The following is a 236,760-nucleotide window of genomic DNA, read 5'->3' on the forward strand; positions in this document are numbered from 1 at the left end:
TGCCAGGGCTTTAACCTCCTTCCGGTAGGCTGTCTCGTCGCCGTCCTCAAACTTAAGGATGGTGCTGGAGTCGTTCATGGAAACACAGTCATGGGTTTATAGTAGAGATCTTCACTGGTCCAAAAAGTTGGACCTGGAACTCGAACGGACAGGAAAACAATCATACCTGGACCCAAACGGACAACTCAACCTAGACCCGACCTGTACACTAACAGATCTGGATCTAGACCAGATCCGATTGGACCCAAGTGACAAAAAAAAGATATTTTGGTCTTTTGGTTATCAAATATGTCTTTATATATTGGCTAGGCCTTCCATAATGCAACAAATTCACCTTATTAACAGCAGGTAGTCTAGTGGTTAAGAACATTGAGCCAGTAACCGAAAGGTCACTGGTTTGAATCCCCTAGCCAATTAGGTGAAAAATCTGTCGATGTACCCTTGAGCAAGGCACTTAACCCTAATTATTCCTGTAAGTTGCTCTGGGTAAGAGCATCTGCTAAATGACTAAAATGTTTAATGTAAATATGCTATAGCTTAAGCTGAGCCGTGGTCGGGTTCATTTGGGTCCACTTGGTCTATCAGCTGTAGTTACATAGACCCAAGGCCTTGATGACCATCAAACAGGACCTGAAGCAACAGCGCCTCTTCAACTTCATGAGGCTGAAGAATTTCGCCTTGGCCCCTAAGACTCTCACGAACTTCTAAAGATGCACCATTGAAAGCATCCTGCCGGTCTGTATCAACGCCTGGTACGGCAATTGCATTGTCCGCGACCGCAGGACTCTCCAGAGGGTGGTGCGGTCAACCCATCGCATCATCGGGGGCACACTGCCTTCTCTCCAGGAAATCTACAGCACCCAGTGTCACAGGAAGCCCAAGAAGATCACCAAGGACCTCAGCCACCTGAGCCACAGCCTGTCCACCCCGCTACCATCTAGAAGGAGAAAACAGTACAGGTGCATCAAAGCTGGGACCGAGAGACTGATAAACATCAAACGTAACAGTCAGTATCTGGTGTGGCCACCAGCTGCATTAAGTACTGCAGTGCATCTCCTCCTCATGGACTGCACCCGATTTGCCAGTTCTTGCTGTGATATGTTACCCCGCTCTTCCACCTAGGCACCTGCAAGTTCCCAGACATTTCTGGGAGGAATGGCCCTAGCCCTCACCCGCTGATCCAACAGGTCCCAGACGTGCTCAATGGGATTGAGATCCGGGCTTTTTGCTGGTCATGGCAAAACACTGACATTCCTGTCTTGCAGGAAATCACCCACAGAACGAGCCGTATAGCTGGTGGCATTGTCATGCTGGAGGGTCAGGTCAGGATGAGCCTGCAGGAAGGGTACAACATGAGGGAGGAGGATGTCTTCCCTGTAATGCACAGATTGCCTGCCATGACAACAAGTTCAGTCTAATGTTGTGACACACTGACCAGACCATGACGGACCCTCCACATCCAAATCGATCCCGCTCCAGCGTACAGGCCTCTGTGTAACGCTCATTCCTTCGACGATAAATGCGAATCCGACAATCACCCCTGGTGAGACAAAACCGCGACTCATCAGTGAAGAGCACCTTTTGCCAGTCCTGTCTGGTCCAGCGACAGTGGGTTTGTGCCCATAGTCAACGATGTTGCCGGTGATGTCTGTTTGTACTCGTGTACTTGTGGCTCGCGAAATGTTCAGCCCCTTTGGCATTTTTCCTATTTTTTTGCCTTACAACCTGGAATTAAAATAGATTTTTGGGGTGTTTGTATAATTTGATTTACACAACATGAAGATGCAAAATATTTTTGGGGTGAAACACACAAGAAATAAGACAAAAAAAATGAAAACTTGAGCTTGCATAACTATTCACCCCCCCAAAGTCAATACTTTGTAGAACCACATTTTGCAGGAATTACAGCTGCAAGTCCCTTGGGGTATGTCTCTTAAAGCTTGGCACGTCTAGCCACTGGGATTTTTGCCCATTCTTCAAGGCAAAACTGCTCCAGCTCCATCAAGTTGGATGGGTTTCGCTGGTGTACAGCAATCTTTAAGTCATACCACAGATTCTCAATTGGATTGAGGTCTGGGCTTTGACTAGACCATTCGAAGACATTTAAATGTTTCCCCTTAAACCACTTGAGTGTTTCTTTAGCAGTATGCTTAGGGTCATTGTCCTGCTGGGAGGTGAACCTCTGTCTCAGTCTCAATTCTCTGGAAGAGTGAAAAAGGTTTCCCTCAAGAATGTCCCTGTATTTAGCGCCATCCATCATTCCTTTAATTCTGACCAGTATCCCAGTCCCTGCCGGTGAAAAAAATCCCCACAGCATGATGCTGCCACCACCATGCTTCACTGTGGGGATGGTGTTCTCGAGGTGATGAGAGGTGTTGGTTTTGCGCCAGACATAGCATTATCCTTGATGGCTAAAAAGCTCAATTTTAGTCTCATCAGACCAGAATACCTTCTTCCATATGCTTGGGGAGTCTCCCACATGCCTTTTGGCAAACACCAAACGTGTTTGCGTATTTTTTTCTTTAAGCAATTGGCTTTTTATTTCTGGCCAAACTTCCGTGAAGCCCAGGTCAAGTGGTCCTATGGACAGATACTCCTTCAGGGTTATCTTTGGTCTCTTTGTTGCCTCTCTGATTAATGCCCTCCTTGCCTGGTCTGTGAGTTTTGGTGGGCGGTCCTCTCATGGCAGGTTTGTTGTGGTGCCATATTCTTTCCATTTTTTTTATAATGGATTTAATGGTGCTCCGTGGGATATTCAAAGTTTGCGGCATGATGGATACATGTACTCATGTGGTTTTCTCCATACCCTAGTCCTCCCTCAGTGTGAAACAGAAGGAACCGGGATTCATCAGACCAGGCAATGCTTTTCCAATTCTCTGGTGTCCAGTGTTGTTGATCCTTAGCCCAGGACAACGACAGTTTCTTGCTTTTTGCTGAAAGAAGTGGAACTCCTTAAGGTTGTCGGCTGCCATACCCCAAGGTATGACTTGACACAAATGTTGTGCATTCAAAAGTTGTGCATTCTATTATGGGACTTTGGGCATCAATGCTGTACTGGACTGTCAGTTGACTAACTGTAGCCCATAAGTTGCTCTGCACAATTCGTGTCAGCTTCTTTTTTTTTTTTTAACCCCTTTTTCTCCCCAATTTCGTGGTATCCAATTGTTGTAGTAGCTACTATCTTGTCTCATCGCTACAACTCCCGTACGGGCTCGGGAGAGACAAAGGTTGTTGCGCATCCAACCCGGAAGCCAGCCGCACCAATGCGCCGGAGGAAACACCGTGCACCTGGACTCCTGCGCCACAGGAGTCGCTGGTGCACGATGAGACAAGGACACCCCTACCGACCAAGCCCTCCCTAACCCGGGCGACGCTAGGACAATTGTGCGTCGCCCCACGGACCTCCCGGTCGCGGCCGGTTACGACAGAGGGACCCAGGGACTCTGATGGCACAGCTGGCGCTGCAGTACAGCACCCTTAACCACTGCGCCACCCGAGAGGCCAGCCTCTTTTGTTCTCTTTGATCAATGACTCGTTTTCGGCCACTGGCTCTCCAGATGCATTGAACTGTACATTACCACCTTTCCCTTCACTATGTTTTTTCTCAAGTAATTGTTTTGCTCTTCTAGAAATATATTTTGTTTGGGCCATTCGTGTCAAATTTCTGCTGAAGAAAATGTACCTGAAAAAAGGGTCTCCTCAATATAGAAATAGTTGTTATTTAATACTTAATATTACGAACTCTAGCCAAGTACGTAAGTGCCTGATGCCAAATCTCATGAACTAATTGCACAGACTCAATAGCATGCAAACACATCTAGGCCTATGCGTAAATCTTTTTTATAATGCAAGTAATCAATGCTTTTTGTTACATGATATGGATTCCTATGGCGATTCACGCATGTTTGTGTGCATATTGAGGCCTGGTGCAGGGGTGGTGTCTGGACATATCTCAGAATATGAGATACTGTATTTCATATCAGCACAGTGAGAGACTTGGCTGGAGTTTAAATAGACGGCAGTGTCTTCCTCCCCATGCAGCTGCTGCACAAAACATACTGGCCACATAGCAACTGAGAGCTCCATGGCAACGCAGAGGTGCTGAGAGAGCATGCTGTGTTTCCTATTCCACTAATGACCATCAACCACTGTGTTCATACTTACAGTATAACGTACAATGTAGCCAAAGGCTTTATTATTGTTCTCAAGCTCATTACTGTTATTGTCTGAGGTAGCCATTTACTGCAATAAAGTAAGCTAAAGTCTATCATAACTGTGCCTTTTTTCAGGAGGTTGTTTTGTTTGTTTTTCTCTTTATGAGGTTTCCTCTCATTTCCGAGGCCATTTGGTTGATCTGTTTGCTTCCATTTACATGGTCTCCAATCTATTTACAATTGACCCAGGCATGATGTAACTGAAGGGAAGGGCAGGAGCCAAGGAAGTGAGGAGGAGTATATATGGAACAGGCCTTCCCTCTATCCTAAGTGCACTTCTCTGCATTAGACGCAGCCCAACCACTACCAGATATGCTTTTTTTTACGAGGTAGATCAGCTTTAATATTGCAGAAAGATTGTAGCTTCCATCAACGTAATTGTCCGCATCATTTCCAATCCAAATATATATATTTTTGTAAATAGATACAGTACCAGTCAAATGTTTGGACGGGGTTTTTCTTTATTTGTACTATTTTCTACATTGTAGAATAGCTAAGACATCAAAACTATGAAATAACACATATGGAATCATGTAGTAACCCAAAAAAAGTATTAAACAAATCAAAATATATTTAATATTTGAGAATCTTCAAAGTAGTCACCCTTTGCCCTGATGACAGCGTTGCACACTCTTGGCATTCTCCTTTTTAAAAGTTAATTTGTAGAATTTCTGTCCTTCTTAATGTGTTTGAGCCAATCAGTTGTGTTGTGACAAGGTAGTAGTGGTATACAATAGATAGCCCTAATTGGTAAAAGACCAAGTCCATATTATGGCAAAAACAGCTCAAAAAAGCAAAGAGAAACGACAGTCCATCATTACTTTAAGACATGAATGTCAGTCAATATGGAACATTTCAAGAACTTTGAAAGATATTCAAGTGCAGTAGCAAAAACCATCAAGTGCTATGATGAAATTGGCCTGTCATGAGGACCGCCACAGGAAAGGAAGACCCAGAGTTACCTCTGCTGCAGAGGATAAGTTCATTAGAGTAACCAGCCTCAGAAATTGCAGACCAAATAAATATTTCAGAGTTCAAGTAACAGACACATCTCAACCTCAACTGTTCAGAGGAGACTGCATGAATCAGCCCTTCATGGTCGAATTGCTGCAAAGAAACCACAACTAAAGGACACCAATAATAAGAAGAGACTTGACTGGGCCAAGAAACACTAACAATGTACATTAGACCTGAGAAAATCTGTCCTTTGGTCTGATGAGTCCAAATTTGAGATTTTTGGTTCCAACCGCCGTGTCTTTGTGAGACACAGAGTAGGTGAACGGATGATCACTGCATGTGTGGTTCCCATCATGGCACATGGAAGAGGAGGCGTGATGGTGTAGGGGTGCTTTTCTGGTGACACTGTCAGTGATTTATTTAGATGTCAAGGCACACTTAACCAGTATGGTTACCACAGCATTCATTTGTTTTTCAACAGAACATCCTAACATACCTCCAGACTGTGTAAAGGCTATTTGACAGAGAGTGATCGTATCATGACACAAGGCGAGACCCAGATGCAGACACAGGAGGCAGATGGTTGGAGTTTAAGATGTTTAATAATCCAAAAGGAGTAGGCAAGAGAATGGTCTTGGACAGGCAAAAGGTAAAACCAGTTCAGAGTCCAGGAGGTACAGAGTGGCAGGCAGGCTCAAGGTCAAGGCAGGCAGAATACACAGGCAGGCCGGTACAGAGTCCAGAAACAGGAAAGGGTCAAAACCAGGAGGACTAGAAAAAGGAGAATAGTAAAAGCAGGAGAACGGGAAAAAATGGAAACATACAAGACGAACTGGCACAGAGAGCTGTCATCAAGGCAAATGGTGGCTACTTTGAAGAATCACTTTTATAGTTAATACATGATTTCATATATGTTATTTCAAAGTTTTGATGTCTTCACTGTTATTCTACAATGTAAAAATAAAGAAAAACCCTTGAATGAATAGGTGTGTCCAGACTGGTAATGTATATACAGTTGAAGTTGTAAGTTTACATACACTTAGGTTGGAGTCATTAAAACTCATTTTTCAACCACTCCACAAATTTCTGGTTAACAAACTATAGTTTAGGCAAGTCGGTGAGGACATCTACTTTGTGCATGACACAAGTTTTCCAACAATTGTTTACAGACACATTATCACTTATAATTAATTGTATCACGATTCCAATGGGTCAGAAGTTTACATACACTAAATTGACTGGGCCTTTAAACAGCTTGGAAAATTGCAGAAAATGATGTCATGGCTTTAGAAGCTTCTGATAGGCTAATTGACATCATTTGAGTCAATTGGAGGTATACCTGTGGATGTCTTTCAAGGCTGACCTTCAAACTCAGTGCCTCTTTGCTTGACATCATGGGAAAATCTAAAGAAAACAGCCAAGACCTCAGAAAAAAATGTGTAAACCTTCACAAGTCTGGTTCATCCTTGGGAGCAATTTCCAAATGCCTGAAGGTACCATGTTCATCTGTACAAGCAGTAGTACAGCCTAATCACCATGGGACCACGCAGCCATCATACCGCTCAGGAAGGAGACGCATTCGGTCTCCTAGAGATTAACGTACTTTGGTGTGAAAAGTGCAAATCAATCCCAGAACAACAGTGAAGGTCCTTGTGAAGATGCTGGAGGAAACAGGTACAAAAGTATCTATATCCACAGTAAAACGAGTCCTATATTGACATAACCTGAAAGGAGGCTCAGCAAGGAAGAAGCCACTGCTCCAAAACTGCCACAAAAAAGCCAGACTATGGTTTGCAACTGCACATGGGGACAATGGCCATAATGACCACTGTTATGTTTCAAGGAAGAAGGGGAGGCTTGCAAGCCCGAAGAACACCATCCCAACCGTGAAGCAAGGGGGTGGCAGCATCATGTTTCGGTGGTGCTTTGCTGCAGGAGGGATTGCAAGTTAAACTATTTAAAGGCAATGCTACTAAATACTAATTGAGTGCAGGTCAACTTCTGACCCACTGGGAATGTGATGAAAGAAATAAAAGGTGAAATAAATCTTTCTCTCTACTATTATTCTGACATTTCACTTTCTTAAAATAAAGTGGTGATCCTAACTGACCTAAGACAGGGAATTTCTACTAGGATTAAATGTCAGGAATTGTGAAAAACTGAGTTTAAATGTATTTGGCTAAGGTGTATGTAAACATAAACAATTAATGAACATGCACCTGTGGCACGGTCGTTAAGACACTAACATCTTACAGGCGGTAGGCAATTAAGGTCACACTTATGAAAACTTAGAACCCTAAAGAGGCATTTTTACTGACTCTGAAAAACACCAAAAGAAAGATCCCCAGGGTACCTGCTCATCTGCGTGAACGTGCCTTAGACATACTGCATGGAGGCATGAGGACTGCAAATGTGGCCAGGGCAATAAATTGCAACGTCCGTACTGTGAGACGCCTAAGACAGCGCTACAGGGAGACAGGACGGACAGCTGATCGTCCTCGCAGTGGCAGACCACATGTAACAACACCTGCACAGGATCGGTACATCCGAACATCACACCTGTGGGACAGGTACAGGATGGAAAACAACTGCCCGAGTTACACCAGGAACGTACAATCCCTCCATCAGTGCTCAGACTGTCCACAATAGGCTGAGAGAGGCAGGACTGAGGGCTTGTAGGCTCACCAGACATCATCGGCAACAACGTCGCCTATGGGCGCAATCCCACCGTCAATGGACCAGACAGGACTGGCAAAAAGTGCTCTTCATTGACGAGTCTCGGTTTTGTTTCACCAGGGGTGATAGTCAGATTCGCGTTTATCGTCGAAGTAATTAGCATTACACCAAGGCTTATACTCTGGAGTGGGATCGATTTGGAGGTGGAGGGTCCGTCATGGTCTGGGCGGTGTGTCACAGCATCATTGGACTGAGCTTGTTGTCATTGCAGGCAATCTCAACGCTGTGTTACAGGGAAGATATCCTCCTCCCTCATGTGGTACCCTTCCTGCAGGCTCATCCTGACATGACCCTCCAGCATGACAATGCCACCAGCCATACTGCTCGTTCTGTGCATGATTTCATGGAAGACAGAAATGTCAGTGTTCTGCCATGGCCAGCAAAGAGCTCGGATCTCAATCCCATTGAGCACGTCTGGGACCTGTTGGATCGGAGGGTGAGTGCTAGGGCCATTCCCCCCAGAAATGTCCGGGAACTTGCAGGTGCCTAGGTGGAAGAGTGAGGTAACATCTCACAGCAAGAACTGGCAAATGTGGTGCAGTCCATGAGGAGGAGATGCACTGCAATACTTAATGCAGCTGGTGGCCACACCAGATACTGACTGTTACTTTTGATTTTGACCCCCCTTTGTTCAGGGACACATTATTCCATTTCTGTTAGTCACATGTCTGTGGAACTTGTTCAGTTTGTCTCAGTTGTTGAATCTTGTTATGTTCATACAAATATTTACACATGTTAAGTTTGCTGAAAATAAACGCAGTTGACAGTGAGAGGACGTTTCTTTTTTTGCTGAGTTTATGTACATTTTACAGACACAATGTATTTTACAATATTGTTCTCTTTTTTGTTATTAATTGCATCCTTCAGCTGCCCTCAACCCCTCCCAACTATCTCCGAAGACCATCCAGTTTTGATTCTATTTGCCATATATTTTTAACTGGTCTGTATCACAGAAGTTCTGAACCTATATACATTTTACGGACCCAGTATATTTTACATTAGTTATCTTGTTGGTTTTAGTCCCAACTTTCAGCTCCACTCAACCCATCCCATCTATCTCTTAACACCATCCAGTTTCTATTTGCCATATATTTTTCGACAGTGCTGTGATATTTCACCAAAGTTCTGAACCTTTCCTTTTTCTAAAAGTATTATTATATTATTGATCGACTGACTATGCCTTTTCAAATCACCCAGCAGTGCTATTTGCAGGTAAATCTTTGCAATTCGTCAGCCATTTCTGAACCTGTCACCAAAAACAAGCTACATATGGACAATACCAAAACAAATGATCTCTTCACAGCAAAATCTACAGAGCTGGGACGGTTTTATTCCCCATATCCTGTATATAACCTTCTTTTGGTTATAGTCATTTTGTATAATAATAGCATTGGAAAATTCTATGTTTTGAATCCGGCATTGTTTTGTGTATCAGCTCATAAACCATGTGCCATGGAATCGGTACATCGAAAATCTCTTCCCAACTATTTTGCAATCTATATGGCACAGTTGTACATTTTCTGTTCTTTAAATGAAACTGGTACACTTTTTTATTTATCACAATTTTCTTTGACCAACGTCGGTCTTTAATCAATCAATCAATCAATCAATCAATCAATCAATCAAATGTATTTATAAAGCCCTTTTTACATCAGCAGATGTCACAAAGTGCTATACAGAAACCCAGTCTAAAACCCCAAACAGCAAGAAATGCAGATGTGGAAGCACGGTGGTTAGGAAAAGCTCTACAGAAAGGCAGGAACCTATGAAGAAACCTAGAGAGGAACCAGGCTCTGAGGGGTGGCCAGTCCTCTTCTGGCTGTGCTGAGCTGAGATTATAAGAGTACGTAACCATCTAAGGCCAGATTGTTCTTCAAGATTTTCAAACGTTCATAGAAAAATCACAGTGGTTGTAGAGGGTGCAGCAGGTTAGTACCTCAGGAGTAAATGTCAGTTGGCTTTTCATAGCCGAGCATTCAGAGGTCGAGACAGCAGGTGCGGTAGAGAGAGAGAGTTGAAAACAGCAGGTCCAGGACAAGGTAGCATGTCCGGTGAACTTTTCTGCCTAGCCTCAGGCAGAACAGTTGAAACTGAAACAGCAACATGACCAGGTGTACTGGGGACAGCCAGGAATCATCAGGCCAGGTAGTCCTGAGGCATGGTCCTAGGTCTCAGGTCCTCCGGGAGGGGAGGGAGAGAGGGGGAGAGAAAGAATTAGAGGGAGCATACTTAAATTCACACAGGATAAGACAGGAGAATTACACCAGATATAACAGACTGCCGCCCGGCACATAGACTATTGCAGCATAGATACTGGAGACTGAGATAGGGGTGGGTCGGGGGACCGACGATACCCCCAGTCAGGGCCAACCAGGCAGGATATAACCCCACCCACTTTGCCAAAGCACAACCGCCACACCACAACTTACTACCCTGAGACAAGGCTGATGATAGCCCACGAAGATCTCCTCCACTGCATGAGCCTGAGGGGGCGCAAAACCAGACATGAAGATCACCTCTGTGACTCACCCCACTCAAGTGACGCACCCTCCTAGGAACGGCATGAAAGAGCACTACTAAGCCAGGTTACCTTAGTGCCCAAGAACACCAAGGTAACCTGCCTAAATGACTACCAATCCGTAGCACTCAGGCCATGAAGTGCTTTGAAAGGCTGGTCATGGCTCACATCAACACCATTATCCCAGAAACCCTAGACCCACACCAATTTGCATACCACCCTAACAGATCCACAGATTATGCAATCTCTATTGCACTCCACACTGTCCTGCACTCCACACTGTCCCACCTGGACAAAAGGAACACCTATGTGAGAATGCTATTCATTGACTACAGCTCAGCGTTCAACACCATAGTGCCCTCAAAGCTCATCAACAAGCTAAGGACCCTGGTACTAAACACCTCCCTCTGCAACTGGATCCTGGACTTCCTGATGGGCCGGCCCCAGGTGGTAAGGGTAGGTAACAACACATCCGCCACGCTGATCCTCAACACAGGGGCCCCTCAGGGGTGCGTGCTCAGTCCCCTTCTGTACTCCCTGTTCACTCATGACTGCACTGCCGGGCACGACTCCAACACCATCATTAAGTTTGCCGAAGACAAAACAGTGCCTGATCACCGACAACGACGAGACAGCCTATAGGGAGGAGGTCAGAGACCTGGCCATGTGGTGCCAGGACAACAACCTCTCGCTCAACGTGATCAAGACAAAGGAGATGATTGTGGACTAAAGGAAAAAGAGATCCAAGCACGTCTCCATTCTCATCGACGGGGCTGTAGTGGAGCAGGTTGAGAGCTTCAAGTTCCTTGGTGTCCACGTCACCAACAAACTAACATGTCGTGAAGAGGGCATGACAAAACCTATTCCCCCTCAGGAGACTGAAAATATTTGGCATGGGTCCACAGATCCTCAAAAGGTTCTACAGCTGCACCATCGAGAGCATCCTGACTGGTTGCATCACTGCCTGGTATGGCAACTGCTTGGCCTCCGGACCGCAAGGCACTACAGTGTAATGCTTTGTAGGTTAGCAGTAAAACCTTGAAATCAGCCCTAGCCTTAACAGGCAGCCAATGTAGAGAAGCTAGCACTGAAGTAATATGATCAAATGTTTTGGATCTAGTCAGGAATCTAGCAGTTTAACTGAAGTTTATTTAGTGCTTTATCCGGGTAGCCGGAGAGTAGAGCATTGCAGTAGTCTAATCTAGAAGTGACAAAAGCACAAATGATCTTTTCTGCATTATTTTTTGACCACATGTTTCTGATTTTGGCAATGTTACGAAGATGGGAAAAAAACTGTCCTGAAAATATTCTTGATATGTTCGTCAAAAGAGAGATCAGGGTCCAGAGTGACACTGAGGTCCTTCACAGTTTTATTTAAGACGACTGCACAACCATCAAAATTAATTGTCAGATCCAACAGCAGATCTCTTTGTTTCTTGGGACCTAGAACTAGCATTTCTGTTTTGTTTGAGTTTAAAAGTTAAACATTTGCCGCCATCCACTTCCTTATGTCTGAAACACAGGCTTCCAGGTAGGCAATTTTTGGGTTTCACCATGTTTAATTGAAATGTATAGCTGTGTCGTCGGCATAGCAGTGACAGTTGACATTGTGTTGACATTGACATTGTGTTTCCGAATGACATCACCAAGAGGTGGAATATATAGAATATATAGTCCTAAAACGGAACCTTGAGGAACGCCAAAACTTACAATTGATTTGTCAGAGGACAAACCATCCACAGAGACGAACTGATATCTTTCCGACAGATAAGATCTAAAGCAGGCAAGAACTTGTAGACCAATTAGTGTGTCTAATCTCTCCAAAAGAATGTGGTGATCGATGCAGAGTCTGATGCCATAAAAAGGTAATTTACCACCTTCACGAGTGCAGTCTCAGTACTATGATGGGGTCTAAAACCAGACTGAAGCATTTTGTATACATTATTTGTCTTCAGGAAGGCAGTGAGTTGCTGGGCAACAGCCTTTTCATTTTTTTGCAAGGATCGAAGCTGGAGACGAGAAGAATGTACAGGGAGTGAATATTTAATTAAATACGGACACGGAACAGGACAGGACAGTGTCTAGACATGAACACATAACAACATTAATGCTGACTCAGGGAACAAACGGGGGAGCAGACAGTTATACACGGGGCAATCAACCAAGGATAAAGAGTCCAGGTGAGTCCAATGAGTGCTTCTGCGCGTAATGTTGGTGACAGGTTTGCGTAATGAAGGGCAGCCTGGCACACTTGAGCACCATAGAGGGAGAGTAGGAGCAGGCGTGACAGGAATGGGAAATTCGTTATGGGCCAATAGTTGTTTTAACTTTTCTGGGTCAAGTTTTGGCTTTTTCAAGAGAGGCTTTATTACTGCCACTTTTAGTGAGTTTGGTACACATCCGGTGGATAGGGAGTCAGTTATTATGTTCAACACAGGAGGGCCAAGCACAGGGAGTAGCTCTTTCAGTAGTTTAGTTTGAATAGGGTCCAGTATTCAGTTTGACAGTTTAGAGGCCATGACTATTTTCATGAGCGTGTCAAGAGATACAGGATTAAAAAACGTGATTGTCTCCATGGATCCTAGGTCCTGGTAGTTCTGAGCAGACTCAGGACAACCGAGCTTTAGAGAAATATGCAGATCCAAAGTGGAGTCCATAATTTGCTTTCTAATGATCATAATCTTTTCATCAAAGAAGTTCATGAATTTATCACTGCTGAAGTGAAAGCTATCCTCTCTTGTTGAAGGCTGCTTTTTAGTTGTGATTAGTTCATTGACTATGACTGCCTTGGAAGTGAGGGATCTAACATTAAGTAACCCTATTTTGAGATGTGAGGTATCATGATCTCTTTCAATAATGACAGGAATGGAGGAGGTCATTATTCCAGTGAGATTGCTAAGGCGAACACCGCCATGTTTTGTTTTGCTCAACTTAGATCGAGGCACAGACATGGTCTCAATGGGGACAGCTGAGCTGACTACACTGACTGTACTTGTTGCAGACCCCACTAAGCTGGCAGGCTGGCCAACAGCCTGCTTTCTGGCCTGCACCCAATCTCATTGTGGAGCTTGAGGAATTAGAGCCCTGTCTATGTTCATAGATGAGATGAGAGCACCCCTCCAGCATGGATGGAGTCCGTCACTCCTCAGCAGGCCAGGCTTGGTCCTGTTTGTGTGTGAGTCCCAAAAAGAGGGCCAAGAATCATCAAATTCTATCTTTTGGGAGGGGCAGAAAATAGTTTTCAACCAGGGATTGAGTTGTGAGTGCTGTAGAGCTCATCACTCCCCCTAATTGGGAGAGGGCCATAGACTCGATGCAGACACATCTTCCTAGGTGATTTACACGCTGTAGCTATGTTGCGCTTTGTGAGCTCTGACTGTTTCATCCTAACTTCGTTGGTGCCGACGTGGATAACAATATCCCGACGCTCTCTACACTCGCCAGTTTTAGCTTTAGCCATCAACATCTTCAGATTAGCCTTTACGTCGGTAGCCCTGCCCCCTGGTAAACAGCGTATGATCGCTGGATGATTCTTTATCAGTCTAATGTTGCGTGGGTAATTGAGTCGCCAATGACTAAGGGTTTTCAATTTGTCAGAGCTAATGGTGGAAAGCTTCGGCGGCTCAGACCCCGTAATGTGTAGAGGAGAGACCTGAGAAGGCTCAGCCTCTGACTCCGACTAGTTGCTTCATTGGGATAACCGGTTGACAGTTTCTGTCGGCTGAATGAGCGACACCGGTTGAGTATGCCGACAGCATTTCTTTCCAGAAGCCTTGAGAAAATTGTCCTGCTGCGGTGACTGTGCGGGGGGGATTTATACTACTATCTGTACTTACTGGTGGCACAGACGCTGTTTCATCCTTTCCTACACTTAAATTGCTCTTGCCTAACGATTGCATCTGGAGCTGTGCTTCCAACACGGCTATCCTCACCATAAGGCGATAGTTCTCCTGTATATGATGAATACAGCGACTGCAATTAGATGGCATAGTGTTACTGTTACTACTTAGCTTCGGCTGGTGGAGGTCCTGTAGAACCATGTCCAGATAAAGCATCTGGGCTGAAAAAGTTGAATGAAAAAAGTTGAGTGAGGAAAAAACTAAGACATTGGTAAATGTTTTAAAAGTAAAAACCGAAGAGTTTGGCAGATAGCCAAGTAGTAATAAACAGCACAACAGCACTGAGACAAGTCCGGAAGTTGAGGGCAGGGCAAAAAGGTGAATCTGGCTCCGAGAGGGTGACGTCTGTTTCCAGATCTGTCGGGGAAGCAGAGTTGACTAAAGCACTACAGTCTCAATGAGTGGGCTGGACAGATACGCTTACTATATTAATTCCTGCTATCGCATGTTCACAATCAGGAAGTCCTGATACCATCCCACCCACCCATCCACCCTCCACTCCCTTTGAAAGTACTGTATGTCTCCCAGAGAAGACTTTGTGCAGTCATTTGGGACTGGAACTGAGACAACCACAAACCAAATTCGAAACAAAAGTGGAAAACATATACATTTAACCTATTCAATTAGACAGATATTACAACAAAGAGGTAAACAGAGAAATAATGTGATGGAAGACGAGTTCTTGTTTTTCCGGAATATGGGAATGGAGGGAAAACAGAAAACTGGGAGATAAATGTGTTAGTTGTGGTCTGGGGTAGAGGGTATCTAGGGGTAGTGGCAGTTGATTTAGGCCCTTTGTCCGGAAGTTCACAGAAACTGGTGTTGGCTTTCATTTGGGTCTGGGGAGCACACATGTAAATCAAATCAAATAAACATGTATTTGTCACAATCACAGTTTACAGCAGGTATAAAAGGTGCAGCCAAATGCTTATGCGCTAGCTCCCTCAACAACGCAGTCAATAACAATAATAACAATAAAAAGAGTCAAGTCAAAAGTAACAAGTAATAGAAGTAATAAGAAAGGTAGTATGCATAGTGATAATGGACTGTATTATACTGTATTTACAAATATAAAGTGGGTAGTGACTTGGTTACGCAGTGGAATTAATACTATATACAAGAACAGCAGCGTTGAGTGTGTGTGTGTGTGTGTGTGTGTGTGTGTGTGTGTGTGTGTGTGTGTGTGTGTGTGTGTGTGTGTGTGTGTGTGCGTGCGTGCGTGCGTGCGTGCGTGCGTGCGTGCGTGCGTGCGTGCGTGCGTGCGTGCGTGCGTGCGTGTGTGTGTGTGTGTGTATGAGAGAGTTATAACTGCATGTGGGTGCTTGGGTGTATTTATGGGTGGTTTGTGTATGTTTGTGTACGTAAATGTGTGTAAGGGTTGGATGTCTGGGTAGTGCAAATACAGTGCAGATAGTCTCTAAGGTACAATAATCTCTAAGGTGCAGGTCTGTGCAGAGAGACAGCCAGGGTTGGCTGTTCAGCAGTCTTAGTACCCTAACTGGTCTGTGACTAGACCAGACCCGATTGGACCTGAGTGACAAAAAAAGTAAATATTATATAGGCTATGCAGAGCCGTGGTCGGGTCCATATGGGTTTATCAGCTGTAGTTACATAGAACCGATGACAATCAAACAGGACCCGACCTGGACCCGAGGGACAAGTTAGCATTTCAGACCTGAACCCGATAGGGCCTGGGTCGGATCTCGGGTATATTGAGTTGACCTGTGAAGGTATCTAGTGTACAGGAGGGGGCTGAGCACACACCTCTGGGGAGCCCCCGTGTTGAGGTCAGCATGGCGGAGTAGTGGGTCCAGGGTGTCAGGTGAGGTGGAGCTGCTGTGGTCCTTGACCAGCCTCTTGAAGCACTACAGGGCAATAGTCATTTAGGCCAGTTACCTTAGTTTGTTTGGGTACAGGGACAATGTTGGAGATCTTGAATCAGGGAGAGGTTGAATATGTCCTTTGACACTCCAGCCAGCTGGTGTGCACATGCTCTGAGGATGCGGCTGAGGATACAGTCTGGGCCGGCTGCTTTGCGAGTATTCACGTTGGCCACAGAGATCGAGAGCTCACAGTCCTCTAGAGCAGAGGAGGCCCTCGTAGGAGGATCGGTGTTGATTACCTCGAAGTGAGCATAGAAAGTGTTTCGCTCATCTGGGAGAGAGGCCTCAGTTTTCACTGCACAGCTGGTTTTCCCTTTGTAGTCCGTTATGGTTTGTAGTCCTTGCCACGTGTCTCAAAATGGAGCCGTTGAAATGCGATTCCACTTTGTACCCTGTACTGTATTTTTGTGTCTTTTATTGATTTCTGGAGGTCGTAGCTGATCTTTTTGTATTCCTCCATATCCCCAGAAATCTCACCGGATTTAAATGCATTGGTCCACATGCTCAGTTTTATGCGGATGTTGCTATTTACACACGGTTGGGATCTTACTGAAAATATCTTACTACGGGTACTTCCTGCTTTAATTTCTGCATGTAAGCTGGTAGAAGCAGGATGGAGGCGTGGTCTGATTTATCAAAGGGGGGGAGGGCTTTGTATCCGTCTCGGAATGGAGAATAACAATGATCCAGGGTATTTTTCCCACGAGTGAGGCTGGAGATGTGTTGGTGGAATTCCGGGAGCATTTTTCTCATATATCCTTTGTTAAAGTCCCCAGCCATATCAGATGCAGCATCAGGATATGTGGTCTCCAGTTTGTATAATGTCCTAAGCAATTCCTTGAGTGGCAGCGTGGTGTTGGCCTGGGGGGGATGTACACAGCTGAGATACAAACTGATGTAAATTCTCTCTGGAAATAATGGGGTCGGCATTCATCGTGATGTATTCATGTAGCTTGTCTATTCTCGTTTAGTTATCTCAAATTCCTTTTAAGAGATCAACTCAGGTCTCACACCAGACGTCTGTCTTGAAGCGAGTCAGAGAGGTCAAGGGTTGTAGTCTTTGTTTACATTATTGCATGGATCTGTTCAACATCACTGCTGTACAAGATGCATTCGTGATAATGCAGCATCAGGTTGTTGACACTTTATACACAGGCGTGTTATGCACTCACCTTTGGGTTAAATGCTATTTACTGGACCTTGTGAGATAACTTGAGAACAAGTAGAGAGATCACTATGAATAAAGCTATCTATGTCTATTTTTACTCAAATAAATTTTAGACAGACGTTAAAGAAAAGAATGCATGTGACAATGTTTTAACCATGTTAACCATGTTATATATATGCAGGCTGTATCACAACCGGCCGTGATTGGGAGTCCCATAGGGCGGCGCACAATTGGCCCAGCGTCGTGCGGGTTTGGCCAGTGTAGGTCGTCATTGTAAATAATAATTTGTTCTTAACTGACTTGCCTAGTTAAATAAAGGTTAAATAAATAAAATAAAATAAATGTGCCACTGTCAACCAAATGGCATGTCCATTTATGGACCTACAGTACAAATTATATGAGAGATCCATAATATCAGCACCTCTGAACAGAAATATAGACGCAACATGTAAAGTGTTGGTCCCATGTTTCATGAGCTGAAATAAAAGAAATTTGCCATATGCTCAAAAGGCTTATTTCGCTCAAAGTTTGTGTCCACCTTTCTTTACATCCCTGTTAGTGAGCATTTCTCCTTTGCCAAGATAATCCATCCACCTGACAAGTGTGGCATATCAAGAAGCTGATTAAACAGCATGATCATTACACAGGTGCACCTTGTGCAGGGGACAATAAAAGGTCACTCTAAAATGTACAGTTTTGTCACACAACACAATGCCACAGATGTCTCAAGTTTTGAGAGAGCATGCAATTGGCATGCTGACTGCAGGAATGTCCACCAGAGCTGTTGCAGAGAATTAAATATTTATTTCTCTAGCAAAAGCTGCTTCCAACGTTGTTTTAGAGGATTTGGCAGTATGTCCAACCGTCCATTTGTTATTCTTATCTCTTACTTTTTTAGGGATTTTCTTAAAACTGCATTGTTGATTAAGGGCTTGTAAGTATATATATATATTTTTTTTTACCCTTTATTTTACTAGGCAAGTCAGTTAAGAACAAATTCTTATTTTCAATGACAGCCTAGGAACAGTGGGTTAACTGCCTGTTCAGGGGCAGAACGACAGATTTGTACCTTGTCAGCTCGGGGATTTGAACTTGCAACCTTTCGGTTACTAGTCCAACGCTCTAACCACCTCTAACCAACGCTCTAACCACTAGGCTACCCTGCCGGCGCAGGTGACAAATAATTTTTGCTTGATTTGATTTGACAGCTGCAGATCATGTGTATGGCGTTGTGTGGGCTAGTGGTTTGCTGATGTAAACTTTTTGAACAGAGTGCCCCATGGTGGCAGTGGGGTTATGGTATGGTTATGGTATGAGCAGGCATAAGCTACAGACAATGAACTCAATTGCATTTTATCGATGGCACTTTGAATGCACAGAGATACCGTGACGCGATCCGGAGGCCCATAGTCGTGTCATTCATCTGCCGCATCACCTCATGTTTCAGCATGATAATGCATGGCCCCATGTCGCAAGGATCTGTACACAATTCCTGGAAGCTGAAAATGTCCCAGTTCTTCCATGGCCTGCATACTCACCAGACATGTCACCCATTGAGCATGTGTGGGATGCTCTGGATCGACTTGTACGACAGCGTATTCCAGTTCCCGCCAATATCCAGAAATTTGCACAGCCATTGAAGAGAAGTGAGACAACAATCCACAGGCCACAATTAACAGCCCAATCAACTCTATGAGAAGGAAATGTGTCGCGCTGCATGAGGCAAATGGTTGTCACACCAGATACTGACTGGTTTTCTGACCATTTTTTAAAGGTATCTGTGACCAACAAATGCCTATCTGTATTCCCAGCCATGTGAAATCCATAGATTAGGGCCTAATGAATTTATTTAAATTGACTGATTTCCTTATATGAACGGTAACTCAGTTCAATCTTTGAAATTATTGTATGTTATATGTATATATTTTTGTTCAGTACAAGTGACAACAATTTATTGGTTCACATTGGAATGTAAACTGAACTGTTATCTCCAAAGACATTATTTATTTGAGGAGGAAAGAGGGGTTTCACCTAGAGCTACAAAACTGCCAGAAAGCAGAAATGGAATTCAGCAGTTAAGTGGGTCAGTGATACAGGATCTGAACCAGGAGTCATCCGACAAAATGGCAGATATCTTGAGGGATCACATATTGCCTTGCGGTCACAATGTCACCATCGTCAGGGAGGGTGATGGAGTATGGTCTCAGGTCAGGGTGGTCTCCCGGACTCCCTCCAGTACTCTTTGGCTCCAAGAAGAGAGTCAAAAGAAGAAGAATTGGGGGGGCTGGGGGAAACAAGTTAGCAGGCTGGGGAATGAATGTGGAGGGTGGCTCTTATCAGGGCATTCATGTGAGGTCAGGCGATGCCAATCAGTTGGCATGGAAGAGAAGAGTCAGGAGCGAGGCCCGGCTCTTATGAGGCTGGCTCCCACAAACATTCATTAGAGACAAGTTGAGAGCTCTCTCAGTTCAGAATGACCTCCAGTTAGATAAGGCTACTCCAGCACAACAATGAGCAATGAGTCATGGGAAATAGACTGGCCAAACTCTTCTGGGATTATGCTGCACGTGTTTGTTTATCACATGGAATAAATCTAATTCAACCCGTGTAGAGAAATAAAAAGGGCGCTGTTTGTGTGTGTGACATCTAATTACTAAACATTAGAGAAATATCAATAGCATATTTACTGATATGTCCAGAGCTCGGTATGTTTGAAAGTTTGGCAAATGCATATGGTAAAGTCAAGTATTCTGTGTGTGTGCGCGCTCGCGTGCGCGTGTGTGCGATAGAAAGAGAGTCCCTGCTGTGAATTTACACAACTAATTGCATAAAGTGCATTGTCATTATCAAAGTGCTGTGCACTGCAGTACCAACATATTCTATCAAGCCAATAATGAATTCCACTGACCACTCACTGTATGCTTCCAACCTACCGGAAAGAACTGGTGAAAGTGCTTAGGCGACAGGTTTGAATTCTGTCGGTGTAGACTACTTGTTCAAATGGGTGTGGAGGAGCGGACAAGCGGGAGGGGAGGGAGGAGAGGCAGACATCGACACCTAGGCAGTGGCAGTTATATCCACAAGACGAGAGGGGATAGACGTTTCTCAATGGAGTGCGTATTTTGAACCATAGCCTGTACAGGGACCTCAGAGTGGAAAAAAATATTTTTCAATCCGGCGTTGATCGTGCAGCTGCGGGAAGGGAAAATTGGGCGCAAGGAATAAACATGGCCCCAAGTCTATATCTCCACGGGGCCTTGGCTGTGTTTTGTGTGACTCTAACCTGCAATGGATTTAATATAGACTCACGGTTTCCAGTTATCAAAGAAGGGAAAACCAAGGGCAGTTTCTTTGGATTTGCTGTTGCCTTACACAAACAGACGGAAGGGTCCACGAAATACCTGTGAGTATCCGCGGTGCACCTCCTATGCAACTGTTCTATCCTCTTCAGGCGCCATAAATTGTGGCGTTCCACTGATAATTCGATTTGGATAGGTACACTTTGTTTAGAAACGACATAAAAGGAAAACGAGCTACTTAGAAGTTCCATCTGTTCTTGCTCTTTAAAACACCTTTCTTCCTTTCATGTGCACGTCTTTAATGTCGGAAAGGTTCCAAGTTATTTGAAACTTCAACAGTTTTTGATGTAGAGCCTGTTTAGATTAGCCCACTTTATGAAGTTCACTAGAACACCTGTCCAAAATAAGCGGGTATTGGCCCCGTTTATTTTGTTTTATATTCTGCTGGCCGCAATCTCATAATTCAGTACAATTTCAACATGTCAGACACCTGTCCGAACTCGGGAACCAGCGATCCTATACTTTCATTCAAGAGCTTGTTATTTGGTCAATCGTACAAAATGCTTCATTTACATAAACATACATAGCATATAATCTAAAATAACAGGGTTAAAAGAAACATAGGCTATAACATAGACTTCAGTGACCATAGCCTACTGTAGGCTGTCCTTGTTTGCGTGTACGCAATTCATGAAATATGTTCCGCCAATATCGCTACACCTTTTTTGTACGGATAAAGTGTAGCCAACACCTGTATCCAGAAAATATTTAGGCAACCCCCCGAGAAGAAGCATACATTTATAGTGTAGGCCGAAATTACGATCACTCACATTATTTTCCACGTTTCCTCAACTTTCTTTAATTTCAGTTAAATTGTTCTCTCTAGTTAGTAAGTGTGAGAGAAACAATGGGTTCGGTGACTGTGGTTAAAAGCAGAACGTGCTGCTCAACGACTAAGGCTTTGTCCCATTATGATAATAAGAATGGTCTTAAATTGATGATGTTGTCCCTCGTTGGCTGTCATGACAATCCATACCCGTCATTCTACACAATGGTTATTACGACGCTGTAAAACGTTAATAATAATAAACATGGCACTGATTCTTGTACCCTGATCTCAACAAGAGATTATAAACGATAAACAACTGCAGAGCTGTTGAATAAAATCAGTACTTAAATGCTTGTTACTTATTGAGTGGGCTGTGTTTTATAGCTGCAGGCAGATACTTCACGCTCATAGGGGGCACAGGGGCACGTGCCCCCTTAGATTTGTCATGTTCAAAAATAAATAAAAATAATAATAATTGGGTTGTTTCTCTGTAATTCTACTAGCCACCTAGCATTTCTATGAAGTTGGCTTTAGCTAGCCCAGATAGGTTCCCAATCACCCAACCTCATAACTAGCTACCAAGAAGCCATTTCAGGCTATCAATCAAGTTACAGTAGCTAGCTTGTCTAACTATCTTAGCTTGTAGGCCTGCTGCCAAGGTTGGCACACCTGAAAAGCAAGCAATAACTAAATGTACTGAAAAAGACTCACATTCCTTTCAATTTTTGACCCAGTTTCATTAAAAAAAGAACCACCAGTCAGGAGGGTACAGACAGCTCAAGAGGTATGCTTAGATATGCAGAGAAAAATACATATATATATATTGGTTAACCAAGAAATTCAGCACAGTGATTATGGCTGTTTCAGATGTTTGAAACATGCTTCATTCTCCAATTTACAGACAGGGTAGCAGCTACTCTTCCTGCCCTCAGGCCCCTACTCCGCCACTATCGCATATCTACAGTACAAAATCCATGTGTACGTGTGTGTATAGTGAGTATGTTATCGTGTGTGTGTATGCATGTGTTTGTTCATATGTTTGTGGTGCATTTTTATCTGTTTTTTATATCTAATTTTACTGCTTGCATCGGTTACTTGATGTGGAATAGAGTTCCATGTATTCATGGCTCTATGGAGTACTGTGCGCCTTCCATAGTCTGTTCTGGACTTGAGGACTGCGAAGAGACCTCTTGTGGCATGTCTTGTGGGTGGTATGCATTGGTGTCCGAGCTGTGTGCCAGTAGTTCAAACAGACAGCTCGGTGCATTCAACGTGTCAATACCTCTCATAAAGTAGTGATGAAGTCAATCTCTCCTCCACTTTGAGCCAGGAGAGATTGACATAAATATTATTAATATTAGGTCTCTGTGAACATCTTAAGGGCCAGTCGTGCTGTCCTGTTCGGAGCCAATTGCAATTTTGCTAAGTCCCTTTTTGTGGCACCTGACCACACAACTGAATGGTAGTCCAGGTGTGACAAAACTAGGGCCTGTAGGACCTGCCCTGTTGATAGTGCTGTTAAGAAGGTAGAGCAGCGCTTTATTATGGACAGACTTCTCCACATCTTAGCTACTGTTGTATCAATATGTTTTGACCATGACAGTTTACAATCCACGGTTACTCCAAGCAGTTTAGTCACCTCAACTTGCTCAATTTGCATATTATTTCAAATCAAATTTGATTGGTTACATACACGTGTTTAGCAGATGTTATTGTGGGTGTAGCGAAATTCTTGTTTTTCTAGCTCCGACAGTGCAGTAATATCTAACAAATAATATCTAGAAATTTCACAACATATAGCAAATACGCACAAATCTAAGTAAAGGAATGGAATTAAGAATATATAAATATATGGACGAGCAATGTCAGAGCGGCATAAATTAAGATACAGTAGAATAGTACAGAATACAGTATATACATATGAGATCAGTAATGCAAGATATGTAAACATTATTAAAGTGACTAGTGTTCCATTTATTAAAGTGGCCAGTGACTTCAAGTCTATGTATATAGGCAGCAGCCTCTAATGTGCTAGTGATGGCTATTTAATAGTCTAAGGGCCTTGAGATAGAAGCTGTTTTTCAGTCTCTCGGTCCCAGCTTTGATGCACCTGTACTGACCTCACCTCTGGATGATAGCAGGGTGAACAGGCAGTGGCTCGGGTGGTTGTTGTCCTTGATAATCTTTTTGGCCTTCCTGTGACATCGGGTGCTGTAGGTGTCCTGGAGGGCAGGTTGTTTTCCCCCGGTGATGCGTTGGGAAGACCACACTACCCTCTGGAGAGCCCTGCGGTGCAGTTGTGGGGGCGGTGCAGTTGCCGTACCAGGCGGTGATACAGCCCGACAGGATGTTCTCAATTGTGCATCTGTAAAAGTTTGTGAAGGTTTCAGGTGCCAAGCCAAATTTCATCAGCAACCTGAGGTTGAAGAGGCGCTGTTGCTGTCTGTGTGGGTGGACCTTTTCAGTTTGTCAGTGATGTCAGTGATGTATTATCCGAGGAACTTGAAGCTTTCCACCTTCTCCACTGCAGTCCCATCAATGTGAATGGGGGGTGCTTCCTCTGCTGTTTCCTGAAGTACACAATCATCTCTTTTGTTTTGTTGACGTTGAGTAAGAGGTTATTTTCCTAGCACCACACTCCCAGAGCCCTCACCTCCTCCCTGTAGGCTGTCTCATCATTGTTGGTAATCAAGCCTACTACTGTTGTGTCTTCTGCAAACTTGATGATTGCATTGGAGGCGTGCTTGGTTTCTCCTCCACTTTGAGCCAGTCATGGGTGAACAGGGAGTACAGGAGAGGGCTGAGCATGCACCCTTGTGGGGCCCCAGTGTTGAGGATCAATAAAGTGGAGGTTGTTACCTACCTTCACCAAATGGGGAGCTGCCCGTTAGGAAGTCCAGGATCCAGTTGCACAGGGCGGGATTCAGACCCAGGTCCTCAAGCTTAATGATGAGCTTGGAGGGTACTATCGTGTTGAATGCTGAGCTATAGGCAATGAACAGCATTCTTACATAGGTATTCCTCTTGTCCAGATGGGATAGGGCAGTGTGCAGTGTGATGGCGATTGCATCGTCTGTGGATCTATTGGGGTGGTAAGAAAATTGTAGTGGGTCTAGGGTGACAGGTAAGGTAGAGGTGATATGATCCTTGACTAGTCTCTCAAAGCACTTCATGATGACAGAAGTGAATGCTACGGTGCGATAGTCATTCAGTTCAGTTATCTTTGCTTTCTTAGGTACAGGAACAATGGTGGCCAGTTTGAAGCATGTGGGGACAGCAGACTGGGATAGGGAGAGAATAAATATGTCTGTAAACACACCAGCCAGCTGGTCTGCGCATGCTCTGAGGACGCAGCTAGGGATACCTTCTGGGCCGGCAGCCTTGCGAGGGTTAACACGCTTAAATGTCTTACTCACGTCGGCCACGGAGAAGGAGAGCCCACAGTTCTTGGTATCGGGCCGCGTCGGTCGTTGGCAATGTGTTATCCTCAAAGCTGATGGAGAAGGTGTTTAGCTTGTCCGGAAGCAAGACGTCAGTGTCTGCGACATGGCTGGTTTTCCTTTTGCATGGCTGGTTTTCCTTTTGCAGTCAATTTATTACAAGATTTAGTTGAGGTTTAGGTTTTAGTAAATTATTTGTCCAAATACAATGGTTTTAGTTTTAGAAATATTTCTAACTAACCTATTCCTTGCCACCCACTCTGAAACTAACTGCAGCTCTTTGTTAAGTGTTGCAGTCATTTCAGTCGCTATAGTAGCTGACATGTATAGTGCTGAGTCATCTGCGTACATAGACACACTGGCTTTCCTCATGTCATTAGTAAAGATTGAAAAATGTAAGGGGCCTAGACAGCTGCCCTGGGGAATTCCTGATTTTACCTGGATTATGTTGGAGAGGCTTCCGTTAAAGAACACACTCTGTGTTCTGTTAGACAGGTAACTCTTTATCCACAATATAGCAGGGGGTGTAACACCATAACACAAATACATTTTTCCAGCAAACACAAATTTTCCCAAAGGTTTACTAAGGATTGATAACAGGCTGATTGGTCGGCTATTTGAGCCAGTAAAGGGGGCTTTACTATTCTTAGGTAGGGGAATGACTTTTGCTTCCCTCCGAGCCTGGGGGCACATACTTCCTAGTAGGCTTAAATTGAACATTTGGCAAATAGGAATGGCAATATCGTCTGCTATTATCCTCAGTAATTTTCTATCTATGTTGTCAGACCCCGGTGGCTTGTCATTGTTGATAGACAACAATGTTTTTTTTCACCTCTTCCACACTCACTTTACGGAATTCAAAATTACAATGCTTGTCTTTCATAATTTGGTCAGATATACTTGGATGCGTAGTGTTAGCGTTTGTTGTTGGCATGTTATGCCTAAGTTTGCACCTCAGCCACGCTCAAGGTACTAAACGATATCATAACCGCCATCGATAAAAGACAGTACTGTGCAGCCGTCTTCATCGACCAGGCCAAGGCTTTCGACTCTGTCAATCACCATATTCTTATCGGCAGACTCAGTAGCCTCGGTTTTTCTAATGACTGCCTTGCCTGGTTCACCAACTACTTTGCAGACAGAGTTCAGTGTGTCAAATCGGAGGGCATGTTGTCCGGTCCTCTGGCAGTCTTTATGGCGGTGCCACAGGGTCCAATTCTCGGGCCGACTCTTTTCTCTGTATATATCAATGATGTTGCTCTTGCTGCGGGCGATTCCCTGATCCACCTCTACGCAGACGACACCATTCTGTATACTTCTGGCCCTTCCTTGGACACTGTGCTATCTAACCTCCAAACTAGCTTCAATGCCATACAACACTCCTTCCGTGGCCTCCAACTGCTCTCCAACCGCTCGCTGCCTGCACCCGCACGCCCGACTAGCATCACCACCCTGGATGGTTCAGACCTAGAATATGTGGACATCTATAAGTACCTAGGTGTCTGGCTAGACTGTAAACTCTCCTTCCAGACTCATATCAAACATCTCCAATCCAAAATCAAATCTAGAATCGGCTTTCTATTTCGCAACAAAGCCTCCTTCACTCACGCCGCCAAACTTACTCTAGTAAAACTGACTATCCTACCGATCCTCGACTTCGGCGATGTCATCTACAAAATGGCTTCCAATAATCTACTCAGCAAACTGGATGCAGTTTATCGAGGGTGCCATCCGCTTTGTTACTAAAGCACCTTATACCACCCACCATTGCGACCTGTATGCTCTAGTCGGCTGGCCCTCGCCACATATTCGTCGCCAGACCCACTGGCTCCAGGTCATCTACAAGTCCATGCTAGGTAAAGCTCCGCCTTATCTCAGTTCACTGGTCACGATGGCAACACCCATCCGTAGCACGCGCTCCAGCAGGTGTATCTCACTGATCATTCCTAAAGCCAACACCTCATTTGGCCGCCTTTCCTTCCAGTTCTCTGCTGCCTGTGACTGGGACGAATTGCAAAAATCGTTGAAGTTGGAGACTTTTATCTCCCTCACCAACTTTAAACATCTGCTATCTGAGCAGCTAACCGATCGCTGCAGCTGTACATAGTCCATCGGTAAATAGCACACCCAATATACCTACCTCATCCCAATACTGTTTTTATTTATTTACTTTTCTGCTCTTTTGCACACCAGTATCTCTACCTGCACATGACCATCTGATCATTTATCACTCCAGTGTTAATCTGCTAAATTGTAATTATTCGCCTACCTCCTCATGCCTTTTGCACACAATGTATATAGACTCTTTTTTTCTCTCTTTTTTTTTTCTACTGTGTTATTGACGTGTTTATTGTTTACTCCATGTGTAACTCTGTGTTGCTGTCTGTTCACACTGCTATGCTTTGTCTTGGCCAGGTCGCAGTTGTAAATGAGAACATGTTCTCAACTAGCCTACCTGGTTAAATAAAGGTGAAATAAAAAAATATATAAAAAAATCTTGCCAATTAAAAAATAATTAAAGTAGTTGGCAAAATCAGTTGGTTTTGTGATGAATGAACCATCTGATTCAATGAATGATGGAGCTGAGTTTGCCTTTTTCCTCAAAATGTTATTTAAGGTGCTCCAAAGCTTTTTACTATCATTTTTTATGTAATTTATCTTTGTTTCATAGTGTAGTTTCTTCTTCTTTTTATTCAGTTTATTGACATAATTTCTCAATTTGCAGTACGTTTGCCAATCGGTTGTGCAGCCAGACTTATATGTCATTCCCGTTGCCTCATCCCTCTCAACCATACAATTATTCAATTCCTCACCAATCCGCAGGGATTGAACAGTTTTTAAGGTAATTTCCTGAATGGGTGCATGCTTATTATTAACTGGAATAAGCAATTTCATTACATTTACATTTAAGTCATCTAGCAGACGCTCTTATCCAGAGCGACTTACAAATTGGTGCATTCACCTTATGACATCCAGTGGAACAGTAGTGCATCTAAATCTTTTAAGGGGGGTGAGAGGGATTACTTTATCCTATCCTAGGTATTCCTTAAAGAGGTGGGGTTTCAGGTGTCTCCGGAAGGTGGTGATTGACTCCGCTGTCCTGGCGTCGTGAGGGAGTTTGTTCCACCATTGGGGGGCCAGAGCAGCGAACAGTTTTGACTGGGCTGAGCGGGAACTGTACTTCCTCAGTGGTAGGGAGGCGAGCAGGCCAGAGGTGGATGAACGCAGTGCCCTTGTTTGGGTGTAGGGCCTGATCAGAGCCTGGAGGTACTGAGGTGCCGTCACATTTCATAAATGTGTCAAGTGCACCATCTGTTTGCTCCTCATTACACACCATTACTTTGTGCCCCTTCAGATTTGTTTGTGGTGCATGAAGCCCCCAGCTGCAGGTGAAACAGTTGTGGCCAGGTGATCTGTGTTACAGCCTGCAGCATGTCTGTGTGGTGAGTGCACTGAAGGTCCTAAAAGGCATCTATGCCGAAGAAAATGTATCCTCAAGGGTTTAACTTATTATGGCACAAGGAAAAGCAACTATTGATTTTCAGTTGGAATACCATACCATTCCTCTCACACACAAACAAGTTTTCCTTTGCTTATGTTCTCTTAAGTATGCTTTATATGCATTGGAGTTTCTCGGTCTTGAACATGTACATTGCCTTCAGAAAGTATTCACAACCCGTTACTTTTTCCACATTTTGTTGTATTACAGCCGGACTTAAAAATGTAGATTACTGGCCTACACACAATTACCCATAATGTCAAAGTGTTCTAGAAATGTTTACAAATTCATTGAAAATGAAAAGCTGAAATGTCTTGAGTCAATAAGTATTCAACCTCTTTGCTAAGGGAAGCCTAAAAAAGTTCAGGATTTGCTTAACAAGTCAAATAATAAGTTGCATGGACTCACTCTGTGTGCAATAATAATGTTTAACATGATTTTTGAATGACTACCTCATCTCTGTACGTCAGACATACACTTATCTGTGAGGTCCTTCAGTCAAGCAGTGAATTTCAAACACAGATTCAACCACAAAGACCAGGGAGGTTTTCCAAGGCCTTGCAAAGAATGGCACCTATTAGTAGATGGGTACAAATAAAAAAAGGCGACATTGAATATCCTTTTGATCATGGAGAAGTTATTAATAACACTACAAAGATACAGGTGTCCTTCCTAACTCAGTTGCCGTAGGGGAAGGAAACCACTCAGGGATTTCACCATGAGGCCAATGATGACTTTAACAGTTAAATGGCTGAGATAGGAGAAAACGGAGGATGAATCAACAACATTGTAGTTAAAATAAGGAAGCCTGTACAGAATAAAATGTTCCAAAACATGCATGGGGGTGGGAGTATACTTATGTAAATGAGATTTTAATTAATTTTCAACACATTTCCTAACATTTCTAAAAACCTGTTTTCACTTGGTCATTATTGGGTAATGTGTAGATGGGTGAGAGAATTTGTATTTATTTAATCAATTTTAAATTCAGGCTGTAACACAACAAAATGTGGAATAAGTAAGTGTATGAATACTTCCTGAAGGCACTGTGCCTTGCAGTCATTATAGAACGCAAACAGGGGTTCGACAACATTACTTTCCACATATGCCCAGGCCATTTCACTCAACTGAGACCTTGGTTTGTGTTTTGCAATACAGTGTTCATTGGCCTTGGCCAGTAACCAATGCATGTATGTTGTTATTACCGAAGTGCTTGTATGGAGTAATTTACACAAGAAAAAGTAAGAAATAATTAGCAATTGAAATAGCATCAGCCTTCAGACGGTTCCTTTTTCATTCATTTCATTAGGATGTTTTTGCCTGTTTGAATTGGCGGTTGCTTGCTTCTGTAGGCAAGTTTAACTTGCTCTCTCCTAACAGCTACCTATTGGAGGCTCTAATAGATCTCCCTCCGAACAGCAAACACTGTTGTCCTTATGTGTGCTCTTTGAAGAACCCTAGACTACCTCAGTAGTATTTAGGACTTCCTCTTGCCAATTAAACTGGCCATATCATTCTGCAGCATCCACGAGACGTTTAGTTCTTTTGATCTCGTGAGTTTTGTTTTGTGCTCGTCGTAATTGCTAGTAATTTCTTGCGTGCACTAAGCAGGAAAGAGAATTGTAAACCAAGCCCTGCACTTCCTGTGAGCTAACAGTGGAAGCGCAGAATTGGGAATTGATGACTCCTGCCTTCGTCCGAGTAAGCCTCCGCCTATCCGTTTCATGTGCTCTAAGTGGTGGATTGATATGTTAAACTGAGAGTTCGTTCTTGGTCAGTCAATGCAATGGGATGGTTGCGTCCTGCTGACACCAGATCGATGCACCGTCTTTGCTCTGTCCCCTGAGGGATGGTGTCATCGTCCAGAAGCTGCAACATAAGAAGGGGACCATATGGCCATGGTAATGAGGCTGGAGGCCTGTGGGACTTGGTGACAAGGACCCTGTTTGGGAGCTGTAACAGATTTATCAGTATAGAGGAGCAGAAGGAGTGGAAGACCCTTCAGCCAGAATGTCAACAATGGTTTCACCTTAGTGAAGTATTATTTACACTCTTAGCTTAACTCCTTACCTTCAAAAGAGCCCATCCCACTGAAGTCATGATAGATTTATAACAATGCATAAATAAACTAGAATATATTGTGTAAGTATTTTAGATGAAATATCAGTCTTAATTCTATGCCATTCATGCAAATAATGTGAACCAGGATGCTTTTGTAACATAGTATACCGTATTTACTGTAGGATAAGTTAATTTGGCATCTTTTTGGGACAATTCTGAAGAGACACAAGAATGTTTAAGTTAGGGGGATTTCAATGTCCTGTCTGTTCCATCTCTGTGTTGTCAGGGCTTCACAGTATGGGTCTGTCTAGTGTCACCACACTAAGGGCTGAGCACAAAGTTGTCTATTACACACATTTCCCCATTACTAGAGAGAGAGAGAGGGAGAGAGAGAGAGAGCGAGAGAGCGAGAGAGAGAGAGAGAGGGAGAGTGAATATGTGAAAATGTGTGAGGGCTTAATAAACCAACCAATCACGACATGTATAACATTTAAAGTGGGTATTTGTGTATGTATGTCAGGTCAAGGATTAAAGGGTTTCGAGACAGTTTGTCTCATGCAATGGAAAAGAGCTGAGATGGTTTAAAGCAGTGCTCACCAACATTTTCTGAGCTGGGATCACCTTCTTAGTCAAAATGCAGGCCAAGATCCAGTGTGGTTAAGGTTAGGGTTAGGTTAAAAATCACATTCATTTTTAAAAAGATACATTGTAGAAATAGGCGGGTTATGACTTTGTGGCTGTGGTAACTAGTAGCGACTCAGCGGAGAGCATCAGAGGGTCCTCCTCTCACCGTTGGACCATCCCTCACCTCATCCCCCTTCGCTAATACTGACCAAAAAGGGGAAACCATCTTCGATCTGATGACGAAACTCGAGTCACACCGCACTATTTCTGGCTCATGTAGAAATTCATGTTGTTACTCCTATGACCAGAGAAAGTTAAATATTCCTCACTATTAGAAACTGCAGTACTGGTTGCAGCGTGAGTGGAGAAGCGCATTTCATAACAGTGTTGAATACAAAATGTTGACAGTGCTGAATAAAAACTTAAACATAAACTCACTCATAAAACAGCAGCTCCTTTCTGTATACGTTGACAGTTTCTCTCTAGTCATGGTTTTAGACGTTTTGAAATCACAGTATCAACTTACTTTGCTATGTGCTAGAAGGAAGCTGCGGAGTGCAGACACGGTGATCTGAGCAATCCGATTGGCTAACGGTAGGCCTATACTGTAGGTGCACTTGATTTGCTCTCCAGGCACGCCAAGTAGGCGGAATTTGTTTCTTCAGACACATGAAACGGTTCAAAATGGGCACACTACCCGGCGTGCAGGGCAGCTGAAACAAGTGCACCTACAGCTAACAGTGCGAGACAACAAAAAAAGAAGGAACGCAAGGCTTTATCGCTGTTGTTTTTATATACATTTTTCGTGAACGACTAGGAATGCCTTGGAGTTGCCAGTCGATCGCTTTCGACCATTTGGTGACCACTGGTTTAAAGTGAATACCATCATCCAGTTTGACTGATTCCAGGACAGTACTTAAACTCAAGTGAAGCAACGAGATTTGAGAGTTTCTCTGGCCATTGTGGAGAAGCTTGATGGCAATAGAGAAAACCCAGACCCCCCCCCCCCCAAGACAAGATCTGGTGCCTGGATAGCGTTGCACGTTCCTCACACAGTACCTGTACCTGTCTGAAGCCAAATATGGCACTCTTCCCTGCACCCTCACCCCTCCCTTCCCATCACATTCACATCCACCACCCACTTCAAGGAGGGAGGAGGTAGCAATGCTGTCAGCTGGTCTCTGATTGGCTCCTTTCAGGCCTCTGACCCATGGTATGCCTGGAATGTTTCACCCTTCCCTGTACACTCGACTTGCCAGGTTGCAGGTTGGGACATGGATGAAATGAGTTTGGGGGGAATTCACAATTCAGCAACTCTTGGATGTGTCTTCTATCTTCTGTCTTGTTCAACCTTCAACAGTAGACAGACAATCTTGCCTGTCACTTCTCAACCTAGTTGAAGTTTATGAACCACAGCACTGCTAAATAGGCCAATCAATGGTCATAATTCCTCAAGTCTCCAAGGCTTTTAATCAGAGGGGAGAGGTGCAGTTTAGCCATCTCATCTCTGTCTGAGGGCCGTGGCCCCTGGCCATGAAAACTCTGCCTTTAATTTGATGGGGCATTCCCCTATTTCTCTCCTCTCTTCACTGAGGTGTAAAGTACTGTAGATTGCTGTCAGACCTTTTATAGACAAACTGCAGGGTTTGCTAACAGATTTCCATGTTAGAAAAAGCATTGAGCTTCGGTTCAGTTCATTTCACTTACAGTACCTTCAGAAAATGTTCACTCCCCTTGACCTTATCCACATTGTTGTGTTACAGCGTGAATTTAAAATGGATTATATTGAGATTTTTTAGTCACTGGCCTACACACAATACCCCATAATGTCTGAGCAGAATTGTGTTTTTAATTGTTTTTACAAATTAATAAAAAATGAAAAGCTGAAATATCTTGAGTCAATAAGTATTCAACCCCTTTGTTATGGCAAGCCTACATACGTTCAGGAGTAACAAGTCACATAACAAGTCACATAACAAGTCACATAACAAGTCACATAATAGTAGTGTTTAACATTCTTTTTTCATGAGTACCTCATCTCTCTACCCCACATATATCGTGTCTTCAGAAAATATTCATACCCCTTGACTTATTCCACATTTTGTTGTGTTAAAGCCTGAATTCTATGTGTATTACATATATGTTTTTTCTCACCCATCTACACACAATACCCCATAATGACTAAAGTGAAAACATGTTTTTAGAAATGTTTGTAAATGTATTGGTTGTGCAGCAATGATCAACAACTAGAGCTTGAAGAATTTTGAAAATAATAATGGGCAAACATTCCAGGTGTGGAAAGCTCTTAGAGACGTACCCAGAAAGACTCACACTGTACTCGATACCATCTACTATATCTTGCCTATGCTGCTCTGTACCATCACTCATTCATATATCCTTATGTACATATTCTTTATCCCCTTACACTGTGTATAAGACAGTAGTTTTGGAATTGTTAGTTAGATTACTTGTTGGTTATTACTGCATTGTCGGAACTAGAAGCACAAGCATTTCGCTACTCTCGCATTAACATCTGCTAACCATGTGTATGTGACAAATACATTTGATTTGATTTGATTTGCTTTGTAAACGCTGCCACTGGTGCTTCTACAAAGTATTGTCTCAGGGGTGTGAATACTTATGGAAATGTGCTATTTTTCGATTTCAGTAAATTCGCATTTAGATTTAGCCATGTTTTCCTTTTTTTCATGATAGGCTATTGTGTGTAGATGGGCGAGAGAGAAAAATCTATTCAATCCATTTTGAATTCATGCAGAATGTGGAGTAAGTCAAAGGGTATGAATACTTTCTGAAGGCACTGTGTGTCACCTCCCTCTCTCACTGTGCTCAGGCACTATGTAAAACAATATGAGGATGAATTGTTGTACAATATACACAACTGCCTGGCCTACCTTTTTTCCTTCCAATTAATTCTCTGCTGCCTGAGAACTGTAAAATATGGACTAACAAAATAATTAGGGCAGAAAAAAGTCCTTCTACATGGTAGACAAATGAAGAAGACGGGTTTGTTGGACTTGGCTGGGCTCCCAACATTTCTTCTCAGCGTTCTGGTTGTTGGCTTTGTCTTCAGAAGTAGGCCTTTCAAAGCACCAACGTCATGCCACAGTGACAAGACTGGTTGATAAGTGACGTGCTGCATGTGTCCATTAGGCCCACATACATGTATGACGTGATATTCTATTCAGATCATGTTTGCTGTCAAATCTTTGTGACGGAACTCATCTCAAATTTTTTTTTCCTTTGTGAGAATTGCATCAAATATATTTATGAGTCACTGTAACTTACTCTTTATCCATGAAGTAATCTCTTGAAATAAGACCTTAATTGGAAGTCTCGGCAGCTGTGAGGTGTAAATGATGATTATTTGATGCAGTTGAGGGGAAGTGGGATTTATTCATGTCAATAGTTGTCGTCGTCAGTGCATTAGCCTTCTATAACTTTGTCTCTCTCTGTTGTCTAATGTTGTAGTGCATTAGGATATTGGATATCAAAGTTCTTGAAATGTTCCAGATTGACTGCCCTTCATGTCTTAATATAAAGATGGACTGCCATTTCGCTTTGCTTATTTGAGCTGTTCTTGCCATAATATGGACTTGGTCTTTTACAAAATATCTTCTGTATACCACCCCTACCTTGTCACTAACAACTGATTGGCTCAAACACATTAAGAAGGGAAGAAATTCCACAAATTAACTTTTAACATTGAAATGCATTACAGGTGACTAACCTCATGAAGCTGGTTGAGAGAATGCCAAGATTGTCAAAAGCTGTCATCAAGGCAAAGGGTGGCTACTTTGAATTATCTCAAATATAAATTATATTTTGATTTGTTTAACTCTTTATTGGTTCTTACTACATGATTCTATATGTGTTATTTCATAGTTTTGATGTCTTCACTATTATTCTATTCTATGTAGATAATATTAAAACTAAAGAAACAACCTCTCCCTGACCGAGTCTGTAATACCTACATGTTTCAAGCAGACCACCATAGTCCCCGTGGCTGAGGAAGCGAAGGTAACCTGCCTAAATGATTACCGCCCCGTAGCACTCACGTCGGTAGCCATGAAGTGCTTATCACTGCACCTGTACATAGCACATCTGTAAATAGCCCATCCAACTACCTCATCCCCATTCTGTAATTTATTTTGTTTATTTTGCTCCTTTGCACCCCAGTATCTCTACTTGCACACTCATCTTCTGCACATATATAACTCCAGTGTTTAATTGATATATTGTAATTATTTTGTCACAATGGCTTATTTATCGCCTTACCTCCCTTATCTTACCTAATTTGCACACATTGTATATAGACTTTTTCTATTTTATTATTGACTGTATGTTTGTTTATTCCATGTGTAACTCTGTGTTGTTGTTTGTGTTGCACCGCTTTGCTTTATCTTGGCCAGGTCACAGTTGTAAATGAGAACTTGTTAATTAATGGTGAAATAAAAATACATTTAAAAAAAGGTTGGTCTTGGCTCACATCAACAGCATCCTCCCGTACACCCTAGACCCACTCCAATTCGCATACCGCCCCAACAGATCCACAGATGACGCAATCTCAATCGCACTCCACACCGCCCTTTCCCACCTGGACAAAAGGAACACCTATGTGAGAATGCTGTTCATTGACTACAGCTCAGTGTTCAACACCATAGAGCCCACAAAGCTCATCACTAAGCTAAGGACTTTGGGACTAAACACCTCCCTCTGCAACTGGATCCTGGATTTCCTGACGGGCCACCCCCAGTTGGTAAGAGTAGGCAACAACACATCTGCCACGCTGATCCTTAATACTGGGGCCCCTCAGGGGTGTGTACTTAGTCCCCACCTGTACTCCCTGTTCACCCAAGACCGCGTGGTTAAACACGACTCCAACACCATCATTAAGTTTGCTGACGACACAACAGTGGCCTGATCAACGACGAGACGGCCTATAGGGAGGAGGTCAGAATTGTCGGTGTGGTGCCAGGACAACAACCTCTCCCTCAATGTGAGCAAGACAAAGGAGCTGATCGTGGACTACAGGAAAAGTCGGGCCGAACGTACCCCAATTAACATTGACGGGGCTGTAGTGGAGCGAGTCGAGAGTTTCAAGTTCCTTGGTGTCAACATCACCAATTAACTATCATGGTCCAAACATACCAAGACAGTCATGAAGAGGGCATGACAAAACCTTTTCCCCCTCAGGAGACTGAAAAGATTTGGCATGTGCCCCCAGATCTTTAAAAGGTTCTACAGCTGCACCATCTAGAGCACCCTGACCAGTTGCATCACCTCCTGGTATGGCAACTGCTTGGAATCTGACCGTAAGGCACTACAGAGGGTAGTGCGTACAGCCCAGTACATCACTTGGGCCAAGCTTCCTGCCATCCAGGACCTATATAATAGGCGGTGTCAGAGGAAAGCCCATAGAAGATAATTTTCTCTGCTACCGCACGGCAAGCGGTACCAAGTCTACATTTACATTTTACATTTAAGTCATTTAGCAGACGCTCTTATCCAGAGCGACTTACAAATTGGTGCATTCACCTTATGACATCCAGTGGAGCAGCCACTTTACAATAGTGCATCTAAATCTTTTAGGGGGGTGAGAGGGATTACTTTATCCTATCCTAGGTATTCCTTAAAGAGGTGGGGTTTCAGGTGTCTCCGGAAGGTGGTGATTGACTCCGCTGTCCTGGCGTCGTGAGGGAGTTTGTTCCACCATTGGGGGGCCAGAGCAGCGAACAGTTTTGACTGGGCTGAGCGGGAACTGTACTTCCTCAGTGGTAGGGAGGCGAGCAGGCCAGAGGTGGATGAACGCAGTGCCCTTGTTTGGGTGTAGGGCCTGATCAGAGCCTGGAGGTACTGAGGTGCCGTTCCCCTCACAGCTCCATAGGCAAGCACCATGGTCTTGTAGCGGATGCGAGCTTCAACTGGAAGCCAGTGGAGAGATCGGAGGAGCGGGGTGACGTGAGAGAACTTGGGAAGGTTGAACACCAGTCTAGGACCAAAAGGCTCCTCATCAGCTTCTACCCACAAGCCAATTAATCAAATCGCCACCGGACTATTTACATTGACTCCCCTCCCTTTTGTATACTGCTGCTACTCGCTATTTATTATCTATACATAGTCACTTCACAAATTACCTCAACTAGCCTGTACCCCCCGCACACTGACTCGGTACCGGTGCCCCCTGTATATAGCCTCGTTATTGTTACTCTTATTGTGTTACTTTTTATTCTTATTTTTTACATGAGTCTATTTGGTAAATATTTTCTTAACTCTTCTTGAACTGCACTGTTGGTTAAGGGCTTGTAAGTAAGCATTTCACGGTAAAGTCTACACTGTTGGTTAAGGGCTTGTAAGTAAGTATTTCACGGTAAAGTCTACACTGTTGGTTAAGGGCTTGTAAGTAAGCATTTCACGGTAAAGTCTACACTGTTGGTTAAGGGCTTGTAAGTAAGTATTTCACGGTAAAGTCTACACTGTTGGTTAAGGGCTTGTAAGTAAGCATTTCACGGTAAAGTCTACACTGTTGGTTAAGGGCTTGTAAGTAAGCATTTCACGGTAAAGTCTACACTGTTGGTTAAGGGCTTGTAAGTAAGCATTTCACGGTAAAGTCTACACTGTTGGTTAAGGGCTTGTAAGTAAACATTTCACGGTAAAGTCTACACTGTTGGTTAAGGGCTTGTAAGTAAGCATTTCACGGTAAAGTCTACACTGTTGGTTAAGGGCTTGTAAGTAAGCATTTCACGGTAAAGTCTACACAGTTGGTTAAGGGCTTGTAAGTAAGCATTTCACGGTAAAGTCTACACAGTTGGTTAAGGGCTTGTAAGTAAGCATTTCACAGTAAAGTCTACACTGTTGGTTAAGGGCTTGTAAGTAAGCATTTCACGGTAAAGTCTACACAGTTGGTTAAGGGCTTGTAAGTAAGCATTTCACGGTAAAGTCTACACAGTTGGTTAAGGGCTTGTAAGTAAGCATTTCACGTTAAAGTCTACACAGTTGGTTAAGGGCTTGTAAGTAAGCATTTCACGGTAAAGTCTACACTGTTGGTTAAGGGCTTGTAAGTAAGCATTTCACGGTAAAGTCTACACAGTTGGTTAAGGGCTTGTAAGTAAGCATTTCACGGTAAAGTCTACACTGTTGGTTAAGGGCTTGTAAGTAAGCATTTCACGGTAAAGTCTACACTGTTGGTTAAGGGCTTGTAAGTAAGCATTTCACGGTAAAGTCTACACTGTTGGTTAAGGGCTTGTAAGTAAGCATTTCACGGTAAAGTCTACACAGTTGGTTAAGGGCTTGTAAGTAAGCATTTCACGGTAAAGTCTACACTGTTGGTTAAGGGCTTGTAAGTAAGCATTTCACGGTAAAGTCTACACTGTTGGTTAAGGGCTTGTAAGTAAGCATTTCACGCTAAAGTCTACACAGTTGGTTAAGGGCTTGTAAGTAAGCATTTCACGGTAAAGTCTACACAGTTGGTTAAGGGCTTGTAACTAAGCATTTCACGGTAAAGTCTACACTGTTGGTTAAGGGCTTGTAAGTAAGCATTTCACGGTAAAGTCTACACAGTTGGTTAAGGGCTTGTAAGTAAGCATTTCACGGTAAAGTCTACACAGTTGGTTAAGGGCTTGTAAGTAAGCATTTCACGGTAAAGTCTACACAGTTGGTTAAGGGCTTGTAAGTAAGCATTTCACGGTAAAGTCTACACTGTTGGTTAAGGGCTTGTAAGTAAGCATTTCACGGTAAAGTCTACACAGTTGGTTAAGGGCTTGTAAGTAAGCATTTCATGGTAAAGTCTACACTGTTGGTTAAGGGCTTGTAAGTAAGCATTTCACGGTAAAGTCTACACTGTTGGTTAAGGGCTTGTAAGTAAGCATTTCACGGTAAAGTCTACACTGTTGGTTAAGGGCTTGTAAGTAAGCATTTCACGGTAAAGTCTACACAGTTGGTTAAGGGCTTGTAAGTAAGCATTTCACGGTAAAGTCTACACTGTTGGTTAAGGGCTTGTAACTAAGCATTTCACGGTAAAGTCTACACAGTTGGTTAAGGGCTTGTAAGTAAGCATTTCACGGTAAAGTCTACACTGTTGGTTAAGGGCTTGTAACTAAGCATTTCACGGTAAAGTCTACACTGTTGGTTAAGGGCTTGTAACTAAGCATTTCACGGTAAAGTCTACACTTGTTGTATTCGGCGCATGTGACAAATAACGGTTGATTTGATTTGAAATCCCTGCAATGAGTAGATGTGTCCAAACTTTTGACTGGTACTGTATATTTTTAAGAACATTCCTTAAAGTATATTTTTTGGAGATAACTACACCCCCCCAAAAATACTTAAATACATTTAATAGAAATACTGTAGAATTCCATTCATTCCTATGGAGGACTGCTCCTACTAGGTTATGCCAATATGGCCGACAGGTGGCTTCAAAGTGTCTCAATGGCCAATACATAACATCATCAATCCAAGGTTTATATACAGTACATCACTGGGTTCAAACCTTTTGGTTCTAGGTAGAACCCTTTTGAGTTCTATGTAGAACACGTTACACAGAGGGTTCTACATGGGACCCAAAAGAGTTCTACTTGGATCTAAAAAGGGTTCTACCTGGAACTAAAAAGGGTTCTCCTATGGGGACAGCTGAAGAACCCTTTTGGAACCCTTTTTTCTAAGTGTACACCTGTCTGAAAAGGATGTGTCATGTGTCTGAAGTATTATGAGTCAGGGGTTATCTACCAATGGATGTGCTTCTTGTACAGCTGTACTATCTTCATTTGAGCCAGTTTGCTACTACAGTAGGAAAATAATCCTGCAGCATCAGGAAATATTAATTATTATGTGGATTATAATTAATGGACATTTTTGTAGGGGTTGCTACATTTGTATTAAAATAAAAACTTTCTTAAACCTCAAATACACTACAAGATATGTACACTGTGATTAGTTTAGACAGTATCTCATAATGGAACAAGAATGATCTCTGTTTATGCTGGGTCAAATTTGCTGTAGGCCTATTTACTTTCACTTCCTTGCTATTTCATTGGGTTTCTGAGTGTATCCATTGCAATGAACAATAATCATAATGGCATTTACGATCCGTATCAAGTTGCTTAGAGATAGCATGGCATCCCTCAGTGTGTGGAGCATTAGAATGAATAACTTTCTAATAACATGTTATAATGAATGAACCCCAGCTGGTCATTGAACCCCAGCTGCCCCCCCCCCCCCCCCCCCGCACTATCACCCAGTATCTCTACCATGGAGAATCCCTCTAGAGGGGCTTTCACTCGGGACTACCTGCAGAGACGACTCTGCTTCTACCCTACAAACACGGGAACACATCCTTTGTCCCCTCTGGTTGTATAAACAGGTTTTAAAAAAGCATAGAGTTACCACTTGCCATGGTGCCGTAGGCCCCTAATGGGGTATATGTGGTCGCCAAGGGAGCAACATGCTGTCTTTCACTCTGCATGTCATTCTTCATCTCAGGAAGGGTAATGTGATATGGATGGAGAGATCCGTTTACACTTGGCATGTCTCTCTGCACCTCTCTCTCTCTACATGGTACAGTTGGGGGATACTGTAGTTTGGATATGTATGAGACGACCAGTCTGGTGGTTGCCCTTTTATTGAACACAAACAAGCTGTGTCAATGTGTCTCGTGTTGAACAGTGCACAGTATCAGTAGATTACGTGCTGTCTTGATTTCAATGCTTTTCTGCAGTTATTCTTGCTAGTTGAGAACAGAACTTGAGACGCTTTCAAATGTAACTATTGTGATAGGTTAGTAGGCTACATTACATGTTTCCCGTGACAAAAACTTTGCGGTCTTCAAGTATCATACAAAGAACACAACGAAACGATCCATTCTATCCGCACAGTCAAAGCACAACGACCATTTCCAATAGCCAAACACGCTAACATGGCCAGGTGCAAACAGCCTTTAAATAACCCCCTGAGCCGTCCCACCTCTATCCCTCCATCATGGCTAAACTCTGTGGTCAAGACAGGTTTGATCAACTCAGCGTTAACTTGCTGGAAATTCCACTATGTGAAACCTCATGGCTTTGTGGGGGCAGTGAGGGAAGTGGAAGTGGCTGCTCCTGGTTTGCTCAACGTGGGCCACGGATTTTGCGGCCTTGTAAAGATTTGAGACCTTGAGGCCAATGATCTCCCAGGTCAACCCAGAAACACATGTCCAGACTTAAGACTTGCAGCTGTGGGGGTCCGGGGACCAAGGTACAGTGCATGGTTGGGGTATGAATCAAACAATGTTTTTTCTGAGGTTCCCTTGGGGAAAATAAAGTTATTCTAAGTCAATAGATCAGTGTTATGCGTTTATAGTGGTAGGGTAGGGATTAGGGAACCTCCCCCCAATGGTCACCCTGTGACATCACTCAGTCTGGTAAAGCACTTACGTGTGAGGCATAGTGGAGTGAGGTGTTCCAGTGCTTTAAGGGCCAAACCATTGATGTCAATGGAATTCAGTCCCTGCTTAAACCACATTCAGTGCCTGTTGTCAGGCCATTGTCACATTTGACTGTTACTGTAAAGCGTATGTTGTGTATTATGATAGAGTGAACAACCACACTCTACTTATTTCACAGGCTCCAAATGAGAGTTTGCTCTCCCGTCACTGTTAGACCAATGACACGCTTAGCGGGCCGGTATAAACCGGATGCATGCGGTTTTCACAGGAAATGGAAAGAGACTGTGACGCGGCATCCGCTTTTGGACTTTAAGAAGGTGACACCAATGATGGTGGATAAATTAAATATACAGTACCAGTCAAAAGTTTGGATACACCTACTCATTCAAGTGTTTTTCTTTATTTTTACTATTTTCTACATTGTAGAATAATAGTGAAGACATAAACACTATGACATAACACACACAGAATCATGTAGTAACCAAAAATGTGTTAAAACAAATCAAAATATATTTTATATTTGAGATTCTTCAAAGTAGCCACCCTTTGCATTGATGAAAGCTTTGCACACGCTTGGCATTCTCTCAGCCAGCTTCATGAGGAATGCTTTTCCAACAATCCCAAACCATCTCAATTGGTTTGAGGTCGGGGGATTGTGGAGGCCAGGTCATCTGATGCGGCCCCATATCACTCTCCTTATTGATCAAATGGCCCTTACACAGCCTGAAAAAAGTGAAAAGAAAAGTGAAAAAATATTCAGTTCCGGTCTACTTAACAGGGTGGGTCTCCCATAGACATCAATGCAATAGCAGCTGGGTCTGGTCTACTGACTTTCAGTGAACCAGAAAAAAACAGTGTGTGTGTGCATTCTTACATCCCTGTGTGTGTGTTCATGTGTGTGTGTGTTTGTGTGTGAGTGTATGTGTGTGTGTGTGTGTGTGTGTGTGTTCATGTGTGTGTGTGTTTGTGTGTGAGTGTATGTGTGTGTGTGTGTGTGTGTGTGTGTGTGTGTGTGTGTGTGTGTAGGCCTATGCACATGCATGCGTGTGCAGGTCTGACTGTGTGAAAGAGAAACCAGAGGGGGTTATTCAATGTTCCAGTCATGCGAAGCCTAACATGAACTGTTCCTCAAACATGTCTTTGTTCCGTGCCAGGGGGATAGTGTGTCATTTCCTCCTGTGATGTACAGCACCGTATTAAAACGCACGTATTCTTCATGTGTATTTCCTGTCCGATTAGATGGACCCCTCAAGGCATTGTTGACATTGATCCCAATGATGCGTTAATTAATTTCCTGTATCCCCGGCTTTCACTGGACGCATTGGATGCATCCTAAATGGCACCCTATTGCCTATATAGTGCACTATATAGGGACTAGGGTGCCATTTGGGACGTGTCCATTGCCTTGTATGCATATCCAAGTGTCTCCTGGAATGTTGTCTAAAATGTCTGACACCATTGTGAAGAGAGATGTTTGACAAGCGGAGTGATGTGAAAAGTGCCTCTGGAAAGAGAAGACTGGAGAAGAAGTGAGAGGGGGAAGCCAACAAAATGCTTGGCCAACTCTCCCCTCAGCAACCTAGCATCAGTGGCAGTCAGCTAGCCTGGAGATATCTAGCTGAAATTTGATCTAGACCCCTATTCAGTGGGTTTATCGAGTTCAAAAAGATCTTTGGCTGGTTTTTGGTTGCAAGAAAACTAGCATCCACCAGAAAACTAGCATTCACCTTCAAAATATGATGTTATTTTGACTATATCCTGTTATAGTTACAGAGTTGTACACTATCTATACACTGCTATCTCTTGTAGTTTTTGAATGAGAAACTGTATTTCAGCCACATGCTGCCATAACAACGACTATTTTATAGTAGGTGGTTCACCAGTAAACACCATTCAACACCCAGGGATCATTCACAAAGTGAATGGAAGTCACTACTGAGTGCATTGATGATGTCATCACTTTCATATCTTAGTGGAAGTAGCATGATTTCAGTGTTTCTTATCTGCATAGGGTCATTCAATTAAATAACGTGAGTGCTTTTGTGTATTTTCCATGTATTAATGATGTTGAGGACCTTTGCTTCACTACGATCTGGAAGGAACAAGTCAACTAAGTCAGCATTGATACCTAGTGGATAAGAGGAGGTGAATAATGTTGTAGGCGTGTTTGTCTGCCGACTAACCACAGGTCCAAAGGCAGCAGGTGTTTCAACTAGCCTGTTTCAACCAAACTGTTTGCCTTGTCACGACTCATCTAAAAGCTATGTGTGTGCGCACAAAGAATGTGCTAACAGCTAGGTGTGCACACCGTGAATATTCCGCTAGCAATGTGTACCCTCGTGGGTTTGTGTGTTTTACAAAGAAAAGACAGATATTTGCTGAAAACACATCAATTATAGAGAATGTTGTGTTCAAATAGCCCCCCCCCGACACAGAAAATGAGTCTTCCTTCCTTCCTTCCTTCCTTCCTTCCTTCCTTCCTTCCTTCCTTCCTTCCTTCCTTCCTTCCTTCCTTCCTTCCTTCCTTCCTTCCTTCCTTCCTTCCTTCCTTCCTTCCTCCCTCCCTCCCTCTCTCTCTCTCTCTCTCTCTCTCTCTCTCTCTCTCTCTCTCTCTCTCTACCACACACACAACGTTTCATATCAAGTGAGGACAGGATGTCCCTTTCCAGTTAGTGTAGAGTCGGACTATTCCTGTAGCTAGCATTTCAACATTACCGCTCTTTCAAAGCAGTCATTACACCATTACAAAGAGACAAATAGATTTTAAACCTCGTTCCCCTTGTTCTAATGCAAAATCGAATCTGATAATTGAGTCGAGCTGAATTCAGTATTACTACCCCATTTATTAGTTTAGCGGGACAAACGGCAACATTTTCCAGGAATCGATCTGGTCGTACTGCTCGTCTATAATGTAATTGGTTTATACTTCAAGGCCCACACACTGGTACTGTCACCTTGCTCTTTGTTTACATTATCTATCTAGTTGTTGTGTTGTTTGCTGTGTCTTGTTGTGTCATCGAAAAAATTACACACTGCTTAACAGCTCAGCTACAGACCAATGTAGCATCCACAGTTACAACTGATAGCTGCCACTAAAATACTAATATATGGACACACTTAATCCGAATAATTCGCAACTCAAACTCCATAGCCTTTCACAATGGATTTACAATTCTTCCAATGCGCTGTGTGCAAACACACACAGAATATCCTTACACACACACATAGAGTGGCAAGAAAAAGTGTGTGAACCCTTTGGAAATACCAGGATTTCTGCATAAATTGGTCATAAAATTTGATCTGATCTTCATCTAGGTCACAATAGACAAACACAGTCTGCTTAAACTAATAACACACAAACAATTATACGTGTCCATGTCTTTATTTAACACACCGTGTAAACATTCACAGTGCAGGGTGGAAAAACTATGTGAACCCTTGGATTTAATAACTGGTTGACCCTCCTTTGGCAGCACTAACCTCAACCAAACATTTTCTGTATTTGCGGATCAGACCTGCACAACGGTCAGGAGGAATTTTGGATCATTCCTCTTTACAAAACTGTTTCAGTTCAGCAACATTCTTGGGCTGTCTGGTGTGAACTGCTCTCTTGAGGTCATGCCACAGCATCTCAATCGGGTTGAGGTCAGGACTCTGACTGTGCCACTCCAGAAGGTGTATTTTCTTCTGTTGAAGCCATTCTGTTGTTGATTTACTTCTGTGTTTTGGGTCGTTGTCCTGTTGCATCACCCATTTTCTGTTGAGCTTCAATTGGCGGACAGCTAGCCTAACATTCTCCTGCAAAATGTCTTGATAAACTTGGAAATTAATTTTTCCGTCAATGATAGCAAGCTGTCCAGGCCCTGAGGCAGCAAAGCAGCCCCAACCACGATGCTCCCTCCACCATACTTTACATTTGGGATGAGGTTTTGATGTTGGTGTGCTGTGCCTTTTTTTCTCCACACATAGTCTTGTGTGTTCCTTCCAAACAACTCAACTGTAGTTTCATCTGTCCACAGAATATTTTGCCAGTAGCGCTGTGGAACATCCAGGTGCACTTTTGCAAACCTCAGACGTGCATCAATGTTTTTTATGGACAGCAGTGGCTTCTTTTGTGGTGTCCTTCCATGAACACCATTCTTGTTTCATGTTTTACGTATCGTAGACTCATCAACAGACATGCCAGCATGTTCCAGAGATTTCTGTAAGTCTTTAGCTGACACTCTAGGATTCTTCTTAACCTCATTGAGCATTCTGCGCTGTGCTCTTGCAGTCATCTTTGCAGGACAGCCACTCCTAGGGAGAGTAGCAACAGTGCTGAACTTTCTCCATTTATAGACCATTTGTCTTACCGTGGACTGATGAGCATCAAGGCTTTTAGAGATACTTTTGTAACCCTTTCCAGCTCTATGCAAGTCAACAATTCTTAATCTTAGGTCTTCTGAGATCTCTTTTGTTCGAGGCATGGTTCACATTAGGCAATGCTTCTTGTGAAGAGCAAACTCAAATTTTGTGAGTGTTTTTTATGGTGAAAGGCAGCTCCAACCAACGTCTCCAATCTCGTCTCATTGATTGGACTCCAGGTTAGCTGATTTCTGACACCAATTAGCTTTTGGGGAAGTCATTAGCCTCGGGGTTCACGTACTTTTTCCAACCTGCACTGTGAACGTTTAAATGATGTATTCAATATACAAAATACAATCATTTGTGTGTTATTAGTTTAAGCACACTATGTTTGTCTATTGTTGTGACTCAGATCAAATTTGATGACCAATATATGCAGAAATCCAGGTAATTCCAAAGGGTTCACATACGTTTTCTTGCCATTGTATATAATACATAAGGTTCTCATGAAATGTCCATATCGACAATCGAAATGACTGAAAAATGCAGTTCAAAATGTAATAAAAAAAGGGTCTAATCAAAACAAAATTCTTGCTTGATAGTTCAAATGCATTCAAAGGGATGTTGTCTGTTCTCATGATTCAGCTGTAGCCGAACCTGCAAATTGCAAAGGAAAATGCATTTAGGCCTACCGTTGCTTGTAAATTAAGTCCATTTGTCTGGTGAACCTCTCGTGACAGCATTGTAGAAGTCACAGCAGAACCCTCATTATTTTATTCTGCAGGCACACAGCAGGGAGACACATCCCCAAGTTCTCCTTCGGTTCCATTTTCACACGGACACAAAAAGTCCTTCCCATTCCTATTATGTCCACAAAGCAAAATGAAATGTCCAAGATGTGTAAAAGTCTGTGTAAAAAGTATTAATTGGTAATGACGTTTCAGACAGGTGGACAGTCCAGTACTCACTGTTTGCCTGCCTGACAGCTAGCAGTGAGGGAGATGGTGGTTGCTTGTCATGTCAGGTATTGTGTGTAGAGCTCCTGTATGCTGCCTTTGTCTGTCTGGTCTTAACTGTCATTATAGTTGACGTTCCACTCTTCGAACGCTCCAAACGGCGCTTCAAACATTATTCCAACTTGGAAAATAGTTTGAGGTGCAATTAGTGTCCGTTTGTCAGATTGTTTTTGCTAGCTAGCCTCAAGGGAAGCGAGGGCCACATTATGTTGACACGCCCAAATGTGCACAGCTTACCCCAGGAAATACCCACGCAACATTGTTTAGATAATATGCATGCGCAAAATATGAAATAGCCTCAATGAAGCTACTTTAAGCTAGGCGAAGCAGCGACGATTATGCTGACCCTGTCCGTTAACAGTGACTGGACTCAGGAACAGCCATGTTGTCAACGATTTGAATGTATTTGAATGGCTGGAAAGGAAGGCATGGATGCCCTGGCGCCTTCTGGTGCAGTTTTAGCACATTTGGGGATTTTTGTAGCATAAAAACCACCAGAATCATTGAGAAAAAACATTAGATATCCAAAAATAGGGACTTAAAAAAAGATATAATTGTATTTCTTATTTGGCTTTTTGTAACTGCTTTCTTTATTAGTTGATCTCAGGGTAAGTACTTCCTACTCTGCCTACTACCCTGACTGCACATCACTGGTTGTCAATGAACACTGGGTTATCATGTAAATCTCAACGCTATGCGGGCCCTGTAAGCCTGATCTCAGACCTGCTATTGGTCCCCATGACGAACAGGTTCCCTGGGCTTATCTAGACAGGTGATCAATCACCTGCATATACAGTACATGCATGCTCGCACACACGGGCATGCACAAACACTCACTCATGCACGCACACACACACACACAGGCACAGGCATTAGCACACACACGCATGCAATCATGCGTACACACACACCCACTCACACTTCCAGGCTCTTCGGGCAGGGTGCCAGTCCAGCTGGGCCGATGGCTATCGTCTATTTCCACCAGCCCTGTGTCATACCTTATCACGCCACTGTTTTGACTGGAGAGAGATGGATGCACCCTGACAGGAACTATGCTCCTTTGTAGACCTGTCTCATTGGCACTGTGTGGAGTCTGGACTTGTCTTTTAAGTATTTTGCCGCATTCAGACGAACAGGAGAGATGACCCAGCAATTCAAACAATTTTTGGGGTTGTAGTAGGATCTTCTTCCACAGAACGATGTCTTCCAACCAGGTATTCAAAGAGCGTAAGACGTTTGATTTGAAGCTGAAGAGGGAGAGAATCGGCAGTGAAGGAGAGTATATGGCCCCATTCCAACATGTTGTAGGGGTGCGACTGGAAGTGTGTTGGCTTAGGTGTCTGGAAGACAGAGGATTGTTTACCAAAACAAGACACCCTCCGCCTTGCTTGTAGTGTCACTTTCACCTTTGTCTGGCTATGCAGTTCTCTTTCCCCTCTATTCTCCTCTACCTCTCCCTTCTCATTTCCCCCCATCCCTTCCTCTCCTCTCCTCTCCGCCCGCCCTCTCTCTCTCCTCTCTCTCTTTCTCTGTCTCTCCCCTCTCTTCTCTACCCCTCTCTCCTTTCTCCCTCCTCTGTTCTAAGATGACACCTTGTCTTATGCAAGTCTGGAATAGAATGGTCATTTGTGACTCAGCAACTCTTCGTGGAAAAGGTTATCGCATTATTGCAACCATTTTTATAAGAATATGATTCATTCAGACACTCCTCTTTCCAACTTCTTTTTTTCTCTAAAGGGTTCAATCTGCATCGTGGAGGTTCGGCTTTGCAGCGCGATCGCCATGTAAAGGCAGCGTTCCCGCTTTAAGCAGAGACTGTATCACAGTAAACGCTGCACACGTCGGCTCAATCTGAAATGACCTTACCGTTTCTATCGCGGAATCTGTAGCACTTCAGCAACACAGATTGAATAGAGCCCTACATTTCAAGAATGCAGAGGCGACGCACCTTGTGATCTACAGCAAATGTTTGGTTAAGGAAGGCCAGAGGGGCACATTTCAACATGTCCTTTGAGTTGGAATGCAGCTCCAACCACCTTGTTCCTGATCCAGAGAGAGAGTTGAGACTGTATATTAAAAGGTGATGAGCAGAGTGGGAAATATGGGTGGCCATATTGTTTCATTTTGAATAAGCGAGAGAATATCAGAGTGAAGGTCAAGAATAGATAACATTGACATTGTTTTTGAGCTCAACTGCTTACAGGATACAGTGTGTGTTTTATATTGAGAGACTTTGAGGGTTGTGTGTAATCTATCATCGATAAGGATAGCTACAATAATGTCACAACATGCTCATAAGGAGACTATTTGTGTACTTGATTTTTTACAAACTATGTTTTCTGGTTGTCACATTTCTTTAATGTAGCCTATTCCTGTCACGGCTGTTAAAGGAAGAGGACCAAGGTGCAACGTCGTGAGCGTACATTTCTCTTTCTATTTGGAAAAAAAAACACAGAACAAAACAATAAACACTACAAAACCAGGCTATGTGCCCTAAACAAAGTCAACTTCCCACCAAGACAGGTGGAACAAAGGGCTACCTAAGTATGGTTCTCAATCAGAGACAACGATAGACAGCTGTCCCTGATTGAGAACCCTACCCGGCCAAAACATAGAAATACAAATAATAGAGTATAGAATACCCACCCCAACTCACACCCTGACCAAACCAAAATAGAGACATAAACAGGATCTCTAAGGTCAGTGCGTGACAATTCCTTAAAGATGGAAGGGGCAACCAGGCCATCGGTCGCCCAGTGGTTATGAAACAGAGGAGACGAGAGGAGCATCCATCATCGTAGTAAAAAAGGATCGTAATACAAACTCTGCTGTTTTATCGCATGTGCAATGATGTCCGAGGGGGGTTCGTTGTTTGAGGTACGTTTGTTGTTGTAATATCGCTAAAAAAGGACGTGGCTGTTTCCCCACTATGGATTCCAGCTTTAATCTGCAAAGCAACTTTAATTAAATGAAACCGATTAGTAACTCTATTTACATGTTCTCTATGTTGTCTAAAGGGGACTTTCAAAAACATGACTACATCAGCGGAGGCTGCTGAGGGGAGGACGGCTCATAATAATGGCTGGAACTGAGCGATTGGAATGAAACCACATAGAAACCACGTGTTTGATACCATTTCACCTATCCGCTCCAGCAGTAACCACGAGCCTGTCCTCTCCAAGTAAGGTGCCACCAACCTCTTGTGGTCTACATGTGAGAATTGTTATGGGTGAGAAGTCTGTCTAGCAGCAGGGCTGAATTGCCAAAATAAACAAAAGGTGACCCACGTGCTGCAGTACTGGAGATGAGGGCTAGTGAGGACATTCCGTTTTGTGGAATTCACAGACGGGTCTGTGAATGAGGTCAAACTGATCCACTTTTGTTTGGCAGTGTGCTATTCCAGCAGTTCACTGGCCCTGGCTTCCCATTGCCCAGATTAGCGGTTAGTGAACTCTGTGCCCCAATTCATCACAGCTTTGGACAACAATAATGAATCCAGTGTTTTGTGTATTGTTTTGTTTACTTTCTCACAATGAGCAAAGGTCTATAACTCTATTGTCTCCCGGGTATTGTCGAGGTCGGCTAATCCATGTAAATGGTGTTGAGTTTTCCCACAGGAATAGCAAGCCCCATATTTGTCATTTATAGATTTAGACTTTATCCATAAGTCTTTGTATTCACCTTTGGTGTGACTTTTCAATTGAATATCTCCCTGGGTGGCCTTGTCTCAAGATTTAGCAGCCAAACATATATTCAAACAAGCTACTGCACATTCCAGTGTGTGGATACACACACAAAGGCCCACAAAGGTGTCTGACTCTTCACGCACACACACACACACACACACACACACACACACACACACACACACACACACACACAACCCTGTTGCTGCATAATGGGCCTCTCCTCTCCTTCCTTTAAACCTAGTGCTGGGTCCTACTACAGCATATCTGTCTGCTCCCGGTCCTGCGACTGTCTGTGGAATCTCAGATACAGCCTGGCTACAGAGTGACCCCCAGAGCCAAAGTCTCTCTGCCTCCCTAAGGAGCCTACTGTGTGTGGGAACACTTCTCGTAAGTCCCAGTAAGAGGCACAGTGTCGTGCACGGTGTGCAGACCTGGGTCACATTGGCCCTGGTTGTCATCACCCAGGCAAGGTAATTCATTAATGGCTGATATAATGCACATCGAGAGAAAGGAGGGATAATTGGCTCCCGTCGCTGTTTCAGATGAGGCAGTGATTGCTGTGGTAGCTGAAGTATGTCAGAGCCATGTTCTTGGGAGAGGGGATGCCAGTAATTCCTGTAACGGTTGGGCGCAGGATACCCTTACACCAGTAATCTGTCTTTATATCTATTTCGGGTCCATGTTTATTGTATAGTCTCATGGGGCTGAATTAACTTGGTCCATTTAGTAGTGGGAGACTTCTGTACATTGTCACTGTATGACATGAGACAGGAGGTTTCTCCTCCTCAGGTCACATGACCAGGAAAACCCCCTTGGCGTATGACATAGTATAGTTCTGATATGTGTAGACTGCTGTTAGTGTTCATCTTTCTAATGGGGTCCTATATGGCTCAGTTGGTAAAGCATGGTGCTTGTAATGCCTGGGTTCAATTCCCAGGGCCACCCACAGGTAAAATGTGTGCACACATGACTGTAAGTTACTTTGGATGAAAGCATCTGGGAAATGGCATATGTTATTTTTGATAAGCAGTAAGGGTGCCTGGAGGTCGGCTAGCCATCCTGTGTCGTGTTAAGTGAATAAACACTGAGGCCTTTGTAGGACTGGTGGTGCCAGGCACACGGTCCACAATCTCCACTTTATACACACAAACCACCCCTTAATGTTTTCACCAGTATGACTCACAAGGTGAACTGTATGTTATCTGAGTCATTTTTATCACGTCTGGACATCTTTGAAATATTCACCTGGACTATCTCATCCTCCCTTCAAATGCCTATACCTCAAATTAAATCCTGCCACTCCCCTCAGAAGCTTAAGACATTTACTTTGAAACTCTCTTTGTATTTCTCAACATAGAGCACTCTCCTTGAATGTAGGCTGTGTTTCTTCTTGGGCGGCTCCTATCTCTCCACTCAGTGCAATGGATTTACTTTTACTTCTCAGTGAGGTATGAACCCTGATATTTACATGAGTGTGAGACTTGATATTTACATGGGTGTGAGACTTGATATTTACATGGGTGTGAGACTTGATATTTACATGGGTGTGAGACTTGATATTTACATGGGTGTGAGACTTGATATTTACATGGGTGTGAGACTTGATATTTACATGGGTGTGAGACTTGATATTTACATGGGTGTGAGACTTGATATTTACATGGGTGTGAGACTTGATATTTACATGGGTGTGAGACTTGAGTTTTAACTCAAGGCACCAAAAACACTCAACCCACTTCCTGTAAACACTTTGTGAAGGTTGATTTTGGAAAATGAACCATTTGAAGTCAAATTGAGCAATGGAGTAGGATATTTTGACCATTGAGCTGGGACTGTTCACAAACAGACCATAGTCTCACTCAGTGCTTTATTTCTTCATTGACAACATTGATTCATTTTTAGCATCTTAGCTAATCGCTAACCATATTTCATACAAATGTAGCTCATGCTTACATACTTACTTAATTTATACAAATGAGGTTTGATAAATCGTGTACTGACTGAATGCTGCGGCTAGCCACAGGGTCAGTTCCTTGTAGATAACGCTGGTTGCTTCACAGCTTTTTGACCCTGGTGCTAATGTTGTGGCTGTCCGGGTGAGTGAAGAAAAAGACAGGGTTGGCTCCCTAAGCCGCTGTCTGTTGCGTCCAGACTTGTACCATGGTTCATGCTTTGGCTCCCCCACACTCTGATCTCCTCCCTCTGAGAAATTTTAAAGGTCATGTGGTTGCTCTCTCCCAGCCCAGAGGCTTTGTGGGTGGTTGTGGGGAAGACATGGTCGGGGTGGGCTAGAGAAGGCTGACCAAATCATTAAGTGAAGTCAAACATCTCTAGCTACGTGTCCCAAGTTGTTGTACAAGATGAACAATAACAGTTTTGCTGTATCAAATAGTTTCTGAATCAAATAGTTCCAACTTCCTAGAGTGATAGTTCCTAATCGTGAATATCCATGAATTATAGTTCCTGTCATGAATGCCTATGTTGATATACAGTAGGCTATATTATAAACCTGACAGACTTTATGGCTCTGTTATGTCTGTCTGTCTGTCTGTCTCTCTGTCTGTCTGTACTCAGTCTCCTGTCAGGAGCACCCAAGGAGAAAGCCCTGGCTCTGAGGAACGTCAATGAGACGGGCGCCATCTACTCCTGTCCTGTCACCACAGAGCTTAACGACTGTGAAAGGATGGACTTGGTCAGCTCCAGTAAGTACTGGCACTCTCACTGTCATTGAAGTGTCCTCTCTATATAAAATGGTTCTCCTGGTTGAATGGGTGACATGGGGCTTGGTTGGGAGGTTCTTTAGGTGGCTAGATAAGGATGTGTTTGTTAGAACCACTGAATTATGCTTTGTATGTTATGTGTTGCTGTGGAGACTGGGTTCACTCACCTGAGTGGGGATTCACCCTTGAGTGGAATTTTCTATGTGGAATTTTCAAAATTGCAAAAACAATCCATACAAACTTGCCAAAGCATTTACTGTCAGTTTCTGACACTGCTCTGTATCTAAAATAATACATTTTAAAAACACTGTAGGATAGTCTGTATTTGGTATCAAGGTCTAGCTATTTCATACTTATTCCAGACCAAGCAGAATACCTCCTGCTCCCAAAGGTAGACTATCAAATTAGACAAATTCCCCCGCTTCCCAAACCCTTACCTCTGCCCTGATAGGCTAAGCCCAACCAGCAAGTATTAGCCTCTGTCATAACTGAAAGACATGCTCCAAGTAGGAACATATTGAATTAGCCTTAATTAAAGGTTACGGTAGACTGACTCACCGAGGAGGCAATTATAGCCTCAGAGGCTGAAAGTAAGAATGATAATGCACTTTTTGATGTTAGTCAGTCTCTGTACATTTTTGGGGTTTACACTTGTTCAGGCTTGATCCACATTGGATGAGACTGCTGCTGTTTTTGTTGCTAGGTGTCTTACTTTCATGATGAACATCCTGTGGTTATACTTTGGGGTTTGTTCAGTTGGAACCTTAAGTTTCAAATAACAGTCAGACATTGTCGTATGTATATGTCTGCTCTGTTGCTACTTTCCATGTAAGTGTAAAAAAAAAAGTAAATATGGAAGCTTTATAATCTTTTAATTACATTGAATACACGATTCATTCTTTGTCATTGAGGTAACCAGTAACTTATTATTGATCACTTCTGATTATACGGTCATGATAATTAACAGTTGCAGAAGACAACAGTTCACAGTGTTATGTTTCTATTGAAGATAAAGCATTCGTTTTAAAGCAATGAGTGCGATGTGTGTCTCCCTACAGCGGACTCGTCTGAGATAGTGGAGGGGATGTGGCTGGGAGTGACTGTGGCCAGCCAGAGAGACCTGCCAGGGGGTCGAGTGCTGGTGAGAGTGGGACAACACCCTCTGGTTCTCTTTCCTCACTGAAAGTGGACCGTCTCCTATCTTGAGATACTAGATGCTTATAACAAAACATTTCGCACAGATCTGTCTTTGACAGTGACATCAGTTCATGATTTATGCCAAAATTTGAGTTATGGACATCAAGTTTGTTCCTGATAAAGCTAGCCATGTGAGGGTAAGATAAGGTCAATTTAAGACCATAGATAAAGCATAGGCTTAGACACTAGATACGATACAATATACGATGCAATATACTTTATTGTCCATTGTGAAACCTACATACAAATACACAAACACAATACACTATATACATGCAGTATGAAAAACACTGGTAAGTTAGTACATACTGTAGGTCACATATTCAGAGTCTCTGGCCTGCTGTTTGACCATGTATTTGGTTTGCATATGTTCTGTGTCCCAGTGTTCAGCTGCATTGACAGTTCAGGATTCACTACAGTGATATAGGCACTAAGGTTTTACAGCAAACTCATCTTATTACACCTGCTACTGTAAAAAATGTCAAATTTACTCAATTATACCACTACTAGAACAAAAAGTTGTAATGTCTAATTCGTGTCCAGGCTTGTGGGCATCGCTACGTGAAGGTGGTGCGGGGGGGCGCAGAGGAGCAGCTGCGGATGGTGGGGAAGTGCTACGTCAGGGGCAATGACCTGACCTTCAACCCCAACGACGAGTGGCAGGACTACAGCTACGAGGTGTGCAACCCCAACTTCGACATGGAGCTGGAGGGCTTGTGCAACATGGGCATCTCGGGGGGCATGACCGACACGGACGTCTACATCGGCTCTGTGGGCAGCTACGTGTGGCAAGGTGGGCACCAAAAGAAGTTACAGCCCGGTCTCATAGACTAGACGTAACATAGTAAACAAGGCTTCTTCTGGACACGTTTCTGGAAGGTCATGGCTTAAAAGTTCATGTGAAACTGTATTGTTTTCTTTTGTCTTTGTTACCTAGGCAACGTTCATGTAACGTGGAGAGACCCTGATCCAGGAAACGCGTGGGACTCAAGTGACAAAGACTTTGGGCAACTGAACAGACGATACAGCTACATGGGTATATATCAGTGACCTGGCTAGTAGAGCCAATTCTGCATTAACAGGGTAGACTAGGAAGCTTACTGTATAAGGGAGTGTCTCTTGCTCTTCCATTTCAAAACACTCTCAAACATAACCACTCCCCCATTCAGAAAGATAAACATCTTTTTGAACGTATGAATTGAAAGAGAACTAGAAAAAGGAACTACCGATGCTATCTAGATGGCGGCGCTCCGTTTAGCATAGTGGCAACTGTATCACAGGAAGCTACCTTTGGCCTTTGTGCAGAAGGGCGATGATTAGCCCTACCTGCCATAAATGGTACTGTAACATTGTTTTAATGTTGTTTTAACACCACAGGTTACTCTGTCAATGAGGACAAGAAGCTGCTGAGTCAAGACTACTTCACGGTAGTGACGGGGTCTCCCAGAGATGAATCCAAGGGCTCAGTGATGCTGGCTAAGAAGGGCAGCACAGCGTTGGTGACCGAGTTCATCATCCCAGGAGAACAAGTGGGCTCGTACTTTGGGAACAGCCTAGCTGTCACCGACCTCAACAATGACAAGTATGTCATCACTGTCCATAGGAAATCCCCAGCTTTAGTGCGTCTCTCGGTGTGCCATATGCCAAAAGCTTGATTATCTAGAACAAAACAATAGCAAACTCAGAGGCAAAAGAATAGCATATGCTAATCTTTTGAGAATAGTATTGAGAACAGTTTGTTATTCTTTTGATACGGGATTGATTGAGTTTGAATTGTATCACTCAATAAAATGCACATTTACCGGTAGCCCGTCATCTGTAGCGTTTACCTCTACTATTTGGAGTACACGCTCTACCTGACCAGTGATGCCGAGAATACTGTACTGTCCTCGTCGTTTCACCACCTCTGATACGGTATCTGACATGACATTATGGCTGAGGCATGTGTGCTCTCAATTTCTCACAATACACAAATAAAACCTTGAGCATTTGTGTTCATGGTCTGTCAGCATGTCCGAGAAAAAGATTATAACACATTTGTCAAGAAAATATTTTGGCTGAACAAAAGACAAGCCAAAAGATATAAAGCATGTCATAGGCTTTGTTGTCCTCTCTAAAAGCCAATTAGAATGAAGAATAAGGTGGGTAAAATGGTTGGTAAACCATATAATGATTATGATCCTATATGCTACAATGATACAGAATGTGTACGGTTGTGTGTTAATACTTTCGTGTTTTCATTTGCACCATCCTAGCTGGAATGACCTGATCGTAGGTGCCCCATTCTACTTTGACCGTCAGAAAGAGGAGGGAGGAGCGGTGTACGTCTTCATGAATGAGAACGGCTCTTTCCAGAAGACACCTAGCATGGTACTGAAGGGTCCTACGGCATCTGGTTTTGGATTCGCCGTGGCAGCCATTGGCGACGTCAACCAAGATGGATTCCAAGGTAGGCCTACCATAACGGGTAACCTTTTGGGCATTGTTCAAATTCCTTAAAAGGGAATAATTCCTTCCTCCTTTACTTGAAGTAATCACTGATTTCACATGATTGGACAGGTGAACGCAAGGGCTCCACCACGTGGCTTTCACCTGTCCGGTCAATTCTAATCAGGTGATTTCTACAAAGAAGGGAGGAGGAAAGATGCACTTTTAAAGAATTTGAACGGTGCAGAACTGTACCGCAATGAGGACGTAGAAGAGGAAGAGGATCATGGTTAACTTCCTATCAGAATCCATTGTGTGATTCTGATCCAAGCTCAGACTCTTATTGTTGGACGTTCGTGGTTAAATGTTACAGTCTCACCGATATGATAGAGGGAAATAGCATTGGTGTAATCAGACAGGTTACAAATGGGTTTTCTGGGATCTTGGGATGTCCCTAACCTAACCATAACCCATACCTAAACCCTAACCTTAACCCTTACCTAAACCATTTTATATGTAACCTTCAATGGGGTTAGAGTTGGACATCCAAAGGATTCCAGATAGCAAGGAATGTCACAAATGGCTCTCCAGGCCATTAAACACATTTCTACTGTCATCCTGCTGTCACCTAGTGGCGAAATACAGCCAGCACAAGGGCTTACACTGGAACTATAGGCAGAGATCTGTAAATAATGATGAGATGATCATGTCTCCGCCCTAACAATGGGAGTCGTTTTCCAAAAGGCGGAAAGGCAGGCAACAAGCTTAGGTCCAAAATAATCCCATAGAAACACATTTTGGCGGGAGTAAAACCTCTCGCTTTGCCTCTTCCTCTCTGCTCTCGCTCTGCTCTCTGCCTATCAGAGACGGTATTCTACACACTACTTACTTCATGTATTACATGCATCAAATATGCAGATTATGAATTGTTGAAGCAAACTTAATTGGTCATTTTCAAAATGTATGGTCATGTATTTCCAATGGCTATTTTTTCCTCTTATAGACTTTGCAGTAGGAGCCCCATTCCATGAGACTGGGAATGTCTACATCTGGATGGGAAGCAAGAAGGGCATCTCTGAGGAGCCTAGTCAGGTACACACTGGCATACTTAGCATCAGACAGAAGAGGCCTCACATCATCATGGGGCCTCGTAAGCTGGGCAATAAAAAAAAGTACCTGTATATAATTGTATATATATAATAAATAATTCACCTTTTTAAACTAGAGATATCAGTTTTTTTGCATGGTCTCAATGTCGGCCTTCTGAAGGTGGCAGAGCTACAGCGGGGTTTGCCAGACCAGGCGACATCCTTAAAAATCGGTCTTCTCACAAAAACATTGGTAGAGTCCGAATGGTTTGGGCTAGACGCGGTTTGGGTTACCCCTCTATGGAAATATGAGATTCTCACGAACATGTTGGTGTTGTCCGTTTTGCTCTATGATCCCCACAAGTGTCACAGAACTTGAATGGAAGTGAAGTGCCAAAAAATGAATAGAAGTGAATAGGGTATTTCCATTTAAAAAGTATACGGGTAAAATGTATTTATTTATTTTCCTGATTTATTTTGTCCGTCCTATATATCTCAGATATAGGACAGACATTTCAAAACATACTTACTTTTGAATACATCTTTTTTTCCATGGGTGAATCTGTTATTCACTGCGTTTCTATGGGCTAATAGCAGCAAGGTCAAATAATGTTTTTATATATTTTTTGGGATACCTGCAGGGGTCCTAAAATTCAAAATCAAATAGCTAAATGATCCTTGGTATGACCATCTTGAAACAATTCCATATAGCTTAGTAGAAACCTAGCCTCGGGCCCTTAGACTCTCTAGGAGGATATGCATTTCTTTAGTAAAAACACAGGTGCTGCTGATAATACTGCCCTCATCGTAGAGGCGGAGGACATGTATGTGTAGGCCATGTATCTGATGCGCTCCAGCCAAAATGAGTATGGCATGTCATACTCTTTTTGGCCAGACAGCATCAGATACATGGGCTACATATAGTAAGACAGAGGGGCGCTGTTTCGCTCGCTCCGATGCTTTCTCCAATGAGATAGTTTCAACCATTTGCGAATTGAAGGAAAGTTGGCGGGTGCGCAGTGCACTGTTCGGATTCTAGAATTATTTTGAATGAACGTGTCGAAGGTAACCTACTTTTTGAAGTGATTTGTTTGACAATCAGATGAAAACAGGCACATTAGACTGGTTTAATTCCTTTTCTACATGAATAATTCATAGTTCATTAATATTCCCCCAGTAATGCACAATATATTATCTGCTATGAAGCCAAAAGGACAGGGAGAACAGAGTTGAATGCAGGGAAATGGGGGAAAGATACTGTATCACGATCTATGTAGTCGTGTAACGTGTTCGTGTTGCCCCCTATAGGTTATTGAAGGGAAGTCAGTGGGTAGTGGTGGGTTCCAGACCTTTGGCTATTCCATCAGTGGAGGTATGGACATGGATGAGAACAGTTACCCTGACCTCCTGGTTGGTTCTCTGGATGACCGCATCGCTCTGCTCAGGTAAGTTGTGGGCAATAAATACACTATGTATTGAATTGAATTGAATCAGCTAAAACTGCCATAACAAACTTGGATATATTCATCCAGGATCTGGTTTGTGTCTCACTTTATTTCACCTGTCTCTCCAGCACGTCTTCTCTTGATAATAATATCTTTATTGTCGTCTCTGTCTTCTTATTCTTCGAGTAATCTTTTGACATTGTTCATTTCCAGGGCTCGTCCAGTGATCCATCTCTCTAAGAACTTCACCGTGCTGCCAGAGATTGTGGACCCTAACCTTTGTCCCCGTGGAAACAAATCCTGGTGAGAAAGGTTCCTCTCAGATCACGCTGTATGAAGTAAATTCATGTCCACTGTTATTTGACTAATGTCTCTTCTATGTCTTCTACAGTGTGACTGTGACAGTGTGTTTCTCCTACACACTCAGCAATGGAAACAAAGATTTCAAGAAAAACATCAGTGAGTTTCATTCCCTTTCTAATACGGATGAATGCACTCGCCTTTATATGTATTTGGACAGCACAGGAGGCTGGTGAGGAAATCATGGAAATCATGTGTAGTTGATACCATTCCACCTATTCTGCTCCAGCCATTACCACGAGCCCGTCCTCCCCAATTAAGTTGCCACCGACCTCCTGTGTTGGATAGTGAAGCTAACTTTTTACATTTGGCTCTATACCCCAGCATTTTGGATTTGAGATCAAACGTTTCATATGAGGTGACAGTACAGAACGTAACTTTTTATTTGAGGGTATTTTCATACTTATCTGTTTTACCGTTTAAAGATGAAAGCCCTGCCTCCCGGGTGGCGCAGTGGTCCAAGGCACTGCATCACAGTGCTCGCTGAGCCACCAGAGATTCTGAGGTTGAACCTAGGCTCTGTTGCAGCCGGGAGGTCCATGGGCCAGTGCACATTTGGCCCAGCGTCGTCCGGGTTGGGGAGGGTTTGCTTGGCAGGGATATCCTCGTGCACATCGTGCACTAGCGACTCCTGTGTCGGGTGCAGTGCACGCTGACCATGTTGCCAGGTGTACGGTGTTTCTTCTGACACATTGGTGCGGCTGGCTTCCGGGTTGGATGTGCATTGTGTCAAGAAGCAGTGCGGCTTGGTTGGGTTGAGTTTCGGAGGACGCATGGCTCTTGACCCTCGCCTCTCCTGAGTCCGTACGGGACTTGTAGCGATGAGACAAGACTGTAACTACTACCAATTTTTTATTTTTTATTAAATCACTTTATGTTTCTAGTCTCCCCATGTGAATAAGTCATGAGTACTTGGAAAAATTCAATAACAGTGTAATAAAGTAGCATTTGGTCCCATGACGACATCACGCTTGTGACTCTACAAACTCTTTGGATGCATTTGTTGTTTGTTTTGGTTGGGTTTTGGTTGGGCTTTGGTTGGGGTTTGGGTTATAATTTGCCCAATAGTAACTGAATGGTGAATGATGACTGGAGTAACTTTCTTTCTAAGTGGTGAGATAAGATGTTTCTGAACTCTTAAAATTGAAACTATCGTCTCCCGAGTGGTGCAGTGGTCTAAGGCACTGCATCGCAGTTGCTAGCTGTGCCACTAGAGATCCCGGTTTGAGTCCAGGCTCTGTCGCAGCCGGCCGCGACTGGGAGACCAATGGGGCGGTACACAATTCGTCCGGGTTAGGGGAGGGTTTGGCCGACAGGGATGTCCTTGTCCAATTGTGCTCTAGTGACTCCTGTGGCAGGCCGGGCGCATGCATGCTGACATGGTCACCAGGTGTTTGGTGTTTCCTCTGAAACATTGTTGTGGCTGGCTTCTGGGTTAAGTGAGCAGTGTGGCTTGGTTGGGTTGTGTTTCATAGGCTGCATGGCTCTCAACCTTTTTCTCTCAGGAGTCCGTACGGGAGTTGCAGTGATGAGACAAAGACTGTAACTAAAATAAAAGGGTTAAAAATTTGAAACTGGTAATGCCATGATTTAAAAAAAGATATGAATAAATAATGATTAGTCAGAGGCTTCAATAAAACATTACCAACAAAGGGGAGGTTAGCATTTTGGGGTACGATCTAACTTTCTCACATATCATTATTCACGATTAATTTAGGAGTATCCATAATCATGGTAGCATTCACATGAATGTAGAAATGTTCGGAACCTTCCACTAGTGTGGAGCTGTGGTCCAGTGGTAACACTCCTAGCTCCATGCAGATATGTGACTCCCAGCTGGAGGCCAGAGTTCAATCCCAGTGTGCTGCCTTCCAACTTCATCTCCCACTGTTTCTGTCAATTAAGCATTAAAAAAATCTTCTGTTCTTACTTAAAATGGCACAAGACAGTATTCACCATTGTGTTCCTACTGTGTGAAAACAAACTGCAAATGTATCCAACAGGTTTGTGCAGTCACAAGCATGATGTATTCATTGCATGCAAGCAATATGGGACCCAATAATAAGCTTTTGTATACATTATAAGTGAATTTAACCTAGCGGTTAAGAAAGGTTGTAACTGTAACTGAAAGGTTGCTTGTTTGAATCCCCGAGCCGGGTAGGTGAAAAGTCTGTCGATGTGCCCTTGAGCAAGGCACTTAACCCTAGTTGCTCTGGATAAGAGTGTCTGCTAAAATACAAAAATGTACTTAGGACTTCTTTAAATGGGGAGGACTTGAAACATGAAGTGCTTTCATTTCTAAACTGTAAAACAGATACACTTTATGTATGAAAATACCCTCAACTAAAAGCTGACATGCTATAATGTCCCCTAATAGGAAACTGGAGTATAGAGCCGAACAAAAAGAAAAAAAGCTTCACTGTCTAAATACATACAGTATGGAGGGGGATGTACTGTATGTACTGTATGTATGGCTGTACATCTAACTCCTTTTGTTTTTCCTCCCTTTGCAGTGGTGAAGTACACAGTGGAAGCCGACATGCATCGCCGGAGCCCTCGAGTTCTCTTCCTGGTCAATAAGCTTGCCACCTACACAGGCCTCCTTACCATGCCATCTCCCAAGACCGAGTGTCAGGTGCTGGAGCTCAGACTAGAGGTAAATACTGCACACACACGCACGCATGCACGCACGCGCGCGCACGCACGCACGCACGCACGCACACACACACACACCCACATACTGTGCATTTGCAAAGTATTCAGACCCCTTGGCTTTTTACACATGTTGTTACATTACAGTCTTGTTCTAAAATGTATGACAGATTTTTTCCCCCCCATCAATCTACACACAATACCCCATAATGACAAAGCGAAGAAAAGTTTTTTTGAATTTGAGCAGATTTACTTATTTACGTAATTATTCAGACCCTTTGCTATGAGACTCGAAATTGAACTCAGGTGCATCCTGTTTCCTTTGATCATCCTTGAGATGTTTCTACAACTTGATTGGAGTCCACCTGTGGTACATTCAATTGAATTGACATGATTTGGAAAGGCACACACCTGTCTATGTAAGGTCCCACAGTTAACCGCATCATGTCAGAGCAAAAACCAAGCCATGAGGTCGAAGGAATTGTCTGTAGAGCTACGAGACAGGATTGTGTCGAGGCACAGATCTGGGGAAGGGTACCAAAACGGAATACTCTCCAAGTGCACTGTATATGACTGCTCACACAGGCACACACACACACACATGACCACACACACACTCATCTATATCATCATCTCCAGGATCCTGTGAGGGACAAACTGGAGCCGGTGGTTTTCTCCCTCAACGTGTCCCTGGATGAGCAGAAACCCAAAGTTAGAAAGGCCCTGCAGAACCTGGACTCCTACCCTGTACTGAGCCACAAACAGAAAGTGACTGAGAGGAAAGAGGTATGTTACGGACTTAGGAATAATTCCATTGAGTATGTATGTAGTGATGAGTACGTTTTGGAACTCTTTCCCCTCCTTTGCAGATCAACTTCCAGAAGGAGTGTGGCTCAGACAACAGGTGCACCAGTAACCTGCAGCTAACAGCTGCGTTTGCTAACGAATTACTGAAGCCTTACCCCAGGTATGTGGAAAACACTGAGGTAGATATGGAAAACACGGGGTATCAGTCTGAATACGTTGAAAATTAAGTTTACTCTAATAACTGTAAGTTGGAATTGAATTAATCGAGACTTGATCAAGCCCCAATCATGTAGAATAGTTGGTGACAATTTCTTTGCATCGTCCACTCTACAGACTATCTACTAACCCTAACCTTAACCATTATCCTAACTCTAACCTAAACCCTACCCGTATTCTAAAACTTACCCGAAAACCCTAACCTAACTTCAGGAAGCAGTTGCTTATCAACAGATAGTCAGTTGCTCATCAACAGATAGTTTGTTGATAGTATGACAATCCGTAGAGCATCTACAGATGGACTATCCAAATATAGTGTGACCCCGGTTAGACCTCCCAAAAAAACGGCGTGGACCACAGTGCTTCAGATTCAACACGATCTCTCTCTGGTGCAGTATTTTGTATAAGGCCCCTAATAATTTAAGGGACCGAGTAGCGCAGGTGTCACTGCAGACCCGGGTTCGATCCCGGGCTGTATCACAACGGCCGTGATTGGGTGCCCCCCATAGGGCGGCACACAATTGGCCCAGTATCGGCCCGGTGTAGGCCGTCATTGTAAATAAGAATTTGTTCTTAACTGACTTGCCTAGTAAAATAAAGGCTAAATAAATCATACATGAACTGTGATAGTTGCTCTCTGTTTGTACGCAGTCAGGGGAAACGCCAATTGCTGCAGTACAGCAGTAATGTGAAAAAGGTGGTGCTACTTGTGGAGATAACTAACGTGCCAGGCCCTGGGAAGGTAGCTGAGGACGCCCACCAGGCCATGCTCAACATCTCCACCCCCTCCACGCTCCGTTACTCTGGCGTGCGCTCCCATGTAAGTCCACCGGAGGGTGACAGAGGGTTAGGGGGAATTCTGGCTGTTGACTTGAATTGCTCCTTTAACTGCAGTATGTCCTGTACATGCAGATAGTAGAACCATACCTATATTATGTGCAGGATACTGGTGTAGAATGCCGTGCAGGAGAGACTGTTATGTGTGAGCTGGGGAATCCACTGAGGAGCAATGAGAAGGTAAGGCCACGGTGTTGTTATTCCACGTATCATTTACACCGTGCATTCATTAGAGCCTATTGGAATATTGATTGGCAGTAGTTCAAATATTATGACCATCCCGGGGGTTTCGCAGGTCTCTCTGCAGCTCATCTTTGAAACAACAGGGATCAACCTCCAGACCAGGGAGATTGAGTCTCAGTTGCTGCTGTCCACGTAAGTAACAGGAGGCATTTTGTCGTCGCTCTATATCGTGAACTCATTATCAGACCGGCAACAGTCAGTCTTTATGTCCAAGGTTGAAATATGAGTAGGGTTAAGTGGGTAAAAGCTAGCTGAATAAACACTTGTGTCGGTGTTGTTTCCCCAGGTTGAGTGAGCAGAATGACCTGTACCCGGTGTCTGTGGTTCTGTTGATAGAGACCTCCATCCAGACCTCCTTCTCCATGTAAGTGGAACTTTAAACACATGTTTGATGTTGTCCTGATGCCATGCTGTGTGGCTGGATTCATTCAAAATGGATAAGGAGGTATAACACTGTAGCCAACTAACTTCTTTTGACCACCCCCCTTATCCTTCTTCTTCTCTCTTCTTCTTCCTCTTCTCTCCCTCTCTAAACAGAGAGAATCCCCTGGTCCAGACCTACTTCAGCGGGGAGGTGATGGGAGAATCAGCTATGAACACGACCAGTGACGTGGGCAGTCTTGTGGAATACACCTTCAAGGTGAGACACCAACACGTAGCTAACGTCAGCCGTGTTGTGGGCGAGTGAGTCATGTTTCCCTTACATTCTGACCTGGACTTGTAGACGTAACAGTTTTGTGAGGTAATATGTGGATGGAAAGACTTTGCCAATTCTTTATGTAGAACAGACATGCTTTGCTGTCACAGAATGAGGAATCCTGTCAGCTCTGTATACATTGTATTTCTATATCGATACCTGTCCTGTTGCCCTGTGTCTGTCCTGTGGTGACTTTGATACCACCCTGCTACCACCAGGTGTCAGTGGAGGGAGAGCCTCTGGGGGCACTGGGGATCCTGGCCGTAGAGTTTGAGTGGCCCTTCGAGGTGACCAGTGGGAAGTGGCTTCTCTACCTGACTGAGATCGTCACCAAGGGGACAACTGAGACCCACTGTGTCCCTCCAGGGGACATCGTCAATCTTCTCAACCTCACAGTGAGTTACCAGAGTCTTTCTGAGGCTCTATACAGGCCACCGAATTATATTGTATCTCTATGGCCAACTGGGACCAGTGTGTTATAAAAATAGGATTAACGTAGGACTCCTCAATCTCTGTTTACACCCACAGTTAATCAGAAATATTTGCAATAGAGAGTACTGTTTGGAACAAAACACCCAATTAAACCAGACTTGAATCTGACTCACAAGTCTAAAAGAGGCTAAATATTCATTATGGCCTAGATTCAATCAGTTCAACCGTTAACCAGTGATAGCCGACACCCGCATAGCTGATATTTTGGCGTAACTATGTTGGAGCTGTCAAATCGGTGAGCAGCTGCTCCCCAGCTAACAACAAAGGTTTCTACAACTTTAGAGAACGTTCCCATAATAGTCTCATTAGGTCATGAACTAACGTTTTCATGAGAAACTTTCCATGATGTGCAAGGAATGTCTCCAAGAGACCATTGCCTTAATGTCACATGGAAGTTACCCAGAACTTGGTTACCATGTTCACAGAACATAAGTTATTAATGTTATAGACACGTTTAATTGTGTGTCCAGTTTTCAGTGGGTTAGGAGAATATTCAATCAACGTCCCACCAAACATACACAGAACATGGTTGCCATGTTCCCAGAATATAAGATATTAATGTTCTAGACACGTTTCATGGGAGTGTTGCAAGAACATTCATGTTTCCCCCCAAAATGTCATTACACATCACATCTTGTTACTGTTGTTGAGCCAATCAGATCACAATTGCCTAGGGAGGAGGGGCTATGGTTTCTTCTGGTCAGGGCCTAACTATACTGGCCCAATAAGCACATTCCCTATAGATATTGTCACGCTGTATAATGATGGGAGACAGGCGCAGGAATACGTAATAGTTTTTAAAAATGTCTCCAACCCAAAATAAAGTACGTCATGAAAATGACGGGGACGAAGCCCAACAACAAACACGTGTATGTGTATATAACACAGGGATGTAAGAAAAACAAACATGTATTTATATAACACAGGGATGTAACCAAAACAAACATGTATTTATATAACACAGGGATGTAACAAAAACACAAGAGCGAGGTGTAAACCTCTAAATAATACAGGGGACGAGACCCATAAAAACAAGTGCACAATAACCAATACAACAGAGCAGTGCCTTAGACCACTGCACCACTTGGGAGGTCACAGAGTTTGCATTTGACTTAAACGTTGTTCTCTTTCACCTTGATTAACTCAAAATAATGGGATCATTTCAACAAGGAAAAGGCTAAGCGGGGTAAGAACACAGCTGCCATCTCTCTTTGATTCTCAGCTTTACGGTAGCCTATTGGAAACGTGTTAGCCTACAGCATGAATTCTGTTAGCATGAGACAAAGCTTTAAAAATATATATAACACGCCGGTAGAGGTATGTTTCTGAAAGTAATATATGGCTTACTTGAAAAAGTAACTGTAATAACAATACAGTATTTGAAGACATGAACTCGTTATATCACTCCTACAAATAAAAGTAATACAACTGTAAGTAATATGTTACCCCCAACATTGGTCTCAAGTGATTCTGTTGCAATTTGTCCATTTTTTCCCACATTAAAACTTGGAGATGGAACTCTGTGTTGTGTATTGTTTTTGTTACAACTGGCAGACATGCTACTGTACTGTAAATATACACATTTCTGATATTCTGACAACATGGCAACCATGTTCTAGGTACGTTTCTATCAGAAGCAACACTATCACCTGAGCCACCTTACAGCAACCAATTAGGGGTGTTGCAGATCGAAATCCAGTGACGAGAGGCTGATGGGAGTTTTATCAGAGACGCATGTTGTTCTACACCGTATATATGTTGTGTGGATTTAACAAATACGGTCTAGAGTTCTACCAGTTCCCATCTTTCAATGAGAAACTCATTTAAATTAGATCAGATAGCTGTGTTGTAACTGTTGCCAAATGAATACGTGAACATCTATTGCTCAGGAAGTTAGAGTAGTCTGACACCACTAGCGGGGTCTAGAATCCAGGCCACCATCAATGACGAACAGTCAAGTCACTGTCCCAATAAGGGATATCTCTAGAGCATGTGCTTATATGTGCCAGGATAGTTAGGGCCTCTTCCAGAAGAAACCCAAAGCCCTCCTCCGTAAGCAAAAGGGCGAATGCACTTTGACGTAAATCTCAGCTCTGTTAAAAGTACACTGAAGAAAAACGTGTATTGATCACAGGCGTTAAAACAGGTTAATATGCCCCACCAACATTAGACTACGAAGCAGAAAATGCTGAAATTGTTGAAATAAGTGTGTGTGTGTGTGTGTGTGTGTGTGTGTGTGTGTCCCTAACCTTGCCAACAGACAAAAATAACTGTGATTGGCTCTGTTTTAACAGTAACAAGGTGTGATGTTTAATGACTTTTGTTTGAGGGTGAGAATATGTCTTTGGGACCACGTCCTGACGACTTGAAGCAAATAAATGATCTTGCAACGTTCCCATGCAACGTGTCTAAAACATTATTATGTTGTGTACTCTGAGAACTTTGTAATCACGTTCTAGATAGGTTCTGTGTGACATTAAGGGAATGTTCTCCTAACTTTAACACACACAAAAAAAACATGGTAAAGAAGGTTCTCAGAAGGTCTGACATAAATTGGATCAAATCAAATCAAATGTATTTATATAGCCCTTTGTACATCAGCTGATATCTCAAAGTGCTGTACAGAAACCCAGCCTAAAACCCCAAACAGCAAGCAATGCAGGTGTAGAAGCACGATGGCTAGGAAAAACTCCCTAGAAAGGCCCAAACCTAGGAAGAAACTTAGAGAGGAACCAGGCTATGTGGGGTGGCCAGTCCTCTTCTGGCTGTGCCGGGTGGAGATTATAACAGAACATGGCCAAGATGTTCAAATGTTCATAAATGACCAGTATGGTCGAATAATAATAAGGCAGAACAGTTGAAACTGGAGCAGCAGCACGGTCAGGTGGACTAGGGACAGCAAGGAGTCATCATGTCAGGTAGTCCTGGGGCATGGTCCTAGGGCTCAGGTCCTCCGAGAGAGAGAAAGAAAGAGAGAATTAGAGAGAGTATATGTGGGGTGGCCAGTCCTCTTCTAGCTGTGCCGGGTGGAGATTATAACAGAACATGGCCAAGATGTTCAAATGTTCATAAATGACCAGCATGGTCGAATAATAATAAGGCAGAACAGTTGAAACTGGAGCAGCAGCACGGTCAGGTGGACTGGGGACAGCAAGGAGTCATCATGTCAGGTAGTCCTGGGGCATGGTCCTCCGAGAGAGAAAGAAAGAGAGAATTAGAGAGAGCATATGTGGGGTGGCCAGTCCTCTTCTAGCTGTGCTGGGTGGAGATTATAACAGAACATGGCCAAGATGTTCAAATGTTCATAAATGACCAGCATGGTCGAATAATAATAAGGCAGAACAGTTGAAACTGGAGCAGCAGCACGGCCAGGTGGACTGGGGACAGCAAGGAGTCATCATGTCAGGTAGTCCTGAGGCATGGTCCTAGGGCTCAGGTCCTCCGAGAGAGAGAAAGAAAGAGAGAAGGAGAGAATTAGAGAACGCACACTTAGATTCATACAGGACACCGAATAGGACAGGAGAAGTACTCCAGATATAACAAACTGACCCTAGCCCCCCGACACATAAACTACTGCAGCATAAATACTGGAGGCTGAGACAGGAGGGGTCAGGAGACACTGTGGCCCCATCCGAGGACACCCCCGGACAGGGCCAAACAGGAAGGATATAACCCCACCCACTTTGCCAAAGCACAGCCCCCACACCACTAGAGGATGTTCCCCCTAACTAACAGAACTGGACACTCAAACATCAAGAGAACATTACGGGTAACGTAACAAACATGTTCTCACTCCCTAAAATTGTTCGCTGGGTCTTGATCATTGTCACGAAGCCACACCTGTCCCACTTTCGTTAAAAGTTCAGAACAAGAAAGTGTAGGCTATAAGGAAATAAGGAGGTTAAAGTTGTCATAAACAAAATTATGAGCGTTTCTATCATCCTAATGGAGGTGTAGATTACATCTCACATTCCGGTGTTCCTACTTCTAAACCAGGCTGCGTTGGGTTCGACTCCGAAGCAGCCAATGTCTGCTTTCGGTATAATGCCAGGAGACGCTTTTGGATTTGACCTCCGACACCACCAAAACAATCGCTAAGCAGATGTCGGGTAAAGCAGATCTGATTGAATTGAGCCCATCCCCACCGCGGACATTCAGCTTTACACCATGATTGACATTTAAAGGCAATGTTCCCGCTTTAGCGGAGACTGCATTCACGGTAAACGCTGCGTATGTCTGCTCAATCGGAAATTACCTATACAGTTCTGTCTTGGAATCTGTAACGCTTCAGCAATACCGATTGAATAGAGCCCTATGTCTGCACAAAGATAGACTGAAAAGGTCAATGATATTTTGAGAAGTTAGCAGGAGTTGTCTTTATTTCCATTCCAGTAATTACTGTTGTAACGTGACGTAATGTGCCTCTTTGTCTGTCGCCTCCCCTTCTTTGTATATTCCTCTTCTACCTTTTCTCTCTTTCTCCTGTCTGTCTCTCTCTGCCCAGTTGTCCAAGAACAGGAGCAAACGTCCCAAGCGAGCGGTGGAGGGCGAACACCCTCGCATCATCGAGCCACAGGCTGTCCTTACCGTGCTGACTCCTCGTAAAGAGACCTACCTCCTGGTGAGGACAGGCCATTAGACAATTTAATTATGTCCATGATCTACCAATTCTGATGCTGTGATCATAAAAGCTCATCCAGACGCTTACTGTAATTTAAGGGCTCTAGAAGCACCATTGATGAGCCTAGTGTCTAGTGTCCGGTCCTAATTCTGGGCATGTTTTTGTTGTGAAGGATTGTTCAAAGTGGACAGCCCGCTGTGTGACGTTCACCTGTCCCTTGATCAACATGTCTACCTCTGCCAAGATCATTGTGAGGTCACGGGTGTGGAACAGCACTATGCTAGAGGTGAGAGGTCAGATGATACAGCAAGACTCTTTGACCAAAAGGGTCACATTGCCAAATCCGAATAGGGTCATGACCATACCTTTTTGGGTTGTGTGTGTTTGGCAGGACTATAAAAATGCTTTGAGGATTAAGGTTAGAGGTCAGGCCACACTGAAACTTGTGACGGACAACCCCACCATCAAGATGGAAAATGAGACCAGAGAGGTTAGTGTCATAACGATGATGATGATGATGTAGACAAATGGTATTCTTAGTATGGTATGGATGATATGTATATTGATTGTGATATTCCTCTCTTTCTCTCTTTCTTTCTCTCTCTTTCTTTCTTTCTTTTCCATCCTCCAGTTCATAGTGGACATTGACCCAGTCCTTGGGGTGGAAACACCTTACGAGGTTCCCCTGTGGATCATCATCGTTGCCGTGGTAGCAGGAATCCTGCTGTTAGGAGTCATCAGCATCATACTATGGAAGGTGAGAACCCTAATGACTTTCTGATGAATAACTATAACTATACTTTTTGTGGGTATCATGTTTGAATGTAAACCTGTTATGACATGTCTGTTGTACACTGCTTGCTTGCAATAGTATCCCATTTACTCCAATGCACCAGTAAAATAAATGATTCTATGTTGCCTACATTTGTGACTGCCTTTTTATATTGACTGTGTTTGTATCAGGTATGTTATACTGTACCTATCAGTAATACTCCATTAAACTCAACTGCGCTAGTTTTAGCATGCTACTGCTAGTGACTAGCATACAGTATGTATAAGTGCTGCCCCATTAAACCCAATAGCACTAGCTCGCTACCGCTAGCTACTGTAGTCGTTAGCTTCTCCATGTAGCTCCAGTCTAACTGTACCGCGTGGTCCCCCAGTGTGGCTTCTTCAGGAGGGCCAGCAGGAGGGAGATGTACGAGGCCAAAGGCCAGAAGGCTGAGATGAAGAGCCAGCCCTCAGAGACGGAGAGGCTGACTGAGGACTACTGAGACAGGAGAGGCCCCCAATGAGGGGCCATGCTACACTCCACTAGGGCGCCTGGGTAATGCAGTCCTCCAGCCTCCGCCGCGGGCAGCGTCTAGCACACTAGATGTAACGCCTTGTAGATTGTGGGATGAAGTTGGTTGTTGGCTAGTAATGTGTCGAAGGGGAATTTGGATTTATTCCATACTAACTCTTCTTCATTGTCAATTCTAACTAGCGTTTGTGTCTCCCTTCTTTTTCAGGCTGATAGTGTGCTGTACCTAATATTTTCTACTTGTCTTGTCTACCGTATTTACGAAGTATCTATTCTGCAGCATCTCTCACTCTCCTGATGAATGACTACTCTCTTTCCTCTTCAATCACTTTTTTTACTCTATGGGAAAATACATTTCTAACAGAAATTGTCTAACTTTGTCTAATTCCTGAGTTTAGCATCCAGATATTCAAATTCTTACATTTAAAAAAAAATCAACAGTTCAACACTATTTGAATATGTATTTTCCCTAATGCTGTGTTGTCTACTTGTCTGTCTTCTCAACAGCTTGGCTTCTTCAAGCGGGCCATCTACTACCGGATTATGCCAAAGTACCATGGAGTGAAAATCCGTAAGGAGGAACGCTACCAGTTTAACATGGGCTTCCAGCCAGAGGATCCAGACAAGAAGTACTGGATCACCAACTGGACAGAGATGCAACGTTACTACTACTGAAACCCTGACCTATGACCCTGAACTCTGAACTCTTGACCTCTGCCAAAGTTCAGGAGCATTGTGACGGAAGGACACAAGGGTTTTTGGGATGTCACACAACTTGGAGGGCACAGCAAACAGACCAATTGTGAATACTGATCACTGACCACATTGATTCTGGAACCTTTCTCCTCTGTAGATTTCATCAAAATATTTTTTTGTTCTTTTTTTGTGCAATATGCCAAATATTCTGTTTCAGAAATTGCGATGTTTAAAGTATTTTGATGAAAGCAGTGTTGTACATTGAAAGAGTGTTTAAAATCCCAGTTTGGTTGTAAATTTGATTTATTTTCCTACCACTGCATATTTAAGTACTGAAAAAAAAAAAAAAACCTTTGCATGTATATTTTTCTTCCATATGATCTATCTGCAAGTTCCTGAGCAAAGTAGTTTTTTTGTCGTCACTGTTTATTTTTTTAATCAGGTGAACGAGTCTGTAGAGAGTCTGTAAAAATTCTTAGTGAATGTACTGTTCCTTTCATATCTCTTTGTTTTAGAATGTCACTGATTGTCAGTGGTTTAGCGCTGATGTCACTACAACAGTAGTTTGGGAGATTATTTTGAACTGTGTAGAGCTTTATTAATCATCAGGATGACTTTGTTATGACAGAACAATGACAGTGCCTTAAAAGAGATCGATTCAGTGATGACACTCTACAGTGCCTTCAGGAAGTATTCAATACCCCTTGATTTATTCCACATGTTGTTGCGTTACAATGCTTGAAATCAAAAATGGATTAAATAAATACAAAGTCTCACGCATCTACTCACAAAACCCCATTATGACAAAGGGGAAACATCTTTTTAGAAATGTTTGCTAATATATTGAAAATTAAATACAGAAATATCTCATTTACATAAGTATTCCCACCCGATGGGTCAATACATGTTAGAATCACCTTTGGCAGTGATTACAGCTGTAAGTTTTTCTGGGTACGTCTCTAAGAGCTTTGCACACCTGGATTTGACAATATTTGCACATAATTATTTTTTTTATTCTTCAAGCTCTGTCAAGTTGGTTGTTGATCACTGCTGGACAGCCATTTTCTACTCTTGCCATAGATTTTCAAGCCGATTTAAGTCAAAACTGTAACTAGGCCACTCAGGAACATTCAATGTCGTCTTGGTAAGCAACTCCAGTGTATTGTGTCTTAGGTCATGTGCTTAGCTCTATTCCGTTTCTTTTTATCCTAAAAAAATCTCCCTAGTCCTTGCCGATGACAAGCATACCCATAACATGATGCAGCAACCACCATGCTTGAAAAAATATGTGGTACTCATTGTGTTTTCGTTTACCCGAAACATAACGTTTCGTATTCGGGACATACATTTAATTTCTTTGCCAATTTTTCTGCAGTTTTACTTTAGTGCCTTATTCCAAGGAATATTTTTTAAAATTCTGTACAGCCTTCTTTTCACTGTGTCATTTAGGTTAGTATTGCGGAGTAACCACAATGTTGTTGATCCATCCTCAGTTTTCTATCACAGCCATTTAACTCTGTTTTAAAGACACGATTGGCCTCATGGTGATATCTCTGAGCAGTTTTCTTCCTCTCCGGGCAAACTGAGTTATGAAGTACGCCTGTATCTTTGTAGTGACTGGATATGGTACACCATCCAATGTGTAATTAATAACTTCACCATGCTCAAAGGGATATTCAATGTCAGCTTCTTTACATTTTTACCCATCTACTAATAGGTGCCCTTTGCAAGGCATTGGAAAACCTCCCTGGTCTTTGTGGTTGAATCTGTGTTTGAAATTCACTGATTGACTGATGGACCTTACAGATAATTGTATGTGTGGGGTACAGAGATGAGGTAGTCATTCCAAAAAATTCACGTTAAACACTATTATTGCACACGGAGTGAATCCATGCAACTTATTATGTGACTTAAGCAAATGTTTACTCCTCAACTTATTTAGAGTGACATAAGAAAGGGGTTGAATACTTGTTGACTCAAGAAATGTCAGCTTTTCATGTCTTAAAACATAATTCCACTTTTACACGATGTGGTATTGTGTGTGTAGGACAGTGACACAAAATCTAAATGTATTCCATTTGAAATTCAAGCTGTAACACAACAAAATGTGGAAAAAGTCGAGGGGTGTGAATACTTTCTGAACGCACTGTATGTCTGTGGATTGCATGCAGTACTCTCCAGTGCAAGATCAAGCAGTATAATGTTGGTGCATTGCAAACAGGAAACTTGTATCTGCACAGCTTTAGACGGAGCATATTTTCAGGGTTTAAAGAGTTAGAGATTAAAGTCACTGTTGTTTCCAGTAGATCTTGGATGGACAGAAAGCACATTACAGAAGGGAAACAAGAAAAACAAGTTGTATGAAAGCAGATTAGCGTTTTTCGTCATGGACGTCTTGTTCTGGAGGCTGCTCTGTAGAGTGGACACTAGCTAATGACTTCCGGCGCCCGACAGAGATGGCCGCCTCGGTTACACGCATTTCGCTACACTCGCATTAACATCTGCTAACCATGTGTATGTAACAAATAACATTTGATTTGATTTGATTTTAGCTGGCACAGCCACAAAGTCATCAAATTCGGAATTTAAACAAAAAGCTCATTTTTGTTTTCACTATTTTTTACAATATAGCAAATTTCGACTTTGTAGCTGCCTCCAGGACAAGACATTTACCTGCGGTATGAAATGGCAGTACACACTGTATGTCACCCTACTGGCCCTATCCATCCTCTGCATATCTGCTTCTCACAATGGCCCCTAAGCACTCCAGCAAGACATAGAATAGCCTAGTGGTTGCTTGTTTTTATGCTCCATCTTTGAAACAAGCCAATATTCGGTGGTGGGATGGGATGGTTGTAGTGCACTTGAACTGTGAGTGGCCGACGAGAGATGAACACTTCCCTAAATTAGGATTTATTTCACTGAACTGTGTGATTTGACGACAGTAGAGCGCCGGTGCGGTTGTTCTTGATGTAATCATATAGAGGGAGTCGTAACACTGAACTTAATGTATAGGTCTTTGGCCTGATTACTGTACATGACAGCAATGTCAGCGGGCTACAGACACTACACTTAGGGCCATATTCAATCCGTATTGTGGAAATTCAGCGTTACAGCGTGATTTGAATTTAAAGGCAATTCTCCCGCGTTAGCGGAGACTGCATTCACGGTAAACGCTGTACCACACAGTGTACTGTAGATAGTGAGCGTGAACAACGGGATTTGATGTATTCATATTCTCGTTGTAAATTACCCTGTGACTGCTCAAATGGAATGACTGACTGTTTGAATGACTGCATTTCTCCTGAATCATTTACATTGTAACATTTTACTTGCGTAGTTTCTTCCATCGTTCATTACTGTGCTTCATATTGTGAAGTTATGTGGAATGTTTGGTGTGCGGCAGAGCATTTCTTGTTGTGGTCAACCGGCATAACTAATGCCCACAGAGCATTTCTTGTTGTGGTCAACCGGCATAACTAATGCCCACAGAGCATTTCTTGTTGTGGTCAACCGGCATAACTAATGCCCACAGAGCATTTCTTGTTGTGGTCCACCTGCATAACTAATGCCCACAGAACATTTCTCAGTATACAGAGAGTAGACAGCTACTGGAGTGGTTACACAACTGTCTGTCAGCATACCAAATGGCACCCTATTCCCCACGTAGTGCATTACTTTTGACAGTGGTGGAAAGTACTTAATTAAAAATACTTTAAAGTACTACTTAAGTATTTTTTGGGGGGTATCTGTACTTTACTGTTTATATATATTTTTTACAACTTTTACTTTTACTTCACTACATTCCTAATGAAAATAATGTACTTTTTGCCCATACGTTTTCCCTGACATCCAAAAGTACTCGTTACATTTTGAATGCTTAGCAGGACAGGAATATGGTCCAATTCATTCACTTATCAAGAGAACATCCCTGGTGATCACTACTGCCTCTGATCTGGCGGACTCACGAAACAAAAATGCTTCATTTGTAAATGATGTTTGAGTGTCCCCCTGGCTATCAGTAAATTTTTTAAAACAAGAAAACTGTGCCGTCTGGTTTGCTTAAAATAATTTATACTTTTACTGTTGATACTTAAGTATATTTTAGCAATTACATTTACTTTTGATACTTAAGTATGTTTAAAACCAAATACTTTTAGACTTTTACTCAAGTAGTATTTTACTGGATGACTTTTACTCAAGTATGACATTTGGGTACTTTTTCCATCACTGACTTTTGAGCAGACCTTATGGGCAGTGGTGTAAAGTACTTAAGTAAAAATATTTTAAAGTACTACTGAAGTATATTTTTGGGGTATCCTTACTTTACTTTACTACTTATATTATTTTGACGACTTTTACTTCTCTACATTCCGAAATAAAATATTGTACTTTTTACTCTATACATTTTCCCTGACACCCAAAAGTACGTTACATTTTGAATGCTTAGCAGCACAGGAAAATTGTCAAATTCCCTCACTTATCAACAGAACATCCCTGGTCATCCCTACTGCCTCTGATCTGGCAGACTCATTAAGCACACATGCTTCGTTTGTAAATTATGTCTAAATTTTGGAGTGTGCCCCTGGCTATCCGTAAATTTTAAAAACAAGAAAATGGTGCCATCTGGTTTGCTTAATATAATGAATTTGAAATTATTTATACTTTTACTTTTGATACTTAGGTACATTTTTGCGATTACAGTTACTTTTGATACTAAATTATATTGAAAACCAAACACTTTTAGACTTTTACTCAAGTACTATTTTACTGGATGACTTTCACTTTTACTTGAGTCCTTTTTTATTAAGATATCTTTACCTTTAATCAAGTATGACAATTAGGTACTTTTTCCATCACTGCTTATGGGCCCTTGTCAAAGGTAATGCAATAAATAGGGGATAGGGTGCCATTTGGTCTGCAGAAGACAGTTGTGTAACCACTCCAGTAGCCATCACCTGAGGCACCAGAGATATTCTGCAAAGAGATTCTTTAACCGGTCATCTGTAGCCGTTGCTACAGACGTTCCATTGACTCACAAAATGGCTGGGGACGGAGGGGGGATGTCAAATCAAACTTTATTTGTCACATGCGCCGAATACAACAAGTGTAGACCTTACTGTGAAATGCTTACATACAAGCCCTGTATAGCGACAGTGGCGAACTGCTAGGGCCTACATAAATCTGTCCCAACAGCAGTCCCAATGCCTTACCACTGCTACACCTGGCTATCAACGGAGCCTCATTTACTGCCTTTTTTAAAAAAACATAGCTGATATGGCTGACTTGTTAAAAAATGTGGTTTCTACTGACAATTGAGATGTACAAACTATGGCATGAGGGGACGACAAGCGGATGAGGCAATCCATAATTTCGATTAAGACATTAATGAGCGAGCTAGGACGTCCGTTGTCAATATAACTATTTGTTCAGCACTTTTGAAATGTACAGCGACAGAATTTAGAACATGGGCTGTTCTTACAGTGTTCTCCCTGTACACTAAGTCAGAACCGTAGGATAAATAAAGGGGACATATAAGCAGACAATGAAAGCGCTTACAATAGTCGATAATTACATTTCTCAAAAACAGGTTAAAGGCTTACATGTGCACCACCAAGTCAGAACAGTAGGCAAAATTAAGAGGTGAAAATATACCAAATTATTAGGGTAAGGCACATGGGCTACTAACAGCTTACTGAACAACATACACTTAGTATTACTTTCTTAGCTACAGTATACATATCTCCCTGGCATGTTACATCATTTATGCAGCAGCATACAATACATTTTTGGACTCACCTTGTTGTGCTGGGCTCACTTGAACAGGAAGGTGGCAAAGTAGTTCTTCGTGGGCAAATTTTGTCATCAGTCTTTGTCATCAAAGTCTCTGGATTTATGGTTCTTTCAAGACAACTGGAAAAATAAAAATGAAAGTAGAATCATGATGACGTCAGTGATCTTCAGGTCGTAGCTCTAGTAAGAGGCCCGAGTTCCGAATTTACAATTACGAGTTGGATGAAAGTTCAAAACTTATTTTCCCAGTCGTAGTTCATTTTTCCTGAGTTCCCTAGTTGTCTTGAACTCACTAAAAGTCTGATTTTGCAGTTTTGAGCACGGCACAAATCATGCTTCATTGACAGCACAGCCAATGTTGAATGTTTATCATTTTAAACTTGGAAAAGAGACTTGGGACCACACAGCCACTCCACTGAATAGCAGGCTAGTGATTGCTATGCAATGCTTGCAGTTACCGACTGATTCCTTCCAAACCGCTCATTGTTGAATTTCCGATTTCCTTCTTGTTGGATAATGTTTATGTCTAATGGCCGATGAGCACCGATACATTTTATCTATAATTTCTCATATGACAAGGATTAAAAAGGATTAGCCAGTAGATTGTCTACTTGATTCATGAGGATGACCGCTAGCTAAGATTTTGAAAGTCTGATGTTGACATGATCAGTCCAATCAAACCTACTGTACATATAACGTGATTTGACGTAATTTTATCTGTGGCCAATGACCTTGAGCCTTCTTGGATGGGCACTCCTAATATAACTCTATGGCAGCACCCAAGGAGCTTGATTTTTCTTGCTCTACCTTTAGACTTGGAGGTGACGTAGTGTCCCCATGAGTGACAGAACACTTAGCCATTCACAGCGCAGCGCTCCATATTTTCTGCTGGCTTGCCCCACCACCACAGAAAGCACTGAGCTAGGCTGAAACACCTGCATTTGAGCTGCTTTACTCAAGAAAAAAAAGAGACCATGTTTGCATGCAGCTTTATTAACACAATGATATATATATTTTTACAGTGTTTGGAAACTGATGTGATACGTATTAATGCCAAAATAACATGCAAAACAGGCAAGTCCCCCCAAAAATATATATAAAAATATATTATTTTTTTGCTTAAAATGTGGGACTCAAAACAGGTGGGGCTCTGCCTGAAAGACGGGTCGTCACTGTAGTGTTATTTTATACCATGCAGTGTCAATGTATTGTAATTAAACAGTTTTTACCCGTTATTAATACCCATTATTTGATTGAATATACAACTTGTCATTACCTGCTCGATTAAACACATTGCTATTCAATTGTTTTATCCATCTTATCTTGCCACACAGAACCTCATTAACCAATGAATAGAGAGCAAATGGACATTCCTCTCTCTTTATTCTCAAAAGGCAAAGTATTGAATGAAAAAAAAATATATATATATTTCCTAAAACAATGCATACACAATTAATGACTTTACAAACAATCAGTTGAAACATTTGTTCAGTGTTTCAACTATTACAAATAAATTACATGACTGTTAGATTATTTGTTCTTTGCATAGTAAAAATGATTTAGATTCCAAATTTATACAATAAATATACAAGACATCCAACATATGGCAGAAGCAGACCAAAATAATAAACAAAACCAATCAGGATGCATGGTACAAACACTGATGATGACACTGCTGTTACCGGGGGAATGTGATTTTCCCAATAGAGTAGTACGTGCAGCCTTACTTCAGCTCCAGCTCAGATGAGGACAGATTTCTTCGTTTTGATTTCTTGTACTTGTAGCCCAGGAGGATGGTGGCCACTAGGAGCACCAGGCCCAGGACCAGTAGGACCCACTGGCCTGCTGCAGCCGCTGCACCATCCAGACTCATGCCCAGAAAGTTCACTTTACCATTATCTAGAACTGGGATTGGGGTTGGGGCTGGGGGAGATGTTTCTGAGCCGTCACCTGGAAACACAGAGGTGAGTGATGCGAATCAGAAGACATACTCTTATCCTGTTGCAATCTAGTACTGGGCTTAAATGAACGAACAAGAGACGGAATGCAATATGACATTTTATTAAATAGTTTACTGATGAGGAGTTCCAATGACGGGCCTTAAAAGGAAAGATTAACCCATTTTGAATGTTATATCGTATTTGTGCATCGGAGTGATATTCTATTAATTTCCAGGGTCATTTAATGTTTGAGTGTATCTGAGCTATTCGTTATTCAAGCAGGCAGCGATACAGCAGTTATGACGAGTTTTGCGTCACATGAAAATTACCACAGGAATGACAGAACATCGCTCCGAGATGAATAAATACTACATAACATTAAAAAAATGGGTTAATCTTTCATTTTAAAAAAAAGGTAGAAAACGATATGACATAGATGCGGAACGAAAACAGCATAGTGGGTACATTTTTCCGCAACAACTAAGACCGTTGAAGCGTGAGGCTCAATTTCTCTGCTGTTTGCTGCCCTGGCAACCACGCTGTGAACAGCATGAAGCGAACACGTGCACAACTCCTGTGTGTAAGTCTTGTATCTCGCTCATCTCAATATCTGCGGTGCTGCTCTTGGCAACGTCGTTTCGCTGAGTCTACCTTTATTATAGCTGGTGGAGGGTTGTTGTTAACTTTAGTTGGTACACAAGTTCTTTCACTTGCGTGTTACTTTGACATATAAATACATCCCAAGATGTATACCCATTGGTTGAGAGAGAGGAAGGGGATGATTGCAAGTGTGTACCCATAGGTTAAACAACAAGCATAAGGAATATGCATTATTGTGCCGTGCTCATAGTCTAAAAAGGTAAATGGGGTAATGACATTCCACACATGGCAAAGTAGAAAAGGGAACATGAAACAAGACCTATGCTGATGAAACCTGTTTCCTATTCTACGGGCATAGTGGGAATGTATACAATGTGAATGACGTACTTAATGGATAAAGTTCAAAAAGAGCATTCAGACCAGCCTTACTGATTGAAAATTCAGAAACTACACTGAACAAGTAAAATGCAACATGCAATCATTTCAAAGATTTTACTGAGTTGCAGTTCATAAGGAAATCAGTCAATTCAAATAAATACATTTGATCCTAATCTATGGATTTCACATGTCTGGGAATACAGATATCTGTGACCAACAGATGTGTACCTTAAAAAAAAGGTAGGGGCGTCGATCAGAAAACCAGTCAGTATCTGGTGTGACCATTTGCTGTCGTACACTTCAATACAGAGCATCCCAAACATGCTCAATGGGTGACATGTCTGGTGAGTATGCAGGCTATGGAAGAACTGGGACATTTTCAGCTTCCAGGAATTGTGTACAGATCCTTGCGACATGGGGCCGGGCATTATCATGCTGAAACGAGGTGATAGTGGCGGATGAATGGCATAACAATGGGCCTCAGGATCTTGTCACGGTACCTCTGTGCATTCAAACTGCCACCAACAAAATGCAATTATGGTCTTTGTTCGTAGCTTATGCCTGCCTTTACCATAACCAACTCCACCATGGGCGACTCTACTCACAACGTTGACATCAACAAACCGCTTGCCCACATGACGCCATACATGTGGTCTGCAGTTGTGAGGCCGGTTGGACATTGGAGGCGGCTTATGGTAGAGAAATGAACATTCAATTCTCTGGCAACAGCTATGGTGGATATTCCTGTAGTCAGCATGCAAATTTCACTCTCCTTCAAAACTTGAGACATCTGTGGCATTGTGTTGTGTAACAAAACCGCATATTTTAGAGTGGCCTTATTGGCCCCAGCACAAGGTGCACCTGTGTAATGATCATGCCATTTAAGCTTCTTGATATGTCACACCTGTCAGGTGTATGGATTATCTTGACAAAGGACAAATGCTCACTAACAGGGATGTAAACAAATTTGTGCACAAAATTTGAGAGAAATAAGCTTTTTGTACGCATGGAACATTTCTGGGATGTTTTATTTCAGCTCATAAAACATGGGACCAACACTTTATATTTTTGTTCAGTGTACATTACTTTAAGATTGCTTCTGTGAAAATATTGAGACCAAGTCTTAATCTCAGAAAAATGTGTTTAATGCATAATTAGAAAGGAAAGAGTTTATCCTTTCTGCCATTTCATCTTTGTTCAGTCAGTGTGGTCAGAGAACAGAGGTCTCTTCTGCGCTCCCCCTCTTTTTTGACATTCCAGTTTCCCCTCTATCGTGTTCTTTCCCCCTGTCTTTTCGACATCCCAGTCCATCTCTCTCCATTGTTCTCCACCCGTCTCCTCGCTCTATCTAATCTCAAACTCCTTTCAGCAGGAACTCATCATAAAGGATTGGAGGTATTGATTTCATTGCTAGGAGCCTCTAAACCCACTAAAAACTATGCTTCAGGCCTGACAACAGTTGTTTCTCTGCAGATTGGTTTCAGCTTAAGTACATTGGAATTTTAGTGGCTCTAATCATTGACCTATAAAAGAACTGGAGACACCGTCAAAAATGGCAGACTGTTGTTTTCAACGTAATCTACTCAAATTCGCATATGCAGTTTCGTGGTGGCTGCCATCTGCTTTACAGAGCCCATAACACTTGCGCACCAGCACTTAGTGTGCACTGGAGGTCAGCATGAGCAGCAATGATGTCATCACAATTTCCAAAAACACGGCAGACATCAGTTGAATATAAAATGTTAATATCGTCGGCTATGAGTAAAATATCATTTTAAAAAATGATAAACGGCCCCAGCACAATGGTGATAATGAAAGTGTATTTTTAGGAATGTTCTAATTGGACTTCTCTATGGGGCTGGGCTGTCTTTTTTTGGCTCGACTTCAGCTAAAGTACAGTACTGAAACACTGCCCTCTGGGTACATTGGAAAGAGGGCTATTGGAAAAAAGTACAAAAGTTTGCCTCTCAGCTACAGATATTCCTCTTAGCTATTGGAACCTCAGGAAAAGCTAGACTACAATGGCTTGTTGTACACTTCAAGCATTTTATTTACTACTACTAGCCTATCCAGGTGTTACTGGGATTTATCTGTTAATTGAATGATTAGAATATTCCACCCTGAAACCATATAATTGTATGGAATTGATTAGAATGTATAAAATTATAATCAATACATTTGTAGTTCTAGTCCTAATTAGGGTAAAACAAGGGGTAGCCTTCTGTGGTTGCCTCGATAGCACACAACCACAAAAATCCTACCCCCACCTCTAACTGGACCTGGGATCATTGCCTTAACACTTCATTGTCTTGCAAAAGCCACAATGCATGGTAAGTTTCCTCACTAATTAGTGAACATCTAGAGCCTGGGTCTGTCCTTTGCAGCGACACTCCCCATCAAACCTGACAGAGCAGAATGGGAGAAACTCCCCAAATACAGGTGTGACAAGCTTGTAGCGTCATACCCAAGAAGACTCAAGTTTGTAATTGCTGCCAAAGGTGCTTCAACAAAGTACTGAGGAAAGGGTCTGAATACTTACATAAATATATTTCAGTTATGTATTTAATACATTTCCAAAAACCTGTTTTTGCTTTGTCATAAATGGGTTATTGAGTGTAGATTGATGCACTGTATAATCTCTCTTTAGTATACTATTGGTGCACGCAAGTATGAAAATGTGCTGAAAATGTGGAATCAATAGTCAACTGTACAAAATTTGGCACAAAGTACAGTTGAAATCGGAAGTTTACATACACTTATGTTGGAGTCATTAAAACTCGTTTTTCAACAACTCCACAAATGTCTTGTTAACAAACTATAGTTTTGGCAAGTCATGACGCGAGTCATTTTTCCAACAATTGTTTACAGACAGATTATTTCACTGTATCACAATTCCAGTTGGTCAGAAGTTTACATACACTAAGTTGACTGTGCCTTTAAACAGCTTGGGAAATTCCAGAAAATTATGTCATGGCTTTAGAAGCTTCTGATAGGCTAATTGACATCATTTGAGTCAATTGGAGGTGTACCTGTAGATGTATTTCAAGGCCTGCCTTCAAACTCAGTGACTCTTTGCTTGACATCATGGGAAAATCAAAAGAAATCAGCCAAGACCACAGAAAAAAAAATGTAGACCTCCACAAGTCTGGTTCATCCTTGGGAGCAATTTCCAAACTCCCGAAGGTACAAAGATTGTACTTTTTGGAGAAATGTCCTCTGGTCTGATGAAACAAAAATAGAACTGTTTAGCCATGATGACCATCGTTATTTTTGGAGGAAAAAGGTTGAAGCTTGCAAGCCGAAGAACACCCTCCCAACCGTGAATCACAGGGGTGGCAGCATCACTTTGTGGGGGTGCTTTGCTACAAGAGGGCCTGGTGGCATCATGAGAAGGAAAATTATGTGGATATATTAAAGCAACATCTCAAGACATCAGTCTTGAAGCTTGGTCGCAAATGGGTCTTCCAAATGGACAATGACCCCAAGTATACTTCCAAAGTTGTGGCAACATGGCTTAAGGACAACAAAGTCAAGGTATTGGAGTGGCCATCTCAAAGTCCTGACCTCAATCCTATAGAAAATATGTGGGCAGAACTGAAAAAGTGCGTGCGTGCAAGGAGGCCTACAAACCCGACTCGGTTACACCAGCTCTGTTAGGAGGAATTGGCCAAAATTCACCCAACTTATTGTGGGAAGCTTGTGGAAGGCTACCCGAAACGTTTGACCAAAGTTAAACGATTTGAAGGTAAATGCTACCAAAGACTAATTGAGTGTATGTAAACTTCTGACTCACTGGGAATGCGGTGAAAGAAATAAAAGCTGAAATAAATCACTACTATTTTTTTTACATTATAGTGGCAGTCCTCCATTACATGCTCCAGACACAGTTGGAGAAGGACCGGGCCTTCAGGGTGAAGTAGGCTGTGAAGGTGGCATTTTATTGCATTCAATGCATCTTTACTTATACCTTTTTCAAATGTGATTGTTACTTGTATTTTATTTGGGTCCAAAACAGTTTCATTATTCAACCCATTCCATATATGTATACTACAGTAGGTTGGTGGCAGCTTAATTGTGGAGGATGGGCTCATAGTAACGGCTGGAACAGAGTAAGTGGAATGGTATTGAACGCAAACACATGGTTTCCATGTTTGATACCATTCCATTTACTCCATTCCAGCCATTATTGTGAGCTTTCCTCTCCTCAGCAGCCTCCTGTGATGTACACATTTACCATCAACTTCATCCTCAACAGTCAGTAGTTTGTCTTGTCAATTTCAGTGTTCAAGTGTGTTGGCCATTGCTAGTAATTGGCCATACCTGATCTTAATTGGTTGAGGTCTTGAAAGGTGGTCTGTTTGAACAGTGGGAAAAGAAATGCTTGGAAGAGGTAGACATGCTATATACTCTGCAGGAAAGGTTTTTGTTATTTTAATTAAGTTTTTAGCATGGTGTGTGTTTTAACCTCTTTGAACCCATCTGTTTTATAAGCCTAAAATATTTATTCAATTCTGACAATCTTCATCAGTTCAGTTATTATTTTAACATCTTGATGTGCACGAGATATGGTCAGCTCTGTCACACAGGTGGGCATCCTCATAACTCTTTGCAGTAGGTAGGTCTGCACTCAGCAGCACAGCTCATTTATTGTCACCATTTTCAATTTCATTAGCCTCAAAACATTCCAGCCTTTCAACGTACTCCTCCCAGGAGCTATCATTTTCATCAACAAACTCCACCGTGATTGCCACGAAAGAGGAAACTCCACTTTGGCATTTTACTCATGAATCTTCTTCCATTCTAGTCCGTATCCACTTCGTCGCCAAGTATTCTGTACGTGACATGAAAGTACAATCCAATAACGAGCAAGCAACAGGGTAAGGTTTAGGTGATTTGCTAGATTGCAAACGTGGCTGCCATGTCGGCAGGTGACTGAACTTCAACACCCACGGAGTGTGCACCCCTTAACGTGCCTATCAACACTAAATGTAATCCTTAAGAGTCTGATTCACCCGTCTGTCAATCTAAGTAACAGAAAACCACCCCCATCAAAATCTGCCAGTTTAAGATAGGCGGATGCACCATGAAAAAAAATTCTGTCAGCCTTCTGCATCTGTGGTGGAAGGTGACATAGCGGTGGTTGTCAGACCATGAGACATCCCGAAAATCGGTCTTCTCACAAACATCTTAGCGTCCAAATTGTTTGGCCTAAACTAATATGACCACTCCATGGAATGATGACTCCAACATGTCACTGGACTCGTCTGAGGGTAACCCATACAAATTAATGGAAGTTTGGAGGTAGTTATGCCAACGAAAATAAGGGGCGAAATGTGTCCAATCAAAATGACTTGCTGAACTTTCTTATCTGGCCATAATTTTTTTTTGGGGGGGGATACCTCAAATTGTAAATCAAATACCAAATGATTCATGGCATGACCATCTTAAAACAATTCCATATGTTAGCTTAGTAGACCCCCTCCCCCCCAAAATATTTTAAAAATAAATAAATAATCAGCTGATGCGTTGATCAGCTGATTGACAGGTGTACTGTAGAACGATAAACTTTTCTCTAGTGTGGATGCTCGCCAACATGTATAGTTTGTCGTTATCATCCTTGCTGTGGATGGCCCTTAACACAATTGATTGTGTGAGACAAATTACGACGAACTTGACATTCGAACACTTTACCTAACGCTCCACTCACTATTCATTTGAATCGGTAAAAAGTAACCTAACGTAGCAGGTTTAAAAGAAACGCCTGAAACATTTGGGGGGGAAAAGAATGTTGAGATTCTCTTCTGCACTGTTCAACCAATCCAGTAAATGTGGAGGAGGAGTTAAGATAGAGTGTCGCCTTAACGTCCAAAAGCAGAAGTCACGTTACAAGCTCTTTCTACTTACCCAGAAAACGGGATGCATCCGTTTTGGTTCAGCCCCGCTGAGGGTGGGTAAAGAGACGTGCACTTCATGATAGGTCTAAAACCATTCGTATTTCAGTTAACAATTCAATATTTTGGGGGGGTAATTTTATTTTAAATGGGCTAAAAATGCATAGCTTAAGTGTCATAGTAACAACTGCTTCAGTCATGCTAAATTTTATTTAACCATTTTATTTGGATAAAGGAGGTACGGTAGGGCGGGCACGGCCCCTTAAGCCCCCCCACAACACTGGGCCTGGCTATCAGACTTACGTGGTGGTTTCCAGTCATATTCCGGCCAGCCTCTGACCTCGCCATTCTTGTTGTTCTCTACCTCCAGCCAATCAGTGAGAGGTTTGAAGTACTGTACCAGTGGCTTGGCGGACATGATAGGCTCTCCAGTGATCATAGCCATCGCTTCAGGCCAGGGCTTACTAAAACCCAGCTTCATCACGTCACTGCAAAAACACAGGAAATGGATGAAACAGTCATTCCAAAAGTCTCAGAAAAATCATTTTTCTACAGTCAAACAAATGTTTCATATGCAACAGTTTATATACACTATACAACACTTCCACATATCTGAACGACAACTTCGAACACATTTACGTAAACAACATTATCACATTAAAAAAAGATTGACAGTCCTTGTCATGGCGATAGAATGCTACTGGTTTGAGGGTGTACATTACTGACCCTAGAAGTTTCCCTGCCTCTTTGGAGCGGTAGATATCACATTGGTGGAGAGGGCCGACATGCCCGGCGGTGTTACACAGAGCCTGATGAAACTGGAACTGGATGATGAAGCTCACGAAGTACCTGATAGGAAGACACTCCGTCACATGACGTTCCCACCGCATCCCACATACAAAAACGCTCGGTTTTTAGGAATGCCATCTAAATCTACTGATCGACACGGTACGAGTATCAGTAAACGCAATGTAGGCCCACTTGTGTTTTTATGAACAAGACAGAAAAGTGATCAAATGAAAGTTAGGTGGTTTACAGTTGAACGTTTGGTTCACTTTTCTGCAAGTGCTTTGCGCCACTGATTTCACCAAACGTTCCTTTAGCTTCCTCTAGTTAAAGAGTAATAAACGTCAGACGACGCACCTGACATAGGGCACATTAGCAGGGATGTGGAACTTTGCACCTGGGTCAAAGTCCTGCTCAGTACGGGCCACAGGTGGACACACACCCTGGTACTTCACTCTGGAAGGGACAGACAGTATCTGTTACTTTTACATAGATGGCGAATAACCCCCTTCTCCATCCTCCCCTAAAAGTTTTTTTTTTTGTAGCAGTCAAATCTAATTGTATTTGTCACATACACATGGTTAGCAGATGCTAATGCGAGTGTGGCAAAATGCTTGTGCTTCTAGTTCCAACAATGCAGTAATAACCAACGAGTAATCTACCAATTCCACAACAACTACCATATACACACAAGTGTAAAGGGATAAAGAATATGTACATAAAGATATGAACGAGTGATGGTACAGAGCGGCATAGGCAAGATGCAGTAGATGGTATCGAGTGCAGTATATACACATATGAGATGAGTAATGTAGGGTATGTAAACATAAGTGACAAAAGTGGTCTTTACCTCATGTTCCACCATTCCTTGTTGTACTCCCCCTGAGAGATGCGTCCATCAAACACTTTCCACCTCCACTGGTCCATCAAGTAGCCAAAGGGCAGGAAGGCAATTTTGTCCAGGGCGATGCTCATGAGGTAATTGATCGTACTCTCTGGAAATGAACAGACACATTCATGGTTAGAGTGGTATAGTGCAATCACAGCATATAGCTAGTTCATTTATGTTCACCACACAGCTTGCTTTAAAATAGATGTTTTGTTAATGCTATGGCTGAAGCTGCACTGTCACCACATAACCCTTTTTGTCCTGTTTGGCAGAAGGTCTTAGTAGTGAATTGAAAATTAGTTATTTAGTTTAGTTATTTTCCCTCATTTATAAGAGCGAAAAAATCTGGCCAGGGTCAAAACTAATCATTAGTATGCGCTCACCTGGGTTGTCCTCCACCACATCCAGTAAACCAATCTCCTTTAGATGCTTGGGAGTGGCAACGGACAGGGCCAGCACATCACCAATGGCCTCGTGGAAGCCTGGGTTGGCGCCGTCGCGGAAGGAAATAGGTTGGTCCTTGTACTGCAGGAAGTACTGCACATGACCCATCTCATGGTGCACTGTGATGAGGTCATCCATGGTTATCACGGTGCACTGTTTGATCCTGGAAATGAAGGATAAGAATTTGTCATTTTAATGGCCAAAAGGGGCTGTCATCTTTGTTTTTCATAGGGAATGTAAACATCTTGAAAGGTAAAAAACAAAGACTACGGGTGGGGGGTGGGTAGCTTGGTTGGGACTCAAACCTGCAACCAAGTACATGTCAGTTCAATAGGCAAGTTATTAGACCAAGAGTTCCAAAGCCCTTGACAAAGTTTCTGGCGTTGTAATGTTCTGAGGAAGCTACAGACTCTACGTCCCTCCGAAGTACCTGACGTCTTTGCGGTTGTAGAAGTCCCAGGCGGAGGCATGGCATACCACGTTGCGTCCATCATTGGGTTTCTCTAACATGGACTTGACCCAGAACTCTGGAGGCATGGGCAATAGCCCCAGAGAAGTGAAGAAGTTGTCTGACTCTTGGAACATCCTGGTGGCATTCCAGCCCTGTGGAGAAAACCCCAAAAAGGTTTTCCTGGTCCGGTCACATGGAGACTCAACATACAGCCCTTAAACAAAAACACCTGCAGTGGTGACGGTCTTCTTACCTTGGCTATCATGGCTGGTGTCGCGTCTACTTGAGTGGCATCGGGGTACGGAATGGCCAAGTCCATGATGCCAGACCAGGTCTGCGCCCACATGTTGCCTGATAGGACAAGAGCACATGGCTGTGCTGTTTTATCCATAACTAAACTAAATGTTCAACAGAAACTACTGTATATTCCAGCCTTGCACCACCGACAGAGCTCAAACCAGTGGATTTAGATTCAAAGCCAGGTCAATCCCTAGCCTGTCACGTGCAATGCTTCTGAAAGCAAATGAAATCCAGTTGATTCCCCCCAAAAACATCCACAAATCAGCAGAACATCAATGTGCAGTGGTCATGCAGAACGTAAAAGGAGTTTTGGCCTTTGGTGCTGAATCCATGCTGGATTCTGACAGTCTCACCTAGAAGATGTGCAGGGATGGGTCCCTTCAGGTTGATGCGTTTGCCTCCATACTTCCTGTAAAGAGACCTGCGCACGTAGGCGTGCACATTGAGATAGAGGGGCTCCAGCTCCTTCCACAGATGCTCCAGATCCTCTTCAAAGGAGTGGGTCTCGTACATGGAGCGCCAGAACGCTCCATTGTCAGAATGTCCTACAGTATGAACAGACAGCATTAGGGTGAGGGGAATTCAGTGCCTGAATAGCACACAAGTAATTTGCAGAAACTGACAAGGCTTCCCCCATCACCTATTTTATTTGTGTTAGCACTTGAAACCGGCCTGCACCAATTAGAAGACAGATGCTGGCAGTTGGGGAGGTTGAAATGTCTTTAGGAATGAGTCTGTAAGACCTTACCGTTAAGAGCGGCAGCTTTGTTGGCCAGTTGCACATATCTCTTGTAGTCCTGTCGCAGTTCTCTGCCAGAGGCATTTCTCCAGCCCTGCCAGGCGAACAACAGCTCATCGTAGTCTCTGGACTCAGCCATGATCTTCTGGAGGTCTGAAACGAGAGAAACCAGAGGAGATGGAGTCAAGACCAGGGCCCGGTTTCCCAAAAGTATTCTTAAGACTAAGTTTATTGTAAGAACCTTCATAGAAGCATCATTAAATCTCAGAGCTATTTCCCAAAACCCTCGTCATTACACTTGCACTTAAACACTTGTAGAACAGCGTCATTAGATACATCTGTCTTTCTATGTCATTTTATACAGAGAAGATCTCCATTAAAAATCAAATCTAGCTTCTGTCTGTGACCGCTGATAACTTCAGAACGAAGTTGACTACAAATACAAAGTTGCCAATGTCTTTGCAATTGTTACAAACAAGAATACAATTATGCTTCAAGTAAAAACAGATTACTACATTATACACTGTGTATACAAAACATTAAGAACATGGCTGACCAGGTGAAAGCCATTATCCCTTATTGATGTCAATTGTTAAATCCACTTCAAATCAGTGTAGATTAAGGAGAGGAGACAGGTTAAAGAAGAATTCAAGCCTTGAGACATGGATCGTGTATGTATGCCATTCAGAGGGTGAATGGGCAAAAAAAATGTGACTTTGAACGGGGTATGGTAGTAGGTGCCAGGGGCACCGGTTTGTGTCAAGTACTGAAACGCTGCTTGGTTTTTCCACTGTCAACAGTTTCCTATGTGTATCAAGAATGGTCCACCACCCAAAGGACATCCAGCCCCAAAGGACATCCAGCCAACTTGACACAACTGTTAGAAGCATTGGAGTCAATATGGGCCAGCATCCCTGTGGAACGCTTTCGAACCCCTTGTAGAGTCCATGCCCCGACAAATTGAGGCTGTTCTGACGGGCAAAAGAGGGGGCTGCAACTCCATATTAGGAAGGCGTTCCTAATGTTTGGTATGCCCAGTATTTCAATCATACTGAAATCAATTTCATTCAATTGAGTTCTATTTTGCTAATTGTAGGCTGTCAAATTTGCCTCTATATATTTAATGGTGCAACGTGCTCAATGAAATGCCATATCTACGATTTAGTGTGTCATTATAGGGTAGGTTAAGCATTAGGCTAGAATAAGCTATTTGCAGCCATGTAGGTGATAATATACAGTTGAAGTCAGAGGTTTAGCAAAATACGTTTAAACTCAGTTTCACAAATCCTGACATTTAATCCTAGTAAAAATTCCCTGTCTTAGGTCAGTTAGGATCACCACTTTATTTTAAGAATGTGAAATATCAGAATGATAGTAGTGATTTATTTCAGCTTTTATTTCTTTCATCACATTCCCAGTGGGTCAGAAGTTTACATGCTACCAAAATACCAATTGAGTGTATTGCCTTTACATTGTTTAACTTGGTCAAACGTTTCGGGTAGCCTTCCACAAGCTTCCAACAATAAACTGGGTGAATTTTGGCCCATTTCTCCTGACAGAGCTGGTGTAAGTGAGTCAGGTTTGTAGGCCTCCTTGCTCACACACGTTTTCAATTCTGCCCACAAATGTTCTATAGGATTGAGGTCAGGGCTTTGTGATGGCCACTCCAATACCTTGACTTTGTTGTCCTTAAGCCATTTTGCTACAACTTTGGAAGTATGCTTGTCAATATCCATTTGGAAGACCCATTTGTGACCAAGCTTTAACTTCCTGATTGATGTCTTGATATGTTGCTTCAATGTCTCCACATAATTTCGCTCCTCATGATGCCATCTATTTTGAAGTGCACCAGTCCCTCCTGCAGCAAAGCACCCCGACAACATCATACTGCCACCCCCGTGCTTCACGGTTGGGATGGTGTTCTTTGGCTTGCAAGCTTCCCCCTTTTTCCTCCAAACATATTGATGGTCATTATGGCTAAGCAGTTATTTTTTTGTTTCATCAGACCAGAGGACAAGTAAGATCTTTGTCCCCATGTGCAGTTGCAAACCATAGTCTGGCTTTTTTTATGGTGGTTTTAGAGCAGTGGCTTCTTCCTTGCTGAGCGGCCTTTCAGGTTATGTCGATATAGGACTCGTTTTACTGTGGATATAGATACGTGTTGTACCCGTTTCCTACAGCATCTTCACAAGGTCCTTTGCTGTTGTTCTGGGATTCATTTGCACTTTTCGTACCAAAGTACGTTCATCTCTAGGAGACAGAATGTGTCCCCTTCCTGAGCGGTATTATGGCTGCGTAGTCCGATGGTGTTTATACTTGCCTACTATTGTTTGTACAGATGAACGTGGTACCTTCAGGCATTTGGAAATTGCTCCCAAGGATGAACCAGACTTGTGGAGGTCGACAAATGTTTTCTGAGGTCTTGGCTGATTTCTTTTGATTTTCCCATGATGTCAAGCAGAGGCAATGAGTTTGAAGGCAGGCCTTGAAATACATCCACAGGTACAAATCCAATTGACTCAAACGATGTCAATTAGCCTATCAGAAGCTTCTAAAGCCATGACATCATTTTGTTGACTGTTTTAAAGGCACAGTCAACAAAGTGTATGTTAACTTCTGACCCACTGGAATTCTGATAGTGAATTATAAGTGAACTAATCTGTCTGTAAACAATTGTTGGAAAAAAACACTTGTCATGCACAAAGTAGATGTCCTAACCGACTTGACAAAACTATAGTTTAACAAGAAATGTGTGGAGTGGTTGAAAAATTAGTTAATGACTCCAAACTAAGTGTATGTAAACATTCGACGTCAACTGTATCTCTTGGAGCTTATTCGTAATCAGTATTGTGGAATTATTATAATGTTACAGTAAGATGTGAATGGAGAAAGCTGATCCGAGAGCAGCTATGCCTTTCTTTGGATCCTATCAATATCGACACATGCCCCAACGACGCACTTAACGTTCTTTCTGCATGGTGTTTTGGGAAACGTACGTTACATCTTCGGCCATTGTAGAAACGATGCATCGTTAAAAACACTCATAAGCCTGCGTTCCATCGCTATCGGGAAACCAGGCCCAGAACTCGAGGCCCAAACCAAGACCCCTGGAGACCCAGTCCAAAACCCAACCTCTTGAGACCCAGAGTATCAAGACCATGATGAGACCAATAAATGTACAAGACCAAAACCTGGACCAACTATTTAAAAAAAAAAGTTCTTGCATCTTGACTACATGAGTTAAGACTATAGAAACTATGGTTTTGTCCGAGACCAAGACCCAGTGTATTGGGACCGGGACCAGGACCGCAAGATCAAGACTCCATCTCTGATTCAAATCCCCTGGGAAAGTAGAATTCCTTATGAGTTAATCATGTCACCTCTTTTGTCAAATGTTTCTCCAGATAGTTTATTATTATTATATTGGATGTAAATAAAATTAAAATAATCACATGGAATAATAATACAAACCAGTTATATAAATTGACAACAGATGGACCTTTCAATTAGGTAAGTGTTTTAGGGCCCTGAACCAGGCATGGGATTGGGCAAATATATTGTGGGATCTTACCTGGGTCCAGTGGATGGCAGGTCCCATTGGCTCTGCACACCTCAGCCACACTGTACTTGGTGTCCATGTTGGCCAGCAAATTGTTGTACTAAGCGAAAAACAATGACCAACGGCATAAGAACGTGCAACTGCCCAATGCAGATTCAAGTTTTGTTAATAGGCCTACTTATTAAATCGCTTTAGAATAATTTAATTAAAAGGTCAATATAATATGTGATTTTTGCTCTTGTTTTGGTGTGTGAATAGGGGATTATTTGAAGGTCTTGGGTCAATAAAAGCATTCAGCTAATTCTTACCTCTTTCAGTTCCTCGTCGGGAAGTCCGGCCCTTTCAATGTCACCGAGTTTATTCAAGATACGCTTCATGGCCCCATCCTGGAAGTCTGTGGTGTCATACTTGCGGGCCTCCTTTCCGTAGGTCAGTGTGTGGTTAGACATGTCCAAATTCTTCTGCAGCTGGAGACAGAGTAAACAACACACTCGTCAAAATTAGTTTGTCCAAGTGCAAGAAATGTGCCAGAAAAGATGCAGGTTGAGCCATAGAATCAAGTGTGTTAGTGGTGGGCTAGAACAAAAGCCTGCTCATCCTGTAGCTCCTCCAAACCATGTTTCAGAAATACAGAGAGGAATTTGTGGGTTAGTTGCCTGTGTACAGTATAAATATGAGAGATGCTCCATTCAGACACCAGACAACTGTTACCATGTTCTGCCTGTTCTTCTCATTGATATCGGTGTTAAAGGCCCATGATGCCTCAGTGTAGGCATTCCAGACCACTTCCGCAGTGCTGTTGTACTCCTCCAGGAAATTCTTCGCCTGCACCTCATCTGCAATCATGTCTGGGTATAGAAAGAAAAAGGGACAAGTAAAGTAGAATAGCTTTCATAGCTCAAGCTACAGTGGGGCAAAAAAGTATTTAGTCAGCCACCAATTGTGCAAGTTCTCCCACTTAAAAATATGAGAGGCCTGTAATGTATCATTATAGGTACACTTCAACTATGACAGACAAAATGAGAAGAAAAAAATCCAGAAAAATCACATTGTAGGATTTTTAATGAATTTATTTGCAAATTATGGTGGAAAATAAGTATTTGGTCACCTACAAACCAGCAAGCAAGATTTCTGGCTCTCAGACCTCTTCTTTAAGAGGCTCCTCTGTCCTCCACTCATTACCTGTATTAATGGCACCCGTTTGAACTTATCAGTATAAAAGACACCTGTCCACAACCAAACTCCACTATGGCCAAGACCAAAGAGCTGTCAAAGGACACCAGAAACAAAATTGTAGACCTGCACCAGGCTGGGAAGACTGAATCTGCAATAGGTAAGCAGCTTGGTTTGAAGAAATCAACTGTGGGAGCAATTATTAGGAAATGGAAGACATACAAGACCACTGATAATCTCCCTCGATCTGGGGCTCCACGCAAGATCTCACCCCGTGGGGTCAAAATGATCACAAGAACGGTGAGCAAAAATCCCAGAACCACACGGGGGGACCTAGTGAAGGACCTACAGAGAGCTGGGACCAAAGTAACAAAGCCTACCATCAGTAACACACTACGCCGCCAGGGATTCAAATCTTGCAGTGCTAGACGTGTCCCCCTGCTTAAGCCAGTACATGTCCAGGCCCGTCTGAAGTTTGCTAGAGAGCATTTGGATGATCCAGAAGAAGATTGGGAGAATGTCATATGGTCAGATGAAACCAAAATATAACTTTTTGGTAAAAACTCAACTCGTCGTGTTTGGAGGACAAAGAATGCTGAGTTGCAGCCAAATAACACCATACCTACTGTGAAGCATGGGGGTGGAAACATCATGCTTTGGGGCTGTTTTTCTGTAAAGGGACCAGGACGACTGATCCGTGTAAAGGAAAGAATGGGGCAATGTATCGTGAGATGGAAGGAGGTTTTCACTCAATCAGCAAGGGCATTGAAGATGAAATGTGGCTGGGTCTTTCAGCATGACAATGATCCAAAACACACCACCCGGACAACAAAGGAGTGGCTTCGTAAGAAGCATTTCAAGGTCCTGGAGTGGCCTAGCCAGTCTCTAGATCTCAACCCCATAGAAAATCTTTGGAGGGAGTTGAAAGTCCGTGTTGCCCAGCAACAGCCCCAAAACATCACTGCTCTAGAGGAGATCTGCATGGAGGAATGGGCCAAAATACCAGCAACAGTGTGTGAAAACCTTGTGAAGACTTACAGAAAACGATTGACCTCTGTCATTGCCAACAAAGGGTATATAACAAAGTATTGAGATAAACTTTTGTTATTGACCAAATACTTATTTTCCACCATAATTTGCAAATAAATTCATTAAACATCCTACAATGTGATTTTCTGGATTTTTTTTCTAGTTTTGTCTGTCATAGTTGAAGTGTACCTATGATGAAAATTATAGGCCTCTCATATTTTTAAGTGGGAGAACTTGCACAATTGGTGGCTGACTAAATACTTTTTTGCCCCACTGTACATGGCTCTGTGACCGTGGCCCGGGCCCGATTCTAACTTAAGCGAGTATAGCTTAAATGTGTATGCAAGTTCATCTTTCAATGTCACCATACACAATTTAAAGAGAGAAGTACATATATTTCTATTGATTTTCCCATGTTTCAATCCACATTGTAACAATGAGTTCTAAATGTAATGTCCAAACAAGGGAAAAATACCCATCACTACAATAATCATCATGATCATTAATAATAACCATTACAACAATCACAATAATTGCAGTCTACAATTTCATCAAATTTAAGTGGATTCAATCAACAAAGACATTCATGTGCTCATATTATAATTACAGATTTTTTTTAAAGCAGAAAAGGAACATAAGGAAATAAGTTTTTTTTATTTTTAAGATTAACATACAAACAAGAACAAAAATTCATAGATTTAAGATGGGTTTTCCTGAATTTGTCCTGCAAATTCTAAGCTGAATTTGATATTTTTGATACATTTTTTTTTTATCCATTTGCCAAAAGTAGGGGGACAGACATTCAACGCAAAAGAACCATGTTAAATTATTATTGAAATATCCATTATTTTATTGAAATATCATCCTCCTTCAGTTAAACCTGTTTACTGGCTCACCAATATCCTCGGGGTAGCCCTCCGGTATGGGTGGAACCCAGTTAAAGTCAGGCCAGCCCAAGGTCTCATTCATTGCTGCATTCTGTTCCTTCAACCATGTGATGATGGGACCAAAGTATTCCATCAGGGAGCTGGCGTCAATCTTGTTTGTCCCGATGGCATCCTGGAGCACCTGTTCCCAGGGCTTGGATTCTCCGGATTTAAGGACTGTCCTGTAAAAGTCAACAATTTACTATAACTTTGTATGGTTTAGCAAGTCTAGAGACAATGCTTGATGGTTGATTCAGGTAGGGGGAAAATACCGCAGTTCAAATTAGTCTAAAATGTGAAAAGATCAACTTATTTCTTAGGGTCATTAAGAGATTCAAAGGCCATATTTTGTGTCTCATCTCACTTGATCAGGTAACACCATAGTGTAGGTGACTAACAGTGTACATACTCTAAAATGTTTCCAGCCTCCTTGGACTGGTAGATGTCACATGTGTGCAGGGGTCCTGTCTGATTGGCTGCCTGACACAGCTTCTTGTGGAACTGGAACTGCAGAATGAAGCTCACAAAGTACCTACAGGAGAGAAAAACGACACAGTTAATCAAAGATGTTGTCAAATTGATTTTGATGGTGTTTGAGGATCGATTTTGTATTGATGTGTATTTGAAATATTAATATTCCCTCCGTGACCTTTATTCTTAGTGTTTTTTTTTGTTGAGAAATGACTATCCATCGTCCATTATAATACTGCTGTATATGGATCTGAGGAAAAGAAGTGAGATGGTTTGAAAGAGAATTCTACCTAATGTATGGGGTGTTTCCTGGAATGTGATATTTGGCTCCAGCGTCCATGTGCTCCTCTGTGCGTTTGGTGGGTGGACATATACCCTGGTATTTTGTCCTTGAAAAGTGAACAAGGGAAGGCAAATTGACAGTGTTTTCTGAAACAGTGCATTTTATATAACGAAACTTATTTTGGATATTAACAATTTCCCTCATGTTAAATATTTTTCGTGCCACTCACCTGAGGTGCCACCAGTCTGCGTTGTATTGCTCTGGGGGGGTGCGCCCACTAAACACACTCCATCTCCACTGGTCAATGAGATAGCCAAAGGGAAGGAAGGCCATCTTGTCCAGAGCCATCTTCAGCAGGTAGTTGATGTCACTCTCTACAATAAACAAGCCAATTAAAAATCACACACAAAAGAATAACCACAACAATAAGTAACTAAGCACCTTAGTCACTAACACGCTGACAAAACTTGACACGCGCACACTTTGATTTTGTTCACCCACACCAGAAGCATTCAGGACACTCAGGTTGAAATATCAAAACAAATTCTGAACCAATTATATTAATTTGGGGACAGGTCAAAAACCATTAAACATTTATGGCAATTTAGCTCGCTAGCTTGCTGTTGCTAGCTAATTTGTCCCGGTATATAAACATTGGGTTGTTATTTTACCTGAAATGCACAAGGTTGACAGTTTTTACTCCGACAATTAATCCACAGATAAGAAACTAATTCTCTCCTTCCTTCAGGCTTTCTTTCTTTGGACTTTGTGGCGGTTGGCAACCAACTTCACAACATTACTACAACCAACCGGAGTGTGGACCTAAATTCCTCTTCCAATCACCCACGTGGGTATGTGCTCCTAAAAACCAATGAGGAGATGGGAGAGGCCGGACTTGCAGCGCATTGAGCGTCACAAACAGAACCAATTTCTATTTTACCGCCTGACCATGCAGACGCTCGCTAGGAGTGTGGGTGCAATGATTGAATAACATGTATGTGTACATTTATTTTGCAACACGAGCGGTGTGGTCAGCATGTAAGTAAGTAACTAACTTACTCAGTTACATAATAACTTACTTAGGCTACTTACTTATGAACTTTCTTACACTCCTAATGTGAGAGAAATTACGTATTTACCTGATTTGTTTGATATTAATAGTTAACAGATAAGACATTTCTGTTCTACTAATGCTGTGTCTTTATGGTCTCCACTCTAGCTCCCTGCAGCTAATCTGGGTGTATAAGAACCAGGATTCCTCTGGAAGGTCAGGCTCAAGAGTGTTGGGTCAGGTCAGCCTCATTATTGCAGAGCACTCACTCCATTCACGTGTGTGTGTGTGTGGTCTGCTTCTTATTAATACGTTTTGAATAAAGTAATATCCCGATAGGTGATTACCCTGGTCTCTCCTCATTATTAATTAGAATTTCTGTGACAAATCTACTTACTTAGAAACACTACCTACTAACCACAAAAGGAAATTGTTTTATGAATTGTATATGCACTTCAAAACAAGGTAGCAAATAAATTGGAGCATACCGTTGTCATTGGTCGCGTTAGACAATAGGCCGATGCTGGCCAGATGCTTAGGTGTGGACACCGAGAGGGACATGACATCACCAATGGCCTCGTGGAAGCCTGGGTTAGCACCGCGGCGGAAGTTTATAGGTTGTTCCTTGTACTGCAGGTAATATTCAACATGGCCCATCTCGTGGTGCACTGTGAAAAGCTGCTGCATGTTGACTGTGGTGCACTGTTTGATCCTGAATGTGAGGAGACATCACATATGAAGACACCGGAACCTTCTTTCGCATCCCCTCTCTTTGAGTTCAATTCCACTTGCTCACCTGAAGTCCTTTCTATTGTAGAAGTCCCAGGCAGATGCATGACACACCACCTCGCGACCTTCTGGCTTCTCAAACATAGACTTGTCCCAGAACTCTTGGGGCATTTTGATGAGGCCGAGGGAGGTGAAGAACTCCTCAGCCACCCGGAACATGTGAGTAGCATTCCAGTTCTGAGGAAAATCGTTGTATTTCAGGTATATACGGCCAAGCTAATGTTAACAGACCTCCAATGGACGAACTTTGACCTTTACCTGAGTTAAAGTGATTAGGAATCATTTGGGAAAAGGGAGTTAAACTAGGCTAGATAACTTTGGGCTTTTATTTTTAACAAACTGAGTTTTAGGATGTAGTTTTTTGATATACAGTTATGTAATTCCTTAACTTTCAACTCACAATTTCTCAGTTCTACATGTAAACTGATCTACAGTAATAAAATCTCATATTTCACCAGCTTACTTTGGCCACCATTTCATCGGTCACGTCCACATTGGGTTTGCCGGGGAAGGGGATCATCATGCCATAGATGTTGTTCCAGGTTTGCGACCACATGTTTCCTGAGGAAATGAAGCCCAGGCACTTAGCATTAGCCAGAGGCTTGATAAATCTACTGGTTGAGCCTTCCTAGTCACAGACACTGAGCAAATACCGCTATTGCATTATAGCTAGCAGCGGGGGGTTCCTGGCGCACGTTTATTGTCATGAATCTTGCCCTGGAGGCAGAACTGAGAGATTTCCGCTAGATGGGCTAGCTGCAAAGTAAAAATGGTCTATATTGTAAAAATTCATGAAAAAAAAAATGTGCTTTTTGGTCTTCATTTTAGGTTCGGGTTAGCACTAGCAGTGTGGTTAAGGTTTGGTTTAAAATCAGATTTTATGACTTTGTGGCTGTGCCAGCTAGTGATCACTCTGCAGAGCTGCCTCTAGGGCAAGATTCATGACAATAAATGCCAACCTGCTTTCCTGACACAGTCACTTGATCAGGAAACATCGGAGCCCGTTCTAACCTACTGAGTGGCTGACAGTAACGTCTATTATAGGGCCCAGATCAGGGGTCAAGTAATAATGAAAAACTCAGGGCCCTAGCTAAAGCTAATGCTAAGCTACGATGGACTGAGTTAGCTTGGAAAATGGCTGATAAATCAGTGACTGGACATTGTGCATTGGCTATAAGTTAACACAGACTTGTAAAGGTAAACTCACCTAGCAGGTGAGCAGGGATAGGTCCTTTAAGATTGATGTATTTCGGTCCGTAATGGTCGTAGAGCTTGCGGCGCACAAAGGCGTGAAGATTCTGGTAGAGCGGCTGCACCTGTTTGTAAATAGCCTCCAGATCATTCGCAAAAGTCTTTGACTTGTACCACGAACGCCAGTATGCTCCCGTGTCATCGAAACCTATAGAGGACATAACCATAATATTTATCAACAATGACATTTCACCTCATCCACTCCTCTCACTACAGCTATGGCCATAACTTACAATACTGTATGTTAGAAATGGTGACATTCACAGTGATACACATATGTAAGGTGAACGTGACATTCTTACCGTCAGCTTTATAGGCCTTGTTGCTAAGCTCCACAAACTTTGTATACTCTGCCCTGAGTGGCACACCCGATGCATTGTGCCAACCCTCCCATGCATACAGCAGTGTCTTGTAGCTCCGTGAGTTGGCCATGGTCTCTGTCAGCTCTGTGGAGCCGAAGTCAGACACCCTCAGTTACAGAATACAGAAACTGCTAGAGCACATAGAGGACTACTGGTTTTCCAAACATTGCCAGCGAAGAGAGAACAACAGTTGTAACTTTCCTAAAACAATGAGGCATTTAAGTGGTCAAATGACTCCCTGATCTCCTCTCCGTGCGACAGGTGAGTTACAGATACATCTTCTAAGAGATTAGCTTTGAGTTATGATGACGCAACAGCGGCAGAGTGGCCAAAAAACAACACGTATGCCTTCAGAAAGTATTCACACACTTTTTGCACATTTTGTTGTGTTACAGCCTGAAGTTAAAAATGGATTCAATTGAGATTTTGTGTGACTGATCTACATTTTACACACACAACCCCATAATGTCAATGTGGAAGTATTCAACCCCTTTGTTCAGGAGTAAAAATGTGCCTAACAATTCACATAAAAAGTTGCATGGACTCTCTGTGTTCAATAATAGTAGTTAACATACTTTGAATGACTACCCCCATCTCTGTACCCCACACATACAGATAATTGGAAGGTCTCTCAATCGACCAGGGAGGTTTATTAATGCCTTCCAAAGAAGGGCACCGATTGGTAGATGTATAAAAATATATATATTTTACAAAGTAGACATTGAATATCCCTTTGAGCATTGTGAAGATATTAAGTAGGTTTTGGATTGTGTATCAATACACCCAGTCACTACAAAGATACAGGCATCCTTCCTAACTCAGTTGCCGGAGGGGAAGGAAACTGCTCAGGGATTTCACCATGAGGCCAATGGTGATTTTAAAACAGTTAAAGAGTTTAATGATTCTGATATTAGAACTGAGGATGGGTCAACAATATTGTAAATACTCCACAATACTAACCTAAATGACAAAGTGGAAAGAAGGAAGCCTGTATAGAATATAAAATATTCCATAACATGCATCTGTTTTGCAACAAGGCACTTAAGTAATGTGGCAAAGAAATGAACTTTTTTCCTGAATTCAAAGCGTTATGTTTGGGGCAAATCACTGAGTGCCACTTTTCATATTTTCAAGCATGGTGGTGGCTGCATCATGTTATGGGTATGCTTGTCCTTAGGATCAAAATACAGAATACAGATAAGCACAGACTAAATCCTAGAGGAAAACCTGGTTTAGTCCGCTTTGACACTGGGAAACAAATTCACCTTTCAGCAGGACAATAATCTAAAATCTCAAGGCCAAATCTACACTGGAGTTGCTTACCAAAAGACGACATTGAATGTTTGAGTGGCCAAGTTACAGTTTTGACTTGAAATAGTCTTGAAAAATCTAATGCAAGGCTTAAATGTCTTTCTAGCAATGATCAACAACAAACTTGACAGAGCTTGAAGAATTGTAAAATGAATAAAATGGAGCAAATATTGTACAATCCAGGTGTGCAAAGCTCTTCGTGACTTACCCAAAAGGTGTTTCTAACATGTATTGTCTCAGGGGGTGAATACGTATCTAATCATAGTGTTTTACTTTTTATAAATGTTAATTAAATGTTTTCTTCCACTTTGACATTAAAATATTTTGTGTTACTGTAGATTTCAATTGTCATCCCACTTTGTAGCACAAAATGTGGAAGAAGTCAAGCCACTGTATTTTACAGGCTGAGCATATGAAGTGAAGGTGAGGAAAGTTGAAGGCCACTGAACAAAATGAGTTTGGTGGGGGAAAAAAGCAATGATCCAATGGCTGGGGTCCCTGTTTGTTATTATAATACAACCCAAAGTGTTGTTTTTCAACACCGGTCAGGTTCTTTAGTTACCCAGGACCACCCAATGTTTACTTTAGTAGATTGTGAAATGAGGAATCATCTGGGGTGGAAGTGGACTCTCATTTTGGAGTGTAAACACATTAGCAGAAACCATTTCCATGAACTGGTTTGAAATGTATATTAGGGCGTCAAAATGTACACAGTGTAGCAGGCCTGTAAGAGCGTTTGATTTACGTCCACTACACTGTATAACATTGGTAAATGACTTACAGTAAGTGCAACGGGGATTGTTTGGGTGCATTACTGAATGTTGCATTGGAAATGGCTCTCACACAATCTTCTCACACATCTACTGTCTTTTGGCAAACATGATAGTTCACAATTATTTTTTTGGGGTCGGGCACAGCACACAAAGCACAGGCCAGGGTTTAAAGCAACACGTAGATAATTGGGAATGACTGATGAAGCCGACGTGCTCTGCACTGTAGTCTGATGACCAGTAGCAGGACGTTTCAACGTTCCTAAAGAGCTGAAATTGAACCACTTCCCCCAGAGACCTCTTCAAAGTAATTACCCTCATCCTGTTGCTTTTTCTAACTTGATATAATATTTACCGCTTCTCTTGTCTTTCTTTTTTTGGACAACTATACCCCTCTTTGTTAATACGTTTCCCTACTTTAAAAACAAAAAATGTTTTACTTTTTGTCTTAGAGATTCTCTGGTACTTTTGTAGTTCTGAAAGCAGCACTCACTAGCCAAAAGTATAGTCTGTCTCTGTCTGTCTGTTCTATAATGACACCTTGTCTCATGCAAGTCATTGCTAATTGAGGTGAGATTCTGCATGTAAGAACTACACATGGACACATTCAGCCCAAAGCGGGAGGTTTCTTAGTCGCCAAAGTACCAGAGCATGTCTTTAACTGTAATTACATGAAGACAGCCACTTACCTGGCTCAATAGACCAGCATTCATTAGTCTTTGGACACACTTTGGCAGTAGAGTATATTTCAGACATCTTGCTTAGTATGACGTTGTACTGGGGAAATAAGGAGATTGTGAAAAGACTCAATTACTCTGACATTTCAGTATCACATTATACACCACATCGGAGTCCGACTCATCTGATAAGATGTAGACAATAGGAGACTGACCTCATTTCTTTCTCCTGCAGGTAGGTTAGCCGCTCCCAGGATGTTGATCTTCTTGAGACGCCTCTGCAGAGTAGTGTTGAAGGTGGCCAACACAGTAGGAGAGAAGTTATCTTTGGCCTTCTTCCCCCAGGCTTCTGTGAAGGCCTGCTTCATCCCATCAGATTCCACCTGTAGACACAGACCGGTGATCAGGTTATATAATCTAGCTGCCCAACAGCCCTCGCTTCACAGCATCCTGTATTTTGGACAAAGTAGCACACGTAACTAGTAGTCACAGTCCAAGGTGAAAATAGTACACACAGGTACCATTGACATCCAATCATTTGGGACATTGATATGTTTTGTTCAGAAAACGATTAATAACCCTACCAAAACGACTTGCCAGACTCAAGGAACCCATTAACTGTAAGTTGCCCTTTTTATACAATGGCCAATCACACAATCATATTCCTACTGTATTTTTTTTCTTATTCCCTACTTCTGGTCTAGTGTTGGACTGATTGCACCAATCACAGGCAAAGGCCCACAGCATATTGAATGTTAATATGGATGGTGGCAATTAGCTGTGGGGCCAGAAGGCCCTCATTCTGGTAACAGTTAAAGCACAGGGGTTGAGTGGGAGTAAAGCTAGAGAACCCTGACCGCCGGATCAAAAAAAAAAAAAAAAAAAAAAGGGTGCCTAATACATAAGTAGTGAAGACGACTACTGCACTGGGAAAGCACCGTCGCTCACAGTTAAAGGTTGGCATACAGACATATTGTTCTCTTACTACTGAATTATAACGATGACAAAATGGGTGACACTGGAAGGCAAGGCCGCTCAGAACGTCACACACAGTACATAACATGTTATCCTTTCAGTTCTGACACTGACTGAAGCACATTGAAGATGTATCAAAGGGTTGAGAAGCTCTAGCTAAGCCGCCTCAGTTCAGCCTCCTGCTTCTGACAGCTGATTTTTACCAAGACTGACAAAAACTAGACTGTCACAAACATATTAAATAGGGTTGTTTTTATTATCAGTTTAGGGTGTTTTTACAGTATAGTGAACTTCGCCTAATGCACACAGTCACACATGCTAACATTACAATGTTTCCCTTACTGTGAATATGCCACCAGCTACAGTAGTTTGGGGTTTCTGAATACTCTATTATCACATTTGGGGAAAACAAAGCCACTCCTTTCCCTCCTGTTTGTTCCTAAACCGAGTAGACGGACCTTAGGTAACTTGCCTTTGTGTACTTTGGGTGCTCTCAATGCATTGCTAATTTAACCCATTTGGGTACCCTTGTTTTTTTTGTGCTATTAAAAACAAATCACCTATTGCCTTTCTCACTTTGTGTGAGAAACAGGGAATTTCCTACAGGGAATCTGTCTACATCCACTGTGTTAGGGGTTGAAGAAGGTCCAGTAGTTGTGTTCTTAACCACAGAGCAAAGAGTCACTGTCAGGACACTGACTACACTGGGGCTGTCTGCAGTCACAGCCCAGGACATAGACATCCTGTCAGGAAAGTAGCTTCTGTTACTGTGATGTTTTCATTGAGTTCCAGCTTAGCTGATGTGTATCTAACACCACTGATTAACAATGGGCTGAACGGAAAACTGGTAACAGTGTTGAGGCCTTAACTCTGACCTTTCTCCTCCCTATTTTCCCCTCTCTCTCTCCCCCTCTTAACCTCAGTTTTGCTGTCCCACACCCAACTACAGTGGGGCAAAAAAGTATTTAGTCAGCCACCAATTGTGCAAGTTCTCCCACGTAAAAAGATGAGGCTTGTAATTTTCATCATAGGTACACTTAAACTATGACAGACAAAATGAGAAAAGAAAATCCAGAAAATCACATTGTAGGATTTCTTATGAATTTATTTGCAAATTATGGTGGAAAATAAGTATTTGGTCACCTACAAACAAGCAAGATTTCTGGCTCTCACAGACCTGTAACAACTTCTTTAAGAGGCTCCTCTGTCCTCCACTCGTTACCTGTATTAATAGCACCTGTTTGAACTTGTTATCAGTATAAAAGACACCTGTCCACAACCTCAAACAGTCACACTCCAACACCATGGATTTGGACCTGCTTTGACAGCCGTGGGTGCACACGCTTTATGTATTTTTTGGGTAGTTGATATTCCATCGGCGTTTCAAAGTAACTGATGGTTGCCCAAAACCAGCGGTGCTCTTTGAGTGTCGTTTTTAGAGCCTAATTGAGATTTGTCCGGAGGCTTAATATATCCCCCGTTTGATCCTTTGCTCTCCTCGGCATGGGCTAATTTGCACTGAGATTGAAAGGTTATCATAGGTGTGTGTGCATGCCTGCGTCCCTACGTGTGTCTACATAGAGATGCAGGGGGGAGAGATCTACCCAAATTCAACTACCTCACATGCTTTACTATGGAACGGTACAAGAGTACATTTCGCCTCAGATTCTGCACATCAGCCTAATCCACTAGGACAAAGCTCATGTCTGAGACGAGGACTGAGACAAAGATGAACTCAGTGACGTGGTAATCCCAGCCCAAGTTGAATGGAATGTTGGGGTTAACTCTTCAGTACATCCCCCGCCAGTCAATGTGACGGTCATGCCAATTCAGTGTCGGGGCCTGTGGGGAGGAGACTCGGAGAGAGACCTGGCAGGCTCCCCTCTGCCTGCCAGATCTTATAGAACGCAAAGCCCCTGATTCCCTTTGATCCCATCTTTGATGTGTAAGGAATAATAGCGCTCATAACTGGCAACCTACCAGTCAGACCAGAGCTTGCTTTTCTTCCACCTCACATCCTCGGCTCACTGTTGGATAGAGGAAAGCAGCAGGCATTGTGTAAGTTGACACCGGTGACACGGGCTGGGTTCCGGAGAGGTTACACCTGTTGTGGCCAACATGGGGTGGAGCCATCGTTCCATTCTAAGCCTGGCTAGTGGAGGAAAACCCTGTTGAGACAGCCGTCTGGCTAGGGAGAATAACTTCGAGGCATAGACACTCAATGCCTGGTGTTGTGTGCTTTTATCTCTCAGCGCTACAGAATACTGCCTCACACCTCTGCAGTTTCATTGATCCCTCCAAATGCCTGGGTGGCTCTACTTTGTAATTTTTCAGTCTCCAGCAAACATAACCAGCCCATACGATTATGCAAATGTTCTCCTGCTATCATATGGTGAGACGGGAGGAGCAGTAAAAGATAAGCTGGTGGCCGTAGCATGCAAATGTCTCATTACTCCACTCTGAAAAGTCCCATTTAAACCGCACTACAGTCTTTTATTGTTTATCTTAGGAAATCCATGTTATAAAATGTCAAGTGCATCAACCTGTGAAATTGCATTTTGTACAATGCTTGGAAAATAAGGAGGCTTCTGAACTTAATAAAAATAACTTTGCCAATCCCCCCCCCCCCCCCCCCCCCCCCCCGGGCTTCATTCAAGACTCAGAGACGCTCGAACCACATGTGTTTGGGTCCATTTGATGATTTCAGAAAACACACAAGCCGAGTTGGCAGAAATGGGAGGAACTGAGCATATCATTTTGGATGAGGATGAATAGTGTTAGTTGTAAAGCCGTGCGGGGCTCAACCCAACAAACATCCCTCTATGGGTGCTGTTGTCATACAAGGAACCACCCTGGCAAACACAACTCGGTAACACTTTGCAGTACCCCAGAAAGCCTTTTTTTAACCAGCTATACAACATTCACAAAGCCTTTATGAATGCCTACATAAGGGAGGATACAGTAAAGTGTGAATGGTAGGCCCCTTACTTGCCCTGAATGGTTCTGGCTGGTGTTGGTTAGCAAGGAGAGGCAGGAAGTAGAATATCCAGTGCATGGTTTTTATTTTAAAAGGGATTCAAGCCATGGGACTGATATTAGGATTAGGATTTTTTTGCACATAATGTTCAAATAATCTATAAGTGACATTGGTAAGCTTCACAATACAACAGAGATCATTTCGGATGATTTGGACATGATGCACGAAAAATGTAAATATCAGTCTGATTACTTGAATGGGATTTGGCCCACAAATGCTAAAACATTAGCATTTGGAAGCAATGCCAGGGAAACTAGACCAAATCATGGTTTTCGGTCATTCCTTGTCCATAGACTGCTTACAGAGTAAGGAAGCCAATATGTAATTTGGGTGAACTATCCCTTTAAAGCTCTTGGAGCAAGTGCAGGTATTTACAAAATGTTCAACTCATCCAACAAGATGCTGGACCAGGCTCAAAGTAATGAAACTGATAGAAACTAGTCAAAAGAAGATAAAGACTGACAATCGATCAGTCGTGACTAGCCCTAGGACTCACAGCAGAGACAGACGGACATTTTGAATTCAATCTCTCAAAGGCCTACACCTGAGCATTTATACTCTCCAGCCACTGGAAACAGGTTAACCCATCCCGTGGTGGATGGGTTAATAATATAACTTTTAAAAAAGTTATTCCTTTCTATTTTATTCACTTGTAAGAAAGCCTGTCCCTTTAAGAGTGACTGATGTCACAGCTAACGGTGTTAATTAGCCTTACTCACAAATTCAGTTTGCCACCTGTGGTTATGCAGAGAATCTCTGGTTTGCTAACATTATGATACTATCCGTTTTATCCTTTACTGTGTGTGAATGCAAGAACTGTGAGTACATCATTTGTTTCCTGACGAAGTTGTCCATGTTTGTCATATTTTCATCATTGTACAGAATGTTATGCTAACTAAGAAACAACTGTTCGCCACATTTTGCCTGTCAATAGACTAATTGTAGCCATGTGTCTTTTTTGAGTCACTGGATTGTTATCTCCGAGGATAAATGTTTTCATGTTATTGCTAAATAAAGTAGATGTGCCTTTTTATAGGCAAGTCAACCCCGTTTTCATGATTTCTGGTAGCTTTTTGGACTCATACAGCAGTTTTTAGCAGTTCTTTAAAAAGTAGAATGCTATTGGAAATGAATGTTGAAAGTTCTATTTCTATTCCTAAAACAGGCTGTACGTTAAATGATATTGTCAATGGGAAGCAGCAACAGTAACTTGATAAATAGCCCAGTGTCAAAACACCGTTGTGAAGTGTCTGAATCAATAATCCGTTTGTGATATCTTGAAAACAACAAATGTACTAGATACGTGCCACAATAGTAATCATATCATTTATTTTTACGAGCACCTTAATCTGCATATGCACCACTCATATTGATTAGGGGGGGAATCAAGTTGTATGCGCTGTTGAAACTAACGATTCAAACCACATGGAACTGGAAATATTGAGTATCACTCGTTAGAGGACAACATGCCGAAGACAACCAGCATTCTCCAACGCCGTAAGACTAAATCAAAAGGTTAAAAAAAACACAATGATATTGATCTGTTTTAAGCAATCGATTTTATGTCATTGTGATCACTAAACGTACATAACATCACTAACCAGAGGTAAAAAGGATGTGGTCAAAACATGAGGCTCTGTAACGTAGTAACACGCACTGTCCAAATAAATCAACATTTCAATTTAGGCGGATTGTGTACACGTCTCACTAGTTTAACCATTCACAGAGTTACAACATACTCTCATGCACAATTTTAACCAGGCGCTCTAAAAAGAGCTCCTATAGTGACCGTGCAGCAAGCCTGTTCAGTCACCCTGCCTACTTTATTAGAACCCATAGTATTCTATTCATTGTTATTTCAGACCACAATTGTATACATACAGCTTTATTGGATAATCTCACAGCTAAATATTGCACAGAAACCTGCACATTTATGTCCAACTGTAATCAAGGTTAAAGACCAGCAAACTGAAGAACAGCCTCTCTCCTGTGTCTCCAGAGCACAATCTCCATATATTTGCCTACTCCCACCAGATGGTTCTCACACACCATCGTAATATTGGAGGGATTCAAGGCTGCAAGTTCATTTGCAGTGGGACCAACCGAGAAATCCTATCAGATTTTGGACCCAGTCCTAATGGACTCCTATGCGATTCTAACCTATAGAATTGTATTTTATAGGATTATAATCCTTTTTTGACTAGTGTTGTGTTAAGTCTGTCTAATGTTTACATTGCTTCTGCTTATTTCCAGGGATAAACATCCTAAAATATGTAGATATCTTTGTTAGAAATAATATTTCCCTTGACTGAATAATGCTGAATGAAAAAAAAAAAATGGCTCAATTTACCCCACTCTCCCCTACTGTTATTTATCTTCAATGTTCAGGAACAATTTAGTTTAGATTATAGGTATAACCTACTCAACCAAAATGAATGTTTGGTGAGGTGACCAAGCAATATCAACATGTGTAATGCGACTAGAGGGGAAGCACAGTTAGCTTTCACAGTTACTCACAACAAAACATGTCCATAGTGTTTAGCTTTGGACTGAAGAGGACAACAATTAAGTAATTAAACAACTGTCAACATTTCAAACACCTCTGTGTGCTGAGTGGGGGAAGGGTCCTACCTTTTTCTCGGCGTTGTGGGGCGTAATGTTGGTCTGGTATGTCCAGCTGGCCTCTTGGTTTTGGTAGATGACCAGCTCAGCCACGGTATTGTAGGCAGTGACAAAGTCTTTGGCCCCGGCCTCTGTGGCAGGGAAGGTCCCTGGCCCCCACTCGGGCGGCAGGACAAAATGACAGAGTCCCAAGAGTGGCAGTAGCACCACCACCGCTCCCCAAAGCATTCTGGCCATTCCGGCCCTAGAGAGAAGTAGAGAAGGCTAAAAATACACTTGTTGATGTGAGAGTAGAGTAACTAACACCTTCCCTGGGGTTTTCTCATCCAAGTCTCCCTCCTGCTTCTCTTCTCCTACTGCCTCTGTCGGTTCCTTAAATGCTGAGCCGCCACAGCCGGCTCCTTTTTAAGTGGCTAGCAGTCTAACCCAGCCCACACTTTTCTGCAGCCTTCCCCTTTCCACTTTCCAGCACTGCCTGCCTGCACACTTACTTTACTAACAGTAGTGGAGAGTGGGGTAAGTTAGGCCAAAGGGTTAGTTGAGCCACCCCTTGGGAAGATCTCAATCACATACTCCTCGCATGCTCTCGCCTTGTCTCCTTCTCAAAGCCCATTGGAGGAGAAGGTCAGAGGGAAGGGACCTCTGGTGCTCTCACCCAATGGGTTTTGAGAAGGAGACAAGGAGAGAGGATGCGAGGAGTATGGAATTGAGATCTTCCCCTACTTTCTAGGAAACCATACACAATGTTTTCATGTGATATTTAGGAAGAGGTCATCATGTAATGGAGTCCGTGAAGGAAGAAACCACATGGAAAAATGTGTAATAGGTTTCATGATGCTTGTATCTAAACCAAAGTATATAGATCGGTTTAAGATTGTTTTATACATCAGTTGGTGGTCTCTATAAACTACAATAAACCTAGGATGAAAGTGTGTCCTTGTGGCTGTGTGGGAAAATATAGTCCAAATGTTTGCATTGGGGTTGAGCCAATGGAAACCATACCCCATACAAATGATGAGTACATTTTGTCAGTTTTATGCATAGTATTTTTTTATTTCTGCATATGAACTCAATCATGCCCCTTAAAAAATAAAAAGTAAAACAGGCAGGGATCTAGCCCCCCTTGAGCTTCTTGAGAGCGGCCAAGGAAGAAGTCCATTTGAGCAGCAGCAAGGGATGAACAAATGTGACTGAATGACACTGAAGAGGAACATTGACAAAAAGAGCCAATGTGCCTGTGTTAAAGAGAAGCTATGACAGAGTAGCAGAGGCACACAAGATCTTATCTGATGACATGGAGTCTGAGCTTGCTGAACATATCAAGAATCTTGCAAACCAGTATCTTGCGTAGCCTCAAATGCTGAGAACTCACGAATTGGCACGTCGAAACAACATCCCTGTCCCAAACAACTGTTCAAGAAATGGAAAATGAACAGAGGGCTCTATATCTGAAGGTAGGCATATATACCACATCCCCATTCCATGAATTCAACTTTGACCAACCAGCACATTCACCCACTTACCCCAAGGTGGCTTAACTTTAGCCTGACGACTCCCAGTAAATTCTTCCCCTGCTCTTTCATTTGCTCCATACTGAAGTCTGAGAGTGCCATAATTGAACTAGTTTGTGGTCACGAGGGGTGTTGTAAAAAAGAAAGTCATCAGTAATTGGATCATCTCTAAGCAATAGAAGAATCAAAGCCAATGATTCATTTTTTAACCGCCAATTTACCCATGTGTGTTCCCACTCTGGCCCAAAACATTGGTTTCTGGACCAATCAGACGGCCCGAATGTGTTCATGTTCCAGAGATACTCAGATCCAAACTTATTACGGAGAAGAAACTAACGTCTGTGGGCGTGGCGTAGCGTTTGGCCAGAGCAAGGAATCTGGGTAGCCAGGCAAGCTAACTTACTCTGTCCCTATGCTCAATTTACTCCATACCCGGTGGGCAATGTTTTCAGATTTTTCTGATTATTTCCAGGGATACACAATAGCATGAAATACACAACTAAAATATTAATACGACATGTAAAGTGTTGGTAACATGTTTCATGAGTTGAAATATAATTTTCCATACACAAAAAAAGCTTATTTCGTGGGGCGACGGGGCTTAAGCCCTATTTGCATGGCACTAATATTATTAGAGAAGGTTGGTTATGTATTTATTAACCAACAATGTCCGTTATTCTAGAGGACGATTCAGACGGGATTCGTTTTTTCAAAACTGGCCCCTATAATTCTATCTATTTATCTATCTACAGTTGAAGTCAGACGTTTACATACACCTTAGCAAAGTACATTTAAACTCCGTTTTTCACAAATTCTGACATTTAATCCTAGTAAAAATTCCCTGTCTTAGGTCAGTTAGGATCACCACTTTATTTAAGAATGTGAAATGTCAGAATAATAGTAGAGAGAATGATTTATTTCAGCTTTTATTTCTTTCATCACATTCCCAGTGGCTCAGAAGTTTACATACACTCAATTAGTATTTGGTAGCATTGCCTTCAAATTGTTTAAATTGGGTCAAACGTTTCGGGTAGCCTTCCACAAGCTTCCAACAATAAGTTGGGTGAATGTTAGCCCATTCCTCCTGACAGAGCTGGTGTAACTGAGTCAGGTTTGTAGGCCTCCATGCTCGCACACGCTTTTTCAGTTCTGCCCACAAATGTTGTATAGGATTGAGGTCAGGGCTTAGTGGTGGCCACTACAATGCCTTGATGTTGTTGACCCTAAGCCATTTTGCCACAACTTTGGCAGTATGCTTGGGGTCATTGTCCATTTGGAAGACCCATTTGTGACCAAGCTTTAACTTCCTGACTGATGTCTTGAGATGTTGCTTCAGTATATCCACATTTTCCTCCCTCATGATGCCATCTATTTTGTGAAGTGCACCAGTCCCTCCTGCAGCAAAGCACCCCAACAACATGATGCTGCCACCCCCATGCTTCACGGTTGGGATGGTGTTCTTTGGCTTGCAAGCATCCCCCTTTTTCCTCCAAACATAACGATGGTCATTATGGCCAAGCAGTTCTATTTTTGTTTCATCAGACCAGAGGACATTTCTCCAAAAAGTACGATCTTTGTCCCCATGTGCAGTTGCAAACCATAGTCTGGATTTTTTATGGTGGTTTTGGAGCAGTGGCTTCTTCCTTGCTGAGCGGCCTTTCAGGTTATGTCGATATAGGACTCGTTTTACTGTGGATATAGATACTTTTGTACTTGTTTCCTCCAGCATCTTCACAAGGTCCTTTGCTTTTGTTCTGGGATTGATTTGCACTTTTCGCACCAAAGTACGTTCACAGAACACATCTCTTTCCTGAGCAGTTCAACGGCTGCGTGGTCCCATGGTGTTTATACTTGCATACTATTGTTTGTATAGATGAACATGGTACCTTCAGGCGTTTGGAAATTGCTCCCAAGGATGAACCAGACTTGTGGAGGTCTACAAATGTTTTTTTCTGAGGTCTTGGCTGATTTCTTTTGATTTTCCCATGATGTCAAGCAAAGAGGCACTGAGATTGAAGGTAGGCCTTGAAATACATCCATGGATACACCTCCAATTGACTCAAATTATGTCAATTAGTCTATCAGAAGCTTCTAAAGCCATGACATAATTTTCTGGAATTTTCCAAGCTGATTAAAGGCACAGTCAACATAGTGTATGTAAACTTCTGACCCACTGGAATTGTGATACAGTGAGTTATAAGTGAAATAATCTGTCTGTAAACAATTGTTGGAAAAATTACTTGTCATACACAAAGTAGATGTCCTAACTGACTTGCCAAAACTATAGTTTGTTAACAAGAAATGTGTGGAGTGGTTGAAAAACAAGTTTCAATGCATAAATTGTGGTGAGTAGTTGACTCAAAGTGAGAGAAAGACAATAGTTTAACAGTTTTGAACAAATTAATTTCTTCAAAAATGAAGGAGAAGCAAGAGAGAGAGAGAGCTATATTTTGTATTTCACTTTCACTTACTTAGCAAATGCATCTAGCTAGTTTAGCCTACTCAAACAGAGAGGGATGGTATATTACCTAGCTGGCTATGGCTATCCAACATGTGAACTCTTCCAAGTCAAGGTAAGCTTTTGGTTTGATTAATTCATTGCCAACAAGGCCCATCGGTGTAACTGCTAAACTGCTTCCTAACTGTACACTGCACTGCATGATTGTAGTGGGTTTACTAACACGTTAGTTGTAGTAGCTATATTGACTTGACATTAGCTAATACGGTGACAAACATGTAGGCTTGGTGTAGTGGTTATGATATGAAGATTTGGCCTGGAAAGGTTTTTTCGCCTGGTCACAGACAGCTGATGTTGTGCACTGAACTCCACAAGTGAAGGGAAAAGGTGAGAGGAGGAGAGAGCATAGATGTTGATAGTTGAATCGGATGATACTCATGATCAGAAAAAAATAAGCGTTTTAACAGGCTTAAAATAGATGTTGGCAAAATACCTCCCTGCATGTTCTCATTAGATTAGGAGAAGCGCCAAGGGCCGGGTGTGTATGTGCACTCCTCTGTGTCTGTGTGTCCTCAACTTTCCCTACCCTTGCTCCACCTGTTAGATATTATGCACATTGTTAGCTTGATACATCAAATCAAATTGTTTTGGTCACATGCAATACCATCTGCTAACCATGTGTGAGTGTAGCGAAACGCTTGTGCTTCTAGTTCGAACAGTGCAGTAATATCTACCTAATCTAACAATTCCACAACAACTACCTAATACACACAAATCTGTAAAGGGATGGAATAATAATATATAAATATATGGATGAGTGATGACCGAGTGGCATAGGCAAGATGCAATAGATGGAAGTAAAATACAGTATATACATGTGAGATGAGTAATGCAAGATATGTAAACATTATTAAAGTGGCATTATTAAAGTAACTAGTGACCTATTTTTTCAAGTGGCCAATGATTTCAAGTATGTATGTAGACAGCAGCCTCTGTGTTAGTGATGGCTGTTTAACAGTCTGATGGCCTTGAGATAGAAGCAATTTTTCAGCCTCTCTCTATTTTTCAGTCTCTCTCAGGCCCCAGCTTTGATGCATGTGACCTGGACTTCTGGATGGTAGCGGGGTGAACAGGCAGTGGCTCGGGTGGTTGTTGTCCTTGATGATCTTTTTGGCCTTCCAGTGACAACGGGTGCTGTAGATATCCTGGAGGGCAGGTAGTTTGCCCCCTGTGATGCATTGTGCAGATCGCACCACCCTCTGGAGAGCCCTGCGGTTGTGGGCGGTGCAGTTGCCGTACCAGGCAGTGATACAGCCCGACAGTTTGCTCTCAATTGTGTATCTGTAAAAGTTCCGCCTTCTTCACCACATTGTCTATGTGGAAGGACCATTTCAGTTTGTCCGTGATGTGTACGCCGAGGAACTTAAATCCTTCCACCTTCTCCACTGCTATCCCATCGATGTGAATATGCTCCCTCTGCTGTTTCCTGAAGTCTACTATCATCTCCTTTGTTTTGTTGACATTGAGTGAGAGGTTGTTTTTCTGACACCAGACCCCGAGTGCCCTCATCACCTCCCTATAGGCTGTCTAGTCGTTGTTGGTGATCAAGCCTACTACTGTTGTGTTGTCTGCAAACTTGATGATTGAGTTGGAGGCGTGCATGGCCACGCAGTCATGGGTGAACAGGGAGTACCGGAGGGGGCTGAGCACGCACTCTTGTGGGGCCTCAATGTTGAGGATCAGCGAAGTGGAGATTATGTTTCCTACCTTCACCACCTGGGGGCGGCAACGTGAGGAAGTCCAGGTCCCAATTGCACAGGGCGGGGTTGAGACCCAGGGCCTCAAGCTTAATGATGAGCTTAGAGGGTACTATGGTGTTGAATGCTGAGCTGTCGTCAATGAACAGCATTCTTACATAGGTATTCCTCTTGAACAATGGTGGCCATCTTGAAGCATGTGGGGACAGCAGACTGGGATAGGGAGAGATTGAATATGTCGGTAAACACACCAGCCAGCTGGTCTGCGCATGCTCTGAGGACGTGGCTAGCGAGGCTTAACACGTTTAAATGTCTTACTCACGTCAGCCACGGAGAAGGGGTGGTGCAGTCCTTGGTAGAGGGCCGCGTCGGTGGCACCGCATTATCCTCAAAGCAGGCAAAGAAGGTGTTTCGTTTGTCTGGAAGCAAGACGTCGGTGTCCATGACGTGGCTGGTTTTCTTTTTGTAGTCTGCTATTGCCTGTAGACCCTGCCACAAACGCGTCTCGTGTCTAAGCCTTTGAATTGCGACGTTGATAGCAATGTCCTTGCCATGTGATTTATCATGGAAGCAGGCTGCAGCAATCTAAATGATCAAACCCGAAAACATGCAAAGAAAAGGGATCAGGTCTACAGGCAGTGTGGGCAGATAAATACAGCTTCACTCTATCCAATCAAAACAACGGGATCAATGTACGGTTGAGTTATTTATACCGCACATGTCTGACTCAAAGACAGTACAGTATGGTTTAACAACTCTGTGACTGACTGACATGAGAAAGATGCTTGCTGACACTCAAAAATTACTTTTTTCCCCGATCACGGATAATTCCAAATAATACTCAGATCATAATCATATCCAGAGAATTGCCCATATCCGTTACGATACTTGTTTTGTCCGACTACTCGGCACAGGCTATATGAAAGCAAACTGTGTTTCATTCCGCCATTTCTGTTGAAAAACATTTCTTAAATGGAAGCAAACAGATCGAAACAGGGATAAACGTACCTGAATTTGTCCAATAGAAACTCTCGTTTGCAACCGTTGGACTAATGGTTACACCCTATATCAGCTAAGTGCAGGCAAGAGTGTGCAAGGCGGTATTGAATGTGTCAATGTCTGTCACCTTGATTACTCAAATTTCTCTCGACCTGTGCACCTACGTTGTAAACTTTCATTCATAGTCTAGGTTGTAGCAACCTCATGATGGGTATAGGGAACATTAGAGTATCATGTAGTAGCCTAAACCTATTGATGTTACATTGAGCTGGGTGAATGGAATATGAATGACAGTTCTCCAACATGCTGTAATAGATATAAGGGAATACTCGTATAAAAAAATAATCGTCCTCCATTATTTTAAACGGTACCAACCGCCAATGGAAGAGAGAAGGGGGAAACGCAGACAAGAGAGAGAAACCCAGACAAAAATATACCACCATTTGGGGGATTTTCACAAAATGTCATCCATAGAATGGTCCTTTGGAGGAAGGATTGTTGACATATTGTATGTTTCACATTTGTATCTTGAAACATCATTGAGAAATGATTGATCAAAGTTGTCATATTTATGACATTTTGACCTTACCCAGGCCTCCCGTTTCATCTGTAGGTGCTACAAAGCAAACGTTGGTGTCATGTAAAGCTTTACTGCATATCTTAAATAATTATGAAAATATCAACATTTTGATTTGGCTAAATGTTCAATATATTGTTGAACATACACTGAACAGAAATATAAACACAACATGCAACAATTTCCAAGAGTTTACTGAGTTATAGTTCATATAAGGAAATCAGTCAATTTAAATCAATTCATTAGGCCTTAATCTATGGATTTCACATGACTGGGAATATGGGTATGCATCTGTTGGTACCGGGTACCTTAATAAAAAGGTAGGGGCGTGGATCAGAAAACCAGTCAGTATCTGGTGTGACCACCATTTGCCTCATGTAGTGCAACACATCTCCTTCTTGATCAGACTGTTGATTGTGGCCCTTTAGTGGAATGTTGTCCCATTCCTCTTCAATGGCTGTGCGAAGTTGCTGGATATTGGCAGGAAGCTGCCGTACAAGTCGATCCAGAGATGCTCAATGTCTGGTGAGTATGCAGGTCATGGAAGAACTGGGACATTTTCAGCGTCCAAGAATTATGTTACAGATCCTTGCGATGTGGGGATGTGCATTATTATGCTGAATGAAACATGAGGTGATGGCAGTGGATGAATGCCAAGACAATGGGCCTCAGGATCTCGTCACGGTATCTCTGTGCATTCAAATTGCCATCAATAAAATGCAATTGTGTTTGTTGTCCGTAGCTTATGCCTGCCCATACCATAACCCCACCCACCATGGGGCACTCTGCTCACAACGTTGACATCAGCAAACCGCTCTCCCACACGACGTCATACACGCTGTCTGCCATCTGCTTGGTACAGTTGAAACCGGGATTCATCTGTGAAGAGCACACTTCTCCAGCGTGCCAGTGGCCATTGAAGGTGAGCATTTCACACTGAAGACTGTTACGACGCTTAACTGTAGTCAGGTCAAGACCCTGGCGAGGACGACGAGCACGCAGATGAGCTTCCCTGAGACTGTCTGCACAAACTGTCAGAAACATTCTTTGGTTGTGCAAACACAGTTTCAACAGCTGTCCGGTTGGCTGTTCTCAGACAATCCCGCAGGTGAGGAAGACAGATGTGGAGGTCCTGGGCTGGCGTGGTTACACATGGTCTGCGGTTCTGAAGCCGGTTGGACATACTGCCAGATTCTCTAAAATGTTGTTGGAGGCGGGTTATGGTAGAGACATGAACATTACATTCTCTGGCAACAGCTGTGGTGGACATTCCTGCAGTCAGCATGCCAATTACACACGCCCTCAAACCTTGAGACAGCTGTGGCATTGTGTTGTGTGATAAAACTGCACATTTTAGAGTGGCCTTATTGTCCCCAGCACAAGCATGATCATTACCTCTGTAATGATCATGCTGTTTCATCAGCTTCTTGATATGCCACACCTGTCAGATGGATGAATTATCTTGGCAAAGGAGAAATGCTCACTAACATGAATGTAAACAAATTTGTGCACAACATTTGAGAGAAATAAGCTTTTCACAGAAACTCATCCCTCCCTATATAGGAGGAAGTAGCTAGGCAAACCTCTATGCATCGATATACAGTGAGTAATGATGTTTTCTTCATGACATGAGCAAGGAGATGGAGCTTATCTCTGCGATTTGATAGCATTTGGTCTCATGCGGCCGCTAATTCGTTTAGTGGAGCAATCAATATTGATAGTAGCTATTATGTGTTATGCAGTTCACAAGATTCTGGAACCTTCCATTCCACGTTTAGCTAGGAACGCATTCAATTTAACGTACAGACTGGTCTGGAGTAGTGTGCTTGTATAGCTACACTTGCTGTTCTGCTCTGAGCTAACCAGAGTTTCGCAAGCTCATTAGTGCACGCTGTTCCAAGGAGTCAGACTATTAGCATACATGTTAACGTTATCTTTCAGTCACACTAGTCATCTTATCTGCTGCAGTAGGTTTAGGCCCTGTGTTTATTAGCCATGTTAAATCATATGTCATGTATTACACATAGGTAGTCCCTCCCTGTCGGTCCATCTTGTAGTTTTCAGTGACAGCATAGTGACAACTATTCTACTATGTGCTATTGTACTGTATGCTAATTCTAGTGATCGCTTCATTCAAGTATCATGTTTTAGCACCTGTTATTAATTCATCTTCTGTTGCATTTTGTTATCATGTCTTTCACACTGGTTCTATCATGTTATGCTGCAACTCTTAGTGCTGTGGTGATACTTGCACATTCACTAGTATATATATTCTGCTTTAAGAGTTTATGTATTGTGTGTTTATGGTGTATCATTGTGATTTATGCATTGGTTGGTACAATCAATTTTATTGTCTGGTTGATCCCATATTGCTCCCTTACAGGATCAACAGGCATTCTTTCAGTTGTCAATTAATTACTTCTGTCATCTTCATTCTCGCTGCAGTGCTCATGAAGCAACAGGTTAGGCATATTTTAGGAGTGTACTATTTTTAGGATAGTCGTAGCCACTCACGAGAGTCATCGTGCATGCTTGTTCATTGTGCGTATGCAGGCACCTTATACACTGATGCAGCTCACTCTGCTAGTCATTTGTGTAGCTGCGCGTGCCTCATATCTACCACCATCGTGCTGGCCCAAATGATGTGGGCTGCTACCTGCCATGTCCAGCAGTCAAGCAGCGTGATATTTTGTGATACTCGGAGGGCGTTAGTCTGTTGCCGGCTAAACATTCCCTGGTCTTTCATCGTTTTAGCACATATTTCACAGAAGTACATCTAATTTTAAAATTATTACTACTACCAACCCTAATCATTTTTCCTCCTATTTTTTTGTTATCATCTTGGAAAGCTGGTGCAGTGTGATGACCAATCAAGGCTCGCTATAACTTCCAGCCGTGTGGATTGGCTTTTGATACTATCATTTACCTAGCATGCCATAGGCTTGCTACACACCCACATGACAATCAGATGTTGGCGATCAAGAGTTAATCGCCCTTAATGGAAACCTCTGTTATGAGCTTATTTCAGTATCTATCGGGTCTACTTATTCTTGCAAGCAGGTCATCTATATTCTCTCATGGTTTACCGGCATATACTCTCAGGTAGACTCTATATTGTAGGCCTAGGTTTGAGATTATCATGTTACTCTCACTGTGCATGCTCGTGCATGCTGCAGAAGCCTCGGCTACTGCTGAGTGTATCAGTTATATTAGGCAAATTAGATAATACAGGTGGTTTTGGGAGCGTTGTTAGTATACTGTACTTTTTTATGCTCTGTGATGCTATGTCATTAGCTCATGCGACACATAGTTAGTGTTTACACACAGGCCTAGTAGACAGTCATGTAATGGTAGAATGACCTTCACTGGTCTATTGAGCACTCCCACCTGGCAATGAGTTTACCTGCCAGTACCATGCCTCTAAGTTTGCTATGATGGTGTCAGCCGTGGTCAATGGCCTACATGTTGCCATCTTTGCTGGCTACATGATATAAAGTAAATTGCATGTAGTTACAGGTGGTTGGCTGGGTCACATTGCTTAAGGTTTCATGTTAGATACGTTTTTTTTTTTATGTAGACACCCGGTGGTGCGTCTCCAGGGCACCTGGGTTAGTACTGCTTACGGTGGCTAGTTAGGTCAAATATTCCCATCTACCAAGATGACAGCTCATCTTGCCTCAAGCGAGGGTACCCGGCGGTTTGTCATATGAGAAATATAAGAAACAGGTTGCACAGCTCATGCCACACATGGTTAATATTCATACATAGTATACAGTCTTGTAATGGTAGGATGACTTTGGCTGGTCTATTTGATCATATCGAAGCAGCGCTTTCTGCCGTAGCTACATACAGTCCATTCGGGAAAGTATTCAGACCCATTTACTATTTCCATATTTTGTTATGTTACAGCCTTACTCTAAAATATATTAAAATAAATGTTTTTTCTTCATCATTCTACACACAATACCCCATAATGACAAAGTGAAAAAAGTTTTTTTGAAATGTTTGCAAATGTATTAAAGACAAAACACAGAAATACCTTGTTTACATAAGTATTCAGACCCTTGAGACTCGAAATTGAGATCAGGTGCATCCTGTTTCCATTGATCATCCTTGAGATGTTTCTACAACTTGACTGAAGTCCACCTGTGGTAAATTCAATTGATTGGAAAGGCACACACCTGTCTATATAAGATCCCACAGTTGAAGGGGCATGTCAGAGCAAACACCAAGCCATGAGGTTGAAGGAATTGCCTGTAGAGCTCCAAAGCAGGAATGTGTTGAGGCATAGACCTTGGGAAGGGTACCAAAACATTTCAGCAATATTGAAGGTTCCCAACGAACAGTGGCCTCCATCATTCTTAAATGGAATAAGTTTGGAACCACCAAGACTCTTTTTAGAGCTGGCCGCCTGGCCATACTGAGCAATCTGGGGAGAATGGCCTTGGTCAGGGAGGTAACCAAAAACCTGATGGTCACTCTGACAGAGCTCCAGAGTTCCTCTGTGGAGGTGGCTTCCGTCTGGCCACTCTACCATAAAGGCCTGATTGGTGGAGTGCTGCAGCGATGGTTGTCCTTCTGGATGGTTCTCCCATCTCCACAGAGGAACTCTGGAGCTCTGCCGGAGTGACCATCGGATTCTTAATCACCTCCCTGACCAAAGCCAATCGCCCCCAATTGCTGAGTTTGGCCCAAGCAGCCAGCTCTAGGAAGACTATCTAGGGGATTCCAAACTTCTTCCATTTAAGAATGATGGAGGCCACTGTGTTCTTGGGGACCTTCAATGCTGCAGAAATGTTTTGCTACCCTTCCCAAGGTCAGTTCCTCAACACAATTCTGTCTCTGAGCTCTACGGACAATTCCTTCGACCTCATGGCTTGGTTTTTGCACTGACATGCACCGTCAACTGTGGGACCTTAAATAGACAGGTGTGTACCTTTCCAAATCATGTCCAATCAATTGAATGTACCACAGGTGGACTCCGATCAAGTTGTCAAAACATCTCAAGGATGATAAAAGGAAACAGGATGCACCTGAGTTCAATTTCAAGTCACATAGCAAAGGGTCTAAATACTTTTACATGATTAATTTCTTAATAAATGGTTAAACCTATTTCTACGTGGTGTTTATTTTCTGAAACCAGCTACTCTTTCTGGGGTCTAGCTAAATGAAGGCAGTTATTTACAATTAACAACATATTACATTTCACAACAGATTTCACAGCACATTGTGTTCCCTCAGGCCACTACTCAGATGTTATCATGTGTATGTTTTCCTGTGTCTATGCCCGTGTGTGTGTGTGTGTGTTTCTTCACAGTCCCAGCTGTTCCATAAGGTGTATTTTCATATTTTTTGTATTTATTTAATTTTACTGCTGGCATGAGTTACTTGATGTGGAATAGAGTTTAGTCCAGGCTCTATGAAGTATTGTGTACCTCCCATAGTCTGTTCTGGATTTGGGGACTGTGGAGAGACCTCTGGTGGCATGTCTTGTGGAGTATGCATGGGTGTCTGGGCTGTGTGCTAGTAGTTTAAGCAGACAGCTTGGTGCATTCAACATGGCAATACTTCCCACAAATACAAGTAGGGAAGAAGTCAATTTCTCCTCTACTTTGAGCCAGGATAGATTGACATGTATATTATGAATGTTAACTCTCTGTGTACATTTAAGGGCCAGCCGTGCTGCCCTGATCTGAGACAATTGTAATATTCCTAAATCCCTCTGTGACACCTGATCACACGACTTGACAGTTGTCCAAGTGCGACAAAACTGAGGACCTGCCTGTAGGATCTGCCATGTTCATAGCGTTCTTAAGAAGGTAGAGCAGCACTTTATTATGGACAGACCTCATCCCATCTTAGCTACTGTTGCATCAATTTGTTTTGACCATGATAGTTTACAATCCAGGTTTAATCCAAACAGTCAGGTTCTGTTTGAGGGATTGGTATACATATATGTAGCTTACCGCTCTCACTGCTTGAATGCAATTGTATGTATTGATGCTTTTGCTTGGACCCTGAAGGAGCAGAGCCTATATCACAAGACTTGAATTATTCATTTGTTGATAAATGGTTCAACATTTCTATGTGGTGTTTCCTTTCTGAAGTATTGTAAGATGACACGTGTCTGCAACTAGTCAGCCTCAACCACCTTTAGATTTTTCTTGAAGGTAGGGTTACTTTGAAAAATGTATTGTTATAGCATGAACATTTGCAAACCCCCTGCACTTGGGAAACACAACTCCCTGCAGGACTTTCACTGCACCAAATACCCTAGGTACAGACTCCTAATTATCCTAACACCTCTGAAGACTCTAACCAAGTCCATGCCAGTCGGAAGAACTTAAGTGTTTAATCTCTGAACCCTCAAAAGTTGGTTTCTCCACCTGTTGGATAAGGTGAACCATGAGGTGTTAACACAACACTCGGTGGAGACTAGAGATCCTGACTGCCAATGTGTCCAGCCTGAGACATGCCATTAAGTTATCCTGACACTCACACCTCACAATTGTTACATCCCGCCCCCCTCACCTCTCCCTTTCTCACAGCCCCAATCAATGAGAGAAGAAATAGACAAGATGATGGTGTACACATTGTTGGATTACTTCAAGGAGCGAAAAATATATATTTTAATAACAAAGCATTTTCTACATTCAAACTGACCCCTGCAAATGGACAAGGACATTTTATGAGACTCCTGTTTATCTGTACTACACCTAACCTGTAACTACACCTAACCTGTAACTACCAATATAATGGATACCAATTCATGATATTTGCACACCTATTTCATGTAACGTATTTCAGAATGCTAAGAACCATCATACAACAACAACCAACACTGATTTCTTAGTTGGACTTGGTACCTGGTTAAATAAAGGTGAAATAAAATATACAGAGGGTACCGGTACAGAGTCACCAGTTAGTCGAGGTAATTGAGGTAATATGTATATGTAGGTAGAGTTACTAAAGTGACTATGCATAGATAAAAACAGAGAGCAGCAGTGGAAATGCAAATACTCTGAGTAGCCATTTTATTAGATGTTCAGGAGTCTTATGGCTTGGGGGTAGAAGCTGTTTAGAAGCCTCTTGGACCACTGGTGTTGATGTCAGCCATGACCAACCTTTCAAAGCACTTCATGGCTACAGACGGGAGTGCTGCGGGTTGGTAGTCATTTAGGCAGGTTACCTTAGTGTTCTTGGGCACAGGGACTATGGTGTTCTGCTGAAAACATGTTGGTATTACAGACTCGGAAAGGGAGAGGTTGAAAATGTCAGCGAAGACACTTGCCAGCTGGTCAGCGCACCCTGCGGCCTTGTGAATATTAACCTGTTTAAAAGTCTTACTCACATCGGCTGCGGAGAGCGTGATCACACAGTCGTCCAGTGCAGCCTGTGCTCTCATGCATGTTTCAGTGTTATTTGCCTCGAGCGAGCATAGAAGTTGTTTAGCTCGTCTGATAGGCACGTGTCACTGGGCCGCTCTCGGCCGTGCTACTTCCCTTTGTAGTCTGTAATGGTTTGCAAGCCCTGACACATTCGACGTGCGATGGAGCCAGTGTAGTACCATTCGATCTTAGTCCTGTATTGACGCTTTCCTGTTTGTCGGAGGGCGTAGTGAGATTTCTTATAAGATTCCAGGTTAGAGTCCCGCTCCTTGAAAGCGGCAGCTCGAGCCTTTAGCTCAGTGTGGATGTTGCCTGTAGTCCATGGCTTCTGGTTGGGGTATGTACGTACAGTCATTGTGGGGACGACATCATAGATGCACTTATTGATGAAGCCAATGACTGATGTGGTGTACTCCTCAATGCCATCGGAAGAATCCTGGAACATATTCCAGTCTTTCCTAGCAAAACAGTCCTGTAGCTTAGCTTCTGCTTCATCTGACCACTTTTTTATTGACCGAGTCACTGGTGCTTCCTGCTTTAATTTTTGCTTGTAAGCGGGAATCAGGAGGATAGAATTATGGTCAGTTTTGCCAAATGGAGGGCAAGGGAGAGCTTTGTACGCATCTCTGTGTGGAGTAAAGGTGGTCTAGAGTTTTTTTTCCCATCTGGTTGCACATTTAACATGCTGATAGAAATTTGGTAAAACAGATTTGTTTCCCTGCATTAAAGTGTCCGGTCACTAGGAGCGCCGCCTCTGGATTTCCTGTTTGCTTATGGTGGAATATAGCTCATTGAGTGCGGTCATAGTGCCAGATTCGGTTGGTGGTGGTATGTAAGACAGCAACGAAAAATACAGGTAGATAGTGTGGTCTACAGCTTATCATGAGATACTCTACCTCAGGCGAGCAAAACCTTGAGACTTCCTTAGACATCGTGCACCAGCTATTGTTTACAAATATACATAGTCCGCCACCCCTTGTCTTACCAGACGTTGCTGTTCTATCCTGCCGATACAGCGTATAACCAGCCAGCTGTATGTTGATAATGTTGTCATTCAGCCACGACTTTGTGAAGCATAAGATATTACAGTTTTTAATGTCCCGTTGGTAGTTTAATCTTCCTCGTAGCTCGTCAATTTTATTTTCCAATGATTGCATGTTAGCTAGTAGAACGGAAGGCGGTGGGGGTTTATTCAATTGCCTATGAATTCTCAGAAGGCAGCCTGACCTCCGCCCTCTTTTTCTTCTCTTCACGCAAATGACAGAAATTTGGGCCTGTTCCCGGGAAAGCAATATGTCCTTCACATTGGGCTCGTCGGACTCGTTAAAGGAAAAAAACATCTTCTGCTAGTTCGTGGTGAGTAATCGCTGTTCTAATGTCCAAAAGTTATTTTCGGTCATAATGACAGAGCGATATTCACATGACAACACAGCCACAAAGTCGGAACAACTTTGACAACAGATGCCGCTCCATCAGGAGAAATCAAGAGGCGAATATCACAGCCAATCACAACACTGGTGGGTAAGTAATACTGTGAAACGTTCATTCCACTATTACTGCAGATATATTATGGACATTTTCTTAAATTGCAATTCCAATGTGTAGCACCTTGAAACTCAACATGGGAAAACAGCCATTTCTTTTTTTTTTGTAAGGGTACACACCCCAAGCTGATCAACAACAGTTCTTTTTTACTAAACTGAGTGGAGAAAAATAAGCCTTGAGGTCTTGAGAAGTCAGCACTGTAAATTTGAGGCTGATAATCCCAACCAGTTCACCCCTGATACAAGCCAGTATTGGGCATCCATCCATGTCCTCAGACGTCGGGAGATGACGTGGAAACCGGTCACTAGGGGCAACAGTAAGCGTTGTTACCTTTAAGTAGGTTTCAACGTGGGGTAGGGGATGAGAGAGTTAACACCTAAACTTAACCTTAAACATGTTATGTTTGCAATCATTTTGAAATTTGACATTTGAAAAACATGGATGAACGTCTAATTCTGGATAATCCATCAGAATTGGATCTAAAGTCAATGTTACTGGGGACAAAAAAAGTGTCCTGGGCCAATAGTGTCAGACAGCAAGCTGGCTGTAATGATAGTGTCTGACTACTACCGTCCATGCAAGGCAACCCCAGTCAATCCTCCCTCCAGACTCAGGACTATAATTGAATTGAGAAGCTGTAATGGAACTCTGTGAAGCGTGACGAAGCCGTGATAGCCCTGGGCATCCAATCACTACAAATAAAAGAGGCATAGGCTTATTGGATATGGATTGTGTGTGTGTGTGTGTGTGTGTGTGTGTGTGTGTGGTGGGGGGGTCTGAGAACCCAGTGTACATGGTTCACTCATCGACTCTGTTGTGGATTGTGTATTGTTTCTCTGCCCATATTGTGAGGCTATAGCAGGGATTGGAGTAAACAGAGATGTTGTCACTGTGTTATCGACTCTGTTGTGGATTGTGTCTTGTTTCTCTGCCCATATTGTGAGGCTATAGCAGGGATTGGAGTAAACAGAGATGTTGTCACTGTGTTATCGACTCTGTTGTGGATTGTGTCTTGTTTCTCTGCCCATATTGTGAGGCTATAGCAGGGATTGGAGTAAACAGAGATGTTGTCACTGTGTTTATGTCGCCGTCCCCTACACTCTTTTCAATCCATTCGCTATCTTCATTGTTCCGGTGGATTGTGATCACACAATACCATGGTGCACACAACGTTGAAATCATTTTCTGACAGTGTCATCTTAGAAAACATCCAAATACCATCGTTGTCTTTTGGTATGGTTATAGTATAGTAGTACCGTAGATGACAGACGTCACGACTCCGTCCGAAGGTGGCTCCCCTTCCCGTTCGGTTGGCGCTCGGCGGTCGTCGTCGTCGCCGGCCTACTAGCTGCCACTGATTCTTTTCTCCCCCTCCTTCTGTGTTTATTGATTACACCTGTTTTGAGTTGGTTGTAATTAGTTGGGCTTTATTAGTCAGCCGGCCCGCCCGTTTCTTTGTGCGGGATTGATTATTTTACCCCTGGTGTTTGTTACAGACGAACGTGTTTGTGTATGATCGTATATAGTGCTGGATTGTTTTCGTTCCCCGTGTCTGGGGCATTTTGGTTTTGAGCACCCAGTGTTTAGTGGGGTGGCCGTGGTTCACCGTGTGTACATTAAAAGAGCACTATATTGAACTCTGTTTTCCCTGCGCCTGACTTGATACCCAGTACGTTACAATAGAAAATAGAAGTGCAACTCACTTCAATAAGGGTACTGTGATCAATTCCTTAACGGAAGTTTCAGGCTCCCTGGCCCTCATCATAAAATAATTACCAAATGTGTTGAGGAAGTTTAATGTCTTGTGAATATTTTGTGATGCACTTTGTTTGCATTTAAGGTTTAACCCAAATAAATGCCCATGGATGGCTGAATTTAGATGGAATGTACATGACGTATAGGTTCTATAATGACTATTCCCAATGAGTAATATTATATCCTAGCCTCTTGGCTGTAGAAGAAACACATGCATGGGACACTGCTGTGAAACAGATTCTGGAGAAAAAATAATTGGTTGCCTTGTGGTGGCTATGGGGTTCACTCAACATAGCAGTGTCTGGGTACTATTTAACTTCACATTCGACTCGATATAAGCCGAACAATTTTTGTCAAATCAAATGTGAAACTGCACCTTATTCACAAGCCAAGAGATGATCTTACCATAACACGTGGAACCTTCCGGAACACACAGAACCACTGTATGCGATCTTAAAAGCAATCTTTCGTAACATAGCAGCTAGAAAGTGCTTCGTCATAGCAAAGTAATCAGTGTTCAGCATAATCATAAAACAGGGCATTAACGGTTCCAAAAGGCCCTTCTGCACTCATCAAGCTCAGAGAGCTACTGATGTAATGACTGGAGGTCAATGGGAACACAGTGAGAGGAACATTGAAGAGAGCAACCTTGAGGTCTCACTTCATTCTCTATGGTGCATCGGTGCGGCCTCTCTATAGACTGTCCCCGGCATAACAACAAGGGCTTGGTGTTATAATGAGTGTTTAAGCATTCATATTTCATTCATCATTCACAATATTAATAATTGCTTCATTTATTCTAAATGTAGTCAGTGTTATCGTATTGTAACAAGCTCTCTGTGGGTATCCATTGGCAGGGCTTATTAAACGAAGCAGAAGAACAAACACTTGCTATGAAGTAACAGACATTAGTCAATGTCAGACTGTGGGGAAGAACGCTTAGTGCTGCACAAAACACTCCATTAGGAAGAAACGGGAGTATTCCTATACAAATGAATGCATCCTCAGGGAGATGCTGCACAGTATGCAGCAAAGTATAGTTTCACTGCTTAATGTTGAACAAGGACAGGACTCTGACACTTTTTTTGTATCTACCTCTCAATAGTCTGTCAAGAGTGTACCTACAGAATAAGAAACCTATAATATTTGTATGCAAATCAATTGTAATTCTCTTTGAACAAGGATCGGAGACTTCATTATTATTGTTCACAATTCTTCTCAGCGACTATTATTGTTCACAATTCTTCTCAGCGACAACACCATTCAATGAGCTAAGCAATCTGTAGTTCATTTCATCGCCAACAGATGTACACTGAGTATACCAAACATTAGGAACACCTTCCTAATATTGAGTTGTAGCCCCCTCCTTTCGCCCTCAGTACAGCTTCAATTCGTCAGGGCATGGACTCTACAAGGTGCCGAAAGCATTCCACAGGAATGCTGGCCTATGTTGACTCCAATGCTTCCAACTGTTTTGTCAAGTTTGGCTGGATGTCCTTTGGGTGTCTTGATACACACGGGAAACTGTTGAACGTGGAAAAACCGAGCAGCGTTGCAGTACTTGACACCTACTACCATACCCTGTTCAAAGGCACTTCATTCACCCTCTGACTGGCACACATACATACACAATCCATGTCTCAATTGTCTCAAGGCTTAAAAATCCTTCTTTAACCTGTCTCCTCCCATTCATCGACACTGATCGAAATGGATTTAACAAGTGACATTTATAAGGGATCCTAGCTTTCACTTGGATTCACCTGATCAGTCTATGGCATGGAAATAGTTACATTTTTGTATACTCAGTGTATATGAGTAGGGCAGTGGCGGTCACAAAATTCCGCCAGCCGGTGATTGTCAAGCAAATAACTGTCGGTCTCATGGTATTTGACCGTTAATTAACATAAACACATTTAGCATCTCCTCGCTTCCAAACATAGCCTACAAGCCACTGATGCAGACCTTTGTAACATATTTTTTGCGAAGGCTGTACACATTTCATCAGTCTCTCATTCACAATTTGACAAGCACTTGATAATGCCTCGGATTTGTGTGGCTGCAATGCACCCTAAAAAAAATCCATGCCTTTTGCGGATTTCTGCGTTGTGCCCTTCTTCCTGAGTACACCGCTCACTCACATGGCTCTCCATCACACGATCGGGTCTTTCTAACAGGCTACAAGTGAAGACAGACACATCGGGGACGCAACAGCGCTCGCCCTTATCTAATTACGAGGTGCATATTGAAGATATTGGAAGAACTGTCCACATGTATTTTTCATCAGCCAACAAGAGTAGGCCTAACAAACAGCAAAAGCACTAGCCTATGTCAATCTACTATCCCCCATAGTACAAAAGTTGACCTATTCTGTGCGAGAAATAAATATTCCTAACAATAGTCTGGGACAGTTGTGGGATGCGATAGATCCCAAATTAATACAACCACTAGCATAAAAAACCCATGGATTTAAAAAAAAAAAATGTTACCCCTTTTTTCTCCCCAATTTCATAGGTAGTTACAGTCTTGTCTCATAGCTGCAACTCCGGACTCAGGAGAGGCGAAGCTCGAGAGCCGTGCGTCCTCCGAAACACAACCCAACCAAGCTGCACTGCTTCTTGACACAATGCCTGCTTAACCCAGAAACCAGCCACACCAATGTGTCAGAGGAAACGCTGTACACCTGGCTACCGTGTCAGCGTGCACTGCGCCCGGGCCCGCCACAGAAGTCGCTAGAGAGATGGGACAAGGACATCCCTGCCGGCCAAACCCTCCCCTAACCCGGACGACACTGAACCAATTGTGCGCCTCCCCATGTGTCTCCCGGTCACGGCCAGCTGCGACAGAGCCTGGATTTGAACCAGGACCTCTAGTGGTACACTGCGATGCAGTGCCTTAGACCACTGCGCCCCTCGGAGGCTCTAAAAAACATTTTTACGCAATGTGGCTGGCACAACAGATCAGAACATTTAGCTTAAAATATTGATAAACAATTAGGCTATTTCTTCACGTTATAAGCGCAGCAATGCACACACGGCGTAGGCTATAAGCGCGAATGTTCCATTAGCGGGAAAACACCATTATCAAAAGTGACTGCAAATGTGATTATGCATGTAATGCTTTTATTATAAAGGTGCATTTTTATGGTGAAAATGATCTGCCCCAAATTTGAAACTCTGCTTATGTATGTCCGGTTCTAATATAATGTGCTTAATTTTAAGAAGTTATTTGGCCACTTTAGTTAGATACAAACCTTATCAAAACATATAGGCCTATGGGCTAGCCTACATGAGGTGTCGACTATGATTCACAAGTGATAAGCTAATATTGTCACCCATCAGACTAATTCTCGATTTAATCTTGTCTTTACGTATACTAAATAATATATGTGTGAATTTATTTTGATTTAGAATGGACCATTATCATGCACATATCTCGATAGCGAATGGTAGGCTATACTCATGTGCTTAATATTAGGAAAGTTGATAAATAAATATAGTAGGCCTAGCCTATAGAAAGCTGATGGGATCCTCCTCTTTTTAATAGAGGCCATCATTCTGTTTTCTCGCTCAGTTGTATAGCCATATAAATGTTGCGCAACATGAGCTCCTGGGCTCCCATTAAGTGTTTGATTTTCGATCACATTGGCATTGATGTCAGAGTGATTAGAGGGACAATAGAGTGCTGAATACCAGGCAGTTAGCAATTTTGGTAGGCTGCTAATGACCATCAGCAGCATCACCATAACTAAACGGTCACATGGAATTTGACTGGATTCATGACTCGTCACCGCCGGTGTGGCGATAATATGGTCAGCCCTCTATATGAGCCATAAACAATGTGATTAACCTTGGCTTGATAACAGACGTACACTATCATATCATTTTCTATCCTAAACAAAAGGTAGAAATATAAAAGATAAGTCAAGGAGACGTGAGGTTACCTTCAAACACGAGTTCATGTAAGCTCTGTAGCTACCCCTATACAATATCTAACAGTGAAAATACTGAATAGAGAAAGAAAGGTGCAGACTTAAATCAATAAAAATATTGTGGTGGTTGAGACTGACTATTTTCAATTATCTGGATTTAAAAAAAATATATAGTCTCATCTTACAATCAATCAACCAATCAATCAATTTCAAGGTAATTCAAATTGCAACAAGTCTTTTGTTGGACAAAATGCTTCAATCTCATGTATGCATTGGCCTATCTCAGAGGAAACAGCTATGGCTTTACATTTTTTAAATGTACAAGAAGCCTGACGCACCGCACTTTTGTTCAAAATGGCTTTCGACACATTATCAGGTATTTTTTTATTGGCTTATTGATAAGCAATCATAGCAGGATCAGAACATTATCAGGGACATTGTACATGGGCGGACTGGGCTAAAAATGGGCCAGCTCATCTGGCATATACCCAAAAATGCCAGATGGCCAGTCCGCCCCTAGACATTGATACATGGCAGCACTTCACTGATTGATTGACTTCATTAATGTGGATCAAAGGCTGTATAGTCTTTACAATCTTCGCGGCAGGCTTGTTTGTTAGGAGCATATCAATGATCATGGCAAGAAGGAAAGTAACTTGCAATGCAGCAAATATACAGGAGGAAGCTCCCTTTATGGATGCATACGTTTTTAAATTAAAAAACATAGATTTGACATATTATCATAATTTGATGCCATTATGGAGATAGAGTAGGGTATTGATTTCGATGGATATATAGATAGAGGTAGCCACATAGCCCAGACAGATAGGTAGGTAGGTAGGTAGGTAGGTAGGTAGGTAGCTAATGAGAAGGGACCTATTTGAACTGCTGAGGCCATAGTAGAAAATGCATTATAAGACTGACCTCTAGTGGAGGTTCAGTAGAGAAGGATATAGCTTTATCCTGTTAATGTATTTATGGACTTTGCACATTTCCTTTCATTTGGGGTCTTTGAAATAAAGACTATGTTAGAAAAATAACCAAAAAGGCGAGCCTAAGCAATGTTATTTAAATAAATGAAATCGATATTTGGGTGCTGACATTAAAAACGTAGGCCTATAAATTAAATAATTTCACTGTATAAAATTGTGATTATTCAAGTAGCCTAGCTTTAGGCTACCTTATTAGATGATTATCAGCCGTGCTAAATCGTATGGTTGTTTTTTAAGTTTAGCCTGTAATATTAACACCGTAGCCTAGTTGGAGTCAAAACTCATACCTTGCGGTTGTTCCGCATTCCACAGAAACTCCTTGCAGCAGCATGCCTCGCCTGTCACTTCACCTGGAGTGTATTCATAGTCAGATTCCGTTGCAAAACGTTTGGTCTATTGCAAAACGTTTTGCAACAGAAACCGTTTAGGGTTTCTCTAGGAACCAAAGTGAACCAAACAGAGCAAACTGAACGAACCGGGGAGGAACCTACCTGTATTTGTCTATTAGAAACTATCGTTTTCGTTGCCAAACGTTTTCCGTTTGGAGTAAACGGTTTCCGTTAGAAACAGTTTTGCAAAACTTCTAACTTTTTTCAACGGAATCGGAGTAATGAATGCACCCAGATAGTCTAGCTCGCTGGCGGGACGCTTTCGTTCGTCCTCCTCGACTATTGATATAAGAACACACCCACAGAGTTTGACACACCTTTACTTTGTAGTTAACTTCTGCACATTCTTTCCGGACCGAACAAAGTCTAAAATGACGGAGCAAACGAAGTGTTCAGAACTTGCTACCCAAATATTAATAGAGGCTCCTGCGTCGAGAAAGGCGCTTATTGACAACTATAACAACCTTCACAAAGTGGCCGATTACTGTGAAAACAATTATTTAGGCCTACAGGTGAGTATTTTTTGACAATGATAACAGAATTAACCAACTGAATTATTGTAATAGGCTTAGTCTATTTATTTGTTTATTGAATATATTTGTTGGAAATTGTGAATGACTTTTACTTGCTTGCTGTGCTCTTTCTCTTTCTGTCTTTGAAACAAAAACGGTACGATGCCTTCTTTATAACGTAGTTGTAAAACATTTGACATTTTAATGTAAAGCCTTAGGCCTACCCATTTTGAGGGAACATTGAAGCATATAAAAGGGCAAGTTGTGCACTCTTCTGTTTATCATAGTATTCTGATTGTGTCGAAAAGTATACGAACACTGTAAGAAGTTTTGCTATATCATACCTTTGCCGAGAAAATAATGCTTGAAACATGATTAAAGGATGAGGACACATGGAAGGGTTTGGAGGAGACCAAGGCTTTGACCACTCAGGCTTTGGCCAGTGTGGCCTACCAGATCAACAGCCTAGCCACTTCTGTCCTGAGACTGCTGGACACCCAGGCCATGCAGCTGAAAGACATGGAGAACTCCCTCAACCTCCTCTCTCTGGTGAGAAACACTGTCGCTTTATCCGTCAGTTAGCTCATGAGGCTTCACTACAGTACGGGGCTTTTGCTCAATAGATGAAGTACAGTACAGTAGTGCGTCCCACATGGCACCCTATTCCATATATAGTGCACTACCTCACTATATAGGTAACAGGGTGTCATTTGGGACCTAAACTCAGTGTTGTAATACCTGTGCTATCTCCCAGGCTGTAGCTATCCATCAGGAGAAGGTGTCTCGGAGAGAGATGGGAATTTTCACCACAGTAACGAAGTTGGCTTGCGCCAAATTAATGAGCCCTCCCAAAGCTGGCCGGGAGCTCGAGGGTTGCTACATCAGAAGACCCATGTCCTTCACCGGACTTGACACACTGGGCCACAGCTTTAACGTGAGGACAGCTGGGAGAATGTTTCGCTTTATGGATACATTTTATCCCATTAGGCTTAGCATTGTTTTTCTGTAATATGATATTGATCGACTGTCCACAGATAATAAACCGCAGTCTACATTATTGTAATTACAATTACTAGCACTTAGTTACTTATTAGCACCTACTTACTTTGTAATTCAATCCCGCCAGAGCAATGCTATTGGGCCATCTAGACTTTAGAGCAGTGATATGTTTGTGGTGTTTTTCTCAATTTATTGTCTTCCCCAGCTCAATGAGTTGCAGCCTCGGAAAAGAACAGGGACCACAGAGAGCGTGCAGAGTACAGGGAGCTGTGGCCCTGTGGAGTGTCCCGTTGCTCCTGCTACCCAGCCTGGGGCACCCTCCTCAGCCAGCGTCAATAAGGATCTCTATAGGTAAGCACAGCGCTAGTTAGGGTGGTGAGTGGTGATGGGATAGGACCAGTTAGCATACTGTAGTAAAACTCATCATGAAATTGTGCCCTTAAAACCAGTACCATCTGTTAGTATTACATGGCTTTAACTGTCTCAAAGATAAAGTGATACATCCATTGAATGGAACCTTCTCATTCTACCCTCCCAGGTCCAATCTTGGCATTAATGTGGCCCTACCATCGGTGCCCACCTTGCCAGTCTCCTCAAACCTCATCCAAAACTGCCCACAACCCCCTCCTGGATCCACGTTTGACTCCAACATCCCACCTCCTCCTCCTCCCCCACCTGGCTCCATGGGCACTGGTCTTCCTCCTCCTACACCCTCCATGACCTCATCGAATAACCTCCCTCCTCCCCCTCCTCCTACACCGAATGCATCCCCTAATGTTCCCTCTCCGCCACCCCCTCCTCCACCTCCTGCCAGCGCATCAAATAGCTTCCCTCCTCCTCCTGGTTCAATGGGTAATGCTCCACCTCCTCCGCCTCCTCCCAGCTCATCAAATAGCTTCGCCCCTCCACCTCCTCCTCCTCCACCTGGTTCAATGGGTAATAATCCTCATCCTCCACCTCCTCCCAGCTCATCAAATAGCTTCCCCCCTGCTCCTCCTCCTCCTCCTCCACCTGGTTCAATGGGTAATGCTCCTCCTCCTCCACCACCTCCTCCTCCTCTCCCTGGTACCTCCACTAAGGTGCCCCCACCTCCTCCACCACCCTCACCTCCTCCGCTTCCATAACTTATATTGTTACGTGTCTTCTCTATCTACCTTCTGCTATGTAGGGATTACATGATAACATGGCACAGCAATGAATTGAACTGAATATGGTATGTAACCTGAATACAGTGTGTGATCATGATTGAGTTTTTATGAATATGTATAAAACAAATTAGATTTATTTCAATTTGCAAGTATATTGATGACAGGATTCTGCATTAAAGGAAGTTTTTAAATCTATATTTTGCTATGTTGTGTTTTGCAGAAACTACCTCTATGTCCACCAGTGTTATGTTATGGTTCTCCGTTCAGTTATACAGTTATTCAGCCATTCAATTATACAGTTATTCCATTGTACAGTTATTCAGTTATATACTTACTCTATTATGCATTTGACAACGCCATACCACTACGAAGACCGTACAACACAAACAGATCTGGGAACAGGCTACTATAGCCTACATATATCTCACAAAATCCCTCCAAAAGTGCACATTCCTACCGATGTAAAGCAGCTGTGGGTCTCACTCATCCAAACTACCGCGACGTGTCCCAACAATGCCTAGACTGCATTCCTCAGTTACATGCCTTAACGTGGACCCCTTGTTTTTCTCATTAGCCTTATATTCTTCATTTCCCTCCCTCTAATAGTCTTACACATCTATATCATATCTCTTATACAGTATGTTTATTAATATCTCCACTTGAGTCTCCATTCCATGTGCCTCAAAGCAATTGGCTGATGTAGGATGTGTCCCAAATAGCACCCGATTCCCTATATAGTGCACTACTTTTGACCAGAGCCCTTTGGGTACAGTTATGGTCAAAAGAAGTGCACTAAATAGAGAATAGGGTGCTATTTGGGACGCAGCGTAGCTTCAAAGTGTTGTGCGTCACTGAAAGCACCTGATAGTACCTGACAGTAAACATGCTTAGGATCTTTGAACAGGTCAATAAGGCTGTAAAAGTGTGTCTTTGCGTACTTCCTGTGACAAGAGTATGAAAGCAACTCACAGGTCGACATACAGGTTGCTGTACATTCAGAGGTCTTGGTTGTTAAGGTAAGGTGCATTTTGAATACATCTATTAATAGGAAATGCAGTAATAATGTAGTAATCATTGGCGACAGGGTATTGCATGACTGTTGTCTTACTCCAAATCCAACTGATTTTCATTAGACTTTGAAGTCCGAATGAAACGTAAGTACATCATACAAGGTCCAAATTGATTCAACCCAGTTCAATTATTTTAACATGGTCATGGTTGGGTAGAGGGAAGCACCATAACAACTATGCCTCTCCCTCTTTGTAACAGTGTATAAAGTGTATACTTTTCCATTGGATTGTACCATTGTATTAAATGGTTGTTGACAGGGGCTTTGTAATGATCACACTTGTCATTGGGCATTTATGGACAAAAGGGTCAAAGGTTTATGCTCCAGTTTACTTGTTTTCATTTGTAAAAGAGGTCAAACTTGTACAATTAAATGTAGCTTATTCGGTTGCCTGTGACTTCAGGGGTATAAATCATTACTCCGATTCTGTTGCAAAACGTTTTGTTTGCTCTGTTTGCTTCCGATTGATTCTTAAACGGTAAACAGTTTCCGTAATAAATACACCCCTGATCACATCTGTCTCTGCTGATCAGTGGTCAGTGTCCTGCTCAGAATCTGCTCCGTTTGGCCTTTAGAAGAAATGTAAAGGATGCAGACTTTAGATAGACTTGTGTAATTTTTACCTACATTTGATGTCATCTGGAGCACCTAGAAAATGAAATGACTTCTGAGAACGTACTATGTAAGTGGTTCTGAACCGGTCACAAAAAGGGGTTGAGATGGGTTATTTCTGGGTCATGAAGCTGAGTCTGACATTGAATAGGAACTGAACATGACCGATTGACTAGCGCTTACTGTTGATTCACAGAGAGCTGTTGAAAGTCCTAATAGTGATGAGGAGGCTGCTGGATAGAAACGTAAGGAAGATCCTTGAACTGTACCTTAGGATTCTCTTTTGTGTGTTCTCCACACGGAGACAGACGCCTGCCACAACAACAGACTGCGCATCATGCTGAATGAAAGTTGGTTACTTGATATGATAAAGTAAGTCTTTCTGTTTTCCATATTATGTTGTGATCTCCACCTCTACCAAACGGAAACAAACCTACTGATGTTCCAATTTACACACCGATGTGGATGTACTATATGCTACACATTACAACAGTATGTGTGCAATAACATGAGGTTATATTTAAGCAATAAGGCACGAGGGGGTGGGGTATATGGCCAATATACCACGGCTAAGGGCTGTTCTTAGTGGCCATATACCACAAATCCCTGAGGTGCCTTATTGCTATTGTAAACTGATTACCAATAAATGTTTTGTCCTACCCATGGTATACGGTCTGATATACCACAGCTTTCAGCAAATCAGCATTCAGGTCTGGAACCACCCAGTTTATAATTTTAAAACGTTTTTCACAATTCATGACATTTGATCCTAGTAAAAATTCCCTGTCGGAGGTCAGTTAGGATCACCACTTTATTTTAAGAATGTGAAATGTCAGAATAACAGTAGAGAGAATGATTTATTTCAGTTTTTATTTCTTTCATCACATTCCCAGTGGGTCAGAAGTTTACATACACTCAATTAGTATTTGGTAGCATTGCCTTCAAATTGTTTAACTTGGGTCAAACGTTTCGGGTAGCCTTCCACAAGCTTCCCACAATAAGTTGGGTGAATTTTGGCCAATCCCTCCTGACAGAGCTGGTGTAACCGAGTCAGGTCTGTAGGCCTCCTTGCACGCACATGCTTTTCAGTTCTGCCCACAAATGTTCTATAGGATTGAGGTCAGGGCTTCGTGATGGCCACTCCAATACCTTGACTTTGTTGTCCCTAAGCCATTTTGCCACAACTTTGGAAGTATGTTTGGGATCATTGTCCATTTGGAAGACCCATTTGCAACCAAGCTTTAACTTCCTGATTGATGTCTTGAGATGTTGCTTCAATATATCCACCAAATTTTCCTCCTTATGATTTCATCTATTTTGTGAAGTGCACCAGTCCCTCCTGCAGCAAAGCACCCCGACAACATGATGCTGCCACCCCGGTAATTCACGGTTGGGATGGTGTTCTTCGGCTTGCAAGCATCCCCCTTTTTCCTCCAAACATAACGATGGGCATTATGGCCAAACAGTTCTATATTTGTTTCATCAGACCAGAGGACATTTCTCCAAAAAGTATGATATTTGTTCTCATGTACATTTGCAACTGTAGTCAGGCTTTTTTATGGCGGTTTTGGAGCAGTGGCTTCTTCCTTGCTGAGTGGCCTTTCAGGTTATGTCGATATAGGACTCGTTTTACTGTGGGTATAGATACTTTTGAACCTGTTTCCTCCAGCATCTTCACAAGGTCCTTTGCTGTTGTTCTGGGATTGATTTGCACTTTCACACCAAATTAAGTTCATCTCTAGGAGACAGAACGCGTCTCCTTCCTGAGCGGTATGACGGCTGCGTGGTCCCATGGTGTTTAAACTTGTGTACTATTGTTTGTACAGATGAACGTGGTACCTTCAGGCAATTGGAAATTTCTCCCAAGAATGAACCAGACTTGTGGAGGTCTACAATTTTCTTTCTGAGGTCTTGGCTGATTTCTTTTGATTTTCCCATGATGTCAAGCAAAGAGGCACTAAGTTTGAAGGTAGACCTTGAAATACATCCACAGGTACACCTCCAATTCACTCAAATCAATTAGCCTATCAAAAGCTTCTAAAGCCATGACATCATTTTCTGGAATTTTCCAAGCTGTTTAAAGGCACAGTCAACTTAGTGTATGTAAACTTCTGACCCACTGGAATTGTGATACAGTGAATTATAAGTGAAATAATCTGTCTGTAAACAATTGTTGGAAAAATGATTTGTGTCGTGCACAAAGTAGATGTCCTAACCGACTAAGTTATTTGTGGAGTGGTTGAAAAACAACTTTTAATGACTCCAACCTAACTGTATGTAAACTTCCGACTTCAGCTGTACAGTACAGAGAATAGTTTTACAAAGATGTCCAAGAGCAAAACTAAGTGGCAAATCCTTGTCACTTCCATGGTCATCAGTCATCATCAAACCTAAGTGTAATATATACTGTAGTTCTGGCTGTAGTTGACTGACTCCTGACTAAATCCTACATTCCTCAAACTACAATTCCCAGGTTCTTAATCACGCCTTTGATGTGCATAGCACTGTACCTGCTGTGTTGCCGTAGAAAATGGCTGTGCACTCAGGAAGAAGAGTCAGATGACTCCTCTGTCTATGTCATCCCTATGCATGAAGAAGAGAGGACAGAAGGTCGAAGAGAGGAGGCAAGTCCCCCCAGTAGACCTCCTCGGCCCTCAAGGGCCCCAACCCCTCCACCGTTACCCACGACTGTCTACAGACCTCCCTATAGAGAACTGCCGCCGTATAGCTCAGTGGATCTCATCAACCCTGCACCGCCATACACTCCGGTACGACATCCCTCCACTGCTAGGTTGACCTCCTCAAACTGTCAACAGACATCTTGATTATAAAGACTTTCAGCGGCTGTCAACACTTTCCCCCATTTTGTAATTTAGGGGGGAAACATCAGCATTGCAAAACCAGACTGAATGCTGTGCTCACTATGTTTCACTTGAATCAGGCTAGAAAAGAATTACTTGCTTTTAAAAACACGGGCAGTGCAATCAATCTTCTAAGCAGTCTAGTGACCGAACTACTAGCAACATATGATCACTTCACATTCAGTTTTTAAGTGATCTACTCCTCTTGAAGAAACAGAAACTACACACAGACAGAGGTATCAGTGACTATAACCGTTCAACTTGGCACTAACATGAACCTGACTCCTCTCCATTGCAGTTTGACCCAAAGGACCCAGAGGACGTTCCACCTTCCTACCGAGCGGTGATAGAGGACATACCACCCATCTACTCAGCAGTGGTGGTGTCAGATGACCTTCCATCTGTCTGGTATCCGCCACTGCCCCCAGTCTCACCCCCCTTACTCCCAAATCCAGGTTACACCCAACTCCCGTTACCAAGACCCTAACATGGACGCGACTTGCACAATTGAGAATTCCATTTAATCCCACAGCACTTCTGCTACAGCCTGGTCCCAGATTTGTTTGTGCTGTCTTGCCAACACCTATAGGCAGCACAAACAGATCTGGGACCAGGCTATGTCTGCTATTCCCTTGCACCTCCATGGGGTTCATATAGAGCTCTGAACATGCATATTCAGGCCGTCCAAAGAACAATGCTGATTAATATACGTTTTTGAGGAAACTTTGGATTTATGTGATACAGGTAGGGCCTAGAGTTGTTCCCGGTTGGTGAAAACTCAGGGCCTGAAATACTGTATAGTGGTACATCTTATTTCAATTGAACACTTTCGTCACTGACGTGACATTGTACTGTAAAGTATCTGGTTCGGCTTGTGTAGAGGACTGGGCCATCATGGAGTCATTGTTCATTTCGTCAACAAAAATAGTGACTAAAATAATCACCCAGGTGACTCTCTTGCTTCACCTTAACCAGTCAACACCACCAGCCTTCTAGTTAGCTAGAATACTCTTTGCTGGTTAAGAAATACAAGCTGCTTTACCAAATTAAAAACAATAACAGCATTGTGTTTAATAGTAAAACAACAGTCTAGCTATGTTTTTCTCTTCCTTGAGTAGGCTATAGAAAAGTAGGCCGTCTTTTAAATTTGTAGTCTCGTTCAACCCTCCCACTTCTCCCATTGCATTTCATATACAGGTTCTGTTGTCAAGTGTCCATCTTTTCCTCAGAGAAAACGGCTTGATTTAAGCCCTTAAGTTACCATTTAAAAGACATGACCCATAATACCAGCGCTATGTTTTTTAAATTTAGATCGTGCATTGGCGGGCAGCATTTTACATTCATAAAGCATATCACAGGCCGTTCTTAAACTAGGTTACTTGCGGACCAGACCGTTATTTGTTCAGGCTACACCTTGTTCAGTTATGTTACCTCATTGGCTAGCTAAAGCTAGCAACCTGGGGGAATGTTCAGCAGGACGCAACATTTTGAAACGTTCAGACATAAATATGCTCTGTAGAACAAACATGCCTCTCTGACATGTTGAATAAGAAATAACGTAGCCTCTATTCTTGGAATTTCTATCTGCAATGTTCAAGAACGTTTTTCAACTGAACGTGGCCCTGGTAACATTATTGGTAGCCTACAGAGACTGGAAAGTATTCAGACCCCTTGACTGTTTCCAAATGTTGTTATTTTACAGCCTTATTCTAAAATGGATTAAATAAAAATGATCCTCAGCAATCTACAAACAATACCCTATAATGACAAAGTGAAAACAGGTTTTTAGAATTTTTGGCAAATTTATTTTAAAAAACACATTTACATAAGTATTCAGCAACGAAATTGAGGTCAGGTGCATCCTGTTTCCATTGATCATCCTTGAGGTGTTTCTACAACTTGATTGGAGTCCACCTGTGGTAAATTCAATTGATTGGACATGATTTGGAAAGGCACACACACCCGTCTATATAAGGTCCCAAAGTTGACAGTGCATGTCAGAGCAAAAACCAAGCCATGAGGTCGAAGGAATTGTCCGTAGAGCTCCAAGACAGGATTGTGTCGAGGCACAAATCTGGGGAATGGTACCAAAACATTTCTGCAGCATTGAAGGTCCCCAAGAACACAGTGGCCTCCAAGACATTTCCTAGAGCTGGCCGCCCGGCCAAACTGAGCAATCGGGGGAGAAAGGCAGTGGTCAGGGAGGTGGCCAAAAACCTGATGGTCACTCTGGCAGAGCTCTAGAGTTCCTCTGTGGAGATGGGAGAACCTTCCAGAAGGACAACCATCTCTGAAGCACTCCACCAATCAGGCCTTTATGGTAGAGTGGCCAAATGGAAGGCACTTCTTAGTAAAAGGCACATAACAGCCCGCTTGGAGTTGACCATGACCATGAAAAAACAAGATTCTCTGGTCTGATGAAACCAAGATTACACTCTTTGGCCTGAATGTCAAGTGTCATGTCTGGGGGAGACCTGGCACCACCCCTACTGTGAAGCATCGTGGTGGCAACATCATGCTGTAGGGATGTTTTTCATTGCAGGGACTGGGAGACTAGTCAGGATTGAGGAAAAAATGAACGGAGCAAAGTACAGAGAGATCCTTGATGAAAACCTGCTCCAGAGCGATCAAGACCTCAGCCGGGGGCGAAGGTTCACCTTCCAACAGGACAACAACCTTAATCACACAGCAAGACAAGACAACGCAAGAGTTGCTTCGGGACAAGTCTCTGAATGTCCTTGAGTGGCCCAGCCAGAGCCTGGACTTGAACCCGATCTAACATCTCTGGATAGACCTGAAAATAGCTGTGCAGCAACGCTCCCCATCCAACCTGACAGACCTTGAAAGAATCTGCAGAGAAGAAAGTAAGAAGCTCCCCAAATACAGGTGTGCCAAGCTTGTAGCGTCCTAACCAGCAGACTTGAGCCTGTAATCGCTGCCAAAGTTGCTTCAACAAAGTACTTAGTAAAGGGTCTGTGATATTTCTTTTATATACATTTGCTACAAATTCTAAAAACGTGTTTTTCTTTTGTCATTATGGGGTATTGTGTGTATGTTGATGAAGGAAAACACTTTTTTAAATCAATTTTAGAAACATTTTTGAATAATAAACCTAACAAATTGTGGGAAAAGTCAACCATTTTGTGGCACAGAGAGAAAACAAAAGGGATTGTAAACAATTTATTGAAATTCTTCTTGCCACTACACAAAGTCTGTAAAGGTTTTCCTGTGGTGAAGGAGAAGCGGACCAAAATGCAGCGTGGTGGTTATTCATGTTCTTTAATAAAGGAACTAGACATGAAATAACTAACAAAACAATAAATGTACGAAAACCTAAACAGTCCTATCTGGTGCAAACACAGAGACAGGAACAATAACCCACAAACACACAGTGTGATTCTCAATCAGAGACAACTAATGACACCTGCCTCTGATTGAGAACCATACTAGGCCGAAACATAGAAATACCCCAAAACATAGAAAAACAAACAGACTGCCCACCCAACTCACGCCCTGACCATACTAAATAAACACAAAACAAAGGAAATAAAGGTCAGAACGTGACAAAGTCTGACTGGGTAAATAACTATATTTTGAGTTAATGTGGACCCAGTGACTCAGACTTGAGCACTTGGACCAGGACTCAAGCACTGGGACTCTGACTTCAGCCACTTACTTGTGACTTGGACTCGAGCACAGGGGACTTGGGACTTGATTCAGACTTGAGGTTCAGTGACTCAAATACATCACTGGGTGAAATAATTATTAGCTCCCTTTCAAAATCATTAGCCCCTGTTCTACTTTTGGAGATCAATGTGGCGTCTGTGAAACATAACAATGGCAATGACGCGACTGAATGATGGCGGTGCAATCCATACTACTTTGCAGCACCATCGGGTGATTAAGTCTTTCTCTCATGTCTGTTTGTTTTGTATGTAATGTGCAATATCTATGTAGGCTGAATTAGGAATTTACATGGTCAGAGAATTCGAATACTTCGAATAATTTGATTCTTATTTACAGTACCAGTCAAAAGTTAGGACACACCTACTCATTTGAGGATTTTTCTATATTTTTACTACATTGTAGAATAATAGGGAAGAAATCAAAATGATGAAATAACACATATGGAATTATGTAGTAACCAAAAAAGTGTTAAACAAATCAAAATATATGTTATATTTGCGATTCTTCAAAGTAGCCACCCTTTTCCTTTATGACACCTTTATGACACCTTGCCCCGCATTTTCTCAACCAGCTTCATGAGGAATGCTTTTCCAACAGTTTTGAAGGAGTTCCCACATATGCTGAGCACTTGGTAGCTAATTTTCCATCACTCTGCGGTCCAACTCATTCCAAACCATCTCAATTGGGTTGAGGTCAGATGATTGTGGAGGCAAGGTCATCTGATGTAGCACTCCATCACACTCATTCTTGGTCAAATAGCCCTTACACAGCCTGGGGGTTTGTTTTGTGTCATTGTCCTGTTGAAAAACAATTGATAGTCCCGCTAAGCGCAAACCACATTGGATGGCGTAATGCTGCAGAATTCTGTGGTTGCCATGCTGGCTAAGTGTGCCTTGAATTCTAAATAAATCAGCGACAGTGTCACCAGCAAAGCACCATCACACCTCCTCCTCCATACTTCACGGTGAGAACCACACATGCAGAGATTATCCGTTCACAAAGACACAGTGGTTGGAACCAAAAAGATCAATTTGGACTGATTTCCACCGGTCTAATATCCATTGCTCATGTTTCTTGGCCAAAGCAAGTCTCTTCTTGTGTCCTTTAGTAGTGGTTTCTTTGCAGCAATTTGACCATGAAGGCCTGATTCACACAGCCTCAACAGTTGATTTTGAGATATGTCTGTTACTTGAACTCTGTGAAGCATTTATTTGGCCTGCAATCTGAGGTGCAGTTAACTCTAATGAACTGTAACTCTGGGTCTTTCTTTCCTGTGGCGGTCCTCATGAGAGCTAGTTTCATCATAGCGCTTGATGGGTTTTGCGACTGCACTTGAAGAAACTTTCTTGAAGAAAGTTCTTGAAATGTTCCGGATTGACTGACCTTCATGTCTTAAAGTAATGATGGACTGTCCTTTCTCTTTGCTTATTTGAGCTGTTCTTTACATAATATGGACTTGGTCTTTTACCATATAGGGCTATCTTCTGTATACCATCCCTACCTTGTCACAACACAATTGACCTACCTTGTCAATTCCACAAATTAACTTTTAACAAGGCACACCTGTTAATTGAAATGCGTTCCAGGTGACTACCTCATGAAGCTGGTTGAGAGAATGCCAAGTGTGTGCAAAGCTGTCATCAAGACAAAGGGTGGCTACTTTCAAGAATCCCAAATATAAATATCATTTGTTTAACACTTTTTTGGTTACGACATGATTTATTTCATAGTTTTGATGTCTTCACTATTATTCACAATGTAGAAAATAGTTTAAAAAATAAATAAAAACCCTGGAATGAGAAGGTGTGTCCAAACTTTGACTGGTACTGTATGTTTGTCAAATTTTCTTCTGTTGGGAAGACAATAGGATGTTATGCAGAACAATATGTCGATAGGACCATGTTTTGTACTATATGTTTGTCCACATGGAAATCAGTGATTTGTGTTTACTATAGGTTGAGGCAAATGTGATGTGACTAAAATGAAAGGGCATTTAGTTGACAAAAATGACCCAGTGTTTTCGTACATTTTGACAATAATTAGACTAAATTAGATATTCAAATGACAAAAATGTGACTAAGACATAATGATATTTTAGTCAAAATTACTAAGACTAGACCAAATCAAAAAAAAAAAAGAGTGCCAAAATGAACACTGTATGGATGATTTTCTCTTTATCTTTTGGAAAGAGTTTCTTGTGAAGAAGGTATAACACTGAAAAAATGCACCTTTATATTTGTCATATTTTGACAAATAGTGCTGATATAAATGACATTGTTTACATGAATGTACATTATTTTGATTTATATGTCATTTCTATTCAAAATGAGAGAAAAAAACGATGCAACACTTTACTGTGCAACATGCCTCCTGTTTGTTTGTAATGCAGATAGAGATAGATAGATAGATAGAGATAGATAGATAGAGATAGATAGATAGAGATAGATAGATAGATAGAGATAGATAGATAGATAGAGATAGATAGAGATAGATAGATAGATAGAGATAGATAGATAGAGATAGATAGATAGATAGAGATAGATAGATAGATAGAGATAGATAGATAGAGATAGATAGATAGAGATAGATAGATAGATAGATAGAGATAGATAGATAGAGATAGATAGATAGAGATAGATAGATAGAGATAGATAGATAGATAGAGATAGATAGAGATAGATAGATAGAGATAGATAGAGATAGATAGATAGATAGAGATAGATAGATAGAGATAGATAGATAGAGATAGATAGAGATAGATAGATAGATAGAGATAGATAGATAGATAGAGATAGATAGATAGAGATAGATAGATAGATAGAGATAGATAGAGATAGATAGAGATAGATAGATAGAGATATATAGATAGAGATAGATAGATAGATAGAGATAGATAGATAGAGATAGATAGATAGATAGAGATAGATAGATAGAGATAGATAGATAGATAGAGATAGATAGAGATAGATAGAGATAGATATAGATAGATAGATAGATAGAGATAGATAGAGCACTCAAGGAAGAAGCTACAGAAAATCTAAAAACAAAATACATTCACTCCATATAGGAGTGAAACACTGCACCTTTTAAAAAATATATTTATTTAACCAATTCTTATTTACAATGACGGCCTACCCGGGAACACAAAATGATCAACTAGATGGTCAAGATAACATGGGTATTTATAACCTCAGTTATGACCATTGTTAGTTGACTACTACAACCCTAGACTAACAAACCCTATCTGAGGTCCTGTTGAGACAGGGGCAGAACAACAGATTTTTACTTTGTCAGGTTGGGACAGATTTTTACCTTGTCAGCTTGGGGGATTCGATCCAGCAACCTTTCGGTTACTGGCCCAACGTTCTAAACACCTGCCGCCCCTTTGTCGCAGTATCTTAAATAATTGTTCCCAAGGTAGGTTGCGTGTGCTACCAAATTAAATTCACTCGATTCAGAGCCGCCTCTTCATATACGCAGACTAAAACTCACTCGAACATTTTGCCTGTGAGGTGGGGGGGCCCCTCGACCAAATCTCTCTTAAGGCGCACAAAAGTTCGCTGTCTACTATAAACCCACGTACACTTACTTACCATGCTAAAGGACACATGCAGGTAGGCCTCGCAAAGGTATTTCAATTCATTAATCGAGACAGTACCAATGAATGAATTGAAATACATTTGGGATTGAAATGGTTATACAGTAGCAACTGTTACGAAACCACCTAGCCAGACGACTGCTAACGCTAAACTTGCTAGGCGCTAGGCCTGTCTGTATGTGGGCATTAAAGAGTAAGAGTATGCGGTCCATGTTGTATGTGGGTTTATAGGAGACAGCAAACTTACCGGTTAGTTCTTGCTTTTCTGTATTGAAGTCCTTGAATCTCCATTTTGATTGTTTGAGGGGAATTGATCAAAGCGTGGAACTCTATCTAAAAAATAATTTATCCTTGACTGCAATACAGTTTTGGAAAACATAAACGCTCAACTTAATTATCATCCCAAAAATAACTTTACAAATACAGAAGTTACACTTACTGTTGGCTGTTTTACCACAGATTGCCGCTGAGATTTTTGTGCAACCCAGCTTCAAGCAAACGTTCTTTTGTGTGTTCCTCCCGAGTTTGCGTGCCCAAACAAAAGCATTTACACAAACCTCAGAGAAAGGCCCCACCATGCCATGAGGCTGCTGTCCACCTAAAATCAAATTGTATTTGTAACAAATGCTTTGTAAACAACAGGCGTAAACTAACAGTGAAATGCTTACTTACGGACCCTTCCCAACAATGCAGAGAGAAAAATATAGTCAAAATAATAACACAAGGAATAAATACATAATGATTAAGGATAACGTGGCTATAGACGAGGTACCAGTACTGAGTCGACTAGGCAAAAGTATAGATAATAAACAGTAGCAGCAGTGTTTGTTATGAGTCAAAAGAGTTAGATAGTTAGCTACACAGACGATCTGCATCTATTTGGTTAACTATGTAGTAGTGTTATGGCTCGGGGTTAGAAGCTGATTAGGGTCCTGTTGGTTACAGACTTGGTGCATTGGGTACCGCTTGTCGGGCGGTAGCAGAGAGAACCGTCTGTGACTTGGGTGGCTTTGACAATTTTTAGGGCCTTCCTCTGACACCGCCAGTGATGTACTGGTCCTTACGCACTACCCTCCGTAACGACTTGCGTTCGCATGCCAAGCAGGTGCCATGCCAAGCTGTGATGCTGTCAATGCTGCAGCTGTAGCACTTTTTGAGGATCTGAGGGCCCATGCCAAAACATCTCAGCCTCCTGAGGGGGGAAGAGGCATTATCGTGCCGCCTTCACGACTGCATTGGTGTGTGTGGAACATGTTAAATTACTTAGTGATGTGGACACCCAGGAAGTTGAAGCTCTCGACCCGCTTCGGCTACATCCACTTCGATGTGGATGGGTGCTCGGCCCTCTTGTTTCCTGTAGTCCACCTTCAGCTCCTTTTCTTGCTAACGTTGAGGGAGAGGTTGTTGTCCTGACACCACACTGGCAGTTCACTGACCTCTTTATAGGCGGTCTCATTACTGCAGGTGATCAGGCCTACCGCTGTCGTGTCGTCATCAAACTTAATGACGGTGTTGGAGTCGTGCGTGGGCCACACAGTCATGGGTGAACGGGGAGTACAGGAGGGGACTAAGAGCACACGTTGTTGCCTACCCTCACCACCTAGGGGTAGCCTGTCAGAAAGTCCAGGATTGAGTTGCAGAGGAAGGTGTTCAGTCTCAGGGTTCTGAGCTTAGAGGGCACTATGGTGTTGAACCCTGAACTGTAGTCAATGAACAGCATTTTCATGTAGGTGTTCCTCTTGTCCAGGTGGGAGAGGACAGTGTGGAGGGCAATAGAGATTTCTTCATCTGTGGGTCTGTTGGGGCAGGTAACTCTACCTACATGTACATATTACCTCAATTACCCTGACTAACCGGTGCCCCCGCACATTAACTCTGTACCGGTACCCCCTGTATATAGCCTCGCTTGTTATTTTATTGCTATTTATTTATTCGTTACTTTTTTACTTTTTGTTTATTTTGTATTTTTTTAGGTATCTATTTCTTTACTTGACACTTTTATATAAAAAAATCTTAAAACTTCTTAAAGCATTGTTGGTTAAGGGCTTGTAAGTAAGCATTTCTACACCTGTTGTATCAAATAACATTTCATTTGATTACTGACGCCACCTAGAGATGGAGTGTGGATGTGTCCCAAACCAGCCCCTTGCCCCGACCTACTCGCTCGGAGGGCCCTCCCTTGTCCCTTCTTCACTGAAGAAACTCAAAGGGTGACTTCCAGAGTGGCAAGCGGATCAAATACAGCCAACTTTGGGACACACTGGTGACTTGAATGATGCAATTCATGATCCATATTTAAATAATAAAACAAGTACGAAATTCAAACAAACATATCCTCCCTGTCCTTTTACAAGATGTGAACCTCAGTAACAGTTAAACGTTTAATTTGGGTGGACTTTCATTTGTTATATGGGTCAAGCCTCGAAATCAGACACAAACAAATGCACGTGACATATAATTATGTTGCATGAAATTGCGCAAATTCCAAACATATTGCAGTGCATGTTGGGATAGCACTTCGCCTGGAGCCTCCAGCCTTGCTGGCTCGGTCGAAGTGGCTATCGGAGGTTCTAATTAGCACCGACACCCTCAGCTTTGGGACACTTGTTTATATGGCAGAGGTGTGCGTGAGCCGAGGGGCTGATTTGGGATTCAGACTACCTGTGCACCTAACTACTAACTAAACTTAACTAACCTCCATTTGTAGCACAAGGAAGAACATTTCGAATTAAATCTACCTTAAGCCATGAGGACGAGGCAATGTTCTACAAGATATTTCATCTTTAATATTTTTCTATGAAATTCAGAATTACAATCTTGTGTAGCTGCCCCACTACCTCAACACTGTAGTATAGTAATCCAGAGCACTAAAGTTTTCTTTATATATAACCTTTGTTACAGTACAATATTTACAAAATTCTGAGATAAAATCACTGGAATTATACATCTATATTTGTTTAATCATTGGGAAAAGGATATACAGTAATCATGCTGCAGCATGTGAGAAATAGATAACATTTCAACCTATAACTAATGTACAGTAAGTATATCCTTGGCCTCTGTACCATGTTAAGGCAAAGTAAGCATGTTGGAAGCCACTTGTTTTTTATATATACGCTACCTGTCAAATGTCTGGACACACCTACTCATTCAAGGGGTTTTCTTTATTTGTACTATTTTCTACATTGTAGAATAAAAGTGAAGACCTCAAAACTATGAAATAACACATATGGAATCATATAGTAATCAAAATAGCGTTAAACATATCCAAATATATTTTAGATTCTTCAAAGTAGCTATTTTGGATAAACTATTTCATAATTTTGAAGTAGAAAATAATTATACAATGTAGAAAATCGTCAAAATAAAGAAAAACCTTGAAATGAGTAGGTGTGTCCAAACTTTTGACTGGTACTATATATATATATACACATATATATATATCCTGTATAATCAACATTGAAAATAAACGAAATATGTCCATCAAAACAAACATTCTACTCAGAAAGAGTCAGACACTATAAGTAACAGACACTATAGTCCACATGAAGTAAAAGGAACAAGTGCGCAGAGTAATCAAACAATTACACCGTTTCAATTAAACATAGTTTCAATCATCTGAAACATTTCTTAGGGGCCTAAATTCACACTTAGCGATTGTGGTCACATCTGTGCTAAAAAGATCACCAACTGAATATTTCCAACATCTCGCACATTAAACACATTTTTAAAAAAACACACATTAGATTTTTTTTTAAACATGGTAACAAAGAACAAAGAAATTTAAGATGACATTAAAAATATTCAATTCTCAGAGTGAGAAAATAGAGCGTATTGACATGTATGCATTGTTGATTGCTTGTGTGTTTGTGTGAGTGGGTATGCATTCATGCGTGAATTGGTGTATTCGTCTCAGATCATGTATCGCTATGCTATCTTTTTTTCAACAAAGAGAACATAAATAAGAATAAGTACAGTAACATCAGGACAACTGTCAAATATTTACAATCGTACACTCATATGACAAAATACACAGAATTTCATATGAAGAATAGTGTGACAGTTGGTACCTTTGTATTCTAAATCGGCCACGAAACAAAACACTCAATGTAAACATTGCACTACATAGTTTTTGTAAGATTTGGGAAGGCTAAACATTGTCAGGGAACTCCTGGTAGTATAACAATATCCATTATACTCCAAGACCGCCAGCACAGTATTTGCAAAATATATAAGCCTACTTCAACATATATAATATACTGCCACTCGTATCACTCACACACTACGCACTGTACCTCAAATCCCCTCTAAAGCCTCCTCAACAAATACCAATATATATTTGGTTGTACATTGTACTGTAAAGTATCTGGTTCGGCTTGTGTAGAGGACTGGGCCATCATGGAGTCATTGTTCATTTCGTCAACAAAAATAGTGACTAAAATAATCACCCAGGTGACTCTCTTGCTTCACCTTAACCAGTCAACACCACCAGCCTTCTAGTTAGCTAGGAAATACAAGCTGCTTTACCAAATTAAAAACAATAACAGCATTGTGTTTAATAGTAAAACAACAGTCTAGCTATGTTTTTCTCTTCCTTGAGTAGGCTATAGAAAAGTAGGCCGTCTTTTAAATTTGTAGTCTCGTTCAACCCTCCCACTTCTCCCATTGCATTTCATATACAGGTTCTGTTGTCAAGTGTCCATCTTTTCCTCAGAGAAAACGGCTTGATTTAAGCCCTTAAGTTACCATTTAAAAGACATGACCCATAATACCAGCGCTATGTTTTTTAAATTTAGATCGTGCATTGGCGGGCAGCATTTTACATTCATAAAGCATATCACAGGCCGTTCTTAAACTAGGTTACTTGCGGACCAGACCGTTATTTGTTCAGGCTACACCTTGTTCAGTTATGTTACCTCATTGGCTAGCTAAAGCTAGCAACCTGGGGGAATGTTCAGCAGGACGCAACATTTTGAAACGTTCAGACATAAATATGCTCTGTAGAACAAACATGCCTCTCTGACATGTTGAATAAGAAATAACGTAGCCTCTATTCTTGGAATTTCTATCTGCAATGTTCAAGAACGTTTTTCAACTGAACGTGGCCCTGGTAACATTATTGGTAGCCTACAGTGACTGGAAAGTATTCAGACCCCTTGACTGTTTCCAAATGTTGTTACTTTACAGCCTTATTCTAAAATGGATTAAATAAAAATTATCCTCAGCAATCTACAAACAATACCCTATAATGACAAAGTGAAAACAGGTTTTTAGAATTTTTGGCAAATTTATTTTAAAAAACACATTTACATAAGTATTCAGCAACGAAATTGAGGTCAGGTGCATCCTGTTTCCATTGATCATCCTTGAGGTGTTTCTACAACTTGATTGGAGTCCACCTGTGGTAAATTCAATTGATTGGACATGATTTGGAAAGGCACACACACCCGTCTATATAAGGTCCCAAAGTTGACAGTGCATGTCAGAGCAAAAACCAAGCCATGAGGTCGAAGGAATTGTCCGTAGAGCTCCAAGACAGGATTGTGTCGAGGCACAAATCTGGGGAAGGGTACCAAAACATTTCTGCAGCATTGAAGGTCCCCAAGAACACAGTGGCCTCCAAGACATTTCCTAGAGCTGGCCGCCCGGCCAAACTGAGCAATCGGGGGAGAAAGGCAGTGGTCAGGGAGGTGGCCAAAAACCTGATGGTCACTCTGGCAGAGCTCTAGAGTTCCTCTGTGGAGATGGGAGAACCTTCCAGAAGGACAACCATCTCTGAAGCACTCCACCAATCAGGCCTTTATGGTAGAGTGGCCAAATGGAAGGCACTTCTTAGTAAAAGGCACATAACAGCCCGCTTGGAGTTTGCCAAAAAGCACCTAAAGACTCTGACCATGAAAAAACAAGATTCTCTGGTCTGATGAAACCAAGATTACACTCTTTGGCCTGAATGTCAAGTGTCATGTCTGGGGGAGACCTGGCACCACCCCTACTGTGAAGCATCGTGGTGGCAACATCATGCTGTAGGGATGTTTTTCATTGCAGGGACTGGGAGACTAGTCAGGATTGAGGAAAAAATGAACGGAGCAAAGTACAGAGAGATCCTTGATGAAAACCTGCTCCAGAGCGATCAAGACCTCAGCCGGGGGCGAAGGTTCACCTTCCAACAGGACAACAACCTTAATCACACAGCAAGACAAGACAACGCAAGAGTTGCTTCGGGACAAGTCTCTGAATGTCCTTGAGTGGCCCAGCCAGAGCCTGGACTTGAACCCGATCTAACATCTCTGGATAGACCTGAAAATAGCTGTGCAGCAACGCTCCCCATCCAACCTGACAGACCTTGAAAGAATCTGCAGAGAGAAGAAAGTAAGAAGCTCCCCAAATACAGGTGTGCCAAGCTTGTAGCGTCCTAACCAGCAGACTTGAGCCTGTAATCGCTGCCAAAGTTGCTTCAACAAAGTACTTAGTAAAGGGTCTGTGATATTTCTTTTATATACATTTGCTACAAATTCTAAAAACGTGTTTTTCTTTTGTCATTATGGGGTATTGTGTGTATGTTGATGAAGGAAAACACTTTTTAAATCAATTTTAGAAACATTTTTGAATAATAAACCTAACAAATTGTGGGAAAAGTCAACCATTTTGTGGCACAGAGAGAAAACAAAAGGGATTGTAAACAATTTATTGAAATTCTTCTTGCCACTACACAAAGTCTGTAAAGGTTTTCCTGTGGTGAAGGAGAAGCGGACCAAAATGCAGCGTGGTGGTTATTCATGTTCTTTAATAAAGGAACTAGACATGAAATAACTAACAAAACAATAAATGTACGAAAACCTAAACAGTCCTATCTGGTGCAAACACAGAGACAGGAACAATAACCCACAAACACACAGTGTGATTCTCAATCAGAGACAACTAATGACACCTGCCTCTGATTGAGAACCATACTAGGCCGAAACATAGAAATACCCCAAAACATAGAAAAACAAACAGACTGCCCACCCAACTCACGCCCTGACCATACTAAATAAACACAAAACAAAGGAAATAAAGGTCAGAACGTGACAAAGTCTGACTGGGTAAATAACTATATTTTGAGTTAATGTGGACCCAGTGACTCAGACTTGAGCACTTGGACCAGGACTCAAGCACTGGGACTCTGACTTCAGCCACTTACTTGTGACTTGGACTCGAGCACAGGGGACTTGGGACTTGATTCAGACTTGAGGTTCAGTGACTCAAATACATCACTGGGTGAAATAATTATTAGCTCCCTTTCAAAATCATTAGCCCCTGTTCTACTTTTGGAGATCAATGTATGCGTCTGTGAAACATAACAATGGCAATGACGCGACTGAATGATGGCGGTGCAATCCATACTACTTTGCAGCACCATCGGGTGATTAAGTCTTTCTCTCATGTCTGTTTGTTTTGTATGTAATGTGCAATATCTATGTAGGCTGAATTAGGAATTTACATGGTCAGAGAATTCGAATACTTGAATAATTTGATTCTTATTTACAGTACCAGTCAAAAGTTAGGACACACCTACTCATTTGAGGATTTTTCTATATTTTTACTACATTGTAGAATAATAGGGAAGAAATCAAAATGATGAAATAACACATATGGAATTATGTAGTAACCAAAAAAGTGTTAAACAAATCAAAATATATGTTATATTTGCGATTCTTCAAAGTAGCCACCCTTTTCCTTTATGACACCTTTATGACACCTTGCCCCGCATTTTCTCAACCAGCTTCATGAGGAATGCTTTTCCAACAGTTTTGAAGGAGTTCCCACATATGCTGAGCACTTGGTAGCTAATTTTCCATCACTCTGCGGTCCAACTCATTCCAAACCATCTCAATTGGGTTGAGGTCAGATGATTGTGGAGGCAAGGTCATCTGATGTAGCACTCCATCACACTCATTCTTGGTCAAATAGCCCTTACACAGCCTGGGGGTTTGTTTTGTGTCATTGTCCTGTTGAAAAACAATTGATAGTCCCGCTAAGCGCAAACCAAATTGGATGGCGTAATGCTGCAGAATTCTGTGGTTGCCATGCTGGCTAAGTGTGCCTTGAATTCTAAATAAATCAGCGACAGTGTCACCAGCAAAGCACCATCACACCTCCTCCTCCATACTTCACGGTGAGAACCACACATGCAGAGATTATCCGTTCACAAAGACACAGTGGTTGGAACCAAAAAGATCAATTTGGACTGATTTCCACCTGTCTAATATCCATTGCTCATGTTTCTTGGCCAAAGCAAGTCTCTTCTTGTGTCCTTTAGTAGTGGTTTCTTTGCAGCAATTTGACCATGAAGGCCTGATTCACACAGCCTCAACAGTTGATTTTGAGATATGTCTGTTACTTGAACTCTGTGAAGCATTTATTTGGCCTGCAATCTGAGGTGCAGTTAACTCTAATGAACTGTAACTCTGGGTCTTTCTTTCCTGTGGCGGTCCTCATGAGAGCTAGTTTCATCATAGCGCTTGATGGGTTTTGCGACTGCACTTGAAGAAACTTTCTTGAAGAAAGTTCTTGAAATGTTCCGGATTGACTGACCTTCATGTCTTAAAGTAATGATGGACTGTCCTTTCTCTTTGCTTATTTGAGCTGTTCTTTACATAATATGGACTTGGTCTTTTACCATATAGGGCTATCTTCTGTATACCATCCCTACCTTGTCACAACACAATTGACCTACCTTGTCAATTCCACAAATTAACTTTTAACAAGGCACACCTGTTAATTGAAATGCGTTCCAGGTGACTACCTCATGAAGCTGGTTGAGAGAATGCCAAGTGTGTGCAAAGCTGTCATCAAGACAAAGGGTGGCTACTTTCAAGAATCCCAAATATAAATATCATTTGTTTAACACTTTTTTGGTTACGACATGATTTATTTCATAGTTTTGATGTCTTCACTATTATTCACAATGTAGAAAATAGTTTAAAAAATAAATAAAAACCCTGGAATGAGAAGGTGTGTCCAAACTTTGACTGGTACTGTATGTTTGTCAAATTTTCTTCTGTTGGGAAGACAATAGGATGTTATGCAGAACAATATGTCGATAGGACCATGTTTTGTACTATATGTTTGTCCACATGGAAATCAGTGATTTGTGTTTACTATAGGTTGAGGCAAATGTGATGTGACTAAAATGAAAGGGCATTTAGTTGACAAAAATGACCCAGTGTTTTCGTACATTTTGACAATAATTAAGACTAAATTAGATATTCAAATGACAAAAATGTGACTAAGACATAATGATATTTTAGTCAAAATTACTAAGACTAGACCAAATCAAAAAAAAAAAAGAGTGCCAAAATGAACACTGTATGGATGATTTTCTCTTTATCTTTTGGAAAGAGTTTCTTGTGAAGAAGGTATAACACTGAAAAAATGCACCTTTATATTTGTCATATTTTGACAAATAGTGCTGATATAAATGACATTGTTTACATGAATGTACATTATTTTGATTTATATGTCATTTCTATTCAAAATGAGAGAAAAAAACGATGCAACACTTTACTGTGCAACATGCCTCCTGTTTGTTTGTAATGCAGATAGAGATAGATAGAGATAGATAGATAGAGATAGATAGATAGAGATAGATAGATAGAGATAGATAGATAGAGATAGATAGATAGATAGATAGAGATAGATAGAGATAGATAGATAGATAGATAGATAGAGATAGATAGATAGATAGATAGATAGATAGATAGAGATAGATAGAGATAGATAGATAGATAGATAGATAGATAGATAGATAGAGATAGATAGATAGATAGATAGAGATAGATAGAGATAGATAGATAAGATAGAGATAGATAGATAGAGATAGATAGATAGATAGATAGAGATAGAGATAGATAGATAGAGATAGATAGATAGAGATATATAGATAGATAGATAGAGATAGATAGAGATAGATAGAGATAGATAGATAGAGATAGATAGATAGAGATAGATAGATAGATAGATAGAGATAGATAGAGATAGATAGAGATAGAGATAGATAGATAGAGATAGATAGATAGATAGAGATAGATAGATAGATAGAGATAGATAGATAGAGATAGATAGAGATAGATAGATAGAGATAGATAGAGCACTCAAGGAAGAAGCTACAGAAAATCTAAAAACAAAATACATTCACTCCATATAGGAGTGAAACACTGCCCCTTTTAAAAAATATATTTATTTAACCAATTCTTATTTACAATGACGGCCTACCCGGGAACACAAAATGATCAACTAGATCAGGGGTGTCAAAGTCAAATGGACGGAGGGCCAAATAAAAAAATCAGCTACAAGACGAGGGCCGGACTGTTCGAATGTTCATTGAAAAATTTTTAAATGACGCATATAGTCTAGTGAACCTAATTGAACCTACTGAAAACCTAACAAATATATTACAATATGATCAGATAAATAAAGCAATATTTTCTTATGGCTCTGTCAGTAATCTTTAATTTTCAACAGACACAAAAGACAAATTTCCTTTATATAAATATCCCCATAACATGAACATTAAATGAAAGAAACCGGTATTCAAGGCACCATCAGTAGACTATATTTTCTATTTTAGCAAAAGTGGGCTAAATTTACTTCAAAGAAAAAACAATAATAGCAATTTTCTATCATCCACTCAACTGAAATATTTTTAAAATATAATTGGATTGAAATACAAAAAATAAAGTGCAAAAATCTATTAATCAAAAACAACACTTTGTTTAAGGAGAAGTAACATGCAGTGAAAACAAATATTACATTTTAACTTTTAAACTTGAACTGAGTAAAAACTCTAAATATGTGATTGCACAGTAATGTTCACTTGTTTGAGGTTGAGGGTGATACTTGGTGGTGTCCCATCTTTTCCACAAGTTCATCAATGTTCGGGGTAAGGCTCTGAGCTGAAGAAATCCTCAGAATTGAGTGGAGGTGTTCAGCAGTAAGTCGACTTCTGTGTGATGTTTTGTTCAGGTTCATCAAAGAAAACAGTTGTTCACACAGGTATGTGCTGCCAAACATAGACAACGTTTGAGCAGCCTGGATGCGCAGCTGGGGCATTGTGCCGGGGAGGAAACGGGCGAACTCCGCAGCACCCACTGCCGCATATTTTGCCCTCAGTGCATCATTGCATTGGAGGTCAATCAACTCCATTTGGAGGTTTGGTGGTGAGCTTTCCACGTCAACAGCAAATGGGTTACCGAGCAGTTCCAACCTGCTTTTTTGTGCTTCAAAGTCAGCAAATCGGCGTCGAAAGTCAGCGGCAAGCATACCTATTTTATCAGCCAACTGTGTGCTCGGGAACGCACTGGTAGAGAGCTTCTCTTTCATGGTCTGGCAGCTGGGAAAGTGGCTCAAATTTTCTTTCCGCATCTGCGTCTCCCACAGAGTCAGTTTGGTTTTAAATGCCTTCACTGTACTGTACATATCAGAGATGACACGATCCCGACCCTGCAGCTGCAAGTTTATTGCATTCAGATGACTCGTAATGTCACACAGAAAAGCCATTTCACACAGAAACATTTCGTCTCGGAGTTGTGTTGTGTCTTTCCCTTTGCTGTCCAAGAACAGACAAATCTCCTCACGAAGCTCGAAACATCTTTGAAGCACCTTTCCCTGGCTTAGCCATCGCACCTCTGTGTGATAAGGCAAATCACCATGCTCCGTTTCTAACTCCGTCAGAAATGCCTTGAACTGGCGGTGATTCAAACCTTTGGCTCTGATAAAGTTAACTGTGCGCGTGATGATGCTCATTACATGCTCCATTTTCAAGGCTTTACCGCACAACGCTTCCTGGTGTATGATACAATGATAAGCTGTCAGCTCACCTGTCGCGTTTTCCTCTTGCATCTTTTCCCGTATCTTCGCCACCAGTCCGCTCCTGTGTCCACACATCGCAGGTGCTCCGTCGGTTGTCAAACCCACGAGTTTTTCCCAAGGCAGCTCCATCTCATTTACACATCTTGACACCTCTTCATACAAATCATGCCCCGTAGTTGTGCCATGCATAGGACGTAAAGCCAAAAACTCCTCTGTCACGCTTAGGTTGGAGTCCACTCCGCGGATGAAAATTGACAACTGGGCAATGTCAGAAATGTCGGTGCTCTCATCCACAGCCAAGGAATATGCAATAAAATCTTTTCCCTTTTTCACAAGCTGCTCTTTTAGATTGATGGACAACTGGTCTACTCTCTCGGCAATGGTGTTTCTGCTCAGACTCACATTTAAAAAGAGTTGCCTTTTTCTGGGCAAACTTCGTCACAAACTTTAATCATGCAGTTTTTGATGAAATCCCCTCCGTAAATGGCCGGGCTGATTTAGCGATCTCTTCTGCCAAAATAAAACTGGCCTTGACAGCAGCCTGGCCTTGTGATTTGGCTTTTTTGAACAGAGCCTGTCGAGATTTGAGGCCTCGTTTTAATTCCTCTGCCTTTTGTAGCCTTTGTTCCATGTCCATATTCTTGTTTTTGTCCGCGTGTTTCGTTTCATAATGTCGTCTCAGATTATACTCTTTCAGTACCGCCACACTTTCTCCACACAGAAGACACACAGGTTTTCCAGCTACCTTCGTGAACATATACTCCGACTCCCACCTTGTTTGAAACCCCCGGTTCTCAGTATCCACCTTCCGTTTTGCCATTTTTGATGGGTATCTGAAAGTTAATTTTACTGTGATGCTGACGACTGCTGTGCCAATAAATATTGAAATGAAGCAGCCTACTGCTCGGTGCGTCACCTTTGCATTGTGGGAAATGTAGTATTGGTGCGTGTAAAAGATCTGCGGGCTGCCGGCTTGCTGCGGGCCGGTTCTAATAATAAATCAAGATCATCCCAGGGGCCGTAAAAAACCTTCTTGCGGGCCGGATGTGGCCCGCGGGCCTTGACTCTGACATATGTGAACTAGATGGTCAAGATAACATGGGTATTTATAACCTCAGTTATGACCATTGTTAGTTGACTACTACAACCCTAGACTAACAAACCCTATCTGAGGTCCTGTTGAGACAGGGGCAGAACAACAGATTTTTACTTTGTCAGGTTGGGACAGATTTTTACCTTGTCAGCTTGGGGGATTCGATCCAGCAACCTTTCGGTTACTGGCCCAACGTTCTAAACACCTGCCGCCCCTTTGTCGCAGTATCTTAAATTAATTGTTCCCAAGGTAGGTTGCGTGTGCTACCAAATTAAATTCACTCGATTCAGAGCCGCCTCTTCATATACGCAGACTAAAACTCACTCGAACATTTTGCCTGTGAGGTGGGGGGGCCCCTCGACCAAATCTCTCTTAAGGCGCACAAAAGTTCGCTGTCTACTATAAACCCACGTACACTTACTTACCATGCTAAAGGACACATGCAGGTAGGCCTCGCAAAGGTATTTCAATTCATTAATCGAGACAGTACCAATGAATGAATTGAAATACCTTTGGGATTGAAATGGTTATACAGTAGCAACTGTTACGAAACCACCTAGCCAGACGACTGCTAACGCTAAACTTGCTAGGCGCTAGGCCTGTCTGTATGTGGGCATTAAAGAGTAAGAGTATGCGGTCCATGTTGTATGTGGGTTTATAGGAGACAGCAAACTTACCGGTTAGTTCTTGCTTTTCTGTATTGAAGTCCTTGAATCTCCATTTTGATTGTTGAGGGGAATTGATCAAAGCGTGGAACTCTATCTAAAAAATAATTTATCCTTGACTGCAATACAGTTTTGGAAAACATAAACGCTCAACTTAATTATCATCCCAAAAATAACTTTACAAATACAGAAGTTACACTTACTGTTGGCTGTTTTACCACAGATTGCCGCTGAGATTTTTGTGCAACCCAGCTTCAAGCAAACGTTCTTTTGTGTGTTCCTCCCGAGTTTGCGTGCCCAAACAAAAGCATTTACACAAACCTCAGAGAAAGGCCCCACCATGCCATGAGGCTGCTGTCCACCTAAAATCAAATTGTATTTGTAACAAATGCTTTGTAAACAACAGGCGTAAACTAACAGTGAAATGCTTACTTACGGACCCTTCCCAACAATGCAGAGAGAAAAAATATAGTCAAAATAATAACACAAGGAATAAATACATAATGATTAAGGATAACGTGGCTATAGACGAGGTACCAGTACTGAGTCGACTAGGCAAAAGTATAGATAATAAACAGTAGCAGCAGTGTTTGTTATGAGTCAAAAGAGTTAGATAGTTAGCTACACAGACGATCTGCATCTATTTGGTTAACTATGTAGTAGTGTTATGGCTCGGGGTTAGAAGCTGATTAGGGTCCTGTTGGTTACAGACTTGGTGCATTGGGTACCGCTTGTCGGGCGGTAGCAGAGAGAACCGTCTGTGACTTGGGTGGCTTTGACAATTTTTAGGGCCTTCCTCTGACACCGCCAGTGATGTACTGGTCCGTACGCACTACCCTCCGTAACGACTTGCGTTCGCATGCCAAGCAGGTGCCATGCCAAGCTGTGATGCTGTCAATGCTGCAGCTGTAGCACTTTTTGAGGATCTGAGGGCCCATGCCAAAACATCTCAGCCTCCTGAGGGGGGAAGAGGCATTATCGTGCCGCCTTCACGACTGCATTGGTGTGTGTGGAACATGTTAAATTACTTAGTGATGTGGACACCCAGGAAGTTGAAGCTCTCGACCCGCTTCGGCTACATCCACTTCGATGTGGATGGGTGCTCGGCCCTCTTGTTTCCTGTAGTCCACCTTCAGCTCCTTTTCTTGCTAACGTTGAGGGAGAGGTTGTTGTCCTGACACCACACTGGCAGTTCACTGACCTCTTTATAGGCGGTCTCATTACTGCAGGTGATCAGGCCTACCGCTGTCGTGTCGTCATCAAACTTAATGACGGTGTTGGAGTCGTGCGTGGGCCACACAGTCATGGGTGAACGGGGAGTACAGGAGGGGACTAAGAGCACACGTTGTTGCCTACCCTCACCACCTAGGGGTAGCCTGTCAGAAAGTCCAGGATTGAGTTGCAGAGGAAGGTGTTCAGTCTCAGGGTTCTGAGCTTAGAGGGCACTATGGTGTTGAACCCTGAACTGTAGTCAATGAACAGCATTTTCATGTAGGTGTTCCTCTTGTCCAGGTGGGAGAGGACAGTGTGGAGGGCAATAGAGATTTCTTCATCTGTGGGTCTGTTGGGGCAGGTAACTCTACCTACATGTACATATTACCTCAATTACCCTGACTAACCGGTGCCCCCGCACATTAACTCTGTACCGGTACCCCCTGTATATAGCCTCGCTTGTTATTTTATTGCTATTTATTTATTCGTTACTTTTTTACTTTTTGTTTATTTGTATTTTTTTAGGTATCTATTTCTTTACTTGACACTTTTATAAAAAAAAATCTTAAAACTTCTTAAAGCATTGTTGGTTAAGGGCTTGTAAGTAAGCATTTCTACACCTGTTGTATCAAATAACATTTCATTTGATTACTGACGCCACCTAGAGATGGAGTGTGGATGTGTCCCAAACCAGCCCCTTGCCCCGACCTACTCGCTCGGAGGGCCCTCCCTTGTCCCTTCTTCACTGAAGAAACTCAAAGGGTGACTTCCAGAGTGGCAAGCGGATCAAATACAGCCAACTTTGGGACACACTGGTGACTTGAATGATACAATTCATGATCCATATTTAAATAATAAAACAAGTACGAAATTCAAACAAACATATCCTCCCTGTCCTTTTACAAGATGTGAACCTCAGTAACAGTTAAACGTTTAATTTGGGTGGACTTTCATTTGTTATATGGGTCAAGCCTCGAAATCAGACACAAACAAATGCACGTGACATATAATTATGTTGCATGAAATTGCGCAAATTCCAAACATATTGCAGTGCATGTTGGGATAGCACTTCGCCTGGAGCCTCCAGCCTTGCTGGCTCGGTCGAAGTGGCTATCGGAGGTTCTAATTAGCACCGACACCCTCAGCTTTGGGACACTTGTTTATATGGCAGAGGTGTGCGTGAGCGCCCAAATGGTGCGCCGAGGGGCTGATTTGGGATTCAGACTACCTGTGCACCTAACTACTAACTAAACTTAACTAACCTCCATTTGTAGCACAAGGAAGAACATTTCGAATTAAATCTACCTTAAGCCATGAGGACGAGGCAATGTTCTACAAGATATTTAATCTTTAATATTTTTCTATGAAATTCAGAATTACAATCTTGTGTAGCTGCCCCACTACCTCAACACTGTAGTATAGTAATCCAGAGCACTAAAGTTTTCTTTATATATAACCTTTGTTACAGTACAATATTTACAAAATTCTGAGATAAAATCACTGGAATTATACATCTATATTTGTTTAATCATTGGGAAAAGGATATACAGTAATCATGCTGCAGCATGTGAGAAATAGATAACATTTCAACCTATAACTAATGTACAGTAAGTATATCCTTGGCCTCTGTACCATGTTAAGGCAAAGTAAGCATGTTGGAAGCCACTTGTTTTTTATATATACGCTACCTGTCAAATGTCTGGACACACCTACTCATTCAAGGGGTTTTCTTTATTTGTACTATTTTCTACATTGTAGAATAAAAGTGAAGACCTCAAAACTATGAAATAACACATATGGAATCATATAGTAATCAAAATAGCGTTAAACATATCCAGATATATTTTAGATTCTTCAAAGTAGCTATTTTGGATAAACTATTTCATAATTTTGAAGTAGAAAATAATTATACAATGTAGAAAATCGTCAAAATAAAGAAAAACCTTGAAATGAGTAGGTGTGTCCAAACTTTTGACTGGTACTATATATATATATATACACATATATATATATCCTGTATAATCAACATTGAAAATAAACGAAATATGTCCATCAAAACAAACATTCTACTCAGAAAGAGTCAGACACTATAAGTAACAGACACTATAGTCCACATGAAGTAAAAGGAACAAGTGCGCAGAGTAATCAAACAATTACACCGTTTCAATTAAACATAGTTTCAATCATCTGAAACATTTCTTAGGGGCCTAAATTCACACTTAGCGATTGTGGTCACATCTGTGCTAAAAAGATCACCAACTGAATATTTCCAACATCTTGCACATTAAACACATTTTAAAAAAAACACACATTAGATTTTTTTTTAAACATGGTAACAAAGAACAAAGAAATTTAAGATGACATTAAAAATATTCAATTCTCAGAGTGAGAAAATAGAGCGTATTGACATGTATGCATTGTTGATTGCTTGTGTGTTTGTGTGAGTGGGTATGCATTCATGCGTGAATTGGTGTATTCGTCTCAGATCATGTATCGCTATGCTATCTTTTTTTCAACAAAGAGAACATAAATAAGAATAAGTACAGTAACATCAGGACAACTGTCAAATATTTACAATCGTACACTCATATGACAAAATACACAGAATTTCATATGAAGAATAGTGTGACAGTTGGTACCTTTGTATTCTAAATCGGCCACGAAACAAAACACTCAATGTAAACATTGCACTACATAGTTTTTGTAAGATTTGGGAAGGCTAAACATTGTCAGGGAACTCCTGGTAGTATAACAATATCCATTATACTCCAAGACCGCCAGCACAGTATTTGCAAAATATATAAGCCTACTTCAACATATATAATATACTGCCACTCGTATCACTCACACACTACGCACTGTACCTCAAATCCCCTCTAAAGCCTCCTCAACAAATACCAATATATATTTGGTTATTTGTTTATTTTTTACATATTTTTTTAAACAAAAATTGCAGTTTGACATCATGTCTGCGGAGTATATAATTTGTGCAAAAGCCTACCATGAGGCAGACCCCTTGCACTGGAACATCGGGATTGGCCCCTTACAACAGACCTCCAACCAATAACGTCACAAGCTGTGGAGGGAAGCTCCACCCCTTTACAATTGACTCTCTCCTGATTGGTCCCTCTCTACCTGCGGCCTGTACCAACTCCTCAGGCCTTTGATGCCTATTCTGACCTCCTCATGATGACATCCTGACCTCTAGCTCTGACCTCTGACTGGCCTTTAGAAGACCCAGCTGACAGGAACCCACTGCTGCTCTGCGCCTAGTCTCTCCAGCGCCATCTTCAGGCCGCAGAAGGCCCCCTCCAGGCTGTCGTTGACGATGTTCAGGTCAAAGTAATGTCCGTAGGCCCGCTGGATCCTTTCGCTCTCATCCACTGTCCTCTTCAGCTCTGAGTCCTGCATGGGAGGAACAACAGGGGGATGATAGTGGTTATCATGGACAACTATGACTTGTTTGCATGTGAACAATTGGGCCCGTTCAAAAAGCATCTCAGAGTAGACGTGCTGATCTAGGATCAGATCCTCCCTGTCCATCACAATCTTATTCATTGTGGTCTAAAAGGTCAAACTGATCCCATGGCATGACCCGAGAAGGTAACAAGGGATGACGTAAACACGGAGACTGGTTGTACACGGTCAGAAATGAATTGCCGTGACTGGGCATATTAAAGATGATGAATTGCTAGGATTAATGCATTATGAACATACCAGTCCTACATTTTACCATGTGTCTAACACCAATGTCTGCTAACAGTAACAGGACCAGTGATGTAGCTGTGATACAACTATCCAGTCTGGGACTCACCGTTAACTGTTTGGTCATCACTCCGGCTTCTTTGGCAGACTTATTCATGGCTTTGAGGACCTCGTAATCTGGAGCCTCAATAAACACCACGTAGGGAAGGAACTCTGACGTCCGCAGAACCTTAAGTGCCTGTAGCGTGGAATGGAATCGTTGAGAAGTGGCTGTAGCAATATATTATTATTAACCCCGCTAATGACGTAACGAGCTACTGAAATTGGCCACGAATCACTTGAAAATGTGTCTCATTGAAGGAATCCGCTCTTTCCGTTTCATCTCTGTAATTCAAACTCTCGCTTTGGTTAAACAATAAGAACATTATATCATAACCCTATTACTTTACTATGTGCCGAAGTTTGGCATAGTGGTAATGTAGCCAACAATCTAAAAATAAAACAATATGAATGGGGGGAACGAATTCAGTTCTCCTTTAAATGAAAAAAAAAAAGGTCCAAATCAACCTCTTCCCTGGACATTGATACCCCAAAAAATGTATAGAGGATGATATGTGAATTAATATAGATGCCCAGATGCTATAGTCTACCTGTGGGTTGACATCCAGGATGCAGATCTTGCCAGAGTCCACCACTTCGTGGATGGAGTTGATCTTGGTGCCATAGAGGTTCCCGTCGTACTCGCCGTGCTCCAGGAAGCGCCCGTTCTTAATGTCCAAATCCATCTCACTGCGAGTCATGAACGAGTACATCTGTGCATCCTTCTCATCCACCTTGGGTTTCCTTGAGGTAACTGTTGATCAGTGGTGGAAAAAGTACCCCATTTTCATACTTGAGTAAAAGTAAAGATACCTTAATAGAAAAAGTAAGTGAGTCACCCAGTAAAATTCTACTTGAGTAAAAGCCTAAAAGTATTTGGTTTTACATATACTTAAGTATCAAAAGTAAATGTAATTGCTAAAATATACTTAATTATCAAAAGTAAAAGTACGAATAACAAAACAAATCCTTATATTAAGCAAACCAGACGGCACAATTTTCTTATTTTTAAAATTGAAGGATAGCCAGGGATACACTGGCTATTGTTTACAACACCCAGACATCATTTACAAAAAAAGCATTTGTGTTTAGTGAGTCCGCCAGATCAGAGGCTGTAGGGATAACCAGGAATGTTCTCTTGACAATTTTCTGTCCTGCTAAGCATTCAAAATGTTAAGAGTACTTTTGGGTGTCAGGGAAAATGTATGGAGTAAAAAGTACATTATTTTTCTTTAGGTATGTAGTGAAGTAAAAGTTGTCAAAAATATAGTAGTAAAGTAAAGTACAGATACCCCCCAAAAATACTTAAGTAGTACTTTAAAGTATTTTTTACTTAAGTACTTTACACCACTGCTGGTGATGAATACAGATTGATGGTTGTTGTTTGGTCATGTACATGAAGGTATAGCAACTGACAAATACAGTGCTGAACAACGCACACAGAATCACAAAATGTAGTCTTTGTAACTCATACAAAGTAAAGGTATTTTGTATTTTTAAATTGTTTATGTTTTTTGTATACTTTTCTAACATGCCATTGTTTACAGAATACCAGAGTACATCAAAGTGTCAGTGTTTCGTAGCTCTGTCAGTGTTGAATGTTAGTACTACTCACAGGGGATAGTGGTCCCATACCGCAGGGGGTCTGACACCAACAGTTTGTTCTTCAGACTACGGCGGCCCACTCCCTGTGCTCCAATCAGGACCAAGGTCTTCCGACGGAACGGGGAAACCTTGGCCACCTCCTCGTAGATCCTCAGCTCATGCCGATCAAACTCTGAACAGTCAACATATTCATGTCAGATATCCGCATTACTAACGGTTTTACTTTACCTAGTCGAATTCATGCTGCACCTACTCAATCTAGCATACTGCATTGACAGCATTGACAGTTTACACGTTTGTCTAATAATGTTTACAACAAGTAAAGACTACATTCGCCGCAGTTTCAAACATTGTTACGTTCACAAATGGTCATGTTGGTACAAAAAACGCACCTGCATTTTTGGTCGTTAGATACATCATCTTTTTCTTCTTCTTCCCGCCCATTCCAGAACAAAGAGGACCTGTGAAAAGCAACACACAAAATGTTCGGTCTTGATTCAGTACTTCTCAGCCCACTTCAATTGAATCTTTATCAATTTAATGAACAGCGCCTGCCAGGTCTGTTGCCTTTTAGAGTGTTGCTGTTCTGAATCGTAAATCAGGTCTGCTGAGGGTGCAATAGGTAGCATGTACCACTAGAGGGCAGTATGCCTCTGCATTACAGTAAGGATGACACTCCATTTTATTACAACAGTACAACTGGGAATCACTGTTACTGCCCAGTCGTCTCCTCAGTATTGGCCGGCAGGTGGATTTTGAGGACGTTTGTTTGAAGCGGGGACAACAATGGGCATGACATAACCTTTTGATGTTTGTTTTATGAAAAGAAATACGACTTTGATATCGACACAGTGGATCAATATGTTGATGGGATGCATTAAAAGAGCTGGCCATTTGACAATGATCACTTCTGATTTTTAAATATGGCTCAATCACATTAAAATCCTAAACTGCATGCTGGTTCCAATGGCTTAGTCGGTAGCACCATGGCAACGCCACTGTTGTGTGTTTGATTCATACATTCAATACAAGTAGCTTGGGTTAGGCATTTTATATACACTGCTCAAAAAAATAAAGGGAACACTAAAATAACACATACTAGATCTGAATGAATGAAATATTCTTATTAAATACTTTTTTCTTTACATGGTTGAATGTGCTGACAACAAAATCACACAAAAATTATCAATGGAAATCAAATTGATCAACTCTTGGCGGTCTGGATTTGGAGTCACACTCAAAATTAAAGTGGAAAACCACACTACAGGCTGATCCAACTTTGATGCAATGTCCTTGAAACAAGTCAAAATGAGGCTCAGTAGTGTGTGTGGCCTCCACGTGCCTGTATGACTTCCCTACAACGCCTGGGCATGCTCCTTATGAGGTGGCGGATGGTCTCCTGAGGGATCTCCTCCTAGACCTGGACTAAAGCATCCGCCAACTCCTGGACAGTCTGTGGTGCAACGTGGCGTTGGTGGATGGAGCGAGACATGATGTCCCAGATGTGCTCAATTGGATTCAGGTCTGGGGAACGGGTGGGCCAGTCCATAGCATCAATGCCTTCCTCTTACAGGAACTGCTGACACACTCCAGCCACATGAGGTCTAGCATTGTCTTGCATTAGGAGGAACCCAGGGCCAACCCCACCATCATATGGTCTCACAAGGGGTCTGAGGATCTCATCTCGGTACCTAATGGCAGTCAGGCTACCTCTGGCGAGCACATGGAGGGCTGTGCGGCCCCCCAAAGAAACGCCACCCCACACCATGACTGACCCACCGCCAAACCGGTCATGCTAGAGGATGTTGCAGGCAGCAGAACGTTCTCCACGGAGTCTCCAGACTGTCACGTGCTCAGTGTGAACCTGCTTTCATCTGTGAAGAGCACAGGGCGCCAGTGGCGAATTTGCCAATCTTGGTGTTCTCTGGCAAATGCCAAACGTCCTGCACGGTGTTGGGCCCCACCTGTGGACGTCGGGCCATCATACCACCCTCATGGAATCTGTTTCTGACCGTTTGAGCAGACACATGCACATTTGTGGCCTGCTGGAGGTCATTTTGCAGGGCTCTGGCAGTGCTCCTCCTTGCACAAAGGCGGAGGTAGCGGTCCTGCTGCTGGGTTGTTGCCCTCCTACGGCCTCCTCCACGTCTCCTGATGTACTGGCCTGTCTCCTGGTAGCGCCTCCATGCTCTGGACACTACGCTGACAGACACAGCAAACCTTCTTGCCACAGCTCGCATTGATGTGCCATCCTGGATGAGCTGCACTACCTGAGCCACTTGTGTGGGTTGTGGACTCCGTCTCATGCTACCACTAGAGTGAAAGCACCGCCAGCATTCAAAAGTGACCAAAACATCAGCCAGGAAGCATAGGAACTGAGAAGTGGTCTGTGGTTACCACCTGCAGAACCACTCCTTTATTGGGGGTGTCTTGCTAATAATTGCCTATAATTTCCACCTGTTGTCTATTCCATTTGCACAACAGCATGTGAAATTTATTGTCAATCAGTGTTGCTTCCTAAGTGGACAGTTTGATTTCACAGAAGTGTGATTGACTTGGAGTTACATTGTGTTGTTTAAGTGTTCCCTTTATTTTTTTGAGCAGTGTATAATTACATCATATGCTGCATGAATACCCCCCACAAGTGCCCCATATATGACTACAACAGACCCAAGAGGAGTCTTTAGCGCCTTAGCAGACTGGCACATCCTCCAACTGTAGATTATCTTATCCAGAGTGACTTGCATACATTTTCATACTTTATTGTACTGGTCCCCCTGTGGGAATTGAACCCACGACCCTGGCGTTGCAAGCACCACGCGCTACCAACTGAGCCACAAGTGAAGTGAAGTGAAGCAGCTGCAGGCAAGGCTGCAGGCTGACTCACCACCCACCACATGTACTGGTGTGCTACAGACAGACAGAGGACACTACAGTATGAATGTGACCTGGCCCCTCTGTTTAGAATGAGCTTAACGAGGAACAGATTGAATCAGCCCGCCTGTCTGAGTCATTCCTCTCTAAGCCTGCTGCTTATTTGCTAGTCCCTCTTCACTGATGAAACAACCGTCTTGAAGGTTGACTGGGGGACAAGCAGGGTTCTAAAGCGTACACGTGCACAGTGCACAGCGCAAAACACCCAGAGCAACAAATCTTCCTTTAGTCTCCATTTATGCTTCATGGTTTTTTTCCCGTTTTGTTTTCTTCTTGTGGACCATATTGTTGCGCATTCAGCCAATAATAAAGTATCATCGCACCTTATCTCTGTTTGAGTTCTTCAGTGTCTTGTGTTATTTCCACGACAGATGTCAGAGGAGTAAACGTGTTCAACTTGTGCATTCAGAGCGTTATCTTTAGCGTGTAGAAGATGTCAAGCTACTTTGTGTCTTCCAGCCCGTATGGGTTATAATACGGTATCAGGAATGACGCATATATAATATACAGCACCTGTTGTAACCAGCTCCAGATCTCTCTTGACAAAAGCCTTCCTCTTCTCCTCCAGGAGCTGGCTGGGGATGAGGCCTGCACTGCCTCCCTCCAGGTGACATGCCTGTGATGAAAAGAAATGCATAAAGCTGTCCTGTCACCATTTTAAACAACAACACATTGAAAACTATTCGGGATAAACGGGATAAAGTGAACGATTTAAGAGTGGTTGTCCATTCAGAAGTGACTGACCTGCCACCAGTTGAGGTCCTCCTGATTGAAGATCTGCAGGATGTCTCCACTGCTGAAGCCCAGGCCTGCCTCCTTACAGGGGATTAGGTTGTCATGGGACGGGTCGTAGTCAAAGTGACACTTCACATAGGCCTGAGGAAGATGGAGAGGGCACTGGGTAAAATATGTTGTCTACTTAGCTCGGTCACCTCAGCATACACCCGCACACAGTACAGAGAGTACAGTACGGTTATTGTTGATACTGTGTAAAACACGGAGTTGAACATCTCTTTACTGGACTGGATTTATTTTGCACTTAAGGGGAATTTATCATCTACTATCAACATGTACTGTAGCACCCACCTGCACATACATCCTTATATGTAATGGAATTGTGTTTTGACAAACAGTTTTTCTCATGATTGGCAATGTGCTGTGATGATGGAGCAGTTTTCCGATGCAAGGGAAATGTCTACACAGACAACAGCGTCTAATCTGTCATCTCTCTCCCTCTCAGAGATAACATTCTGCAGCAGCTCTCTGCTCGGACAGCTTGAAGTCGCCTCCGGCAATCAAAATACTTCCAAATGAACCCGCGTCGGTCGTCAGGAAGAAATTCAAGGGAGTAACCACTCAGAATTTGTTGTCCGAACCTTTTGAAATACGCCCCAACATATTTCAAACGAATAGCCCAGACCTGATGTTATCCAGTCAGCCATGAGGGGCCGATTCAAAGGCACTCTTTCAAAAAGGCGTCTGGCCCAGGGCCTCTGTCCAGCTCATATTGGGCCTTGGCTGGGCAGTGGAATGGGATACACAGTACAGAGCTGTGGGTTATTGGCATGACATGAATTACTGTTATTTGAGACAGGTGTCCTGTCCTGTGAGCTTTTCCTTGTTCGCTTCCATTTGGGCCATTCTGTCGCTGAGTACACTCAGTCTATAACACTCTTTGGCTCCTTTGAGACCCTGTGACCATTAGCTAGACTCCAGGGTTAAACACTCACAGAGCTAAGGACACTATACCAACAACAAATTCAAAGGCTGGGCCTCTAAATGGAAAGGGGTTGTTTAAAAGACGTAATAGTAACCAGTAATGTGTTTTGGGTGTATTCATTCAGGGTGCATACTAAGGGGAACAATCCACTATTTTGAATAACTTACTTACTGCAGTTAAAACTTTTGCAAATGGTGTGAAACTCTTAAACACTCTTATATACAACGTTTTTGTCAGCTGAAATACTGAGGATGTGGCTGGAAATCATACATCGATAACATTTTCTTTCTAGTTGAAACAGATCTACTGTACAGATCAGTTTTTTCCCCTTAGGTTGTTTTTGGTTTGCTCTAAATCCTACTCACTCCAGTAGCTAATTCATTATTCATGAGAGAAAATCATTTAGTAGGATTATATGGGGTCAATTTCACGCCATATGTATTGAATTCAAAATAAAATCAATCGTGAACATTGAAAAATAAAGTTGAGAAGGTAAACATATTTTCCAGGAGGGGTAAAATAATGTATGTTGAAATCAAAAACCAAACAATTGAAAGCATAATATATAGAATTGTAAACAAAAATAAGACATCAAAAGCAAAACCCCAAAACTTGTAAGCAAATAATTTTAAACCGAGAGCAAAACTCTATGACAAATTATTTTTAAAAATACTTGAAAACTAATGCAAAAATATTTTCTGTTAAACTCCTAGCAACCAATCCTTTTGAATTGCATATAGATCTGAAAAGATTTGATAGGTATAAGAAATATGGTAATAGCTCTAACTGTACTCCGACAGACTAAGTGGATCTTTTGGGGCATATTGGATACACCTATCCAATGAAGTCAAAAAAACGGATATGGGCTAGGGTTCCAACTAGAATGAATCATAGGACCCTGGGAATTTCAGCATCTGTTGCTGAGGTCATATGGGTCAATGTATGGGGTACACCGAGGGATCAAAGGGCCAGGGCTCAACTCACCTGGCGTGGGGTGTGAGGCTCCTGGTAGCTGGGGAGGATCTTGAGCACCACGCTGCCGCTGGCCTCCTTTAGCATCTGCTGGAGCACCTTGGGGTCATTGCCCACCTCTTTTGCATTCACCTCCTTGATAATGTCACCCACGTAGAGGAGGCCCTGCTGGTCGATCATCCCGCCATGAAGGATGCGGGCGATCACCAGCTCTCCACTCTCCACCCGAAATGTCACACCCTGCAAAGACAAAGATGTAGCCCTTTATTTTACCATTGGTTTTTATCTACCTGAGCCGAGTCAAAGAAGAGGAAAACATCCAGGACTAGGAGTACTAACAAAGGTTTAACAAGGACCACCATTTTGTTTTTCAGTTTCATAAAGAACCACACCACAACTCAACACACAGTTGCACATGTAAACCACTGTAAAGCCATTTCAAAATGGCTGCCATGGTGTCCAGCATTTCTTGTCCATCACTGAGTCTTACCAGGTGCTCTCCAGACACCTTGCGGATGCCCACCATCCGGACTGCATCTGGGGGCACAGGCTGGTTGTTGAAGGCAGCGTCCATGAAGGAACAGGGGCTGGGAGGAGGAGTCTCAAAGGTCTTGGAGGCCACCGAATCATGGGTTTCCATGAGAGACTGTGGACCAATAGGGACAGAGGATCAAGATGTGGATGATTGCATGGCACATACTGTACGATAGAATTGTTCGAGTAAGACAGTAATATTCACAACTGATCTTAAGAAGACTGCATTGGATACATTAAGCAAATTAGCATGGCACCCATGGTAGCAACACCAGTTAGGACAGTTTCCCTTCAGTAGGGGATTTCTTTGAGAATGGAGTAGAAGTCGCAGAGTTGGAGTGCTGATCTAGGATCAGTTTAGCCTTTTAGATCATGATGAATAAGATTGCATGGACAGATTGCGTGATCCTAGATCAGCTATGATATCGAGCATAAACGAAACCGTCGAGCGTGCAGACCTGGAAGTGTGGCTCCTTCAGTATGCACGCCAGTTCGTCTGCGGCCTTGCTCCTGTGCGTGAGGGGAGTGAGCTCCTTCAGGATGTCCTGCACCAGCTCCATGTTGTTGTCACTCACCGCCTCCAGCCTGGACTCCTCCAGGTTCTCATGGGCCTGCGGGTAGCAGGGAGACGGGAACTGAAGGTCAAAAAGTTATTGTTAATAACTAGCCATCTTTGTTGGTCATTTTAGCCCATTGCAGTAATTATTTATACGTACTATTTAGCAGACACGTTTATCCAAAGCAACTTTCAGTGCAGTGAGTACATACATTTTAGTATTCAAACCCACGACCCTGGTATTCCTAGCGCCATGCTCCTACCAACTGAGCCACACAGGACCAATAGTACCAAATTAGAGCAAATATATGGCAAATCTCGCGACGCACTTAGGCCGGACAAAGAGTCACAGAGTATTTACTATGAACTCAGTTACTTTCTAGCAATAAAGTCGCTGTCCTGTAAAAACACAGAAAACATCTAAAGAAACACAGTGCAACTCCCATGCAGCAACAAACCACTTTGAGTCACGACTTCACCGAAAAATATGTGTCTGCCCTAAAACAATCAAGATACACTGTGTGTTTTCTCCCTGTGCTGTGGAGCATCAATATTTTAGTTTATATGAATATTTCACTTCACTGAGGGCACTGGGCCTACTTTACTGAACATGTCCTCACCTTTTAACACGACTGGCCTCTGGCCCACCACCCATGTGGGACTTATGAACTAAATCATAATGTGCTCGCTCCTGCCCCTCAATCTCCAAGTGTTTATTTCCCATTAACAGAAAACCCTCTAATTAATTTAGAAGTTTGAAATGCTGCATAGTGCTTAATTAAATGGTTCCACTTTATATCAACTTATGCTGGCTTCAACCATTATACGGTAGATACAGTGTAATTACAATGTTGAGGCAGTGTTACAGTGTTGAGGCAGTGTTGCAGTGTTGAGGCAGTGTTACAGTGTTGAGGCAGTGTTACAGTGTTGAGGCAGTGTTACAGTGCTGAGGCAGTGTTACAGTGTTGAGGCAGTGTTACAGTGTTGAGGCAGTGTTACAGTGTTGAGGCAGTGTTACAGTGCTGAGGCAGTGTTACAGTGCTGAGGCAGTGTTACAGTGCTGAGGCAGTGTTACAGTGTTGAGGCAGTGTTACAGTGTTGAGGCAGTATTACAGTGTTGAGGCAGTGTTACAGTGTTGAGGCAGTGTTACAGTGTTGAGGCAGTGTTACAGTGCTGAGGCAGTGTTACAGTGCTGAGGCAGTGTTACAGTGTTGAGGCAGTGTTACAGTGTTGAGGCAGTGTTACAGTGTTGAGGCAGTGTTACAGTGCTGAGGCAGTGTTGAGGCAGTGTTACAGTGTTGAGGCAGTGTTACAGTGTTGAGGCAGTGTTACAGTGTTGAGGAAGTGTTACAGTGCTGAGGCAGTGTTACAGTGTTGAGGCAGTTTTACAGTTCTGAGGCAGTGTTACAGTGCTGAGGCAGTGTTACAGTGTTGAGGCAGTGTTACAGTGTTGAGGCAGTGTTACAGTGCTGAGGCAGTGTTGAGGCAGTGTTACAGTGTTGAGGCAGTGTTACAGTGTTGAGGCAGTATTACAGTGTTGAGGCAGTGTTACAGTGTTGAGGAAGTGTTACAGTGCTGAGGCAGTGTTACAGTGATGAGGCAGTGTTACAGTGTTGAGGCAGTGTTACAGTTCTGAGGCAGTGTTACAGTGCTGAGGCAGTGTTACAGTGCTGAGGCAGTGTTACAGTGCTGAGGCAGTGTTACAGTGCTGAGGCAGTGTCACAGTGTTGAGGCAGTGTTACAGTTCTGAGTCAGTGTTACAGTGTTGAGGCAGTGTTACAGTGCTGAGGCAGTGTTACAGTTCTGAGGCAGTGTTACAGTGCTGAGGCAGTGTTACAGTGCTGAGGCAGTGTTACAGTGTTGAGGCAGTATTACAGTGTTGATGCAGTGTTACAGTGTTGAGGCAGTGTTACAGTGTTGAGGCAGCGTTACAGTGTTCAGGCAGTGTTACAGTGTTGAGGCAGCGTTACAGTGTTGAGGCAGTGTGACAGTGTTGAGGCAGTATTACAGTGTTGAAGCAGTGTTACAGTGTTGAGGCAGTGTTACAGTGTTGAGGCAGTGTTACAGTGCTGAGGCAGTGTTACAGTGTTGAGGCAGTGTTACAGTGTTGAGGCAGTGTTACAGTGTTGAGGCAGTGTTACAGTGCTGAGGCAGTGTTGAGGCAGTGTTACAGTGTTGAGGCAGTGTTACAGTGTTGAGGCAGTGTTACAGTGTTGAGGAAGTGTTACAGTGCTGAGGCAGTGTTACAGTGTTGAGGCAGTTTTACAGTTCTGAGGCAGTGTTACAGTGCTGAGGCAGTGTTACAGTGTTGAGGCAGTGTTACAGTGTTGAGGCAGTGTTACAGTGCTGAGGCAGTGTTGAGGCAGTGTTACAGTGTTGAGGCAGTGTTACAGTGTTGAGGCAGTATTACAGTGTTGAGGCAGTGTTACAGTGTTGAGGCAGTGTTACAGTGTTGAGGAAGTGTTACAGTGCTGAGGCAGTGTTACAGTGCTGAGGCAGTGTTACAGTGTTGAGGCAGTGTTACAGTGTTGAGGAAGTGTTACAGTGCTGAGGCAGTGTTACAGTGCTGAGGCAGTGTTACAGTTCTGAGGCAGTGTTACAGTGTTGAGGAAGTGTTACAGTGCTGAGGCAGTGTTACAGTGCTGAGGCAGTGTTACAGTGCTGAGGCAGTGTTACAGTGCTGAGGCAGTGTCACAGTGTTGAGGCAGTGTTACAGTTCTGAGTCAGTGTTACAGTGTTGAGGCAGTGTTACAGTGCTGAGGCAGTGTTACAGTTCTGAGGCAGTGTTACAGTGCTGAGGCAGTGTTACAGTGCTGAGGCAGTGTTACAGTGTTGAGGCAGTATTACAGTGTTGATGCAGTGTTACAGTGTTGAGGCAGTGTTACAGTGTTGAGGCAGCGTTACAGTGTTCAGGCAGTGTTACAGTGTTGAGGCAGCGTTACAGTGTTGAGGCAGTGTGACAGTGTTGAGGCAGTATTACAGTGTTGAAGCAGTGTTACAGTGTTGAGGCAGTGTTACAGTGTTGAGGCAGTGTTACAGTGCTGAGGCAGTGTTACAGTGTTGAGGCAGTGTGACAGTGTTGAGGCAGTGTGACAGTGTTGAGGCAGTATTACAGTGTTGAAGCAGTGTTACAGTGTTGAGGCAGTGTTACAGTGCTAAGGCAGTGTTACAGTGTTGAGGCAGTGTTACAGTGCTGAGGCAGTTTACAGTGCTGAGGCAGTGTTACAGTGTTGAGGCAAGTACAGTGTAACTACAATGCTGACCCAAATTAGCACAAGAGAAATGAATAAGAACACTGAGAAAACAACTCAAATAAGGATATCAATACATAGCAGTTAATCTGCTGCTGCACAGCCTATAAAAATAGATCAGATATCATTTAACATTCCACCGCCCTGCTACGTTACTCCCAAACAGACACAAATAGCCATGTTGTTTTATGGGTAGATTTACAGAGACAGTCAATCCCACAGAGACATGCTCCCATGGGCCTGTTGTCTGGTCTGGCAGCTATGGCTGTTTGTTTACGTGACGGAAGGGAACGCGCCCCTGCTGTTGAACAGGATATGAGTACACACAAACACTTGCTCGGACGCAGAAACACACACAGGCTGACAGACGGACGGACGAAACGGACTGACGGACGGACGGACGGACGGACGGACGGACGGACGGACGGACGGACGGACGGACAGACAGACAGACAGACAGACAGACAGACAGACAGACAGACAGAGACACATACACACCCACACAAACACCCCCACTCACACACACACACACACAGTGTAGGAATCTTCTGCAGGAAGACTGGGTTTACTCAATGTGCTTTGGCAAGGGTCTGGCAACCTTGTGGAGCAAGCTGTCAGAAAGCGGTCCTTGGACAGCAGAACAACACAAATACTGCTGCTTAGATCAGGGGGTGGGGAGACAGACAGCCAGAAGGTTCAGCCCTCTTGGAATAGCTACCTTTAGTCTCTGCTGTTGTTGTCTGGCTTTATAAGATCCTTCACAGGCACATTGAAAATATGGGAGGCTGAAGAATCCAAATAGAGTGAAAGGACTGCGTGTGCATATTAAGTCTTTGTCCCGTTTAAAATACATTCTGTAGACCCCCTAAATTGACAAGAATACTGTAGCTACCTTTAGTCTCTGTTGTTGCACATTTGAAATATTATACGGCAGCATTGACAAAACAAACACGGAGAGGACTGTACTGTATGCACACACTCTTCCAAAATGGTTCTTCGATTGTCCCCATAGGATAATCCTTTTTGGTTCCAGGTAGAACCCCTTTGGTTTCCATGTGCAGCCCTCTGTGGAAACGGTTCTACATTGGAACCGAACCAAAAGTGTTCTACCTTGAACCAAAAAGGGTTCTTCAAACGATGCTCCTATGGGGACAGCTGCGGAACCTTTCTAGGTTCTAGATATAACACCCTTTTTTTTCTAATAGTGTAGCATACCAGGTCTGTGTCGTCTCGTTCAAAAGACATAGGCCGCCTCAAGACGTGAGTGAGAGCGAGAGCAATTGCGCGCTTGTGATCTGATGTGCTATTTCAATGCTTCAATAGTTCTGATGACTCCAACATAAGGAGCCAAGCAGTAGCTGCCATGTTGATAATTGATCGTGATGCACTGTTGCTTTGTGAATGGATTCTGGCATAGCTGCTCCATATACTCTATACCATGAAGAATAACACAATAGACCTGCTTGGAGGTCAATGGCAAGCAACAGTACAGTCTGTTCAAGAAGCCTGTTTCAAGCCCTTGAACATAGGACAGTGTTCGTACAGCTTGCATCTGTGAATGAATCCTTTAGGAGCTTCCCATATATAGATAGACAAAAGGGGGACACACACACAGATAGACACACACACACACACAGATAATAAATCTCCCCCAGAAAATAAATACATCAGCCTTGAGAGAAGCGGTGGAGAGCAGAGAGAGAGAGAGTAGAGAGAGAGATGCAACTGAATGCATTTGATGCAGTGCTCCCCAAAGAGCTCTACTACTCTCCTTCTCGCTTCCAGAAAACCCTGTCTGTCTGAATGCTCTGAATCGGAGAGAGAGAGAGGAAGACCACACAGCATTAGTGAGCTTGCGAGTCTGTTCTTTCTTTGAGAGCATGGCAAAGAACAGAGTATCCCCCAGGATTGTAAAATCTCAGAGCTTCTGACAGTTCCTAGGCCTCAACTGCATTAGAATAGATAGCGCAACAATCACGACTATATTGTGATTTTAATCATTACAATGTTAATGTCAATGTTGATTTGTTAATTTCCTTCTCAAGGTTCTAAACTTAAATTGACGTTTTATTATTTTGTTTATCGATTGTGGACTTTTCATTCTAGTAGCTTTTGGAAAATTCATTTTTTTTTAAGGGCGCTGAATTTGGAATCATGCTCCTTTCTTTTCGGGAAAAGGTTTAAAATCGGGGATAAAAAAAAGACCGAACCCAGAGCTCAGTGGGGCGCTGCTCTCAATAGCCAGTCTGCTACTCCAAACTCCCTTTATCCCTCCCCTCCTCCTTCCCTCCAACCTCAGTCTCTTCAACAGCTGAAAAGCTCAAAGTGTAAAACGAAGAACATGCATCCATTATATGTTGGAAAACTAGTAGCAGTCGTCATTAAAAAGAAAAGTCGATAAGGCAAGTTTTTGTTTCGGTATCTCTTCTCTCACAAGAAAGTAGCTTCTTTGTGCTTTTTGGTGAACTTTGTGAACTTTTGCCTCATAAGGTTGTGACTTTGTGTCTCAGACAGAAAGTTGATAACATCCTTGAATCAAAACACCCATGACAATGCAGGTGTCTTTTGTTCTTGGCTAAATGTTTTTCTACTTGTAAAATAGTCATTTTACAGACATTTGAGTCCAGTGCAGACAGTTTCTGACAAGAACAGACTGATAAGTTGACTAAACAAACGATTCATGAATGGCAATTCCATCTATGTAAAAGCAAAGAATATAGTCATATGAAGACAACTAGAACTCAACAGGAAAGCTATAACCTCATACCGACAAGCCCAACAGATCCATAGAAAAGTAGGTATACTGTAGGTAAAGGTATATTCTCACCACAGGGCTCTCCATGATGCCCTTGAGGAAGATGAGGTCCAGGTCATTGGCCATGGTGGAGCTGGTGCTGTCACTCAAAGTGTCTAGAACCTGCTGCATAGCTGGAGACAGACACAGGAGAGAAGAGGACAGTTAGGACTACAGGTTACTCACCGTTCCACTTTTCCCCCCTGTGCAATGAAAATCAAAAAATGAATTAAAATGTAAGTAAGCTCTTTGCAGCAACTTTTTTGAGTGCGGAGCTACTATATCGTTTGTATATCTATACTCGCTGGTTGTATACACATACTAACCCTTTGGGAGAGTGCAGTGGTTTTCATTTGATTAGTCACCATTGGTCAGCTCGTAAGGAAAACAAACACATAAAGAGAGAGAGAGAGTGTGAGAGAATAGAGATGTTCACCGGAAGCATGAGCAAAAGAACCTAGAGAAAAAGTAGTCTAGAGGTAAGCAATACAGAGAGAGATGAAATGCCTCACATCCTTTCCAAAGCAATCTCACCACTGTCAGTGAATTCCATGTCAATTTTCTTTCTGACAGTGGAGACAGCATCTCACCTCCCCTTCGTCTCTCTCTCTCTTATCTCTCTGGGGTAGAGTCACAGAGGGGGGGGGGGCAGCAGGAACTGTACGATCTGAGGAAGTCACATCAACAACCCTTCAAAGCAACTCCACTTGTATAACTAGGAAGGTTGGCAGTGCAGTTTGTCCACTGATTTTATATAACAAAGTGGACACAGAGCAGTTGACTGACTGACGGACTGCCACTAACCGACTGACAGACTGATGGAGACAGTGGCATTTCTTCTCAGAACACTATCCTTCCCTCATTGTGTTGGATAGCTTATTGTTCATCTCACCGTCTCAACCTATCGCAATGCATCAAACTTGTAAATTGTCAGAGAAGTACACTAGAGCATGGGTTCTCCATGTCGTAATGCATATATATATATATACTTTTATATTGCCGTGGACTCCCCCTGCAGTACCTCCATGGACTGGGGGTCCAAGGCATGGTAGCCTAGTGGTTAGAGCGTTGGACTAGTAACATGGAAGGTTGCAAGTTCAAACCCCCCAGCTGACAAAGTACAAATCTGTCGTTCTGCCCCTGAACAGGCAGTTAACCCACTGTTCCTAGGCCATCATTGAAAATAAGAATTTGTTCTTAACTGACTTGCCTAGTTAAATAAAGGTCAAATAAAAGTCCATATCCCAAAATTGATATACTGTATGCAGTACATTTTTTAAAACTGAATATTACTAACAAAAACAGATGAAACATACATATCTGTGAAATAAGTTTAAAGGGTGTAATACAATAACACAATGTAATTTCATTACATATCATTCATCTACAATGTAGGTTCTTAACCAAGGGCAACATGGACCTGGGAGGCTCACAGGGATATTGGTTTCCACTGCAGTACTCCAACAATTATCAAATGTTTCAACTCAATAGTTATTGTACTCCCAAACAAAAAAGCATTGCAATTTAAACTTTAAAACTACAAAGTTTTCTCTGCCTCAAGGCAAAATATGTAGAATGGCAGGATATTAGCTTTAAAGCTGCAACAACAAAACATCTCTCTGCCCCATGACAAAATGTGCAAAATTACAGGAAATTAGCTTGAAAACCACAACATTTTCTCTCCGATGCCAAGAGACGGACCTTATAAATGTTCTTCCCCAGGGCCTGAGACTTGGTTCGTCCTGCCATTCACTACCAAAGGCATATTGAAACTCCTTGTTTGCTATTTCTGGAATGTGATACAAAACAAGGCAGCAGTGCGCTTCAGGACAATGTGGACGCCTCCGTGCGGTCAGGTAGGCTGTTTGGAGTGTTTATCCAAATGGATAAAAAATATATATACAATAATAATAATTATGCCCCCCCCCCACTTCTAAAACCAAAGTGGCGCCCCTGACTCGAGTTATGTTCTGATTATGAGGGGGTCCCTGATAAATTTGCTATCATAAAACGAGTCCCCGACCCCCAAAAGGTTTGAGAACCCCTGCACTAGAGTTCCTTTTCCCCATGTCATCACTTGCTAACGAGGCATCATTCCCTAACGAGGGCGTGATATGTAACTCAGAGATGATCTGTGCAATTAGAGTGTAGTTCATCAATTTAATCAGCTCCATTAGGAGTGACTGTACGGAAAATTTGGAGACACAACGACCCTGCATCATTTACTGCCTCCCACTATAATATTGTTTTCTCATAACCATAGATCAAGGGTATGATTACCCTACCCTACCAGAGACCATAAAAAAAACTATAAAACAGATCCAAACCATAGAGTCCAGTTTTCAGCTCATGTTTCACCTGATTTAGTTAACAAAAGTTGCATCTGGTCCAGGTAATCCCAGGTAATTCATGAAATAGCACAAGTGTGGGGGTGGGCCTTCCTCTTCTGTTCTCTATTGCTCCTCTATTGCTCCTCTAGCAAAGGGGGAGGCTGGTGTTTTTTGATCCTAACATGGACGACAATACTGAATATCTAAGGTGGACAACAATATGCATTGTGAACAATAAGATTTGGAGGACAAAATGCCTGATGATGTATGACGACCATAACTTAACTTTCTTTTGAAACATATCCAAACGGAATTTTAAAAAAGAAGAAGAAAGCTGGACACTATGAAGTATGTAAATGATGTTAAGTAGTCAAATAACGAACCCATGTATTGATGTGAAAACAGATTTGTATTCATATGAATGAATCTATCATATTTGTTCAAATAAAACAATTTTTTAAATTTTTTATAAAATATTATTTTGAACAAAAAAGAAAGAGAACATGTGACCCTCTAATAGTGGCTGGGAGAAACTTCTACGAATTCCACTCCATAACACTATAGCTCTGGTTGCACAGACGGGTAAAGTAGTTCAGTACTCACATCACCATGGAGACACTTCACAAACACAGCAAAGGCTATAAGGAACTCTGAGGTCAGGCATGCATTGCACATCAGACACAGCCTTGACTTGTGTCAAAATAAATGGAAGTCACACACTCTAGTCCACTCCAAATACTCGAGTATGTCCTATTTTAAGAGAAACACACTGCGAATCTATGAGGAATCACACACTAACAAACACACAAACGGTATGTTACCACAAAATTCTCTGATGGTCGTAATGATACTGTTCATTTTCAAGAGGATACTGACGAATGGTTTGTTTTGCGCTCCCTGTCATTTTTTACATCTGTCCTATCATTGCAGACCTCTCCCCAATAATAGAGACATTGCTGTAGTTATACTCATCCTAGGCAACTTCTGCAGTTTCAACACATCCGCCCCCAGCTGTCAATAGCAAAACATAAAGATGCAGCCCTGGTCTTGGTTTGGCTTCCACCGGGACAGGAAGGAAGAACGGAAGGAAGGAAGAAATGCCTCCCTAAACAAATAATTAGATGTAGAGTGCAGTGGTAAAACCTTGTTATCCCTCCCCTCCTCCCCTTATCCTCTCTTCTCCTCTTCCCCCTCTTCCTCTGGAGAAGAGGTTGCAGATCAAAATCTGGAGCGGTTGCAGAGAACAGATCAAAATGCCGACCAAGCTTTTTTAGGCCCTGCATAATTCTCTTTAATCACCAACACTCACCACAGTGTGCCACAGGGTTTGTTTACTTCAGTGTACAGGGCCCTTCTTTGCGTCTCTCTCTCTCTCTCTCTCTCTCTCTCTCTCTCTCTCTCTCTCTCTCTCTCTCTCTCTCTCTCTCTCTCTCTCTCTCTCTGTGGATTTATTGGCATGGGAAACATATGTTTACATTGCCAAAGCAAGTTAAATAGACAATAAACAAAAGTGAAATAAACAATAGAAAATGTACAGTAAACATTACACTCACAAAAGTTCCAAAAGAAGAAAGACATTCCAAATGTCATATTATGTCTATATGCAGTGTTGAAATGATGTGCAAATAGTTAAAGTACAAAAACGAGAAAAAAATCAACATAAATATAGGTTGAATTTACAATGGTGTTTGTTTTTCACTGGTTGTCCTTTTCTTGTGGCAATAGATCACAAATATTGCTACTGTGATTGCAGTTTATCAAAATTGGATTTGTTTTCAAACTCTTTGTTGGTCTGTGTAATCTGAGGGAAATATGTGTCTCTAATATGGTTTGGGAGGAGGTTAGGAAGTGCAGCTCAGTTTCCATCTCATTTTGTAGGCAGTGTGCACATAGCATGTCTTCTCTTGAGAGCCAGGTTTGTGTTAGGCTGCCTTTCTCAATAGCATGGCTATTCTCACTGAGTCTGTACGTAGTCAAAGATTTCCTTAATTTTGGGTCCATCACGGTGGTCAGGTATTCTGGGGCGGCAGGGTAGCCTAGAGGTTAGAGCATTGGACTAGTAGCCGGAAGGTTGCAAGTTCAAACCCCTGAGCTTATACAAGGTATAAATCTGTTGTTCTACCCCTGAACAGGCAGTTAAGCCACTGTTCCTAGGCTGTCATTGAAAATAAGAATTTGTTCTTAATAACTGACTTGCCTAGTTAAATAAAGGTTAAAAAAAAAAAACATCTGCCACTGTGTACTCTCTGTTTCAGGCCAAATAACATTCTAGTGTACTCTGTTTCTTAGTAAATTATTTCCAATGTGTCAAGTATCTTATTGTTTTCTCATGATTTGGTTGGGTCTAATTGTGTTGCTGTCCTGGGGCTCTGTGGGGTCTGTTTGTGTTTGTGAACAGAGCCCCAGGATCATCTTGCTTAGGGGGCTCTTCTCCAGGTTCATTTCTCTTTAGGTGATGGCTTTGCTATGGAGAGATTTACTGTCAGGGCCCAGGTCTGACAGAATCTGTGCAGAAGATCTAAGTGATGCTGTAGGCCCTCCTTGGTTGGAGAGAGAAGCATCAGATCATCAGCAAACAGTAGATATTTGACTTCAGATTCTAGTAGGGTGAGGCCGGGTGCTGGAGACCGTTCTAGTGCCCTCGCCAATTTGTTGATATATATGTTGAAGAGGGTGAGGCATAAGTTGCATCCCTGTCTCACCCCCGGCCCTGTGGAAAGAAATGCGTGTGTTTTTTTGCCAATTTTAACCGCACACTTGTTGTTTGTGCACATGGATTTTATAATGTCGTATAGTTTTACCTCAACAAAACTTTCCATCAATTTGTATAGCAGGCCCTAATGACAAATTGAGTCGAAAGCTTTTTTGAAATCAACAAAGCATGAGAAGACTTTGCCTTTGTTTTGGTTTGTTTGTTTGTCAATTAAGGTGTGCAGGGTGAATACGTGGTCTGTCGTACAGTAATTTGCTAAAAAGACCATTTTACATTTGCTCAGTACATTGTTTTCGCTGAGGAAATGTACAAGTCTGCTGTTAATGATGAAGCAGTTCTCTGTTGACGCATATCCCACAGTAGTTATTGGGGTCAAATTTGTCTCCACTTTTGTGGATTGGGGTGATCAGTCCTTGGAAATTATTTTGTCCTGTAGTTCATTCAGTGTCTCCTGACCCCTCCTGTCTCAGCCTCCAGTATTTATGCTGCAGTAGTTTATGTGTCGGGGGGCTGGGGTCAGTTTGTTATATCTGGAGTACTTCTCCTGTCCTATTTGGTGTCCTGTGTGAATCTAAGTGTGCGTTCTCTAATTCTCTCCTTCTGTCTTTCTTTCTCTCTCTCGGAGGACCTGAGCCCTAGGACCATGCCCCAGGACTACCTGACATGATGACTCCTTGCTGTCCCCAGTCCACCTGACCGTGCTGCTGCTCCAGTTTCAACTGTTCTGCCTTATCATTATTCGACCATGCTGGTCATTTATGAACATTTGAACATCTTGGCCATGTTCTGTTATAATCTCCACCCGGCACAGCCAGAAGAGGACTGGCCACCCCACATAGCCTGGTTCCTCTCTAGGTTTCTTCCTAGGTTTTGGCCTTTCTAGGGAGTTTTTCCAAGCCACCGTGCTTCTACACCTGCATTACTTGCTGTTTGGGGTTTTAGGCTGGGTTTCTGTACAGCACTTTGAGATATCAGCTGATGTACGCAGGGCTATATAAATACATTTGATTTGATTTGATTTGATTCACTGTAATTGGAGAATCCATCGGAGAATCCAGTGAGTCTCCCTCCCTCCCTCCCTCTCTCCCTCTCTCCCTCCCTCTCTCCCTCCCTCCCTCTCTCCCTCCCTCCCTCCCTCCCTCCCTCCCCTCACATTTACTCCTGTTCTTATTCCCCTCATTCCGACAATGCTGACATCATGTAGGCATCACAGTAGGCTCTTTACATGGCTTGAATAAGATATAAAGGAGAGCTAAATAACAGAGGAGGGGAAAGAAGTAGCCTAGCCATGCTTTTGGAATAGGTTTGCCATCTAGGTAGATTACGAGCGAAGTTGTGAAAGCGACAAGACAATAATGGCCCTATTCAACAGCGGTTGGTTACTGCTGTCATTGTTGTATTATTCAGAAGGATTATCACAAATCCAACATGGCCTCCTTCTTGTGTCGCAATGCCTTGCTGCTCTGTGTCAGTTGCCAGATTGGGTTGCCTCGCTCACTTTCCCCGACCTACACTACAATAAAAGAGTTGTAGAATTAAGAGTAAGAAGAGTACAGGTCAGAAGTTCACCAACATAGGTAGGTTTAGATGTCAGTATTAGTTCAGGTGATCCCTTTCCCATAGTGTATGCGGAATCTGTGTAATGCTTGCTATTGTGTTTCAAATTCAAACACAATATCATCTTTACATATTAAATTAGTAGGGGAACGATTACTGTGAAATCCTCCCCTATGAACTGTGTCCAGCTACCATTGCCAGGATTTAATAGTTTCAACCACACTAAAGAAGTACTCATCTATCTCTATCCCACAATTGATGTACACAGTAAAAACAGTAAAAACGCAAGCATTTGTACAGGAATCAACTAATCAACTATCGTTGAATTACGGTTTGAAGACAGACTCAGCGATATGACATAGATGCAGAAATGAAACAGTATCGTGGGTCAATTTCCGCAACAACTAAGAGCGTTGAAGTGGGAGGCTCACAACAGGTTTCCAGATAGGACCCTTTTGGGTTCCACGTAGAACCCATTCCACAGAGGGTACTGAATAGAACCCAAAAGGGTTCTTCCTGGAATCAAAGAGGGTTATCCTGTAGGGACAGCTAAAGAGCCCTTTTTTACAAGAAGAGGGGCACAACTTTCACTGGGGACGGGCTCCCCACATTCTGAAATTGCATTTTTGTCTCCCCCCCAATTGTATCATTGGAATGTAATACAAAACAAGGCAACGGTGTGCTTTTGGACTATACGAACGCCTCTGAGTGTTGGGTAGGCTGTTTGGAGTGTTTGCCCCCCCCCCCCCTCCCTCCCTTCCTAAACCAAAGTTGCACCCCTGTATAAGCGTGTAGAGCAGTCAGCAAGATTACCACATCCCACTGGCTTTATTAACAGTCTAAGATGGCAGACAGACGAAGGCTTTGGCCACTAGCCCATCACAAAAGATAAAACTACATCAAAGAATGCTCCCTTCTGGTCCATATTCACCCAAAACAACAGCATGAGGCCACAGGTGACCAGCCATTGATTGCTAAGCTTCAGTTGATGTCATGGGGAAGCCGCTAAGGTACCACAACGAAAACAATACAATCGGTTGTAATACCGGTTGTAATAACCTCTGTTTGCTTTAGGGGAAAAGGTAGACATCTTTAAACTAGAACAAATAATAGGGAGAGGGGACTACCTTGAGTTACACACACACTCATGCATTCTCATGCTATGCGGTTTAGCATTCCCATGCTAACAACAGCTGCAATTAAAGCACCAATGTTGCACATGAAAGTTCTTATTGTTTGTGTTTCAGCACCCTCTGCGGGGATTATTCTCAACCGGATGCATACGGTTTTCAGGGGAAATGGAAAGAGAGCCTGTGACGCAATTTACGCTTTTGGACGTTACCAAGGCGACCCTCCATCTTAACTCCTCCTCCACATTTACTGGACTGGTTGAACAGTGCAGAAGATAACCTCCGCAGAGAGTTTTTCTCTCTCGTCAGGACCCGAAAGAAAGAAATGCCATTTTTACGCCTGCTACGTTAGGTTAGTGCTTCGGGAACACAGTGGGGAACATTAACCTCAGCAATAGAGGAGGCAACCGGTTGCTATGGAGCACTACGGCTCCAGTGAGGGAGGCAGGGGGTGTGGGTGTTTTTGTTGTGTAGTGAATCCACATAGGGAATACACTGGTCTGAGATCTGTCTGTCATTGTCATGCCATACATACAGTACCAGTCAAAAGGTTGAACATACCTACTCAGTCAAGGGTTTTCTTTATTTTACTGTTTTCTACATTGTAGGATAATAGTGAAGACATCAAAGCTATGAAATAATACATATGGAATCATGTAGTAACCAAAAAAGTGTTAAACAAATCTAAATATATTTTATATTTCAGATACTTCAAAGTAGCCACCATTTGCCTAATTGACAGCTTTGCACACTCTTGGCATTCTCTCAACCAGCTTCATGAGGTAGTCACCTGGAATGCATTTAAAATGTTAAAAATTACTTTTTGGAATTTCTTTCCTTCGTGTTGTGACAAGGTAGGGCTGGTATACAGAAGTTAGCCCTTTTTGGTAAAAGACCAAGTCCATATTATGGCAAGAACAGCTCAAATAAGCAAAGAGAAATTACAATTCATCGTTATTTTAAGACATGAAGGTCAGTGCTATGATGAAACAGGCTCTCATGAGGACCGCCACAGGAAAGGAAGACCCACAGTTACCTCTACTGCAGAGGATACGTTTATTAGAGTTACCAGCTTCAGAAATTACAGCCCAAAGAAATGCTTCACAGAGTTCAAGTAACAGACACATCTAATTTTCAACTGTTCAGAGGAGACTGCGTGAATCAGGCCTTCATGGTCAAATTGCTGCAAAGAAACCACTATTAAAGGACACCACTAAGAAGAAGAGACTTGCTTGGGCCAAGAAATGAGCAATGGACATTAGACCGGTGGAAATCTGTCCTTTGGTCCAAATTTGATATTTTGATTCCAACCAGCGTGTCTTTGTGAGACGCAGAGTAGGTGAACGGATGATCTCCGCATGTGTGGTTCCCTCCGTGAAGCATGGAGGAGGAGGTGTGAGGGTGCTTTGCTGGTGACACTGTCAGTGATTTATTTATAATTCAAGGCACACTTAACCAGCATGGCTACCACAGCATTCTGCAGCGATACACCATCCCATCTGGTTTGTGCTTAGTGGGACTATCATTTGTTTTTCAATAGGACAATGACCCAACACACGTCCAGGTTGTGTAAGGGCTATTTGACCAAGAAGGAGAGTGATGTGGTGCTGCATCAGATTACCTGTCCTCCACAATCACCAGACCTCAACCCAATTTGAGATGGTTTGAGATGAGTTGGACCGCAGAGTGAAGGAAAAGCAGCCAACAAGTGCTCAGCATATGTGGGAACTGTTGAAAAAGCATTCCAGGTGAAGCTGGTATGCCAAGAGTGTACAAAGCTGTCATCAAGGCAAAGGGTGGCTACTTTGAAGAATCTCAAATATTCAATATTATTTTTGGTTACTACATGATTCCAAATGTGTTATTTCATAGTTTTGATGTCTTCACTATTATTCTATAATGTAGAAAATAGTAAAAATAAAGATAAATCCTTGAATGAGTAGGTGTGTCCAAACTTTTGACTGGTACTGTATGTCAGAGGGGTTAGCTAAAGTACATACAGATCTGGGGTCAGGTGATATGGGGATTGTGTCACAGAGGAGCAGACACTGGTTTTAGCAGATAGACAGTCATTTCCAAGTGCATGCACACACACACACACACATACAAATACACACGCCTCTATGGAGCGCCTGACAATAACAACAGGATGTACTGTGGATATTGGTTTTGTAGAGGTTTGAAGGATGTAGGAAATACAGACTAATGATGTCTAGAGACAAAGCGTTTGAAGACAGCCAAAATGTCGGATTTGAATTTGCTAAAGGACTACTCGGTAATTTACACTGGCATGTCTCGAGGGTCTTAACAGGTAGTGTTTCGGTAAGCTATTTGGGTAGTTTCCCTGAAATCCTCTTTCGACATTGCTCCCTCTGAATGAATCAATGAGGTGTTTGATATGACTAAGTCATTGCTGTTCAATTTTTTTGAAGTGAGTGCACTGCTGTGGAGCGATTTATAAATCAAATCACCTATCGGGAGTAAGCCTTTTAAAACTTTACATTTGACAGATATGAAACTGTACTATGATAATATCCCCTGCTTCCTTACAGTTGTGTAATTAAACTAAGGCCTCAGGTAAAGATGAGTGTCGGTGGACAATATTCAGTAGACGTCTTGGAGTGGAGCTTATTCCTGAGTGGTCTGTCACTGTTCAACAACTTATGATGGAACACACACTTTTAATCAATAGCTTGTCCTCCCTGCTGAAAACAACAGCATAGACCAGCATAGTTCCAGTTTAGATGGTTTAGGTCAGCGGTGTCACACTCAATTTCCCCACGGGCCAAATTCACAATTCACCGAGGGCTGGAGGGCAACATTAAAAATGTATTATATTTCCTTGCCGTAAAACATTGCTCAAAATTGTCCTCTAACTATCACTTTTTCCATTTTTGATGGTCCCTGACTGTCTAGCTCTCGTTTCCATGACTGTTAGCAAGCTGGACAGAGTGACGAGACTAAATGTAGGTTCATTATAATTTCTACACAGTTTCGATTTGGTTTAAGTCATTTCTACGTCAATTGAGATCTAGGCTACATCAAAAAGAATCCAAAATGCCATCCAACACAAGGTATTGTATTATAAATTGAGCCAGCCTAGAGTGTGAAAGAGTTCTAGCATGTAGATCTCAGAGTTGAAGTCAACATTCACACAGTCCAAGATGGCGTAGCAGTAGTTGTCCTGTCGTATCGTCTCTCTGTAAATATCGTCTCTTTTTCGTTTTAGATATTTTTTAGATATTTTTTTCTTCGCATATCCTTAAAAACATTTTGCTAAACCTAAGCTTCCAAATACTCTTCTTCAACCCGCCAATGTAGCTACTTTCCTAAAGTAGTTATATTTACTTCGGAACCGGACCCTCTCAACTGAAGCTAGCCAGCTAACTACCAGCTATGCTAGCGGTCATCAACTAACCAGAGCATAACGGACCTAATTAATTTTTTTTACCCCCGGATTCCCACCACAAACAGAACATTCTTCAGCTGGATCCTCGCAACTAGCTATCGAGCGAAACAGCAACCCTGGTTGATTACTCCTGGCTAGCGTTTCCACCCACGTAGCTTGAAGCTAGCCCGGCCAGAGCTCCTAGCATACTCCTGGGCTACAATACCTTGACTACGACCGGTCTATCGATATCACTGCATGAAGAGGAATAAACAGACTCACCCCATCGCGACGTCCTCCAAAGGCTAACTCTCTAGCCCTCGCTATCTCCTTGCTTGCTAGTTCGGCACGCTAACTGCTAGCTTGTTTAGCCCAGGTCCGCTAACTACTACCTTGTTTACCCCGGCCTGCTAATCTGTTAGCTTGTTAGCACAGGCCTGCTAACCGTCCCGCCGCGTCCCAAAAACGCAGTGGCCCATATGTACTCTATCTCTTCCCGATTAAAAAAAAAAAAAATTGTTTATACCTTCCGGAAACTTGCCTCACCCAATGTGATACGGAATCGCTATTATCTTTATTTTTAGAACACACTCAAGAACCTCCAGAAGCTAACCAGCTAGCTAGCTACAAGCTATTTAGTCATTGTTAGTTTTCTTAACCTGGATAACACTCGCCAGCCCAGCCCCCCTGCCCCATCCACCGCTGCCCCCTGGACTCTGATCACTTGGCTACATAGCTGATGCACGCTGGACTGTCCATTAATCACGGTACTCCATTCTGCTTGTTTGTTTTATCTGTCGGCCGAGTTGCCTAGTCAATGCCATCTCACCTGCTGTTGTTATGCTAGCTGATTAGCTGTTGTCTCACCCACTGTTTTAGCTAGCTTTCCCAATTCAACACCTGTGTTCACTGTATGCATCGCTGTATGTCTCTCTCAAATGTCAATATGCCTTGTATACTATTGCTCAGGTTAGTTATCATTGTTTTAGTTCACAATGGAGCCCCTAGTCCTATTCCTTCCTCACACCCCTGATACCTCCTTTGTCCCACCTCCCACATATGCGGTGACCTCACCCATTACAACCAGCATGTCCAGAGATAAAACCTCTCTCATCATCACCCAGTGCCTGGGCTTACCTCCGCAGTACCCGCACCCCACCATACCCCTGTCTGTGCATTATGCCCTGAATATATTCTACCATGCCCAGAAACCTGCTCCTCTTATTCTCTGTCCCCAACGCTCTAGGCGACCAGTTTTGATAGCCCTTAGCCGCACCCTCATACTACTCCTTCTCTGTTCCGCGGGTGATGTGGAGGCAAACCCGGGCCCTGCATGTCCCCAGGCACCCTCATTTGTTGACTTCTGTGATCGAAAAAGCCTTGGTTTCATGCATGTCAACATTAGAAGCCTCCTCCCTAAGTTTGTTTTACTCACTGCTTTAGCACACTCTGCTAACCCTGATGTCCTTGCCGTGTCTGAATCCTGGCTCAGGAAGGCCACCAAAAATTCAGAGATTTCCATACCCAACTATAACATCTTCCGTCAAGATAGAACTGCCAAAGGGGGAGGAGTCGCAGTCTACTGCAGAGATAGCCTGCAAAGTAATGTCATACTTTCCAGGTCCATACCCAAACAGTTCAAACTACTAATTCTGAAAATTACTCTCTCCAGAAATAAGTCTCTCACTGTTGCCGCCTGCTACCGACCCCCCTCAGCTCCCAGCTGTGCCCTGGACACCATTTGTGAATTGATTGCCCCCCATCTAGCTTCTGAGTTTGTTCTGTTAGGTGACCTAAACTGGGATATGCTTAACACCCCGGCAGTCCTACAATCTAAGCTAGATGCCCTCAATCTCACACAAATCATCAAGGAACCCACCAGGTACAACCATAACTCTGTAAGCAAGTGCACCCTCATAGACGTCATCCTGACCAACTGGCCCTCCAAATACACCTCCGCTGTCTTCAACCAGGATCTCAGCGACCACTGCCTCATTGCCTGTATCCGCTACGGTGCCGCAGTCAAACGACCACCCCTCATCACTGTCAAACGCTCCCTAAAACACTTCTGTGAGCAGGCCTTTCTAATCAACCTGGCCCGGGTATCCTGGAAGGACATTGACCTCATCCCGTCAGTTGAGGATGCCTGGTCATTCTTTAAGAGTAACTTCCTCACCATATTAGATAAGCATGCTCCGTTCAAAAAATGCAGAACTAAGAACAGATACAGCCCTTGGTTCACTCCAGACCTGACTGCCCTCGACCAGCACAAAAACATCCTGTGGCGGACTGCAATAGCATCGAACAGTCCCCGCGATATGCAACTGTTCAGGGAAGTCAGGAACCAATACACGAGTCAGTCAGGAAAGCTAAGGCCAGCTTCTTCAGGCAGAAGTTTGCATCCTGTAGCTCCAACTCCAAAAAGTTTTGGGACACTGTGAAGTCCATGGAGAACAAGAGCACCTCCTCCCAGCTGCCCACTGCACTGAGGCTAGGAAACACGGTCACCACCGACAAATCCATGATTATCGAAAACTTCAACAAGCATTTCTCAACGGCTGGCCATGCCTTCCGCCTGGCTACTCCTACCTCGGCCAACAGCTCCGGCCCCCGCAGCTCCTCGCCCAAGCCTCTCCAGGTTCTCCTTTACCCAAATCCAGATAGCAGATGTTCTGAAAGAGCTGCAAAACCTGGACCCGTATAAATCAGCTGGGCTTGACAATCTGGACCCTCTATTTCTGAAACTATCCGCCGCCATTGTCGCAACCCCTATTACCAGCCTGTTCAACCTCTCTTTCATATCGTCTGAGATCCCCAAGGATTGGAAAGCTGCATGCAGTCATCCCCCTCTTCAAAGGGGAGACACCCTGGACCCAAACTGTTACAGACCTATATCCATTCTGCCCTGCCTATCTAAGGTCTTGAAAGCCAAGTCAACAAACAGGTCACTGACCATCTCGAATCCCACCATACCTTCTCCGCTATGCAATCTGGTTTCCGAGCCGGTCACGGGTGCACCTCAGCCACACTCAAGGTACTAAACGACATCATAACCGCCATCGATAAAAGACAGTACTGTGCAGCCGTCTTCATCGACCTTGCCAAGGCTTTTGACTCTGTCAATCACCATATTCTTATCGGCAGACTCAGTAGCCTCGGCTTTTCGGATGACTGCCTTGCCTGGTTCACCAATTACTTTTCAGACAGAGTTCAGTGTGTCAAATCGGAGGGCATGTTGTCCGGTCCTCTGGCAGTCTCTATGGGGGTGCCACAGGGTTCAATTCTCGGGCCGACTCTTTTCTCTGTGTATATCAATGATGTTGCTCTTGCTGCGGGCGATTCCCTGATCCACCTCTACGCAGACGACACCATTCTATACACTTTCGGCCCGTCATTGGACACTGTGCTATCTAACCTCCAATCGAGCTTCAATGCCATACAACACTCCTTCCGTGGCCTCCAACTGCTCTTAAACGCTAGTAAAACCAAATGCATGCTTTTCAACCGATCGCTGCCTGCACCCGCTTGCCCGACTAGCATCACCACACTGGATGGTTCCGACCTTGAATATGTGGACACCTATAAGTACCTAGGTGTCTGGCTAGACTGCAAACTCTCCTTCCAGACCCATATCAAACATCTCCAATCGAAAATCAAATCAAGAGTCGGCTTTCTATTCCGCAACAAAGCCTCCTTCACTCACGCTGCCAAGCTTACCTAGTAAAACTGACTATCCTACCGATCCTCGACTTCGGCGATGTCATCTACAAAATGGCTTCCAACACTCTTCTCAGCAAACTGGATGCAGTTTATCACAGTGCCATCCGTTTTGTCACTAAAGCACCTTATACTACCCACCACTGCGACTTGTATGCTCTAGTCGGCTGGCCCTCGCTACATATTCGTCGCCAGACCCACTGGCTCAGGTCATCTACAAGGCCATGCTAGGCAAAGCTCCGCCTTATCTCAGCTCACTGGTCACGATGGCAACACCCATCCGTAGCACGCGCTCCAGCAGGTGTATCTCATTGAGCATCCCCAAAGCCAACACCTCATTCGGCCACCTTTCGTTCCAGTACTCTGCTGCCTGTGACTGGAACGATTTGCAAAATCGCTGAAGTTGGAGACTTTTATCTCCCTCACCAACTTCAAACATCAGCTATCTGAGCAGCTAACCGATCGCTGCAGCTGTACATAATCTATTGGTAAATAGCCCACCCATTTTCACCTACCTCATCCCCACAGTTTTTATTTATTTACCTTTCTGCTCTTTTGCACACAAATATCTCTACCTGTACATGATCATCTGATCATTTATCACTCCAGTGTTAATCTGCAATATTGTAATTATTCGCCTACCTCCTCATGCCTTTTGCACACATTGTATATAGACTCCCCTTTTTTTTCTCTACTGTGTTATTGACTTGTTAATTGTTTATTCCATGTGTAACTCTGTGTTGTCTGTTCACTCTGCTATGCTTTATCTTGGCCAGGTCGCAGTTGCAAATGAGAACCTGTTCTCAACTAGCCTACCTGGTTAAATAAAGGTGAAATAAAATAAAAAAAATAAACAGTGACAATTGATTTGGACTGATATTTGCGTAAAGGATGCGTGCATGCAGTGTGTGTGTGTGTGTGTGTGTGTGTGTGTGTGTGTGTGTGTGTGTGTGTGTGTGTGTGTGTCTAATGTACAATATACAGTGGGGCAAAAAAGTATTTAGTCAGCCACCAATTGTGCAAGTTCTCCCACTTAAAAAGATGAGAGAGGCCTATAATTTTCATCATAGGTACAACTCAACTATGACAGACAAAACGAGAAAAAAAATCCAGAAAATCACATTGTAGGATTTTTTATGAATTTATTTTCAAATTATGGTGGAAAATAAGTATTTGGTCAATAACAAAAGTTTATCTCAATACTTTGTTATATACCCTTTGTTGGCAATGACAGAGGTCAAACGTTTTCTGTAAGTCTTCACAAGGTTTTCACACACTGTTGCTGGTATTTTGGCCCATTCCTCCTTGCAGATCTCCTCTAGAGCAGTGACGTTTTGTGGCTGTTGCTGGGCAACACGGACTTTCAACTCCCTCCAAAGATTTTCTATGGGGTTGAGATCTGGAGACTGGCTAGGCCACTCCAGGACCTTGAAATGCTTCTTACGAAGCCACTCCTTCGTTGCCCGGGCGGTGTGTTTGGGATCATTGTCATGCTGTAAGACCCAGCCACGTTTCATCTTCAATGCCCTTGCTGATGGAAGGAGGTTTTCACTCAAAATCTCACGATACATGGCCCCATTCATTCTTTCCTTTACACGGATCAGTCGTCCTGGTCCCTTTGCAGAAAAACAGCCACAAAGCATGATGTTTCCACCCCCATGCTTCACAGTAGGTATGGTGTTCTTTGGATGCAACTCAGCATTCTTTGTCCTCCAAACACGACAAGTTGAATTTTTACCAAAAAGTTATATTTTGGTTTCATCTGACCATATGACATTCACCGAATCTTCTTCTGGATCATCCAAATGCTCTCTAGCAAACTTCAGATGGGCCTGGACATGTACTGGCTTAAGCAGGGGGACACGTCTGGCACTGCAGGATTTGAGTCCCTGGCGGCGTAATGTGTTACTGATGGTAGGCTTTGTTATTTTGGTCCCAGCTCTCTGCAGGTCATTCACAAGGTCCCCCTGTGTGGTTCTGGGATTTTTGCTCACCATTCTTGTGTATTTTGACCACACGGGGTGAGATCTTGCGTGGAGCCCCAGATCGAGGGAGATTATCAGTGGTCTTGTATGTCTTCCATTTCCTAATAATTGCTCCCACAGTTGATTTCGTCAAACCAAGCTGCTTACCTATTGCAGATTCAGTCTTCCCAGCCTGGTGCAGGTCTACAATTTTGTTTCTGGTGTCCTTTGACAGCTCTTTGGTCTTGGCCATAGTGGAGTTTGGAGTGTGACTGTTTGAGGTTGTGGACAGGTGTCTTTTATACTGATAACAAGTTCAAAGAGGTGCCATTAATACAGGTAACGAGTGGAGGACAGAGGAGCCTCTTACAGGTCTGTGAGAGCCAGAAATCTTGCTTGTTTGTAGGTGACCAAATACTTATTTTCCACCATAATTTGCAAATAAATTCATTAAAAATCCTACAATGTGATTTTCCGGATTCTTTTTCTGATTTTGTCTGTCATAGTTGATGTGTACCTATGATGAATATTACAGGCCTCTCTCATATTTTTAAGTGTGAGAACTTGCACAATTGGTGGCTGACTAAATACTTTTTCGCCCCACTGTATGTGTGTAACACCTCCTGGCTGTCAGATATTCCCGAACCCCCCCCCCCCCCCTTCCCTGTTGAGAACACAACAAACCCTCTGAAGGGCCTGCAGTATACCAGCCACTGAAATCACAACAACATCTCCATGGTGATGGTCATTGTGCCCTGTCTGCGTGCCTCAGAAGGGCTCAGACCTCATTACCAAGCTGAAGGTCATCAGTCCAGACAACAACCAGTGATATTTAGTGACATTTCACTCTTGCACCTCCCATTATATTGAATGGTAGTATGTCCAGAAAAAGATGACAGGTTTGAACAACAGCTCTATTATATGATGGCTGTCAGGAAGGTAACAGAAAAATGTGTAGCGTAGACACACTTTATAATGACAATTATAATCTATAATTGCGCAATAAGGCCAGAGGAATGTGCGGTATATGGCCAATATACCACGGCTAACGGCTGTTCTTATGACGCAATGCAGAGTGCCTGGACACAGCCCTTAGCAGTGGTATATTGGGCATATACCACCAACCATTGCTATTATAAACCAGTTACCAACATAATTAGAGAAGTAAAAAGACATGTTTTTTCATACCTGTGGTACACGGTCTGATATACCACAGCTGTCAGCCAATCAGCATTCAGGGCTCGAACCGCCCAGTTTATAATAACATTTCAATAGCAACATGACACCATTGTGTCACCAAACCATCCATCTTTGGGTCTTTGAAAATGGCTATATAAAACCCAGGTTTTATTGTTAGGATAACCAAACCACATAATCAAATCCGGATCACTCAGAAATAATACACCCAACAGTGCTGTCTATGGCCCCACACTTTTATTACTGACATTTGAGACATGTGATTGAGTATTCATCTGACAGGTCCTGGTCCAGAGAGGGCAGAGAGAGACGGATGTTATTTGAAGGTTGTGTCTCTGTCGGTGACACTCCCGAATGTGACCGCTCTGTGAAGCGCACTGTAGCATCTGAATAACAGCGAATACAAAACGCACCAGGTAGGAGGGAGCTCCTCAATGAAGAACTAATGTGAAAGTACTGACAGACTGTCTTGCCTGTCACGTCAACTACTATTAGGAGATACAGTTGAAGTCGGAAATTTACATACACCTTAGCCAAACACATTTAAATTCAGTTTTCACAATTCATGACATTTAATCCTGGTAAAAAAAATCCCTGTTTTAGGTCAGTTAGGATCACCACTTTGTTTTAAGAATGTGAAATGTCAGAATAATAGTAGAGAGAATGATTTATTTAAACTTTTATTTCTTTCATCACATTCCCAGTGGCTCAGAAGTTTACATACACTCAATTAGTATTTGGTAGCATTGCCTTTAAATTGTTTAACTTGGGTCAAACATTTTGCGTAGCCTTCCACAAGCTTCCCACAATAAATTGGGTGAATTTTGGTCTATTTTGTCAGTGTAAACTGAGTCAGGTTTGTAGGCCTCCTTGCTCGCACACACTATTTCAGTTCTGCCCACAAATTCTCTATAGGATTGAGGTCAGGGCTTTGTGATAGCCACTCCAATACCTTGCCCTTTTAATCCTTAAGCCATTTTGCCACAACTGTGGAAGTATGCTTTGGGTCATTGTCCATTTGGAAGACCCATTTGCGACCAAGCTTTAACTTCCTGACTGATGTCTTGAGATGTTGCTTTAATATATCCACATCATTTTCTATCCTCATGATGCCATCTATTTTGTGAAGTGCACCAGTCCCTCCTGCAGCAAAGCACCCCCACAACATGATGCTGCCACCCCGTTATTCACGGATGGGATGGTGTTCTTTGGCTCGCAAGCTCCCCCTTTTTCCTCCAAACATAACGATGGGCATTATGGCCAAAAAGTTATATTTTTGTTTCATCAGACTAGAGGACATTTCTCCAAAAAGTACAATATTTGTGCCCATGTGTAGTTGCAAACCGTAGTCTGGATTTTGTTATGGTGGTTTTGGAGCAGTGGCTTCTTCCTTGCTGAGCAGTCTTTCAGGTTATGTCGATATAGGACTCATTTTACTGTGGATATAGATACTTTTGTACCTGTTACCTGCATATTCACAAGGTTCTTTGCTGTTGTTCTGGGATTGAGTTGCACTTTTCGCACTAAAGTACGTTCATCTCTAGGAGACCGAATGTGTCCCCTTCCTGAGCGGTATGATGGCTGCGTAGTCCCCTGGTGTTTATACTTGCCTACTATTGTTTGTACAGATGAACATGGTACCTTCAGGCATTTTGAAATTGCTCCCAAGGATGAACCAGACATGTGGAGGTCTACAATTTTCTTTCTGAGGTCTTGGCTGATTTCTTTTGATTTTCCCATTATGTCAAACAAAGAGGCACTGAGTTTGAAGGTAGGTGTCACGTTCGTCATAAGGATCGGACCAAGGTGCAGCGTGGTATGCGTACATTCTCTTTTTAATGAATGAACAAAAACAACCAAACGACCCGTGACGCTATACAAACTAGTGCTGACAGGCAACTAAACATAGACAAGATCCCACAACTAACAATGGGGAAAATGGCTACCTAAATATGATCCCCAATCAGAGACAATGATAAACAGCTGTCTCGGATTGGGAACCATATCAGGCCAACATAGACATACAAAAATCCTAGATGACAAAAACCCTAGACATACAACAACTAGAGTACCCACCCTAGTCACACCCTGACCTAACCAAAATATATAGAAAAACAGAGAATCTAAGGTTAGGGCGTGACAGTAGGCCTTGAAATACATCTACAGGTACACCTCCAATTGACTCAAATGATGTCAATTAGCCTATCAGAAGCTTCTAAAACCATTACGTAATTTTCTGGAATTTTACAAGCTGTTTAAAGGCACAGTCAACTTAGTGTATGTAAACTTCTGACCCACTGGAATTGTGATACAGTGAATTTTAAGTGAAAAAATCTGTCTGTAAACAATTGTTGGAAAAATGACTTGTGTCATGCACAAAGTAGATGTCCTAACCGACTTGCCAAAACTATAGTTTGTTAACAAGACATTTGTGGAGTGGTTGAAAAACGAGTTTAATGACTCCAACCTAAGTGTATGTAAACGTCCGACTTCTACATCTCGACCTCACTGTGTTGTACAGCAGTACGTACCTCAAGCGTTATCTTATTCACTCCTCCATCACCTCTCTCTCTCTCTCTTGCTGTTTATTTAATGTATAGTACAATTACTTATGATCGTCTCAACGCAACATTTTGTCTAACAAAGGCATATAATTCCAGTACGTCCTGTGAAAGCCTCAACGCATTCAGTTGTGCGACTGACCAGGTATCCAATTTCCTTTACGTTCCATTTCGACCACTGCCCATTTGTACAGTGACACATTTCCTTGCAGTACAGCATGCAATAAATGCAACATGAATTAATACCATCAGTTATGGATAGAATCTATAAGAGCACGTCCCCCACACACTGAGAGCACATACAGTATTATCAATGTACTATCATTCAGTTTTGTTCTATGGGAGGCTGTCACTATCTATCTCCTGGTTATTGTAACGCACGGCCATTTACTGTTACGGGCAGCCATATTTGTCATGAAGAGTATAATGGTTATTATCATAGAAATAGAATGAAATAGATTGGTTCTATTTCTATGGCTATATGAGGGCTCTGCGTAAAGTAGTACATGTTTTCTCTCTATGCACTCTCTCATTTTCCTTCAGTCATAAGGGACATTGAATCTATACATACAATAGTTTAGCTAGTATGTAATAATTCCACTTGATCAATGGTCAAATTAAAGGACAGGAACACCATACAAAATGATAAGTAGTCCCATATGCTTGAGATTCCGCTGTTAGTTATTTCTGACATTGGGTGAATACAGTTTCACACCTTAGCAATGAGTCTCGCACATCCACACCCTATTGCCTTCGGTACTCATTTGTCTCGCTTGTATCTCCCAGATAGCTCATAATTCTCACAACCACACTACACTTCTATTTCTACACCAAAACATACAGGGAGTAAGTGGAACCCATCCAAACATAGATGAACCATAGAATCCAAACCCGCATCCCTTCACCATAGATGAACCATAGAATCCAAACCCGCATCCCTTCACCATAGATGAACCATAGAATCCAAACCCGCATCCCTTCACCATAGATGAACCATAGAATCCAAACCCGCATCCCTTCACCATAGATGAACCATAGAATCCAAACCCGCATCCCTTCACCATAGATGAACCATAGAATCCAAACACGCATCCCTTCCATAGATGAACCATAGAATCCAAACACTCATCCTTTCTATGACCCCTATCAACAGAGTGCAAACCCTCATCCTTTCACCATAGATAAACCATTAAAACCCTAATCCTTTCACCATAGACAAACCATTAAAACCCTAATTCTTTCACCATAGATAAACCATTAAAACCCTAATCCTTTCACCATAGATAAACCATTAAAACCCTAATCCTTTCACCATAGATAAACTATTAAAACCCTAATCCTTTCACCATAGATAAACCATTAAAACCCTAATCCTTTCACCATAGACAAACCATTAAAACCCTAATCCTTTCACCATAGATAAACTATTAAAACCCTCATCCTTTCACCATAGATAAACCATTAAAACCCTCATCCTTTCACCATAGATAAACCATTAAAACCCTAATCCTTTCACCATAGATAAACCATTAAGACCCTCATCCTTTCACCATAGATAAACCATTAAAACCCTAATCCTTTCACCATAGACAAACCATTAAAACCCTAATTCTTTCACCATAGATAAACCATTAAAACCCTAATCCTTTCACCATAGATAAACCATTAAAACCCTAATCCTTTCACCATAGACAAACCATTAAAACCCTAATCCTTTCACCATAGATAAACCATTAAAACCCTAATTCTTTCACCATAGATAAACCATTAAAACCCTAATCCTTTCACCATAGACAAACCATTAAAACCCTAATCCTGTCACCATAGATAAACCATTAAAACCCTAATCCTGTCACCATAGATAAACCATTAAAACCCTAATTCTTTCACCATAGATAAACCATTAAAACCCTAATTCTTTCACCATAGATAAACCATTAAAACCCTAATCCTTTCACCATAGACAAACCATTAAAACCCTAATCCTTTCACCATAGATAAACCATTAAAACCCTAATTCTTTCACCATAGATAAACCATTAAAACCCTAATACTTTCACCATAGATAAACCATTAAAACCCTCATCCTTTCTATGACCCCCATCACCATCATCAGCATCACCCCATCCGCCTGTCCTTACCTTTCCCACTGAGCTCCAGGCACTCCAGGGACAGGACAGAGTTCTCCAGGGAGAACCTTCAAAACAGGCTGCCAGCCGTGTGGTACACACACACACCTCCACGACACACACACACACACACCTAGCGACGACTTACACACTCACACCTGAGACAGCCTGAGAGAAGCTCCTCTCACCCTCTCTCCTCTCCTCCCCTCCTTCAGAGCGCCTCTCTCTCCTCTTCCTCCTCTTCCTCCTCCCCCTCTCAATACCTGCAGCTCCTGAGAGCTGCCAAGGATGACTGAGCCTCTCCCCCTGAATGGAAGCCTCTCAGAGCAGAGAGGAAGGGGAGAGAGAAATAAAGGGGGAAAGAGGAGGGATAGAGTGATGCATCTCACGTAGGAGGTGCGATGCTTGGAAAGGAAGGGGGAGTCAAGGCACAATGATCTTCTACTAGCCACTACCGTGTGTGTGTGTGTGTGTGTGTGTGTGTGTGTGTGTGTGTGTGTGTGTGTGTGTGTGTGTGTGTGTGTGTGTGTGTGCGCGTGTGTTGGAAGGGAGGGAGGGGAGGGAGGGAGGGAGGGAGGGAGGGAGGGAGGGTGGGGGGCTCGGGGGCTTAGGGAGGAATCTTCTGATTGGTGCTTATATCAAGAACGTCCTTCCTGTTTAGTGACATCATCATGGTTCACCACACGTTGGCCGTGTCCTGATTATCCACCCTACACTTGGACACTTTCCCGTATGAATTTAACACTGATGAAAACTCCTTCCAACCAATCCTATACCTTTAAATTCATGACAGGAGTGTGCAAGTGCACGCTTTTGGGAAAGGGTGGAGAATCGAGATGTTGCCAAATTCCAAGTAATAAGAGAGACTGGGAAAGCTATGAAACTCAATAAAGTATTCCTCTGTGTTGTATTATGGCTGTAGCTAGCTATTAGCATTATGCTCACGAAGCAGTGCACATAAAAACATTACGGCTTCATTGACCGAGTGCATGAACCACCTCCTCGCTTCAAATCAAAATGTAATTGTAACCGGCTGCATATCAGCGCCAAACAATAGCCATACTATAAAATGCTAACTTTTTTGATAACTGGGAGACAAGAAATTGTTCCGAGGCACAATTTATTCTTGGTTACAGAAAAAGTCCATCAGGGAGATCTCCCCCTTGGGTAGTTTACAATCAAAGATTGACATGCGGGCCATTTCTAAATACAGATTTAATGCACATTCAATATCTCAGGGGTGTTGAACTGCCATAAATCTAAATTCCCCTCCTCACCTCGCCTGCTCAAACTCATGAGCTACATATACTTCACATCAGAGGCCATACAACTTTCGGTAATACATTGAGTCAGGCAGCCATTGGTGAAAACACTTCAAACGAGAGAATTTCCCCTCTCTTCCATCTCCCAATGGTGAGATAAACAAATAGTCTCTGTCTTTGTCATTGTGTATATGTCTGTCCTGTGTCCCTGTCCTTGTCGATGTCCTTCTCCCACTCCCTCTCTCTGTCCAATAGCAAACACAGAAATCAGCCCACAATCAGCGAATTGAAAGGATTTATTTGAAGAGAAATCAGCCCACCCAATCTCGTAACTCCCAAACCCACATCTCACCCCAACACTAATACCCACTAGAGAAGCCTCATTAGGGGGGCACACACCAAGGTCAGTGAGGGTAGTGAGGTCTAATAACAAGCAGATCCTTCCAGACAGCCAGACTGATAAGTCTGAGTTTGAGTCCGAATTCACTGCTTCATTAGGCACATCATTAAGTCACATTAGAAGAGTGGAGATAACTTGCAGGGCCCCACGTGATAAACTGTCCCTACCTGCTCCATCTCTCTCCCTATCTCTCTCTCTCTCTCTCTCCCACTTCACCGCTGTATCTCTTTTTACCCCTCCATCCTTCTCTGTTTCTTTTTAGCTGTGTTTCTCTCTGTTATGTGGAAATATGCTGGACTGGGGGGGTCATTCATCCAGTGTCATTCATCAGAGAAGGTTGAAACATCCCTTTCATCTTCTCTTTCTCTTTTTCTCTCTCACCCCTCCTCTCACCCTATCCCACCTCTCACCCTATCTATTTTTCTCTATCTGTCACCCTCTCGCATTCTCTCTCCCAAGGTTAAAACCTGTCAACAATTAAAACCTTGGACCTCTATCTCCCTCTCTCTCCCTCTCTCTCACACACACACACATACACACACACACATACACACACACACAGATAGAGTGGAAGTCGGAAGTCATTAAAACTCAGTTTTCAACCACTCCACAAGTTTCTTGTTAACAAACTATAGATTTGGTAAGTCGGTTAGGACATCTACTTTGTACATGACACAAGTCATTTTTTCAACAATTGTATACAGACAGATTATTTAACTTATATCTGTACCACTGTATCACAATTCCAGTGGGTCAGAAGTTTACATACACTAAGTTGACTGTGCTTTAAACAGCTTGGAAAATTCCAGAAAATGATGTCATGCTTTAGAAGCTTCTGATAGGCTAATTGACATCATATGAGTCAATTGGAGGTGTACCTGTGGATGTATTTCAAGGCCTACCTTCAAACTCAGTGCATCTTTGCTTGGGAAAATCAAAAGAAAATCTGCCAAGACCATCAGAATTTTTTTGTAGACCTCCACAAGTCTAGTTCATCATTGGGAGCAATTTCCAAATGCCTGAAGGTACCACGTTCATCTGTACAAACAATAGTACACAAGTATAAACACCATGGGACCACGCAGCCGTCATACCGCTCAGGAAGGAGACGCGTTCTGTCTCCTAGAGATGAAAGATTGTGAAGATGCTGGAGGAAACAGGTACAAAAGTATCTATATTCACAGTAAATCGAGTCCTATACCGACATAACCTAAAAGGCCGCTCAGCAAGGAAGAAGCCATTGCTCCAAAACCACCATAAATAATCCAGACTACGGTTTGCAACTGCACATGGGGACAAAGATCGTACTTTTTGGAGAAATGTCCTCTGGTCTGATGAAACAAAAGTAAAACTGTTTGGCCATAATGACCATCGTTATGTTTGGAGGAAAAAGGGCGAAGCTTGCAAGCCGAAGAACACCATCCCAACCGTGAAGCACGGGGGTGGCAGCATCATGTTGTGGGGTGCTGTGCTGCAGGAGGGACTGGTGCACTTCACAAAATAGGTGGCATCATGAGGTAGGAAAATTATGTGTATATATTGAAGCAACATCTCAAGACATCAGTCAGGAAGTTAAAGATGGGTTGCAAATGGGTCTTCCAAATGGACAATGACCCCAAGCATACCTCCAAAGTTGTGGCCAAATGGATTAAGGACAACAAAGTCAAGGTATTGGAGTGGCCATCACAAAGGCATGACCTCAATCCTGTAGAACATTTGTGGGCAGAACTGAAAAAGCATGTGCGAGCAAGGAGGCCTACAAACCTGACTCAGTTACACCAGCTCTGTTAGGAGAAATGGGCCAAAATTCACCCAACTTATTGTGGGAAGCTTGTGGAAGGCTACACAAAACGTTTGACCCAAGTTAAACGATTTAAAGGCAATGCTACCAAATACTAATTGAGTGTATGTAAACTTCTGACCCACTGGGAATGTGATGAAATTCTCTCTACTATTATTCTGACATTGCACATTCTTAAAATAAAGTGGTGATCCTAAATGACCTAAGACATGGAATTTTTTACTAGGATTAAATGAATTGTGAAAACTTAGTTTAAATGTATTTGGCTAAGGTGTATGTCAACTTCCGACTTCAACTGTACACACACACACAGACACACGGGTTTCACCCCTTTCTCGCTATCTCTATCTCTTTCTATCGCTCCGTCACGCTGAGGCCAAGCCACTTACCAGAGTCCGAGCTGGATGATGCCACGGGCATTTTGGAAATCTGGTCCTCCCAAATCCTCTTCTTTGAATCTTGTTAGGTCAGCTGGAGAGGGAGAATGAGAGAGGTAGGGAGAAGAACATGGTAAACAAACATGAATTATTCATCAGTTATGAAAACGACCACCCTCAAACATCCAACTGGAGAAATGGACCAAGAGGAGGGAGGGACAATAAGAGAAGCAGACAAAAAGCGGTAGAGGGAGACTGAGGGAGTTCTCCCTCATGTTATTTACGCCCACCCAGTCCCAGTATAGTTCCCATGCCCACACATGCCCATTCCCCTGTTGTCAGTGTCTAATTATAGGTAACACCCACACTGTCCAACTCAGTTTCCACGAAGTCAACTATAGCTAGTTAAAGAGATTGGCTACAGTAAGCAGGATAACATGTTGTACTAGCTTGGAGAGGATCGTTAAGGCATCTGATTGAACCCATTGGCATTACGCTTAATGTCATCAGGAACTGACTGGAGAGGCTCAACAACTTCAGACATGTTCTAAATAAATTGTTTGCCGATGGATTTGTGAAGAAGAGTCCTAGAATTGTGTTACATTACAGCAGTGAGAAATCAAGGACAAATAGCAACGGATTGAAGAGTCGAGTGAGACGTTAGTGTGTGAGAGAGCTGGAGAGAGAGAGAGAGAGAGAGAGAGAGAGAGAGAGAGAGAGTGAGAGAGAGAGAGGGAGAGAGAGAGAAAGAGAGAGAGAGAGAGAGAGAGAGAGAGAGAGAGAGAGAGAGAGAGAGATAGAGAGAGAGAGAGAGAGAGAGAAATGGAACAGAGGTGGAAAAAGTGAAGTCGATGAGGGAGAACAGCATCCAATGATGCTAATGCCTGGTTGCCATGACAATATACAGCAGACTGTGGTCAGGGTGAAGGGGTGGTAGCCAAATAGGAGGGAAAGTCTATCATTCAACCGCCTCATCACATACACACACACACACACACACACACACACATTCACTTCCTACAGTATAAAGCATAAAGCACAATCATCATCTAAAAAGTGTGTGTCTATGCAGATGAGTATATTCGCACCACATCAACATCAACATACCACCACATCAACACTTAGACAGAAGCTTGAATTGTAGTTCCTGCTGTGCCATTGAAACACACTGAAACCCAGAGTGTGAAATGTACTCTACCACTGCCCAGGGCTTTGTATAACTCTGATCTAAGCAGATCAGGCTCTTAAAACATTCACACCAGTTCACCCCCCCCCCAGCTTATCCCTCCCTCCCCAGCCCTCCGGTGTTCACACTGGGAAATGACAGAGCACACAGGCAGGCACACACACGATAAAGCACACACAGACGCGCGCACACACACACATACAGTTGCTCTCTCACACATAGACGCACAACAAACACGCACACACAAATGACAGAGCTTGTTAAAAGTATGCAGGCAGCTTGCAGGCAGCCTTGGCCATGCTTGAGCTGGGTTTACAGAGGGTGAAGAGAGAGAGAGAGAGAGGGGTCAGCATTTTCCTGCTTTATTTCGCCAGCTCTCTCCCTCTCCTTTTTTCCGGAGCGTTTCTTATGCAGGGGCAAAATCAGCCCAATGACGCTGCACACCGAATGATATCATTTTCTTAGCCTATTATGAAAACGGATGAAATTGTAATCAAGCGATTAAGCCTTTATAAAGCACTTTCCACTCTAAATAATAAGGGTATATAAATGTACAATAGTTGCATTAGATTCTACAACAGAGATCGGGGCCTGTAGCTGTGCTCCTGCTAGGTCTTTTTTTTATTGTGGGGACTGCTTTGTCTTTAGGTGTGATCCAAAGTCCCATGTTCTCTGTCATACTGAGCCCAGGCTACATCGACACCACAGCTGCTATGACATCATGCTCGCAGCGCAGGCCTGCAATCATCATCTCTCCACCCTGCCAACCAATTAAGAGAAGCGCAACGCTGAGGTGGAGAGAAACACTGACACTGGGCTAGAGCCACACAAACAGAGGGATGGACGACAACAGGATTAACACAATCTCAGAGAGAGGAGTGCGAAACACTGAGGGTAGCATTTCTATTTCTATACAGTCATTTACAGGTTTCTGATATATATTTGTGAAAGGTTTTATGTTACATAAGCTAGGTGTCTTGGATCCACATCTTGGCCAGGAGCCAGCACCTACTTTCTTAATGTGTGGTCCTGGCACACAGGTGTTATATCTACCCCCAACAGGTAGGTTGCACCTTAAATCTGTGATGCCAACACGCACACACACAAACCCTTTTTTCTCACCCACACACACTGTTACTGACAGACACAGACTATTTGACACACACATACTCTGACAGAAACAGACACACACAAACGCACGCACACACACATACACCACAACCAAATCCTAATCCACGCGTGGCACGCGTCACGCCTAAAAATAACCCTGCCTGCACTCCCACAGGTTCCTCTCCTCCTCTCATTGCATCACAGGGGGAAAGCTCTCGTATCCAAGACAACCGCAAGGACCTCTTTTCTTTTTTCCACTGGTTTGCCATGGCAACAAGGAAAAATGCATAAAATAATAATAAGGGGAGAGGGGATTGCAATTGTACTCAATTGGGGAATAATGAAATGCAAATGGTAGTAGTTTAATGTGTCTCTGCTATTGTATTGTAGTTTTTTTTTTTATATCAAAACAATACTGAGAATAAATTGTAGAGGGTGAACAGCACCATTGAAATCCAGAGTATTGCCTTCAAAATGAATCACATTGGAATCGATCACAGGACAGTGAGATACACAAGCTGGATCACAAGGCTTAAACGGCAGTTTAAAAAGGCCAACTCAGAGGTCTATGATGAAAGCTCTCAATGAGAAATGTCTTTGTGAACTCCGAAAGACTGATTAACTTGATTTCAGATTTCAGATATGCATCATGTCTCACCAAAGTGCTTGAATAAACGTCAGGAGTGTGTGTCTGATTGTACACTTTATATAGTTTATATTCAGGTCCACTGGTGCAATATTTGAGTGGCAAGCGTATGGTGTATTTGGTCTGGGGCCGGGGTCTGGGGCCGGGGCGGTATTCATATAGTGTCTTAGAGTAAGAGTGCTGATCTACGATCAGTTTTGCCTATTAGATCATAATGAATGTGATTACATGGACAGGAGGGACCTGATCCCACTCTGACACCGGCCCTGATTTCTCCATGAAAAACTAAAGGTAGAGAATTACAGAACATTTATAAGGAGCTTTTAAATAACAGATGAAAGGTTTTACTTATTTACTTAAGAGCTGTGAAATCAGGTGTGACCTAAATTCCTCCTTAACAAACTCAAACTTCTGTGAATCTGTGTCACACAACGGGAGCCCGAAATAACTTGAATTCACTACATCAAAACAAAATATTATTTTGTAGGGAGGAGAAAGAAACGAATTGAAATGCCATTTGAAGCTAGTACGTGCCACATGGTCAACTGAGATCTGAGATCTGCATGTTCAACACTGTTTTCATTCTCACCACCTCATGTATATTGATGCACACAAAGTGCTACTATAGTTAGCTACTTAAATGTCCCTGGGATCAACAGTGATAGCCCCAACTCAACTGGAAAATAACATTTTAGCCACACACACACACACACACACACACACACACACACACACACACACACTAGCCTTAGCAGTAAAGCAGTTCCACTGCCAGTATTTCAGTCAAGGTCCCTGTTGCTGGTAATTCAGTCAAGGAAGTACTGATTGAATAAGTCTGAGTAATGACAGGCCTTGGTTCAACGTCACCAACATACCTCTTGACTAAAGACTAAAGTTTCTGACCAAATGTTACAGATAGGATATGGTACAGTATATGGTACACTATACGATATATTTAAGCAATAAGGCACGGGGGGGTGTGGTATATGGCCAATATACCACCGCTAAGGGCTGTTCTTAGACATGACACATCGCAGTATATTGGCCATATACCACAAATACCACATTGCGGTATATGTACCACATATACCACATTGTGGTATATTGGCCATATACCTTGGTAGTGGTACATTGGTCATATACCACAAACCTCCGGGTTGCCTTATTGCTATTATAAACTGGTTATCCACTAATTAGAGCAGTAAAAATATGTGTTTTTTTCATACCCGTGGTATACGGTCTGATATACCACAGCTGTCAGCCAATCAGCATTCAGGGTTCTAGCCACCCAGTTTATAATACACGATACACAATACGATATACAATACAGTATAATATGATCAGATACGATATGAGGCCTTCAAATGCAAAGCTGTAATGTGAAACTCTAGTCACAAAGTTTCTAAACCCTGAGGTGCAACAATCGTTAGACTTCCGGGAACGCTTGTGAAACAGACCAAGCAAGCCAAGCCGGGATTTGGGGGTTTGAGAAATCAGTAACCACATTTCCATCCACAAATTTTATGCAAGTACTTTACTTCATACCATATAATAAAACATCCTGACAGCTGTGATGGAAACAGGAAGTCTAGGTACAATGTTATAAATGCAGACAGATCATTTGTTCGTTCGACATGATGGGCTCTTTTTGCACCTGGAAAATGAATTGTGCGAGAAATGGCAATGGACATGCCTTAACGCGCAAATGTTGATATAATAAACATCATATCAAAGTAAACTTGGGAGTCACGCGATGATATATTGTGTGTTCCTCCCACTATGATTTGGGAAAGCATGCAATTTATTAGGATACAGATTAGATAAAGTATGATGGAACTTTCAAGGGGTGGTGAAAGTGCACGGTGATGAGCTTGATGCTCCTTTCCAATAAATATCGAGGGTCTTTTTATGGTGACATCGCTCTTATTCATAATAATCTCAGCATGTAGACTAGCCAACCTGCACAGCCAACCCGCACTGTATCTGTGAGCTGCTGGCTAGAGCACAGGTGCCAAAACCAGAGTAGGTACATTTACTATTTAACGCAACAGTTTTTGCGATGGAATTGAAAATGTGATGGAAACACATAAAAACGTTAGATTTTTATTCGGTACATGAAAACTTAACATGTTGTGTGCACTACCTCATCCTGCACTCATTTGTATCCGCAACAAGTCCGTTTGGTGGAAACACCACTGGTGGGAATATAGGCATATTTTCTTCGTGGGGATTTTAGAATATTCGCATTCAAATCTGTCGCCAATTGGGTGGAAACAGGTGGTAAGAAAGGTGAAAAATCATTACTTAGTTGTTAGTTTTCCCAAAATCCAAAGGCACAACCTACATCCGAGAAAAGTAATTAGTTGAACATGTTATTACTCCAGCTCATGAAAATGACAAACTGACACGTTTTCATTTCCGTCAAAAACAACTTTATATCGAAGGAGTGCCTTTGATTTGACAACCTGCACACGCGCAGTTTAGCGAGAGACAACATGTTTTTGCACATGAGTTTAGCTAGCCAACATCACCATGACATCGCCTACAAGTGTGATCGGGAATTCTATTGGAGAAGTAGCTTCTGCCTATCTTTATACTATACCGTCTTGGATCTAGTGGCCCTGAGTTTTTCCAGAGCACATGAGCTCACCTCAAGTAAAACTCCTGTCCCTATAGAGCCAATCCATAAAAAATAATGCAGTAGTCCAGCCCATTTTACAGTAGCTGTGTCACCATGGTTACGAACTCTAAATTCATCCAGACTGATCTGTTGTGGTAGTGACAGGGATGACATAAGCATTGTTCACACTGCAGGCCCTAATACTCAAATCAGTTGTTAAAATCCGTTTTGGAACTGACTGTCCAAACAGCAAATTAAAAGTGACCAAATCGGATTACACTAGTTGTCATAGTAACGACTGGTGTGTGCGCTGTGGTGTAAACTGATTGGTGGTGGTGCTCGTGCTTTCTATAATTCCTTATGTAGCAAGCTAAGGTGACAACAGTGCCTGCCATGGACGTTTTCCAGTTGCTTTAAATGTGGGGCGAAGGACGGAGGGGTGCCACTGGAATAGATGCGTTACACCGTCGCCGGTTAGCCCCACATAGCCTGGTTCCTCTCTAGGTTTCTTCCTAGGTTTTGGCCTTTCTAGGGAGTTTTTCCTAGCCACCGTGCTTCTACACCTGCATTGCTTGCTGTTTGGGGTTTTAGGCTGGGTTTCTGTACAGCACTTTGAGATATCAGCTGATGTACGAAGGGCTATATGGAGGCCCTACCAAATATGGTGGATAAATGAAGATAGTTCACTAAGGGCCATTTACCATTGGAAAAAAATGCAGTTCCGGTCTACTTAACGGGGTGGGTCTCCCATAGACACCAACGCAATAGCAGCTGGGTCTGGTGTACTTAGCTCATTGACTTTTATTGAAGCCGAAAAAAACAGTCAGTGGGGAGGAAGTCATTGACTTTTATTGAAGCAGAAAAAAAACAGTCAGTGGGGTGTCTTGCTTCCTCTTCCATCTCTGGCCTTACCTCTGCACTTTCTCTGCCGACAGCTGATTCAGCCAGAGAAGAAATCAAAGCCTGGGAGGCTCGGTTGTTCCTCAGCAACACAGTATCTCCCTACAGCTAAGGATACAGCGCTATGGAGCGACATAAGAAGAATAGTTCATATGAATATAGGCACAATTAGGTTTGGTATTCAAGATAGAAGTAGACAAAAACCTTTCGTGGGCAGGCTAAAGAAACATAAAAGGTACAAATTACGTGAGATTTTAGTTCTGGGCTAATGATCTAGGATCCAGTGTTGGGGAGTAGTGAAATATATGTAGTTCAATTAGTAATTTAACTACACATTTTCAGTAGCTTGGTGGTAGTTGAACCAAATTAAAATCTTGATAGTGTTTTCAGTAGTTACTTTGTTGCCATGTAGCGGTGTAGCTAACTACTGGAACTACACACTATTTTTTGCAAAGTAGGCAAGAATATCCTTTTTTTTTTTTATTTTTTACATTTACAGCAGACCTGCCTAATTGTCACTTGAAACTGTTTTTTTGTGTTTAATCGGCTAAATTACACATTCTGTTATTAAAATCAGACAATTTGTAATCTATAACATTTCAGATTTAGATATGATTATTTTTCACATAGTAGTTTTTCAAAGTACTTTACTTAAAGACATTAAAGACAGGCTCCGGAAATGTTTTAAACCTCCCGCTTTGGGCTGGATATGTCAATGTGTAGTTCATACATTCATAATCTATGAGCAGAATGAATGTCTTACCTCAATTAGCCACGAAATCAACTAGTTTGAAAGCGACTGTTTCTGGAAGCTGTGCTGCAACATTTCCCACAAAATTTCCCCCATGTGGGCCAGCCCCCTAGCAATTTAAGTTCTAGACAATGAGCAAGATGCACACACAACAGAGTGAGAGCAATGACCTGGTGCACATATCTGCACATATGTGATGTAATATGCCATTTTTGGGGACCACTTTTGGCATGTGAGCACTACATTCCGAACTACTGGCTAAAAAATATAAAAAAGTACCGGGGAGAATCTATTTAAGTAAACTATATTTGTATAGTTTTTTATATAAAGGCTAGTGTTAGTGTATCTTAACTTCTTCCAGTGTGAAGTAATTGGTAGCTTGGTAAACTACATTTTCAGAGTAGCTTCACCAAAACAAATTACACTACCCCATCATAGCCTCTGCTGAGTTGTCAACAACCGGATGTTCCAGTTTTCAAGGAAATGGAAAGAGAGCCTGGGATGCAACTTCCTCATCCACATTTACTGGATTGGTTAAACAGTGCAGAAGAAAACCTCTACGGACAGTTTTGTTCTTCTCGTCAACAGTATGTAGAGTAGGGCAGGGTTCCTCAACTGGTGGCCCACGGCCCACGCCCCCAAGTTTGATTTTGTTGGACATAAAAGACTATAAAAACACCAGCAAATCAGCTCCTTAGTGATTTTTATTTTGGAAATCTGTTCCAAAGTATTCCCACGCATAATAGAGAGATACTGTATATGTGATCGTATACAAATGTGAGCAAGGTTTGAAATGATTATGTTTTCGTCAAATATTATATCTGTTTGGGATTTGTGCGGTCAATTTTCATTATACAAATGATTTCTAAGTATGTTCCCGGCCCCCTGACCATCCGCTCAAGAAAACAAGTTGATGATCCCTGCAGTAGGGGGTGGGGGTCTTGTTTCATGCATTTACTTTACGCCTGCTAAGTTAGGTTACCCCATCAAAACATTATAGTTGTGAGATTTGAGGCTGCCCTAGGCCCTGCTTAAATATTTTACAGCTCCTTCCTTCCTTAACCACTGATCTGACACGGTTGGATTGGTGAATGAATAAACTGGTTACCTTTGCAGTCATTGCCTCAAGGAAGAAGAGAAGTAACGATAGAAGGAGGAAGTGAGGGAGGCTTAAGACTGTGGGAGAATCTCAATTAGATTTCCTCTATTCCTCAAGTCCTCTCCTCTGTCCTATCTTCTCCTCGCCTCCTTTTGAAAAAGGTCCAAGTTAATCAAGGTGAGGAGGAGAGGAAATGTGGAAACAAACGCGCTTGTATATGAAATGAGGCTACCCTACTGTAGTGTGTCATCAGGCAAATTACGTGTACAGATGTAGAACCCCAAAATACATCTGTAAAATGGTCAAATGAAATGTAGCTAGTTGTGCAAGACATTAATAAATGGATAAGTAGCATGTTGTTTTGAAATGTGTGCGTGATTTTCTCATCCGATAAAACAACAGCTGTTTCAAAGGGGGTGTGGCGGATTTCAAAACTCTTCCACAGTAGGATACACCTGAACATCCTTCGCCGGGGGAGGCAATCAAGTAGAGGAGCAAACTCCTCAATTTGCTTCTTATTAACGAATTGACACTCCTTCATATGGCGACTACTTATCGGTTTCCCGGTCACAGAGGAGAGGATGACAGAGGAGTCTAGGAGAGGATATACTTTTTACTAATTGAGAATCACCCCAAATCTGGCAGTGTTTTCATGCTGTGTAAGGAAGTGCTTAGGTCACATTTCTGTGGAGCTCATTGATCATGCAGCATCACACAGCTGTCAAACCCGCCAAAAATCCTGTTGCAGCTGCAAGTTCTCAAAAGGGAGACTATTAAGAAGGATGAAGTTCCTTTAAGCTGAGCTAAAAGCACTCCAGAATAAGACCTATTACAGTTTTGATGTGTAAATCCGCCAGAGTGATTTGGAAAAACTGTATTAGAAGACTTGAATAACTGCTGAAGCTCATCTCAACCCAAACACCTAATATGATATGATCTATGATTTTAGACATAACCATCTCAATGTAAGTTTGAGTGTAAAGTAACAAAGGACACTATGATGGTTGAAAAGGGGGGCAGGACAGAGTTTGGGAAACCCTGGGCTAGACTACACCCTCTCCCAATTACCTTGTTAGAAGAGATGTCAAAAATGAATGTGTTTAAATCATGGTCCCATCCACCAGGTATGATGTTCTGATTGAATGGTAAGGTTGAGTTTCCACGTTATTTCAACAAAACATATATTTGTGGAAAACTGATTGGAATTGCTAAAAGTAAAAAATGTAAAGGGAAAAAAATTCACCAAACATTTTATCTAAATCCAATGACAGTGAAATGTTTTGTTGATTTCTCCTTAGTTGACAACTGAACCAACCTGATGTTGAACTGAAGTCTGTGCCAAGTACGGAATTGCAGGAAATAAACTCTAAAATTTATATTTTTTACTCCACTGTCAAAAGGGGGGCCGCTAAAGTGTTTTGCTCGCAAACGCCCATCCCTGGGTTAAAGTGTTTGCTTGACAGTCGTGGACCCGGGTTCGAGTCCCGGTCGCGGTTACCCCTCATATTTGCTACAATGTCATTACCCAATAAGCTGTAGGCTATTACTCTCAGAACCAAATTACACATGATCATTTGTTTGTTTATTCATATATTCACATTAAAACTGAAAGAGAAATGTGGTGCGTAGGGAGTGACGTGAGCATGCACCAGGGAACAGGTGCACATGATGTCCGATCCGACTATCCTTATGGCTACATAAGGTCTGGAATTCTGCTATTAAAACAGCCATTCTCTCCCAGTCACAAGTACATTTCCAAAAGTATGATTGATAATCCATCATTAACTTGTAAAGTCAGTAGTATAGTATTCTAATTCACAAGCGCAAAGGATGGAAGACCGGACACGGGTTAGACTACATTGTATCTCCTCACACAACTTGGCAGCTATTGAGTGCGGTACGTGGGATAAGAAAATAAATCAGAAATAGCTTGTGCTTTTGCTTAAATGCTTTTCTCTTAGACTATTCCTCACCATCTGTGGGCTTTGTATGCACACCAATAGGCGCCTGCGTAATAACCGTAGCCTAAGCTAGAGGGGGTAAAGTGCCAGGAATATGCTATCATGTGCACGATCAACATGATTGATATTGCGATGCCACCACTATCAATAATTCACAATGTCCAATCCATTCATTCGTAATATGATAGATTCTAGGGTAAAACAAACCACCTGGTGCCACGGGCGCATCACCGCGGAATCACAATCGATTTTAAATAGCCGGGACACAAAGAAAACGATAGCGACAAGAAATTATCATCTTCTATATCAATAACCATTCTTTCTGTTCAACAAATCACTACTTTATGAGCTCATATTAGGTTACCTTGCTTCTGTTGTTCCCACTGTCCAATTCGAGACGAGAGCGAAGACGGCGCGGCTGAAATGTCAAATCCCTGAGCACCGTTGCTGAAGATTAAAGGGAAAACAGTATGTGTGCCACAGTGCAGAACCCACCGAACTGCGGTTTGAATGCTTCTTGTCGTGCAGGTCTTGAGTCTAGATTACTTAAATATCTAAATATCACACGTGATAAGACAGTGCAATATACAATGTACCATAAACAAAGTAAGGAAATAGTACACTATACTGTGTCCAAAAGTTTCAAAATGATGAGTTTCATCTTCAGCATAGGATACTGTATTAAAATGATGATACTTCAATAGTTCCCTACTCTTTTTGAGACCGTTGTGAGGAATTATGGTAAATGTGTAGGCTGGCCACGTCCTGCAGCAAGGTCAGTAGAATATGTGGTCTAATGCATAAATTACAAGTTCCAATGGCAAATAACGTACAGAGAGCATTTTCCTTGTAATATACTGTCACCTAGTGGTATGAATATGTCACAAACAATGATATTACTCTTGTAACCATGTTTAATAATATGCCTGAAGTGGTGGTTGGTCTAGGATCATTTCCAATCATGGCTTTTGGATATAAATATTGGTTTGCTTATCTGTTGAGTCACAGAAACGGAAAGGCTTTCAACAAAATTCACTGTGACAAGATGTATTATAACACATTTATGTATTATTCATTGTTGAATTTAATTACAAATTATGTCAACAACCAAAAATAGACAATTATGTGTTGGAATGAGAGAGTGAGAAAGAGAGACAGAGATGTTGAACATAAATAGTGGGCCACACAGTCCAGTGAAGGTTGCCAGTTGAGCAGCCTATTTGAGTTGTTGTAAGGCCCACCATTTGAGTGGAACAGCATGCCAGTGAGACGGGACCCAGATTTATCCGAGATCACTGCCACCCAAACTGTTAGAAAAAGACACAGAAAGTCAGTAGCTGGCCTTCCAAACTCACTAAACTCCATATCTAGTGATCAAACTTAGATATTGCTATCCAGTGTGGGCACTACTTTTAGGAATCTCTGAGTGGACTGTCACATTCCTACTGCGGGTGTATGCATGGGTCATGTTGATATACTCAAGGTATGATGAGTCTGTTGTAACAAAGAGCAGACAGTCACGTTGAATCACCCTTTCCCTCAGTCTCTTCATCCTCTCACCGTTGTGTTAAATCGCCTTCCGACTCATCTCTGAACAGCAACCACCCCAGAGCTGACTCAAGTGCAGATCTCTTTCCATACCTATTGGACACAGAGACCATCACATGCTGTATGTCACCAAGAGATGTACATTACTTGCTGGAGTGTGCTAACAGGGGTCTTAAGATCATATCATGTCCCCTTGTCGCGATGAATAGCCTGGCAACCTGATCGTTGACAGACCCATGAATTGCAAGGCAATTAGTCTTTCTGAGTGCTGGAAGAGAAGATCCAAGGTCCTTCCCTTCAGAACTCCTTCTCCAATGCGTTTTAAGAAAGAGGCGAGAGGATGCCAGGAATCGGAGAAAAATGTATTGAGAAAGAGCCAAAGTTTCAATAAACTACGCAGACATTAATGGTGTGAATACCCTACTGCCGGGTTCCCCAATAGGCAGCCGGTGGGCCGGTGATTTTATTTGGCCCACAAGTTTTCTGAGCAAAAAATATATATAATTTTCATTGTTGAACATAAAAGACTGTAAAATCAACAGGAAATCAGCTCAAAGTGATTTTATTTTAGGAAATACAGTACCAGTCAAAAGTTTGGACAAACCTACTCATTCCAGGGTTTTTATTTGTTTTGCTATTTTCTATATTGTAGAATAATAGTGAAGACATCAAAACTATTAAATAACACATTGGGAATCATGTAGTAACCAAAAAAGTGTTAAACAAATATATTTGAGATTCTTCAATGTAGCCACCCTTTGCCTTGTTCAAGACACACTTAACCAGCATGACTACCACAGCATTCTGCAGCGGAACACCATCCCATCTGGTTTGTGCTTAGTGGGACTATCATTTGTTTTTTAACAGGACAAGGTCCCAAAACACACCTCCGGGATGTGTAAGGGCTATTTGACCAAGGAAAGTGATGGAGTGCTGCATCAGATGACCTGGCCTCCACAATCACCCAACCTCAACCCAATTGAGATGGTTTGGGATGAGATGGGCCGCAGAGTGAAGGAAAAGATGCTAACAAGTGCTCAACATATGTGGGAACTCCTTCAAGACTGTTGGAAAGGAAAAGCATTCCACATGAAGCTGGTTGAGAGAATGTCATCAAGGCAAAGGGTGGAAACTTTGAAGAATCTAAAATATATTTTGATTTGTTTAACACTTTTTTTGGTTACTACATGATTCCATATGTGTTATTTCATCGTTTTAAAGTCTTCACTAATATTCTACAATGTAGAAAATAGTACAAATAAAGAAAAACCTCAATGAGTTGGTGTGTCCAAACTTTTGACTGGTACTGTGTGTTCCCAAGTATTCCCACGCATAAATAGAGAGGCATTTATTTTTGTCAAAAACCATATCTGTTTGGGATTCTCGCTGTTCATTTGCAGTGTGCAAATGGTTTAGAACGATGTTCTGGCTCCCCGACCATCCGCCCAAGGAAAAATAGGCCCACGGCTGAATGTAATGTGGATCCTTGCCCTAGTGTGTGTACTCACTACTCGCCTATACCCTTTTTATCTCCAGAGGCAAGAACACATATCTCAAGCAATTAGCTCTAAACAAGGAGAGATTTTAAAGTCCAATGCCCAATGCTCAGCAAGGCAAGCAATCCTCGGTCCCACAGAGAGTGACACAGCTTTTAAATCATCTTTAAATCACTTAAATCAATGCTTTGCCAATGAGGAGTGAATCTCCCTTTGTGTGAGAACAAGAGGGGCTGAACTGCATGGCACACAGCCCTTGTAGTGCATTGACAGCTCCAGCCCACTTAAAGACATGCTCCGATATTTTGGCGACTAAGAAAGTATTTTTTAAACCTCCCGCTTTGCGCTGAATGTGTCCATGTGTAGTTCTTACATGCATAATCTATGAGCAGAATTACTGTCTTACCTCAATTAGCCACGAAATCCCTAGTTAGAAAGCAACTGTTTTCTTGAAGCTGTGCTGTGCATTTTTCCCTAAATTTCCCACCACGTGTGCCTGCCCCCTAGGAATTTGAGTTCTAGCCAATGAGCTTCAGCCCCTCACATTTGAGTGACAGCTAGCAAGAGGCCGGCCCAGTGTTATCCAATGAGGTTGCAGGGCACGCCCAAAGGCTCAGTGGACACAGCACACACAGAGAGAGAGAGAGAGAGAGAGAGAGTGAGAGTGAGAGTGAGAGAGAGAGAGTGGGAAATGTCGTAGTGCACATATCTGCACATATTTTTTTATTTTATTTAACCTTTTTTTAATCAGGCAAGTCAGTTAAGAGCACATTCTTACTTACAAAGACGGCCACCTTGTAAAGCCCCCCCCACACACACACAAAACACAAAGACAGGACATTAACTTAATGCCTAGAGCAAAACCAGGCTCCTTTTCTTTTCTGTTCATACCATCATTATTTGAAATAACTACACTCTGTTCTCTAAACACTAATCTCTCTGTCTGTGTAATGCTGCTGCATATGTGTCTTGCCAAAACTGGAATGAAGTTATGTTATAACAGTGTTCAGAACAACTGCCTGTTTGGAGTGCCAAGAGAATATCATTATCCTCGGGATTAATTCAAATATCTCTTGTCCCTTCAGAACTTCTCCCGTGACCTTGGCTAATAGTGGTAATTTGACCCTCTTAAGAACATCAGCAACATTTGATTGGAATTTAGGTATTGGGATTTTTTTGTTGCCTTTGTATTCAAATTGAATGAAGGAATATGCTATCAGTTTATTGATTGTCAGTAGGAGGTTCCATTCCCATAGAACTGGTTTGAGAAATTGTCCCCCCCCCCTGCAATAGGCTGAAACATTGCATTATCTCTGACTCTCGTGCCATATCTCAGACAAGGTGTTCCCCTGATTATAACATGTTAGCCTACAGAGTGCTGAACTCACTCACCTCTATCTAGTGATGAGGTTGATGCAGTGTCGCAGACACACAGACTCAATTGTAATGAGAGACAGGGGCAAATCCTGTTGTGCTTTCCTTTTGCCCCCAAGGCACAGAGACAGGACATGAACTTGGAGAGCCAAGAGAATATCATTATCCTCAGGATTAATTCAAATATCTCTTGTCCCCTCAGAGCTTCTTCTGTGACCTTGGCTATAGTGGTAATTTAACCCTCTTCAGAATATCAGCAACATTTTATTGTAATTTGGCAGATGGATTTTTTATTTTTTTACCTTTGAAAACAAATTTAGTGAAGGCATATGCTGAGTCTATTGATTGTCAGTGGGAGGTTCCGTTCCCATAAAACTGGTTTGAGAAATTGTTCCCCCCCCCCAATAGGCTGAAACATTGCATTATATCAGACTCTCGTGCCATATCTAAGACAAGGTTTTCCCGTGTAGATAAAATGCTAACCTACAGAGTGCTGAACTCACTCACCTCTGTCTATTGATGAGGTTGATGTAGTGTCGCAGCGCTGTGTTGTATCTGGCCCATTCCTCCGGAGGCGCGTTGTGGTCGGGGCTCACTGGCTTGGTAAAGTAGGCATCCGTGAAAGTGCCCAGACAAACCAGCACGCCCAGGACGAGGACGACAAGGATCAACCAGGGTCTCAGTGTGTTGGCCATCTGTAAATAAAGAATGTAGGCTAGCATTTCCCTGACGTCTGCTGGACTTAAAGAAAAGTTTAACAAAAGCTTGGCATTCTTGGCATCCGAATTTCAAAGTTATCCGTTTTAAGCAAAGCTTTTTGATGACTCAGATGAGTAAGTCTTCGTCTTTTTGAAAGGAGTCTGTATCAGAGACACATTAGCAGTTGCACTGTCTATGGTGCTGAAATGTGTGCCAAAGTTGCTTACGAAATAAACCAATTGGTCTTCAACCTATTGATTCTACAATACTATGGAACATTATATTGTGTTAAGTAATGATAATGAAAGAATTGCTTACTCTTGCTAATTGCTACTGCAATTGCGGTGGCATTTGCGTCCTTTGCCTTTGCAACCATGAAAAACACTTTAAAATTACAAATACGTACACATCAAACACGTTTGAAAATCACTCATTACAAAGATATACAAGGACCTTGAACATTCCCTTCAGATTAGTCAATCCCATTTAGTCATTTAACGATTCCATTGATCATTTAGTGTGTCTAAATACAAAGTGTCATGCGTGTTACTCAATTTACATGAAGGGAAATTAAATTGTGAGCAAAATTGATTAATAATATCACTTTAGTAAATGAAAGGTTAAAGGGTTAACAACCTTAGATTTGAGCATCTGTGGTGTTACTACTCCGAGGGTGAAGTCAGCATTATAGGGACACTTTTGGTAAATCGCTATGTAGACCATCAAAATCAGCCTACCCTACTCAAGTAATGTTTATGTTCATTAATTACGGTCTTAATCTACATGTTTATGATGAAAACAAGTGGATAATGGATTATTCAGTGGTTGCTACAATACCTAAAACAACATCAGACCCTTACTTTTGCTAAAGTGTGTCTTTCAGTTGCAGTGGGGCAATTTAGTAGATGAAGTGGGGCACTATTTTCTCATTACAAATGAATGAATGTCCCACTTCACCTGCCACTTGCTATGAAATTATCAAAGAGGCATTGTAGAGGCTTATAAATAACACACTCTGTTTTAACAATTGTGTCAATGACATTATACTAGACCCTCTCCATGCCCTTGTAGAATGTATTTGGGAACCTTCCAAGCTCTTGGTGAAAATCGAACTAAAGGATTCTGCACAGTTTTTACTTGATCACAAAACAGCTCTATTATTCCACAAATGCATAAATCCTTACATAAATTGAGCCTATTTTCAATACTTACTTTCTTACATGTTATTGTCCTTCGTTTCTTTACTCCTCTTGTTATTTCCCTCTAATTTCTTCCACAATCATACTATACTGTTTATGTGCCGTATAGCGTCTAGTAGAATCCACTTTGAGATGTTATAAACTACTAAAACAACATATGTTTATGTATTTTAGAATATATAAAAGGAAATTCCTTCATTAGATACAAATGATGCAGAGTAAACATTCAGCAACAACCCAATAACAGTTGTAGTGATTGGGTTGCAAAATGACCGTAGTACAGCACCCTCAAGCATAAATGCACCACCACACCTGTAGGGTGTACGAACTACAAAGCAGGATCAAGGAGTTAGCCAAATAGCTCCCCTAAATGTTCTGAATTAACGTTTTATTTTGGGCATGGTGTAATTGACTCAACAACCAAAAACGCATATCCAAGTTTAGCTTTCTTAATGAACCAGAAAATCAATAGTTATTTATGGTTGTTCATCAAAGTTAGCTGGGTAAACTCATTGATCCTACTTTGTAGTATGCGCAAAGTTATCATATTGGTAAAAATGATTAGTCACACTTTATTTGGATAGTCCATCTGGTGGTCACACTATTAACAAACTGTTAATAAGCAACTGCTTCCTGAAGTTAGATTAGGGTTGTAGGGTAATGTTTTAGAATAAGGGTTATGATAAGGGCTAAGGTTAGAGTTATAGGGCTAGGACAAAGTTTAGGGTTAGTAGATAGTTCAAATGTTACTGATAGTCGTCATTAAACTGCCAAATTAGTTGATTTAGAATGGGATGATACCAAAATAGCCTACAAGTTTATTATTTCCTAAATGGCATTGCCATCGCATTTCAAAAACGACCCAATTGCTAAAACTAATTCAACAGTCAAAACCTCCCAACTCGGCATAGTCACAGAGAGCAAAACGTAACTCATTACTCACTTTGCAGCAGGCTTGCTTGCTTGCTTCACCGGTTTTCACTATGTTCTGGTTGTGCGTTTTATTATTCCCAAATCCGGATGGTTTATATGGTCAAGGCTACCTGATGCGCGCGCCTTGAGACACGGCAAAGTCACGTTTTCAACTCAATCTACGCAAGCGAGAACGAGCGGAGTACGGAAGCACTCTTTCCCTATTGAAAATATCAAATCAAATTCTATTCGTCACATGCTTGTAAACAACAAGTGTAGACTAACAGTGAAATGCTTACTTACGGGCCTTTCCCAACAACGAATAGAGAAAGAAAATAGATAAATACTTTTAAAAAGTGTATCACGTAATAATAAAAGCAATAATAAATACACAATGAGTAAAGATAACTTGGCTATATACACAGGGTATCAGTACCGAGTCGATGTGCAGGGGTATTGAGGTAAATATGTACATTTAACAAATAACTAGGAATAAAATTACAGATAGTAAACAGTAGCAGCAGCTTATGTGATGGGTAAAAAAAATAAAAAATTGGCCAAAAAGAGCCAATGCATATATTCCGGGTAGCTATTTGGTTACCTATTGAACTAGCTATTTATCAGTCATGGGTTGGGGGTAGAAGCTGTTCAGGGTCTTGTTGGTTCCAGACCTGCGCAAAGCATGAAATACAACCTTTCAGTGTCAACTAAGGGCCTTTAATGTACTTTCATGTCATTATTATGATTTGGGAGAACATGCCAAACTCAAAATTTTGTGAATATGATCAAACAGCGTTAACTAGGGAATATCATTTTTTTAAAATATAATTGGGAACCCCTGGTCTATGACCCGGGTGGCTGAGATAGCCTACTTTTGTCTGATTTCAAGCAGTAACGATCGACACATAAACTCAGCAAAAAAAGAAACGTCCCTTTTTCAGGTCTCTGTCTTTCAAAGATAATTAGTAAAAATACAAATAACTTCACAGATCTTCATTGTAAAGGGTTTAAACACTGTTTCCCATGCTTGTTCAATGACCCATTAACAATTAATGAACATGCACCTGTGGAACGGACGTTAAGACACTAACAGCTTACAGACGGTAGGCAATTAAGGTCACAGTTATGAAAACCTAGAGGCCTTTCTACTGACTCTGAAAAACACCAAAAGAAGGGGTCCCTGCTCATCTGCGTGAACGTGCCTTAGGCATGCTGCAAGGAGGCATAAGGACTGCAGATGTGGCCAGGGCAATAAATTGCAATGTCCGTACTGTGAGATGCCTAAGACAGCGCTACAGGGAGACAGGACGGACAGCTGATCGTCCTCGCAGTGACAGACCACGTGTAACAACACCTGCACAGGATCGGTACATCCGAACATCACACCTGCGGGACAGGTACAGGATGGCAACAACAACTGCCCGAGTTACACCAGGAAAGCACAATCCCTCCATCAGTGCTCAGACTGTCCGCAATAGGCTGAGAGAGGCTGGACTGGGGACTTGTAGGCCTGTTGTAAGGCAGGACCTCACCAGACATCACAGGCAAAAAACGTCGCCTATGGGCACAAATCCACCGTCGCTGGACCAGACAGGACTGGCAAAAAGTGCTCTTCACTGAGGAGTCGCGGTTTTGTCTCACCAGGGGTGATGGTCGGATTCACGTTTATCATCGAAAAAATGAGCGTTACACCGAGGCCTGTACTCTGGAGCGGGATCGATTTGGAGGTGGTGGGTCCGTCATGGTCTGGAACGATGTGTCACAGCTTCATCGGACTGAGCTTGTTGTCATTGCAGGCAATCTCAACACTGTGCGTTACAGGGAAGACATCCTCCTCCCTCATGTTGTACCCTTCCTGCAGGCTCATCCTGACATGACCCTCTAGCATGACAATGCCACAAGCCATACTGCTCGTTCTGTGCATGATTTCCTGCAAGACAGGAATGTCAGTGTTCTGCCATGGCCAGCGAAGAGCCCGGATCTTAATCCCATTGAGCACGTCTGGGACCTGTTGGATCGGAGGGTGAGGGCTAGGGCCATTCCCCCCAGAAATGTCCAGGAACTTGCAGGTGCCTTGGTGGAAGAGTGGGGTAACATCTCACAGCAAGAACTGGCAAATCTGGTGCAGTCCACGAGGAGGAGATGCACTGCAGTACTTAATGCAGCTGGTGGCCACACCAGGCACTGACTGTTACTTTTGATTTTGACCCCCGCCCTTTGTTCAGGGATACATTATTCAATTTCTGTTAGTCACATGTATGTGGAACTTGTTCAGCTTATGTCTCAGTTTATTTACACATGTTAAGTTTGCTGAAAATAAACGCAGTTGACAGTGAGAGGACGTTCCTTTTTTTGCTGAGTTTATCATGTGTTTTTTAATTATAAATGGATTGTAGATACCGTCATGAATTATATTAACATAAGTTTGTGGACACCTACTGGTCGAACATCTCATTGCAAAATCATGGGCATTAATATGGAGTTGGTCCCCCTTTTGCCGCTTTAACAGCCTTCACTCTTCTGGGAAGGTTTTTCACTATATGTTGGAACATTGCTGAAGGGACTTGCTTCCATTCAGCCACAAGAGCATTAGCGAGGTCGGGCGCTGATGTTGGGTGATTAGGCCTGGCTCGTAGTCGGCGTTCCAATTCATCCCCAAAGGTGTTTGATGGGGTTGACATCAGGGCTCTGTGCAGGCCAGTTACATTCTTCCACACCGATCTCGACAAACCATTTCTATATGGACATCGCTTTGTGCATGGGTGCATTGTCATGCTGAAACAGGAAAGGGCCTTCCCCAAACTCTTACCACAAACTTGGAAGCACAGAACCCTTCACTTGAACTAAGGGGCCTAGCCTGAACCATGACCATTATTCCTCCTCCACCAAACTTTACAGTTGTTACTATGTATTGGGGCAGGTAGCGTTCTCCTGGCATCAGCCAAACCCAAATTAGTCCGTTGGACTGCCAGATGGGGAAGCTTGGTTCATCACTTCAGAGAACGCCTTTCCACTTCTCCAGAGTCCAATGGCGGCGAGCTTTAAACTACTCCAACCGACGCTTGACATTGTGCATGGTGGAAACCCATATCATGAAGCTCCTGATGAACAGTTCTTGTGCTTCCAGAGGAACTCGTTAGTGAGTGTTGCAATCGAGGACAGACTATTTTTACGCTCATCAGCCCTCGGCGGTCACTTTCTGTGAGCTTGTGTGGCATACCACTTCGAGGCTGAGCTGTTGTTGCTCCTAGACATTTCCACTTCACGATAACAGCACTTACAGTTGACCGAGGCTGCTCTAGCAGGACAGAAATTTGACAAACTGACTTGTTGGAAAGGTGGCATCCTATGAAGGTGCCACTTTGAACATTTTGAGCATTTCAGTGAAGGCTATTCTACTGCCAATGTTTGTCTATGGAGATTGCATGGCTGTGTGCTCAATTTTATACACCTTTCAGAAACATGTGTGGCTTCAATAGGAAAATCCACTCATTTGAAGCGGTGTCCACATTCTTTTAGCCATGTAGTCAGTGGCGATTTGAACATGTAAATCTTGGTGGGGCAAATTCCCCAACATTTTTTTAGATGCATGCCAGAAAAGCCACACAACACAGCATTAATTGCACTATAACGGTGACAAACGGTGCCCACTAACTGTTAGGGCCTACATAAAGCTGTCCAAACAGCAGAGCTTTCTTTTCAGCCCCATGGAGTGAATCCTTACCACTGCTACACCTGGCTATCAGCGGTGCCTGGTCTGACATTTCATTCAGCCTCATTTACTGCCTTTTAAAAAACATAGCTGATATGGCTGACATGCTTAAACAAATGTGGTTTCTACTGACAACTGAGATGTACAAACTATGGCATAAGGGGACGCCGAGCAGATAAGAGGCAATTCGTAATTTCGATTAAGACATTAATGAGCAAGCTAGAATGGACGTAGTCAATATAACTATTTGTTCAGCACTTTTAAAATGTACAGTGACAGAATTCTAAACATGGGCTGTTCTTACAGTATTCTCCCTGTAGACCTAGTCAGAACCATAAGATAAATAAAGGGGGCATATAAGCAGACAATGAAAGCTCTTACAATAATCGATGATTACATTTCTCAAAAACAGGCTATGGGCTACATGTGCACCACCAAGTCAGAACATTAGGCTAAGTTATGAGGGGGAAAGAGACCAAATTATTAGGGTGAGGCACATGGGCTACTAACATCTTACTACACAACATACACTTAGTATTACTTTCTTAGCTACAGTATACATATCTCCCTGGCATATTACATAATTTATGCAGCAGCATACAATACATTTTTGGACTCACCTTGTTGTGCTGTGCTCACGTGAACAGGAAGGTGGCGTGGCCGTCTTTCGTGGGCAAATTTTGTCATCAAACTTTGTCTTCAAAGTCTGGCATTCTCTGGATTTATAGTGCTTTCAAGACAACTGGGGGAAAAATGACGTCAGTGATCTTCAGGTCGGAGCTGAAGAAAAGGCCCGAGTTCCAGACATGAAATTCCGAGTTGGATGACCGTTCAAAACGTATTATCCCAGTTGGAGCTCATTTTTTCCCCTAGTTCCCAGTTGTCTTGAACTGAGATTTCCCAGTTCCGAGTTTCCAATTGTTTTGAATGAGGCAGAAGTCATGCTGGATTGACAGCATGGCCAATGTATTCAACCTTTTCTGGCCCATGGCATGTGAATCTTTATCCTTTTAAGCTTGGAAAAGAGACCCTTAAATCCAGACTTTGACCACACACCCACCACTGAATAGCAGGCTAGTGATTGCTTTGCAATGCATGCAGTTAGCCACTGATTCCTTACAAACTACTCATTGCTGAATTTACGATTTCCAACTTGTTGTCTAATGTTTATATCCAATTACCGATGAGCACCGATATGTTTTATCTATAATTTCACTTCATATGACAAAGATTGAAAAGGATTTGCCAGTAGATTGTCGACTTGATTCATGATGATGACTGCTAGCTAAGATTTTGACATGATCAGTCCAATCAAAGCTACTGTAGATATAACTTGATTTGACATAATTTTATCCGTGGCCAATGACCTTGAGCGTTCTTGGATGGGCACTTCTAATGTAACTCTATGGCAGCACCCTCGAGTTCTCCTCGTAGATTTTGCGGTTACGTAGTGTTCCCATGAGTGACAGAACACTGAGCCATCACAGCTCAACTAGAGAACACTTTTTTTTTTGCTCTGCCCCACCTGCCCTGAATGATGGGTCGCCATTGAATGTAGTGTATTGCAATGTCATAGTTGACCTGTTACTTAGCATCTTTGCTGTACGTATATGGTCCTGTACATATGGTCTCCCGTCGCTGAAGGAGACATCCCATACCCCAAAAACATATTTATCAGCACTCTGGTTGACCTATTTCTGAGAAGCTTTTCCCGTCACCGATGGCAAATCTATAAACTAATCCAGAATGCCTTACCAGTCGGTACAGGCTATACAATGTGTGAAAAGAAAAGTTTATATTCACTTTTATAGAGTTTACAGAATTCACACCATATCTCCCTAAAGGTGCGCTGCCATCTGAGATCAGTGAACTTGGAAAAATTTAGATTTAAACATTTATTTTTTACCATAGTATAGCCCGTATCGACTGGTAAGGCACTATAGATTTGCCATCGGTGACTGTAAAAGTGTATCAGAAATAGGTCAACCAGAGCGCTGCTAAATATGTTATCAGGGTACAGGATAAGACCAATTTCTACAGATCTCCCAGAGTGAAGAGGCTACAATCAACTCCATTACATTCAAAAGTTACTTCAATAAGTAAATGCTAGCGATGGCTAGCTATGCTAGTTATTTCACCAGTCTGTCTTAATGATTGTTAGCACGCTAATAGCACACTGTGCACACAATTATTTGTATTTTTTGAAGGGGTAGGCCTATGCAGTACACTCTTAGAATTAGTGGTGACTTGAGGAACCCTGGAGATTCTCAAGGAACCACTGGAGTTCCTCATGCAATCATTGCTAGTCAATGGTTCATATTTGCACCTTCGGTGAGTTGAGGGGTTCTTTCATACAGTACAGCACGGCACAGTGCATTGCAGTACAGTGCACAGTACATTAAGGAAAAGTAGGGTACAGTACAGCACAATACAGAATAGCACAGTAGAGTAGGGTAAATAAAATACATGTATAGTGTACTGTATTGTACCCTAGTTTACTCTAATGTACTCTACTTTATTGTAGTGCACTATATTGAATTAAACTATACTGTACTGTACTCTACTGAATAAAACTTTACTGTCCTGTACCGTACCATACCGTACTCTACTGTGCTCTACTGTACTAAACTGTGCCATACTGTACTGTGATGTTCAAACTTGTGAAACATAGCATAGACGTCTATGATTCGTTCAGATCTTGATCAGGTCCGCACAGACCAATGTGTACTTGTTTTGGGGCGGAGCTCATTAGAATAATACCCAGCAATTCTGGTCATTCAGCAGACGCTCTTATCCAGAGCGACTTACAGTCAGTGCATTCAACTAAATAAACAGGTAAAAGGTAAATAAACAACAAGATATCACAGTCATAGCAAAAAAAATAATAATCTGTAATTGTAATTCTGTAACTGAGAATGTTATTGTAGTTGAAGTGGTCTGTTGGTTTATTCTGTAGGTTGGACTACTTTGAACATCATTGCTGCCAGTTTTAAAGCTTAAAGTGCATGTAACAGATAACAATAATAAATATTATGTTGCAATCTTCAGTATATTAAGAGGCTTCAACAGATATGATTGTGATATAATACTTACTTCATTGAGAATATATACAGCAGTTGAAATTTGGCCTTAGAATCAATGACCCGAAAAATATGCATTTTCAAGGTCTGTAAATGACATATTTTCAACATCTGGAAAAAAACTTATTTTCACCTTTAATTCAGGTAAAATACACCTGATTTAAATGTCCGGAAAATAATATATTGTAATGACCTGACTAGATCATAAATGAACAATTGTCCAGACAGAGGCTTGAGTTTGCGAATTGACGGTTTATTAAACCAACTTTACACAGGCTACTGTTTGGGCCGTAGCACACGCCAAATAGATGACAGATAACCCACAAGCCAATCGTGACTTTCTCTTGTGAAGCCCAGACGTAAGAGGGAGAGAACAAAGGCTGAACCTGGTCTTAACTTCCAATGCTCCACCCCCCTGCCCAACCCCCTCCACGCCACTCCGCCAACCACCAGGATGCCCGGCATCATAACATTCCAGGCATTCCCGTGATTGGCAGATAGCAGGTTGATTGACATGTCGGACCCCGCGAACACCGGGTACTGGTCAGTACAACACAACCACCTCCTAGCCTAGCACATAACACACAGCTGTCTGTGCGGGTCGCGACACAGCCCCCCCACCACAAAGTCCCTCGTCCCCGAGGGAACAAACAAAGTCTCTGAAGCGACCCGGAGGTCTCCTTTGCCTGCGTGGCCGTGATGGTCGCAGAGTGCCCCTCTGGGAACCAGGGGATGAAGGCAGGGATATGGGGGACAAGGAAGCGGGAACGGGTAATACAGTCCGTGGCTCTGGGGAACCACGCGGTGACACAGGGGGGGAGACAGGGGGAGTGGGCTGTCTGGAGCCTTGTCTGCGGCACCTGAGGGTGGGTGCCTGGAGAATGTCATTGCCAGAGAGGGGAATTGTGGGGGTTCCTGGGGTTTGGGGAGAAGAGGCCCCTCTGTATGGGGCTAACCTGTCCCGGTGCAGTGCCACCTTTCTCCCCCTGGGAGGAAGCTGCACCCGGTACACAACCTCCCCTACCCTCTCCAGGACACTGCAGGGTCCCACCCAGTGACTGTCCAACTTGGGGCATCTGCCTTTTTTCCTTAGGGGCTGTAGACCCAGACCAGCTCCCCAGCCACAAAGTGCCTTCCCCGGGTGTGCACGTCATAGTTCCTTTTCTGCCTCACACCTGCATTCACCAGCTGCTCTCTGGCGAAGGTGTGGGCTGTCTCCAGGCGGTCCTGGAGTCTCCGGGCATACTCCGGCTCCGGAGGAACATGAGGGCTATCCAGGGGCCGACCAAACGCCATCTCCGCAGGGGTGCGGATCTCTCTCCCCAGCATGAGGAGGGCAGGCGTGCAGGAGGTGGAGTCTTGGACAGCGGAGCGGCATGCCATGAGGACCATAGGCAGGTGCTTGTCCCAGTCACGCTGGTGTTTGGAAGAGACGATGGCCAGCTGCTGTCCAAGCGTTTTGTTGAAGCGCTCCACAAGGCCATCACTTTGAGGATGGAGAGGAGTAGTGCGGGTCTTGTGCATACCCAGCCTCTCACACATGGTGGCGAACACACGGGACTCAAAGTTTCTGCCCTGGTCGCTGTGGATGGACTCTGCAGCTCCAAACCTGCTGAACATCCCCGCTGTCAGGGCGTCGACGATGGTCTCTGCCTCCTGGTCAGGCAGAGCATAGGCCTCGGGCCATTTTGTGAAATAGTCCATGGCCGTGAGCACCCAGCGGTTTCCACTGTCTGTGGTGGGGAACGGCCCAACTACATCCACTCCCACCCTCTCCATGGGAGCCCCCACTGGGAACTGTTGGAGCTGAGCATGAGAGCGGCCTGGGGGGCCCTTTCTCGCTGTGCAGAGAACACAGCGGCGACAAAAGTCCTCCACATCCCTCTTGTGCTGCCCCCAGTAGAAGCCCTGACGGAGACGGCGCAGTGTTTTTGTGACCCCAAAGTGTCCAGTCCCCACCCCCCCATGAGTACTCTGGAGCACAGCCTCCCGCAATGCTTTTGGGACCACCACCTGCCACCTCTCCTCTCCCGTAGCTGACTCCTTCCATGCCCGCTGTAGCACGCCATCAGCCAGCCGCAGTCTCTCAAACTTCGACCACAACCCTTTGGTCGCGAGTGAGAGCGCTGTCACCTCTTCCCATGGTGGCCTCACCTGCGCCTCTACCCACTGTAGCACTGGCTGTAGGTCTGTGTCCCGTCCCTGCTGCTGCCGCCATTCAGCCATGTCGACAGTCTGCAGCTCACAGCAGACAGGCCCGCTCGCCCGACACACTGTGGCACAGACACCCTCCTCTGCCCGCAGCTCTCTCTCCCGTCCCTCTCTCCGTTCACAGTGGCGGCAGCCGTCTGCAGTACAGGGCCGACGGGACATGGCGTCGGCGTTGGAGTGGCGTGCCCCTGCCCTGTGCACCACCGTGAAGTCATACGGCTGAAGCTCCTCCAACCAGCGTGCCACCTGCCCCTCTGGCTCTCTGAAAGACATGAGCCACTGGAGAGCAGAGTGGTCAGTCCTTACAGTAAAGGGCAGACCACCCAGGTAGTACTTGAAGTGTTTGACGGAAGCCACAACAGCCAAGAGCTCCCGCCGGGTGACACAGTAGCGGCGCTCATGTTTGTCAAATGTTTTGCTGAAGTACGCCACCACTCTCTCCCCCTCTGGCCCCACCTGGGCCAGCACCCCACCCATGCCCACATTGCTCGCGTCTGTGTCCAGGATAAAGGGCAAGGTGAGGTCAGGGGGCGAGCACGGGGCCTCGATCAGTGCACGTTTGAGGGTGTTGAACGCCTCCTCACACTCCACTGTCCAAGTGAAAGCCTTGTCCTTCGGCAGCAGGCGGTTCAGTGGAGCAGCAACGCTTGAGAAGCCCCGTACAAACCTCCTGTAGTACGAGGCCAGGCCCAGGAAGCTCTTCAGCTGACGCTGGTCGGTGGGGGTGGGCCAGTCTCTGACAGCCCCTACCTTGTCCTCCATGGTGCTGATCCCCTCCTTCCCCACTCGGTGGCCCAAGAAGGACACCTCTCTCCTCATGAAGTGGCACTTCTCGGGGTGGAGCTTCAGACCTGCGGCAGCCACCCTCTCCAGCACACGCCGTAGCGCCCCCAGGGCTGACTGGAAGGAGCTGCCATGGGCCAGGATGTCATCGAGGTATACCAGACACTGCTGTCGGGGGATGCCATCCAGCACCCTGTCCATCAAACGCTCAAAAGTAGCTGGAGCGTTGCACAGGCCAAAGCACAGGACCTTGAACTGCCAGTGTCCTCTGTTAGTGGAGAACGCAGTTTTGGCTCTGGCCTCTGGGGAGAGGGGCACCTGCCAGTAGCCGCTGCGGAGGTCTAGTGAGGAGAACCAGGAGGACCCCCTAACCAGGTCCAGCGACTCATCGATACGTGGTATGGGGTATGAGTCCTTCCTGGTTACCTCATTCAGCCGCCTGTAGTCCGCACAGAACCTCAGCTTGCCCCCCTTCTTCGGAACCATGACGACTGGCGCCGCCCAGGGGCTGTCTGAGGGCTCAACGAAGTCTGCCCGCTGCATCTCCAACACAGCCTTGTCTGCCGCCTCCTGGCGTGCCAGCGGGATACGGCGGGACGCATCTTGATGGGTCGAGCATCACCTGTGTCGATCTCATGCTGCACCAGATGGGTCTGACCCACCTCTTCCTCACTCAACGCAAAGCTGTCTCTGAATTCAAACAGCAACTGCCACAACCGTCCCTGCTGCTCGGGGTCAAGACCAACACAGTTCCTCCCCATATCTCCCTCACTGCAGACAGTGTCCTCTCCTCTCCCATCTGGGGTAGCTGGGCTGGGGGTGCGGCCCGGGCTCACAGAGGGCTGTGTCATGGAGGTAGCTGGGGGAATGTAACACACCGCCGTAGGTGACAGGGGACTGGGGAAAAGTCACACACAGCTGTGGGGGAGGGGGCGCAGCCATGAGTCTCTGCTGCTTTAACTGTTGGAGTAAAGGGTTTGTTGGGTTGAGTGAATGTGACATTAGGGGGGGCCATGGTGACTTCCGTCCCTCCCTGGAAGCTCAGTGTGCCCCTATTTAGGTCTAACTGGCAGCCTGTGCTCCTAAGAAAGTCCAACCCCAGGATACAAGGGTCCTGCACAGCCGCCACCCACACAGGATGACGCACAGTCCTGCCCCCTACTGTCAGAGTCATTATTCCCTTCCCTTTCATGGGTGCCAGCTCACCTGTGACTGTGCGGAGCTGCACAGTTGTAGGCTCACACTGAGTCCAACCTGGC

General features: G+C 42.6%; 5 protein-coding genes and 1 long non-coding RNA gene across 12 annotated transcripts; 3 read left to right on the forward strand and 3 right to left on the reverse strand.

Moving 5' to 3' along the window:
- Positions 1-20,392: 20,392 nt before the first annotated feature.
- On the forward strand, positions 20,393-79,449 carry itga3b (integrin, alpha 3b). Of its 2 annotated transcripts, XR_010460670.1 has the most exons (26): positions 20,393-20,778; positions 53,189-53,316; positions 54,393-54,475; positions 55,075-55,324; positions 55,469-55,567; positions 55,909-56,113; positions 56,787-56,980; positions 57,962-58,050; positions 59,355-59,491; positions 59,705-59,794; positions 59,883-59,950; positions 62,365-62,507; positions 63,143-63,289; positions 63,373-63,470; positions 64,178-64,346; positions 64,469-64,543; positions 64,659-64,738; positions 64,893-64,970; positions 65,144-65,246; positions 65,522-65,698; positions 70,300-70,416; positions 70,589-70,702; positions 70,808-70,906; positions 71,048-71,173; positions 71,580-71,743; positions 72,227-72,316. XR_010460670.1 is itself a non-coding variant. In XM_065007959.1 (25 exons), the coding sequence occupies exons 1-25, from the start codon at positions 20,603-20,605 to the stop codon at positions 72,392-72,394; spliced, it is 3,213 nt and encodes a 1,070-aa protein (XP_064864031.1). In that variant the 5' UTR covers positions 20,393-20,602; the 3' UTR covers positions 72,395-79,449. The 2 variants fall into 2 exon arrangements, 1 of the variants encoding a protein (XP_064864031.1); XM_065007959.1 differs by lacking the exon at positions 71,580-71,743 and having other exon boundaries at positions 72,227-79,449.
- LOC115106521 (angiotensin-converting enzyme-like) lies at positions 79,182-111,371 on the reverse strand. Its single transcript, XM_029629328.2, has 25 exons — positions 110,922-111,371; positions 104,494-104,661; positions 104,291-104,378; positions 101,461-101,604; positions 101,115-101,306; positions 100,371-100,468; positions 99,915-100,084; positions 99,607-99,830; positions 98,297-98,441; positions 98,075-98,173; positions 97,723-97,845; positions 97,284-97,495; positions 94,897-95,033; positions 94,494-94,652; positions 94,198-94,285; positions 90,636-90,779; positions 90,241-90,432; positions 89,841-89,938; positions 89,567-89,739; positions 89,076-89,299; positions 88,654-88,798; positions 88,161-88,259; positions 87,744-87,866; positions 87,321-87,505; positions 79,182-80,158 (listed from the first exon to the last, which is right to left on the reverse strand). Exons 1-25 carry the CDS (start codon positions 111,147-111,149, stop codon positions 79,932-79,934), a joined length of 3,885 nt encoding a protein of 1,294 aa, XP_029485188.2. The 5' UTR covers positions 111,150-111,371; the 3' UTR covers positions 79,182-79,931.
- abi3b (ABI family, member 3b) lies at positions 109,005-137,065 on the forward strand. Of its 3 annotated transcripts, XM_065007960.1 has the most exons (7): positions 109,005-109,108; positions 126,867-126,958; positions 127,064-127,119; positions 135,105-135,272; positions 135,478-135,657; positions 135,928-136,073; positions 136,261-137,065. In XM_065007960.1, the coding sequence occupies exons 1-7, from the start codon at positions 109,098-109,100 to the stop codon at positions 136,844-136,846; spliced, it is 1,239 nt and encodes a 412-aa protein (XP_064864032.1). In that variant the 5' UTR covers positions 109,005-109,097; the 3' UTR covers positions 136,847-137,065. The 3 variants fall into 3 exon arrangements, with proteins under 3 accessions (XP_064864032.1, XP_029485191.2, XP_064864033.1); XM_029629331.2 differs by lacking the exon at positions 109,005-109,108 and having other exon boundaries at positions 126,878-126,958; positions 127,035-127,123; XM_065007961.1 differs by lacking the exon at positions 109,005-109,108 and having other exon boundaries at positions 126,941-126,958; positions 127,064-127,123.
- A 742-nt stretch (positions 137,066-137,807) lies between these two features.
- Positions 137,808-141,545, forward strand: LOC115106177 (uncharacterized). Its single transcript, XR_003859993.2, has 3 exons — positions 137,808-137,886; positions 138,748-138,923; positions 141,025-141,545. It is a non-coding gene; the product is annotated as an uncharacterized LOC115106177 (long non-coding RNA).
- Positions 141,546-165,018: 23,473 nt separating this feature from the next.
- Positions 165,019-219,236, reverse strand: mpp2b (MAGUK p55 scaffold protein 2b). 3 transcript variants are annotated; one of them, XM_029629335.2, is made up of 13 exons: positions 218,852-219,236; positions 208,227-208,308; positions 181,722-181,822; positions 175,545-175,697; positions 175,043-175,198; positions 174,565-174,792; positions 172,605-172,736; positions 172,374-172,476; positions 169,319-169,387; positions 168,937-169,098; positions 167,873-168,075; positions 167,332-167,460; positions 165,019-166,922 (listed from the first exon to the last, which is right to left on the reverse strand). In XM_029629335.2, exons 2-13 carry the CDS (start codon positions 208,255-208,257, stop codon positions 166,746-166,748), a joined length of 1,644 nt encoding a protein of 547 aa, XP_029485195.1. In that variant the 5' UTR covers positions 208,258-208,308; positions 218,852-219,236; the 3' UTR covers positions 165,019-166,745. The 3 variants fall into 3 exon arrangements, with proteins under 3 accessions (XP_029485195.1, XP_029485194.1, XP_029485196.1); XM_029629334.2 differs by having other exon boundaries at positions 175,545-175,721; XM_029629336.2 differs by lacking the exons at positions 208,227-208,308; positions 218,852-219,236 and adding an exon at positions 182,015-182,309 and having other exon boundaries at positions 175,545-175,721.
- Positions 219,237-219,533: 297 nt separating this feature from the next.
- On the reverse strand, positions 219,534-225,876 carry LOC115106178 (peptide Y-like). 2 transcript variants are annotated; one of them, XM_029628741.2, is made up of 5 exons: positions 225,747-225,876; positions 223,923-223,968; positions 223,413-223,600; positions 220,048-220,128; positions 219,534-219,794 (listed from the first exon to the last, which is right to left on the reverse strand). In XM_029628741.2, exons 3-5 carry the CDS (start codon positions 223,598-223,600, stop codon positions 219,770-219,772), a joined length of 294 nt encoding a protein of 97 aa, XP_029484601.2. In that variant the 5' UTR covers positions 223,923-223,968; positions 225,747-225,876; the 3' UTR covers positions 219,534-219,769. The 2 variants fall into 2 exon arrangements, with proteins under 2 accessions (XP_029484601.2, XP_029484600.2); XM_029628740.2 differs by lacking the exon at positions 223,923-223,968 and having other exon boundaries at positions 225,747-225,874.
- Between the last annotated feature and the right edge of the window lie 10,884 nt (positions 225,877-236,760).

Source organism: Oncorhynchus nerka, linkage group LG23 (assembly GCF_034236695.1).
Source record: "Oncorhynchus nerka isolate Pitt River linkage group LG23, Oner_Uvic_2.0, whole genome shotgun sequence".
Taxonomy (NCBI): domain Eukaryota; kingdom Metazoa; phylum Chordata; class Actinopteri; order Salmoniformes; family Salmonidae; genus Oncorhynchus; species Oncorhynchus nerka.

Coding starts and splice junctions, on each gene's coding strand:
- abi3b (XM_065007960.1), top strand. Junction 126,959..127,063: donor ACATCTTCTGCTAGTTCGTG/GTGAGTAATCGC, acceptor CTTTGACAACAG/ATGCCGCTCCATCAGGAGAA. Junction 135,658..135,927: donor CACTGGGCCACAGCTTTAAC/GTGAGGACAGCT, acceptor TGTCTTCCCCAG/CTCAATGAGTTGCAGCCTCG.
- LOC115106521 (XM_029629328.2), bottom strand. CDS start 111,149: ATGGCCAGAATGCTTTGGGGAGCGGTGGTGGTGCTACTGCCACTCTTG. Junction 99,831..99,914: donor TACAATAGAAAGGACTTCAG/GTGAGCAAGTGG, acceptor CCTCACATTCAG/GATCAAACAGTGCACCACAG. Junction 90,780..94,197: donor CTGCCATCCACTGGACCCAG/GTAAGATCCCAC, acceptor CTCTCGTTTCAG/ACCTCCAGAAGATCATGGCT.
- mpp2b (XM_029629334.2), bottom strand. CDS start 208,257: ATGCCCGTGGCATCATCCAGCTCGGACTCTG. Junction 169,388..172,373: donor TCTGGAGCTGGTTACAACAG/GTGCTGTATATT, acceptor TGCTTTTCACAG/GTCCTCTTTGTTCTGGAATG. Junction 167,461..167,872: donor TCCTGGATGTCAACCCACAG/GTAGACTATAGC, acceptor TCCACGCTACAG/GCACTTAAGGTTCTGCGGAC.
- itga3b (XM_065007959.1), top strand. CDS start 20,603: ATGGCCCCAAGTCTATATCTCCACGGGGCCTTGGCTGTGTTTTGTGTG. Junction 55,325..55,468: donor GGGCAGCTACGTGTGGCAAG/GTGGGCACCAAA, acceptor TTTGTTACCTAG/GCAACGTTCATGTAACGTGG. Junction 58,051..59,354: donor TCTCTGAGGAGCCTAGTCAG/GTACACACTGGC, acceptor TGCCCCCTATAG/GTTATTGAAGGGAAGTCAGT.
- LOC115106178 (XM_029628741.2), bottom strand. CDS start 223,600: ATGGCCAACACACTGAGACCCTGGTTGATCCTTGTCGTCCTCGTCCTG. Junction 220,129..223,412: donor AACCTCATCAATAGACAGAG/GTGAGTGAGTTC, acceptor TGTGTCCAATAG/GTATGGAAAGAGATCTGCAC. Junction 219,795..220,047: donor GAAGGCGATTTAACACAACG/GTGAGAGGATGA, acceptor TTTTTCTAACAG/TTTGGGTGGCAGTGATCTCG.